The 270,513-nt window shown below is 44.7% G+C and overlaps 2 protein-coding genes across 2 annotated transcripts; both read right to left on the reverse strand.

Moving 5' to 3' along the window:
• Positions 1-23,906: 23,906 nt before the first annotated feature.
• Positions 23,907-172,572, reverse strand: igsf3 (immunoglobulin superfamily member 3). Its single transcript, XM_033032995.1, has 10 exons — positions 172,175-172,572; positions 118,814-119,191; positions 74,551-74,958; positions 72,753-73,142; positions 64,078-64,479; positions 60,909-61,307; positions 36,914-37,321; positions 33,536-33,946; positions 30,498-30,920; positions 23,907-24,325 (listed from the first exon to the last, which is right to left on the reverse strand). The coding sequence occupies exons 1-10, from the start codon at positions 172,212-172,214 to the stop codon at positions 24,075-24,077; spliced, it is 3,510 nt and encodes a 1,169-aa protein (XP_032888886.1). The 5' UTR covers positions 172,215-172,572; the 3' UTR covers positions 23,907-24,074.
• Positions 172,573-213,854: 41,282 nt separating this feature from the next.
• Positions 213,855-249,760, reverse strand: LOC116980604 (immunoglobulin superfamily member 3-like). The gene is made up of 9 exons (XM_033032996.1): positions 249,427-249,760; positions 236,627-237,004; positions 234,260-234,667; positions 226,270-226,650; positions 224,504-224,908; positions 223,435-223,836; positions 222,042-222,452; positions 220,072-220,485; positions 213,855-214,618 (listed from the first exon to the last, which is right to left on the reverse strand). Exons 1-9 carry the CDS (start codon positions 249,494-249,496, stop codon positions 214,401-214,403), a joined length of 3,087 nt encoding a protein of 1,028 aa, XP_032888887.1. The 5' UTR covers positions 249,497-249,760; the 3' UTR covers positions 213,855-214,400.
• Positions 249,761-270,513: the final 20,753 nt, after the last annotated feature.

A 270,513-nucleotide genomic window follows, 5' to 3' on the forward strand; every position in this document is an offset into this window, starting at 1 on the left:
ATGTCCAAGACACCTCACATGCTCTTCGTCTCCTCAATGACTTCCGCTTTCCAGGCCCCACTCCCTCATCTTCACCATAGATGTCCAGTCACTCTACACCTCCATCCTCCATCAGGAGGGTCCTAAAGCCCTCCGTTTCTTCCTCGACCACAGAACCAACCAATCCCCATCTACAAATACTCTGTTGCTGGTCTTTACCCTCAAAACCTTTCCTTTGACTCCTCCCATTTCATCCAAATCCAAGGCGTAGCTATGGGCACGTGCATGGGCCCCAGCTATGCCTGCCTCTTTGTAAGGTACGTCGAACAATCCTTGTTCGAGTTGTACCATGACCATATCCCCGAACTTTACCTCCACTACATTGATGCTACCTCCTGCACCCATGCAGAACTCACTGACTTCATCCATTTCACCACTAACTTCCATCCGACACTCAAATTCACCTGGTCCATTTCCGACATCTCCCTACCATTTCTCCATCGCAGGTAACAGACTACTTCATCGCAGGTAACAGACTACTGACCGACATCTACTACAAACCCACTGACTCCCATGGCTATCTGAACTACACTTCTTCCCACCCTGCTTCCTGTAAGGACTCTATCCCCTACTCCCAATTCCTCCGTCTACACCGCATCTGCACCCAGGATAAGGTGATCCAGACCAGGGCATCGGAGATGTCATTCTTTAGGGAACAGGGGTTCCCCTCTTCGACTATAGATGCTCTCACCAGGGTCTCCTCTATAGCCCGTAGCTCCGCTCTCACTCTCCATCCCCCCACTCATAACAAGGACAGAGTCCCCCTTGTCCTCACCTTCCACGCCACCAGCCGTCACATACAACAGATAATCCCCCGACATATTTGCCACCTCCAACAGGATCCCACCACTGGCCACATCTTCCCATCTCCTCCCCTTTCGGCTTTCCGCAGAGACCACTCCCTCCATAACTCCCTGGTCAATTCGTCCCTTCCCACCCAAACCATCCCCTCCCCTGGTACTTTCCCTTACAAATGCAGGAAATGATACACTTGTTGCTTTACCTTCCCCCCTTGACTCGCCCAACACCTCCGCTCGGTTCGCACTAACCAACCTGACCTCCCGGTGGCCCAGCACTTCAACACCCCCTCCCATTCCGAATCCGACCTTTCTGTCCTGGACCTCCTCCATGGCCAGAGTGAGGCCCACTGCAAATTGGAGGAGCAGCACCTCATATTTCGCTTAGAAACATAGAAAATTGGTGCAGGAGGAGGCCATTCGGCCCTTCGAGCCAGCACCGCCATTCATTGTGATCATGGCTGATTGTCCCAAATCAATAACCCGTGCCTGCCTTCTCCCCATACCCCTTGATTCCACTAGCCCCTAGAGCTCTATCTAATTCTCTCTTAAATCCATCCAGTGATTTGGCCTCCACTGCCCTCTGTGGCAGGGAGTTCCACAAATTCACAACTCTCTGGGTGAAAACGTTTTTTCTCACCTCAGTCTTAAATGGTCTCCCCTTTATTCTAAGACTGTGGCCCCTGGTCCTGGACTCGCCCAACATTGGGAACATTTTTCCTGCATCTAGATTTGTCAAGTCCTTTTATAATTTTATATGTTTTTATAAGTACCCCCTCATCCTTCTAAACTCCAGTGAATACAAGCCTAGTCTTTTCAATCTTTCCTCATTTGTCAGTCCCGCCATCCCAGGGATCAATCTCGTGAACCTACGCTGCACTGCCTCAATCACAAGGATGTCCTTCCTCAAATTACACTATACATCGTACTCGTGTATGGTATAATTTGACAAGATAGCAAGCAAACAAAGCTTTTCACTGTATCTTTTCACATGTGACAATAATATACTAATACCAATAATAGCTGCACGTTCATGTGCAGTATGATCCAACTTAATTGGATAGCACCCAAACAAAACCTTTTCACTGCTCCCGAGTACATGTGACAATAATAAACCAATACCAAGCATGCGCATGAGGAGAATTTATAATTATTGACATTGAGGAAAGGCAATCCCAAATTGTTAAACCTGTATAAATTTATAGTGATACACAAAGTTCTCTAAATGGAGAGCAAGGCTGCATGGTTCCAATCTACATTTATCAAGGACTTTGAAGTGCAGAAAACTCCATTAGAGGGCAGCCTTTCCCAAATTTTAAAGCGATGCACACTGTGAAAACCAGTTAAAACGAGGAACTGTAAATGCTGGTGTACAAAAAAAGGACACAAAGTGATGAAGTAACTCAACGGGTCAGGCAGCATCTCTGGAGAACATGGATGGCTGATGTTTTTGGGTTGGGACCCTAGTTTGAAGTTTTGGGGTGAAAAACTTGGCATTATTGTGGGTAACTACCATCAGGCAATATTGTGGGGTTCTCACCCCCTCTGTGATTGTGGGGTGGTGATCAAGAATCTTGAAGAGGTTCTCAGCGAAATTAGGCCCATCAAGTTTGCTCCGCCATTCAATCATTGGTGATCTATTTTTACCCCTCAACCCTATTCTCCTTATTTCTTTCTGTAACCTTTGACACCCATACCAATCAAGAATTTATCAATCTCCGCTTTAACAATACCCAATGACTTGGCATCCACCACTGCCTGTGGCAAAGAATTCCACATATTAACTACCATCTGGCTAAAGAAATTCCTCCTTATCTTCATTCTATAGGTACTCCCTTTTATTCTGAGGCTATGCCCTCTGGACCTGGAATATAAACCAGCACCTAAGGTTTCTTCCTACACTCTCTGGTCCTAGACTCTCCCACTCCCATTCTGCCTCCAACCTCCATGATTTATGCATAATTTCTGTTTTGTCTTGAACTCTTAGCCAGGAATCGTCTTTTGTTTTTGGGCAACAACTACACTTTGAAATACAAATTTTTGCTCCTGGGTCCTAGAGGCTGTTGCTAGAGTCTGCAGAAGCCTGTTCGATGAAGTACCCCACCTTGATTGAATGCCCTTAGAAGGGCTCAAAGAGCAATCGCTTTAAACCCATTGCACTAAATTTTGTTTTCGACATATATTGCCAGGTCTACTTTTTGAGGAGTTGCCAATTTTTTCCGAAAAACACTAGTCCTTACTGGTTTAATTCCATGGCTAGTTACTGCTACTTCACTATTTGTCTGCATACTATTCAAGCTTAAAATCAAAGTAGATTCACTTGATTGAATTCTGAAATGGATAGGTCGTCCTAAAGGGAGATATTGTTGAATGTTGGCCTGAACTCAGTTTCAAGAGTCAAGAGCAAAGATCCTAGAGCAAGATAGACCACTCCTGCTAAATGCAATGGGCTGACTTGTAGTATGCAATGGAGCAGAACGTGGGCCTTTTTTTCATCCATTTCAGTAACCCGACCCGACTCTCAGTGTAATCAACGTTGCTGGTGAACAGTTTGTGTTAATAAATTATAATTCTGAAAATGAGAAGTTTTTATCAAATAACTTTTATTTTTTCGAGGATGTTTCCGTAATCGGCTTCCATCTCCACACTAGTATCTTTGCTCCGCTGTGGGATCTTTGGTGCGGAGACGGAAGCCGGTTACGGAAATGGGGCCGAAAATTACCCATGAATCTGCCCATAATAATAATAATAATGGATGGGATTTATATAGCGCCTTTCTAATACTCAAGGCGCTTTACATCGCATTATTCATTCACTCCTCAGTCACACTCGGTGGTGGTAAGCTACTTCTGTACCCACAGCTGCCCTGGGGCAGACTGACGGAAGCGTGGCTGCCATTCTGCGACTACGGCCCCTCCGACCACCACCAATCACTCACACACATTCACACACAGGCAAAGGTGGGTGAAGTGTCTTGCCCAAGGACACAACGACATTATGCACTCCAAGCGGGATTCGAACCGGCTACCTTCCGGTTGCCAGCCGAACACTTAGCCCATTGTGCCATCTGTCGTCCCAATGCGCCATCTGTCGTCCCAATGCGCCATCTGTCGTCCCAAATGCCCATGACCATACTATATCTTTTTCGTCGAGTGATCTATCTTGCTTGCTATAGGATCTTTGGTCAAGAGTGTTGAATTGTCACAACAGAACAATGAAAATGTTACTTGCTGCTTTTACTTAATAATTGATCATCTTGAGCAAAACACAAAGTTTTGGAGGAACCCAGTGGGTCAGGCAGCATCTGTAGAGGAAATAGTTTACTTTAGTTTAGAGATACAGCATGGGAACAGGTCCTTTGTCCCAACAAGTCAAAAACCAACCAACGATCACCCATGCACCAGTTCTATCCTCTGCACTAGGGACAATTTACAGAAGGCAATTATCCAACAAACCTGCAAGTCTTTGGAATATGGGAGTAAATCGGAGCACCCGGAGAATACCAACACAATCACAGAGAGAACGAACAAACTCCGTACAGACAGCACCTGTAGTCAGGATCAAACCCTGGTCTCTGGCACTGTAAGGCAACAACTCTACCATTGTGCCATTGCGCTGCCCCTCAGTAGATGGTCGGGGGAGAAATGTAGAAAAGTGATGTGGGACGGGACAAAGCCCGGCAAGTGTTTTTCTCAAGATTCCAGCTTCTGCAGTTCTATGTGCCTCATGACCCTGTTGCCATCTAACGTTTAAGCACAAGATTCCTGATCAGTAGAATAATGAGTTCCCATGTCAATTTTCCATTGGACCTTAAATATCTGTTCGTTAAAATCAATTAATCAAAGATCTGACAAGATGCATGAGAATTATTAACACTTTGGAGAGGCTACAGAAGGGATTTACCGGAATGCTGCCCAGATTAATGGGCATTAGCTACATGAGTAGGTGAGACAAATTTGGATTGTTTTCTCTGGAATGCTGAAATTGGAGGGGAGGTCCGATAGAAGTATATACATAGGTAGGGTAGGCAGTCAGAACCTTCACCCCCCCCCCCCCCCCCCCCCCAAGGTGGAAATGTCAAAGACTAGAGGGCATAGCTTTAAGGTGAGAGGGGCAAAGTTTAAAGGAGAAGTGCGGGGCAAATTTTCTTTACCAAGAGAGTGGTAGGTGCCTGGAATGCACTGTCAGTGGCGGTGGTGGAGACAGATACAATGATGGCATTTAAGCTTTTAGATACGCACATGGAAATGCAGGGAATGGAGGGATATGGATCACGTGCAGGCAGAAGAGATTTGTTTAACCTGATATGTTCAGCTCAGACATTGTGGGCTGAAGGGCCTGTTCCTGTGCTGTATTGTGTAGGAAGAAACTGCAGATGCTGGTTTAAACTGTAGACACAAAAAGCTGGAGTAACTCAGCGGGCCAGGCAGCATCTCTGGAGAGAAGGAATGGGTGCCATTTTGGGTCGAGACCCTTCTTCAGACTAGTTAGGGATAAGGGAAACGAGAGATATAGATGATGATGTGGAGGGATAAAGAACACTGAATGAAAGATATGTAAAAGAGTAACAATGATAAAGTAAACAGCCCATTGTTAGCTGTTTGTGGGGTGAAAACGAGAAACTAGTGCAACTTGGATGGGAGAGTGAATGCCGGGGCTACCTGAAGTGAGATAAATCAATATTCATACCACTGGGATGTAAGCTGCCCAAGCGAAATATGAGATGCTGTTCCTCCGAATTGTGTTTAGCCTCAATCTGACAAAGGTAGAGACCTAGGACAGAAAAGTCTGTGTAGGATTGGGAAGGAGAATTAAAGTGTCCAGCAAGTGTCCGGGAGATCAGGTTGGTTCATGCGAGCTGAGCGAAGATGTTCTGCGAAACGATCGCCCAGTCTGCGTTTGGTCTCACCGATGTATAAGAGTCCACATCTTGAACAATGGATACAGTAGATGAGGTTGGAGGAGGTGCAAGTGAACCTCTGCGTAACCTGAAAGGACTGTTGGGGTCCCTGGACAGAATCGAGGGAGGAGGTATAGCGACAGGTGTTGCATCTTCAGCGGTTGCAGAGGAAGGTACCTGGGGAGAGGGTGGTTTGTGTAGATCAGTGCATGCTCCTTTAACCTAGTGACCTCACCACTACTAACCACTCCCCATTGTCTCTTGTATAATTGTAGCTTCCCCACCTCCAGCTCTCTCTCTAGCTCCTGTGATGACCACGGACAGCTAGTGCATAGTGTGTGTAGTGCTTATAATAAAAATATCTAGTAAAAGACTTTGTGTGACAAGCAAGTCATTTTACATGGTGTCACAGCGGTAGACTCGCGTCTCCTGTTCATCGGCTTTATTTTTATTATTTGCTTTCTCCCAGTTGTGTCCCCATCCCCCTGTTTCTATTATGTCCAACTCGTGTCGTCGTCCCGACACGCTCGTTTTTGACACGGATATCGTCCACCGCTGGACTGTCTTCCAGCGCGACTATGAACACTATATTGCAATCGCTCATCCTGATGCCACTCCTGCTGTACAGGCTCACCTGCTCCTCAACCTGGCTGGCCCGGAGGCCATGGAACACTATGCCTCGTTCGAGTTCGCCCCTGGTGAAGACCGTCACGACCCGGTATGTCTCATGGCTAAATTCACTGCCCTCTGCGATATCCCTACCAATAACATTATCGAGCGCTTTAAGTTCTTCCAAAGGCGTCAGATTCCCGGTGAGAATATAGACGCTTTCATTGCCTCTTTGCGTCATATGGCTCGGCGGTGCCGCCTTGAAACGATAACCCCGGACGAAATGATCAGGGATGTCCTGGTCAACGGTCTCCTGAACTCTAAGCTACGTGATGAGCTCCTGATGAAGCTTGATCTAACGCTAAGGGAAGCTATGCATGCCGCTCGCATGGCCTCTGCTGTTGGCTCCGTATCTCAACCGGTGTCCCAGGACATCAACTTCACCGGTGCTGCTGGCCGCCGGCGGAACAATGGCCCGCCACGCCAGGGCACCGCCGCTGCGCCCGCTAAGGTCACCCCTCGTCGCTGCCCTAATTGCAATTTCTCTTCCCACCAATTCAACGTTTGCCCAGCGCAGGGTAAAACTTGTAATTCCTGCGGGAAGCTGAACCACTTTTCTGCGGCATGTCGATCGCGTGGGAAGCCGGTTCCTGCTCCAAGAAGGAGTCTAAACAACCTTGTGGACTCTGATAGCGCGACTGGTTTCCAGTACCAGTCGGATGAACTCCTTGACTCTGATACGAGCTCCTCCCATGGTGATTCAACTGTGTTTTTGCTTTTGGGTGCACCTGCATTGATAACAGATCCCTCTGTACATGTTACTGTGAATGGCCACTCCTTCCCTGCAAAGGTCGATACTGGTGCTTTTGCCAATGTTATGTCTGTTAGCCTCTTCAAGCAGATAAGGTCTGGGGAGAGGGTTACTCCCGATGACTCCCGCCTTCATGCCTATGGGGGAGGTGTTCTGGTCCCTGTGGGGAAGGCCACGCTTATCTGTACAGTTCTTGAGACCTCTCGGCCCCTCACTTTTCTCCTGCTGGATTCTGAAAACGTCACCCTGCTGGGCGCCCGTGCATGCCAGGACTTTGGCTTGGTCTCTTTCCACCGCGACATCCACCTGGTGCAGGCCCCCATGGACCCCCTGAGCGAGTACCCCGACCGTTTTGATGACGTTCTGGGCAAATTGCCCTGTGCTTACAAAATCGTTGTTGACCCGGGTGTCAACCCAGTGTTAAACCGGCCCACCGCATTTCTTTTGCCATGAAGGGCCGCGTGGAGTCCACACTGCGTGACATGGTGGCCATGGGCATCCTCAAGGAGGTGAGTGCTCCCACCCGGTGGGTCTCCACCATGGTCGTCGCGGCCAAGAAGGACAAGAGCGAGATCAGGATCTGCATCAACCCGAAAGACCTGAACCTTGCCATCAAGCGCCCGCACTACCCCATGCGGACAGTGGAGGACGTCGCTGCACAGGTCGGTCCGGCCACAGTCTTCTCGGTCCCAGATGCCAAGAGCTCCTTCTGGCAGATCCCTCTGGATGAACGTTCCTCCTTCCTGACCACCTTTATCACACCCTTCGGCAGGTTCCGTTTTCTCCGCATGCCCTTTGGGATCAACTCAGCAAGCGAGGTTTTCCAGCGCACCATGGAACAGCTGTTTGCCGGGTTGCCGTGCGCTATCATCGTGGAAGACATCCTGGTGTACGGGAGGGACGTCGCGGAGCACGACCTGCACCTCCGCCAAGTCCTGGACAGGGCTCGTGAGATCAATCTCAAACTCAACCCGAAGAAGTGCCGGTTCCGTGTTCCGGAAGTCACTTACGTAGGCCACGTTTTCACGGCCGGGGGTCTAAAGCCAGACCCCCAGAAGATGGCAGCGGTCACCGAAATGCCCGCTCCCACCGACGTGCCCGGCCTGCAGCGATTTCTGGGCATGGTCAACTACCTGGGGAAGTTCATACCCGACCTCAGCGAACTGAGTGCTCTCCTGAGGGAGCTGATCAAGAAGGACAATGCCTGGGTCTGGCTCCCGCACCACCAGTCGGCATTCGTGGCCCTGAAGTCCAAGCTCGCACGCACCCCGACTCTCAAGTTCTTCGATCTGAACAGGCCAATTGTCCTCACTTGCGATGCATCTCAGTTCGGCCTCGGTGCCGCCTGCCTGCAGCTCCATGACGACAAGCAGCTGCCTGTTTCCTATGCTTCTCGCACCATGACCCCTGCTGAGCAGCGCTACGCTCAGATCGAGAAGGAGCTCCTTGCCGTGGTGTTCGCCTGCTCCAAATTCAAGGACTACATCTGGGCAACACCTTCACCATTGAAACTGACCACCAGCCGCTGGTCTCTATCTTGAACAAGCCTATCCATGTTGCCTCTTCCCGTTTGCAGCGGATGATGCCAGTTTTACTGACCGGGCATGGCTCAGGACATCCGGGACAGGGTCTCCGTCTGTGCTGCCTGCAACAGTCTCCTGCCTCATCAACAGCGCCAACCTCTCATGCAGCAGCCGGCTCCCAAGTTGCCGTGGATGGCTGTCGCCACTGACATATTCGAATGGCGTGGCAAACACTTCCTGGTCCTGGTGGACTCCTACTCCAGCTGGTTCGAGGTGGACCAGCTGCCTTCCCTCACGTCTGCTGCCGTCATCGGGAAGCTTCGCCGCCACTTTTCAACCTTTGGGTCCCCGGTGACTCTCCAATCCGACAACGGCGGCCAGTTTTCAAGCGCAGAGTTCCGTGCCTTCGCCGCCCGTTGGAACTTTCACCACATCACCAGCAGCCCCGAGTACCCGCAAAGCAATGGCCTTGCGGAGCGCGCTGTCCGCAGCGCCAAGGAGCTGCTGGAACATTGTCGGCTTTCTCATTCTGACTTCTACCTTGCCCTCCTCAATCTCCGCAACATTTCCCGGACCCCGCACTCGGTTCGCCTGCCCAGCGCCTCATGTCCCGCACCACTCGCCCCCCTCTCCCGGTCTCTCAGCAATTCCTCAAGCCCACGGTCCGGAGCCCTGCCGCTGTCAAGGAGTGCATCATCGAGAAGCAGGCCATCCAGAAGCGCTCCTTTGACAAGTCGTCCCGTCCCCTTCCCCGTCTGTTCCCGGGCCAGGTTGTCCGGATGCAGTCCCCCTCCGGTCACTACCGGCTGGCCGTTGTCGTTGGCAATGCTGGCTCTCCCCGGTCATACCTGGTTGACTACGAGGGCACCACGTACCGTCGGTCCCGCCGGCACCTGCTACTTGTCAACGAGCCTGCTCCGCCTCCCGCAGACCCGTGTTCACCGCCTGTCCCTTCCCCTCTGCCCGAAACTCCTCCTGCCCCTGCCACTCCTCGCATGCCCCGGAAACTGCCCTCTCAGCTCTCTGTGCCCCGCTCACGCCAGCCTCCTTTTCCTGCCTCGCCTGCAAGTGTACCTGTTTCGCTTCCCGTTCTCCTCCTTCCCTGGTCGCTCTTCACCCGGATCTCCCGTCTCTGTCCCTGCCCCCGTCCCTGCGGCTCCTGCGGTTGAGGGGGAAGGCGGGTTGCGCACCCGCTCTGGGCGGTTGGTCAAGCCGCCTGTCCTTTACGGGGAGTTTGAGTAGCCTGTATAATGATATGTTTTAACTGTTCCCTGCGTGGTTTCTAATTCTAGCGTATGAGCCGTGGTCGCTCTGTGCAAGTGCAATGCTTTGTTTCCAAGAGGAAGGATGTAGATCAGTGCATGCTCCTTTAACATAGTAACCTCACCACTACTAACCACTCCCCATTGTCTCTTGGATAATTGTAGCTTCCCCACCTCCAGCTCTCTCTCTAGCTCCTGTGATGACCACGGACAGCTAGTGCATTGTGTGTGTAGTGCTTATAATAAAGTTATCTAGTAAAAGACTTTGTGTGACAAGCAAGTCATTTTACAGTTTGGGTGGGAAGGGATGAGTGAACCAGGGAGTTGCAGAGGGAACGGCTCTGTTGAAGGCGGAAAGGGGTAGAGATGGGCAAATGTGGCTAGTGGTGGGATCCCGTTTGAGGTGGCGGACATTTTGGAGGATTGTGTTGTATGCGACGGCTGATGGGGTGGAAGGTAAGGACTAGGCAGACTCTCTCTGTTGCGACTAGGGGGAGGGGGAACAAGGGCAGAGCTGCGGGATACCGAGGAGACACGAGTGAAGGCCTCATCTATGATGGAAGAGGAGAACCCCTGTTCCCTAAAGAATGAGGACATCTCGGATGTCCTGGTATGGAACACCTCATCTTGGACGCAGGTGCGGCTTAGACGGAGGAATTGGTAGTAGGGGATAGAGTCTTTGCGGAAGCAGGGTAGTCAAGATGGTTGTGGGAGTCAGTGGGTTTCTAATAGATGTCAGTCAATAGTCTATTTCCTGTGATGGAGACTGTGAGAAAGGGGAGGGGAGGGAGGTGTCGGAGATGGTCCAAGTACATTTGAGTGCAGGATGAAAATTGGTGGTGAAGTTGATGAAGTCCATGAGTTCTGCATGGGTGCAGGAGGCAGCACCAATGCAGTCATCAATGTACTGAATTATTATCTGTTCTCTGTTCTATATTAAGTTTATTTTAAGTATATTCCTGCACTGTTAAAACTGCCCGTGGAACCACTGGGAGTGAATTAACAACTTTTTAATTGGGAATTTATTTTTAATGCTAGAAATCCAAAGGGTTAATACATTACCGTTACGTTTGGTAAAAGCAGTTTAGTCCTGGATCATTATCCTGTTATTACCTCGAATACAAAGGTAGAACAATGTTCTGAGGAGACAGTGGCTAGAAAAACAGCACACCCCTCCGAACCTCCCAGGCAGAGGTTTGTGTCTGATCTCATTCTCAAAGACTCCAGCAGTAAGATCGCCCTTCATCCTGCTCCCTTTGACATTTTCATCAAACCCTCGCCAATTTGCTACTCTGTTTTCATCCATGCCCAATAATTACAGGGGTTATTTTTAACTCCTGTCAAATCCACTGTGGTAATTTCAGTGATGAAAACCATCACACACTGTGCAAACAAGCAAAGTTGGAGTTTTTTTTTTAAAAGGACAGCTTAATTACCTTGGTCCTTTTCCTGTACTGAGTAGGTAAAATATAAAACCTGTACACGGTTCAGATAAATGTGTTTAAGAAACTGATAATAGTTTATATTTAATATTGAAGAATTAATGAATCTGATCAAAGACAAAACCCTTTTAGCAGCTGGAGTATTTAACATGACAGTAAGGAGTCGCTCTGGGTTTGGGTGATTCTAGAATTGATTTTACATGACTTGTGTGGAAGACTGGATTAGAGGATATTAGCTATAAGCAGAGGTTAGAGAAACTTGGATTGTGATCCCTGCCTCACTTGGCCTAGGCATCACATTTGTAGGCGGACTTCCGGGGGGATTTCAAGTGTAATCTCGTAATTTTGTCCGAATTAAATGAGATGCCGGACCATCAGTTGCTGGAAAATCAGTGATGGACCCACAAAAGGGAGAAGGCAGGAGAATGTGGTTGAGAGGGAAAAATAGATCAACCACGATCAAATGGCAGAGCAGACTTGATGAGCAGAATGTTCTCATTCTGTTTTTATGTCTTATGATGTGCATACCTGTACCACTGAATAGTAGCTGGTCGTGGAAATTCAAGAATTGACTAGGTTTGAGCTAAGTATAGAGGGGTGTATAAAGGTTAATTGATTTAATTGACTAAGTCAATCCCATTTAATCACAAATATCTTTGCCATAGGACAATTCTATCCTTTCAATACCACCGTAGTCTGTTGCAATTATAAGAGTTGATTTTTGTTTCTGTATATTAGTCAGATGGTGGTATTTAAATAGATCTGAGTGTTAAAATAGCCCAGGCTTTGTTTATTCTCGAGCAGCCAGTAAGTTTCCGATTTATTCTTCCACTTACCTGCTCCTTCTTCTGCTGCTCGCACCCGATAGAAAGTTCAGAAGCTTGAAAGTGCACACCATCAGACTCGGGAACAGCAGAGCCCATTCAGTGGCTGCCATTGAAAATTATTCTGTGATCCCCATGATCCCAGTAAATCAAATTAGAGTTGATCTGGAGACGCAAATAACTACAGACAGTGGTCTACAAAATAGACACAAACTGTTGGAGTAATTTACTGGGTCAGGCAGCATCTCTGGAGAGCATGGATGGGTGACGTTTCGGGTCGAGACCACAATCCCTCCCACCGCAATTAGTCTAAAGAAGGGCCCTGAACTGAAATGTCACCTATCCGTCTTCTCCAGAGATGCATCCTGACTCTCTGAGTTACTCCAGTGCTGTGTGTCTATTTTCTATCTTTCATAATTTAAAAGACATAGGAGCAGGATTACACCATTCGGCCCATCGAGACTGCTCCTCCATTCAATCATTTTTTCTCACTGAACCCCATTCCCCTGCCTTCTCTCCATAACTTAGGACACCCTTAGTAATCCAGACCATATCAATCAATCTAAAATATAAAAATACCCAATGCTAGCCTCCACCGCTGTCTGTGACATGCTTTGACTAAAGACATTTCTCCTCATCTCCAATATAGACAATGGACAATAGGTGCAGGAGTAGGCCATTTGGCCCTTCGAGCCAGCACCGCCATTCAATGTGTTCATGGCTGATCATCCCCAATCAGTACCCCGTTCCTGCCTTCTCCCCATATTCCCTGACTCCGCTATTTTTAAGAGCCCTATCTAGCTCTCTCTTGAAAGCATCAGAGAACCTGCCTCCACCGCCCTCTGAGGCAGAGAATTCCACAGACTCACCACTCTCTGTGAGAAAAAGTGTTTCCTTGTCTCTGTTCTAAATGGCTTACTCCTTATTCTTAAACTGTGGCCCCTGGTTCTGGACTCCCCCAACATCGGGAACATGTTTCCTGCCTCTAGCGTGTTCAAGCCCTTAACAATCTTATATGCTTCAATGAGATTCCCTCTCATCCTTCTAAACTCCAGAGTGTACAAGCCCAGCTGCTCCATTCTCTCAGCATATGACAGTCCCGCCATCCCGGGAATTAACCTTGTAAACCTACGCTGCACTCCCTCAATAGCAAGAATGTCCTTTCTCAAATTAAGGGACCAAAACTGCACACAATAGTCCAGGTGTGGTCTCACTAGGGCTCTGTACAACTGCAGAAGGACCTCTTTGCTCCTATATTCGATTCCTCTTGTTATAAAGGCCAACATGCCATTCACTTTCTTCACTGCCTGCTGTACCTACATGCTTACTTTCATAGACTGGTGTACAAGGACCCCCAGATCCCGTTGTACTCCTTTTCCCAACTTGACACCATTTAGATAGTAATGTGCCTTCCTATTTTTTAAATCAATATCTAAAGATACGTCTTTTTATTCTGAGGCTGTGCCCTCCGGACCTAGACTCTCCCTTTACTGGAAAGATCCTCTCCATATCCAGGTGCATAGTTGATCTGATTTACTCTACACCATGCCAGCTGAGCTCACCAAGCAGGGCAAATGCTGATGTATCCTGCCACATATGACAGTAGTGTGAAAAAGGGTCCTGACCCATAACGTCATCTATCCATTCCCTCCACAGATCCTGCTGAATGCATCCAGTGCTCTGTTTTGCTCAAGATTCCCAATTCTGGTGCCCCCCAAAAATGTATAACTATTGCCTCCTCTCTGGTGCTATTTATCATTGGTACTAATCATTGGTTTAAGGAGAGGGGAGAAAGATTTAAAAGGAACCTGAGGATCAACTTTTTTTTAAAAACACAAACGGTGGTAGATGTGTGGAACGAGCTGCTGGAGGAGGTAGTTGAGGCAGGTACTATCACAACATTTGAAAAACATTTGAACATGTACATGGATAGGATCGGTTTAGAAGGATATGGGTCAAACACAGGCAGGTGGGATTAGTGCAGAAGAGGCATGTTGGTTGGTACGGACAAGTTGAGCCCAAGGGCATGTTTCTGTGCTGCATGACTTGATGACTCTAGTTCCCAATTACTGGGCTCTCAGACTTCTCCCGGAATAGTTGCTACCAGTGCTATTGTTTAATAATTTCTGACCAATATCATATGCTATTTGGGTTCACCATGGACATTTAGCCTTCAACCTAGTTTAGTTTATTATCATAATCCTTTTTGTAAACATGACTGACTTCCAGAGGGACAGTGAGACTGATTGTGCTTGACAATGTTTGACTGAGTGCAGTACCAGGATCCATAATCAAAATGGTTAGTGGATTTAAGTGGAAAAGCTCTCCAATTGCTGTCTTAACTGTCACAAATGTAGTTAGCTGTGATGGTTGGGAGCATATCATCTCAATCTCAGGCCACGGATGATTTCCTCAAGCCACCATTCTATATTCTTTGCACATTCCCCAACTGACAGTGTGATGTTTACCGTGCTCGAACTGTTCAGCTCAGCTTGTAATTTGCAAGATGAAGGTAGTCCATGCCTGTATGCGGGAAGACATGGACAACATACAGAGCTGCGCTCGTAAATGACAAACTGTGCTGTACGACTGCTAATCCATTCCAGTCAAGAGAGAACCAAACTACCTCACATCCAGTGGCACCATCATTGTTATGCTCTCCTCCCAATAGCATCTTGGGAGTGACCAATGACTCGAAACTCAACTGGACCAGCTGCAAAGAAAGATGAATTTGGGAGCAAATATGAAAATGTATATTGTGCATCACACCAGAATCCTTTGCGTGGTTCCATCATCTACAGCTACAAGTCAAGAGTATAATGTAATAATTCCCATTTGACTGGAAGGATAAAGCAACAGCAACATCACATTAAAGGATAAAACAGTCCAGGTGATTAGTTTCCCATTTACCAGACAGGGAGAGTCTTGGAGCCACACAACATGGAAACAGTTCCTTCTGCCCAACACCAGAGTACAGCAGCGTGAGAAATATTCGTTTTCAGATGAAATGTTAGCTCTTTCAGGTGGAGTCAAGAAAGTATAATGCTCCATTGGAAGACGAACGAGGAATGTTTCCAATGTTGTGGCTAACACATAATTCACCCAATTTATGCCAGCAATGCAGCTTCTCAGGTTGTTTACCTTGATACCATTCGTCAACTATAAAAGCAAAATCAATCACTGGGGTAAGAGAAGAGAGCCAGCAGGTCTTTAAATAGAAACATTTAGTTTCACAATCACCATCTGTTTAGACTGGGCTGAATCCACTACAATTTTTTTCAAGATCCAACATTTTATTAACAACTAAATTACACGAGGATTCAAACAAAGCGCATCACAATGTAAAATTCACATTAAACATTTGTATCACAAAGTAAATTCAGCCGTATCATGCACTATTGATACATAGAAAATTTCTAAAATAGGATGTCCATCCAAACAATGTGAAATTGGGAATATCCCACAAGTTAAGCTATGTTTACATTCCAACTGAAGTGCCCACTGATTATAAGAGTTTTAGATTAGAGTACATATTACAGTGCAAACAGTACGAAAATGTTTGTGGTTATGGTTTGTAGTAAAGGCTTCCACCTCACAATAAAAAACACCGCGATAACTGAGTAACAGGATACGCCTAAATAATTGCCTGCCCAGCAAGAAGCTTGTACATCAGGCTGGTGTGTGACACTTATGACCCATAGGTTAATTTTAATATTGCAAAGCTCGTTAAACACGTTGACTATAAGACTTCAAACCAGGATGGCCATGTTATGTATACCACCTCGTAGAATCAAGGAACTGCAGATTCTGGTTAATACACAAAAAAGGACACATTGCCAGAGAAACTCAGGTCAGGAAGCATCTCTGGAAGACATGGATAGGTGATGTTTAAGATCGAGAACCCTAAACGTCATCTATCCATGTTCTTCAGAGATACTGCCTGACCTGCTGAGTTGCTCCAGCAATTTGTGTCCTTATTTTAATATATAATACCTCTCCTTGAAGGCAGTGCAGGGAGTCTGAATTTATGTTGAAATATGCCATCACTATAGTTACAAAGTGCAACCATTTTGTTTAGTGACAACAATACAAATTGACTAGAATTGATCAAATGCAACTTGGCCAAAGCAGAACCTTCTGATTGGTCAAACTTGTAAATATTTGAGAAATCGTGAATGAAACAAAATTCATTTCTGAAGAAACTCTGGATCCAATTGGATCTAACTTTAGACAATAGACAATAGGTGCAGGAGTAGGCCATTGAGTTTAGGCAGAAGTTTAGAGATACTGTGTGGAAAGACACCCTTCTGAGTCCACACCGACCATTGATCACCGGCACACTAGTTCCATGTTATCCCACTTTCGCATCCACTCCCTATACTCTGGGGACAATTTACAGAGACCATTTAACCTACAAACCCGCACATCTTTGGGATCTGGGAGCTCCTGGAAAAACCCACGTGGTCACGGAAAATTTGCAAACTCCACACAGACAGCATCCGTGTTCAGGATCGAATCTGGGTCTGTGGCGCTGTGAGGCAGCACCTCTGCCGCTGCGTCACTATGCCCGCCCCCTTTAGTGACAAATGATTGTTCTTGTAAAAGAGACACAAGAGATTGCAGCTGCTGGATCACAAAAAAAATGCAAAGTGCTGGAACAACTCAGCAGCTCAGGTACCATTCATGTAACCCGTCTCCAGCCAGAAGAGCTCAACCCAAAATGTCACCTATCCATATTCTCAAGAGATGCCGAGTTACTCCAGCACTTTGTGTCTTTTTGTGTTCATGTATAGCCTGTTTATCCCCACAATCCAAGGTCCAGCAACAAATGGCATGGAAATTTCAGATTGTGACTGTGCAAGATTAGGATGAAAGCCATTAACGATGGAGTTAGTGTAGTTCTGGTAAATAAATTACATTTGATAACTGTAAATTAGATGGAAAGTTTAACGTAGCTTAATTTCACTCATATTTACCTTTCAGCAGAAACATTCATCCCAACCAAATACCCTTTGATCATTCAATTTTAAATGCACTCCAGTATGCTGATGGAAATATGCTGTTTTATTTAAGTATTTAATGAATTTACTATGATGGGTAAGTAATGCAAAATTATGTATTCATGAAGCACTGTGTCAAATTTGATTTTGACTTTAAGGATGCATTTAATTATTATTTAGCAAGGGTATGAACATACAACCTCTTGCCTCTTTGAAATTCAAATGTACGCAGGATTGGAGGGGGATTTCTCCTGTCCCTCAGAACATCATAGGATCAGGAGGAGATAATTTGCCTGTTCAAATCTGCTCTGTTCCAAGATCATAGCTGATCGTCCTTCTCTCCTCTACTTTCCCCAGACAAACAGGCAAGCTAATCCCAGAGCTTGCGTTTCAGCTGATGAAGGAACTGGAAGACTGAGACCTCAGTTTGATTGATTGAAAGATGCAACATGAAAACAGGCCCTTCGGCCCAATGGGTCCCACATTGTCTATTGATCACCCGTTCACACTAGTTCTAAGTTATCCCACTTTCTCATCCACTCCTTACACAGTACGGGCAATTTACAGAGGCCAATTAAACAACAAACCCTCATGTCTTTGGGATGTGGGATGAAACTGGAGCACCTGGACAAAACCCATGTGATCACAGGGAGAACGTACAAACTCCATTTAGACAGTACCCGACGTCAAGATCGAACCCAGGACTCTGGTGCTGTAAGGCGGCAACTCTACCGCTGCTCCACTGTGCTACCCGTTGTGCCAAAGGGCACAATTCCTTGCTGGATGAATCTATGATTGAATCAATAATGAGAAACATTTCTCACCAAGTGGATAACCAAAATGCATAGATTTAAGCAAAATTGAGAGATGAGATTTTATTTTAAATGGTAACTTTTAACAGTGAATTGTATCTTGCAAAATAATGGAGAGGTATATTTTGGGACAATGTAACAAGCTGCATTTTTTTAAGGGAAAAAAAGGGCTAACAAATGATTGATGGTTAAAGTGTACGATTCTGTGAGTGACAGCTTAACTAAAGTAATGAGCAAACCTGGGCCGGGAGAAGCAATGAAGCGGGCGAGGAGACTCCCTGGTTGGAATACTGGCATGCCTTCAATTACTCCTTCCTGATTGGCAGCTATTAAATCCATAGTTTGTTCCAAAGAGTCAAATTGGTAAAACCAGGCAGGAACAGATTAAAGCACGACGTGAACATTTCAATTAAAAAGATACTCGGGCAATGCTTTTATGCCAAACATAATCGAATACCATATTGAAAATCACTGTCAGACTTAAAATTGGGCATTTGAATGGATTAAATGCATTGAAAATTTGTTCATATTCCAATGGGATTCCACTGAAATTAGGAGAATTGAGAAATGATCATATTGAAGAAAATAAAAAGAGAGTTAGAATAGCAAGTGGTCATCATATTCTGGTCATCATTTTCGATTCAGTAATACTCGACATGCAATTCTGCTTCAGACTTTAAAAATTGAAGATGAAAAAATACTCACTTTGATTAAATGCATTAATTCAAAGTATAAATAAATTATGAATTATATTTCTTCACAGATTGTGAAGAAAAACTTGCGATGTTAATTTTTATTTTGTGAAATTAAATTTTCTTTTTTATTAGTTAACAATATATTATTATTATTGTCACCTGTACCGAGATACAGTAAAAAGCTTTTTTGTTACGTACTATCCAGTCAGCGAAAAGACTATACATGATTTCAACCAAGCCGACCACAGTGTACAGACACAGGATAAAGGGTGCAAGATAAAGTCCAGTAAAGTCTAAATATGGTTTGAAGATCTCCAATGAGGTAGATGAGGGGGGGGGGTCAGGACTGTCTCTTTCTCTTTTTTTTTAGAAGTTTATTTCCATCCAGATACATTGATGACAACTAAGAATTTCAATTGGATTTTATATGCAGAACCCAATTTGAATGGAGGATGTTGGTCTGTATTTCCAATTTTTAGAAAACTGCTTTTATCTCAAGTAGATAGTGAAAGCTTATAAAAAAATATGTTAATAATTATTACCCTTGGAAAATTGCAGCATTTGCAATTGTTCCTTCATAATCTATTTCCCTGTAGGGTATGATGAGAATGCGGTACATCATTCATGTCATTATACATCCATTTAAATATTAATGAAGGAGTATGCTTGCATGACATGTATTGCCAAAATAATGCTGAACATAGGAATTTTTCTACAGCGTGCAATGAAGTGCCAAACACAAACTTTTAAATGCCGAGTGTTTCATATTCCTATTCAATTATTCAATCGTCTGCAAAGTATTTGTGCATTCACTCAAGCTCCAGAAGAGATCCAATTATATTTGCTTTTTGAAGTTGCTATGGTCTTTCGAGCTCTAAAGTCTAGCGCTGAATTAGTTATGCCTTTCTCAGCTTAATCTGCCTAGATTTAATTGGTATATACCTGTAATTGCTCCCTTATTCATGCATTGCTACCGTGGTGCCAAATGTTGCAGTTCATAAATATCAGGATCATTTCATTCTGTTAGACAACTCAGCAGGTCATTCCAAGAAAGTTCGAATTTGTTGGCTTGACCTAGTTACAGTGAAGAAGCTGAGCTAGTTTAGATTTAGTACCTTGGTCGCATGAACGAGTTGGGCCAAAGCCTCCCCATCATCAACTCCATCTGCCTCAGGAAAGCAGCCAACATATTCAAGGACCTTTCCCCAACCCGGTCATTCCTTCTTCTTCCCGCTCCCGTCAGACAAAAGTTACAAAAGCTTGAATGCACGCACCACCAGACTTTTTCCCTTCTGTTATCAGACTTCTGAAAGATTCTCCCATAGGCTAGGGGACAGTCCCAATCCTCCAACCAACCTCATTGCGAATATTGGACTTTTTGTCTGGAACTGTAATGCCACAATGCTGTAAAACTATATTCTGCCCTCTGGTATTCTTCTGTTAGCTCTACCTGTTATGCTGTGCATGGCTTGATTGTATTCTTGCATAGTATGATCTGAATGCAGAACGGCACAGTGGCGCAGCGGTCTGTTGCTGCTTTACAGCGCCAGAGACCTAGGTTCTTTCTACAGGTGGTATGTGTATGAAGTTTGAACTTTCTCTGTTATCATGTAGGTTTTCTCCGGGCGCTCTACTTTCTTTCCACATTCCAAAGACATGCAGGATTGCAGGTTAATTGGCTTCTGGAAATGATCCCTAGTGTATAGGAAAGAACTAGTGTGAGTGGGTTATCGCTGGTTGGCACGCACTCGGTGGGACGAAGGACCTGTTTCCACGCTGTATCTCTAAACTAATCTAAGCAATTCACTTCTCATGGCATCTCGGTCCACCAAGAGGGCAAGTAGCAGTGCTAGTTTAAAAGCCTCACTCTTGGGAGACAGCAAGGAGCTGCGACATGATAGTGGAGGAATTGAGAGGGTATGGAAGGGGAAAGGGATTAAAAATGAAAGAGGTGAGTGAAGGGAGAGGGAAGCAACAGATAACTTGCACACTGGAGAAACCTTAGAAGCCAGTTAGGGGAGGGAGAGAACGATTGGGAGACCATGCAAGGGAAACTGCTGGAGGAAAGAGTGAAGGGGTGGATGGCGAGAGCATGTGGTACCTGCAAGATGGGCCAAGGAAAAGGATGGGGGCCAGATTATGTGCGTGCATGTTAAGTTGGTGCACCAAAGCTTGGTACCCAGACCCAACCCCTAGCTTTTTTCTTGCTCTCTTCCCTGTACCCAACCCAGATGTTCATCCATTTCTCCCACTATCCCCCCACCTTCTTCCTCTTCCACCCATATCCGTCCCTCTAGCTTCACATTTCACTCCTCGTCTCCCCTTTTATCTCACATCCTTTTGTCTTCTTTTCATCTCTGGCCTTTGTCCACTAATCTGTCAATCAACCCCTCACCACCCACCTCACCTGTATCTACCTATCACTTGCCAGGCTTTGTCCTTCCCGCACTCCTACACTGCAATCAATCTGAAGACGGGTCCCAACCTGAAGCGCCACCTATCCATGTCTTCCACAGAGGTTGCCTGACCCGCTGAGTTACTCCATCACGTTGTGTTTTTTTTTAGCAAAGCTAGGCCTCCTGTTGCCTTGGCTCTCCTTACCATTGGACCAGAACCATACTCTATAAGGATCATGTTGGCTTGGAAAGACCAGCTCACATTACACATAGAAGCATGTCCATCTCAAGACCATGGTGGAAGCACGTCACATTCAGTTCTGAGAGACTGCCTAGAAAAGGTTAGTGGTTAAATGTCTTTGCTGTTTTGGTAATAAAGATATCGTGTTACATTGATCACATACTGTATTCACTTGAAGATCTTTGGGCTACATTGTTAGTCTGACAATGAATCCGACATCTAAATTCAAACTTAGATGACATACCATCTCTTGAAACAACTCTTGATAAATAAACATAGCCTAAACGCATGCTTCAAAGAAACTTCAGAGCAGCTGGTTACCCTGTTGTTAGCCATGAATCATCTCTGCTCGTAAAGTACAGACACCAAAACTTGAACACATTCAACACTTCAAGGAACAAAATACCGTCTGAACCTCTTATTGGTTTTGTCTAGAAGGAACATCTAAGAAAAAAACAGAAATTGTAAGGATCTTACCAGAACCACCAGCTCTTTTGTTCATTAGTTCTGTTAATGACAGGATCTGTTGTTGTCAGGGTTATTGGCCTTTAAGGCCAAGATAAAGCTCTATTTTAAGAACTTGAAATCAGGGTGCCAAAACGTGGCGACTCTTTGTGTACTGCCTCAGCGTAATCTACTATTCTTGCACTACAATTGTGCCATTCTTGTACTTGTGAGTTTATGTATAGTATGATTCTACTGAACTGTACGCACAACAAATAATTTCACTGTATTTAGGTACGTGTGACAATAAAGTACCATTGAACCACTGAATGAGATCAATAGTGCAGAAGCTAAAACTGTTTAAGTTTGCAGTGATTTACCATGGACTTATGTCAAGTACCTGTATGTTGGTCTAAGATTCATTATATAGAGATTATATGCGATACAATAGGAGTATTCTTCACATGGACTAACAAACTATAAAAATAGCTGCTGCAGTTCTGATCAGCTGGCTTGATGTGATCAGCTATGAAATCATTAAAGGCTGTATCAAATAATCAACTATTAATTAAAACCATGTGGTTCCTGCAATAAAAGCATCAGCTTGGAAATAGGACCATTGGCTTCCACGAGTCCACGCCGAACACTATGTTATCCCACTTTCTCATCCATTCCCTACATACTAGGGGTAATTTAACAGAGGCCGATTAACCTACAAACTCACACGTCTTTGGGATGTGGGAGGAAACCCATGCAGTCACAAGGAGAATGTGCAAACACCACACAGACAGCACCCGTAGTCAGGATCGAACCCGGGTCTTCAGCGCCTGAGGCAGCAGCTGTGCCACTGTGCTGCCCCATTTGTGATTTTAAGTTTGATTTAGTAATTTAAAATGGAGTTGCTTTGTTGGAGTACATGAGAGTTTCTTTGAAGATTCTTCACAGTAAGTAAGCTGAGGCAAGTATTATGTAATTTAGTTTGGCAGATTTTACAGCAAAGTCTAACATCCATATAACAACTTGAACTTTGTAGGGCATTAGATTTGTTCAGATCTGTAACCCTTTCTCTTGATCAAACAGCACTCTTTCAAAGAACACTATTGAAACAAAACAGGTAAATATAATGAAATTTGTTCAAACACGGAATAAAAAGCTATTTCAAAAAGTGCAAAAAAAAATATTAAAAAAACTGCATGAAAACTCCATTCTGTAAAGTTGCAGCTTGATCAGACATCCATATCAAAAATTCATAAACAAGAAAGATTGGCTGTACTTGCTAATAATCTTCACTGTACTCACTGGAAGGAATATAATGTTGTTGTCCCACATTCTGCATTTGGGTAAGTTGTCTCAGTTTAGGTCAGAATGCAATTACAACATTAAGGAACATCACTGCCTACACAAAATGTCCTCCTTGGCTTCTCCATTGCACATCCCATTGATCAAATGTGGAGTTTTGCCTGACACAATATCGATGAGCCTTCAGTCCCATGGCTTTTCCTTGGTTTCCATGAATATCCCACTCTTTTTCCATGCCTTCCATTGTTCAGTATTCAAGTTGTGCTGGTTACCAGGGATCTGACTGGATAACAGTTCATCCAGTTGCGACTTGCTTTGGATATTACATTGACTCTTCGGTTCATTAACCAAACTAACTGGGCAATTAAAAGAAAACATATCCTCCATCATAGTTCAATCCTTTTCTACCATTGTACAGTTGTGTATTCTTAACATTTAGAAGATTATCTGGTTTTAATGACATCAGACCTATTACACAAAGCAGACTAATGTAATACGCAGAGTGCTCATGCAGTGAAAATAGTTGGCAAATTAGGACTAGAAATTCATCGACAGTCCGAGGCGCTAACCAAGCCAAACAGCAGCAATGGTACATTGCGTTCAGTCTGGAATTTCCGAGGCAAACGCAGCGCATGTTGCTGATGTATGCTGCAGTCAGTGCTATACAATCAGGAATGAACTTCCATTTAAAGATAAACACATTAGTGTGAAACAAAATATACCAGCTACACAAAGTAAGTCTTCTAGGTGTATTGGGAAGGAGGCCAATTGAGTCAAACATTTTAACGATAAAAGTACCATTTCTTCCCCCATTTCTCAATCGATTGACCCTCAGGATCTTCATTCATGATACAAGGGATGGAGGATGTTGCTTTCAAATTTTGATCATCTTTTTTGGGGTGAATATTCACCTTTAGTTCAATATTACCTCAGTTGAACATCAATTTATTTGTCCAAAATTCTTTTCTCTTTTTCCTTTGTTACGCGATGCTTCCTGGTCCTATTCTGAAATCCGGTGGCTCAAGACTTGTTGGGGAATAAGTTACCGCTGGCTCTTTAATCCAGAGTAGCGGAACACCATTCTTTGCATCAGACTTTTTCTGCGCGTTTAGAGTCTTGTAGCGTGTAAGTAAAATGGCAATAAGTAGGACCCCAAAAATTGGAAAGGGATAAAAGAATATGAAGTAAAACAGAGCATCGTTTGAACAAATTGCTTGATGAAGGGTTGAACCTGCAGAAAACAAATACCAAAAAAGATCAGAAACTTGCTTTTAGTTTAGTTTAGAAATACAGCATGGAAACACAGCCTTCAGTTTACCAAGTCCACCCGTTCACACTACCTCAATGTTATCCCACTCTCTCATCCACACCCTACATACTTGGGGCAATCTAGAGGCCAATTAACCTACAAACCTGCATGTCTTTGGGATGTGGGAGGAAACTGGCACATGGAGAACGTGCAAACTTTACACAGATAGCACCAAAGGAAAGGATTGAACTGAGGTCTCTAGCGCTGCGAGGCAGTGGCTCTACCAGCCACACAAATATCAATCGCCTATTTATTTCCTGTCATTCTCGTTATGCTAGTTGATATTTCTTTCCCTTCACTCTATGTCACTAAATTATGAGGCACACACTGTGCCTAAGACAACTCCTTTGTTCTAACTAAACGACACACTGAGAACAGCACTCTGCCTCCTCGGCATGTCTTTCATCCAAGGCATTTGAAAGATTCTGGAAATGAATCTGTTGTTATTACCTTGTGCTCCAATGGGGGAGGGGGAGGGGGGGGGAGGGGGGGGGGAAATAATCAGGAAGGCAAATGTTATTCTGAAATTGGTGAAGAGCTCCTGAAAAATTATTATCTTTAATTTGAGTTTCCTCCAGGAATAGAAGATACATTTCATCGGCAGCTGGCATTTAAAAAGTGTAGAGTTACCATAATGTTCTACCCTTTGACATAAACCACGTTATTCTGGTTTAGCTGCCTTAACAACTCACAAGAAACTGGGTTACAATTATAAGTACACCCTTTCTAATTGTGAAGAAGTATTATCCCCACAGAAATGGCATTGTCAATTTTTTTACACTGTTTAACGAGACATCCTATTTATTTCTAGCATTTTCTGCTTTCGTTTCAGACGCAGTCTTTTTGGCTTTCTCTCCCAGCAGCCGCACAAAAATGCTTTTATTTAAACAAAATCCAAATTGGTAACAAGGCTCATGTTCCCAAAATAAACTTAGTATTTATATTCTGCACTCTTTCATTTCACTCTACCTATTGCACTTGAGTGCGGCTTGAGTGCATTTATGCATGCTATTATCTGGTTTGATTGGGTAGCATGCAAAACAAAGCTTTTCACTGTACATGTGAAAATAATAAATCTAAACCAAGATAATATGATGCAAATAAGAGTCTAGAACCAGAGGGCGTAGCCTCAGAATAAAATGATGTACCTTTAGAATGGAGATGAAGAGGAATTTCTTTAGCCAGAGGGTTGTGAATCTGTTGAATTCATTGCCACAGATGGCGGCGGAAGCAAGTCAACGTTATTGGGTATTTTAAAAGCGGAGATTGACAGGTTTTTGATTAGTAAAGGTGTCAAAGGTTACGGGGAGAAGACAGTGGTTGAGAGCGAAAAATAGATCAGTCATGATTGAATAGCAGAGCAGACTCAATGGGCCAAATGGCCTAATTCTGTTCCTGTGTCTTATGATCTTATGATGAATAAAATGGAAAAGCTGATGAATACACAATTTTCATGCAGTGTATGGCTCAATATCGGGTACACTTTCAAGTCACTTTGTCTTGGGTGGTTGAGAGAATGTACGGTGATTGATGCCACGGTGTTGCAGAACAAACAGGCGAAAGAGTATCAAAAGTAGCTGTTATTGAATCCCACGCTACTGGGTTTTGTACTCGACAAAGAATGGTTTCATTTTTTGATGACCAAAAGAAATGTGAAACTGAAGTACAGGTTTCAAATTGCACACCTCTATGAACTGCCCTGGGGCACTCACTATCCCCCCCAAAAAACCCATTAACAATGCGATAGAACTGACAACTGCAATCGCTGCACATCTGTCACCTGCTGTAACTTGCATTTATCTAGCACCTTAAACACTGAAAATGTGAGGAAGTATAATGTTGGTGTATATAGATTCATAGGACTTTGGTTTGTTCATAAGTTATAGGAGCAAAATTAGGTCATTCAGCGCATCAAGTCTATTCCGCCATTCAATCATGGCTGATCTCTCTTTCCCTCGCAACTCTATTCTCCTACCTTTTCCACATAACCCCTAACACCCTTATAAATCAAAAATATATCAATCTCCGCATTAAAAAATATCCATTGTCTTGGTCTCCACAGCCTTCTGTGGCGATGGATTCCACAGATTCACCACTCTCTGACTAAAGAAATTATATCCCATCTCCATTCCAAAGGTATGTGTATTTATTCTGTGTGTATGACTTCTGGTCCTAGACTCTCCCACTAGTGGAAACATCCACTCTATCCAGGCCTTTCACTATTCGGTACATTTCAATGAGATCCCCCCCTCATCCTTTTAGTTCCAGCGAGTATAGGCCCAGTTCCGTAAACGCTTATCATATGTTAAACGAATCATTCCTGGGATCATTCTCTTAACCTCTGGACCCTTTCCAATGCCAGCACATCCTTCCTCAGATATTGGGCACAAAACTGCTCACAATACTCCAAATGCGGTCTGACCTGTGATTATAAAGGTTAGGCTGCATTTGGAGTATTGTGTGTAGTTCTCTTCGCCCCATAATAGGAAGCATAACCAAGAGTTGTTAAGGCAGCTAAACCAGAATAACATGGTTTATGTCAAAGGGTAGAACATTATGGTAACTCTACCCTTTTTAAATGCCAGCTGCCGATGAAATGTATCTTCTATTCCTGGAGGAAACTCAAATTAAAGATAATAATTTTTCAGGAGCTCTTCACCAATTTCAGAATAACATTTGCCCTCTTGATTATTTTTCCCCCCATTGGAGCACAAGGTAATAACAACAGATTCATTTCCAGAATCTTTCAAATGCCTTGGATGAAAGACATGCCGAGTGGGCAGAGTGCTGTTCTCAGTGTGTCTTTTAGTTAGAACAAAGGAGTTGTCTTAGGCACAGTGTGTGCCTCGTAATTTAGTGACATAGCGTGAAGGGAAAGAAATATCAACTAGCATAACGGGAATGACAGGAAATAAATTGAACATTGATATTTGTGTGGCTGGTAGGGCCGATGCCTCACAGCGCTAGACACCTCAGTTCAATCCTTTCCTTTGGTGCTATCTGTGTAAAGTTTGCACATTCTCCATGTGCCAGTTTCCTCCCACATCCCAAAGACATGCAGGTTTGTAGGTTAATTGGACTCCAGATTGTCCCTAGTTTGAGTTTGTTCGTTCTCCCTGACTTTTTTTCCGGATGCTCTGGTTTCTTTCCACTCCAAAGACGTACAGGTTTGTAGGTTAATTGGCTTCGGTAAAATTGTATATTTTCTGACCTTGGGTGCTGTCTGTGTGACGTTTGCATATGCTCCCTGTGATCATGTGGGTTTCCTCCGGGTGCTCCGGTTTTCTCCCACATTCCTAAGGCATGCGGGTTTGTAGATTAATTGTCTTCCGTAAATTGCCCCTCATGTGTAGATGGGATAATGTGAAAATGGGATAACATAGAACTAGTGTAGGGGGTGGTCGGCGCAGACTCGGTGAGCCAAAGCACCTGTTTCCACGCTGCATCTAAAAAACTAAATTATGGCCTTTAAAGATTTATGGGGAACATGAAAGGATTTATATAAATCAAAAATATATCAATCTCCGCATTAAAAAATATCCATTGACTTGGTCTCCACAGCCTTCTGTGGCGATGGATTCCACAGATTGACCACTCTCTGACTAAAGACATTCTATCCCATCTCCATTCCAAAGGTACACAAAATTGCTGGGGAAACTCAGCGGGTGCAGCAGCATCTATGGAGCGAAGGAAATAGGCGACGTTTCGGGCCGAAACCCTTCTTCAGACTCCGACGTTTCGGGCCAAAACCCTTCTTTAGACTCCGACGTTTCGGGCCGAAACCCTTCTTCAGACTCCACCAATCACCCCCTACACCAGTTCTATGTTATCCCATTTTCACATTATCCCATCTACACATGAGGGGCAATTTATTTCCTTCGCTCCATAGATGCTGCTGCACCCGCTGAGTTTCCCCAGCAATTTTGTGTACCTTCTATATTCCAGCATCTGCAGTTCCCTTTTGAACACTCCATTCCAAAGGTATATGTTTTTATTCTGTGTGTATGACTTCTGGTCCTAGACTCTCCCACTAGTGGAAACATCCACTCTATCCAGGCCTTTCACTATTCGGTACATTTCAATGAGATCCCCCCCCCCCCCCCCCATCCTTTTAGTTTCAGCTAGTACAGGCCCAGTGCCGTAAACGCTTATCATATGTTAAACCAAGCATTCCTGGGATCATTCTCTTAACCTCTGGACCCTCTCCAATGCCAGCACATCCTTCCTCAGATATTGGGCACCAAACTGCTCACAATACTCCAAATGCGGTCTGACATGTGATTATAAAGGTTAGACTGTATTTGGAGTATTGTGTGTAGTCTGTTCGCCCCATTATAGGAAACATGTGGGGGCTTTGGAGAGGGAGCAGAAGAGATTTACCAGAATGCTTCTTGGATGAGTACCTTAGTTATATGGAGAAGTTGGACGAATTTGGAGTGTTGGAAGTTGACGGTAGACCTGATAGAGTATATACAATTATGAGAAGCACAGATAGGGTAGACAGGCAGAATCTCCCCCCCCCCCCCCCCCCCCCCCCAAGGTTGTCAAAGACTAGGGGGCATAGCTTTAAGGTGAGAGGAGCAAAGTTTAAAGGAGATGTATGGGGCAAGCGTTTTTTTTTTCCAGAGTGGTGGGCATCAGGAATACTACCAGGGGTGGTGGTGGAAGCAGATAAGATAGTGATGTTTAAGATACTTTTAGATAGAAACATGGATGTGCAGGGAATGAAGGGGTTGGATCAGATGCAAGCAGAGGAGTTTATTTTAACTTCACACCCTGTTTGGCACAGACATTGTGGGCCGAGGCGCCTGTTTCTGCACTGTTCTATGTTCTATAAAAGTGTGCCAAAGTTACAAGATGTGTCTGAACTCGCATACCAATATTAATCCAAGATAAAATTTAATATATTTCACATTTATTTTTAAACATAAAAAACAGATATTTGGTTAGAATTCATCATGCCTTGGTGGTACAGAATGATAAAATAAACGTTTGACTCTCAGATTAAGTCATTTTTTATGCACCAACGGGACAAGTTCAGATACTATGAGACAAATTCAGAAGTAATATAAAATATATTAATTATTTTGCAGCCGGATTTCATTGGACTCCATTCTATAGTGTTTGTAGCTCTATAATAGTTCCCTTATCTCCCGGCCAGATGATTGTGATTTTCAAACCCCACTCCAAGGGCCCTGGTCACATAATGCAGCTGACCCTTCACTGCGGCTCTAAGGAAGGGGTGTTGGGTTATTTCCTTAGAGCATCGCAAAGTCAGCAAGTCAGTCACTCACACATGGAAGAAACAGGTGTTCAATGACCTTTTAAATGTCTAAATCCTTTCATGTTCTCCATAAATCTTTAAAGGCCATAATTTAGTTTTTGAGATGCAGCGTGGAAACAGGCTCTTTGGCTCACCGAGTCCGCGCCGACCACCAATCACCCCCTACACCAGTTCTATGTTATCCCATTTTCACATTATCCCATCTACACATGAGGGGCAATTTACAGAAGACAATTAATCCACAAACCCGCATGCCTTAGGAATGTGGGAGGAAACTGGAGCACCCGGAGGAAACCCACATGATCACAGGGAGCATATGCAAACGTCGCACAGACAGCACCCAAGGTCAGAAAATTTACAATTTTACCGAAGCCAATTAACCTACAAACCTGTACGTCTTTGGAGTGGGAAGAAACCAGAGCATCCGGAAAAAAACACAGGGAGAACGAACAAACTCCGTACAGACAGCACCTGTAATCAGGATCGAACCAGGGTCTCTGATGCTGTAAGGCAGCAACTCTAACACTGTACCATTGTGTTGCCCCAAGATAGGTAAATTGATTTGCATGGATATGGATCATGTGTGGGCAGAGGAGATTAGTTAATTTTGACATCATGTTTGGCATGGACATTGTGGACTGTACCGTTCTATGTTCCATGTGCTATATTTCATATTCCATTAATTAAGAACAGTGTTGGGAAAATCTCTTAACACAGTGTGTGGTTGGAATCATATTCTGTATGAGCTGCACTGGACACAATGGGCCAAATAGCCACCTGTCATCATTCTATATTTCTATGATAAATTACCTTTGCTTTGAACAGTGACAGTAAGCAGCCCAGACTCATCCTCTCCAAGTTTGTACCAGATGTTGTTGGCATTTTGAATCCACTCCTCTACGTTGCAGTAGTAATTCCCTGTGTCACCTCTGCCTGAATTATGTATTGTCAGAGTGTACAATCCGTTGGATGGCCTCTCGAACTGCAATCTGTCCTTCATGCTTTTAGCCCTGTCCGTCAAGGCATCGAAACCAAATACCGAATTGTGATCAACTTTCAGAATCGTCTCCTTGACGATCCCATCAATGTCTTCTTTGACCTTCCAAGCAAACCAGTACACAGCAAATCGAGAGTTATCTTGAGTTTGTTGGGTCACATTACAGCTGAGCTGGAACAGGTCCTTCTCTGAGACGGTAATATTCAATTCTGTTTTATCCAATTGCATTTTAAATTCTGTTTGTGAAATCAAAAATAAACATATTTTAATGTTCAATGTTTGGAAAGCTGCAAAAGACAGTTTGCCCTCTATCCATCTTTAAAATAAGACGACCAATCTTGAGCTGCCTCGGGAAATTCATGTCCTAAGGTCACACTACTGTGGTCCTCTGACTTATGAATTTGTTTCCCACTGTGAGTAAAGGTTCATTGAATTCACTCTAACATTGACATTGTCTCCTTCAGGCAAAGACTGAAACAAGTCCCATCATATCAAACAGCTCTGGCCACGTCAAGCAACCAAAGATTAAAAAACGACGGATGTACCAAAGGCACCAAGTGAATCGGACTCTTGTTGTGGATCCTAGGTGCCCTAGACAATTAGTATACTTACTGATGTACTGCCTATCAAAAGATGGTTGTCAGAAATTACATCAAGATCTTGATCAGCTGGGCAGGTGCGCAGAGCAATGGCTAATTAAGTTTATTGCAGATCAGTGGGATGTCAAACCGGCCCAGAATTTTAACAGTGAATGGTAAGATCATGGGGAATGTTGCAGAGCAGAGGGATCTCAGAGTGTAGATACATATTTCCCTCAAAGTGTCGTAACAAGTGGATGAGGTGTTATAGAAGGCTTTTGATGCATTTGCCTTCATCAGTCAGGGTACCGAGTATAGAAGTTGGGACAAATGAAGACATATAGTGCTGGAATAACAGCGGATCAGGCAGCCTCTGCAGAATATTGATATGTGACATTTCAGGCCGGGGCCCTTCTTCAGTCAATATTTTGCCTTTCTTAAGGACAAGCTCCTCGACTTAAGTGAGCAAATTGTATTTAACTTTAATAATCTCAGTCACTATCCTTGACGTAGAATCAAAGAGTAATTAATACAGAATGGAAATAGGCCCTTCGGCCCAACTTGTCCATGTTACCTAACCAAGCTATTCCCACATGCCTTCATTAGAGAATATTGCAGTTAAGTAATCTATTCCTCTCGTGCCTCCTTGCACCCAAACGAGCAATGTCTACAATAACCCTTCCCTTCCAAGTATATATCCGTGTCCCAGTCCCCTGTCAGATAAGTGTAAACCTGTCCCATCTGCAGTGGCAAACTCACCACAAGGATGTTGGGCCATTCTGGTTCAGATGCACAGGTGCAGTTTGCAAAGGTCCACTGTAGACCTGCAGATGCTGGAATCTTACGTAGAGTATAAAGTGGTGATGTATCTCAATGGGTCAGGCAGTACTTCTGAAGGGTGTGGATGGGTAATATTTTGGTTTGGGGCCCTTCTTTGAATGTGAAGATGGGTCCTTTCGGCCCTACGTGCGCATGCCGACCAACATGCCACTCGTCCCACCAGCCTGCGTTTGGCCCATATCTGTCTAAACTTTCCTTTCCATGTACCTGTCCAAATGTCTTTTAAATGTTGTTATAGAATCATTAAATGTTACAATGCTTGTGTGATATTTCAATTTAATTAGTTAAAAAAAAACAAAGTCAGATTCTGATTCAGTCAATATTAACATCGGTAGTGTTAATGAGTTTTTAAAGAGATTGCCTCTGGCAGGACAACACTAAAACATTCGATTTGATTGCTTGGCTTTGTACATTTAATATCATCTGTGCTTTGCAAGATGACCCCTGTAGATGCCAAATTTACTGTAGACAGCTGGCTGGCCACACTGCTGTTTTATCCTTTATCCACACCCCACTCTTGTGTGAATGTTCACAGACAAAGTAAACCATTTGTTTAGTATAATTTAGTGATACGGTGCAAAAATAGGCTCTTCGGCCCATCGAGTCCACACTGGCCAGCAATCCCCATACACCATCACTATCCTACCACTTGGGACAAATTACCAACGCCAATTAACCTACAAACCTGTACATCTTTGAAGTGTGGGAGGAAACCAGAACACCTGGAGAAAACTCACACGGTTACAGGGAGAACGTTTAAATTCCGTACAGACAGCACCTGAGGTCAGGATCGAACCCAGGTCTCTGGTGCTGTGAGGCAGCAATTCTACCGCTGCACAACTGTGCCACCCGTTAAACTAAAGTTGTGCCAAAGGACATGCTATATGAATCTATGATTGAGTCAATAATGAGAAACATTTCCCACTAAGTGGATAACCAAAATGCATTGATTTTGACAGGTTATATATAGATGATCTCAAAGATGTGTATTAATCGTGGACAATAGATAGGGTGAATGCACAGTCATTTACCCAGAGTAGGGGAATCAAAAACAAGAGAGCAAAGGTTTAAGGTAAGAGAGGGAAGATTTAATAGGAAATCTAAACAAGCTGCCAGAGGAGGTATTTGAGGCAGGTACTGTAACAACATTTAAAAGACACATGGACAGTTACATGACAGGAAAGGTTGAGAGGAATATGGGCCAAATGAGGACAAATAGGAACTCACTTGGATGGAGCATATAGACCAGTGTGGACGAGTTAGGCTGTTTCCGTGCTGTATGACTCTACAATTCCATGACTATTTGTTAATAAAAGCTAATTGAACCATACAACTATGAGTTAAACGTTTTCCCAAAGTGGTGACGTGATGTTTTAGCATCTCATGGTAATGGGAAGCACACATTTCCCCACACTGAAACAACTCTACTGTACCTGGTTGCTGTACGGTGACAGTCGTTAATCCAGATTGATCCTCTCCTAGTTTGTACCACATATTATTGGGATCGACTGCCCACTCCTCCACATAACAGTAGTAGCTGCCAGTGTCAGAGATGGTGGCCTTCTGAAGTATCAAACTGTACAAATCGTTGGTAGGTTTCTCATATTGCAGTCTATTCCTCAGTCTCATCATGTTGTCCGTTGAGCTACCATACTGAAAAACAGAATTCCGGTTCAGGCTGAAAATGGGATATTTGTCTGTATCCAGGGAATTCTGTGCAAACCACACCACTGAGAGTTGGGAGTCCAAGTTGGTTCGGTTGCTGATCTTGCAATCCAATCGAATCTGACCGTTCTCTGGCACGGAAATTGCCCTTTCCATCTTCACTGTCTGCAAATTGTTATCTGTGGAGGTTACACAAAATGTTAATTTAATTAATAGGAAGTTTGATTGCTCAAGTTTCATTATTATTCAATCTGGTGGGAAATTCTGCAAATGATGCTGGGCAGGCCAAGTGGAAAATTAAATTTCCTCAGCATCCAGCTATGTTTGGATTAGTTGTGTTTGGTTTAGGTGAAGCCCATCAACGCATCTGGTTTGTGGAGCTTTGGTATGTCAATAAATGTGTTCTTGAACTTCTAAAGGTGTACAGTAGGGAGCATATTGACTGATTGCGTCACAGCCTGTTTCAGCAATTCCAACGCCCAGGAACGAAAGAGGTTACAAAATGTGGTGGACACTGCCTTGTCCATCACGGGTACTGACCTCCACACCATCGAAGGGATCTATAGGAGGTGCTGCTTCAAAAAGGCAACCAGCTTCATCAAGGAGCATACTGCACACCACTCTACACTGCGCACCTGTGGTCGAACTATGGAAAGACATGTTTGCAGAGACTAAAGGTGGCATATAACGATGCCATGAGAACACTGCTAAGGAAACCTAGATGGTGTAGTGCCAGTAATATGTTTGTGGCTGCAGGAGTCAGTACTTTAGAAGCTATTCTAAGACATCACATGTATAAATTCATTTGCAGGGTAAATGACTCTAAAAATGTAATTATTGTGGCCTTGTCAAACATAAGGGTTAGCACTACACGCTACGAATCCCAGTTGTGGAGACACTGGTATCGTTGTCGGACATTGATCATTCTTTTAATCTGGATTTTTAACTTATGTATTGTGTTTTTAAAAATATATAATTTATGATGCTTTTATAAGTGGTATACTAATATTTTATATCTACTTTATGATATTTAATATGCAATGCATTTTTTTTAATGTAATGTTGCCCCTTGTCTGGAGCTCGAGTCCGTAATAAAGTTTATTATCATTATTATTATTTATTATTTAGGACCCACACCACCCTGGCCATGCTCTCGTTTCACTCCAACCATCAGGAAGAAGGTACTGGAACCTGAAAACCATGACCTCCAGGTTCAGGAACATCTTCTTTAAAGCATCCATCAGGCTCTTGAGCACTACAAACACCAAGTAAGGTCCAAACTACAAACTGCCTTATTGGCGCTAGGAAATTCAGGCTTTGTTTTTGACCTATATAGTTTTGTCTTAATTTACTGATCTTCTTTTTGCTGTTTATTATGGTATCTACTGAGCAGTATTTGAGCTGCTGCAAGTAATAATTTCATTGTTCCGTTTTGGGATATATAACAATAAAACACTCTTGACTATTAAGGTGCTGTATTAGTTTATAGCCGAGCTGACCACCAGTATTCATTGTTATACTCAATGTTCTCTCTTTGGGGACCGAACGAAAGTGGATTTTGGTTCTTGGTTCAGATGGAAATATATAAATTTATTGTCAGACACACCAGAGTACAATGTAATTCCTTGCTTGCATGAGCTCATTAAGTTCACAGTGAAAAATAGTAATGATAGAAACAACAATAAATAAAATGATAAATGCGGACACAGCAGAATGGTACAAAGATTGTAGTGCAGGAAGTTAAACACAACTAACGTGCAATAACGGAATGAGGTAGGGTCAAGAGCAAGAGAATCTGGCAGCACCTCAATGAAAGGGGCGTGGAAGGCTGACGCAAGACCTGCGGGTTTGGAGGTTAATCGGCCTCTGCAAATTGCCCCCGGTTTTTAAGGAGTGGAGAGAGTTTTGAGGGAGGGAACAGAACTCGTGTGAATGGGTGATCGATAGTCAGCATTGACTCAGTGGGCCGAAGGGCCTGTTTGCAAGTTGTGTCTTTAAACTAAACTAAGCTAAAGACAAAGTATAATCACCCCGAGGCTGAATCATTCAGTTTAGTTGACATGCAAATCAAAAGAGGCAACTGCTCAGGGCAAGTCCACTCGGGTGTAATGGCCACAAAATTGAAATTGAGCACCAGAGCATTTTGTGGGATATTACAATTCCATTAACACTGCAAATAACTCTGAAATCCTTAGGAGATGATAATAACTTGGACTTAAATTGTAATTAGTCGGATTAATCTGATGTCTTCTGCCAGGAAACAAGATCTGCAATAGCTTTTGAATCTTCATTTAAGGCAAGAAAAAAGGACAATTTCAGAAGGATGATACAGACCACCACCCATCATGGAGCAAGACATGTGCACAACACTCTCTGCTCATTTCTCAATAAGAGCAGAGCCATCAGAAACTAATTGTGCAGATTAACGGCAAGTGCAGTAAGAACTCAGTAGGTCAGGCAGCATCTGTGGAGGGAATGGTCAGATGAAGTTTCAGATCGGGATCTTTGGTCCGACTGAAACATCGCCTGTCCAATTCCCCCTGCAGATGCTGCCCGACCCATTGACTTACTCCAGCAGTTTGTATTTTCTTGTTGGATTATCAAGGTAGATAAGTGGGAGCATCTCAGACAATACTCCAACCCTCAGAGAATACTCCAAATCTCAGAGAATATTCCAGCCCTCACGTAATACTCCACCCCTCACATAATCACCCCTCAGATAATACTCCACCCCTCAGATAATACTCCACCTCTCGGATAATACTCCACCTCTCGGATAATACTCCACCTCTCGGATAATACTCCACCCCTCAGAAAAATACTCCACCCCTCAGAAAAATACTCCACCCCTCAGAAAAATACTCCACCCCTCAGAAAAATACTCCACCCCTCAGATAATACTCCACCCCTCAGATAACTGTTTAATATTACTTCACATTTTAGATATTACTCTAAAGATAATACTTCACAGTGTTATTCACAAGTATGCATGATTCAGAATTTAATAGAAGATATAAAGGAAAATTTCAGGGGGGAACACAAGGAACTGTAACTCAGGCAGCAACTCTGGAGAACATGGGTAGGTGAGATAGTGAGCGTCCAGGTGGGGCCCAGGGAAGAGAGGAGGGGGATGAAAGATTGAGTACCTGGTCGCTGTACGGTGACGTAAGTCAATCCCGACATGTTGATTCCAACTTTATACCAGTTGTTGTTGGGACTCAGCAGCCATTCCTGCACCAGGCAGTAGTATTTGCCACTATCATCGACGTCAGCCTTGTGTATGACCAAGGTGTAATGGCCACTGGAAGTCTTTGCTGCCTGCAGTCTCTCCATCCTCTCGTGCCCCAACAACTCGTTGCCGTATTCGAACATGCAATCCCGGTTTGATCTCAGAATCAGCCTGTCCGCTTCCTCTTGGGAGCGTTGAACGTACCACTGGACAGAAAATTGAGAGTCGGTGCTGGTTTGGTTTGTGATGACACAGCTCAGGCGAATATTGTCATTCTCCGTCACCACCAAGTTTCGCTTTAGTTGGCTGACTTCTAGTCTTGCCTCTGTGAAGACAAACAATGTACTGGTCACTGGCATGACAAAAGTGAACACATTTTATTAATAATAAATTGGGGCAGTACGGTGGCGCAGTGGTAGAATTGCTGCTTTACACCAGAAACCCGGGTTCGATCCTGACTGCAGGTGCTGTCTGAACGGAGTTTTGTACGTTCTCCACGTGACCGCATGGGTTTTCTCCAGGTGCTCCGATTTCCTCTCACACTCCAAAGATATACAGTATAGTGACAGATTTTCATTTTGTTCAAGGAATCTTTCCTTTAGTCACTATGATTGAAGACAGGGTGAAGCTAAGTGGCTACCACATACAGGTTTGCAGGTTAATTGGCTTCTAAAATTCTAAATTGTCCCTAATGTGCAGGAAAGTGTTAGTGTGCGGGGTCATCACAGGACGGTGCAGACTCAGTGGGCCGAAGGGCCTGTTTCCGCACTGCATGTCTAACGTCTAAAGTCAAAACGTCCTCATTTTTTCTCTCTCAGGCTCACTATCCATAAAGAGGACACCTTTTATCCCAATCAGCACCGAGACTATTGGGTTATTAGCAAGATACTCAATGATTGATTGATTGAAACAAAAACAAAAGCACAGAAACAAAATCTAGGACCTTGATTAGACTGCCTTTGGAGTATTGAGTGCGGTTCTGGTCGTCCATTGCAAGTAATAAAGGGATATAGATCATGTATAGGCAGATGAGATCAGCGTAATATGGCATCATGTTCGGCGCAGACATTGTGGGTTTGTGCCATTCTATGCTCTCGGCCCACTGAGTCCACACCGACCATTGATCACCCGTTCACACTAGTTCTATATTAACCCTATTTCTCTTCCACTCTAGGGATAACCAGGGGTAATTTACAGAAGCCAATTAACCTACAAACCTGCACGTCTTTGGGATGTGGGCGGAAACCAGGGCACTCGGAGGAAACCCATGTAGTCACAGGAAAAACGTGCAAACTCCACACACACAGGACCAGAGGTCAAAATCAAATCCGGGTCTCTGGTGCTATGAGACAGCGGCTCTACCACTGCGCCACTGTACCACTTTCATCTACTCCTGCACTCTTCACCCACTGAGTTCCAGGTCTCTAGGAACTCACCATCAAATAAACATTTCACCACTGTTGCTTGGAATCAACAGATAACACGGAGAATCAAATTTGAAGCTACATTGCCTCAAGAACATATAACAAATTTATCTTCCCCAGTCAATGAAGCAATTGCACAGAGGGTAAATTATTCGAATAACAGTGGCGCTGTGACCTCGTGGGTTTGCTCTGGGTGCTCCTGTTTCCTCCCACATTCCAAAGACGTGCATGGACACTGTAAAATTGCTCCTAGTGTGTAGGGAGAGCTTGAGAAAATGGGATAACATAGAACTAGTGTGAACGTGTCATCGATGGTTGGCGTGGACTCGGTGGGCCGAAGGGCCTCTTTCAAAGCTGTATCTTTCAATCAACAAAAACTTGTTTTTTAAATATAATAAAAAGGAACTGCAGATGCTGGTTTATACCAAAGATAGACACAATATGCTGAAGTAACTTGATGGGTCAGGCAGCATCCCTGGGGAACATGGACTGGTGATGTTTCACGTCAGGACCCTTCTTCAGACTTGTTTTGCCAATGGATAAATTTGGGTTCCTATTCAAACATTTACTGCGCAGTTTAGTAAAAGATACTAAACTTTAACCTGACTTTAGACAGACACAAAGTGCTGGAGTAACTCATCGGATCAGGCAGCATCTCTGGAGAAAAAGGGTGGATGACGTTGCAGGTCGGGCTCTTCGGACTCCAACCCGAAATGCCACCCATTCTTTCACTCCAGAGATGCTGCCTGACCCATTGAGTTACTCCAGCACTTTGTGTCTATCTTTGATATAAGCCAGATTCTGTACTTCCTTGTTTCTACATTAAACTTGACTTTATCTAGAAAGCTCCCGAGATGGTATGAAACATAGGTGATAAACAAAAAAATATTTCCCTCGGTTCCTGCTTTTAACGTTTCCTAGAGCAATTGAGCGCTGACGCTCTCTCTGCCTTGCAATATTCATTGAGGTCATCAATGTGATGTACAACAGGTTTTATATCCAAAAAGCTGCTGTGTAGTTGCTGTGTTTGCATCTTTCTTGTGCAAATGTGCTCCAAATTAATAATTAATCAAAGTACTCACACATTATCATGCCAAATGTAATGTTACTCCTGCTGGCTATTCAAAAGTAACTCATGGACTGCAGGTTCCTCAGGCTGCACGGTGACAAGTGGCCATGTAATCAAACAATTCCTCTTTGTAAGTTGGTTTCTGGGAACAAATTACTGCGTGGAATAGATGCTCAGAAATTTGGAGCTAACAGTTAGACGCAGAAGAAGGTTCGCCCGAGACGCAGTGACCAGGTAACATTTTGTTCACGGGCCTAACACTAGAAAATGTGAGTTATCGACTTCAGGAAGCATGGTGGAGTACATGCCCAATCAGCAACTATGGGGCCAAAGTGGACATGGTTGAGCTCTGCCCAAGACCATGAGAAATTGCATAGAGTTTTAGATGTAGTTCAGTCCATCACACAGACCAGATGACTCCATCTACACTTCACACTGCCTCTGAAGAGTGGAGAACATAATCAAAGACTTGTCTCATCCTTGTTACTCCTTCCTGCTCCCGTCTGGAAGAAGGTACAGAAGCTTGAAAGCTCGCACCACCAGACTTGGGAATAGATTCTTCCCCTCTGTTATCAGGTTTCTGCACAATCTATCCATAAACTAGGGCACTGTTCTATTCACCTCTACCCCATTGCGGACATTGCACTTAATCTAATGATTTAGATGAAGGAATTAAAAGTAACATTAGCAAATTTGCAGATGACACAAAGCTGGGTGGCAGTGTGAATTGTGAAGAGGATGCTACGAGGATGCAAAATGACTTGGACAGGTTCGGTGAGAGGGCAGATGCATGACAGATCAGAATCAGAATCACACTTTATTCGCCAAGTACAAACATTTTATTGGCCAGGTCAGTGATACAATTAAAAGCAACAGATCACTCGAAAACACATTTTAACATGAACATCCACCAAAGTTCAAGTCTCTTCCTTTTGTTCTTCCTCGGTCGTGGACCTCGAGCCCCCGTTGACGGGATGATCTTGACTCCCGTAGCCGGCAGCGTTCGGGCCCTCCGCGTCGAGGCGATCAAGCTCCCGCATCGGGGGGATGTCAGCTCCCCCGCGCCGGGCGATCAAACCTCGCGTCAGGACTGGTCGAACCTGTATGCAGTATAATGTGGATAAATGTGAGGTTATCCACTTTGGAGGTCAGAACAGGAAGGCAGATAATTATTGGAATGTTGTCAGGTTCGGAAAAGGGGAAGTACAACGAGACCTGGGTGTCCTAGTACATCAGTCACTGAAAGGAAGCATACAGGTACAACAGTCAGTGAAGAAAGCTAATGGCACGTTGGCCTTCATAACGAGAGGAGTTGTGTATAGGAGCAAAGAGGTTCTTCTGCAGTTGTACAGGGCCCTGGTGAGACCACACCTGGAGTATTGTGTGTAGCTTTGGTCTCCTAATTTGAGGAAGGACATTCTTGCTATTGAGGGAGTGCAGCGTAGGTTCACGAGGTTAATTCCCGGGATGGCAGGACTGTCATATGATGAAAGAATGGAGTAGCTGGGCTTGTACACTCTGGAGTTTAAAAGGATGAGATGGGATCTTATTGAAACGGAGTGCAGCGTAGGTTCACGAGGTTAATTCCCGGGATGGCAGGACTGTCATATGATGAAAGAATGGAGCGACTGGGCTTGCATTCACTGGAATTTAGAAAGATGAGAGGGAATGTTATAGAAACATATTAAATTATTAAGGGCTTGGACACGCTGGATGCAGGAAACATGTTCCCGATGTTGGGGGAGTCCAGAAACAGGGGCCACAGTTTAAGAATAAGGGGTAGGCCATTTAGAACTGAGATGAGGAAAAACTTTTTCACACAGAGAGTTATGAATTTGTGGAATTCTCTGCCTCAGAAGGCAGTGGAGGCCGATTCACTGGATGCATTCAAGAGGGAGTTAGAGCTCTTAGGGCAAGTGGAAGCAAGGGGTATGGGGAAAAAGCAGGAACGGGGTACTGATTGTGGATGATCAGTCATAATCACATTGAATAGGGTGCTGGCTCGAGGAGCCAAATGGCCTACTCCTGCACCTATTGTCTATGTATCTATGTCTATGGAACTGATGCGCTACAAAGCTGAGAACTATATTCAGCACTCTGTATCTTCCCCTTTACTCTATCTATTGTACTTGAGTTTGGCTTGATTGGCAGAAAATCTGTAGGTGTTTGGCTGATCGTAAGGACAGAATTGGAGCAAAAAAACAAAGTGCTGGCAGGACCAAGTGGGTCAGGCAGCATCTATGGAGGGGATGGACAGATGACATTTTATATCAGGTTGATGGAGTAGGGGGAAAATGCTGGAAGAGAGAGATGGCGCTGGACAAAGCCTGGGAAATGACGGGTGGATACAGGTGAGGGGCACCGGGAGTGAAATTGGTGGAGTCTGGCAAAGGCTAGAGATAAAAATGAGGCAAAAGGGCATCAGATAGGAGAGATGAGGAGGAATGGGGGGGGGGGGTGGAGAAAATAAAAGGTAAGGTGGGACTCAGGGATACCAGCGTTCACGGAAGGGACACGCGAGCAAAGGCGTGGGCCATGAAGAAGGGCAGGCAGTCGACTCGGGCAGTAACCCCGACTACCCGGATCCGTCAATGGCCATGTTGGCCAGACCTAGGAGCAAACCGACAGGGGCTTCCCAACCCTCGCCGACTGACGGACTCTTCCCCCCTCTGTATTGAGTGACCAAAGATCAGGAGCGGGGGCTAAAATGCAGTCAATACTGAGGCTGACAGTGGCGCAGTGGTAAAGTTGTTGCCTCACAGCGCCAGAGACCCGGGTTTGATCCTGACTACGGGTGCTGTCTGTATGGAGTTTGCACGTTCTTCGAGTGACCGCATGGATTCTCTAGGGTGCCCCGGTTTCTTCCTACATTCCAAAAATGTGCATTTTTTTTAGGTTAATTGACATTGTCCCTCGTGTTTAGGATAGAATTAGTGTACAGGATAATTATTAGTCGGTGCAACTTCGGTGGGCTGCAGGGCCTGATTCCACGCTGTATCTCTAAACTAAACTAAACTTGAGGAGCAGCCCCTTCAGATACTCAAACAGGGGCATGTCTTGCCAGCATAATGCAACATCTTGTGTAAAATCCGCATTGAAATATAGTTATCAAATAATCCACTGCCAACCCCTCAGTGCCCCAAAGTCTTTGTCAGGAGGTCACAGGGAGACAAATACTGGGCTGGTGGACTTCCAGGCCCTCTACACCATGGCACACCTCAGCCGGTACCCGACATTCTAAAAGATATTTCACAATGCAACCAGAAATAGCCGCTCCAAGCGCAGCATTTGTTGAGAGTGGATGCTGATCCGACGGTTTTTAGAAGAACATTACTGATAATGCCACAGGGTTGTCGCCCACTTCAAACCGGCTGAGTGCTGACTACATTCCACAGTGTTGTACATCACGTTGCAATTAAAACCAGGGACTGCACAGATGACAGTTCTCAGACAAATGGATGCAGAGAGAGTGAGAGAGAGAGAGAGAGCTCTATGTGGCACTCAGGGGACTTTGAAGCCACACAATGCATCTGCTATACACATTGATTAATAGAAGCCAACAGAGCAGGCGTGTATAAATGGATAACGTGTTACAGTGCTACCTTGATGTTTATGTAACAAAGGTTCATGCTGTTCATCTAGTTTATGCTTTTATCATAGATCTGCTGTCTAACCCCAAATTATTTGGAAATGAGGATCAAGCTTTAATTTTTTTAAACAATACCTTTAATCCTCTCACAACAACCTTCAACTTGCAATTTCTGCAAGTACACCTTTAAAGGATGTCTCAAATGCAGATCAACACTCGAAGAAGCCTACCCAATTTACAATGCATTCTCCACATATAATGTTTAATTTTATGGCTCATTTCATAAACAGGTGAGTATTCCATCAGGGTGAATACATTTGGGTAAATTTACGAAAGAACGAGGTGGAAAGGACAAAGAAGGAAGTTAGAGTGGCACATCTGTATTTTGATCGCTGTACGTTACAAAAAACTTGCAGGGTGTGTAAAGAAAGGATGGCGAACAATAGATATAATCTCCATTTGTTTGTTAAAAGTATTTCTGAGCCACAGAATAACTAGCCGCACATATGACTTGCTCCACGTACGAGGAACAACTCAAACAACACATAAAACACGAATAGTAACGAAGATATAACCACACAGGCTGTTACGTTCACAAGGAGGAAGATGGAAAGACTGTCAGACAGGCAGTCACAGGTGAAAAACACATATACAATCATTGACAGAATTATGCAAATACTGTGCAGCATTCCTTCTACCACAACTAACTACCTGTACTTTAATATGTAGAAACGAGAAACTACAGATGCTGGTTTATCAAGGAAAGACACAAAATGCTAGAATAACTCAGCGGGTCAGGCAACTTCCCTGGAGAACATGGATAGGTCATCTTTTGGGTCACGACCCATCTCACGGTCCCGCCCTGAAAAGTCACCTATCCATGTTCTCCAAAGATGCTCCCTGTCCCGCTGAGTTATTCCAGCATTTTGTGTCTTTTCATTAGAACTGGAACTCCTTCTTGTTAGTTTACCTACCAACGAGGTAAAGACGCTGCCTCACAGTGCCAGAGACCGAAGATCGATCCTGACCCCGGGTGCTACTGTGTGGTGTTTGCACATACTCCCTGCGACCATGTGGGTTTCCTCTGTGTGTTCTGGTTTCCTCACACATCCCAAAGACTTGTGAAAGTGGGATAACATAGAACTTGTGTGAATGGGTTATAGATGGTTGGTGTGGACTCAACTTTAAAGGCCTGTTTCCATGCTGTATCTCTAAACCAAACTAAACTTTAATTTTCTTAAATGAATAAAGTGCCTTAAATTCACAATTACACTAAATGCTTCTTTAATTTGCTGGGCCTTTAATATTTTGTTCTAATCGCAATTACGCATCAACTCTGCAAATTATATGCATCAAATTTTTAAGGAGTTATTCTGAAGTAGAAATTTCTGCTGGCATTATGGATAAGACAGTATGAATCCATTATATTGCAATGTGACAATATGGTTATTTATTAGATAATTACTTTCATACCTGCATGGAAAGATTTAGAGCAGAATAGATTAAATATTCATTGAATACACATTCAACCTCGTCCATACTTTGACAGTTAGGCACCTGTCAAAGTAAAGCCACTGTTGGTCGGGATGTCTGTTTTTATTCTTTTGTAAATTTTAGGCCTACTTTCTGTTTTTAGATGGTAATTTTAATTTGTTTTAAAGCTCTATGTATTTATCCTTTTTTATTAACTACACTGAATGGAAACTGATCGAGCAACGTTTTTTCGTTTCCTCTGTGTATGCGAGTACTCAGTGAAAATGATATTAAAGAAATACTGAATACTGATATGGACACAAAGTGCAGCAGTAACTCAGCTGGTCAGGCAGCATTTCTGGAGAACATGGATAGGTGACGCTATAATGCATAATGGATAGGGCAGGATTCGGTGGGCCGAAGGGCCTGTTTCAATGCTGTGTCTCTAAAGTCTAAAGTTTAAGTGAATTGGAGGCGATTTAGGTTGATAAAGGGTGGGTTGTCATGTGAGCAACTGAAAGCACATTTTAAGGAGAAAAAAAAAAATATGGCTCCATTTTGGAAAAGCTTTAATGTCTAAATTCTCGACTGAACACACGTAGTTAGTGATAGTGGACAATAATTGGTACTCTTTGCCTGGGAGTAGATGGATATTATGCTACTTCCTTCAGCTTCTTGGAACCTCGCTAATGAAGGCATTGAGAGGCTTGCTGCTTTATTACGAAAGACAACACAATTTGCATAATCACCTTCCCCAGAAGCTAAATCTGGCCAATAGTTTCATTAGTACACACAAAAGCAGGAGAGTTATTACCCAAACGACAGCTTCTTATTCTCAGACTATGCATCTTTCTAGTCTGACTTAATGAGGGCCTGTAAACAATCCAAAAATTTGATTAAAGGATTATTATTTGTTTTTGATGGTTGCTGCAATTTGTAGTAGTACAAAATGTAGGTGATTTAGCTATTCAGAATGATTAGTTCAGCGTTTCAGTCAAATTTCCATTCACGTTTGCACCCATTTCGGATTATTTTTTTTGACTAACCAGTCTACTAGTTCCACTGTTCGCATCCCTATAGTCAGCACATCTTCCCCAGCCAACAATGGGCCATTATGGACTCCACCCTTCCTGAGGGCATGTGTAGCCGGCTCTGGTTCTGGCCTTTTCTTGCCTCCAGTCCCTCTCTTCCCTCCCCCTCCCGCCACCTCTATCTTTTAGTCGGAAGAAGGGTCCCAACCCTAAGCATCCCCTATTACTTTTCTCCAGAGATGCTGCCTGACCCGCTGAGTTACTCCAGCACTTTGTGTCTATCTTTGGCCCAGTCAAAAAAAAAAACATAAATGCTGGTGTAACTCAGACATGGATAAGTGACGGTTCGGGCCAGGACCTTCTTTTGACTGATTGTCAGGGTGGGGGAAGAAAGCTTGACTGGCCCACTCAAGACTTTCCTTTACAATTCAGTATTGATTGATTGCAAAATACAACATGGAAACAGGCACTTACACCAAACGAGTCCTTGCCGACCATTGACAACCCGTTCACACTAATTCTATGTTATTCCGCTTCCTTTCATCCACTCCATACACACTAGGGGCAATTTACTGGGGGCCAATTAACATACAAACCTTCATGTCTGTGGGATGTAGGAGGAAACCAGGGATGATGGTTGAAGCAGATACGTTAGTGGTCTTTAAAAGACTTTCAGTTAGTCATAACCACCCTTGGCAGCAAAGATCCTATAGCAAGCAAGATAGATCACTCGACGAAAAAGACGTAGTACGGTCATGGGCAGATTCATGGGTAATTTTCGGGGGCCCCATTTCCGTAACCGGCATCCGTCTCCGCACCAAAGGTCCCATGGGATACTAGTGTGGAGCCGGAAGCCGGTTACGGAAACATCCTCGTAAAAATAAAAGTTATTTGGGAAAAATCTTCTCCTCATATTCAGAATTATAATTTATTAACACAAACTGTTCACCCGCAACGTTGATTACACTGAGAGTCGGGTCTGGGCGGGTTACTGAAATGGTTGAAAAAAAGGTCCATGTTCCGCTCTGTTGCATACTACAAGTCAGCCCATTGCATTTAGAAGGAGTGGTCCATCTTGCTTGCTATAGGACCTTTGCTTGGCAGTGCGTACCAGGCACTCACCACCCTCTATGTAAAAAAAATTGCCCTGGACTTCGGTTTTTGAATTATAAGTTTAGTGTATTGTCTCGTATACCGAGGTACAGTAAAAAGCTTTTGTTGCCTGGTGATACTGATAATAATTCAGAAATAAAGGTTGTAGATACTGGTTAATACATAAAGTGCTGGAGTAAGTTCATAAGTCACAGGAGCAGGATTAGGCCATTCGGCCCATCGAGTCTACTCTGCCCTTCAATGATGGGTGATCTATCTCTCAACCTCATCCTCCTGCCTTCACCCTGTAACCTTTGACACTCTTACTAATCAAGAATCTGTCAATCTCTGCTTTAATAATTAACAATTTAACAGTCTTGGGTAGAGACTGATGTCGGGAAGCTCCAAAGTTGCAAGCGGTTCGACTTGCCCCGACCCGCCGTCCGATCGTCCAGCGTGGGGGAGCTGAGATCCTCCTGATGCGGGAGCTTGATCGCCCCGATGCAGAAGGCTCGACCACCGGCTACGGGAGCCAAGATCGCCCTGACAACAGAAGGCTCGAGGCCCCCGACCACAGATTTAACTTTTTTTTCGCCTTCCATCACAGTGAGGAATGTGGAGGAGTCACTGTGGTGGATGTTTATGTTAAAATGTATTTTGTGTGTTCTGTTGCTTTTTATTGGTATGACTGTATGGCAAATCAATTTCCTCGTATGTTGCAAAACATACATAGCTAATAAAGTATGATTATGATTACGATTTAGGGACAATTTACAATTGACCTACAAATCTGTACATCTTTCGAATGTGGGAAGAAACTGGAGCACCCGGAGATTACCCACGCGGACAAAGGGAGAACGTACAAACTCTGTACAAATAGCACCCGTAGTCAGGATCGAACCCAGGCCTCTGGTGTTATAAGGCAGCAATTCTACTGCTGCGCCACTGTGGCACCCTTCGTCGGACCCAAAACATCACCTATCCATGTTAATAATCTGTTACATTATTGATTGTTTTCTATTTATCTGTGTGCTATTGCATATACAGGCCTGTAAACCTCCAGTAAGTACCAGTTTCATTGTTCTCTTTTCAGTGAATACAACAATTAAATACTCTTGACCTGCACAGCTTTCATCATAATCATAATAGCACTCTATTAGCCATGTATGTTTTGCAACATACGAGAAATTTGATTTGTCATACAGTCACATCAATAAAGATCAACAAGACTCCCAAACAAAGTTTTAACATGAACATCCACCACAGTGACTCCCCCATATTCTTCACTGTGATGGAAGGCAAAAAAAGTTCAATTCTATGTTCTCTCGCGGTCGGGGTACTTGAACCTTCCGTTGTCGTGGCGATCTTGGCTCCCGCAGCCGGCAGTCGACCAATCCACGTCGGGGTGGTCGAGCTCTCGCATCGGGGGGATCTCAGCTCCCCGCGCCAGGCGATCGGACCCCGGGTCGGGGTTGGTCGAACCTCCTACAACTATGGAGCTTCCCGACATCGGTCTCTACCCGAGACTGCGAGCTCCTCGATGTTGAAATCCGCAGGCTATGGTTGGAGCGTCGATCCCAGGCTCCGATGATAAGTCCACGGCCCCACGGTGGGGCTCAAAGTCAGTCTTCAGGAAGGCTGCCAGCTCCATGACGTTAGGCCGCAGAGCGACCGGAGATACGGTCCGGAAAGCAAGCGCATCTCCGGCAAGGTAGGAGATTGAAAAAAGTTTCCCCCTCTCCCCCTCACATAAAACAAACCAGAGAATGTTAACACATACTTTTAAAACACACAAAAAATAACAAAGCAGACGAAAAGACAGACAGACCGTTGGCGAGGCTGCCATCGCTGACGGCGCCACTCAGTGCATATCCACAATTAGCCAGTCAGCAAGATGCACTCCCCATGAAACTAAACATAGAGCAGCGCCGCTCAGATATCAACCTCTGGATGCTCACACATAAATCTTGCCTGAAGGGTTTGTACCATTTCGGCGACAGAAGCAGCGAATGCTCAGAGTCTCCCTTTCATCTTGACAGTAGATCGTGGCCTCTAACACATCGCTAAGGCTTTAACAACATTACAAATTCATCTTGTACAGCCACCATTCTAATTGGAAAGATGTTGTCAGAACTCGAGGGCCTGAGAGGGAGGTAGAGCAGGCTAGAATTCTATTCCTTGGAGCACAGGAGGATGAGGGTTGATCGTATCGGGGTGTATAAAATCATGAGAGAATAGACTAGGTAAACGCACAGAGTCTCTTGCCCAGAGTAGAGGAATCGAGAATCAAAGGACATAGGTTTAAGGTAAAGGGGGGGGAAGATTTAATAGGAACCCGAGGGTAACTTTTTTTACACAAAGGGTGGTGGGCGCATAGAACGAGCTGCCAGAGGTAGTTGAGGCTGGTACTATTGCAAAGTTTAAGAAACGTTTAGACAGGATAGGACAAGTTTAGAGTGATATGACTCTGCCTCTACAAACTTAGAGGAGCTGCCTCGTGTTGAATTAGCATTTATCAGTGTAGATTGGACTCATTACAATCAGGTCCTTTGATTTAGAGTGAGCTGTTCTCGAGATTTGACACTTAACATCTTGTTTATACACAAAATGATGAAGTCAGATACAACATTCAGAGATGCATCAAAACAACCCGATTATCTGCAGAAACAAGGAACTGCAGATGCTGGCTTACAAGAAAATGACACAAAGTGCTGGTGTAACACAGTGGGTCCGGCAGCATGTCTAGAGAACATGGATAGGTGATGTTTTAGGTCAAAACCCTTTTTCGGACTGATTGTGGGGGGGGGGGGGGGGGGGGGGGGACAAAATGTAGAAACATGAAACTGCAGTTGTTGGTTTACAAATATGATACAAAAGTGCGAACGTGACAATGTGCAAACTCCGTACAGACAGCACCCAAGGTTGTTTGCACACTGACTCCATGACTATGACTCACTGACTGTATGTCCCAGTTTTACTGATCATTAATTTATTGTATTACTATTATTGCACATTATGTGTGTGTTCTTGTGTTTGTGGGCCTGTAAAGCTGCATCACATATAAATTTGATTGTACCGTTATCAATACATGTTGATAAAGAAATACATGACTTGACTACGGTGGAAAGAATGCGGAGATGATTTATGACGATGTTGCCAGGACTTGAGGGTCTGGGTGAGGGAGTGAGGGAGCGGCTTTGTGAGGGAAGTGCCCTGTGAGAAAAGTGCGAGTCTTTGGCTTGAGAGTCTTCGGCTGAGGAGAGGAGGCTATGCAAAAGGCTGGAGAGGGAGAGACGAAAGAAGGAGATGTCAAGCAAGCTAATTCCGTGTGATGCTTGCAGTATGCGGGAGGTTAAGGTCACTGCTAGTGCCTCTGGCTGCTACAAATGTGAGAAGTGCATCCAGGTGCAGTTCCTGATGGACCGCATTGGGGAACTGGAGAAGCAAGTGGATGATCTCAGGTTCGTCCGAGAAACGGAGTTGTTCCTCGACAAGTCCTACAGTAAGATTGTTACACCTAAGGTACTGGAAGAGAGAAGGTGGGTGACGGTGAGAAAGGGAGGGAAACATGGAATGCAAACGTCCCCGGGTGTTGTACCTCTTGTGAACAGGTTCACCCACTTAGAAGCTGTCGGGACAGAAGACGTTATCACACTGAGCGGCGGACTGGCTTGCGAAGCAAAAAGGGCTGTTGAGCCAAAACCAAAGAGGCCAACGTCAGGCAACGCCATTGTAGTTGGAGACTCCATTGTGAGAGGTACGGACAGGGGTTTCTGCAGGAACAGATGGGATTCGAGGACGAGGATGGTGTGCTGCCTTCCTGGTGCCAGGATCCAGGATGTCACGGACAGAGTGCAGAAAATCCTCAAGGGCGAAGGTGAACAGCCGGCGGAAGTGGTAGTGCATGTCGGCACAAACGATGTCGGAAAGACGGGGATGAATATTCTGCAGCATGACTTTAGAGAGCTCAGAAAAATGCTGTAAAGCAGGACCTCCAGGGTTGTTATCTCTGGTTTGCTTCCAGTTCCTCGTGCTGGCGAGAGCAGGAACAGGGAGATACGGGACCTGAATGTGTGGTTGAGGAACTGGTGCAGAGGGCAGGGATTTAGATTCTTAGATCACTGAGGTCTGTTTTGGAGTAAGGGGGAACTGTACAAAAGGGACAGATTGCATCTTAACAGGTGGGGGACCAGCATTCTGGCAGGCAGGTTTGCCATTGCTACTCGGGTGGTTTTAAACTGAATAAGGGGGATGGGGTGTTAAATGGGATAGTCGAGGATGGAGTTAAAGGGAAAGAGAGCAAAGGGATGCTTAATGACCCCAGAAATAACAGGAAAGGAAGCTCACCAAGGCATAGGAGAGCATGGCCAAGTGTAATAGGGATTGATGTGAAAGGTGAGATGCATAAGGAATTAAAAGTATTGTATATGAATGCGCGAAGTATAAGAAGTAAAGTAGTTGAGATTGAGGCTCAGTTAGAGGTTGGTAGATATGACATTGTGGGGATTACTGAGACGTGGCTGCAGGAGGATCGTACCTGGGAACTTAATATTCAGTGTTATACATCCTATAGAAAGGACAGGCAGGTGGGCAGAGGAGGGGTGGGGGGTAGCTCTGCTGGTGAGGGATGGAATTCAGTCCCTTGCGAGGGAAGACATAGGGTCTGACGAGGTAGAGTCACTGTGGATTGAGTTGAGGAATTGTAAAGGCAAGAAGACACTAATTGGTGTTATCTATAGACCCCCAAATAGTAGCCCGGATGTAGGGTGTAAGTTGCAGCAGGAGTTAAAACTGGCATGTAACAAAGGTAATGCCACTGTGGTGATGGGGATTTCAATATGCAGGTAGACTGGGAAAATCAGGTTGGTTCAGGACCCCAAGAAAGAGAGTTTGTAGAATGCCTCCGAGATGGATTCTTAGAGCAGCTTGTAATGGAGCCGACCAAAGAAAAGGCAATTCTGGATTTAGTGTTGTCCAATGAACCAGATATGATAAGAGAACTCGAGGTAAAGGAACTGCTTGGAGGTAGTGATCATAATATGATTAGTTTTAATCTGCAATTTGAGAAGGAGAACGTTAAATCGGAAGTGTCAGTGATGCAGTTGAACAAAGGGGACTATGAAGGCATGAGAGGGGAGCTGGCCAAGGTAGACTGGAAAGGGATCCTAGCAGGAATGACGGTGGAACAACAATGGCAGGAATTTCTGGGCATAATCCGGAAGACGCAGGATCATTTCATTCCAAAAAGGAAGAAAAATTCTAAGGGGAGTAGGAGGCAACCGTGGCTGACAAGAGAAGTTAGGGATAGAATAAAACTAAAAGAAAAGATGTATAACTCAGCAAAGAGTAGCCGGAAGCCAGAGGATTGGGAAACTTTCTTAGGACAACAGAAGGAAACAAAACGGGCAGTACAGGCTGAAAAGATGTAGTACGAAGGGAAGCTGGCCAGGAATATAAAGAAGGACAGTAAAAGTTTATTTAGATATGTTAAGGGAAAAAGAGTAGCAAAGTCAGGAGAAATTATTATGGGCAACATGGAAATGGCAGAAGAGTTAAATAGGTACTTCGAATCTGTCTTCACTAAGGAAGACACAAACAATCTCCCTGATTTACTGGAGGATAGAGGATCTAAGGGGGTAGAGGAACTGAAATAATTTTTGATTAGGCAAGAAATAGTATTGGGTAGGCTAATGGGACTGAAGGATGATAAATCCCCTGGGCCTGATGGTCTGCATCCCAGGGTCTTCAGGGAGGTGGCTCTAGATATAGTGGATGCATTGGTGATCATTTTCCAATGTTCAATAGATTCAGGATCAGTTCCTGTGGATTGGAGGATAGCTAATGTTATCCCACTTTCAAGAAAGGAGCGAGAGAGAAAACGGGGAATTACAGACCAGTTAGCCTGACTTCGGTGGTGGGAAAGATGCTGGAGTCAATTATTAAAGAGGTAATAATGGGGCATTTGGATAGCAGTAAAAGGATTAGTCCAAGTCAACATGGATTTATGAAAGGGAAATCATGCTTGACTAATTTTCTGGAATTTTTTGAGGACGTGACAAGTAAAATGGATGAAGGGGTGCCAGTGGATGTAGTGTATCTAGACTTTCAGAAAGCCTTTGATAAGGTCCCGCACGGGAGACTGGTGACTAAAATTAAAGCACATAGTATTGGGGGTAGGGTGTTGTCATGGATAAAAAATTGGTTGGCAGACCGGAGGCAAAGAGTAGTAGTGAACGGGTCCTTTTCAGAATGGCAGGCAGTGGCGAGTGGAGTGCCGCAAGGCTCGGTGTTGGGGCCGCAACTGTTTACCATATATATTAATGATTTGGAAGAGGGAATTAGGAGCAACACTAGCAGGTTTACGGATGACACAACGCTGGGTGGCAGTGTGAGCTGTGAAGAGGATGTTAGGAGGTTGCAGGGTGACCTGGACAGGTTGAGTGAGTGGGCAGATGCGTGGCAGATGCAGTATAATATAGATAAATGTGAGGTTATCCACTTTGGCTGCATAAACAAGGGGGCAGATTATTATCTCAATGGGTTTAGGTTTGGTAAGGGGGAGGTGCAGTGAGACCTGGGGGTCACTGAAAGTTGGCTTACGGGTACAGCAGGCAGTGAAGAAAGCTAATGGAATGTTGGTCTTCATAACAAGAGGATTTCAGTATAGGAGTGAAGAGGTTCACGAGACTGATCCCTGGGATGGCGTGACTGTCATATGAAGAAAGATTGAAAAAACAAGGCTTGTATTCACTGGAGTTTAGAAGGATGAGGGGATCTTATAGAAACATATAAAATTATAAAAGGACTGGCCAAGCTAGATGCAGGAAAAATGTTCCCAATGTTGGGCGAGTCCAGAACCAGGGGCCATAGTCTTAGAATAAAGGGGAGGTCATTTAAGGCTGAGGTATGAAAAAACCTTTTCACCCAGAGTTGTGAATTTATGGAATTCCCTGCCACAGAGGGCAGTGGAGGCTAAGTCACTGGATGGATTTAAGAGAGAGTTAGATAGAGCTCTAGGGGCTAGTGGAGTCAAGGGACAAGGGGAGAAGGCAGGCACGGGTTATTGATAGGGGACGATCAGCCATGATCACAATGAATGGCGGTGCTGGCTCGAAGGGCCTCCTCCTGCACCATAAATATGTTTTTATGTCTGCTGCTATTTACCGGAGTCAGCAGGAACCCAGTGATTCCTACATGTGGATATGTAGAGACACGCAAGGAACTGCAGGTGCTGGAATCTTGAACAAAACACAGTGCTGAAGGAACGTTCTGGCAGCTCTTTCCATATACCCACCACCCTCTGTGTGAAAAGGTTGCCTCTCAGGTTCCTATTAAATCTTTCCCCTCTCACCTTAAACCTACTTTTGGTTCTTTATTCCCCAACCCTGTGTATAAGACTAAGCATTCACCCTATCTATTCCTCTCATGATTTTATACACTTCTGCAAATCACTCCTCATCCTCCTGTGCTCCAAGGAATTGAATCCTGGTCTGCCCAACCTCACCCAACAGCTCAGACCCTCAAGTCCTGGCAACATTGTCATAAATAATGTCTACACTATAAAATACAGAAAACAACAATATTTAACTCTACCAAATGAAAAAATAGTGAAAAGCAATGTTTCTTTATATCCTTTTTGGATGATGATGTGAAGTTAACTTCCCACCAAAGCTCAAACTTTATTAGCATTCAGCCTAACCGTGCTTCTGTGGCATCTTCAGGGGTCAATTCAAAAAGCAGCCAACAAACAATATATACCAGAAACAGCAGCAATTTGTAAGGTTAAGGCCAAAATAAGATAATGCTACAGAACCGGAGAGAAACAGCACAAAAAATGTAATAACAAGGGACTGCAGATGCTGATTTATACCAAAGATAGACACAAAATGCTGGAGGGTCATATACAAATTTGTATTCTCAGTACCGTTCCACTGTGTGGTGACACAATGACACAGCTGGTAGAGTTGCTGCCTCACAGCACCAGAGACCCGGGTTTGATCCTAACCTCAGGTGCTGTCCATGTGTAGAGTTTGCACGTTCTCCCTGTGACTGGTGCTCTGCTTTCCTCCCACATCCCAAAGACGTGCAGGTTTAGCGTTTGTAGTTTTTGATCACCAAATCCATGCCAATCATCAGTCAACCTATTCACACAAGTTCTATGCTATCCCACTTTTGCACCCACTTCATACACATTAAGGGCAATTTGCAGAAGCGAATTAACCTACAAAAGGCTAATTGCCTGTTGTGAAAATGCTCCTAGTGTGTAGAGAAGTGAATGAGAAAATGGGAGAATATAGAACTAGTTTGAACGGGTGATCTATGGTCAGCATAGACTCGGTGGGCTGAAGGACCCGTTGCCTTGCTGTGTCTCTAAACTAAAGCGAAGTGTACCAGCTATCAATTTCCTCAGTTAAATAACAAGCAATGTGATCTTGAGCAGGATGATGAAGTGTATGTAAATTAAACATGTAATATTAATACATTTCTAAATAATTTGTTAGATGTGAAAATATAATTTTAATTAATTCAGATTCATTTTTTTTTTTTTAAGTCTCATCAATTTCAAACAGAAAATATAAGAAACTCTCAGTAAGTCAGGGACTAGCTATTAGAAGAAATGGCAAGAGAGAAATCAAAGATGTTGAATGAATATATCAAGGGTGGATTTAGTCTGTTGGAAAGGGAAGCATAAAGCATTAGTTGGAACGATCAAGGAACACTCCACAATTGGAGAATTGTGTTCATTTCGGATCAGCCGGCCATCGGAAGCATGCCATTAAATTGGAAAGAGCGTAGTGAAAATTAACAAGGATATCGCCAGGAGTCGAGGGCCTGAGCTATAGGGAGGGGTCGGGCAGGATAGAATTTTATTTCTTGGAGCGCAGGAGGCTGAGAGGAGATCTTGTGGAGGTGTATAAAATCATGAGGGGAATAGATAGGCTGAATGCAGAGTCTGTTACCCAGAGTAGGCTAATCAAGAACCACAGGACACAGGTTTAAGGTGAGAGGAGGAAATTTTTTCACACAGAGGGTGATGGGTACATGGAAAAAGCTGCCAAAGGAGATAGTTGAGGCAGGTATATGGGTAGGAAAGGTTAAGGGCAAAGATAGTTAAGGGCACTTAAAAGACATTTGGTCAGGTATATGGGTAGGAAAGGTTTATTGATTGATTGATTGATTATACCTTTAATAATCCTTTACAGGAAATTACAGTGCCACACAGCTTCAAGACAGACATAACACCACACATTTCCTCAAATGGCTTCCATACTTAACAAGTTAAAATACAAGTTAAAATACAAGTTAAAATACAATTAATTTAAAAAAAAAGTGCAGTTATTTATGCGCATTATATAACCTTATAGCAGCTGGTAAACAGGACTTCCTATGTCTCTCAGTTTTGCACATTGGTGCAATCAGCCTCTGACTGAAGATGCTGCTCTTGATCACCTTCAGGGCATGGAGTGGGTGAGTGGGGTTGGTCATTATATAACCTAGTTTGTTCAGAGTTCTGGCCTCTGCCACCTGCTGGACCGTTCGTTGCTCAGCCCCGACCACTGAGCCGGCCTTCCTGATTAGCTTGTCCAGTCTGTTTTTATCCGCTATACGGGCGCCATCTCCCCAACAGGCCACAGCAAAAAACAGAGCACTGGCCACCACTGAATGGTAGACACTGCACAGTAGGGGTTGGCAGATGTTAAATGCCCTCAGCCTCCTTAAAAAATACAGTCGGCTTTGTCCCTTCCTGTACACCGCCTCCATATGACACTTCCAGTTCAGCTCACTGTCAAGCTGCACCCCAAGGTACCTGTGATTAGCGACCACCTCCACCTCAGTGCCCTTAATGGTGATTGGTGTTGCTTGAGTCCTCCTCCTCCCCCTCCTGAAGTCCACAACTATCTCCTTTGTTTTTTTGGTGTTAAGATGGAGGTTATTGTGTGCACTCCACTCCACAAAGTTACTTATTATGTCTCTATACTCCTCCTCATTGCCCCCTTTAATGAGGCCGACAACAGCTGTATCATCCGAAAACTTCTGCAAAAAGCAGCTGTTGGTGTTACATTGGAGATCCGCTGTGTAGATGGTAAACAGGAACGGAGCCAGCACAGTTCCTTGTGGAGCCCCTGTGCTGCTCAAGATGGTGCCCGAGACACTGTTCTGTAGGCGCACGTACTGTGGTCTGAGGGAAAGGTAATCCAAACACCACAGTACCAGTGATGGATCCACTTTCATCTTCTCCATCTTCTCCCCTAGCAGTCGGGGCTGAATTGTGTTGAAGGCACTTGAGAAGTCAAAAAGGATATGCAGGCAAATGGAACTAACTTAGATGGGGCATCTTGGTCGGCATAGACAAGTTGGGCCGAAGGGCCTGTTTCCGTGCTGTATATGACCTGTCAGATGAATTTTCATTGGTCCTTTTATCGTTATCCTTATGTCTAGGCAGTCGTGGGGTTTCCTGTTTTGCTCTATGGTTCAGGAACAATTCAGTTTTGAGTTCAATTTTCCATTTCTGCCGATCATAATTCTCACCTGAATTAACGTACTGAACTTGCTAGTACATAACCACACTACTAATTATTTTTTAGCTACAGGTGTCTCATTATGTTTGTGTCTTTTTACGCACCTTGCCATGTAATTAATTATTATTTGTTACAATTTAAAGGCCCAGAGTTAAAAGCAGTCATGAACATGGCTTAAAATCCATCCTTTAAAAATAGTATTTAAAAAAAAAACTATTTTTCGTTCAACAAAATTAATATTGAAATAGTATCAAAGACACAAGGAGTGCAGATGCTGGAATCTTATGCAAAGCACATGTATGCTGGATGCCAATTACAATTTGGCGCCCATTTTATAATGGAGCACATTCATCAGATTTTGATGTATTTATATTAGATACGAAGTGCTCCCATAAGAAAATGTTTTAGTACCTTCTTCTTTATTCATATTTCTATGTTATATCTGATGTTGTGAAAGGCTTCTGACGAAAATGCTCACCACAACTGAAAAAATCACTTTTCAGCATTAAATTAATGTTTAAACAAAAGCATACCCCATGATAAAGAGGATTAGAGATTATCTGAGGCAGCTCTCGGATATTCCAATGAATAATTCGAGAGAAGGAGGTAAGGGTGAAATCTTGTATTCCCGCTTGTTCTGACAGATGGCTCGAAGCTGAACATTCATTACTACTGACACACAGGGACAGTAATTACTGCTGGAAGTCTACAGCAGGAACACTACTGGCTACAAGCACCATTCAATTCTTCTCACAAGGTATCTGAATAAAGCTAACTCTCACATCAAGGGATGTTTAAGATGAAGAGAGACGACAGAGATGGAAAGACAGAGGAAGATAGAGATAAAGTTTAAACAATGGACTTAGAAAAGGGAGAGAGACTACGACTGATAGCGACTAAGTTCATTGTGTGCCCTAGAGTTAATTAAGAAGCCTCATCAAGGTGAGGGGCACAACAGGGAAAGTGCTGATGCAGCACAATACAGTGAGACGGACAGTGTGAGCAGTGTGATGGAGCCATGTTTTGGGACAAACATGTTGCCTCATGTTGGAAGGTGAAACGTCACCAATCCATTTTCTCCAGAGATGCTGACTGACCCACTGAGTTACTCCAGCATTGTGTGTTTATTTTTAGCAAGAGTTTACGTAATGTTTAGAGTTTAGGGATGCAGAATGGAAACAAGCCTGTCGGCCCACCATGCCCACGCCGACCATCGATCACCCGTTTACACCAGATCCAAGTTATCCCACTTTCAAATCCACTCTCTATATAGTAGGGGGCAATTTACAGAGGCCAATTAACCTACAGATCCGTGCGTCTTTGGGATGTGGGAGGAAATCGGAGCACCTGGAGGAAAGCCACGCGGTCACAGGGAGAACATGCAAATTCCACACACAGACAGCACCCACGGTCTGGATCAAACCCGGGCCTCTGGTTCTGTGAGGCAGCAGCTCTATCAGCTGTGCCACTGTGCCACCCTTTAATGGTGTCCCTGCACAAGCTACCCAATGTCTATTAAAGTATGCGAGTAATCAATATCTTCCAGAGAAAAAAGAGGTTTGAAATGACAATTACACAGTACCTACTTAAAATGTATGTTGCCAGGGTGTATTCTAAAATTTAGATTCCACTGTTACGCTGATGACACCCAGATTTACCTTGGCACCAAATCCCCCCACAACCCCCCCCTCTCCCATATCAACTCCTGTTTGTCAGCTATAAAAACCTGGATGCAACATAATTTCCTCAAACTCAACAGCGATAAGACTCCAAAGCCACACTCAGCAAAATCAATAACCCCACTCTCACCATCGACGGCACCACTGTCTCCCCATCTCCCCAGGCCCGCAACCTTGGCGTGATCTTTGATTCCACCCTCTCCCTTGAGCCTCACATCCGCCATGTCATTAAAACCTCCTTCTTTCATCTCCACATCGCCAAACTCAGACCCTCTCTCACACCGCCCGCTGCTGAAAGACTCATCCATGCCTTCATCTCCTCCCGACTGGACTATTGCAACTCACTTCTCCTTGGCATCAGCTCCACCTACATCAACCGACTCCAACTGGTCCAGAACGCAGCCGCCCGACTCATCACCCACACCAAATCCTGGCATCACATCACTCCAGTCCTCAAAAAACTTCACTGGCTTCCCATCTCCCACCGGATCACCTACAAAATCCTGGTCCTCACCTACAAAGCCCTCCACCATCTGGCCCCCCCATATCTCACTGACCTCCTCTCCCCCTACCAACCCTCACGGTCCCTCAGATCCACATCAGCCGGTCTCCTCTCCATCCACAAGTCCAACCTCCGCAGTTTTGGGGACAGAGCCTTCTCCAGGGCAGCTCCCAGGCTCTGGAACTCCCTCCCCCAACTGATCCGCAATTCCGTGTCCCTCACCATCTTCCAGTCCCGCCTCAAGACCCATCTCTTCACCTCTGCCTATCCTTAGCCCCACGTCCCCGTCCCTTTTCATCTGTGCATTAATTGCCTCATACTGTGTTTTGTATTGAATTCTGTCTTTACTTTGTGTACTAGTCATGTCTCTACTATTTATTTAATTCCCCTTACATGTTTTTCCTCTACATGCTCAATTTTTGTAAGGTGTCCTTGAGACTCTTGAAAGGCGCCCATAAATAAAATTTATTATTATTATTATTATTCAATAAACACAAGTACAGGTATATAGAAAGAAATTGGAGCATAATGCAGAGTTTTAAGTAATTACCAGGAAATGTGCTGCCTAAACAGTAATAAGACTTATTGGTTCATGCATTAGACAATTAAAATATTGCCTCTCAGTGCCAGAGACCTGGGTTCAATCATGACCTCAGGTGCTGTGTATGTGGAGTTTGCACATTCTCCCTGTGACTGCGTGGGTTTCCTCTGGGTGCTCCGGTTTCTCCCCACATCACAAAGACGTGTGGGTTTGCAGGTTAATTGGCCTCTGTAAATAGCTGCTAGTGTGCAGGGAGTGGATGCATTAGTGGGATGACATAGAACTAGTGTGAACAGGTGATCGAAGGTCGGCGTGGACTTGGTGGACCAAAGGCCCTGTTCCCAAGCTGAACCTTTCATTCAAAAAATTAGAATTGAACAGGGAAAGACACAAAGTGCTGGAGTAACTCAGCGGGTCAGGCAGAATCCTTGGAGAACATGGATAGGTGACATTTCGAGTTGGGCCCCTTCTTCAGACTGGTTACCGCTTTCCTTGCTAAACTAGCATTTGCATTTCCTTGCTTCTACACTGAGAATTGAGCAGCACCTATTCTAAAGGTAGACGAAACTGCTGGAGAAACTCAGCGGATGAGGCAGCACCTATAGGAAGGAAATAGTCGACATTTCTGGTCTACCCGCACCTATTCTAAACGTATTTTACTAAATATGATACATTCAGCAAATGCGAATATATGGAAAACAATTGGAGCAGACTGCAGAATTTAACATCATTAACAGGAAATGTGCTGTCCAAACGGGAATACGAATTAGTGTATTATAAACATTTAGACAATTGAAATATTGTCAACCAAATATTCAGGGCTGTAGAATGTTAATAAGGCAGCAAACAGATTTAGAAGCTTAAATGGCTTGTAATGTACAACCATACTGAAAACAGACAGGTGCCTGCAAGGCTAGACTGCAGACATATTGATGTATTAAACCGAGGCAAGTGCATCGCTATCTGACTGAAAGAGAATCTCAGGCACTTACCTGGCGGTTTGACCTTGACCTCCAGGATGTTTGACGATTTTTCAGCTTTCCTCACCCACTGTTCCATCTGATTCGGATGCCAAAGTTCTGCAATGCACTGGTATCTCCCCGCCTCCAAATCACTCGCCTGGGAGACGGTTAGCCGGACGTTATTGGGCGTCTTTGTTATCATCGTCTTGCTTTTAAAATTTGTGACCTTATCTCCCCAAATGATAGACGTGTCGCGGGCAAACGTGACCATGTCGTAGATGTTGCCTGATTGGGATGACTGGAATTTCCACCTCCACGATACAGACACCCAGGAAGGATAGTTTGGTCTGATGAAGCACTGGAGTTCAAACGCATTACCGTACGTCACCGAGGGTGTCCGTGTTATTGCTGTTACGCTGAAACCACTCTCTGTAAAGCCATCAACAAATAAAAAAGGTGTTGGTGCCAAAGTGCAATAATTTCAACATCTAAATAGTCAGTGGGAAGATATTATAAAAAGACACTAGGTGCAGAAGTAACTCAGCCTGTTTCTACGCTGTATCTTAAAAGTAATCTTAAAAAGCATCTTAAAAATTTAGAAGATTTAGAAGATTGAGGGGGGGTCTTATTGAAACTTACAAAATTCTTAAGGGGTTGGACAGGCTAGATGCAGGAAGATTGTTCCCGATGTTGGGGAAGTCCAGGACAAGGGGTCACAGTTTAGGATAAAGGGGAAATCCTTAAGGACCGAGATGAGAAAAACATTTTTCACACAGAGAGTGGTGAATCTCTGGAACTCCCTGCTACAGAAGATAGTTGAGGCCAGTTCATTGGCTATATTTAAGAGGGAGTTAAATGTGGCCCTTGTGGCTAAAGGGATCAGGGGGTATGGAGAGAGGGCAGGTACAGGATACTGAGTTGGATGATCAGCCATGATCATGAATGGCGGTGCAAGCTCGAAGGGCCGAATGGCCTACTCCTGCACCTATTTTCTATGTTTCTATGTAAACCAACCTAAAGAAAACCAACTCTGCGGGCCAGGCAGAATCTGTGGAGGGAATGGACAGGCGGATCCGTTCCCATCGTCAATTTCCGCGGCCGATCAGCAGGTTGAATTTGCCCCATGCGGTCTGTTCTCATAGTCGACTTTGCGGGATAGATAATACGGATAGGCTCTGGAAACAAGGGTACTGGAAAATCGGTGGTGGACCTGTGGCAAGATTTTTACTGAACTGTGTACAAAAAAAGAATTTCACTGTACCTAGCTCCATTTGACAATAAAATACCTCTGAACCAATGGGCATTTGAAATCTGTTTCTATATTCATTCATATTCTAATTTACTTTCCTTTATTAAAAAAAAACCTCCTTTATGCTTTTCATTACATGGGGTTGCTGAGCCTTCTGGCAGGTTATCAGCTTTTTCCTTTTGTCTGACATTATTGCCAATTTCTCTTGTTTGTCATTCTCAGCTAATCTTTCCAGTTGGGTTATTGTGCCACAAAGAGATGTATTTTTGCGATAAACTGCATTAATTCATGAAATGTTAGTCATTGTGTATTTCATCACCATCCCTTGTAGTGTAGTTCCCCAATCTCTGTAGCCAGCTCCATAATTTGCTTTGATTACATTTAAGATTGAACAAAATCATTTTCAATCTTTTCATAAAATTCTATCATGGATGGTTGCTCTTTTCTAAAGGCAGCTTAATTACATAATTATCAATTAACTCACTCTCTTTGTAAAACACTAAAATAGTTGGTTCCCAAGTCAACATATGGCCCTGGAAAATCTAGCCATATTGAACAATATCAGTGGCATATTACAAATATTGACATATTTAGGGAGCTCACAACCAAATAGGATTCTCCAGTTTTAGGTTAATAATAACCAAGAAACATACCTCCCCTGCCCTCTTCCCTGTGCCACAACTGGAAGCGCACACATTTCTCCCACTACCCTGCTCCCCTTTCCATTCCCCCACCCATCACCCCCTTTCATCTATATCCTTTTCTCTGGCATCACATTTCATGCCTCTTCTATCCTTCTCTCCTTACCTCACTCCCTTTTGTCTCTTCATCTCTAGCCTTTGGATAACCATTTGTCAATCACCCCACCCCTACCTCACCTGCATCCACTCGTCTGAAGAAGGGTCACATGCCGAAACATCACCTATTCCTTCTCTCCAGAGACGCTGCCTGTCCCGCTGAGTTACTCCAGCTTTTTGTGTCTATTATCACTTGCCAGGCTTTGTCCTGCCCCACCCATCTTCCAGCTTTTTCCCTGTACTTCATCAGTCTGAAGAAGGGTCCCAACCTTAAACATCACGTTTCCATATCCTCCACAGATACTGTCAGATCCAGCACTCATTCCAGCACTTTGTGTCTATTGTTTTGTAAACGAGCATCTGCAATCCCTATGTGCCTACATATTCCAGCACTTCTTTTGGATGGTCATGTACTCACCAGACTAAAGCGCAAGATAGTTTCAGTTAAACAACAAAGTGCTGGTGTAACTCAGTGGGTCAGGCAGGATCACTGGAGAACATGGATAGGTGACGTTTTGGGTGGGGACTCTTCTTCAGAAGACTAGAAAAATCACCTATCCATGTTCTCCAGAGTTGTTGCCTGACCCGCTGAGTTACTTCAGCACTTTGTGCCTTTTCTTGTATACTACCATCTGCCGTTCCTTGTTTCTACTTTTCCCCAAATCTATTGCTGCCTTTACAAAGCACCTCTATCATCCAGCGCCAGCTTTAACATGAGTTTGTAGAAAGGTCCCAATTCAAACCCGAAAATAACCGACTATGCCGACCATTGATCACCCAAGTATACAAGCCCTATCCTACACACAAGGGGCAATGTACAATTTTTACCAAGGCCAATTAACCTACAAACCTTTTTGGTCAAAGATCACATGTCTTTGGAGTGTGGGAGGAAACCTGAGCACCCGGGGAAAACCCACGCAGTCACAGGGAGAACGTATAAACACCGTACAGCCAGCACCAGTTGTCATGATCAAAACCAGGCCGCTGGCACTGTAAGGCAGCAGCTCTACAGCTGCGCCACTGTGCCACCACCTTGTTAGAGGTTACCTAAAACTGGAGAAGTCAATGTTCATTCCATGCTAGATATTTTCATTTCATATCATTCCATATCACAGATATTTTCAGTTCTCAGGTCTTTGGTGCTGACACTTACCAAGTGGAGTAACCACTGCGCCGATGCGGGCCGATTGCTTCCCGACCAGCTGCCAATCTCTGGCCGCGCTTGAGATCCACTCGGCCATGGTGCAGATATACTCTCCGTCATCCGACACTGCTGCATTGTGGAGCTGCAACACAAAGGAGCCCGGCCCTTGTTTGACCAGCCTGAGGTCTCCGCTGGCCCCCCGCTTGTGGTAGGATGTGTCAATGACTTGGGTCCCATCCTGTTCCCGGCTGATAACGTCACTGGCCTGACCCCGCTTGTTGATCATCTGCCAGGTGATGGAGAGGCGATTGTGGTTGCCGATCGGCAAATTAACATTGCATACAAATTGAAGCATGCCGCCCTCCAAAACTTTGGTGGTGTTACTGGTGACAGTCACGTTCAAACTACTCTCTGTAGAATACAGAACACCATTAGTACAATCGGTAGCATTGGCAAAACAAGCCTTCAAGACCCACCAGCTTGCTCCCCAATTCCCTTCCATTATCCTCCCTTTGATCGAGTCCATCTACACCACGCTGCCTCGACAAAGCCACCGCAATATTCAAGCACCAGTCGCACCCGGTCACTCCCTCCTCTCCCCTCTCCCATCAGGCAAAATGTACAGAAGTTTGAAAATGTCTACCTCCCACGCTCAATGCTGAAGGAGATTGCAAAAAGTGATGGACACTGCCTTGTCCATCGCGGGTACTGACCTCCCCACCATCGAAGGGATCTATAGGAGTCGCTAGCTCAAAAAGGCAGCCAGCATCATCAGAGACCCCCACCACCCTGGACACGCTCACATTTCAATCCTACCATCAGGAAGAAGGTACAGGAGCAAGAAAACCGTGATCACCAGGTTCAATAATAGCTTTGTCCCAACAACCATCAGACTATTAAAAAATATATAATCTTTGCCAAAGCCAATTAACCTCCAAACCTGTATGAATGTGGGAGGAAACGGAAGCGTCCGGAGAAAACCCACTCGGATGTAGAGAACGTACAAACTGTACAGACAGCACCCGTTGTCAGGATAGAACCTGGGTCTCTGAGATGTGCGGGGATAGTTTTTTTTTAAAAACAAAGAGAGTGGTGGATGCCTGGAACGTGCAGCCAAACGTGGTGGTAGAGGCAAGTGCGATTGTGGTATTTAAGAGGCTTTTAGATAGGTAAATGGATATGTAAGGAATAGCAGGGATGGGGAAGATGCAACGTTTCACATCATTAAAACCAATGTTTTGGATTTTATGGGAATTGTAGCCAAGTAAATCCACTAATTACTTAAAAATGAGTTTTCTGGTTGAGATCTGTATCTAATTTTGCAAAATAAGCAACGGCGTAGATTTTTGATGAGCGCAGTTTTAAATCTGATAGTAATTAATTAATTTTACTACTAATACTGCTTGAAAGATTTGTTTAATTGTGGCAGTGGAAAGCAGAATGATTGATTTAATTAGTCTTATTGTTCCTAAAATAATTTTTCTATGATTGGATCTTCATTAGTTGGCGAGGTGCCAATACTATGTGAAGAAATGCTATTACTTTTCCAAAGTGTCTGAAACAATGTTTTTCTTTTTCAAGATCCATCCAGCTTGATTTTTCTGCCATTGTTAATGAACACAAAATACATATCATCTTGCTTTATTTTGGAGCAAAGCACAAAGTGCTGGAGGAACTCAGGGGTCAGGCAGCATCTGTGGAGGGAATGGACGGATGGCATATCAGGTCAGGACACTTCTTCAGAGTGGGGAGGAGGAGAAAGCTGGGAAAAGAGAGGTGGGGGCAGGACAAAGCCTGGAAAGTGACAGATGGATACAGGTGAGAGGGACATTAATTGGCAGATGAGTGGAGTAAGTGACAAAGGACAGAGATTTAAAGGAGACAAAAGGGTGCCAGATAAGCAGAGTGAAATGTAAAGCTGGAGGCAGGGATATGGGTGGAAGGAGACAGGGGAAGAGGGAGACAGACAAATGTAAATTAACTTTTTTTACACAAAGGGTGGTGGTTGTATGGAACGAGCTGCCAGAGGAAATAGTTGAGGCAGGTACATGGATAGGATAGGTTCAGAGGGATATGGGCCAAATGCAGGCAGGTGGGATCAGTGTAGATAGGACATGTTGGTCAGCATGGGCAAGTTGGGCCTGTTTCCACGCTGCATGGCGCTATTTGCGGGAAGAGGAGGGATAAAAGAGAATGGGGGTCTTGGCGATGGGAGATAGCAGATAAAGAAAACTGATGTCAGATAAAACCAAGAACTGTCAAAAATCTGGGGCAAATATGATGCTATTTCTCCAAGTCCTTGGTAACTACTACGGGACTAGTCTAAATATTATCCATTTCTGCACATGTACATTGAAAATACGCCATTTTGAGGATGATAATTCTGTTTTCAAAATTGTCTGATTTGTGAAACAACAGAATCTTATTGGAGATAAAATGCTTCATCGTTCCAGCTACAATGTGTGCACTTTGTACTGCCTGGAGTCCTGATATGATGGGTCAGCCCACATGATTTCCAACGATAGAGAACTCCAGTTTGACCCTGTGGCGATCCCATCCCCAATTAGTTCCTCTCGAAGATTAAGTGTCAGGTTATCGCAAACGCAGAGTTACCTATAGAAACTGACTTTTGCACTGACCGTGAATAATTACAGTTGGAAAGAATATATTGCTGTTGCGGATGGGCGAACACTTTCCTTTGGGCTTATCTCCCCACAGGGACATTTCACTATCAATTCCCACTTTAAACAAGAAAGAAAGTACTGGATTTTTTGTTTTTATTCCGGGTGCTCTGGTTTCCTCCCGCATCCCAAAGACGTGCGGGTTTGTAAGTTAATTGGCCTCTGAAAATTGCCCCCCAGTGTGTAGGGGGGAGTGTATGAGAAAGTGGGATTACATAGGACTAGTGTGAATGGGTGATTGATGGTCGGTGAGGACATGGTGTGCCACAGGGCCTGTTTCCACTCTGTACCTCTAAACTTGTGGAATTCATTGCCACGGAAGGCTGTTGAGGGCAGGTCAATGGATGTTTTAATGGTGTACATTGACAGATTCTTGATTAGTAAGAGTGTCAGGGGTTATGGGGAGAAGGCAGGAGAATGGGGTTGAGAGGGAAGGGTGGATCTCCCATGATTGATTTAATTGCGGAGTAGACTTTGTAGATGGTTTATGCATGCAACCTATAATGTAGCTACCTCAATACCACTAACCACGCCCAGTCATCTCAGTATAACTGTGATATCTTCCCCTTGCTCCCCGCCTTGGTTCCAGTACGCCTGAAGGCTAGATGCAGTCAGTACTGGGACGTGTTTAACATGGCCTGTATTAAAGACTCAGTAAAGATAACAGTGTGTCAGACTGGAGACCTTTACATGGTGTCAGTAAGTTAAACGCACGCCTCCTGTTTATCGGGTTTTATTTGCCCCTAGTTTTACTAGTGATTAATTCCCCATTTACCATGGCATTCTCGTGCCGCAAGCCCTCTCCCCTTGTCTTTGACGCTGACATTGCGGAGCGATGGGCCACTTTCGTGATGGACTATAATCACTTCATCAACATCGTTCACCGAAACGACCCTGAAGCGGTCAAAGCCTCCCTCCTGCTGAACCTTGCCGGTCCCGATGCTATGAAACGTGCTCAGACTTTCACCTACAATCCAGCGGTCCTGGATGACAACGACCAGGTCATCGAGCCGGCGGAATCTGCCAACGACCCGGTATGTCTCTTACGCAAGTTTGCGGAGATTTGTGACTTGCCCTCCAACCGTATATTGGAGCGGGCTAGATTCTTTACAAGGAAACAGCAGCCTGATGAACCTGTTGAATGTTTTATCGCTGACCTGCGCTACCTTGCTCAGCGGTGCCGTTTCGGGAACATGCGTGATCAGCTCACCAGAGATATTTTGGTCACCGGCATGCTAGACCAGAAGCTACGAGCAGAGCTGCTGCGCAGACCGGATCTCACCCTGACTGAGGCTATGCATGCATGCCGTATAGCTGAGGTGGTTGAACCGCCACATGGGCAGAGGGGATCTGATAATCGGACTGTTAATCTAACTGGTGTTGCTATGCCGCGTCGCAAGCAAGACAACGTTCGCCCTGCACCGCGGCTGACTTATGCCGCTCGGGTCCCGTTTGTCAGGAAGTGCCCCAACTGCAACTATGTCCACTCTATGCAGTCGCAATGCCCAGCATTTGGGAAAGCTTGTAATTTCTGTAAGAAGATGAACCATTTTTCAGCTGCCTGTCGCTCCCGTGGGAACGTTCCTCCAGCTCCCAGGCAAGTTTTAAACAACCTTCAACAAGTTGATAACGAATTCGCTTCACAGTCTTCTGTCGACACTGCCCTTGACTCTGAATCCAGCGTTTCCATGGGAGATGCCAGTGTTTACACTCTCCTTCATAATCAATCTCGCCTCCCCGATCCTTCTGTAAACTGTAAACAACAAGTCCTTCACTGCTAAGCTCGACACGGGGGCAAAGGTGAATGTTATGTCAACATCCCTGTTCAGGAAGATAAGGAATAATGAGCTGTTAACTGCTGATCGCTCCATTTTGCGTGCTTATGGGGGAGAGGAGTTAAAACCTGTGGGGAGGGCCACCTTCCACTGCGTGCTGAAGAAATCTTTGCGTGGCCTGTCTTTTTTCATCCTTGACTGTGACTGTGTGACTCTGTTGAGCAATCAGGCGTGTCAGGGTCTCGGGCTGGTGTCCTTTGACCGTACTGTCCACGAAGTACGGGTGATGCTGGATCCGCTCTCCGAGTACCCTGACCTATTCGACGATGAACTGGGTAAGCTGCCCCTTGTATACAAGATCGCAACTGACCCATCGGTTGTACCAGTGATCCGTGCTCCACACAGGGTGTCGTTTGCCATGAAGGGCAAGGTCGAAGCCATGCTGAAGAACATGGTTGACATGGGAGTGCTTGCAGCCGTCAGCGATCCCACCGAGTGGGTCTCCACCATGGTCGCTACCATGAAGAAGGGGAAGAGCGAGATACGGGTGTGCATCAACCCCAAAGACTTAAATCTGGCAATAAGACGTCCTCATTACCCTATGAGGACTGTAGAAGATGTTGCTGCCCAGGTCGGCCAGGCCACGGTGTTTTCTGTCCTTGATGCCAGGAGCTCATTCTGGCAAATACCTCTAGACAAACACTCCTCAGACTTGACCACTTTTGGCACCCCCTTCGGAAGTTTCAAATTTTTGCGGATGCCGTTCGGCATCAACTCTGCCTGCGAAGTGTTTCAACGCTCCATGGAGCAACTGTTTGCTGGCCTGCCGTGTGCCATTATCGTGGATGATATCCTGGTCTATGGGAAAGATGCTGCTGAGCACGACCGCAACCTCCGACGGATTCTAGACCGCGCTCGCCAGATCAACTTAAAACTTAACCCGTCAAAGTGCAAGTTCCGTGTAGCTGAAGTACCCTATGTTGGCCACATCTTCACAGCCCACGGGCTGAAACCTGATCCGCAGAAGACCAACGCTAACACCGAGCTGCCTGCTCCGACTGACGTGACCAGCCTGCAGCGTTTCCTGGGCATGGTCAACTATTTGGGGAAGTTCATCCCCGACCTCAGCGAGCTGAGCGCACCCCTGAGGCAACTGACGAAAAAAGACATTGCCTGGTCCTGGTTTCCCCAACACCAGCAGGCTTTCGACCTTCTCAAAACAAAGCTGATTAGCACACCGACTCTCAAGTTTTTCGATCTGCAACGTCCCATTGTAGTTACGTGTGATGCCTCCCGCTTCGGACTCAGCGCTGCCTGCCTGCAACTCCATGATGACGGCTCGCTGCAGCCCATTTCTTATGCCTCGCGTACCATGACGGACACTGAGCAGCGCTATGCACAAATCGAGAAGGAGCTTCTTGCGGTTGTATTCGCTTGCTCCAAGTTCAAGGATTTCCTTTTCGGTACCAGGTTCACCGTCGAGACGGATCACCAACCCTTGGTGACCATCCTCAACAAGCCTATCCATGTCGCTCCTGCTAGACTCCAGCGCATGATGTTACAGCTCCAGCGGTTCGACTTTCTGATCGTGTACAAGAGGGGCACCGAGATGCATGTGGCCGACGCGCTGTCCCGGGCCCCCCGTCCTCCTGTGACAGGCACCCTTACGAGCAGGAGGATCTGCAGGTACTCAATGTCAACTTTGTTCCCTCTAAACAGCTGCAGTGCCTGGTTGAGCACACCGCCAACGACCCCGACCTGCAACAGCTCGCAGCTGACATCCAGCGGGGGTGGCCCAGCAGACGCACCTCGCTGCCTGCGGGTGCCCTCCCTTTCTTTCTGGTCCGCGACGAGCTTGTGCTCCGGGACGGCATCGTCATCAAGGGTCACAAGGTGGTCGTCCCTGCCTCCCTATATGACTCGTACTACAAAGCTGCCCACATGGGGCATCCCAGAGCCGATGCCACCATCTCACATGCCCAGGAACAATACTATTGGCCCGGCATGGCCAAGTACATTAAAGCCCGAGTAGCCTCCTGTCCTGATTGCAACACCCTGGCCCCACATCAGCAGCGCCAGCCACTTCTGCAGCAGCCTGCGCCTGCCATGCCCTGGACCTCGCTGGCTGCTGACATATTCGAATGGCGAGGCAAGCACTACCTGGTGCTGGTTGATTCATACTCCAACTGGTTTGAAGTGGACCTTCTCCCTGCTATCACCTCTGAAATGGTTATCAGTAAGCTGCGCAGACATTTTGCTACATTTGGGTCCCCGGTCCGCTTGCAGACCGACAATGGCCGTCAGTTCACCAGTGCCGAATTCCAGGCTTTCGCTGTGAAGTGAAACTTCACTCACTATACCAGCAGCCCCGATTACCCGCAGAGCAACGGCCTGGCCGAGCGAGCTGTCCGCAGTGCTAAGAATTTGCTCGAGCAGTCTCGTCTCTCCAATGGTGATTTCTACCAGGGTCTACTAAACCTTCGCAACATCTCACGGGACTCTACCATGCGATCCCCTGCCCAGCGTCTGATGTCCCGCGTGCTTCGCCCACCGATGCCGATCGCCCAACAATTCCTGGTGCCCAAGGTCCTCCAGCCTGCTGCCGTCCAGCAACGGATTGCTCACAAGCATGAGATACAGCGCCGCTCCCACGACAAGTCCTGCCGCCCGCTCTCACCACTACTGCCTGGCCAGATCGTCCGGATGCAGACAGCCACCGGATTCTCCCGACTCGCAACCGTTGTTGGTGTGGTCGATTCCCCGAGATCTTACCTGGTGGACTTTGATGGGACTGTCTACCGCCGGAGCCGCCAGCACCTGTTAGCCGTTAACGGGCCTCAGCCTCCTCCTGCGGATCCCTACGCTCCTCCGTTGCGTTTCGAGCCTGTCATTACTAATTACCCCGCAGAGCCCTGCATGCCCCGGTCAGTTCGTTTGCCGCGTTCTCCTCCCCCTGCGCTTCCTGGTTCCGGGCGAATGATCTCCTCCCCTGCACGCTCTCCCTATCCTCCTTCTCCTCCGTCTCTCCTCCTGGCTCGCCTGTGCCGCTTGGGTCACCTCCCGCATTCCCGGTTGGGTCTCCGCCGACTTTCTCCTTCCCGGCTGCTACTGCTCCGCCTCCTCTTTTATCTGGTGGGGAGGGTGATGGTGCTATACGCACACGCTCGGGTCGGGTTGTCAAACCTCCTGTCCGTTAAGGTGATTTTGTTTAAATTTGCCACTGTTATAACTTCAATTTTAAATTTCTAAGGGAAAGGATGTAGATGGTTTATGCATGCAACCTATAATGTAGTTACCTCAATACCACTAACCACGCCCAGTCATTTCAGTATAACTGTGATATCTTCCCCTTACTCCTCCCTTGGTTCCAGTACGCCTGAAGACTAGATGCAGTCAGTACTGGGATGTGTTTAACATGGCCTGTATTAAAGACTCAGTAAAGATTACAGTGTGTCAGACTGGACTCCTTTACAGACTTGATGGGCCGAATGGCCTAATTCTGCTCCTATAAAATGCTGGAATAACTCAGCGGGTCAGGCAGCATCTTTGGAGAAAAGAAATAGGTGACGATTTGGGTCGAGACCCTTCTTCGGGGAAAGGTAAACTAGAAGTATGAAATGGTTCAGAAGAAAAGAGCCGGCACCCATGACCAAGGAAAAGTGGAGCTCACAAATGTCCATTGTTGGCTGTGGAAGAGGTGATAATGAAGGGATATGAACAGTAAAACTAGCAGCTCGACTAGGGTGAGGGAGGGATAGGGAGGGATGGGGAGAGAGGGAATGCAAGGGTTACTTCAAATTAGAGAAGTCAATTTTCATACCGCTGGGGTGTAAGCTGCCAAAGCGAAAAATGAGGTGCTGTTCCTCCAATTTACATGTGGCAATGCCTCATTCTGACAATGGAGGAGGCCCAGGATAGAAAAGTCTGTATGGGAACGGGAAGGGGAGTTAAAATGTTTGGCAAACGGGAGATCACGTAGGTAAATGCGGACTGAGCGTTAGTGTTAAGCGAAACGATCGCCCAGTCCATGCTTGGTCTCGCCGATATATAGGAGCCTTCACCTAGAACAGCGAATACAGTAGATGAGGTTGGTAGAGGTGCAAGTGAACCCCTGCCCCACCTGAAAGGGCTGTCGGAGTCCCTGGATGGAGTTGAGGAAGGAGTTAAAGAGGCAGGTTGAAGGAGAAAATCTGCAAGGGTGGATTAACAATTTTGAACAGTTACTTACTGGCAGGCAGCACAATTATTAAATGTTTCGTAGATTTGTTCGTGTCTCTGCCGATGAAATCTCCTGTCACCGTCCTCTCATGCTCAGTGGCCCGACAGTGATACTTGCCACTATCTTCCACCTGAAGGTGGTAGATCTTCAGCAGATATGTTGTATCAGTCTCTTTTGCAAACCTTATATATCCCAAACGCTCTCTGGTTGTGTAGTCAGCATGGACCGTTGGCACGGCATTGCGGCCAATATTGACGATTTGCGTGCCGTTATAAATCCACAACTCTGAGAAATATCGGTCCTGTATATTCTGAGCCACAATGACACACCTCAACTCCAAGCTCTCTCCCACCGTGAAGACTTTCTTTTCATTCTCCAAATGAACACTGAAGTTCTTATCTGTAACAAAACACAGACATACATTTAACGGTGACTGCTTGAGAATCCTAGGGTCAGGATTTACAACTAAAATGGGTATCGCCTCAGCGCAGAAGGAGAAGAGGAGGGAAGAGACTGCAGCCCTAAGACTTTTGCCTCCATCACAGTGAGGAGATGTTGGGTGGACTCACTGTGGTGGATGTTAATATGTGTTTATTGTTGTTTTTTATTGTATTGTATTATATGTATGACTGCTTAAATTTCGTTCAGACTTCGGTCTGGATGACAATAAAAGGCTATTCTATTCTATTCTATTCTAAAAGGCAGGATACATGAATAGGAAAAGTTTAGGAGGATAGAGTTTAGAAGGATAGTTAGATGGAGCTCTAGGGGCTAGTGGAACCAAGGGATATGGGGAGAAAGCAGGCACGGGTTATTTGGGGGCGATCAGCCATGATCACAATGAATGGCGGCGCTGGCTCGAAGGGCCGAATGGCCTCCTCCTGCACCTATTTTCTATGTTTCTATTCAGACTAAATGCAGGTAGCTGGGACGAGTGGTGGCAGACGTTATCACCTCTTCCCCAGCCAACAAATGGGCCATTATGGGCTCCACCCTACCTTGGTCATCTTATTACCAGCTTTGATTTGTTCCTGCCTTTTCCTATCTCCAGTTCCCCCTGCTCTACTTTTATGCTGAAGAAAGGTTCAGGCCCGAAACATCACCTGCTCCTTTTCTCCAGGGATGCTGCCTGACCAGCATTTTGTGTCGATCTTCAGCATCAACTGGCAATCGCAGTTGCCTCCTGCACTAATGAAGGCATCTTGGTTGTCATGGGCAAGATGGGCTGAAGGGCCCATTTCCATGTTGTCAGACTCTAAATATGAAGCATGTGATTGTACAAGACTTACTTGAACATTCAAAATGTACAAGCAAGGAACTGTACATGCTTGTTGGCACAAAAGGACACAAAGTGTTGCAGTAATTCAGCAGGTTAGGCAGCATCTCTGGAGAAAAGGAGGTGATGTTTTGGGTCGTGACCCTTATTCAGACCAAAGAGATAAAAATACAGAAGGTATGAGACAAAATGATTGATTGGACCCAACACCTCGTTCTCTCCCCTTCCACCTACATTTCCTCTTCTAGCTTCATAATTAGCAACTCTTCATAAGTTCATAAGTTATAGGAGCAGAATTGGGCCATTCGGCCCATCGAGTCTATTCCGCCATTCATTCACGGCTGATCTATCTTTCCCTCTCAACCCCATTCTCCTGCCTTCTCCCCATAACCTCTGACACCCATACTCTTCAATCCTCTTAGATCTGATTTCAGGTCGGGACCCTTCTCTATACCCTATTCTTTCAGACTTTGGCAATAGTGATTTTGATGTACCTTTTTGAGGAATAATCATTCTAAAACAATGCCTTACCGGAGGCTTTTACGTTGACAGTGGTCCTATCGGAGGGCTTGGTGGCTATGGTGTACCAGGATTTATCTGGGTCTTGAATCCACTCTCTGGCCTCACAGTAGAAGGTCCCCTGGTCAAACGGTTGAAGTCTGTAGATGGTGAGTCTGTAGGACGTGGCCCCAGTTTTGTCCAGTCGGACGTCGCCCGACGTCTGCCTCTGCTTGTACGACTCTCCGGGACGTAGGATGAAATCCCGGGTCAGCGAGATGATCTTGAGACTCTGATCTGCCTTCTGGAGATACCACGTGACGGCCACGTGCGTGTGGTACGGCGTTTGCTCAGAGACCTCGCACACCAGCTCCAGCGAATCTCCCTCCACTTTATTCAGCTCCTGGGCTACAGATGTTGCACGGAGAGTATCTGGAATAACTGGGAGAGAACAGAACAGGAATGGTCAATAGAACATATAATAAACAATTATTTATTCAACAGAGACTGTACAAGATTCAATGATAGCTCAACTTTAGGCAGCAGAGTGACATAGCTGGTAGAGATTTAGTTTAGACCCACAGAGCTGGAGTAACTCAGTGGGTCAGGCAGCATCCATGGAGAAAAAGAATAGGTGATGTTTTGTATCGGACCCCTTCTTCATACTGAAGTCTGACCCAGTTCAGACCCAGTCTGTTCTTTTTTCCAAAGATGCTGCCTGACCTGCTGAGTAACTCCAGCACTTTGTGTCTATCTTCAGTATAAATCAGCATCAGCAGTTCCTTCCAATGCATAGAGATTTAGTTTAGTTTAGAGATATGCCAATTTCAGAAAAAGACAACATTTATAACATTATTTTCAGATATTTGTCACAATGTAGAAGATATAATAAAGACAATTCACTTGCATTGTAGTGGGGACTCGCAGGAGTCCAGCCAAAAACTAGTCGGACACGAGTTGTGTGCACTAGACGTGTTTATTCTCTCCAATACAGCTCCCTACTCTCCCGAGGTCACGGGCGTTGACCTTAAATACCAACTTAGGTACCGACCCAGTGACTAGCGCTTCCCACACCAAGACACCGCCCTCCAGAGCCGATGGTTTGTTGTGCCCTTGGGTTGCCACCAGGTGCCGCCACATGACCCCCCCCCCCCCCAGAACCAGAGGCACCGAACCGGACGGGATGCCGAACGAGGCGGCCCGAACGCGCAGATACAATCCCACGCTCTGGGGGCTTGTTCAGTTCGGAAGAATCTCCGGGAGCCCGGGACGGCGGACGCCCGCGACGGAGAGGTTGAGCCACATGGAATGGCTCGCTCAGGTCCAAGTGGGCCGGTTTCAAACGAGCCATAGACACAGTTTCACGCCGGCCTCCCATGTCCAAATCGAATGTAGTAGGCCCGTGCTGCAGCACGCGAAACGGACCTTCATACGGGCGCTGCAAGGGTGACCTGTGGGAGTCACGGCGAAGAAAAACGTATGGGCAGCCCATCAGCGGCAGTGGCACATGGGGCGGGGCCACTCCATGATGCGACGTTGGGATGGGAAACAGGGCGCCGACCCTCTCCAGCAAGTGTATCAGCACCGATGACGGGGGTTCCTGGAACCAATCAGCGGCAGGGACAAACTCCCCGGGGATGGTGAGCGGAGCACCACATAACAACTCCGCGGAGGACAATGACAGATCCTCTTTGGGGGCCGTCCGAATCCCCAACAGGACCCACGGCAACTCGTCCATCCACCCAGGGCCTGTGAGACGAGCCTTCAGACAGCGGTGGAACCGCTCCACCAACCCATTTGACTGGGGACGGTACGCTGTCGTGTGGTGGAGCTGCGTCCCCAACAGGCGGGCCATGGCGGACCACAGTTCAGACGTGAACTGGGCGCCCCGGTCGGACGTGATGTGAAGTGGAACCCCAAAGCGGGCAATCCAAGTTGCCACGAGTACACGACTCAGTTGAAGTGTCCGTAAGCGTGATGGCCTCCGGCCACCGCGTAAAATGGTCCACCACTGTAAGCAGGTGCGCAACACCCTGGGACGGAGGCATTGGCGCCATGATGTCCACGTGCACATGCACGTGATCGCTGACATGGCACTGTGAAGTCTTGAACAGGGCACCCGGACGTGTCGATGCACCTTCGAAGTCTGGCACGGCATGCACGCCCAGGCACAGCAGCGATCTGCTTCCGAAGTCCGTGCCACATAAACCTTGCGGCCACCATAGCGAGCGTGGCCCAGATGGATGGTTGGGACAGCCCATGGATCACCTCAAAGACGCGACGGCGCCAGGCCACCGGAACAATAGGCCTCAGCTGACCCGTGGATACGTCACAGAGGATGGAGCCCGAGGGACCCAACGGCATGTCCTCAAGCACCAAGCCAGAGACCGCGGTGCGGTACGCCGGCATTTCATCATCCACCAGCTGGGCCGCTGTCAAGGAGGAGTAATCTACTCCCGAGGACCTGGTTACCGCGGCTACAATTGCTGGATGGGACAAAGTATACGTCACTAGGTTGCATTTCCTGGTGATGTGTCGGACGTCCGTTGTATACTCCGAAATAGCCATCACCTGGAGCTGCTGCCGGGCGGACCAAGGATCTGAAACCTTCGCGAAAGCAAGGGCTTGCGGTCCATGAAGGCTACGAAAGAACGGCCATCGAAGAAGTACCAGAAGTGTTGCACTGCGAGGTGTAAGACGACCAACCCCCGGTCGAAAGCGCTGTAGCGCTGCAGGTGACGGCTAAAGAAGGCGAGAGGCTGCCAACGGCCGACTAGTGTAGCGGGGATTCGCAGGAGTCCAGCCAAAAACTAGTCGGACACGAGTTGTGTGCACTAGGCGTGTTTATTCTCTCCAATACAGTTCCCTACTCCCCCGAGGTCACAGGCATTGCCCGGCCTTAAATACCAACTCAGGTACTGACCCCGTGACTCGCACCTCCCACACCAAGACATCGCCCTCCAGAGCCGATGGTTCGTTGTGCCCTTGAGTTGCCACCAGGTGCCGTCACAGCGTATCAGTTTAGGAAACAGGCCCATCGGCCCACCGAGTCTGCTCCAACCATCTATCACCCATTCACATTAGTTCTATCTTACACATTGGGGACAATTTACAAAAAACAATTAACCTGCAGACCTGCACGTCTTTGGGATGTGAGAGGAAACTGGAGCACTTGTAGAAATACGCGCGGTTACAGGGAGAATGTGCAATCTCTGTAAAGACAGCCCCCGTGGTTAGGATCGAAAAAGGTTCTGACTGTCTGCTTTACCAATGCCTCTCATAATTTTAGATCTCTCCTCAACCTCGTGTTTCAGAGAAAACAATCCAAATTTGTCCAAACTCTGATTTAATTGCATAGCACACAAACAAAAGCTTTTCACCGTATCTCAGTACATGTGACAATAATAAACCCATCCTAATAGAGCTGCTGCTTCACAGCACCAGGGAACCAAGGTTCAATCCTGATCTTGGGTGCTGCCTATGTGGACGTTTGCACGTTCTCCCTGTGACCTAATGGTTGTCTCGATATTCCCATTGTCTCAAAGACATTCAAGTTGATGGGTTAAATGACCACAATAAAATACCGAGTGTGTAGATGAGTGATAAAATCTCGGGGGGAATTGATGAATATATGAGGAGAATAAAACAAGGAGTTTAATATAGAATTAGTGTAATTGGGTGATCAATGGCCGGGTGTGGACTCGATGGGCCGAATGGCCTGTTTCGTCCTGTATCTCTTTATCACCGTGACTCAAAAAGTAATAGAAAATGACGAGGCATAGATAGGGTAGACTGAATCTTTTTCCCAGGATGTTTAACTCAAATATTAGGGGGAAGAGTTTTAAGGTGTGAGGGGCACAGTTTAAAGGAGACGTGCAGGGCAAGTTTTTATTTACGCAGACGATGGTGGGTGCTTGGAACGCATTGGTAGGGGTGGTAGTGGAGGCACATGGGATAGTGGCGTTTGGATAGGCACCTGGGCTTGCAGGGAATGGAGTGATGCAGGTAAATATGTAACGGTCTTGACATCATGCTCAGCGCAGACATTGTGGGCTGAAGGGCCCGTTCTGGTGCTGTACTGTTCTATGTTCCAAACGGTTTAAATGTGTAGATGATGCAGATGGCCAGTTACATTGCTCTTTATAGACTCAATGAGCTGCCATCATAAAGCTGATTAGTTTATCTTGGCATCATGTTTGACACAGACATTGTGGGCTGAAGGCCTGTTCTGTGCTGCACTTTTTACTTTAGCGTTTAGATACCGTGCAGAAACAGGACCTCCAGCCCACCATGTCCCTGCCGACCGACAATCATCTTTACACTAGTTCTATCCTACACACTAGCCCATCTTAACCTCTCTGTGACCTCCTGACATATACTGTGTGGCACTGAGGGGTTTGCAGCGGATTATTTAATAACTATATTTCAATGCGAATTTTACACAAGATGTCGCATTATGCTGGCATGACATGCCCCTGTTTGAGTATCTGAAGGGCGCTGCTGCTCAAGTTTAGAGATACAGTGTGGAACCAGGCCCTTCGGCCCACCGAGGTCACGCCGACCAACAATTATCCTGTACACTAGTTCTACCATAAACACGAGGGACAATTTACAGCAGCAAATTCACCTAAATAAATGCTCATTTTTGGAATGTGGGAGGAAACTGGATCTCCGGGAGAGAACCCATGCAGTCACAAGGAGAACGTGCAAACTCCATACAGACAGCACCCATAGTCAGGATCGAATCTCTGACACTGTAATGCAGCAACTCTACCTCTGTGCCACTGTGTCACCCAAAACTGTTCTGTGTTTGTAAATATGTTTAATTCCGCGAGATGGTTTTGAGACATATTGAACCTCATTATAGAGACCGCTCAACACAATGTTCTTGGATTAAAGATCTACACAGCAGGCTTGGAATACAAGCGAGAAAAACATATGGAAAATAAAGATGAGATGGAATTTTGCATTACCCCGAGGAGAAAAAGCCCACTGAGCTGTTTCTGTGCACACCACTTGGCACTCTTCATTTTAAAAGCTTTAAAAACCACAGTTTGAACATCGATCCATTAATGCATAAATCTATTAGCAGAGATATCAACACCTTCCCTTTCAAATTAAGAAATTTAGATCAATATATTTAGCATTCATATACCCACATACCTAATGGGGCGGCGATCAGGCAATTGAACCATCCTCTCACCAACTAGCGAGCGGTCCTGACCTCCCATCTACCTCAATGGAGACCCTCCGACTATCTTTAATCAAACTTTACTGGACTTTATCTTGCACGAAACGCTATTCCCCTTATCCGTACACTGTGGAGGCTCGATTATAATCATATATAGTCTTTCCGCTGATTGGATAGCACGCAACAACAAAAGCTTTTTGCTGTACCTGACAATAAACAAAACATAAAACTGTGGAGTATATGGTTAGGACATTTTGGATCGATACCCTTCTTCAGGCTGATTGTGGTGGTGGGGATTGGGGAGAAAGCTGGATGAGAGAAGGGACAGGGCAAAGCCTGGCAAGTGATAAGTGAATACATCTGAGGGTGTGGGTTTGATTGGCAAATGGGAGGACAAAGTCTGGAGATGAACACGGTCAAAGAGTAGAAGAGTAGCAGGAATGACAGGGTGTGCGGGGGGGGGGGGGTTGAAGGAAATAAAGCTGGGAGAAAGGAGAGACAAGACAAAGTGTGGCTGGTTCGTCGACATATTGACTTGATTGCATCTTTAGTTTAGTTTAGGGATACAGCATGTAAACGGGGCTTCAGCCTACCTTGTCTGTGCTGACCAACAATCACCCGTACACTGGTTCTATGTTGTCCCAGTTTCACATCCTACACACTAGGGGCAATTTACAGAAGCCAATTAACCAACAAATCTGCACTTCTTTGGAGTGTGGGAGGGAACCAGAGCACCCAGAGAAAACCCACATGATCACAGGGAGAACGTGCAGACAGCACCCAAGGTCAGGATCGAACCTGGGCCTCTTGCACTGTGAGGCAGCGACTCTACCACTGCGCCGTTCCAAATCTACGTATGGTATTATCTGATCTGATTGGAAACAAACAAAACATTGGTTCACGTGACAATAATAAACCAAAACCTATGTCATGCAATTATAGTCGTCATACAGTGTGGAAACAGGCCCTTCGGCCCAACTTGCCCACACTGACCAATGTGGCCCATCTACACTACTCCCACTTGCCTGCATTGTGCCCATATCCCTCTAAACCTGTTCTATCCATGTATCTGTCTAATTGCTTCTTAAACATTGTTATAGTCCCTGCCTCAACTACCTCCTCTGGCAGCTTGTCCCATACATCTACCACCTTTCATGTGAAAAAGCTTCCCCTCAAATACCAATAAAATCTTTCCTCCCTTACCTTAAACCTATGCCCTCTGGTTCCCGAATCCCCTACTCTGGGCAAGTGATTCAGTGCATCCAATTGCCCAATAAACTGAGCCGGGCAGTGAGAGGACATGAACCAGAGCCAGCAGACCACCTCTGCTGTCAGCCTCAGGGAAAATTCATCACCTACTGTGCTGTGTTAAGGTTTGGCATCATTGAAGGATCAAAGGATATATTTTTCTCCAAAGACGGAGCAATTCCTGTCATAACATCCCACATTTAACATTCTCTCTCATCTGGTGATGCACACCAGCACTTTGAAGCTTATCTCGAATGTCCAAATAGCTAACTGCACCCTTTATTTCATTGCCTACCGATAGTCAAATTAGATTGAACATCAAAGATCGCTGCTGCTATTTCAGGCTTATGAATTATTCTTGCAGACGAAATTGTTCGCATGTGTCAAGAAATCAACTGGTCGAAGGTGAGCTTGTCGTAGACAACCTTTGACCCAGTTATTCAAAGAAACCTCACATATTCATTTTTGTTAGTTTAGAGATACAGCGCGGAAACAGGCCCTTCAGCCCACTGAGTCTGTGCCGACTAGCGATCACCCCATACATTAGTTCTATCCTACACACTAGGGACAATTTACAGCAGACAATTAACCTGCAGATTAACCTACAAAAACCTGCACGTCTCTGGGATGTGGGAAGAAACCACTCGGAGAAAACCCACACAGTCACAGGGAGGACGTACACACCTGGGTCTGGTGCTGTGAGGCAGCGATTCTACCACTGCGCCATGTGCCACCCACTGAGAGTTAAATGTAGAAACAAGGAACAATAGATGCTAGTTTACAACAAAAAAAGACACAGATTGCTGGAGTAACTCAGCAACTAGAAACTAAGTTTTGGATGATGGGTATTATATTGGAGATGCTAACTCTGGAAAACCTGTGACATTAATGTGATAAAGGTATCAGTAAATGATAGCAACAATCTGGTAAAGCAAAGTTTTCATTAGTTTCTTCAGAATCACAAAGGAAAGAAAGCTCAAGTACCAGAGGTGAGAGAGGGGAAATATTTAATAGGAACCTGAGGGACAACTTTTTCCACTGAGAGAGTGGCGGATAGAGGAGGTAGTTGAGGCAGCTACTATAATTAAAAGACGCTGAACAGATACATGGATAGGAGAGATTTAAAGGGACATGGGCCAAATGTAGGAAAATATGGCGACTCGACTGCACAGCCGGTAGAGTTGCTGCCTCACAGTGCCAGCCACCCAGGTTCGATACTGACCTTGGGTGCTGTCTATGTGGAGTTTGCACATTTTCCTGTAACCACATGGGTTTCCTCCGGGTACTCCGGTTTTCTCCCAACCCATAAGTTGTGCGGGTTTATAGGTGAATTGGCCTCTTTAAATTGTCCCTACTGTGTAGAGGATGAGAAAGTAGAATAACATAGAACTAGTGTGAATGGGTGAACGACGGTCGGCATGGACTCGATGGGCCGAATGGCCTGTTTTCCTGCTGTATCTCTAAACTGAACTAACTTATCTATGTGCATTGTGTTTACAGGCCTGTTAAGCTGCTGCAAGTACGAATGTCATTGTATCATTGTTGGTACATAAGACAAGTACACTCTCGTCTCTTGACCCTTACTCCTGCCTCAAAGGACAACACAAAAACACAAGCTTGGCTTGAAGACGGATCCCGACCTGAAACATCACCTGTCCATGTTCTCCAGAGATGCCGCCTGATCGGCTGAGTTACTCCAGCATGGTGTTGTTAGCTCGGAACACAAGGCTGGCTGGCATGTGCGGTACAGATAGCTACTCACTGAATAAACACACACAGCCTTCAAGGGAGACATTTGTTTACTGGTTGAATTGTTTGATAGTTGACAGGATCCCAGTTTGTAAAGCTGATGTGATTGCAAGACATCAAACTTTGCTGGAAATGGATACAGTCCATTGTGTCACAGAAAGCAGAGGATTAACTCCAGCTGTTCACATAATACCCAAATTAGACCCAAGCTAACAATTCAAATCGTTTAGGTTCAATAAAGCTCAATGAATCAGCAGTAAAAACAAAGAACTGCAGATGCTGCTTTCCACACCAGGTCACAAAGTGCTGGAGTACTCCGTGAATCCGGCAGCGTCTCTGGAGAACATAGATAGGCGATATTTCAGGTTGAGACCCTTCTTCCAACCTGAAACATCACCTATCTATGTATTCCAGTGATGCTGCCTGACCCGCTGAGTTACTCCAGCAATTTGCATCCATCAAAGAATAAGCAACTGGTGTAAAGGATCGTTTTGAATTAGATTGAAAGATACAGCATGGTAACAGGGCCTTCAGCCCACGGAGTCAATGCCGACCATCGATCACCTATTCACACCAGTTCTATGTTATCCCATTTTCTCATCCACTCCCTACACACTAGGGGCCAATTTACAGAGGGCCAATTAACCTACATGACTTTGAGATGTGGGAGGAAACCAGAGCACCTGGTGGAAACCCACACGGTCCCAGAGAGAACGTGCAAATTCCACACACAGAAAGCACCCGAGGTCAGGATCGAACCTGGGTCTCTGGTAATGTGAGGTAGCAGCTCTACCAGCTACGTCACTGTGCCACTCTAAACATGCTAAATGTTGATGGGAATATTTTTTGAGTGTGGAATTTCTGTTCGCTGTGTTTATTAATCTCCTGAATGTAGAATCGAAGCTTGTAATAAGTTTCTTAATTTTGTCTCCTTATTCTTATGGCAACGCAATGTTACAATATTAAATAAACTAATAAAGATAAAATTGCCACCAGGAAAAAAGTAAGTTAATAAAAAAAACTAAACCAGTCTGACCAAGAGCCCTGATGTGAAATGTTATCAATGGTCGTGCAAAAAGAACAATGAGAAACAATCAAAGGTTAGGGAATAAATTAATCGGCCCAGCCAATACTGAGAATTTCTTCCAGAGTAGGGGAATCAAGAACCAGAGGACATAGGTTTAAGGTGATCGGGGAAAAATTTAATTTGAACCTGAAGGGCAACTTTTTCACACAGTGGGTACATGGAACGAGCTGCCAGAGGAAGTAGTTGAGGCAGGTACTGCAACAGCATGTATAAGACATTTTGGACAGGAACTTGGATAGGAAAGAGATATGGGCCAAACGCAGGAAGATGGCACAAATGTATTTGGGACATCTTGGTTGGCATGGACAAGTTGTGCCGAAGGATTGTATTTCTGCGCTGTGTGACTATTAAGGTAAGGTACTTGATCACAAAAAGCACCATGACAATACTCAGGCAGAAATGTGATTGATAGATCAATCTGCAATCTCTGAAGCATTAATGCCTGGAGGGTAATAAAAAGAATTGAAATTGTCCTTATTTTACCAAGCGGGAAAATAATCCACGTTTACTTTCAGTTCACGTTACCCATCTATTCCATCTAATCCAACACATGGTTTTTGATGATATGTTAATCAAAATAGTGAACGACCTATTCTCAGTACACCATGTAATCAAATGTCTGCAGTTCTAAATCTAATTTTGTGCCTATTGCTTCTAAAACAGTCATTAATTAATATTTAGCCTGCAGTCAACTCAACAATTAGCTGCCGAGCTTCCTGCCTTAACACAATTAACATTCAAATTTACATTCCAGTTCTGTTTGAGAAAAAGTAGCTTCTCGGCTATTGATAGGAAATTCTCACTCTGAACAAATCGTTGTTGATGATCTGGAGAAGGGTTCCGACTCGAGATGTCCCCCAGAGATGCTGCCTGGCCCCGCTGAGTTACTCCAACACTTTGTGTCCTTGTGCTCATATTCTCTGTTCCTCCCTCATCTTGAAATAGGCGCAGAGAAGATTCACCAGGATGTTACCTGGGCTTGCAGCTTTGAGTTACAGGGAGAAGTTGCATAGGCTGGGGCTTAGGTGACACTAGTGTATATGAGGCATTTTGATTGGCATAGACAAGTTGGGCCGAAGGGCCATATTTCTGTGCTGAATAACCCTATTAAAAGGAAGATGCTCACAGACTTTTTCCCCAGGTTGGAGGATTCTAAAACTGGAGGACACAGGCTTAAGGGGAGAGTTTTAAGAGAGGTAACTCTAGTAGCAACTCTTTCATTCAGAGGGAACTCTGTATCTGGAATGAGCTACCAGAGCTTCAGAAGAGCATACAACCTACCAAATAATGAAAGGCATGGATAGTGAATGTGGAAAGAATATTTTCAGTAGTGGAAGAGTCTAGGACTAGAGGGCACAGCCTCAGAATAAAAGGATGGAGAATGGAGAGTAGGAGGAATTTCTTTAGTTAAAGGATTGTGAATCTGTGGGATTCATTGACACAGTTGGCAGTAGAGGCCAATTCATTGGATGTTTTTAAAGCTGAGATTGATTTCTTGTTTAGTAAGGTTACAGGGAGAAAGCAGGAGAATGGGGTTGTGAGGGAAAGATAGATCTGCCACGATCTAATGGTGGAACAGACTTCATGGCTCGAATGGTCCAATTCTGCTCTTATGATAAGCAGATACAATTACGTTTAAAAAACATTTGGACCGATATGGAGATAGGAAGGGTTTAGTGGGTTATGGACCAAATGCAGGCAAATGGGAACAGCCCAGTATGTCAACCATGGACAAGGTACACCTCCATGACTCTAATCATTTTACTCTAATGTTCTCTTAACCTGAAGTTCAGACCACATATTAATGTGACACCTTGCTCAGAATAAGGTGTCAAAGTAAATGACATAAATAACGTTAATTAATATTCATTCCCCACCCTTTCTTCACAACATCCCCCACCTCCCTTGGGCCCCACCTAGACTCGCACCTAATTCTCCCCTCCCCTCACATTCCTTCCTCTGGCTAGGTGACGTTTTGGATCGGGAATCGCATGCGCTCTCTCTCTCTCACACACACTCACCCACTCTCACACACACTCACCCACTCACATACACTCACCCACTCTCACACACACTCACCCACTCACCCACTCACACACTCACCCACTCTCGCACATCTTGCCAGCAATCAGCTGCCATTTAAACACTCCCTCACTCAAACCTTTTAAAGAGTCTGAGGAAGGATCCCGACCCGAAACGTCACCTATCCATGTTCTCCAGAGATGCTGCTTGACCCGCTGAGTTACTCCAGCACTTTGTGTCTTTTGTTTTAAACGTTAGTGTCGGCTATCCTTGTCCAGAGTGTCAAGGTGTAAAATAGCCGGCTTGTTCCTGTTAAGTGTTCGCCCCAGATGACTGAGTGATTGATCATAAAATACAGCATAGAAATAGACCCTTAGCCCACCGAGTCTATGCTGACCATCGATAGCCCGTTCACAGTGGTTCTATGTTATCCCATGGATTAGATAAAGGGAGTTCTGCATCACTAATAATGCAACACTTACTGAGAATTGATTTAAAGATTGGGCTGTAAACCAATAATCTTCTGGTTGCTGAGGCAGAAGAAGAAAGGATAAAGAAAACAAGGAGCTGTTGGAAATGCCACTACAGATCAAAGTGCTGTAAACCTGTCCAAGCTCTGTATAATATACATGATGTAGATCTCAATTCAATGCATTGGACCATAACAAATTAGAACAACTTAATAGTGCCTGGAGTGAAATTTGTCTTTGCAGCAGTGATGCACTGTAGAAAGCATTTAGTCGGATTGTATGACGGCTTGGTTTGGGAACAGTACTGTCCAAGACTGCAAGAAATTGCAGAGAGTTTAGTCCAGTCCATCACACAGACCAGGCTCCCCCCACCACTAACTCCATCTACACTTCACACTGCCTCAGAAAAGCAGCCAACATAATCCAAGGCTTGTCCCACACTGGTCATATCTTCTTCTCCCCGCTCCCATCGAGCAGATGGTACAGAAGCTTGAAAGCGCGCACCACCAGACTCAAGAACACCTGCTGCCCTTCTGTCATCAGGCATCTGAACAGTCCTTCCATAAGCTAGAGTACTATCCGATTCACCTCTACCATATTGCGAACATTGGACTTTGTCTCTGGAAGTGATGCGCTACAATGCTGAGAACTATATTCTGCACTCTGTATCTTCCCCTCTGCTCTACCTATTGTACTTGCGTTTGGCTTAATTTTATGGCCCTCTTGGTTCCTAGCCTTGCCGGATTATCAATTTTTCCGGACCAACAGAGATCACCGAGAGTAGTCCAACAGTGACGGAATGGTCTGCCTCAGTTGACCCCGGAAATCAGCAATGGGACTGGATCTGCAGGCTCCAGCCGGGCCGGAGTTCCAGAGCCCCGATCGCAGGATTCAACCAGCCGATCGGACGCTGATGTCCCGATGAGGTCGACCGCCTCACCTGGCCAGTGTGCCACATTTTCGAGGGGACTTCTGGGGAGAATTTCAAGTGCTCTCCAACAATTTTGTCTGGATTAAAGGAGTTGCCGGATCCCCAGTTGCCGGAAAATCGGTGGTGGACCTGTATATCTGATTTGATTGGATAGCATGCAAAACAAAGCTTTTCACTGTACCTCGGTACACATGGCAATAATAAACCTAAACCTAACACAGATAGCACAGCACACAAATGGGAAGCACAGTGGCGCTGCCGTAGAGTTGCTGCCTCACACTGTCAGGGGCCCATGTTCGATCCTGACTATCGGTGCTGTCTGTACGGAGTTTGTACGTTCTCCGTGTGACTGTGTGGGTTTTCTTTGGGTGCACTGGTTTCATCTCTCATTACAAATACATGCAGGTTTGAGGGTTAATTGGTTTTGGTAAAAGTGTAAATTGTGCCCAGTGTATATGATGGTGCTCGTGTGTGGGGATCGTTGGTCGGCTTGGATTCGGCAGGCCAAATGTCCCGTTTCCTATATCTCTAAAGTCTAAATCATTTACTGGAGGTGCATCATGCACAGATGTGACTTCAGACCTTTGTCTGAAATAACGTTGAGATAAGGCCCCATTTCAAAGGAGAGAGCTGACAAACAATGTGTAATTCAACCCACATCACACACCCAAGTCCTTCATGCCGATCATCTCAAGGTCAACAATGGAGGACGTGACTGGAACTTCAGAGACAGAAACATTCAGAGATGAAGTGGAAGTGAAAGATACGTCCCACACATTCTGCCCACCATCATTTTTATGGTTGTTTGTTCTGTCTATTCACACCTCTAGTTTTCCTCTCCCCTAACTCTCAGCCTGAAGAAAGGTCTCTCCCCAAAAGGTCACTTTTCTCCAGAGACCTTGACCCACTGAGTTATTGCAGCATTTTGTGCTATCACCATAATTTTTAGTTTAGTGTAGAGGCACAGCTTAGAAACAGGCCCTTCGGCCCATCTTGTTCACTCTGACCAGAGATCATCCCTTGCACCAGCACTACCCTACACAGTATGGACAATTTACGATTTACAGAAACCTACAAACCTGCATGTCTTTGGGATGTGGGAGGAAACCGGGACACCCGGAGAAAACCCACGGGGTCACAGGGAGAATGTACAAACTCTGTACAGACAGCACCTGTAGTCAGAATCGAACTTGAGTCTTTGGCATTGCAAGGCAACTCTACCAGTCCGCCACTGTGCCATCCCAATCGCTCTGCCCCGATATCCCCATTACTTTTAGGAAGGTTCAACTGAAAGTGCAACAGAAAGTCCAAAGAAAAGGAGAAAAACAAAGAATTATTTCATAGGCTGATGTTCAATGCAGTTGCCTGTACCCCTCTAGTTAGATTATGGAACAGCGATTCATGTCCTTGACTTCCACCTGCAACTACACATCAAAAACTAATCCTTTAAACCAATTCAAATACAGGGTCTTCCGGGGTTACAGGGAGAGGTTAGACAAAGTTAGATACAAAATGCTGGAGTAACTCAGCGGGACAGGCAGCAGCTCTGGAGAGAAGGAATGGGTGACGTTTTGGATCGAGACCCTTCTTCAGACAAAGTTAGATTGTTTTCTCCGGAGGGCCGGAGGGAGAGACAATAATAAACAAAACCCAAACCTTCTTAGACCTTCCTAAACTTGCAGCTTTATAGAACTTTGGGTTAGGCTGCATTTGGAGTACAGTTCTGGTCGCCCAAATAGTGGAAGGATGTAGAGGCTTTGGAGAGGATGCAGAAGAGATTTACCAGAATACTGCCTGGATTAGAGTGTATTACCTACAGGGAGAGGTTGGACAAACTTGGATTGTTTTCTCCTGAGCTTCAAAGGCTAAGGGGAGACCTGATAGAAGTCTATAGTATGATGAGTGGAATTGATACGGTAGACAGTCAGAACCATTTGCCCCATGGTGGAAATGTCAAAGACTAGAAGGAGATGAACGATGCAAGTTTTTTTTTAATGCAGAGGGTGATGGGTGCCTGGCATGTGCTGCCAGGGGTGGTGGTGGAAGCAGATAGTTTAGTAGTGTTTAAGAGGCTTTTAGATAGGCACAGGCAGGGAGTGGAGGGATATGGATCATGTGCTGGCAGATAAGAGTTAAGGGGCTGTCCCACTGCGGCGACCTAATCCGTGAGTTAAGAAGAGTGCCTTCGACCTTCAAGCTCGAGGGCACTCGCCTGAAAACCTCGAGCTGGATCGACCGTCCGCGTTGAAACCGCGAGCACACACACACACACACACACACACGAACACATCGCAAAGGCGGGGGCCAGGGAACGCGGGGGAGCTCTATCTGAAATTCACACCCGCGATGAACAGGAAGGTTAAAGACAACTGCCACAGTGTACGGTATGTCCTTTAGAGAGCGCGGAGGGGGGGGGAGAAGGAATGGAGACACTTTTACGAAGTATAATAAAGTTTAGCGGGCATTTTACCTACTGGTCGGTTTTCCCTGGTCCTGATAACTCTAATGAGCCAATCAAAATGCCCAGTCAGCGAAGGAGGTTGCCTACGGCTGCCCTCGAAAGCCTGTAACTAAATAGTGACCCCACTCCACTGCACTACAAGTCAAAAAGAACCATGCCGACCAAATTGTAAACGCGGAAAAATTTTCAACCAGTTGAAAAATTCTCCGCGACCTAGCTGAGGCCACGAGTATTCAGGAACTTCCCTCGAGCATGAAGGAGAGTTCCAGTGACCTCATACGACCTCGTGTCGACCATGCTGCGAGTTTGGGTTGAGGGCAAACTCGTCTAAACTCACAGATTAGGTCGCCGCAGTGGGACAGCCCCTTTAGTCTTGGCATCATGTTCGGCACAGACAAAGTGGGCCATAGGGCCAGTTCTATGTTAAGCAAACTGACAAACTGAAGGTAAAGACACCAAGTTGGGGAGTAACTCAATAGGACAGGCAACATCTCTAGAGAATACAGATAGTCAATGTTTTGGCTATCCGGCTTCAGACCCATCTCCTTCAGTCTGAAGAAGGTCTCTGACCCAAAACATCACTTATCCATGTTCTCCAGAGATGCTGCCTAACCTGTAAAGTTCTTCCAGCACTTTGTGGGTATTTTTTTCTAATCCACCATCTGTAGTTCCTTGTTTCTCGAACAAATTGAAGTTGCTGGAAATCAGAAATAAAAGTAGAAATTGTTGGAAACTTTGCCAACTTTATTGGTATTTATAAACTGTAATTAAGCGCCCAGGCACTCTGAATAAATTGTGCTTTGGCTCCGCGCAATTATGCAGCGAATGCACAGAGCGGTGGTAAAATTGGCCATCACACTTTTGAGATGAGATGTTGCTATGATACCTTCACAGTATTAACACAGCTTGGGAATGGATTTTGCAGTTCAATGCGTCGTGTTTTCAAGAAGACATTCCGCAAAATAAATGGAGATGGGAAGGACTGCAGATGCTAGAAATCTTGAGCAAAACTCAAAGTGCTGGAGGAAGTTTTAGAAAGGAGATGAGGAGGAATTTCTTTAGCCAGAGTGTGTGAATCTGTGGAAATCTTTGCCACAGACGGCTGTGGAGGCCAAGTCCTTGGGTATTTTTAAAGCAGAGATTGACTGGTTCTTGATTAGTAAGGGCGGCAAAAAGTTAGAGGGAGAAGGCGAGGCAATGGAGTTGAGAGGGAAAGATGGATCAGCCATGATTGAATGGCGGAGACGCGATGGGCCAAATGGCCTAACTCTGCTCCTATGATTTCTGAACTTATCAATTCAGCGGGTCAGGCAGCATCTGTGGAGGGAATGAACAGGCAACGTTGCTAATCACGACTCAGATTCGAAGAATGGTCCTGACCCGCAACGTCAATGGTCCATTGCCTCCACAGATGCTGCATTGTTCCTCCAACACTTTGTGACTTGACCTCTGAATAAATGCTTTGAATACAATTCGAACTTTAACCACCTTTGATTTCAAATTTTCTTTAGACAAAACATTTCTTCAGGCAAGGACCGAAAGTTAGATAATACTTACTGTACCTACAGTGTAGCTAAAAGAAATGCTCACATATATTCATGTGCACCATCTGGTAACATTTTCCTTAGAAAACAGTGTTATTAATCAAACTACAAAAAATACAGATGTGTTTATTGATTGCAATTAAAATAAATCACATTGAACTTGAAATCTTAGATTTTTAATGAATCAATTCAGATTTTATATGATGTATGATTTTAATGATCTTAATCCATAACGTAAGTTTATTTTTCTAGGAATTTAGTTAATATTTCTGTTGATAAAGGTTTAGTGAAAAGCATTGATCTTTATTGATGATAAGCTTTCGAATTCAATGAATAGAGCATCAAAGCTAGTCTCATTTGCTGGCATTTAGTCCAAATCCCTCTAAACCGGTTCTATCCATGTTCCTATCCACGTAACTTTTAAATATTGTTATAGTACCTGCCTCAACTACCTCCTCTGGCATCTCGTTCCATATATCCATCACCCTCTGTGTGGAAAGATTACCCCTCAGCTTCCTTTTAAATCTTTCCCCGCTTACCTTAAACCTATTCTCTGGTTCTTGATTCCTCTACCCTGGGTAAAAGATTGTGCATTCAATCTATGTATTCCCCTCATGACTTTGTACACCACCAAACTTCACTGCTCAGCCTCTTGCTCTCCAAGGAATAGAGACCTTGCCTGCCCAAACTTTCTTTGTAGCTCAGGCCCTCAAGTCCTGGCAACATCATTGTAAATCTTCTCTGCACCCTGTCCAGCTTAACTGCATGCTTTGAAATACACCCACCTTCAACAGAATGAGTGAACAGTGATGCTATTTCTGTTACCACCAACTAAGAGAGAACAGTCATTGCATTGCAGAGGAAAATAAATGCTACTGAAGAAGGGTTTTCCAATGGTTCTTCATTATCTGCTTATTGCCACAATATTTCCTACACAAACCAAGTGGCTGGGGAGTTGGCAGATGTATTTTTTGATTGCAAAATTTCAATTTGGGGATGAGTTATTTCAGCACAAGTCGTGGACTTTTATTAAACCTGCAAAATGACAGCTTTAATATTACATTAACCTTTAGCTGCCACTGGGTCTTGTTCTTTTGTAGTCGATGTTCAAGTACCAAGAGGGAAAAGATCACAGCAAGTCAGGAATTACTGGCACAATCAACAAAGCTACAACCCAAGGTAGGAAGGATAAATTTCACACCACATGTTCAATATTCTCACTGAAAAAGAGAGGGTTTGTGCACCACACTGCAGCAAGAGTTATGGAATCATGAATCACTAGTTTACGAAGGTGTTGTCAGGACTCAAGTATAGAAGTTGGGAAGTCATGTTACAGTTGTACAATTGTATATTTAGTATTGTGTTCAGTTTTGGTCATCATGTTACAGGTGGAATGGGTGCAGAGAAGATTTACCAGGATGTTTCCAGGATTTGAAGGTCGAAGCTATATAGAGATGTTGAGCAGGCAGGGACTTTATTCCTTGCCGCGCAGGAGGCTGAGGAGTGATCCTTATAGAGACGCATCTACAATGATCTGTCCTGGGCCAAGCACATTGATGCGATCATGAAGAACGCTCACCAATGCCTCTACTTCCTCAGAGGTTTGAGGAGATTCGGCATGTCTTTCAAACTTCTGCAAGGGTACGGGCAGGGAGCATACTGGCTGGTTGCATCACCAAGTTCAGCAACGAAGGAGGTTGCAGAAAGTGCTCACCATTGCCCGGTCCATCACAGGTACCATCAAAGACTATTTTCCAAATGGGGAGAGAATTCAGAAATCGGAGGTGCAAGGGGACTTGGAAAATGCAGGTGCAGGATTCCCAATAAGTTAATTTGCAAGTCGAATCGGTAGTAAGGAAGGCAAATGCAATGCTAGCATTTATTTCCAAGGACTAGAATGCGGGAGTTACGGGGAGAAGGCAGGAGAATGGGCTTGAGAGGAAATGATAGATCAGCCATGATTGCAAGGCGGAGTAGACTGGATGGGCCGAATGGCCGAATTCTGCTCCTATAACTTGTGGACTTATGAAAGGATCTGCAGCAAATGCTGCCTCAAGATGGCAGCTGATAGCAAGGACTCACACCACCATGACCACCCCCTCTGCTCGCTGCTACCAAGAGGAAGAAGGTACAGGAGTCCGAGAACCATGACCATCAGGTTCAAGAACAGCATCAACCTTACACAACCCTACACAATCCAAACTCAACACAAATAACTTTGCACTACAATGGTTACTCTATATACTTTGATCCTTGCACTTTCATGATCTAGTTGACTTTGAAAAACTGATCATTTATTGCACATTTATCGTTGCTGTTTGCTACATCTAATGTGCTTGTGAAACTGCGGCAAGTAAGGACGTCATTGCTCTGCTTCATATCCGGCCGGTGTATATGACAACGATGAGCTCTCTTGACCGTCTTCCCAGCTGCAGCCAGCTGTTGCTCACCATAGCAACCAGCTGACTGGATTTCATGCAACCAGCATTTGACTAATTCCGATTACCACGGCAAAAGCCATTTGTGTTATTTATCATTCCTAACCCGATCGTGAGAAAGTGTAGATCATCCAGTGCTCTGAACAAGAGCAGCAGCTTGACTATATGATCCCCACACTGTCAATATTGTTCATAAATTGTCCAGAAATCACAATTGAGGAGTTGCTGCCTCAAAAAGAGGGTTACGGGGGCCACACTCTCATTTCACCCCTGCCATTGGGAAGAAGGTAGAGGAGCCTGAAAAGTGAAACGTCCCGATTCAGGGACAGCTTGTAATAAAAAGGAACTGCAGATGTTGGTTTATACCAAAGATAGATACAAAGTACTGGAGTAACTCAGTGGGTCAGGCAGTATCGCTGGAGAATGTGGATAGACTGGGGCCCTTTGAAAGAATAGTCATCCTATCCGTTTTCTCCAAAGATGCTGCCTGACCCACTGAGTTACTCCAGCATTTTGTGCCTATCTACTATGTTTACATATCTGTTGTGCGGCACAATGGCGCAACAGTAGAGTTGCTGCCTTACACTTACAGCAGCAGAGGCCCAGGTTCGATCCTGACCTCGGATGCGGTCTGTGTGCGGAGTTTGCCCGCTCTCCCCGTGACCTTGTGGGGTTCCTCACACATCCTGAAGGCGTGCTGGGTTGTAAGTTAATTGGCTTCTGTAAATTGTCCCGAGTGTGTAGGAGAGGGTGCAGAAGAGACTAACAAAACAGGTGGTATAGTACAGTGGTCGAGTTGTTGCCTTACAGCACCAGAGACGCAGGTTCAATCCAGACTATGGATGTTGTCTGTGCGGAGTTTGTATGTTCTCCTTGACTGTGTGGGTTTTCTCCGGGTACTCCGGTTTCCCCCCACACTCCAAAGACATGCAGGTCTGCAGGTTTATTGGCTTCTGTAAATTGTCCCTAGTGTGTCGGGCTAGTGTACGGGGTGACTGCTAGTCGGCGCGGACTCGGTGGACCGGTTTCCGCGCTGTATCTCTAAAGTCTGAAGTAAAGTCTAACCTGAATGCTGCCTGGGTTAGCTACAAGGAGACGTTGGATTGCTTTCTCTGGAGTGTGGGAGGTTGAGGGGAGACCTGATAGAAGTATATAATGTGATGAGAGGCATAGATAAAGGCAGATAGTCAAAGCTTTTTTACCGGGGTAGAAATGTCAAAGACGAGAGGGCATAGCTTTAAGATAAGAGGGGCAAAGTTTAAAGGAGACGTGTGGGGCAATTACCTTTTTTTAATATACAGAGAGTGGTGGGTGTGTGGAACATGCTTCCAGGGGTGGTGATGGAGGCAGATACAATAGTGGTGTTTCGGAGACTTTTGGATATGCACATGGATATGCAGGGAATGGAGAGATATGGAACACGTGCAGGCAGAGATTAGTTTAATGAGACATCATGTTGAGTACAGGCATTGTGGGCCGAAGGGCCTGTTCATGTGTTGTACTGTTCTATGTTCTATGGTATTGCAATAAAGGAATTCCTAATATCAGCGTAATGGTCAGAATCTATCTGAGTGGATCAGTTAAATTCTCTTTATTTTAACGGAAGCAGCCACAGGAGGGGTTTACTTCGATCAGTTTTATATTTTTGCAGGATCAAGTGGTAATGAAGTGTAAATATCATAACATCTTCTGCACATTCAGATGTTAAGTAATCTGATATGTAATTATACATAAATGGCATGTTATGCAAATTTAGCCCCAGAATTTTACATATCCTAATCATTTACCATTATACAATTGAGCAAAGATGATGATTATTTAAATTAATATGTGTCATAATAGTAATTTGCATTTATAGTGTCTTTAACTTCGTTAAATACCCCCAAAATCTTTCACAAGCCACAAATGACAACTGTTGGAGGAATGTTTGATTGATCGAAAGATACAGCATGGAAACAGGCACTTCAGCCCACTCTAACCATCAATCACCCATTCACACTAATTCTGTTATCCCACTTTCTCATCCACTCCCTTCATGCTAGAGACAATTTACAGAGGCCAATTAATCTACAAACTCACACGTCTGTGGGATAGGGAGGAAACTGGAGCACCCGGAGGAAACCCACAAGGTCACAGCGAGAACATGCAAACTCCACACAGTTAGCACCTGAGGTCAGGATCGAACCTGGGTCTCCAGCACTGAGAGGCAGCAGTTCTACCACAGACACAAAATGCTGGAGTAACTCAGCAGGACAGGCAGCATCTCTGGAGAGAAGGAATGGGTGACTTTTCGGGTTGAGACCCTACTCTAACCCAAGCGTCACCCATTCCTTCTCTCCAGAGGTGCTGCCTGTTCAGCTGTTACTCCAGCATTTTATGTCTATCTTCGGTTTAAACTAGCGTCTGCAGTTCCTTCCTGCACAGTTCTACCACAATATACAAACTGCTTATTTTTAATTCTCGTAGCAAAGACCAAAGCCCTAAAGACATCACCATTCATAACCTTCCAGTCCCCAACAATGGATCCCAACTCGAAACGTCACCTATTCCATGTTCTCCAGAGACGTTGCCTAACCCGCCAAGTTACTCCAGCACTTTGTGTCTGTGGTTGTGAACCAGCAACTGCAGTTCCTTGTGTCAACAGTGCACGAGTTGTTCTACACATCTCCTTGTACTATACACTGTGCCATCAAATAGCTAATGTAAATTATGTTGAACCCAATATATTTTACTACTGTGTCAATAGATCAGTGCACAACTCAAAATACTCCCTTGGGATATGATCCAAATTCATAAAAGGCAAAATCTATAACATTATTTTCATACGTTTTCACAATGTAGTGGATATAACAAAGACAATTGCGTATTAGTTTAGAGATATAACATGGAAACAGGCCCTTCCGCCCACTGAGTCAGTGCTGACCATCGATCACCAGTACACTAGTTCTATCCTACACACTAGGGGCAATTTACAGAAGCCAATTTACCTACAAACCTGCACGTCTTTGTGAGGTAGGAGGAAACCGGAGCACCCGGAGGAAATCCATGCGGTCACGGGGAGAAGGTGCAAACTCCACACACAGACAGCACCTGAGGTCAGGATCGAACTCGGGTCTCTGGCTTTGTGAGGGAGTGGCTCTACCCGCCGCGCCACTGTGCCTTTTCTCCAACTGCAAGATCCACAAACATGTAATGCTGACAACACTGATGTCATCACATCCTCTGACTATCTGAATCATTCACATGTGAATGTATAAGTAACCCAGACACTCACAGCATGAAAATCAAGAGTTATAAACATATCTAAGAATATCTGATGTTGCCAGATAGACAGGCTTATGCACAATCCAGAAATAGTTGTACCTTACACAGAGGGACGCAACAACTGGTTTCTGGGCATTTCAGGACCAGCGGTCCAAATTTCCCAAGATGGTGCCACTCGTGGCAGCCTCGCCAGCAGCTCGTGTGTTTCTTTGGACTTTTTGTTGTTTTCAGCGTGTCTGAATGTATGTCTCCCAGTGTGGGGGTTGCTGAGGGAGGGGGGGAAAATAGGGGAAACCGTTCCCAGTCAATTACCTCGATGGAGATGTGACTTTTCTCCATGTCCCATTTTCGCCCCTCTCGCAGCCTAACGACTGGATTGGTGTGGCCTTTCCGACCGGAGACCAGCCCAGAACCCAGAGCTTCTGCAGGACTTTGCATCGCGGAGCTGCGATCCTTTGCCAGGGGTCGCCAGTGTTGGAGCTCCGACCTCGGGGGGCCTGCTGACTTTACCATCGTGGAACTCGATCTATGGAGCTTCTAGCCGCGGGCCCTGCGCGGACTTGTAACATCGCGGAGCTGCCTGCGATCCTTTGCCAAGGATCACCAGAAGAAGTGCTCCGACCGCGGGGCCTGTGGTCTTGGCATCATGAAGCCGCGGTCTCCAGTAGGAAGCGGCCGATTAAGGAATTCCACGCCGCGGAGTGTTCCCATCCGTCCCCGTCCCGACGTCGGAGTTTCGATCACCCCGGCGAGAGGGCCTGTACATCGGGCCTTCCGTAGCGGCGACTGCGGAGGGTTCAAGGCCCCAACCACGGGTGAATGGAGGAGGAAGATTGAGTGAACTTTTGTGTCTTCCACCACAGCGGGAGTTGCTGGTTCAACTGTGGTGGATGTTTATGTTTTATGTTTAATTCTGTTATGTATTGTGTTCTTTCTTTCTTGCTAGGAGAAGACTGCTCATCCGCCTAGTTTACTTATGAGTGAAACTGCATCATGACGAATTGCTAACACAGCACCAGGACATCATGAAGCAGATGGCACCGCTCAAACCCGAGTTGAAGTGAACGCCATAGATAGATCGATAGTCCATAGAACAGTACAGCACAGGAACAGGCCCTTCAGCCCACAATATCCATGCCCAACATGAAGCCAAGATAAACCAATCCCCTCGTTTCACTTTCCCCGACTCTCAGTCTGAAGAAGGGTCTTGACCCGATCCGTCACCTATTCCTTTTCTCCAGAGATGCTGTCTGACCCACTGGATTACTCCAGCTTTTAGTGTCTATCTATCTTCGGGTTAAACCAGCATCTGCAGTTACTTCCTACACTCCTCTGCCTTCATCTGATCCATATGCCTGCATCCCCTACATATCCAAGTGCCTCTCTAAAATCTTCGTAAATGCTACATATCTGGGGGAAAAAGATTAGCAAATGTGGGTCCCTTGAAGGCAGAAACAGGTGAAATTATTATGGGGAACAAGGAAATGGCAGAAGAGTTGAACAGGTACTTTGGTTCTGTCTTTACTAAGGAAGACACAAACAATCTCCCAGATGTACTAGAGGACAGAGGATCTAGGGAGACAGAGGAACTGAAAGAAATTTGCATTAGGCAAGAAATAATATTGGGTAGACTGATGGGACTGAAGGCTGATAATTCCCCAGGGCCTGATGGTCTGCATCCCAGGGTACTCAAGGAGGTGGCTCTAGAAATTGTGGACTAATTGGTGATCATTTTCCAATGTTCTCTCGATTCAGGATCAGTTCCTGTGGATTGGAGGGTAGCTGATGTTATCCCACATTTCAAGAACGGAGCGAGAGAGAAAACGTGGAATTATAGACCAGCTAGCCTGACATCCATGGTGGGGAAGATGCTAGAGTCAATTATTAAATAAGTAATAATGGCGCATTTGGATGGCAGTAAAAGGATTGGTCCAAGTCAGTATGGATTTATGAACGGGAAATCATGCTTGACTAATAGACAATAGGTGCAGGAAGTAGGCCATTTGGCCACTTCTTCTTGAATTTTTTGAGGACGAAACAAGTAAAATGGATGAAGGAAAGCCAGTGGATGTGGTGTATTTGGACTTTCAGAAAGCCCTTGATAAGGACCAACACAGGAGATTAGTGGGCAAAATTAGAGCACATGGTATTGGGGGTAGGGTATTAATATGGATAGAGAATTGGTTGGCAGACAGGAAACAAAGAGTAGGAATAAACCGGTCCCTATCAGAATGGCAGGCAGTGGCGAGTGAAGTGCTGCAAGGCTCGGTGCTGAGGCCGCAACTATTTACAGTATATTAATGATTTAGATGATCGAATTAAAAGTGACACTAGCAAATTTGCAGAGAGGGGGTCTTATAGAAACATATCTTATGTCTTATATGCTTAAACCTCTGATCTTGGATGTATGTTTATTTGTTTGTGTATAATCACATCTTCTTGAAAAAATGACGCGCTAATGATTACACTTTTACATATTCCGGTAGAGATATTCCCCCTGGAGTCCAAAATCGCCTTACCTGAAAAATTCATCCTTTATTTCTCCAGTTATTAATGAAAATGTACAAAAATCTGAAAAAGAAGTCTGTCTCTCGCTGATGATGTCACAATGGATCTCCGTGCCTGCCCTTCTTCCAAGTGCAGCGAGTGACGTCTCCCCCACCTCGTTACTCAAAAGAGACACACAAAGAACGAGCAAGTCGGGCTGTGGACTGAAGACCAAAGCTGAACAATCTCTCCACTCCCTGGCCTTGCTCTGGCGCCTGGAGCAGGAGCTGGAATGAGGGTATATTGCGTTCGTGAACCAGCCCTCCCCTGTGACGCTGCATGTCCCCTTCCCGCCCCTCACACTCTACCCCCTCCCACTCTGCCGCCCCCGCCCTCCCTCTGCTCCTGCCCCCTCTCTAGCCGAGCCTACGAGGTGTGTGTGTGTGTGTGTGTGTGTGTGTGTGTGTGTGTGTGTGTGTGTGTGTAGCCATTTAAAACTGAGATGAAAAAAAATATATATATTTTTCACCCAGAGAGTTGTGCACTTGTGGAATTCTCTGTCACAGAAGGCAGTGGAGGCTTTTAATGGATTTAAAAGAGTTAGATAGAGCTCAAGGGGCTAGCAGAATCAAGGGATATGGGGAGAAGGCAGGCACCGGTTACTGATTGTGGATGATCAGCCATGATCACATTGAATGGCGGTGCTGGCATGAAGGACCAAATGGCCTGATGCACCTATTTTCTATGCTTCTTTGTTTCTAATAATGGGTTTCGTTCCTCCAGTTACACGGGACAACAGTGGCACAGTGGCGCACCGGGTAGAGCCACTGCCTCACAGCGTGAGAGACCCGGGTTCGATCCTGACCTTGGTTGCTGTCTGCGAGTACAGTTTGCATGTTCTCCCTTTGCCCGCTCTGTGGTGCTCCAGTTTCCTCCCACATCCCAAAGACGCGTGAGGTTTGTCGGTTAATTTGCGCTCTGTAAATTACCCTAAGTGTGTAGGGAGTGGGTGAGAAAGTGGGATAACAGAACTAGTGTGAAGGGGTGATCAATGGTAGGCGTGGACTCAATGGGCCAAAGGGCCTATTTCCATGATGTATCTCTACACTAAACATGACTCTTCACTGACTGGTGAAAGTTCCAACCCTAGATACCGTTTTCATTTTTGCATGATGCGCCGTTATACCAGTTGGCACAGTGCACACAAATCACCAATGGCAAACGGTGTCAATTAAGGGGATGGCATTGAATAAATTAGTTAATCTCCACATACACTGACAATGGCATTTATTTATTTCCCTATTAATGTATGACAAATACATTTAAAAGGATTTCAAATTATTCTATAAAACAATATAGAACTGATTGTTTATTTCTTTGTGTAGGAAGGAACTGCAGATGCTGGTTTAAATTTGATCTAGACACAATCTTTAATGAGCTTAGGAAATCTGGGCTTTCAAATAATTGGAGTCTGTACAAAAGCATCATTCTGTTACATACATTACATTACAGCCGGTTCCAGGTTTCAATGGATTTTCAAATCAATTTAGAATGGAGATAAATCGCAGTTTCATAAACCAGTGAAATGTGCGATGCATCTGCCTCAGTGCAAAGGAGATGGTAATAAATATCCATAAATATTTTCACTTCAATGATCTCAATTCTTTATTTTATTTTTTCTACCTGTACATTCCTCACCCCTTGCCCCATCCCCAAGGAATAAAGGCATAGACTATTTTCTAAATGGGGAGAGAATTCAGGAATCTGAGGTGCACAGGAACCTAGGAGTGCTAGTGCAGGATTCCCGAAAAGTGAACTTGCAAGTTGAAGTATGGAAGGCAAATGCAACATTAGCATTTATTTTAAGAGGGCTAGAATACAAAAAAAAACAGGATTGTAACGCTGAGGCTTTAAAAAGCACTGGTCAGACCACATTTGTGAGCAGTTTTGGGCCCCATATCTGAGGAAGGATGTGCTGGCGATGGAGAGGGACAAGAGGGGGTTTACGAGAATGATCCCAGGAATGATTGGATTAATGTATGAGAAGCATTTGAAGGCATTGGGCCTGTACTCGCTGGAGTTTAGAAGGACGAGGGGGACCCTCATTGAAAATTACCAAACCGTGAAGGGCCTGGATAGAGTGGATGTGGAGTGGATGTTTCCACTAGTGGGAGAGTCAAGGAACATAGGCCATGGTCTCACAATAAAAGGACGTACCTTTAGAAAGGAGACAAGGAGCATTTTCTTTAATCAGAGGGTGGTGAATCTGTTGAATTAATTGCCACAGATGGCTGTGTAGACCAAGTCAATGCATATTTTTAAGGTGGAGATTGATACATTTCCTGATTAGTACGGGTGTCAGAGGTTATGAGGAGAAGGCAGGGGAATGGGGTTGAGAGGGAAAGATAGATCAGCCATGATTGAATGGCGGAGTATAATTGATGGGTAAATGGCATAGTTCTGCTCCTTGAACTTATGAGGGTCACCACCTTGTTGTTTAGTTCTTAGTTTAATTTAGAGATGCAATGTGGAAACAGGTCCTTTGGCCCACTGAGTCTGCGCCCGACCAACGCCCACCCATTCACACTAGTTCTATCCTACACACTCGGGATAATTTTTACAGTGGCTGATTAACCTACAAACCTGCACGTCTTGTGTGAGCCTCAGATCCAATTTCCATTTTAATTGGAAAATCAAGACTCCTATGCCCAGAGAAGGACTTGCCCCTACTCTATTTTCTCATTTGACATTTTTACTTTTCTTTTAACTTTTTTTTAACTTTCTGTTTTCTAGTTTTCTTTCCTGCCCGCCTGCAGTTAGTCTGAAGAATGGTCCCGATGCAAAACATCACCTGTCCATGTTCTCCAACGATGCTGACTGACCCGCCAAGTTACTCCAGCACTGTTTTTTTTGGTATAAACGAGCATTTGCAGTTCCTGGTTGTCACTTTATCACATGTCGATTTTAAATACTCACCAGCAATAGAAGAGAAAAGGTGGAGTTTTATGGGTCCATGCCAACAAAGATGCCCCATCTACGCTAGTCCCACTTGCCTATCTTTGGCCCGATATCCTTCTAGACTTATCCTACCCATTTACATATCCAAATAGCTTTTGAATGTTGTTATCGTATCTGCCACAACCATCTCCTCTGGCAGCTCGTTCCATAAACCCAACAGTCTCTGTGTGGAAAAAGTTGCCCCTGGGGTTCCTATAACATTTTTCCCCTCTCACCTTAAACCTATGCCCTCTGGTTCTTGATTCCCCTGCTCTGGATAAAAGACTCTGTATTCACCCTATCTATTCTCCATTATCTTCATTAAACAAAAATAAAAATTGTAAGCTTGAAACAGAAGCAGAAAATCGTGCAAGTCAAATAATACTCAATCAGCATCTGCAAACGAAACAGGTTAATGGTTAAGGTTCATTTGCTTCATCAGCAATGTCTTGCAGCATTATGCATCACAGCTGGGATTAGAATAATGCTGACTGAAATATCTCGGCTCTTTCTGCCTTTAAGGACAGATGGGTTTGAATTAAACTGAGCCTGGGATCAAGTTTCAGTCAGGAGGATTACATTTCTGCAGCGACTCAACTTTCACTTTGAAGAACACGATTTAACTTCCACCCAAATCGGTTCAAACACCAAATTCACAGCAGTTAGTTTAGTATAGAGACAGAGTTCAAGTTCAAGTTGACATTTATTGTCACATGCACAAATTAAGGTACAGTGATATTTCAGTTAACATACAGACATACAGTGGAATCAGCACTCCTCACTGTGATGGAAGGCGATAAATTCAGTCAATCTTCCTCCTTTGTTCACCCGTGGTCGGGGCCTTGACCCTCCGCAGTCGCCGTTACGGACGGCCCGATGTACAAGCCCTCTTGTTGGGATGATCGAAACTCCGACATCGGGATGGATTAGAACACACTCCGCGGCTTGGAGTTCCTGAATCGGCCGCTTCTTACCGGAGACCGCGGCTTCATGATGTTAAAGATTGCCAGCGGTCGGAGCACTTCTTCTGGTGATCCCCGGCAAGGGATCCCAGGCTCTGCGATGGTAAGTCCGCACTGCGCCTGCTGCCGAAGTTCTGGGCCAGTCTCTGGTCTGGAGAGGCCGCACCAAACCAGGTGTTAGGCCGTGAGGGGGGCGAGGATGCGACAAGGAGAAAAGTCGCAACTCCGTCGAGGTAAGTGACTGAAAACGGTCCCCCCCCCCCCCCACCGCCCCGCAACACCCCACATTAGACATACCGAAAAACATTAAAACATACATTAAGACGCACTAAAAATAACAGAAACAAGACCTTCGGCCTAAAGTTCTCTCAGTCCGAGGAAGGTTATTGAGCCGAAACGGTTGTACCTCTTCATATTTCTAGTTCCCCTCTCCCCTGACTCTCAGTCTGAGGAAGGATCTCGACCCAAAATCACCTATTCCTTTTCTCCAGAGACGCTGCCTGACCCGCCGAGTTACTCCAGCATTTTGTGTCTATCTTCAGTGTAAACCAGCATCTGCAGTTCCTTCCTACACAGCGACTAAGCTGTTGGCTGCTTTCCAATACCGAGCATGACACTTGACAGTCAATGCCAACAAGCCGCATCTCAATCAGAGTTTGTCCTCAATTGGTGTTGAGCTGTAAACTGTTTAGAGAGTCATACAGCATGGAAACAGGCCTCTCTCCCCATCCTGCTCACACTGACCAACATGCCCTGTCTACACTAATCCCAACTGCCTAGGTTTGGCCGATATCCTTCTAAACCTATCCTATGTTACAGTCCAAATGTCTTTCTAATGCTATTAGTGCACCTGCATCAGCTACCTCCTCTGGCAGCTCGATCCATATACCCACCATCAATGAAAAAGTTCAGAGGTTTTAGGAGCAGAATTAGGCCATTTGGCCCATCAAATCTATTTCACCATTCAATCATGGCTGATCGATCCTTCCCTCTCAACCCCATTCTCCTGCCTTCTCCCCATAATTCCTGTCACCTGTACTAATCAAAGTTGCCCCTCAGTTTCCTGATAAATCTTGCCCTCCTCACTTTCAAACAAAGGGCGTGGAATTTTCTTCAGCTTTTGGACTTTCCTTCAATACTTCTGATTCAGAGAGTGATATTTACATTTTAATCTTAAGGGGTTGGACAGGCTAGAAGCAGGAAGATTGTTCCCGGTGTTGGGGAAGTCCAGGACAAGGGGTCACAGCTTAAGGATAAGGGGGAAATCCTTTAAGACCGAGATGAGAAAAACATTTTCACACAGAGAGTGGTGAATCTCTGGAACTCTCTGCCACAGAGGGTAGTTGAGGCCAGTTCATTGGCTATATTTAAGAGGGAGTTAGATGTGGCCCTTGTGGCTAAAGGGATCAGGGGTATGGAGAGAAGGCAGGTACGGGATACTGAGTTGGATGATCAGCCATGATCATATTGAATGGCGGTGCAGGCTCGAAGGGCCGAATGGCCTACTCCTGCACCTATTTTCTATGTATCTATGTATCTATTTAGTTTGGAGATACAGCAAGGAAACGGGCCCCACACCGGCCAGCGATCACCTGTTCACACTAGTTCAAGAGTCAATATGCACCAAAACAGAACAATTACATTTTTACTTGCAGTTCTATTTGCATTGTGAAAAGCAAACCTGCACGTCTTTGGGAGGTGGGAGGAAACCGGAGCATCAGGAGTAAACCTATGTGGTCACTGGGAGAGCATGCAAACACCACACACACTGACAGGATCGAACCAGGGTCTCTGGTGTGGTGAGGCAGTGGCTCTACCCGCTGCTCCATTGTGTTGCTACCAAAGATCTTATAGCTCCGCTATAAGATCTTTGGTTGCTACTGTACACCCATCTACTCTGGTAACAGATGCCGATACTCCTTATGCAAAGAGCACAATCTAAAACCAACCCTTGATACGTAGTATTGTGTGGAATTTACCCAGCCTCCAGCTATGTTTACCAGAACGAGAAAGAATTTTGTGTAACAGCATTAATAGTAAGATTAAACGAGAACTTACCAGTTTGAAGTTTGATCTTGATTTTATGAGGAGATCCGATGAGCGATTACGTGAAGAAGGGCCGTCCGTCTGCGTGCGCGTCAATCTTCAAAGCAGCGGTGTTAAATCACAGATAAAAAGAAGACCTGAGAATAGTAAGATTGAAGAAACTAGAACTTCCATGTGACCTTGATAGTATGAGGGTGGGAGCGGTGGGCACGTAATCGCTCATCGTAATTCCTCATAAAATCAAGATCAAACTTCAAACTGGTAAGTTCTCGTTTAATCTTACTATTTTACTTCGGAGTCACGTGAGTGACTACGTGAAGATTTCAAAGCTCTGTGATTTTACGCCGGTTACGAATCCAGGCGTCACACACTGAATGGATTGACCATGGATGCGTGTAATCATTAAAGCATTCAGACATTACGTAGTTAAGTAAGGACACTGATGCTTTAAATGAAAGAAAAGTTTTAAAAACTAATTTCCCCTCCCAACCTTGGGGGTAAACTATGGGACAGAACTTAAAATGGTACGTGCAAACACCCCCAGTCCGGTAATAGGTTTGTTATAAAACCGGTGGACCGTTATTTCATTCGTCCATCCTGCAGCCACTAGGATGTTGTCAAGAGGCACGTTCATTGCTCTTGCTGCCGACGTAGATGCAGCCCTGGTGGAGTGAGATTTAACCATATGAACGTTCACTCTGTTACCGCCATTACCCCCTTTGACCATCTGGAGATGGTTTGTGTTGACACCTTCTGGTCTGTTCTGAGCCTCTGTGGTTCTCCGTAACTCTCAGATAGTGGTGTTAGTATGTTACCACACACACAACCGTAGGTCCTCTGGATATGCCAAGAACTGGATCTCCATCCCTGGCATTCCTGGCCTGCTATGTTTATATCAGGTTCCTGATTACGAATGTTATGTTGTTCATATTGGTGGTCATGTGGTCCAACCGTAGCTTTTGCAGTGTCTGGACTCTTTGTCAGCATACCACCTTCAGGGTTAGTTATAGGCGGTCCCCACTGTCAAAGTAGGGTTAGTACCACGCTCACATCCCATGTCCGTGTACCTTGGTCTTAGAGGTATTAGATTGTAAATTCTCTTCATGAATTTTGTTGTAAAGGGGTGCGTTCCTATCGACCTGTGTCCTGCTTGCAGCATCAGATAGGAGGAAAGTGCGCCTCTGGCACTATTGATTGCACTATAACTTTGTTTATAGTTATAGTACAGAGTTGATAGGAAACTCCAAGACATCTGTTATCCGAACTGTGTTGTATTTGTTCGGACAGTCCTATGCCTTGAAATGGCCTCCTCAGAATTTGCAGACCAACAAGTTAATACGTTCGTGTAGTGGATGATTACTCCCTGTAACTGGGTTCACTAGGAGGTCCCTGCTCTTGGGTACAGCCATAACTGGCTGGACTATAGTTCCCAAAATTTTTGGGGACCAGGCTTGAGTAGGCCAATCTGGCACTACCAATATGCCTGTGGCTTAGTCTTGCTTGATTTTGGTCAAGCATCGGTTTGTGAGACAATTTTGCGGAAAGCATGCATAAACAATCCTCCCCAATTGAGGGAGAAAGCATCCACTGCCTTTGTTCCTGGATCCTGCTTGCAGGACACATATCTGGGTAACTGATGGTTTAGTCTAGATGCAAATAGATCAAATCTGGTATGCCAAATCGTGTAGTTATTTTGTTAAATACTGCCTGATTCAACATCCATTCTGTGTTGTTATTAAACATCCGTGATCCAGCATCTGTCAACGTGTTATATCTACCTCGTAGATTTCCCAAATATTCCTCTTGATACACCAGTGCCAAATGAGGTTCGACAATCTATCGTAAGATACAGATTTTACACCACCCTTGTTAGTGGATATGTGCCACCGCAGTGGTGTTATCAATTTGAATTTGAACAAGCACCGGTTGCATATTGCTACAGAACCCCTTGAGTCCAAATTGTGCCCCCAACAATTCTGGGTAATTGATTCCATGTGTTGGGGAATTACAGAATCCTGCTCATTCCATCTGCCCCCACAGCTCTAGACTGTGTTAGTGGCTCCTCATCCTTAGCCGCTAGCATAGGTCTGAAGAACCCTTGATGGCTTTCAAGCAAATTTACTTTGAGCTTTCTCACGTTCGTTATCCACCGTAGTTATTCAACAAAGGCCTCTGCTGGCAATCCATAGTTTTGCCAATTTTGCCTGCATGGAATCTGAGTGTTCGTTCCTTTGCTCGCTGTAATTCTGGTAATGCAAAGGCCCGTACGTACTGCTGGAAATGCGGCTACTATTTGCCAATTACACTCGCTGTTTACCTGATAGATGGCTAGTATTTGACTATCAGGTCATAGCAGGCTTGATTAATATAGTCGTTTACCCCTAGGCAAAGTCACCAACATATTTACTGTTTTTGATAGTAAATTCTAGGTAATCAATTACCCTTGTAGGTGTCAATTTTGATTTAACTGGATGGATGAGGTAACCAATTCTATCAAACAGGGTTTTGGTTTACTTTGACTGATGCTTCTGCCAATTCTTGGTGCCTCCAAAATGAAATTGTCCAAATATGCCATTACTATGTGGTTCTGAGACCTTTGTAGACCCAGAATTGGTTTCCGTAGTTTTGTCAATAGTCTAGGAGCTGATGTCAACCCATTTGGCAGATCCATACCATCCAGTTAAACTTCAAATATCTCCTGTTCTTAGTGAATAGACACCGAATAGTATGCATCTTTGAGGTCGATGCATGCCATGTGACCATTTTATAGGAAGCTCCTATAAAACAGTAGTTAGACCGTAACAAAATTACTGTTTCTAAAAGTCTATACTGCACAAATGAGTTAAACCTGGATGAAGTGACATCCTCCATCTGTCACATGTCCTGAATGGCAATCCTGCCCAAAATTACTGGGCCTGCCTCGAAGACAATTCCAGTCCGAGTTCCAAGTCTGCTTGGAACCTGTGTATGTTGTGCAGTAAAATTATCACGTTATTATCTGTTTTTTTTTGTTTGTTTTTTAAAAAAACCAGTTCTGAAATTTCATGTTATTGTCATTTTGAACAAGAACACAAGAGTAAATTACCAACATGTAACTGCTCCACAATCCCTTGTTTCAGTAAACCCAGACCCACCTATCTCCATGGCTACCGGTGGTCTTGTGGTAAGCCCAAAGGCCCCTGATGCGGATTCCTTTTCTCTCCTTGATTGGGAGTAGGACTGGTAAGGAGTGTGGATTCCATGTTTCTCCCGACCTCTGCTTGGGTCTGGTCTGAAAACCTCATCATACTGAGCCTGCCTTGTAGGACAATTCTGGCCATTATTTTGAGTCTGCCTTGAAAGACGACTCTGATCGTATTTCCGTGCCCAGCTTTCAAGCTACCACCGGATTCAGTGAACCGCTTACCCCCTATGGAGGTGTGGGGTGTGTTGTCGCCTATGCGGATATTCTGCCAACTGCTGGCTCTTGAGGCCATATGCATGCTTCAGTATGTTCATACTTTAAATTCGAGATCAGTTACCTACTGATCATTCACACTCCCCTCCACTGAGAGTGAGGTTCGTAGGCAGCCCTGAAAACAGGTGCTGCCGCAGGCCCCTGAGGATACCTGTGCTGACATGGCCCTTCCAGTGGACCTAAATGAGATTCTAGCTTTGGTCAGACTGAAATGGACCATGAATGCTCCTCTCCTCAGAGCAGGAGACATTTGTGCAGCCCTGAAAACAGGTGCTGCTGCCTGCGGGTTCTCCATAATACCCGGGCTGTCAAGAGCTAGATTCCATCCAGGGAAGCACCCAGTGGAACCTGGATGATTGCAGAAGCACTTATTTTCTGTTTGTTTGTATGGAAGCTTATTATTCCTTTTATGTAAAGCATTTTGGTGTTGACTTAAACAGTGCAATATAAGTAAAACTTACTTACTTACTTCCTTTCTTCTGCTTGTCCCTGGGAAGGTTTCCCCCCCCCTCTTCTTTGTACTCTGATTCAGAGTGGTTTCTTCCACATGTGCGAGGCTCCCGGCACCGGCACTGCGGTAGGCCGTGCTGATACTGCTCCCTCCTTTGGAGCAGATCATTGTTGGAGCAACTTCTCCATATGTTGCTCCATGTGGGAGAAGTCGTCCTCAGACACTCTCCGTTGAGGGAGGGTATCCCTCTTCCCCGGACTCATCTGAGTCAACGGGTTCGTTTAGACTTGCGGGTGGTATTACGTCCCGCAGGTCAACCACGGAGCTCCTGCTCCCGCGCAAAGTCTCCTGCTGATTTTGCTGTCGGCGCTAATGTCGGGAAGCGAGGCTCCCGGCACCGGCACTGCTGTAGGCCGTGCTGATACTGCTCCCTCCCTTGGAGCAGATCATTGTTGGAGCAACTTCTCCATAAGTTGCTCCATATGGGAGGTCGTCCTCAGACGCTCTCCTTTGAGGGGGGGTATCCCTCTTCCCCGGACTCATCCGAGTCAACGGGTTCGTTTAGACTTGCAGGTGGTATTACGCCCCGCAGGACAACCATGGAGCTCCTGCTCCCGCGCAAAGTCTCCTGCCGATTCTGCTGTCGGCGCTAATGTCGGGAACAAGACCGTTGCCCGCTATTTGGAAAGCTGCGGTCTTCGGCAGCCGACATCCCCGCGGGGCGTCTCCTCGACATCTGGGCTCTGAAAAAAACTTCAAGCCCGAAAGAACGCAGGTAAGTGATTCAACTTTCCTTACCTGCTCATCCCGACGGCCTGGGAGGACTCAGTGCCTGCCAGTCCGTCGTGTGTGTTGCGTTCAGACGTAATGACGCGCACGCAGACGGACAGCACTTCTTCACGTAGTCACTCACGTGACTCCGAAGTAAAATTGTAGTGTTGTCTTTGCAAGACGGTCTGGGGAAAAAAAGTCATCGTTGGAGCAGCAATTTACTGTCATTATGACAATCTATTCATCAAAAGAAGACATTACTCCAGCATACGGAATTGGATAGACAGTGGGACCAGACAGCTGTCTCAGACGGAGGGCAATTTACAGGAACTAGTCAGTCCTGCCTTATGCGGATGTCAGCTAATAAAAAAACCATTAACGCTCTTCAATCTCTCTCTAGGTGTACGTCACCAAAGTGGTTCATCCAATACAGTAAATCCTTGCAATAACGGACCGCTCTATAACTGATAGACACAAAACGCTGGAGTAACTCAGCGGGTCAGGCAGCATCTCTGGAAAAAAGGAATAGGTGACGTTTCAGGTTGAGGCCCTTCTTCAGATTCTGTAAACCCTCAAACGGATATAACCTATATATCGGATATAACCTATATATCGAATTTCGGTTATAGCGGACCAAGGCTCCCGTTGCACCCAACGTGGCGGGAGCTTCTGGTTGCAGGAGCGGAGAGAGCGAGCAGCACAAAGGCAGCGTGAATACCGGGTCCTGTCCCCCGCGCACAGTTTGTGAGGGCGCTGCGACTTCCAGGCCCGTGATTATCTGCTTCTCCCCCCCCCCCCCAATGCAAAATGCCGATAAATTCAGTCTGCTTAAATATAGAGGTGAGGCAACTTATAACGTTTTAAAACTATACTTTAGTTTAGTTTATTATTGTCATGTGTACCGAGGTACAGTGAAAGGCTTTTTTTGCTGCGTGCTATCCAATCAGCAAAAAGACTATACGTATGAAAAAAGAATATCTGCTGTTCCTTCGTACAAATTTGTTTAGGTTCTTGTTTATTATTGTCATGTGTACCAAGGTACAGCTTTGATTTGCATGCTATCCAATCAGATCAGATAATAGAACAAAACTCATAAACAAAGTCAAACTTAGTATAATAGGTAGAGCAAAGGGGAAGATACAGAGTGCAGAATATAGTTGAGGCAGGTACTATCGCAACGTTTAAGAAACATTGCACCTGAAAGTTGGAAGCACCCGACTACTGGTGCTGTCTGTACGGAGTTTGCACTTTGTCCCCATGACCTGCGTGGGTTTTCTCCGAGATCTTCGGTTTCCTCCCACACTCCAAAGACGTGCAGGTTTGTAGGTTAATTGGCTTGGTATAAAGGTAAATTGTCCCTGGTGTGTGTAGGATGGTGTTAATGTGTGTGGATGGCAGGTCGGCACGGACCCGGTGGGCCGAAGGGCCTGTTTCCGCGCTGTATGTCTAAACTAAACTAAACATTTAGACATGTACATGGATAGGACAGGTTTAGAGGTATATGGACCAAATGCAGGCAGGTGGGACTAGTGTAGGTGGGACATGTTGGTCGGTGTGGGCAGGTTGGGCCGAAGGGCCTGTTTCCTCACTGTATGGCTCTATGACATGACGAGTTTAAAGATAACAACGATGTATATCAGATAAAAACATCTTGATTGGGAAATATTCTCACTGTTTTCTTTAGAAAAAGTAAGCTTTAAAAATGATAAGTAGGGCGGCGCGGTGGCGCAGATGTAGAGTTGCTGCCTTACAGCGCTTGTGGCGCCAGAGACCCGGGTTCGATCCTGACTACGGACGCTGTCTGTACCGAGTGTACGTTCTCCCCGTGTCCGCGTGGGCTTTCTCCGAGATCTTTGGTTTCCTCCCACACACCAAAGACGTACAGGTTTGTAGGTAAATTGGCTTGTTATAAGTACATTGTCCCGAGTGTGTGTAGGGTAGTGTTAATGTGCGGGGATTACTGGTTGGCACAGACTCGGTGGGCCAAAGGGCCTGTTTCTGCGCTGTATCTCTAAACTAAACATTATATTGAAAGTTGCTATATCATGGCAATATCATATTGATTGCTACATACAGTGTGAAAGATTATCAAATAAATGACAAGCATAGGGGGCATATAAACTAACAATAGTAGAAAAATGCAGAAATGGAATTTATGAAAACAGCACTAACATAAATATAGCAACTGACTTTTGAATGTTGTGCAGCTATCACATATACAAATGCAGCTTTCAGAAGGCTTTTGCTGAGGTATTAAATAAGACGCTTCTCTGTACAATTGAAGCCCTAGGTATTAGTGGAAAGCTAAAATTCTGAATTGAGAATGAATTTGTGGGTGGATTTGGATAAGCCTGGAGTGCCACACGCATAAATGCTGCATGCCGACTGAAGGCAATCTGCATCTACACCTTGTGCGAGGAGACCCAGTTGGTAGATTGGCTCATAAATATTGGTCAGAAACAGATTGTGAGGAGGATTTACAATAGACTCCATTTACACTGTTTGTATTACTCATTGTCACCTTCCCCATAGCCAACAATGGACCATTGAGGGCTCCACCTTTCCTTGATCATCATTGCTGGCTTTGATCTGTCTTTTTGCATTATCTTTCATTAATTTGTTCTATGTACCTTTTCATATCTCTGGATTCCCTCTCCCCCGAGTCTCATTCAGAAGAACGGTCTCGAATCAAAACGTCACCCATTTCTTTTCTCCAGAGATGCTGTCTAACCGGCTGAGTTACTCCAGCTTTTTGTCTATCTTCGGTGTAAACCAGCATCTGCAGTTCCTTCCTACACAGACTGCATCACGGCCTGGTTCGGCAACTTGAACACCCAGGAATGATTATGGAGAGTAGTGAACTGTCCTATCATGGGGTCCATCATCAAAGGGGTCAACAGAAGGCATCATCAAAGACCTTGACCACCCCGGCCGTGCTCTCTTTTCTCTCCTATCATTGGGAAAAGGGTGCAGAAAGCCTGAAAACCATGACCACCAGGTTCATGTGCAATGTATAGTTTAATTGACCCCTGTAAATTGCCCCTAATGCGTAGGGATTGATGAGAAAATGATGGGATAATGTGGAGCTAGTTAGTGTGAACGGGTGATCGATGATTGCCATAGACTTGGTGGGTCGAAGGGCCTGTTTCCATGTTGTATCTAAACTAAATTAAACCAAATCTGGATTGTGAGCTTGAATTATAGAGAAAGGTTAGATAGGCTGGGATATTTTACTTTAGAGCATAGGAGGCTGAGGAGTGACCTTATTGAAGTGTACAAGATCATGAGGGGCATGAATAAAGTGAATGCCTTTCCCCCCCCCCCATGGTAGAAGATTCTAAAACTAGAGGGTAGAGGCTTAAGGTGAACGTTTAGAGTTACAGCTTGGAAACAAGGATTTTGGTTTATGGTTTGATTTTGTTCCAATTCAACAAAATGGAAAAATATTTAGGTGGGACCAAAGGGGCAACTTTTTCATTCAGAGGGTAGTCTGTACCCGGAATGAGCTGCCAGAGGAAGCTATATAAGTGGACATAATGGCAACTTTTAAAAGACAATTAGACAGAGATATAGATACAAAGAGTTTATGTAGAAAAAGAGTAATGTAGGACATGTAATCTTTAGACTTTACTTTAGATTTCAGAGATGCAACACAGCCGGTAGAGGTGCTACCTTACTGAGCAAGAGACCCGGGTTCGATCCTGACTACAGCTGCTGTCTGTACGGAGTTTTATGTTCTCCCCATGACCATGTGCGTTTTCTCCGGGTGTCCTGGTTTCCTCCCACAATCCAAAGACATACAGGTTTGTAGATTCATTTGCTTCGGTAAAATTGTAAATTGTCCAAAGTGTGTGTGGGATAATGTCAGTGTGCGGGGATCGCTGGTCAACACGGTTCCAGTGGGGCCGAGGGGTCTGTTTCAGCACTGGATCTCTATATAAAAAATTGAACTTGGCATCATGCTGGGCATGGACATTATGGGCCGAAGGGCCTGTCCCTGTACTGTAGAGCTCTATGACTATATCATCTTGGACTGAAATTTAAAGACACCAAAGGCTAAGCTGGAGAGAATTATCTCAAAACATGAAGCTTGTACCGTAGAATGGAAACGGCAATCCATCCCATCTGGAAGAGTCTTACATTATTTGTCCCACTGTAAACATGTAGCTGTGAGTGTACAAATATCGACTGCTCAAGAACAAAGCTGTGGAGTACTCATGTACATCTGTCCATCACTCTTTGCAGTCAGGAAAATGAAACAGGATTTTGTTTTTAATCTTCACATGCTTTTCACATTAGAGATGGCTTTGTGGTAATACTGACACAACATCAAACACATCTTACAGATTCCAACCATGTACAATACCATTGCCACCGACTGCTTGAATTATGTATCATGTCTGAGATTCATTGTAAAGCCCCAACTCCATATCTATTTCATTGTAGTTTGACAACAGATACAGTCAATAACATAGACAGAGCCAGCTACACTGGACAGCCCATGACGCAGCGGGTAGAGCTGCTGCCTCAAAACGACAGAGACCCGGGTCCGATCCTCACTACGAGTGTCGTCTGTACGAAGTTTGTACATTCTCCCCATGACTGTGTGGGTTTTCTCCGGGTGCTCTGGTTTCCTCCCACACTCCAAAAACTTGCAAGTTTGTAGGTTAATTAGCCGATAAAAATTGTAAATTGTCCATAATGTGTTGGATAGTGCTAGTGTACTGGGATCACTGGTCGGCACAGACCCGGTGGGCCGAAGCGCCTGTTCCGTGTTGTATCTCTAAACTCAACTAAACTATACCTGGTTCGATCCTGTCTACGTATCTGTGTTGTTCTCTCTGTGACCGCCAGGGTTTCCTCCGGGTGCTCTGGTTTCCTTCCACATCCCAAAGACGTGCGGGTTTGTAGGTTAATTAACCCTCTGTAAATTGCCCCTAGCGTGTCGGGAGTGGATGAGCAACTGGGATAACATTGATCTAGTGTGATGGGGTGATCGATGATCGGCGTGGACTCGGTGGGCTGAAGGACCTGTTTTCACGCTGTATCTATCCAACAACAAATAATGATCAGCCATGATCACATTGAATGGCTCGAAGGGCCGAATGGCCTACTCCTGCAACTATTGTCTATTGTCTAAAAGAATGCAGGGACTTTGGCAGTGGCTCACAGTGGCGGCACAATGGCGCAGAGATAGAGTTGCTGCCTTACAGCGTCAGTAACTTCACTACATAGTTTGCACGTTCTCCCTGTGACCACATGGGTGTTCTCCGGGTGCCCCGGTTTCCTCCCACACTCCAAAGACATACAGGTTTGTAGGGATAATTTGCACCTGCAAAATTGTAAATTGCCCCTTGTGTGTAGGGTAGTGCTTATGTACAGGGTGATCGCTGGTCAGCATAGACGGGCCTGTTTCCACACTCTATCTCTAAAGTAAAGTTTAAAGTCCATGGAAGCAAGAAGATTGAGTAAATATATTAATAAATTGATAAATCCAGACCAAAACGGGGTTTATACCTAAAAGACGATCATTTAATAATTTGAGACGCCTATTTAATATAATGTACTCACATAAAACGGGAAAAGAAGATATATCGGGACGACAGATGGCACAATGGGCTAAGTGTTCAGCTGGCAACCGGAAGGTAGCCGGTTCGAATCCCGCTTGGAGTGCATACTGTCGTTGTGTCCTTGGGCAAGACACTTCACCCACCTTTGCCTGTGTGTGAATGTGTGTGAGTGATTGGTGGTGGTCGGAGGGGCCGTAGGCGCAGATTGGCAGCCACGCTTCCGTCACTCTGCCCCAGGGCAGCTGTGGCTACAGAAGTAGCTTACCACCACCGAGTGTGACTGAGGAGTGAATGAATAATGCGATGTAAAGCACCTTGAGTATTAGAAAGGCGCTATATAAATCCCATCCATTATTATTATTATATCAGTTGTCTCTCTGGATGCAGAGAAAGCATTTGATCAGGTAGAGTGGCAGTACTTATACAAAGTACTCCAAAAATTTAATATGGGAGGGAATTTCATTATATGGGTATAATTACTATATGATAAACCGACGGCAAGAATATTAACTAATAATATGTTATCACCAAAATTCCAATTATCGAGGGGCAATAGGCAGGGATGTGTATTATCACCCCTGCTATTTGCCCTTATGACTGAAAGGATAAGAACTCATCCGAATATTCAGGGATATAATACTAAAGACTCAAATAATAAAATCTCATTATATGCAGATGATATACTTTTATATATTACAAATTCACAAACGAGTATTCCGACCTTATTAAATTTAATAGAGGAATTCGGGTATTTTTCAGGATATAGAATAAACTGGAATAAAAGTGAAATTATGTCATTAAAGCCTCATGAAGCAACTCACTTATTAAAATTTCCCTTTAAAATTGCAACAGAAAAATTTAAATATTTGGGTATTCAAATTACTAGAAGATACAAATCATTATTTAACGCTAATTTTATGCCATTATTAAATAAATTGAATGCCTTGATTAAATTCTGGAAAACTCTCCCGTTGTCATTAATAGGCAGAATAAACGCTATAAAAATGATTTTTTTTACCACAAATACTATACCTATTTCAATCCATACCAATATATATATATATACCAAAACATGAAAAGAAAAAAAAAAATAGATTCTAATATTACCAACTTTATTTGGGACTATTGATCACATAGAATTCAAAGAAAACATCTGTGTAAACCCAAAGATGTTGGGGGACTCTCACTTCCTAATTTTTTGTATTATTATTGGGCAGTGCATATCAAGAATATAATTTATTGGTTGGACAGCTCTCCCCAACAGACAAAATGGATAAGAATGGAGAAAGAGGATTGTTCTCCTTGTGATATAGGTGCGATCCTCTTCTCCCCGATAAAACTGAACAACACAATATATAAGAAGAATCCAATTATCCATAATACAATAAGAATTTGGAAACAAATAAAATTAACTTTAAAATTAAGAAACCTATCAGTGCTAACGCCAATAGTGATAAAACATACAAACAATGGGAAAGAATGGGAATTAAAAGGGTAGGCGACATGTATGAAATGGGAAATCTGTTATCATTCCAACAATTAAAATTAAGGCTGAATGACAACCAATACTTTAAATATCTACAGATCTGTGATTTTATGAAGAAATATATACAAAGATTTCAAATTATAATTTTAGACCCACTGGAAGAAGCAATGAATATTAGGGCTGACTCACAAAAATTAATATCATATCTATATAATAGTATTTTAAATAGAGAATTACCATCAACAGAGGCACTTAGAGAAGACTGGGAACGAGAATTAATGATAAAAATCTCGAAAGAAACATGGGAAAAGTATTTGATATATATACATAAATGTTTGATTAATGTAAGACACAACTTAATTCAATTCAAAATACTACATAGACTATATTACCCAAAAACTAGGCTGAATAAATTTTATCCAAATATTTCTCCCATTTGTGATAAATGTCTATCTCAAAATGCCAATATTGCACACTCTTTTGTTTCCTGTAAACAACTTCATAAATGTTGCTGTGATATTATTGATATATTCACAAATCTATTCAAGACAAAAATGGAACCTAATACTGAATTGATTATATTTGGAGTAACCGGAGACGGGAACAAATTAAACACATGCCAAAATTCATTTAATTATGGGTTAATAATAGCAAAAAAACATATACTTATCAAAATGTGGATTATAAATATGTTGGACACAGCACATCTTGAAGAAATGCGATTCCTCCTAATAGATAAACCAGACCAATTCTTAACGAGTTGGTCTCCATTTATTGACTTCTTGGATTCATGTGGTGCAACAGAATCGTAAAAAATAACTGTTTCAGGTCTGGGTGAAAAATGGTCAACAATATAGAAACTCATCTCCTATCTCCTATTTGCTAATCTCTCTCTTGCTCCTTATTCTTTCTTACTTTTCTTTCTCACTATCTCTTTCTTTTTTATACACACTACACATTCTTCTACTCTCTATTATCTTTCTCTTTCTCATTTCTTTCTTTAAAAAAAATAAAAAATGAAGAGTGGTGAATCTGTGGAATTCTCTGCCACAGAATGTAGTTGAGGCCAGTTCATTGGCTATATTTAAGAGGGAGTTAGATGTGGCCCTTGTGGCTAAAGGGATCAGGGGGTATGGAGAGAAGGCAGGGATGGGATACTGAGTTGGATGATCAGCCATGATCATATCGAATGGTGGTGCAGGCTCGAAGGGCCGAATGGCCTACTCCTGCACCTATTTTCTATGTTTCTATGTTTCTATGTACAGAGAATGTATCATGTCAACATATATTTGGCACCTGAAAAAAGGTACCACTGTATTGTACTTACTTCTAATAAATAAAATAAAAAAATAAAAATAAAAGTCCATGGAAGAAGGAACTGCAGATGCTGGTTCACACCGAAGATAGACACAAAGTGCTGGAGTAACTTAGCGGGTCAGGCAGCATCCCTGGAGAAAAGGTATAGGTCCCGACCCAAAACATCACTAATCCATGTTCTCCAGAGATGCTGCCGAACCCGTTGAGTTACACCAGCACTTTGTGTCTAAAGTCATGTGGCCTGGAGCTTAGAGGCAGCAGCTCCACCTGCTGCGCCGCTGTGCCAATCCAGACAAGTTTGTGTGGCATTAACAATAGCTAGCAATGTGAAGTCAAGAGTCACGTACCTGTCAGATTCCCCTTGGCATTGTACGATCCCCAGTAGGTGGATTCGGTGTTGGGAGTGTGGCATTCATATTCCCCGGCATCTCCCAGCTTGAGGTTGGTAATGTGCAACTGGGCCGAGTCTCGGTCAATCCTCTCCACGTACACCTCCTTATTCTGCACCCTGTTCCCGTACACCGCGTAGGGATAGTCAGGATCTTTGGTGCTGATGATCTGGATTTGTCGGGTCGGGGCAGAAGGCAGGTAGATCGACCACTGAAAGTTCTGCTCCGTAGTTCCGGAATACCCGGATACGTTGCACCAAATGGTTGTGTGGTATCCTTCCGATCTGATCAGGGGTCCTTCCTGCATCTGCACCTGCCTTTGAGCTCTGCACAAACCTGTTAAATATGAAGTTAGATAAAGACACTAGTTTAGTTTTGTTTGGAGATACAGCATGGAAACAGGCTCTTCGGCCCATCGACTCCAAGCCGACCAGCAATTACCCGTTAACATTAGTTCTATGTCATCCCACTTTCTCATCCACTCCTACACCCTAGGGGTGATTTACAGAGGCCAATTAAGGATTTGTTCTGGCCTTTTCTCTCCCCTCTACTTTCAGTCCGAAGAGTTCAAACACAAAACGTCACCCATATTTTTCTCCAGAGATGGTGCCTGACCCACTGAGTTATTCCAGCACTTTGTGTCTATCTACACCACATAAACCAGCATCTGCAGTTCCTTTCTACACACTGTGTCTATCTAATATACCGTATTTCCCAGCAATGAAGACGCACCTGCGTTGAAGACGCACCCCCATTTTGAGTTGCTAAATTTTCATAAAAGGCTGGCGGGCCAGGATCAAAGGTTTGGTTTAGTCAGTAGAAAGGAAGATGTGAGATGCCTTCAAGGAGGCAATGATGGGAGCCTCCATCTTCGCCTGCCCCACAATGCACTGTGCGGTTCACGTCTGAGGGACGGGGACTTCCTGGCTCAGGGAGATCACATAATGGGGAGAGAGAGAGAGAGAGAGCCAGGGACGGAGCAGCCAGACTTCCGCCCAGTAGCTACCTGCCAACCACCACCACCTCCACCAGTTGCGCCTGTGTCGAAGGACACCGTTGCTGGCTGCCGGCCGGCAAAAGGCGCTGAGGTGGCGACCGGTTCTGCTGTCCGGTCCGCTGTCCGGTCCCCCCCCCCCCCCCCCCTCCTCCTAGCGGTGCTGTCCTTTTACAGCCGCTGTACTGAGGGATAGCCAAGTATATCTTTCTTGCCTAACAATCTAACCTTTGGCCTCCAAGACGCAGGTAAATTTTTGGGCCTTATTTTAGGGTAAAAAATTGCGTATTCATTGCTGGGAAATACAGTAGTTTAGTTTAGAGATACAACATGGCAACAGGCCCTACAACCCACCAAATCCACGCCGACCATAAATCACCCGTTCACATTAGTACTAAGTTATCCCACTTCCTCATCCGCACCCTGCACACTAGGGGGCAATTTACAGAAGGTCAATTAACCTACAAACCCGCGCATCTTCGTGATGTGGGAGGAAACCGTAGCACCCGGAGCAAACCCACACGGTCACAGGGAGAACGTGCAAACTCCACACACACAGACAGCACCCGAGGTCACGATCGAACCTGGGTCTCTGGCGCTGTGAGGCAGCAGCTCCACCAGCCTCACCACCAAAAAAAAAGACACAAGTGCTGGAGTAACTCAGCAGGTCAGGCATCATCTCTGGAGAAAAAGATGGGTGACATTTTATGTTTGAACCCTTCTTCAGACTGTAAAACATGGATAGGTAATGTTTCAGGTTGGGACCCTTCAGATAGGGGAGATTAATTTTATTTGGCATCATGTTCAGCATGGACATTGTGGGTCGAAGGGCCTGTTCCTGTGCTGTACTGTTCTACTCATCTGCTAGCACAAAAACAATATTTTTAATCAACTCCCAGCTCCCGATTAATCAGTTTATGCTTGCTTCCACCCACATATTGTGCAGCATCTGTTGGCTCTCTCTCTTTCCCGTCTGCTTTGCTTAATGTAACAGCTTGCTTGATTACTCTCAGCCCGACATTGAAAGGATCTCGGTCTCAATACATTAGCAAATCATCTTCATTCCTCTCCCCCAGATCTCCTACTTTGCTGTATTTTCTGTTTCCAACTCAGAATCCGTATTAAATCTGTTTCTTTCTTTATACTTTAGACTTTATAGATACAGTGTAAAAACGGGCCCACCAAGCCACACCATCCATCGGTCACCCCATACACCAGCATTATCCTACACACTGGGGACAATTACAATTAACCTACAAACCTGCACGGCTTTGGAGTGTGGAAGGAAAGAAAACAGAGAGAACATACAAACTCCATATAGACAGCACCCGCCGTCAGGCTTGAACCCAGGGTTTCTGGTGCTGTAAGGCAGCAACACTACCGCTCTGCCACCATGCAGCTCCCTTTCTTTGGAAAGTTTCATTAAGATCCATAATAGCAGTAAAAAGGAAAAAAAATTTGAAAAAGAGATTATAAACTCTAGAATTTAAATACTGGGTGGAAATTGCAACCTACTTCCAGTTTGATGGTATATGTGGGCATAATGGTGAGGCAGAGTATTTTTTGAATCAGTCTGAAGAAGGGTCTCGACCTGGAAAGTCACCCATCCATTTTCTCCAGAGATGCTGCCTGTCCTGCGGTTTCTATAGTTGTTTGTATCTCTATATCTGTGGCCTAGTTGTTTTCTGTCGGACTGGTATATTTTCCAAAAATGTACTTTGTGCAGAATAAAAAATATATACAAGACAAAAACTGTGCAAAAACCCTTCACACGTTCTCAGTGTCTTTACATTCAATAGTGTCACGAGCCGTGGTTTGCCGAGGCCTGCTGGATCTCCCGGTTGCTGACTGACTCCTCTTCCCACTCCCTCACCGACCTTTCAACCCGAGGCAATGGAGGAGGCTCGGGACAGAAAGTTCAGTGTGTGAATATGAAGGGGAGTTGAAAGGGTTGGCAACCGGGAGATCCAGCAGGCCTTGGTGGACCGAGTGCGACGTGGCAGACTGAGCGGTGATCCCGATATGGCTTCCTGTACATTGGCAAGACCAAACGTAGACTTGGTGACCTTTTCGCTCGGTCCACCAAAGCCTTTGACTCATCAGGCCTGGTAGCACCTCTGGATAACATGGACAGGTGACGGTTCAGGTCAGCCCTTCTTCAGACTGATCGTAGGGTGGATGAGGGGGGTTGGAAAACAAAGCTGGAAGAGTAATCACAGTGGGGGTGGGACAAACCCTGGCAAGTGATAAATGGTTACTGGGGAGTGGGGGGGGTTGATTGGCAGATGGGTGGAGCGAGTGACAAAGGCTGGAGGTGAAAAGGAGATAAAAGGGAATCAGATAAGGAGAGAAGGAGGAGTGAATTGCAAAGACGGAGGGAGGAATATTGGTGGAAGATGTAGATGGATATAAACCAAAGTGGAGTCACAAGGAACCCCAGAAGCTGGTTTATACCAAAAAAGACACGAAGTGCTGGAGTAACTCAGGGGGTCAGGCAGCATCCCTGGAGAACATGGATAATATTAGGATTAGCTTTAGAGATGCAGCCTAGAAACAGGCCCTACGGCTCACCGAGTCTGCGCTGACCATCGATCGCCCACTCACACTAGTTCTACATTATCCCGTTTTCGCATCCACTCCCTAAATACTAGGGGCAATTTACAGAAGCCAATTAACCTGCAAACCCACAGGTCTTTGAGATGTGGGAGGAAACCGGAGCACGCGGAGGAAACCCACGCGGTCACAGGGAGAATGTAACAACTCCGTGCAGACAGCACACGTAGTCTGTGGACGAACCCGGGTCTGTGGTGGTATGGGCCTAGTATCTTTGGTTATGAGGCAGCAATTCTATCACGGCGTCACTGTGCCGCCCGATAGGTGATGTTTCAGGTCAGGGCCCTTCATCAAAAACAGAAGTGGAGACGTTTTAGCAGCAATTGGGCATTAAAAAAAATGGGCCTTTAACGTGCTGGAAGCATTCAGGATTTGCTCTGGAAATTTGACGGACTGGAATTACTTGCTTGGAGAATGGAACTTCTCACCCGCGAGGGAGACCAGGTGTGTCAGGCACGTGCCCATTACATACAGTGGTGACGCTGTAGATGCAATGCTTGTAGGTCGGGGAACAGACCAACAAAGAGCACAGTCACTACTCCGCCTGTCAGCACAAGTGACAATCAGCTTGGTGATATTGCTCGGGGCTTTTGACTATTGTAGAGTTTAATTTATTGTGAGGTGACAATACAGAGGTACACAATTACAATCGAGCCATCCACAGATACATGAATAAAGGTGATAACACAAATAATGTTTAGTGCGATAGAATCTAGTAAAGTCCGATCAAAGATAGCCTGAGGGTCTCCAGTGAGGTGGATAGTAGCTCAGGACCACTCTCTAAATTGTTGATAAGATGGTTCAGTTGCCTGATAGCAGCTGGGAAGAAACTGTCCCTGAATGCAAAGGTGTGTGTTTTCACAGTAGAAGAAGAAGTAGCATTCTCTTTCAGAGAAGAGGGAGTGACTGGATTGTGGCTTGTCCTTGATTATGCTGCTGGCCTTGCCGAGGCAGCGTGAGGTGTAGATGGTGTCAATGGAAGGGAGGTTGGTTTGTGTGATGGTCTGGGCTTTCCCATTCTTCTAGGGATATCTGTACAAATGAGCAGTGAGCTTTGCCATTGAATGTTATTCAAAGAAGAATCCTTTTCATAATTTGCTCACCGCCTGCAGGCAATTGGCATATCTTCAACGCCGGCTAATTTATGCAAGGTTACAAATGTTGAACATCGTTTAAAATTAAGTTTAATGTAGAGTGTACCGTTTATCGAGTCGTACAGCATGGCAACAGGCCCTTCATCCCAACTTGCACATGCTGACCAACATGCTCCATCAAAGTTACTCCCATTTGCCCGATTTTGTCCCATATCATTGGTCAACCTACACTAGACCCACCTGCGTGCATTTGGTCCATATCCATCTAAACCTATCCTATTCATGTACCTGTTCACATAAGGACTGTTAGAAGACAACTCAATTTTCGCTGGCAAGCCTGTTTTAACCTTTACATTACACCAACCTATATGTAGAAACAAAGGAACTGCAGACGATGGTTTATACCAAAGATAAACACAAAGTGCTGGAGTAACTCAGCAGGTCAGGCAGCATCTCTTATTGAATTCACCCACCCCACAAATATTCCCGACACCCAAGCTCCCCACCTCTGCGTACCGCTGAGGGAAGGTGGCAGCAGGATTTTTTAATTGACTTTTGGCTCCCAGCTCAGGTTTTGAGCAGTGATAGTCCTTATCCCCAAGGCCTGGCTATTCAGCTTCAAGCTTTGACTGGGTTCACAGTGTTACATTTGGATATGCCAGTGCTTTGACTTAATTCATGCCAACTTCGAACAGATGGTCTGCTTAAAAATAAAAGATGCAAATGAGCCATCTTGCTCCAATGAACCTCTGTATTACATCAACGCGAAGCTGTCCCCTGGACTTTGTACAAGTGTTGGGTTTGCACTCTGGTTTTTAAACACTGTAACAAGCAAAAAAACTTGAGGCCGAGGTGAATATTTTTGATGTTACACTGTAAACATTTTTCAAGCTCAAATTTTTGTAAAATGTGTTTTTTAGTTTCAGAGATACATGCCCACTGAATCCACACAAACCATCATTCACACTAGTTCTATGTTATCCCATTATCTCATTCACTCCCTACACACGAGGGGTAATTTCCAGACAGCCAATTAACCCACAAATCCACACATCTTTGTGATGTGGGAGGAAACTGGAGCACCTGGAGGACACCCACGTGGTCACAGGGAGAACATACAAACTCCACACAGACAGCACCCAAGGTCAGGATCGAACCTGGATCTCTGGCGCTGTGAGGCAGTGGTTCTAGCTGCTGCGCCACTGTGCTGCCCTAAATCTGTAATAATTTATTAGAACTGATCCGTCAAATAATATCAATTTTATATTTAGATTATTACAGTCACGTGTAAACCTGAGTTTTATCTTGCAAACCATATTTACTAGAGGACATTGCTTTCATGTGAGAAGGACAAAGTTGAAAGCAGATGTGCAGGGACATTTCTCTTTTACACAGGACGTTGTGAGTGCCTGGAACCCGCTGCCAGGGGTGGCAGTGGAGGTAAATAGGATAGTGGTGTTTACGAGGGTTTTAGAGAGGCACATGGATATGCAGGGAATGGAGGGATATTGGTTATGTGCAGGTAGATACGTGATAGTCTTTGCTTCATGTTTGGAACAGACATTGTGTGAGAGAGAGAGAGAGAGAGAGAGAGAGCGAGAGAGAGAGAGAGAGAGAGAGAGATATCTAGTGCAGGGCCCGACTTGCTCGTTCTTCACTCACAGCGCATGCCGCAGTCTGACCAGCGAGCAGGCCGCGAAAAGTGAGCGGGGAGTGGAGGAAGGGGTGGGCAGCGGTCAGCGAGGCGCGTGTCAACCAAATTACTGTATGTTCAGCGGCTTCAATCCAGAGCCCGGGGGGGGGGGAGGGCGGCTGGGCTGCGGGCAGAGCGGGGCGGCCGAGTGGGAGTTGACGGCGAGCGGGCGGCGACTAAATCACTGCGAGTCGGGGGGGGGGGGGGGTGACGTAACTCACAGCGCGTGTAAAACAGTGCGCAGCAGGCGGCGTGAGCAGACCCATGGTGACGTCATCAGCTCAAGATATTTGACATTTTTTAACATTTTCATAAATAACTCAAGAAATAAAGCTCAAATTTTTCAGGCAAGCCGATTTTTGACTTCACGGGATAAAACGCTACAGGAATTAGTAAAAATGTTACCGTCAGAGCATCACTTTTTTCGAGCAGTATGATCACACACACACACATCCAAGATCAGACATTTAATAGTTATAAGATATAGATTATAGTACCTCCCCCAACTACCTCCTCTGGCAGCTCATTCCATTTACCTGCCATCCTCTGAGTGAAGAGGTTGCCTCTCACTTTCCTTATAAATTTTGCCCCTCTCACCTTAAACATGTGACCTCTGTTTCGTGATTTCCCTACTCTGGGTGAGAAGCATAATGAACTAAATGATGAGAAACGGCTGAGATTTGCGAGATCTGTGTTTCATAGTACACGATTTGCAAAAGGCTCATTTGCAGGTAATTAGAAAAGCCATAACAGCACTAATTAGGAAAGGCAACATGTTATGTTTATTGCTTGAGGAGGTGAATACAAAAGTACGAAGGCAATGCTTCAGTTATATCGAACACTGGCGAGACCACAAGTATTCCTTTTGTAGTCTGAAGAAGGGTCCAGACCCGAAGCATCACCCATCATTTTCTCCAGGGATGCTTCCTGACCCACAGAGTTACTCTAGCAATCTTTATTTGTATTATATTAACTTAGCATTGTTTAGAGATACAGCACGGAAACAGACCCAACTTGTCCACGCCGACCAAGATGCCTCATCTAAGCGAATCCCATTTGCCCGCATTCGACCCATATCCCTTTAAGGTTTTCCTAAACATAGATCGACACAAAAATAAGTCTGCAAACATGTTTAACAGTAAATACTCTTTTAATATTCACTGTTAATAGAACACGAAACAATACAGCACAAGAACAGGCCCTTCAGCCACAATGTTTTGTTTAGTTTAGTTTATTGTCACGTGTACCGAGGTACAATGAAAAGCTTTTGTTGCGTGCTAACCAGTCATTGGAAAGACAATACATTACAATTGAGCTGGTCGAGCATGATGCACTGAATCCATATTCCTCATGCGACAATAAACTAAACTAAACATATCCCTGTAAGCCTTTCCCATCCACACCGTTCTACCTTAGTGCCTTTGACTATTTTTAAGGCAGTGATAGATTTGAGATAAGCAAAGGGCAGTGAGATTACAAGGGTAGATGGGAATGTGGAAATTAGGTTGCAAATTGATTAGCCATGATCGTACTAAATGGTGGGGGGGGGGGGGAGATGTGGAGGCGAGGGGCCAAATTATTTCTGCAAATCTTCCATCCTGCAAAACTATATTCTGCATGGAAGAAGGGTGGCACAGTGGTGCAGCAGAAGCACCAAAGACGGGTTAGATCCTGACTATGGGTGCTGTCTGTACCGAGTTTGTACATTCTCCCCGTGAACTGCGTGGGTTTTTTCCAGTATCCTCCCACACTCTAAAAACGTACGTGTTTGTAGGCCAATTGGCTTGGTATAATTGTAAATTGTCCTTTAGTGTGTGTAGGGTAGTGTAAGTGTGCGGGGATCGCTGGTTGGCGCAGCCTTGGTGGGCCGACGAGCCTGTTTCCGTGCTTTATCTCCAAACTAAAGTAAACTAACCCTAAAATGTTGCCTACCCATTGCCTCCACAGATGATCTGTGGACTAGATTCAAACTCGATGGGCTGAATTACCTAATTCTGCTCCTATGACTTGCGACCTTGGAGTTCCTCCGACATTTTGTGTTTTGCTCTATATTTTGGTACTTTACTCCTTGCGTTCTCTGTGCACTTGTGTATGGTTTGATTGTACCCATGTAGATTTAATCGGTCAGCATGCAAACAAAGCTTTTCAGTGCATCTCAGCACACGTGACAATAATAAATCAATACCAACTTATCCCATTGAGGACCTTGGACTTTTCCTCTATAACAGTAACGCTACGACACTGTAACACTATATTCTGCACTCTGGTATTTTTCTCTTTGCTTTGCCTGTTGTACTTGTACGTAGCTTGATTGTACTCATGCATAGAATCATTTGATTTGAAGTCAAGTCAAGAATATTTAATCGTCATATGTACCGACAACAGAACAATGAAATTCTTACTTGCTGCAGCTTAACAGGGCTGTAAACATGATACACATACATAACATACAATAATTTTTTTTTAAATCAATAATTCAAAATTAATAAATCAACGACACAGCATGGAAACAGGCCCTTCGGCCCACCGATTCCATGTTGACCGTCAATCACATGCTCGCACTAGTTCTATGTTATTACACTATCCTGTCCACTCTCCACACTCGATATGTTAGGTTTATTATTGCCACATGTACCAAGGTACAATGAAAAGTAGAAGCGAGGAACTGCAGATGCTGGTTTACAAAATAAAGACACAAAGTTAGCAGCAATTTATAGACGGCCAATTAACCTAAAAACCCGCACGTCTTTGGGATGTGGGTGGAAACTGGAGTCCCCGGAGGAAACTCACACGGTGACAGGGACAACGTGCAAACTCCACACCGGCAGCGTCGGAGGTCAAGATCGAACCTGGGTCATTGGCGCCATGAGGTGGCAGCTCTACCAGCTGTGCCATTGTGCCACCCTTGCACGCATAGCACGCAAACAAAAGCTTTTCACTGTATCTAGGTACACACGATAATTGCATACCTACACCAAAATAGCCACTAATTCTCAAGGGGACAGTCTCTTGTCTTGTTTTCACCAGATGGGAAGACAACCACTTTCTTCATTGCAATCATTTGTGTCCACAATTTACAAGATGGGCATTATTGGAATCATTCAGATTCAGATAAAGCTCTCCCCAAACCAATCCGAATCCCACAGATTTCTTTCAGTAGCCAAAGTAAAAGTTCTTCATTTTAAAATATCACACAAGATCATTTGCTTTCACCGAAAAAGATGCAAAAATGTTATTTAAAACAAAAATTAAGCAATACAATTCCTTCAATTGATTTTTAACACTTTGCCCATGAGTATATAAAATTATGCGAGACTTAGATAGGGTGGACAATCAGAACCGTCTTCCTCTGGGTAGAAATACCAAAGTCTAGCGGGCATAGCTTTAAGGTGAGAGAGGCAAGGTTTAAAGGAGAAGTACGGGGCAAGTTTATTTTTATACAGAGGCTGGTGGGTGTTTGGAACATGTTGCCAGGGGTGGTGGTGGAGGCAGATACGATAGTGTTGTTTAAGAGACTTTTAGATAGGCACATGGATATGCAGGGATTTGGATTTGTTACAGTCAAAGAAGATTAGTTTAACTTGGCATCATGCTCGGCACAGGCATTGTGGGCTGAAGGGCCTGTTTCTGTGCACGATGTTACTAGGATCTCCCTCTCAACCTTGCCACTCCCTCATAGGTTCACTATATTGATAGTTGCTGCCTGGTGAGTGGATTGTCTAACCATATGGTTGGGAATAGATTTAAGATTTATGAGCATAAAGCAAGAATATCGAGTCATAGAGCTGGGAAACAAGCCCTTCTGCCCAACTCATTCAAGAACATCTAACTCCCTCTTGCTATATTTAAGAGGGAGCTAGATGTGGCCCTTGTGGCTAAAGGGATAAAGGGGTATGGAGAGAAGGCAGGTACAGGATACTGAGTTGGATGATCAGCCATGATCATATTGAATGGCGGTGCAGGCTCGAAGGGCCGAATGGCCTACTCCTGCACCTATTTTCTATGTTTCTAACACAATCTAAGTTAGTCCTCATTTGGCCCATATCCCTCTAAACCATTACTATCCATGCATCCGAGTCTTTTAAATGTTTTTATAGTACCTGCCTCAACTACCTCCTCTGGCTGCTCCTTCCACATACCCACAACCCTCTGTGTAAAAACGTTGCCCCTCAACTTCCTATTAAAATCTGTCCCTCTTACATTAAACCTATGCCATCTAGTTTAAAGATAGATGGAAACAGGCCCTTCGGCCCACCGAGTCCACGCCGACCATCAATCACCTGTTCACACTAGTTCTACGTTATCCGATTTTCTCATCCACTCCCTGCATTCTAGAAGGCAACGTACAGACGGCCAATTAACATACCAGCCTGCACGTCTTTGTGTCTTCAGGCACTGTGAGGAAACCCACACAGTCACAGGGACAATGAGCAAATTCCACACAGACAACACCCGAGATTAGGATTCAACCAGTTTCTGGCGCTGTGAGGCAGCGGCTCTACAGGCTGTGTCACTGTGTCCTCTGGTTTTTGATTCCTCTACCCTGGGTAAGAAGACTCTACATTTGCCCTATCAATTCCCATCATGATTTTATTCTGCCCTCCAAGGAATAAAGTCCGAGCCTGCACAACCTTTCCCTCAAGTCCTGGCAACACCCTCGTAAGTCTTCTCTTCACTCGTTCCATCTTAATTCTATCTTTGGCATGGCTGACAAGTTCATAAGTTCTAGGGACAGAATTACGCCATTCGGTCCATCTGAAGAAGGGTCTCGATCCGAAACGTCACCCATTCCTTCCTCCAGAGATGCTGCCTGTCCCGCTGAGTTACTCCAGCTTTTTGTGTCTATCTTCAGTTTAAACCAGCATCTGCTGTTCCTGCTTACACATCAAGTCTACTTGGCAGATCCTCCTTTTCCGCTCAACCCCATTCTCCTGCCTTCTCCCCATAACCCCCCGGCACCCTTACTAATCCAGAATCTGTCAATCTCCACCTTAAAAACATCCATTGACTTGGCCTTCACAGCATGAATTCCACAGATTCACCAGCCTCTGACTAAAGAAATTCCTCATCTTTAAAAAAAAAAACACATCCAGGGCCAGGGAGAATATTTGCCAGTTGTGTTATATAAACTTAAAATTACCATCATGATGGATCGCTGTGTAAGTCAACTGCATATTAATTGCAACACAGTTTTTGCATTACCTAATGCACATTAATTCAGCAGCCCAAGACATTCCATAAAATATTCCTTTAATAATTAAAAATAAACACAACCTATGAAGATAAGATGAACTGAGTATCTCTATGGTATTTTCGACATAAGATAAAAGAGGATTATTTGCTTTAGAGTAATTGAGTCATACAGCAAAGAAACAGGCTCTTTGGACTAACCTGCCCACACCAGCCAACATGCCCCATCTACACTAGTCCCACCCCGACCAACATGCCCCATCTACACTAGTCCCACCCTGACCAACATGCCCCATCTACACTAGTCCCACACCAGCCAACATGCCCCATCTACACTAGTCCCACACCAGCCAACATGCCCCATCTACACTAGTCCCACACCAGCCAACATGCCCCATCTACACTAGTCCCACACCAGCCAACATGCCCCATCTACACTAGTCCCACCCCGACCAACATGCCCCATCTACACTAGTCCCACACCAGCCAACATGCCCCATCTACACTAGTCCCACCCCGACCAACATGCCCCATCTACACTAGTCCCACCCCGACCAACATGCCCCATCTACACTAGTCCCACCCCGACCAACATGCCCCATCTACACTAGTCCCACCTGTCTGCGTTTGGTCCATATCCCTATAAACCCGTCCTATCAATGTCCCTGTCTAAATGTTTCTTAAACGTTGCAATAGTATCTGCCTCAACTATCCCCTCCAGCAACTCGTTCCATGCACCCACCACCCTTTACGTGAAAAAGGTACCCCTCAGGTTCCTATTAAATCTTTCCCCCCTCACCTTAAACCTATGTCCTTTGGTTCTTGATTCCCCTACTCAGGGCAGGAGAATCTGTGCGTCTACCCTATCTATTCCTCTCGTGATTTTGTACACCTATATAAGATCATCTGTCTTTTCATGCACTCCTAGGAGTAAAGTCCAAGTCTGCTCAACCTCTCCCCATAGCTCAAGCCCTCAAGTCGTGGCAACGTCCTCGTAAATCTTCTCCGTGCCCTTTACCACTTGTGACATCCTTTTGAAGACATTTAGCTGGACAGGAAGTTACTGGCAAACAGTATTTAGTTGGGAGCACCTTCCATTCCAGCAAGGACATCTCGAACGCACAGGAATGAGGGAGATTACAGAGAGTGGTGAACACTGCACGGTCCATCATGGTTACTGACTTCCCCACCACCAAAGGGATCTACAGGAGGCGCTGCCTCAAAAAGGCAGCCAGCATCATCAAAGACACACACCACCCTGGGAACATTTTCATTGCATTCCTATCTTTTCACTTGGGAAGAAGGTACAGGAGCCTGAAAACCATGACCTCCAGGTTCACGAACAGCTTCTTCCCAAAAACCATCAGGCTCTTGAACAATACAAACACCAACTAAAGTATGAACCATGATAGGCACAATGTGCTGAAGTATCTCAGCAGGTGGGACAGCATGTCTGGAGAAAAAGGATGGGTGACACACCATGAATTGTCTTGTTCGCACAAGAGACTTTGGGCTTTTTTACACTAATATCGCTTTTTTTTTAAAAGATTGAACTTTTTTGTTCATTGTGTAATGCGTTTATAGATCTATTATGCTTCTGCAAGTAAGGATATCATTCTTCTGTTTTTCGATACATATGATAATTATACACTCTTGACTCATGAGCCAATTAAACAGTTCTGGTGACCTCTTGACAGAAAGGATGTGGAGGGTTTGCAAATGGCGCAGAAAAGATTTACAAGGATGCCTGGATTAGGGGCAGAGACTCGGATTGCTTTCTCCAGAGCATCAGAGACCTGATAGAAGTTTATAAATTGGGAGGCATAGATAGATAAACAAAATGATCAGAGGCACAGATAGGACAGACAGTCAAAACCATTTCCCCCAGGACGGAAATATCAAAGACTAGAGGACATTGCTTTAAGGTTGATCAGGCAAAGTTTAAAGGAATGTGCAGCACATGTCTTTTTTTTTTACACCGAGGGTGGTGTGTGTTTGGAACGTGATTCCAAGGTGATGGTAGAGGCAGATATGATAATGGCTTTTAGATACTGTAGGTGCAGTGAGCAGTTTTCAGCCCCATGTCTGTGGAAGGCTGATAAGGTCCAGAGGTGGTTTACAAGAATGATCGCAAGATTGGGTTAACATATGATGAGCATTCGATGGCTCTGGGCCTGTACTCACTGGAAATTAGGAGGATGAGGAGGGAACTCATTGAAACCTATCGGATAATGAAAGGTCTGGATAGAGTGGATGTGGAGCGGATGTTTCGAATAGTAGGAGAGTCGAGGACCAGAGGGTACAGCCTCAGAAGATTAACTTGGCATCATGTTAAGCACAGACATTGTGGGCCGAAGGGCCTCTTCCTATGCTCTACTGTTCTATGAAACACTTGGGACATCTCAAAGCCAATGTGCGATCCAATCATAAAGTGTTGCTACATATTATCAATGCATTGAATTAAACGTTATGAGGTTAAAAAGGACAAATAAAGCTAATTTCCTAAATTGCAACAGTGACTATACTTCCAAAAGTTCTTCATTGACTGTAAAGTGCTTGGGGCATCCGGAATTCTATATTAAAACTATTTTTTCCATTGGCTTATTGAATTAGATCTTGAGATAAAGCCGTCTTCATGTGATTGGTGGCCTACTTCAATAGATTCTTCCATTAAATTGTTGAAAGATTTTGAGCAGTTTTCTATTAATAGTGATTACTTCACACATTGCTCTGTCTACTGAAAGAACCGTACCTCATCTTCCGCTTGGGTAGCCTTCAACATGCTGGCATGAACACCAAATTCAAAGAGCCAGACAGCATGGAAATGAGCCCTTCAGCCCGCCTTGCCCATGCCGACCAAAATGCCTCATCTAAGCTTAGTTTCATTTTCCCGATAGAACAAATCTCCTCTGCCTGCATGTGATCCATATCCATCCATTCCCTGCATACCTGTGTGCCTATCTAAGAGTCTCTACAATACCACTTTCATATCAGCCTCCACCATCACCCATGGCAGTGTGTTCCAGGCACCCCCCCACCCTCTGTGTAAAAAAAAACTTGCCCCGCACATCGCCTTTCAACTTTGCCCCTCACACCTCAAAGCTACGCCCTCTAGTGTTGGACATCTCCATCCTAGAGAAAGGCACTGACTGCCTACTCTATCTATGGTCTAGAGATACAGCCCAGAAACAGGCCCTTCGACCCACCGAGTCCATGCCGACCAGTGATCCCTGTACACTAGCACTATCCTACACACCAGGGACAATGTACAATTTTTACCGAAGCCAATTAACTTACAAACCTGTACTTCTTTGGCGTGTGGAAGGAAACCGGAACACCTGGGGAAAACCCACGCAGTCACTGGGGGAACATACAAACTCTGTATAGACAGCACCCGTAGTCAGGATTAAACCTGGGTCTCTGGCGCTGTAAGGCTGCAACTATACTGTTGCGCCACTGTGCCACCCATATGCATCTCATCCTTTTGTCAATGCTGGGTATACAAACCAACCCAGCATTAGCCTGTGAAACTTCTTGGATGATGAGCCTCTTATCCCTGATTCCCAGCCAAATCACTCTTTGATTTGCTTCCTTATATTCATTTCAAAGACTAGTGACTCTAGCCCTGTCAAAGCTGTTCATGACAGCTTAACTTAGAGGCCAGCTTGGCTTACAGATGAAAACTATTTGCTTTAATGAAGTCAGAACTTCCACTGTATGCATAACATGATTAGAGTTTAATTATTAAACTTTGATCTGCAACAGCTATTGTTACATGCTGGGGCACTTTCTGAACAAGTTCGAAAAGTTGGCAGGAGAAAACCACTTTGATTTAGCCACAAGGAACTGCAGGTGCTGGAATCATGATAAGACATAATGTGTTGGAAGAACTCAGCAGGTCTGGCAGCATCTGTTGAAGGACAGACAATGTTTCAGGTCTGGACCCTTCCCCCCCCACCCCAATTATAGTGGGGGTGGGGGGGGGGGGGGGAAACCCCCCCCCCCCCCCCACACCATCACAACAAATGATGTCGAGACTTTGGAGAGGGTGCAGAGGAGGTTTACCAGAATGTTGCAGCTGAACGGAGAGGTTGGACTAACTTTGGTTGGTTCCTCTGGAACATCAGAGTTTGAGGGGAGACGATAGAAGTATGCAAAATGATGAGACATCAATAGGGTAGACCGTCAAAACCTTTTTTCTAAGGTAGAAATGTCCAACGCTAGAGGACATAGCTATAAGGCGAGAGTGGAAAGTTTCATGAAGATATATGGGGCAAGTTTTTTTTTTTTTACAGAGCCGTGGGGACCTGGAACGTGCTGCCAGGGGTGGTGGAGGAGGCAGATACAATGTGTTAGAGGTTTTCAGACAGTGCAAGTCATAGAGGGATATGGATCATGTACTGGCAGATGAGTCGTAGTCATACAGCGCGGAAACAAGCCATTTGGCCCAACTTGCCCACACCAACCAACATGCCCCTTCTACATTAATCACACCTGCCTGCGTCTGGCCCATATACCCTTCTAAATCTGTCCTATCCTTTTTAATCCAAATGTTTCTTAAACATTGCAATAGTACCTGCCTCAACTACCTCCTCCGGCAGTTCCATACACCTTTGTGTAAAAACAGTTAATCCTCATGTTCCTATTTAATCTCTCCCCCTCACTTTAAACCCATGTCCTTTGCTTCTTGATTTCCCTTACTCTGGGCACGAGACTCTGTGCGCTTATCTGATCTATTCCTCTCATAATTGTATACACCTTTATTAGATCGCCCCTCATTGTCCTGCGCTCCAAGAAATAGTCCTTGCTTGCTCAATCTCTCCCTAAACCTCACGCCCTCGGGTCTTGGCAACATTCTCGCAAATCTTCTCTGCGCCCTTTCCAGCTTGACACCATCTTTCCTATAACATGGTGAACAAAATTGAACACGACACTCTAAATGTGGCCTCACCAACGCCTTACATAACTGCAGCGTGACATCCGAACTTATACTCAATATAAACACAAAGTGCTGGAGTAATTCAGCGGGTCCGGCAGCATCTTTGGAGAAAAAGGACGGATGACATTTTGGGTCAGGATCCTTCTTCAGACGCTGGCCCAAAACGTCACCTATCCTTTTTCTCCAGAGATGCTGCCTGACCTGCTGAGTTACTCCAGCATTTTATGTCTATCTTTGGTGTATACCAGCACCTGCAGTTCCTTTCTACACATTCTATACTCAATACTCTGACTGATGAAGATCAATGTGCCAAAACCCTTTTTGACCAGATGATCATTTGGATCATATTCAGCAGAAAAATTGTGGGACAAAGGGGCCCGTTTCTGTGCTATAGTGTTCTATGTTCTAAAACCAGGTAGTCACAATTTTCAGACTGTTGTATCTTCTTCCCAATGGTTGGAGTAACAGAGGTAATTGGACAAGAGGGAGAATTAATCCTATCAAAAGCCTAGCTATTGTGTATCAGCAATGGCCTGTTTATTTAAAGACATGACGTTTGTGCCTGTGGGCTCATTGACATTGATGTCTGACTCATTGTGGGATGATGAATCAGAAGGAAATGATCCGATGAGATATCAGTCTGGAGAAAGTCTCTGTGATTCATTAATTCATGCTCCCAAGTAGCTGCTTGGTGGGAATTCTATCAGTCAGGAATGTTAACAGCTGGACTGCAGAAAGTCCCTCAGCAATAACTGCAATTACAGGCGCAATGATAGAGTTGCTGCTTTACAGGACCAGAGACCCGGGTTCGATCCTGACCATGGGTACTGTCTGTACAGAGATTGTACGTTCTCCCCGTGACTGTGTGCGTTTTCTCCGTGTGCTTCGGTTTCCTCCCACACCAAAGACATGCAGGTTTGTAGGTTAATTGTCTTCAGTAAGAATCGCAAATTGTCCCTAGTGCGTATGCTAGTGCTAGGATCACCAGTCAGCACGGACTATGTGAGCCGAAGGGCCTGTTTCCGGGCAGTATCTCTAAACTAAAATGTAATAGTATATTTAGTTAACATGCCCATTATTGATCTCAAGTCAAGTCAAGTCAAGAGAGTTTATTGTCATGTGTCCCAGATAGGACAATGAAATTCTTGATTGCTGCAGCATAACAGAATATTGTGGGCATAAATACAAGGTGCCCATTATTTATTTCACATTTTAATCCCACTAAGTGAGAGGCACAGTGACACAACTGCTAGATCTGCTGCCTCACAGTGCCAGAGCCTCGGGTTTAGTTCAGCACAAAAACAGGAACTTCAGCCCATTGAGTCCTTGCTGACCAGCGATCCCCGTACACAAGTGCTATTCTACACACTAGGGACAATTCACTATTTTTACCAAAGTTAATTCACCTACAAACCTGCACGTCTTTGGACCATTAAGGAAACTGGAGCACCCGGAGTAAACCCATGTGCTCATGGGGAGAACGTACAACTCCGCAGAGACAGCCCCCATCGTCAGGATCGAACGTGGGTCTCTGGCACTGAGAGGCAGCAACTGCACCACCATGCAGGATTCGATCATGGAGGGAGTACAGTGAGGGTTCCCCATAGAGGGAGTACAGAGAAGGTTCACCAGACTGATTCCTGGATGGCAGGACTTTCATATGAAGAAAGACTGGATAGACTCGGCTTGTACTCGATGGAATTTAGAAGATTGAGGGGGGATCTTATTGAAACTTACAAAATTCTTAAGGGGTTGGACAGGCTAGATGCAGGAAGATTGTTCCCGATGTTGGGGAAGTTCAGAACAAGGGGTCACAGTTTAAGGATAAGGGGGAAGTCTTTTAGGACCAAGATGAGAAAAACATTTTTCACACAGAGAGTGGTGAATCTGTGGAATTCTTTGCCACAGAAGGTAGTTGAGGCCAGTTCATTGGGTATATTTAAGAGGGAGTTAGATGTGGCCCTTGTGGCTAAAGGAATCAGGGGGTATGGAGAGAAGGCAGGTACAGGATACTGAGTTGGATGATCAGTCATGATCATATTGAATGGCGGTGCAGGCTCAAAGGGCCGAATGGCCTACTCCTGCGCCTATTTTCTATGTTTCTATGATCGTGCCCTCGGGTGCTGTCAGTGTGTGGAGGTTACATGTTATCACTGTGGTCAAGTGGGTTTCTCCAGGTGCTCCAGCTTCCTCCCACATCCCAAAGAAGTGCGGGTTTGTAGATTAAACGGCCCTCTGTAAATTGCCCCCAGTGAGTAAGGAGTGGATGAGAAAGAGAGATAACAGAGCTAGTGTGACTGGGTGATTGATTGCCGGTATGGACTCGGTGGGCCGAAGGGCGTGTTTCTACGCTGTTTCTCTAAACAAAACTATTATCTGTGATCTGATTACTAGAAATGGGTCACTTCCAAAAGAAGAGAGTGATACAAAGCTAAAGTTCGCTGAATCAATCTCAGCTATGCTCAAAAACAAACGCAAACCCACATTTAATGCGGAGACGCTAAATTGTGCATATATTTGACTTTTTGGTTTTATTTGATTGCTTTTGCTTTGGATTGAAGCTAAAATTAATCTACCGCTTGACACCCACTAAAAGTCTGTCTGCTTATGAACAACGTTGTCACATGTTAATCCATTTGGTTGCTTTGTAGACACGGGTTTGTTGGATTTGTGAGAAACTAGATTGTGGGAAAGGGGATTAGTCGCCCAAATTTCAATGAAGGAAATAGTCGTTGGTACTAAACCTCTTGCCAGTTATCTGCGTTGACAGCTAACTGAAGCGCCCATCATACTTTGAACAAGAGGCCTCTGCACTGGGTAGTGCGGAGGAGACATGGTTTCCATGAAGTGGGCGGCATTTAGAGATTCTTTCATGCTTTCCTGTTGTTGTGAGAGAGAAGGTTGAATCGTGCTGTGTGGCTGCCAAGTTCATCAGCTGAGAACTGGTACAGTTCGGTCAAATGATATGAGAATATTTGGATGTGATTTGTAATGGGAGTCAACCCAGTATCAAGTGGGGCGGCACAGTGGCGCAGCTGGTAGAGCCGCTGCCTCTGGATGCTCCGGTTTCCTCCCACATAGCAAAGACGTGCGGGTTTGTAGGTTAATTGGTTTATGGGAATTTGCCCCTGGTGTGTAGGAAAAGTGGAAGCAGAACTGAATAGAGCAAAATTGAAGTCCACTGTGTAACCAAAGACACTTGCCGACCACGATGCCCCATCCAAGCTAGTCCCATTTGCCCAATATCACCTCTAAACCTTTCCAATGCTGATAGTGTTCAAGAGCCTCATGGTTGCTGGGAAGAAGCTGTTCTTGAACCTGGTGGACACGGTTTTCAGACTCTTGTGCCTTCTTCCCATTGGTAGGAGTGAAAGGAGAGTGTGGCCAGGGTGGTACGGGTCTCTGATGATGCTGGCTACCTTTGAGGCAGCACCTCCGGTAGATCCCTTCAGAGGTGGGGATGTCTGTACCCCTGATGGACCAGGCAGTGTCCACCACTGTCATTCCTGGGCGTTTGAGTTACCGGACCCGGCCAGGATGCAACCAGTCCACATGGTCTGCACCGTACACCTGGCGACAGTGGAATTGTTCAGTTGTTGTAGCCTCAACTTTATGATAAAGATGGTGCAATCTGAAGATGATTAAGAAGACTTTGATAGATTTCATGAAGCCCACAGATATTGAAATCTGCAGGAAACATAACGATGAAAGGGAAACACATGCAAGGGAAAGTTGCTGCAGATATCCATACATCGCATGGTTCTAGCATTCTCCTGTTTAGGGCCCTGAGACCAAACATATTTGTGGTTGCGTAGGAAGGAACTACAGATGCTGGTTTATACCAAAGATAAACACAAAGCACTTGAGTAACTCAGCAGGTCAGACAGAATCTCTGGAGAAAAGGAATTGGTGATGTTTTGGGTGAAGACCCTTCTTCAGACAGAGTCAGGGGGGAGGGAAACTAGAGGTATGAAAAGGTTCAGAACAAATCAGAGTCGGCACCGATGCCCAGGAGAGCTGGAGCCCACAATGGATACAGTAGATGAGGTTGGAGGAGGTGCAAGTGAACCTATGCCTCACCTGAAAGGACTGTCGAGGTCCCTGGATGGAGTCGAGGGTGGAGGTATAGGGATAGGTGAGGCATCTCCTGCGGTTGCAGGGGAAAGTACCTGGGGAGGGGGTGGTTTGGAAGGGAAGGGACGAGTTAACCAGGGAGCTGCGGAGGGAACGGTGTCTGCAGAAAGTTAAAAGTGGAATGGGGTGGAGATGGAAGGATGTGGCTCGTGGTGGGATCCCATTGGAGGTGGCGAAAATGTCGGATATCATGTGCTGTATGCAACAGGCGATAGGGTGGGAGGTGAGGATTCAGGGGACTCTGTCCCTAGTTATTAACTAGGCCTGAACCATCTTCAGATATCTCCATATTCTAACCTACTAGCTAAACTTCAAATCTCTAAGTACCCATTGCAAATAGAGATAATTCCAATACCTTACTTCCCCCAAGTCCACTTTCCTTCTCATCTTGCTTCCTGGAGCACAATTGTTGATTTATGTGTAATCATAAATATGTTGTATAACATATCATCTGAAGATCGACTGCAGTCTGGACATCATATGGGGCTAATAATACTTATTAACTACAACAGCACTTCTAGTCACACTTTAAGTTACTAAACACCATAAATCTAAAATCTTTTTCTTCTTTAATTCCTTCGTGCGGCTCGTCATCCTCGTGTCTCTGTTCTTTCACCATCATGGACCCTGACATAGCAATCCAGGGCATAAGGCCCAACTTGCAACATGCCAACCAAGATGCCCTATCTACACTAGTCCCACCTGCTTGTGTTTGGCCCATATCCCTCTAAACATATACAAACCCATGTACTTATTCAAATACCTTTTAAATACTGTTATATTACCTGCCTCAACTACCTCCTCTGGCAGCTCGTTCCACATATAGCTACCACCTTTTGTGTGGAAAATGTTGCCCCTTTGGTTCCTATTAAATCTTTTCCCCCTCACCTTAAACCTATATCCTCTGGTTCTCAATTTCCTTGCTCTTGGTAAAACACTCAGTACATTCACCTTATATATTCACGTTTTGTGATTTTATAAGATCACTCCTCAGCTTCCCACACCCCAAGGAATAAATTCCTATCCTGCCCAACCTCTTCTTGGAGCTCAGGCCTTCGAGTCCTGGCAACATCCTTGTAAATCTACTCTGAAATACAAAAAAAGTCACGAGTTTTTTTTCCTTTCCCATAGTTTCTGCTTCTGTTTTATTCCTTAGCTTATTATCTTTTTCTTTGCCTCAGACCTACATAGAACAGCACAGCACAGCCCCTTTGACCCACAATGTCCGTGCTGAACATGATGCTGATAAACTAATCTCCTCTGCCTACACGTGATCCATATCCCTCCGTTCCCTGCATATCCATTATCCATTATCTATTCCCCTCACGATCTTATACAATGCTATAGGATCAACCCTGATCCTCCTGCGCTCCAAGGAATAAACTCCTGGTAAACATTCAAGCTGAAGCTAGACAGGCTTTGCCTTCTCTCTGTCCTTCCCTTTGGTCACACGCAGGGAGCTGACGTCTACACGTCCAGATCTAACAAACCATCACTCATGGGACGTCTGAGCTCCTCGAGTTGTCTCTACATTCCAGCCCGAGCTCAATTCACCCCATTCAGTGCAGGAGACAGCCGAAGCTCTGTAGTCATCAGATTCTTTCCCACGACTTATTTTGCACAGTACAACAGCATCATCTGACTGACACGAGATGACCTTGCTGCAGAACATCCTTCCCCGCTTCTCTTTCATCTTGTTTCTCGATCGTTGCAGTGACTGCATTGTGACTGTTACTACAATGAACTAGTTGCCTTTCTCCGTCGGGATAGTTTGCCGACCCATCCTCCATATACTTCATGGGCCTGTTTTGTCTAGTTCACAGATACATTGCAGAGATAGGCCTTTCAACCCACTGATTCCACACCCACCATCGGTCGCCCCATACACTAGATTAGTTTACAGATACATCACGGAAATAGGCCCTTCGGCCCACGCTGACCAGGGATCACCCCGTACACAGCACTATCCTACACACGAGGGACAATTTGTAAATCTTTACCAAAAGCCATTTAATCTACAAACCTGTAGGCCTGTTTAATGTGGGGGGGGGGGAATCGGAGCACCCAGGGAAAACCCAGGCGGTCACAGGGAGAAGGTAAAACTCCGTATAGGTCAGAACCCGTAGTTAGGATCGAACCCGGGTCTCTGGGTTCTCTACCGCTGCAGCACTGTGTCACCCTTGTAAAAGAGCACCACAGGATATGTTTCCAGCTCGTGATTGTCTTCACAGGTGCCCCTCCAATGAAGTGAGATAGCATTGAACTAGTGTGAGTGGGTGATCGATGGTCGGTGTGGACTCAATGGGCCGAAGGACCTGCATCCACGCTGTATCTCTAAACTAATTACCTTCAGCACAAAAATCTCACCTCCAATGTACAGCAGTACTTGCTTTACTGACAGCCTGGTATGTAGAACATAGAACAGTGTAGCACAGGATGCAACTGTGGGTGCCTGCGGACATGAACATCACTGAGCTCGCGGTCTCTAGTTAGAGACCAACTTTTGGGAGCTCCAAGTCGCAGGTGCTTCGATCGCCCCGACTGCGGTTGGTTCGACTGGCCCAACCACGGGAGAATAAAAGAGGAAGAAGATGAACTTTTCTGCCTTCCATCACAGTGAGGAATCTGCTGGGGTCGATGTTTATGTTAATTTTTATGTAGTTGTGTGTCTTTTTTTAAGTATGGCTGTATGGTAATTGAAACGTCACTGTACCTTGATTGGTACATGTGACAATAAATTGACCTTGAAACCAAGTCTTTTTTTGTAAACCAGCATCTGCAGCTCCTTGAATCTAAGTTAACGTACTCTCTAGCTCACATACAGATGGTTGATTACTGAATCAAATGCCAAAGGTTTTGGTGATATTCCAGTTTGGTAGGAAGGATGATGCAGATGATGGTTTACACTATAAATAGACACAAAATGCTGGAGTAACTCAGTGGGTCAAACAGCGTCTCTGGAGAAAGGAATTGGTGACGTTTCAAGTCGAGACCCTTCTTCAGACAGAGACAACGGAGAGGGAAACTAGAGGAATGGAATGGTGCAGAACAAATCAGAGCCTGCACCGATGGCCAAGGAGCCCACAATGGTCCATTGATGGCTGTGTTTAATTGTTATATTTACTGACAGTACTTATTTGCAGCAACACAACAGGCTTGTAAACACAATACATGTAGATAATATATAAAAACAAAACTTCAATAAGGTAATAATCACAATATTAATGCAAAAAAGCCCAAAGTTCTTATTACAACCAAAGACAATCGGTAGTTTAACTGACGTTAGTGTTGTGTAGTGTTCAAGAGCCTGTTCATTGTTGGGAAGAGGGGGAACGTTTAATGGAAATGTGTAAGTTTGTTTTTGCATTGAGAGTGGAGGGGGCCTGGGGTGGTAGTGGAGACAGATACGATAGTGGTATTTAAGAGGTTTATTAATAGATTACATGGAAATGAAGGGAATAGAGGGATATGTATCATGTACTGGCAGATGAGATCAGTCTAACTTAGCATCACGTTCAGCACAAACATTGTGGGCTGAAGGGCCCGTTCCTATACTGCACTGTGTTCTATGAGCCAACAATGTCACGTGTGGTAGGTCGTTTGCATGCTGTAACTAAAGGAGGCAGTTTGATGGTGGTTTGTCTTAGTTGATGAAGAGCAAGACTTCCAAGTAAAGCAGATAAAAGAGCCTTTAATATTGCTTCGACAGCTGTGTGACAGCTGTTACCTAAAAGTGGTCCCGAATCTCCCTTCCACCGCACTGCACAGCAAAACGGAGCTGACAGGCGCGTAGCATCAAAATGTATAATTAGACCTTCTCATTAGTGAGAAATGGAAGATCGATTAAAGCAAGCAGCCAACCCAAATGACACGCACGTCTCCAGAGACCAAATTCACAATTCCACATAGCAATGGATATAACTAATAAGGAGCAGAATCGTGACTTGTGCAAGTTCCAAGCACACACTAAGGTGGAAACAAATGGGCAGCAATCAAAATATTTATTAGGATCTCGCATAGTCCCCCCCTGCCCCCCCCATGTGTGAATATTTAACACATCTCATGTTTTAAACAGTGGGCCAAACCCACATTATTCACAATTGAATTCATGCTCATTTCTTCATCAAGAGAGCTTAATTGTCATATGATAGACACAAAAAGCTGGAGTAACTCAATGGGTCAGGCAGCATCTCTGGAGAAAAGGAATAGGTGACGTTTTGGGTCGAGAGCAGAGTTACTCCAGCATTTTGTGTCGATACCAGCATCTGCAGTTTCTTCCTACACATCAGTTGTCATATTTCTCAGCATGAAATTCTGTTGTCTGATAGAGATATATTTAGGATTAGATTTATTATTGTCACATGTACCGAGGTACGGTGAAAAGCTTTTGTTGCGTGCTAACCAGTCAGCGGAAAGACAATACAACATTTTGTTTTGCATGCTATCCAAAAAGATCAGATAATACCATACACAATCAGGTCAAACTCAAGCACAATAAGTAGAGCAAAGGGGAAGGTACAGAGTGCAGAATGTAGTTCTCAGCATTGTAACGCATCAGTTCCAGAGACAGAGTCCAATGTCCGCAATGGGGTGGAGTTGAAAAGAACAGTAGCCGAGCTTATGGAAGGATTGTTCAGAAGCCTGATAGCTGAGGGGAACAAGCTGTTCCTTAATCTGGTGGTGCACGCTTTCAAGCATCTACACCTTCTGCCTGACGCTTGCGGGGAGAAAGAATGACCAGGGGTGGGATAGGTCTTTGATTATGTTGGCTGTTTTTCCAAAGCAGTGTTGTGTAGATGGAGTCATAGAGTCAATAGTGGGGAGTTTGCTCAATGTGATGGACTGGGCTACATCTACAACTCTCTGCAAAGGTTTATAAAATATAAGACATACAGATAGGGTAGACAGTCAGAATTTTAAGTGACAGTTAGCAAAAAAAAATAATTAAATAAACGCATATGATAGCGGCATTTAATACACCTTTGGATGGACATATGTATATGCAGGGAGTGGAGAGACATGGAACAAGTGCAGGCAGCTCTTGGCATCATATTTAGCACATATATTGTGGCCCAAGGGGCCTGTTCCTGTTCTGTGTTCTATGTTTTTTTATCCTCAGCATCCCAAATGAAGCTTGAGGAAGGGCACAGTGGTAGAGTTGCAGCCTTGGGGCACCACAGACCCAGGTTCAATCCTCGGGTGCTGTCTGTACAGAGTTTGCATGTTTTCCCTTTGACAGCGTAGGTTTTCTCCGGGTGCTCCGGTTTCCTCCCACACTCAAAGTACAGGTTTGTAGGTTAATTGGTTTCATTAAGTTGTAAAATTGTCCCTCGTATGTAGGATAGTGTTAGTCTACGGGGTGATCGCTGGTCAGCATGGACTTGTTGGGCCCAAGGGTCCGTTTCCACACAGTATCTCTAAAGTCTCAAGTCTAACAGCAAAATGTAGACACAAGGAACTGCAAAGGTAATTCGAATTTCACTGTACCTTAATTGGTACATGTGACAATAAACTGACCTTGAAACCTTGCAAATGCTGTATTACCAAAAAGACAAAGTGCTCGAGTAACTTTGCTGAACAGAACGCCATACCCTTTATCTGTACACTGTGGATGGCGTGATTATGTAGAATTTCTGCTGACTGCATAGCATGCAACACAAAGGCTTTTCACTGTACCTCTGTACAATAAACTAAACTAACTCAGCAGGTCAGGCAGCATCTCTGGAGAACATGGACTGGCGATGTTACGGGTCGGGACCCTTCATCTCAAGTTCCAACTGGACACCTCACTCTCCAGGATTCGACTAGCAGATCAACATTTTCGGATAATCGGTCAAGAAATAACTGCAGATGCTGGAAAAATCGAAGGTAGACAAAAATGCTGGAGAAACTCAGCGGGTGAGGCAGCATCTATGGAGAGAAGGAATAGGTGACGTTTCGGGTCGAGACCTTTCTTCAGATAATCAGTATTTCAATTCCACATTTTCAGTTGACGCTCCATGTTTCTATAGTAATACGAGATAATCACTCGACACCTACACCTCCTCCAGACTACACTCTAATCCCATTACCACCACCTTTCACGTCACTTTACTCTCGTCATTTAAATCTCCGACCTTCCGCCCACTTCCTGAAATTGTCGGCCAATGCCATTGGTCCCGTCCCGAAACAACACCTGTCCATCCCCTCCACAGATGCAGCCTGAGCTGCAGAGTTACTCCACCAATTCGGGCTGCATGGGCAGGCGGAGTTTAGCGCCGTGACCAATGGCATTGGCCGACACTTGATGGCATAATTCCCAGGTTATATTAATTAACGGGACTGGGCGGAAGGTCGGAGATTTAAATGACGAGTGAAAACTGACGTGCAAAGTAAAAAGTGGTGGTAATGGGAATAGAGTATAGTCTGGAGGAGGTGTAGGTGTGGAATGATTATCTGGTATTACTATAGAAACATGGAGCGTCAACTGAAAATGTGGAATTGAAATGCTGATTATCTGAAGATGTTGAGCTGCTTGCCAATTCATCCCTCTGTTGCAAACCATCATCTCCTGTTCCTTGTGTTTAAGAAGGAACTGCAGATGCTGGAAAATCGAAGGTACACAAAAATGCTGGAGAAACTCAGCGGTTGCAGCAGCATCTATGCAGCGAAGGAAATAGGCAACGTTTCGGGCCGAAACGTTGCCTATTTCCTTCGCTCCATAGATGCTGCTGCACCCGCTGAGTTTCTCCAGCATTTTTGTGTATCTCCTGTTCCTAGTTTTGGAGCCCGAGTCCCACCAAGTCCACGACAACCAATGATCGCCCTGTACACTAACACTATCCTACACACTAGGGACAATTTACATTTTATTTTAAATCCAGGCCAATTAACTTACAAACCTGTACATCTTTGGGATGTGGGAGGAAACCAGAGTTCCCGGTTTAAAGATTCCACCATCTCCAGGTCCTTGTGTCTCCATCTGGAATCATTCCCAGTTCTGATAAAAGACTATCGACTCGGAAAGTAACCCTGCTTCATTCTCTCCATAGATGCTGCCTGATCTGCTGAGTATTTCCAGATTTAGTACTTTTACTGAATATATACACAAAGTGCTGGACTAACTCAGCGGGTCAGGCAGCATCTCTGGAGAAGAGGAATAGGTGACATTTCGGGTCAAAACCCTTCTTTAGACAATATTACTTATCAGTAGAAATCCCATGACCACCAATGAAAGCTAAAATGTTCTATAGGATTGTTTTCTCTGAAGCAGAGTTTGATGGGAGACCTAACAGAAGTCTTTAAAATTATGAGAGGTTTAGATAGGATAGACAGTCAGAACCTTTTTCTCAGGATGGAAATGTCGCAGACTAGAGCACATAGCTTTAAGGTGAGAGGGGCAAAGATTAAAGGAAGACTGCAAGGCAAGTATTTTTTTTATTTTTACACACAGAGGGTGATGGGTAGAAACAAAGAGCAGCAGATAGATGCTGGTTTAAATCAAAGATAGACACAAAGTGCTGGAGTAACTCAGCAGGTCAGGCAGCATCCCTCCAGAAAAAATAGGTGATATTTCGGATCGAGACTCTTCATCAATCTGAAAGTAGGGGGTGCTTGGAACGCACTGCCAGGGGTGGTGTGGGAGCAGATATGATAGTGGTGTTTAAAAGGCTTTTGGATAGACAGATGGATATGCAGGGAATGGAGGGATGTGGATCATATGCAGGCGGAGGAGATTAGTTTAATTTGGCATCATGTTCAGCAGGGACATTGTGGGTGGAAGGGCCTGTTCCTGTGCTGCACTGTTCTATATTCAATGATCAAGCCTCAACCTTGAACTGTGCTGTTCCCAAGTAGAACTGTGAGATAATCCATGAACATGAAGCAGCCCACCTATAAATCATGCGGTTTTATCAAAACTGCCAAATGTTACATATTATCGTGATGACTTTAAATAATTTCTGTGCCAAGAATCAAACAACTTTATGGAGTCCTTGACCCCAAATAATGTTAGCTGTTGGGAATTATTCATCTATTGTACACACTACGTAAATGTTTCCAGACTTACAGCACCTTAGCAATGTTATTTAACACCGTTTGGCATTGTTACGTTTTCCTCAGTCAATTTGAATTGATCTTTTTGTGTCCACCTTTCCTGGGTCATCGGTGCCGGCTCGGATTTGTTCTATACCTTTTTGTACCTCTAGTCTTCCTCTCCCCTGAAGAAGGGTCTCGACCCGAAACGTCACCCATTTCCTTTCTCCAGAGATGCTGCCTGACCCGCTGAGTTACTCCAGCTTTTTGTGTCTACCCTTTGCCCTCTTCTCATCATTGACACTTACTCCACCCATCTGCCAATCAAACACCTCGTCACATAGAAACAAAGAACTGCAGATGCTGGTTTACCAAGGAAAGGCACAAAATACTGGAGTAATTCAGCGGGTCAGACAGCGTCGCTGGAGAACATAGATAGGTGATGTTTCAGGTCGGGACCCTTCTTCAATCTAAAACGTGACGTATCCATGTTGTCCAGAGATGCTGCCACACCTGCTGAATTACTCCAGCAATTTTGTGTCTTTTCTTTGTAAATTAGCATCTGCCTTCCTATCACTTGGAAGGTTTTGTCCCACCCCCATCTCTCTTTCCAGCTCTCCTCCATCACTGCAATAAAGTCTGAGGAAGGGTCCCAACCCAAAACGTTCCCTGTCCATTCTCTCCACAGATGCTGGGTTTTTTTTCTTTTTTTAAAAAATTTATTTATTTATATAGCACATTTTTAGTCAACTTGCATTGACCCCAAAGTGCTTCACATTATTACATCCACACACACAGGCAAAGGTGGGTGAAGTGTCTTGCCCAAGGACACAACGACAGTATGCACTCCAAGCGGGATTCGAACCGGCTACCTTCCGGTTGCCAGCCGAACACTTAGCCCATTGTGCCATCTGTCGTTCTATGTTACCACCCTCTCTTGTCCAATCCCTGCACACTAGGGGGTGATTTGCAGAAGAGCAATTAACCTTCAACCCCGCACGTCTTTGGGATGTGGAAGAAAACCTGTGTGATCACAGAGAGAATGTGCAAACTGCCTGCACATACAACATTGTGGTCAGGGTGGAACCCAGGTGTCTGGCGCTGTGAGGCAGCGGCACTACCCGCTGCACCAAAGTACCGCTCCTTGTCGCAAGGTAATTCGCATTGAAATCAAAGGTTTCGGTGATTCACATCCATTAATCACCCTGCTGATCATCACTGCAAAGCAACAGGCAGGAGAGGTTCCATGGGCAGGTTGCATCACAGCTTGGCTTGGGAAACAGCTCTGCCTAAGACCGCAGGAAATTGCAGAGAGTTATGGATGTAGCTCAGTCCATCACACAGACCAATCTCCCTACTGTTAATTCTGGCCAAATTGGAGCTGCCAGGACACTAAAATTGAGTAAAGGCTTCTGGGCTGCTAGGCCATTTGGTCAATTTAAATGTGCCTTCTGCAGAAATGGAACAAGCTGCAGAGTGGTGCCAGCTTGTCTTGAGCCTAGATAAGAGTTGCAGAAAGAGAATGGAACGTCTGCAGATTTTGACAATTAGGTGTAAATTGCATGAAACGGATTGGATGAATGCAAACCAGACATACACATTGTCTGAAGAAGGGTTTCGGCCCGAAACGTCGCCTATTTCCTTCGCTCCATAGATGCTGCTGCACCCGCTGAGTTTCCCCAGCAATTTTGTGTACCTTCCATACACATTGTAAATACTGTTGCAAAGCTTTGTTAGATGTTGATTGGGTTAAGTGTTGAACCTTGTCTGGGTTTCTTGAATATCAAGGCATATGTTGCATAATTCATCTCTGTTAAACTGCATCTAGAAACTTTGTCAGATACATTGTATTAATCACTGTATTATTGGGTTAGGGAAATGTCTATCATTTACTGTGTTAATCGATATCAGTTATTGGACCGTATAGAGACCATCCCCATGTGGTTCGGCTCCTCAAGGTTCGGGGACCTATAAAAGGCCGCTCCCACGCTGTCCTGTGTCGATCTTCTGGGAGAGCGCTTAGGACTGCATGACCTTCTGGAGTGTCTCTGCTTGAACGAGACTAAGAGGGCTTGGCCAGGCAGATACAAGGATTGAACCCACGGTGGTTAGGTATAGTAGTGGGGAACTGTTATTGTGTTTTTCCAAAATAAAGTTTAGATGCGCAAGTGCTTGACTCAGTGGGTTGACTGAAACTAGACTGGGGGGGGAAGCTTAGAAGGAGCTATTTACACTACTATTTACTCTTCATGCTGCCTTGGGAAAGCAGCCAACATAATCCAAGACTTGTCCTTGTCCCGCCCTGGTCATTCCTTCTCCTGCTCCTGTCTGGCAGAAAATACAGAAGCTTGAAAGCGAGCACCACCAGACTCAGGAACAGCTTCTTTCCCACCATTATCAGGCTTCTGAGCGGTCCTTCCATAAGCTAGGAAACTGCCCGATTCATCGCTACCCAATTTATCTCTGTAACAGTAATGCTACAATGCTGTAAACTGTATTCTGCACTGTGGTATTTTTCTCTCTGCTCTACTGGTTATATTTACGTTTGGCTTGATTGTACTCATGTATATGGCGTGGTCCGATTTGTTTGGATAGAAGGCAAACAAAAGCTTTTCACTATATCTAAGTACACGTGACAATAGTCTGAAGAATTGTCTCGACCCGATACGTCACCCATTCCTTCTCTCCAGAGATGCGGCCTCACCCGCTGAGTTACTCCAGCATTCTGTGTCTATCTTTGATTTAAACCAGCATCTGCAGTTCTTTCTTACACAATAATAACCCTAACCCATATATATGGGCAATGAACTTGACACTATTCCAAAATGTCTAATCTTGCTGGGCTACGCCTAATACAATATTTTTTGATTAACAAGTTCGTGCCCTCAAGACTGTAGGTGTTGGTACAATCAGGACTCAATGAGTAACATGTTCACTAGCATTTCACAAGCTCGAGTGTTGCTGACACCATTACCAAAACCTTTAGCTTTTGTAGATGGCGGACTCTGAGCAAAGCACAGAGTGTTTAGTTTTTACTTTAGTTTAATTTGGAGATACAGCGCGGAATAGGCCTTTCGGCCCACCGAGCCCAGACCGACCAGCGATCCCTGCACAATAACACTACACGAGGGACAATTTTACATTTACACCACTCAATTAACTTACAAACCTGTAACATCTTTGGCGTGAGGGAGGAAACCGAAGATCTCGGAGAAAACCCACGCAGGTCACGGGGAGAACGTACAAAATCCACAGACAGTACCTGTAGTCAGGATCAAAACAGGATCTCTGGCGCTGCAAGGCAGTAGCTCAAATGCTAGGGCACTGTGCCGACTTAAGTTAAAGATTCTGCTTGGAAATTGGCACTTCGGCCCACCGAGTCCACACTGACCAGAGATCACCCATACACTTGTTTTATCCTACACACTAGGGACAATTTACAGAAGCCAATTAACCTACAAACCAGCACGTCTTTGGCATGTGGGAGGAAACTGAAGCACCCAGAGAAAAACCTTGCGGATTGCATATCCAAGTGCCTATCTAAAAGCCTCTTAAATATCTGCCTCCACCACCACCACCTCTAGCAGCATGTTCCAGGCACCCACCACTCAATGTAAAAAAAAATCCATTAAACTTTCCCTCTCTCACGTTAAATCTATAACTAGTTTTTGGCATTTCCACCCTGGAAAAAAGGTTCTGACTCTCCATATCTACGCATCTAATACTTTACCAGGTCTCCTCTAAACCTCCAACATTCTAGAGAATACAATCCAAGTTTGCCCAACCTCTCCATTTAGCTAATAACTCCCAATCCAGCAGCATTCTGGTTAAAGGATGATAGATCTGTGGACAGTCCCAGAATTACAAGCTGCAGAATGAATGCATTATGAACATGAATGCTATTGAACGCAGGGACCTACAGCAACTGACTCACGCAAGACCCAGTCTCTTAGACCAGTGCTTCTTAAATAATTTCAGTGTCATTCACTTGAGTCTTTATCACACAAATTTCATTCACCCTCGAGTAAATTTTCTTATGTTTTTTTTGGTAATTTTCGTCTTATTCTCCCTTGTATATCATTTATTTTGTCACATGAGCAAAAAAACATAAATTAACTCGTTCACCCCAAAATAATTTCATTCAAACTTAGTAGAACCATTCACCAGTTTAAGAAGTACTGTCTTAGACCACATTGAGTTCACAATCAGATGATCAATTTTATGATATTGATTTGGAAATAAATAATGTTATTGAAGTATTCACTGAATAGTCATAGTTAGATACAGACAGCACCAGTTAGATACAGTCAGGATCAAACCAACCCGGGTCTCCAATGCTGCAAGGTAGCATCTCTACTGCTGCACCACTGTGCCTCCCGCCCTGTACACCTCAATAAGGTCACCCCTCGGCCTCTTATGCTCCAAAGCATAAAGTCGCAGCCTATCCAACCGCTCCCTATAACTCAAGCCCGCAAGCTCTTTCCAACTGCTGGAATAGTTGAATCTATTAGTTGGACAGATTGAGCACACAAAGAATGGATATAATGGATAATATATTGGGATGGAGGTTGAATCAATTTTAATAATTCAATTCGACCAAAACCCTTCAGTACCTGAGATACGGATTTCCTATTCTGAATCTGTCAAATAAATGTTCTATTTAAGGAACGATCATTATTGACGCCTTTACAATCAATAGATATTAACAAGCCATAAACAATTTTGCTCATCATCATCATCGTCAATTTATCTTCCATTGACAAAAATGAGCTGTCTTTCCTTCTTTAAAATCATTTTATATTGACTTAAACTCCACTTACCCAGAAGCTGAAAGTAGAACAACACTATTTGCGTTAATGTATTGTGGTGTCATGTTTTTAAAAACTCAAAAGGCCTTCTTCGTACAATAACTTATTTCTGAACCGCAGGGTTGAACAAGCAAATCAAACACTAATTGTACAATTCCCAACTGTTCAAGAGAAAAGGTTTTTCTTTAAGTGGTTTGAACATATTGAAAGTAGATTGTATTCTCTGTAAAATGCCACAATTTATGGGACCTGCCTCTGTTGTAACTTGTTTTCTCAGATTATTACAGGCAGTTAAAAACAGCAAGAAATTTGATCGACTCCAAAAAGCAGCAGCAGGAATGACACAGGCCCCTATTTCCCCAATCATGTTTAAACAGAGACTCAGCAATTGCTGGCTGGGACATCATTCTCATCTATCAGGCAATGAGTCGGCCGCATATTAAAGAGAACTCCCCGCTATGTAATAGCAACAGGCACAGTGTGGCAGTGGGTAGAGCCAATGCCTCACAACACCAGAGATCCAGGTTCAATCCTGACCTCGGGTGCTGTGTGTGTGTGTGTGTGTGTGTGTGTGTGTGGGGCTTGCACATTCCCTCTGCGACCATGTGGGTTTCCTCCGGGTGCTCCGGTTTCCTCCCACATCCCCTGGTGCGTAGCCCCTGGTGCGTAGGTAAGTGGTAGAATGTGGAGGGAACTGAGAACAATATGGAGCTGATAAAGTTGGATTTGATTAATGTAAATGAGTGATCAATGGTCTTGTTGCCCATATTTGCATGCTGGAAACAAATAAACTAGAAACATTTTTAAATTAATTGTTGCAGCTGGAAGAGCTATTGCCTCACAGCGCCAGAGACCCAGGTTCAATCCCAAACTCTAGTTTGCATGTTGGTCCTGTGACCACGTGGGTTTCCTCCCACGTGTCAAAGACGTGCGGGTTTGTAGGTTACTTGGCTTCTGTAAATTACACCTCGTGTGTAGGGAGTGGGCATAACGTAGAACCAGAGAGAACGGCTGGTTAATGGTCAGTATGGACTCGGTGGGCCGAAAGGCCCGTTTCCATGCTGTATCTCTACAAAATCCTCGTGCGAATGGGTGATCAATGGGTGCACTGGAAACGGCCTGTTTCCGTGCTGTATGACTCCATGAATAACTACTCGTCCAAACTCCAGTTGCCAGTTTCAAACCTGGCTCTGGGGGAGTAAGGAGGTAACAATGAATTGGAGGAACAGCACCTTGTATCACTTGGGCAGCTTACAACCCAGTGGTGTGAACATTGATTTTTCTCATTTCTCATTCCACTTTCTCCCTCCCGCACCCCAATTGATCTACTAGTTCCACTGTTTGCATTCTTGTCGTTAGCTCATCTTCCCCAGCCAACAATGGACCATTATGGACTCCACCCTACCAGAGGTCATCTGTTGCCGACCCCGATTTGGTTTGGCCTTTCATTCTGAAAAAGGTTTCCAACCCGAAATGGCATCTATTCCCATTCTCCAGAGATGCTGCCTGACGCGCTGAGTTACTCCAGCATTTTGGGAATATCTTTGGTAACAGTGAATTGGTCTGAGATGAACAAGCCCTGACCAATGGTATCAACGGGTTTCAGGCACTAGTGATCAATTCGACAGAGAAAGGCAGCAGGGTGGCAATGGGGGGATTGGCCTTAAAGGCAAGTGCCATCTAAGACATTCCAATGCTCAGGGACATGTCATCCTCACCGCATAGGCTGTGACCTTCTCTGGGAAAATGTGTTGGGAGTCACAACTCAGTACAATTATCACACTGCAAAGTGCAAGATGTTACCAATAAATTGTGCTGCAACTTTGAACATTGAACCGCTCAGTGTGTAGGAAGGAACTGCAGATGCTGGTTTATACTGAAGATAGACACAAAGTGCTGGAGTAACACAGCGGGTCAGGCAGTACCTCTGGAGAAATAGGTGGCATTTCAGGTCAAGACCCTTCTTCAAACGGAGTCAGGGAAGAGGGAAACTAGAGATATGAAAAGGTCCAGCACAGATCAGAGCCAGCACTGATCTCCAAAGAGCCCACAATGGTCCATTGCTGGCTGTGGAGGTGATAATGAGGGGATACAAACAGTAAAACTAGCAGGACAACTAGGATGGGGAGAGATGGAAAGAGGGGGAATGCAAGGATTATTTGAAATTAGAGAAATCCATATTCATATTATTGTTTTCAGATTATCGTAGCTAATTCAAGATATACATCTGGATTACAACAAACTCAGTAATCTGCAAAGTAACCACCATGTGAATCCTTTCATTCTAATCTCCTCTGCCTGCACGCGATCCATACCCCTCCATTCACTGCATATTCATGTGCCTATCTAAAAGCCTCTTAAACGCCACTATTGTATCTGCTTCCACCACCATGCCTAGTAGCATGTTCTAGGCCCCCACCACCCTCCAGGTAAAAAAATAACTACCCCGCACGATGCAATGTTCATCATTGCAAAAGATTTCCCATTTCTTACACTGTTGCTTACATTATGTAAAATTTGCCATGTTTTATAATCAGAAACACCATCCACTGACTGATAATCAGATACAAACCTCAGCATAGTCATAGTGTGGAATCAGGCCCTTCAGCCCAACTTGCCCACACCAACCAACATGTGCCATCTACATGTCCACTTGCCTGCATTTGGCCCATATACCTCTAAACCTATCCTAACCATGTACCTGTCTAATTGCTTCTTAAACATCATAATAACTATCTCCTCCGGCAGTCTATTCCATACACCCACCGCCCTTTGCATGAAAATGTTGCTCCTCAGATTCCTATAAAATCTTTACCCCTTCACCTTAAATCCACGTTCTCTGGTTCTCGATTCCCAGCACTCTGGGCAGGATACTCTGTACACCCACCTGATTTATTCCTCTCATCATTTTATATACCTATAGTCCTAGCCTGTTCAACCTCGATATAACTCAGGCTCTACACCCTTTAACTTAATAACATCTTTGCTTGAACATGGTGCCTAGAACTGAACACAATACTCTAAATGCAGCCACACTAACTTCTTATATAACTGCAACATGACCTCCCAACTTCTATATTCAATACTCTGACTGATGAAGGCCAATGCGTTCAAAGCCTTTTTGCCCATCCCTTCTACCTGTGATGCCACCTTCAAGGAACTACATACCTGCACTCTGATCCCTCTGCTCTACAACACTCCCCAGAGCCCGACCATTCACTGTGTAGGTCTTACCCATGTTAGACTTCCCAAAACACAACACCTCACATTTTTCTGTATTAAATTCCATAAACGAGATGCAATTTATCCAGTTGCCTCTCTAATGATGAACACTATCCTTTGTTTCCAAAGCAGAAGCTGCTTGGAGATAAGCCAAGAAAATAATTAAGTAGAAAGGGAAGATAAAAAAAATCTTATAAGCGATGTATACGTTTAGGTTTGTTTATTATTGTCATATGGGACAGGTACAGTGGAAAGCTTTATTATGCATCAGATAATATTATACAGAAATACAATCAAGCCAAACTCAAGTACAATTGGTAGAGCAAAGGGCACAATACAAGGTTCAGAATAAAGTAAACTACGGGTGCTGTCTGTGTAGAGTTTGCACGTTCGCCCTGTGACCATGTTAGTTTTCTCTAGGTGCTTTAGTTTCCTCCCACAATCCAAAAACATACAGGCTTGCAAGTTAATTGGCTTCGGGAAAATTATAAATTGTCTCTAGTGTGTAGGATAGTGTTAGTGTACGGGTTGATCGATGCCTACTCGGTGAGCCGAAGGGCCTGTTTCCGTGATGTGTCTCTAAAACTTGAAGTCTAACGTCTAAAAGGACACCGAGTGTTGGAGTAACTCAGCACTTGGGTCAGGCAGTGTCTCTGGAAAACATGGATAGGTGATGTTTTGTGTTGGGACCCTTCCTCGGTACATAGTTCTCAGCATTTTCACAAGGAGATGAATAATCATTCAGGGTGGGATATCTTAGATTATGTAGAAACACTAATCAGGCTGAAGAAGGGTCTAACCTGAAAACTTCACCCACCTATGTTCTCCAGAGATGCAGCCTGACTCGCTGAGTTACTCCAGCACTTTGTGTCTTATACAGGTGAGGGGGGTGGGGGGGGGGGGGGTGAGGAAGTTTGATTGCCACATACTCCACTCATCTGCCAAAGGCTAGAAATGAAAAGGGTGTTAGACAAAGAGAGAAGCACAGTGAACTGGGTGGGATATAGGAGGTAGGGGACAGAGGAGATAATGCAAAGCTGAACTCCAGTTCGCAAAACGTTCAGCTCTGGGTTTTGTATTATCATTCCCCACCAAAATTTTCACCTGAATCCCTACAAAACCGACTGATTTTATCAGAGGTTAATGGCCAACTTGCAATTAAGTTAATGGATTTAGGCGATTCTTTAAAATAGCCTTTTATATAATCTATTTAGAAGCTTCATAAAATATAAAGCAATTACTTGTCAGGAAAAACTGGTTCACAACAAGACCACAATTCATTAGTGAATGCGCATAGAGATGAAATATAATATTCCATGCAACATTATACCTTTGTGATCTTAGAATTATCTGGTGGCTCAAGACATAGTTGTGCACGCTGGATATAAACAGCCCAAGCTTTCAATTGTCGTGGAAGGCTCATGTTGATGTGAAAAGAAGATCTCTGGCTCTATATGAAAATCACCGAAAACCATTGAGGAACAAGCACCAAGTATCCTGGAGTGTAAACTCTCAGATTGCATCATTATTTTGCTCTATATGACTAGGTTGTATCCAAAACCCAATTGCTAAATGTAATTTTATGCGCTCTACATGCACAATTACATTACAGCAGGAACTCCAATAATCTCAGTTGTCTCCAGTAAGAAAAGGTTTATATTATCTCATGACTCCAAGTAGCCGAAGATAGACATGACTCCAAGTAGCCGAAGATAGACACAAAGTGCTGGAGTCATTCAGCGGCTCAGGCAGCATCTCTGGAGAACATGGATGGGTGACGTTTTGGGTCGAGACTTCTTCAGACTGAGAGGGATTATATGTTAAAGACTTTGAGATTTACCTTTCTTCCAAGGGAACCTAATTTTTTTCCCAGACCCCTAATGTTTTTTCTGATCGAGTCTGCTTCTTCCACATAGGGACTGTAAGCAGACAACTCCATTTTAGGAACCTGTATTAACCCCTGCATCACACTGACATACTTTAGGGAGAATGTACAAACTCTATACAGACAGCACCTGTAGTGAGAATTGAACCTGGGTCTCTGGTGCTGCACGGCAGCAACTCCACCGCTGCACCATCGTACCACCATTAAAACAGTGAGAGGCAACTCTGCATCATTAAGCACTAAATGCCTCTACAATTTAAGTGAGTCAAGTCAAATCAAGAGCCTTTAGTCAATAGATAATAGACAATAGGTGCAGGAGTAGGCCATTCGGCCCTTCGAGCCAGCACCGCCATTCAATGTGATCATGGCTGATCATCCCCAATCAGTCCCCCGTTCCTGCCTTCTCCCCATATCCCCTGACTCCGCTATTTTTAAGAGCCCTATCTAGCTCTCTCTTGAAAGCATCCAGAGAACCTGCCTCCACTGCCCTCTGAGGCAGAGAATTCCACAGAGTCACCACTCTCTGTAAGAAAAAGTGTTTCCTCGTCTCCGTTCTAAATGGCTTACTCCTTATTCTTAATCTGTGGCCCCTGGTTCTGGTCTCCCCCAACATCTGGAACATGTTTCCTGCCTCTAGCGTGTCCAAGCCCTTAACAATCTTATGTGTTTCAATGAGAACTCCTCTCATCCTTCTAAACTCCAGAGTGTACAAGCCTAGCTGTTCCATTCTCTCAGCATATGACAGTCCTGTATTAACCCCTGCATCACACTGACATACTTTAGGGAGAATGTACAAACTCTGTAGGGACAGCACCTGTAGTGAGAATTGAACCTGGGTCTCTGGGGACTGAGTAAGATGGCCAAAAATCACAGCCGTAAGAGTTAGCGTTTTATCTAAAATCAATATACAGTGCAAACAGGAAGTTGTCAAGTACCAACCACCACCAACAGCGGTTTATGGCGGTTTAATTGCCATATGTATCAAATGGAACAATGAAATTCCTACTTTCATCTGCATAACAGCACTCAATAGTTAACACAATAAAACAAATAAAAATTGATTAGTGCAAAACAAAACAAAAGCCCCAGATTCCCGAGAGTAATCAAGAGAGTTTGTAGTTTAGTTGGTGTTTGTGGTGGTGTTTACTAGCCTGATTGCTGGAAACAAGTATGTTTGTGTAATAGATAGACACAAAATGCTAGAATAACTCAGTGGTCTATACAGTATATCAGGAGAAAAATAATAGATGGCTAGACTAAGTGGGACCCGTCGGGTCCCATGTTCACACGGGAGGGCTGGTCCCCCAACGCAATATTCCACCTCTCCACCAATTCCAATATTGGTGGCCAGTTGGGGGGGGGGGGGCTTTCTGGAGTGCTAGTATGGGTGTTGTGGGTTGAAGGGACTGGTTTCCAGAGGGCTAGTATGGACATTGTGGGCCAAAAGGATTCTTGGGGTGGCAGCTCACTCACGGTTGGTGGGCTGGCAGTTGACTCACGGCTATTCCTTAAAATTCCATTTCAAGCAGGGTGCAAGGCCACCAAATTTAAATGCAGTTTCCTACCATTTCAAGCAGGGTGCAAGGCCATCAAATTCAAGTGCAATTTCCTACCACTTCAAGCAGTGTGCAGGGCCATCAAATTCAAGTGCAGTTTCATGCCACTTCAAGCAGGGTGCAAGGCCACCAAATTCAAGTGCAGTTTCATACCATTTCAAGCAGGGTGCAAGGCCACCAAATTCAAGTGCAGTTTTATACCACTTCAAGCAAGGTGTAAGACCACCTAATTCAAATGCTGTTTCATACCATTTTAAGCAGGGTGCAAAGCCACCACCACACAAAACACCACACACAGTGCAGTAGACATTCAGTGTGTTATGTTGATTCACAGCTCAGTCATGACCTCTCCCTCCCCCATCTTGCAGAGACTGATCCACACCCACGCTTCCGGGTTTCATAATCCCGCCCCCCTCCCACCGGAAGGGGCGTGGCCTTCATGGCGTGAATGACAGGGGAGAGATTCTCACCATTTTTTAAACACTAATAACTCTTTTACTTTTTAATCGATGGGTAAAATCCTCTTGGCCTGCACAGCGGAGGGGGACTCTGAGTAAGATGGCCAAAAATCAGTCATAAGTGGCAGCGTTTAAAAAAAAAAAATCAATATACAGAACCACAGGAAGTGGTCAAGATCAGACTTTTAGTAATATAGATGTTTTGGGTTGGAACCCTTCTTCAGACTTAAAGTAGGGAGGGTGGCAATGGACGAGGCCCAGGACAGAAAGGTCAGTAGGGGAATGGAACAGGGATTTGAAACACCACTACTTTCAGAAGGTTCCCAACCCAAAATGTCACCCATCCTTTTTTCTCTAGAGATGCTGCCTGACCCTGCTGAGTTACTCCAGCACTTTGTGTTTATCTTTGGTATAAACAATCATCTGCAGTCCTTTGTTTCTACATATAGGCTGGTGTAATGTAAAGGTTAAAACAGGCTTTCAAACTAAAATGGAGTTGTCTTCTAACAGTCATTATGTGATGCAAGCAGACTCATTCAGAAAGACAATTAGATTCTTGGGGAAGTAAGTGGGCTCGCTTGAAAGATAAGTAAATCTCAAGGTCTTGAACATACAGCTACAAGGACATGTAGTCAGAAGATAAGATAAACGTTTTCTTTCTGGAGACAATGAGATTAACTGAGTTCCTGTGCATGTAGAGTGCACAAAATTACATTTAGCAATTGGGTTTTGGATCCAACCATGTCATATAGAGCAAAATAATGATGCACCCGAGAGTTTGCACTCCAGGATACTTGGCATTTGTTCTTCAATAGTTTTCGATTTTATGTGGTGGCAAAGATTTTTTGTTTCACTTTTCACTGAAGCACCCACAATAATTTCAGGGTTGGGCCGTTTATATCCATTGTGGACAACATTCATCTTGAGCCAAACAAGTATGCGAGATATTTATAAGATTATAAGTTCTAGCAGCAGAATTAGGCTCTTCGGCCCATCAGGTCTACCCCGCCATTCAATCATGGCTGATCTATCTGTCCCTCTCAACCCTATCCTATGGCCTTCTCCCTATAACCCCTGACAACCTGACCAATCAAGGATCTATCAATCTCCGCCTTAAAAATATCCAATGAATTCCACAGATTCACCACCCTCTGACGAAATAAATTCCTCCTCATCTCCTTTCTAAAGCACAAGAAGGCACACAAACGCCTCTGTTTCCTGGGACTGGGGAAAATCCACTTGTCTCCAATGACTCTTACAAACTCCTACAGATTTGCCACAGAAAGCACACTACACCTTGGTTTGCCCAAGATTGTGAAAAATTGCAGAGAGTTGTGGATGTAACCCAGTTAATCACACAGACCAGACTCCCCACCATTGACTTCATCTACATTTCACGCCACCTCGGAAAAATAGCCAACATAATCAAAGACTTGTCCCACCCCGGTCATTCCTTCTTCTCCCTGCTCCCATTTGGCAAACGGTATAGGAGCTTTAAAGTGCATGCCACCAGACTCAGGAATAGTTTCTTTACCATTGTTATCAGGCTTCTGAACAGTCCATCCATAAGTTAGGGTACTGTTAGATTCACCTCTACCCCATTGCGGACATTGGACTTTGTCTAAGGAACTGATGCGCTACAATGCAGAGAACTATATTGTATCCTCACCTATGATGTACATATCGTACTTGAGTTTGGCTCAATTGCATTTATGTATGGCCTTATCTGATGATAGGATAGCATAGAAAACAAAGCTTTGCCTCGTTACACGTGACAATAATAAACCTCATCCTAAACCTCTTCTTCCCAACACATAATTGCTCTATATTGTACTGATGGTTTTCAGTATTAACGGGGACAGCTAGTTTTTAAAATAGCTGACAGTTGTTTATGGACCAGGGGTGAGGCAAGAGTTTATTAATTATACAAATGCATGCACCACTGGCCAAGCTGTTTCACTACAGCTTCAGCAATTCACAATAAATTCAAAAAAACGTCCATGACAAAGAGGTGTTAACCCATCCACATCCTTCATTCATTCCACCCCCAGTGCACAGTGCAGGCAGTGATGTTCAATTCAGAAAATGCAGTGCATTTGCAGTAAACCCTCATTACAACCAACCATAGGTGGGGGTGAAGGGTAATGGTGCCCGTTATCAGATTGCCCGTTATCAGATTGCCCACTATAACCTGGGATGGTACAGGTTTAGAGAGGGCGGCACGGTGGCGCAGCATAAGAGTTGCTGCCTTGCAGCACCAGAGACCCGAGTTCGAACCTGACAACATCGGTCAGGTACGGAGTTTGCATGTTCTCCCTATGACTGTGTAGGTTTCTACGGGTGCGTCAGTTTCCTCCCACACTCTGGACTTGTCTCTTGAAAATTGTAATGGCATTTAGGTCTCAATGATGCAAGATGTTCTCTCCCCATTTTAACTGCTTTGGAATTTTATTGGGTTGTTTCAGTACACTTAGCTTAGTTTATCACCACATGTACCGAGCTACAGTGAAAAGCTTTTTTATTGCATGCTCTCCAGTCAATGGAAAGACGATACATGATTACAATCAAGCTGTCCATTGTGTTCACATACAGGATAAAGGATATATCGTTTGGTGCAAGATAAAGTCCAATAAAGTCTATAAAAAGTAGTTCAAGGGTGTTCAGTGAGGTAGATGGGAGGTCAGGACTGCTCTCTAGTTGGAGAGGATGGTTCGGTTGCCTGATAACAGCTGGGATGGAACTGTCCCCGAATCTAGAGGTACGAGTTTTCAAATTTCTGTACCTCTTGCCTGATGTGAGATGGGAGAAGAGGGGAGTGGCCGGGATACATATATCAATAAAACGTTCTTAACCCTTGACGCTCCCCACATACAGTGCAAGTGAGATCAACTGTACTCTGTGTGATTAACTGAGTCTTACAGAGAGAACAAACTACTGCCAACACACGCTGTTTGTAAACAACTGGCTTTGTTGGAAGATAAAGTGAACAGTGGCTGTACATGTGGGTCATTGATGGGCAAAGCTACAGAACAAATGGTCAAAGCAGAAACAAAGATCTGCAGGTGCTGGTTAATACACAAACGGACACATAGAAACATAGAAAATAAGTGCAGGTGTAGTCCATTCAGCCCTTTGAGCCAGCACCACCATTCAATATGATCATGGCTGATCATCCACAATCAGTACCCCATTCCTGCTTTATCCTCATATCCCTTGATTCCGTTAGCCCTAAGAGCTATATCTAACTCTCTCTTGAAAACATCCAGTGAATTGGCCACCACTGCCTTCAATGTCACAGATTCACAACTCTCTGGATGAAAAAAGTTTTCCCTCATCTCAGTCATAAATGGCCTACCCCTTATTCTTAAACTGTGACCCCCTGGTTCTGGACTCCCCCAATATCAGGAACACTTCTCCTGCATCTAGCCTGGAGTAACTCAGTGGGTCAGGCAGCATCTCTGGAGAACATGGATAGATGACGTGGGGGGGGGGGGGGGGGGGGGAAGAAAGATGGATGGGAGAGGCAGTACAGGGCATCAGGCAATTGGTCGACACAGGCAAAGGGGATTTTTTTCCACAGGCAGATGTTTGGAACAAAGGCCAGAGATAAGAACAGTAGGTGTGAGACAGGTTTCAAGAGTTGTGGATTGTGGGGGGGGGGGGGGGGGGCTAATAAGTGGAAGTGCAGATGGGGCGCAGGGGAGGGAAAGGAGGTGAAAAAGAGGTTGGAGGTTACCCAAAATCAGAGATTTTACTGTTGGGTTGTAAGTTGCCCAAACGGAATAAAGGCCACGAGCAAACATAAATTCAATAATATTGGAGACAGATAATCTCAGCATAAAGAAGGGCTCCGACCCGAAACGTCACCTACTCCTTTTCTCCAGAGATGCTGCCTGACCCACTGACTTACAGACGGACCCACTGACCCGCTACATTTTGTGTCCATCTTCGGTGTAAACCAGCATCGGCATATCCTTCCTACACAATATAGATTTTGGAGTTGCTCGGCAGGTTAACCTGCATCCGTGAATAGAGAAACAGAGCTAACATTCAATTGATGATCTTTCTTGGGAGATCAGCCCGACCTGCTCAGTAATTTGTTTTAACTTTCAGATTTTTGGCATTTCCGGTATTTAATTTATTATCTGCAGGAAGTAGCAGCAAAATAAAACAATTGTGGATACGGTCATGGAGAAACTGTCTTGTGCATTAAACAAACTCTTTCATCAGTGCAAGCTGTGCAAAATGTGACTATCAGATTGTCGCTTATTAAGACAAAATGAGGCAAGGACATGTCTGCAAGGAACAGAACAACAGACATGACCAACTCCAAGCCATACCCAGTCATCGTTTCATTGTCTGGATAACTCCTTATCACCTAGTCTACAGCCAACAATGGACCATTGTGGGCCCCACCTTTCCTTGATCATCCTTACTCTTTGCATATCTTGTATTCATTTGTTCTACATCACTCTATGTTTCACCGTCTACATCTCCTTTTTCCTTTTCACCTGACCCTCAGCCAATAAGATCATGGGAGACCCCTTCCACCCCTGCAACGGACTGTTCCAGCTGCTACGGTCAGGCAAACGCCTCCGTTGCCATGCTGTGAGAACGGAGAGGTTCAGAAGGAGTTTCTTCCCAGAGGCCATTAGGACTACAAACTCCTATCTTAAATCCATCAATCCTTGATTCCTTTATCACACTCTTACACAACAATGCTTTCAGCACAGTTAGGCAGAGATTTGCAAGTTTATTCCCTTCCCAAAACCAGAGAATAGATCCCAAGCACTTTGACCTTTACCACCAGATATGGACACAAAAAGCTGGAGTGACACAGCAGCTCAGGCTGCTTCTCTGGAGACAAGGGATAGGTGATGTTTCGGGTCGAGACCCTTCTTCAGGCTGATAGTCAGGGGAGAGGGCACAGAGATATGCAAAAAAAGTACAAAGAGCAAATTAATGAAAGATATCCAAAAAGACAGCCCAAAGCCAGCAACAATGATCCAGGAAAGGTGGAGCCCACAATGGTCCATTGATGGCTGTGGGGGAAGGTATAACGTGCAATACAAAGAGTGAAACTCAGCAGGACGACAGTGAAACTAGTACGATGACTAGTGTGAGGGAGGGATGGAGAGAGAGGGGAAGCAAGGATTACATGAAGTTAGAGAAATCAATATTCACACCACTGTTTATTCGCACCATAGTATAGGCTGAGCGTAAGTGAGCCTCAAAAAGGCAGCCAGCATCATCAGAGACCCACACCACTCTGGCCACACTCTTACTACACTCTTTAGAATGTAGAGATCACCGTGGGAACAGACCATTCCACCCACCGACCATCGATCACCCCGTGCACTTGCACTATCCTAGTAGGAACAATTTACAGAAGCCAATTAACCCTCAAACCCGCATGTCGTTGGAATGTGGGAGGAATCTGGAGCGGCCGGAGAAAACCCTCGCAGTCAAACAGGGAGAACATACAGACAGCGCCCGTAGTCAGGATCCAACCTGGGTCTCTGGTGCTGTAAGGCAGAAACTCTACCACTGTGCTAGTGTGCCGCCTCCTGCCATCAGGAAGAAGGTACACTCTGAAAACTGACCTCCAGTTTCAGTCTGAAGAAGGGGCTCGACCCGAAACGTCACCTATTCCTTCGCTCCTTAGATGCTGCCTCACCCGCTGAGTTTCTCCAGCATTTTTATCTACCTTCCAAGTTCAGTAACAGCTCTTGAACACTAGAAACGCCAACTAAACTATGAACCATCTTGGTTGCACTAGGGACCTTGGGCGTTTTGCACCAATTTCGTTTTTTGTTTTAATTTATTGTCGTTATTGGTTATTATGATATCAATCAGTTCTGTGTTTACAGGCGTGTTAAGCTGCTGCAAGAAAGAATTTCATCGTTCCATGGTTAGCAAGAGTCGATAATGTTTAATTGTGATATGTATCGACAACGGAACAATTAACTTCTTACTCGCAACAGCATAACAGGCCTGAAAACAAAATACCCAAGATAAGTGTTTGGCACGGACTTGAAGGGCCGAGATGGCCTGTTTCCGTGCTGTAATGGTTATATGGTTATACAACATCATAAACAAATAAATCAATAAATCACAAAAAAAATTATATTAATGCACAACAAATCATTAGTGCAGCCAGGACACTTCATAGTTTAGCAGTGTTCACGAGCCTGTTGGTTGTCAGGAAGAAGCTGCTCCTGAATGTTACAGTTTTCAGGCTCCTTCCTGTACCATCTTTCCGATGACAGGAGTCAAAGGAGAGTGTGGCCAGGGAGCTGGCTGCTTTTCTGAGGCAGCGACTCCTGTAGATCCCATCGATGGTGGCGAGGTCAGTACCCGTGTGGTCCGGGAAGCATCCACCACATTTTATAATCTCCTTTGTTCCTGGGCAACATAGAACATTGAACACTCTTGACTCTATTGGAGAGTTCAGTTATAGAGATACAGCGGGGAAAGAGGACTTTCAAACCCACCAGGTCCGCACTGACCAGCGATCACCCGTTCACACTTGTTCTGTCCTATATACACTAGGGACAATTTTTAATTAACCTACAAACCTGTACGTCTTTGGGATGTGGGAAGAAACCGGAGCACCTAGAGAAAACCCATGCGGGCACAGGGGGAACGTGCAAACTCCACACAGACAGCACCCGTAGTCAGGGTGAACCTGGGTCTCTGGCGCTGTGAGGTAGCGACTTTAATGCTGTGCCACTAGTTACGTTGCTGGGAAACTTCCAAAAGTTGGGGGAAATAAAAAACAATGGCACAATAGATGAGCATTAGGCAGTTCCCCATCACACAGCAGGTGGGGTGATGTATATGACAGGATTCTGCAGGGATATCTAATCACACCCCTTGATGAGGCAGTACATCACACTCTGTTCCGAGAATAGCCGGCAATCACAGATCCATTTCACATCGTGGTGTAACGCCAAGATTACTTCACATCTCCTTTCCTTTTAAAAGCTCCCAAAAATTACTTGTAGCCAAACTTTGACAATTTTCAGACCAACGTACATAATCACATTCCATTCTGCTGAAAACTAATACTCGAGTCGTAGGTCTTAAACAAGTCTCACCCTGGCCACTCCCACTTCTCCGCCCTCTCCCATCGGGTCAAAAGGAAAAGTGTGAAAACACATACCTTCAGATTCAGGGACAGTTTCTTCCCAGCTGTTATCATCTGAACCATCCTACCAACAACTAAAGAGCAGCCCTGAGCTACTATCTACCTCATTGGAGACTCTAGGACTGTCTTTGATCGGACTATACTGGATTTTATCTAGTACTTTTTCCACACATAAGGCAATTGGTGTATGGAACGAGGTAGTTGAGGCAGGTACTATAGCAACATTAAAGAAGCATTTAGACAGGTGTCTTTCAGCCCAACTTGCCCACTCTAACCAACATGCCTACACTAGTCCTACCTGCCTGCTTTTGGCCCATATTCCTCTAAACCTATCCTATCCATGTACTGTCTAATCATTTATTAAACTTGCATTGTACCCGCCTCAAATACCTCCTCTGGCAGCTTGTTCCATACACCCACCATCCTTTGTGTGAAAATGTTACCCTGCAGATTCCTATTAAATCTTTCCCCCTTCATCTTAAACCTATGTTCTCTGCTTCTGGATTCCCCTACTCTGGGCAAAAGACTCTGTGCATCTACCCAATCTATTCCTCTCATGAATTTATACACAATGAAATTTAATAAAGCAATAAACAAAAAAGTGGCAAATATAATATTAACAGCATTTCTTCCCACCATTTTAAATGACTTTGAACTATTTTCGCTCAAAGGGTGGTGGGTTTACGGAACAAGCTGGCAGAGGAGGTAGATACAAGGAACTGCAGATGTTGGTTTGCAAAAAAAAAAGACACAAAGTGCTGGAGTAACTTAGCTGGTCTCTGGGGAACATGGATAGGTGACGTTTTGGGGTCGGGACCCTTCTTCAGACTCATGACGGGATAGTTGAGACAGGTACCATAAAGAGACTCTTGGAAAGGTACATGGATAATGCAGAGAAGGTTCACCAGACTGATTCGTGGGATGTCAGGACTGTCTTATGAAGAAAGACTGGATAGACTTGGTTTATACTCTCTAGAATTTAGGAGATTGAGGGAGGATCTTATAGAAACTTATAAAATTCTTAAGGGGTTGGACAGGCTAGATGCAGGAAGATTGCTCCCGATGTTGGGGAAGTCCAGGACAAGGGGTCACAGCTTAAGGATAAGGGGGAAATCCTTTAAAACCGAGATGAGAAGAACTTTTTTCACACAGAGAGTGGTGAATCTCTGGAACTCTCTGCCACAGAGGGTAGTCGAGGCCAGTTCATTGGCTATATTTAAGAGGGAGTTAGATGTGGCCCTTGTGGCTAAGGGGATCAGAGGGTATGGAGAGAAGGCAGGTACGGGATACTGAGTTGGATGATCAGCCATGATCATATTGAATGGCGGTGCAGGCTCGAAGGGCCGAATGGCCTACTCCTGCACCTAATTTCTATGTTTCTATGATAGGAAATGTTTAGAGGGGTATGGGCCGAACGCGGGAAAATGGGAGAAAGCTTAGATGGGGCACCTTGGTTGGCATGGATGAGTTGGGCCAAAGAGCCAGTTTCTGCGCTGTAGGACTCTAACATAATATACTTGAAGTGTGTGTGGAGGAAGGGCACAAAGTAGCCATTTTACTACATGCATAATGTTTTAGTTTTCTACTCGATGGAGATTGGTGTTAGTTCATTTTACACCTACTCCATAGAGCAGTGTGGGAGGTCAATGGGGTGGTATTGTGCTCGATATGGAACAACGTGGGCTGAAGGGCCTGTTTCCATGCTGTATACACATCTGCAAACACAACACATTTGCTGAGGGTTGTGCACATTGATTCTGAAGAACCTTTGAGTGCACACAATGGAAAATTTAAGCTATCACGTTTCTAAGACTGGGAACACTAGATGTATTGGGATCAAATTCAAAGGACTAATGGAAAATCTATCGTAGCCCTCAGACACAGATCAGCTTCACACTCAACACTAAAATGGACATTTAATGCTTACAGCTCTGATCATAGGATGTAAAACAGTACTACACAGGAAGTAGAAACAAGAACTGCAAATGCTGGTTTATACCAAAGATAGACACAAAGTGCTGATGTGACTAAACGGGTCAGGCAGTATCTCTGGAGAAACAGTAGGAGTGACGTTTCAGATCAGAACCTTTCTTCAGACTGAAAACAGAGTATCACAAGAACAGGCCCTTCGACCTCCAATGTCCATGACAAACGTTATGCCAAGTTAAACTAATCTCCGCCGACGTACACGATCCATGTACCTTCATTCCCTGCACATATAACAAAGCCTCTTTAATGCCACTATCATATCTGCCTCCACCTCCACCCCTGGCAGCACATTCCAGGCACTCGCCACTCTCTGTGTAAAACAACTTGCCCTGCACATCACCTTTAAACCTTGCCCCTCTCACCTTAAACCTATGCCCTGTAGCCTTATGTCACAACAAAAAACTATGTCCTGCTTCACTCCCTATTCAAGGGAAAGGATACTGGAGAGAAAAAACTACAAAGTGCTGGAGTAACTCAGCGGTTCAGGCAGCATCTCTGGAGAACATGGATAGGTGACGTATCGGGTTGGGATCCTTCTTCAGACTGTTTGTAGTACGGGCGAGAGAAGATAGGTCTCACCCACATCTGCAGTTCCTTGTGTGTAAAGGATACTGGAGCTCTGAAATTGCACAGGAAGCTGAACTGAATGTAACGCAGCCTGAAAACGTCGGGATGAGGAAACAAGCTTTGAGAATTACTGTGACAGATCGTTGTGGTGACTGAGAGGATGGGGGGGGGGGGGGGGGGGGGGGGGGAGGGGAGAGATGTGGAATTACATAACTCTCCACAACCTAGGGTTTGCAGACAGCCCGACTTGATACGATCATTTTAAATGGGACAAAAATGCAGGACACAACTCACACTGATATCATCCATGAACCATGAGTTAGCATTAGAGCACTCTCTGGAATTAAGTGCTAAAACATGCAGAAAGGATTCATTGCTTTACTGTAAGTGGGAACTTTGCAGCTGCCTGTGAGAATGCGTTTCTAGACATATGGGATCTGTTACTTGCTAGCTGTCGATGATATGCTTAGACTACCATGGTTTCTCAGTGACGTTTGGGAAAAAATAGGAATTTGCCAGAATTTTCCCCAAATCTCACACATTTGTTTTTCCCCCCTTTCCCTGGAATTACATTGGTGAATATGGCTGAATCTAACCGGCTCCTTTTCATAATATAAACTATCATGTATTTAATTTATTATAAATCTTTTATTATTATATCTGTTAACTGAACAAAAAGTTAAATTAAGTGAGTGTGTTAATTTAGAACTTAAATTATAATATAATTCAACCATTATCTGATCTATCTTTTCCTCTCAACCCCATTCTCCTGCTTTCTCCATGTAATCTTTGATGCCCTTCCCAATCAAGCAAAATTTCCTTTAGGATTTATTTGAATTTGCCATTTTTTATATGTATCCCAATAAGTAAATTAATTATAATTTATAATTTAAGTTATAAATTAACTCACTCGATTTTGTTTTGTTGAGTTTAGAGATACAATGTGGAAACAGGCTCTTCGACCCACCGAGTCCACATCAACCATCAATCACCCGTTCACACTAGTTCTATATTATCCCACCTTTGCATACACTCCCTACACACTAGGGGCAATTTACAGAGTGCCAATTAACCTGCAAACACACAAGTGTTTTTTTGGATGTGGGAGGAAACCGGAGCACCCAGAGGAATCTCACACGGTCACTGGGAGAACGTGCGCACTCCATACAGAGAGCACCCGAGGTCAGGATCAAACCTGGAGTCTCTGGGTTCTATAACTCTGGCGCTCTAAGGCAGCAACTACTGCTGCACCACTGTGCTGCCCTAATGTTATTGGGATACAAACCAAAAATCAAAATATGCTAAAGGAATAATTTCAAATAAACCCAGGAGGATTTTTATCTTGATTAGGAAGGGCATAAAAGGTTACACGGATAAGGCTGGAGGATGGGGTTGTGAGGGAAGATAGATCAGCCATGATTGAACATAGGAGCCGACTTGTTGGGATGCATGGCATAATTCTGCTCCTATGTCTTATTATGGTCTTAAATTGTACAACTGTGTGTACAGCTTAAATTGAGATCAGAGGATATTGAAGACCAAATCTCATGGAATAGATAAAATGTGTAGGGAGGAATTGCAGATGCTGGTTTAGATTGAAGATAGACACAAAAAGCTGGAGTAAGTCAGCAGGACAGGCACCATTTCTGGAGAAAAGGAATAGGTGATGTTTCAGGTCCAGACCCTTCTTCAGACGCTCATTGTGTAGAATTAGTCTAGTGTTCCCTTGATTCTAAAGCTGTACCTAAAGTGATATTCTCAAAGCACTCACCATTTACAAAGCAAGGAACGGTGATCATAATTCAATAAGCTTCATACACACCTAGACAATTTAAACTGAATTAATTAACCCCATCTGATATCAGTCTAGATGGGCCGTGTAAACAAACAGGCAGATCTTAAACACAACGCTAACCCACCGAGCATGAATATCACTAGTTCTATCAAGGGCTATTAATGATAAAGAGGATAAAAATATCTTCACTGTCTGATGAGAGCAAGATGCAAGTGTGGCGTTCACTAAAACTACCAGTTAAATGGCTCGTTTATGCAAAAATATGGCTCAAATACTCAAAGATAGACACAGAATGACTCAGCGGGTCAGGCAGCATCTCTGGAGAAAAACAAATAGGTGGAGTTTCAGGTCGGGACCTTTCTTCAGGCCGACTCCCCTGACTCTCAGTCTGAAGAAGGGTCTTGATCCAAAACACCACCTATTCCTTTTCTCCAGAGATGCTGCCTGTCCCACTGAGTTACTCCAACATTTTGTGTCTGTCTTCGGTGTAAGAGGAACCAGCGTCTGCAGTTCCTCCCTACACAAATATTGCTTGTTTTGTACCCAGGAGCCAGATTGAAGCCACTCCCGAGATCGATTGAATTTTCATAAGCTCATAAAACATAGGAGCAGAATTAGGCCATTCGGCCCATCCAGTCTACATCATCATTCAACCATGGCTGATCTATCTTTCCCTCTCAACCACATTCTCTTGCCTGCTCCCCATAACCATTGACACGTTTATTCATCAAGAATCTATGAATCTCCGCCAGAAAAACAAATAGGTGGAGTTCAACATGTTCAACCTTTCCAACGCTGCATTTTGTGCTCTGGTACTTTATTTAATTCTTCATATGTTTAAATCATAATGTTTTAGTTTGAATTGTCTACTAATGTATATCGTGTTGTTACTTGCGAGCAAAGCACCAAGGCAAATTCCTTGTATGTATACACACTTGGCTAATAAAAAAAATATTCGATTATTCAATTCAATTTTAATATCGTGTGCAGTTAAATAATGTCAATTTCCAAACAAAAAGTCACAAGTTCATCAGAGGACCTCTGAAGACACTTAAAGATCCCATTCCCCTCCCCCAAACACATTCAAAAACACACACACACAAAACACAAAAATCACAGTAGACCGCAAATTCCTAGCCTCTACTTTTTGATTCATCTCAGCAGTTAATCTCAATAACAATTCACGGCAGCGGTTAAAGAGAGAATGGACACGACTCACCCAAAAGCAACGCGACCAACTGGATGGGAATGCACTTCATTGTTGCAACCGCCTGAAAAGCATTTGCTCTCACCAACACGTTACAGCCCGGGTTGTCTCACACAACTATCCAGTCTTCGTGCAGTGTGGAGCTCCCAGGGTCAAGGCTACTAGAGAGGGGGAGGTGTTGAGTCGAGGGCAGTGGGATGGCTTGAAGTAAGGTTAAAGCCAGGTACATTTCCGAGAGCTTCTCAGCGCGGCACGGTCATCCCACCGACTACTTGGCTACACTGGAAACACACAGGCTCTCGCTTTATAGGCTGGGGTGGTTCAAAACAAGGCGACAGATCCGCCCCAGAAGCAGACGGAATGGATGCAGTGGAGTGGAAGAGAAAAAGAGGTGGGATCTCGACGTCCAATAGTGGGCGGAAAGGTGGGTTGTTCAAGCCTTGAGAGAGAGAGAGGAGGAGGAGGAGGAGGAGGAATAGATGGAGAGGGAGGGATAAGAAAGAGAGAGCGAGAGAGAGAGATATGAAGAGGGATGCGAAAGTAGGGGGGAGGGAGAGGGATGGATGCAGAGGACGGGAGGGAGAGAGGGAGGGTGGGATAATGGAAGGGAGGAGACATAGAGCTAAAGGGATGGGCAGATTAATGGATGTTAAGTGGGAAAGGGCAGAGCGAAGATAGAGAGGTACAGATACAAAAATCAATGAGCATTCAGAGGTAGGGAGAGCTTGGAGAAGCTAGTGTTGAACACAAGGGAGGGAGAGAGAGAGAGAGAGACAAAGGAAACATATGCTGTGAGCTGCACTGTGCTGCGTGTGGCTCCCGAAGGCTGGAAGGAATAAAGACAGGAACTAAAGTGATTTTTTTATTTCCCCTTTGCTGAACATTTCAAGTTGAAATAAAATAAACATCAATGGTACAGAACTATGAGCAAAACACAAAGCGCTGGAGGAACTCAGCAGGATCAGTGGAGGGAGCGAACAGGCAATGTTTATGTACACATGTATGGTATATCTGATCTGTTTGGATAGCTTGCAAAACACACTTTTGTGCCCCATATCTGAGGAAGGATGTGCTGGTGTTGGAGAGGGTCCAGAGGAGATTTACGAGAATGACCCTGGGGATAATTGGGTTAACATATGATGAGCGTTTGACGGCACTGGGCTTGTACTCGCTGGAGTTTAGAAGGAAGAGGGGGCACCTCATTGAAACGTACGGAACAGTGAAAGGTCTGGATACTGTGAGTGTGGAGAGGATGTTTCCCGTAGTGGGAGAGTCTCGGACCAGAGGGCACAGCCTCAGAATAATAAGACGTTCCTTTAGACAGGACACGAGAAGGAATTTCTGTAGTTAGAGGGTAGTGAATCTGTGGAATTCATTGCCACAGACAGCTGTGGATGCCACGTCAATGGATTTGTTAAGGTGGAGATGAACAGATTCTTGATTAGTGAGGGTGTAAGGGGAGAAGGGAGGAGAATGGGGTTCAGAGAGAAAGATAGATCCGCCATGATTGAATGGCAGAGTAGACTTGATGGGCCAAATGGCCTAATTCTACTCCTACAACATGAATTTACGTCAGGTGTGGTGTTAGTTGCTTTGTTGGACGTAGATCCCCGTTATCCCTGCGGCCACACAAAACCAGTGGACAATGTGCCCGCCCACCTCCAGCACTGTCAGGAACAGCCACAAACGTGACACCCAGGGACCAAACTGGTGAGAGGCAAGATTGGCGGGGAGCTGAGTTAATCAACAAATGTTGTATCTGTTCAGCTAAGCTAATTATTTGGAACAAAGAATATAGATCATAGCACAGCACAGGAACGGGCTATTCGGCCCACAATGTCCATACCGAACATGATGCCAAGTTGAAGTCATCTCCTCTGCCTGCACGTGATCCATATCTCTCCATTCCCTCCATTCCCATGTGCCTATCCAAGTCTTTTAAATATGGTGCAGCGGTAGAGTTGCTGCCTTACTGCGCCAGAGACCCGGGTTTGATCCTGACTACAAGCGCTGTCTGCATGGAGTTTGCACGTTCTCCCTGTGACCACGTGGGTTTTCTCCGGGTGTTCCGGTTTCCTCGCACACTCCAAAGACGTACAGGTTTGTAGGTTAATTGGCTTCGGTAGAATTGTGTGTCCTAGTGTGTAAGATCGTGTTAGTTTACTGGGTGAGTGAGCGCTGATCGGCGTGGACTCGGTGGGCCTGTTTCCACACTGTATCTCTAAAGCCTAAACGCCATTATCGCATCTGCCCCCACTACATACCCTGGCAGCATATTTCAGTCAAATAGGCTGTAATGGAGCAAGTACATTTACCTACATTTTGGAAATGTGATATTATAATAGGTGGAAAGAAAATAGTAAATTCATCTATTTCTGGGAACAAACATCCCTCACATCATTGAGCAGAACAATACACTGTGTAACCAATAATATCACCAAACACTGGTTGTCAAGGAAATAAATGTACCCTCTCCTAGGTTCTATATAATTTGCATATTATTCACAGCATTAAAGAGATAAACCATGCTGCTATTTTTAAGAATCTTACAAAGCAACTTCAAAAGGGGTAGTACCACTGTGCTACTCCCTAGCATAATGTTATTCAACTCTTTATACCTCTTCTGTGCCACTCTAATTTTTTTACCAGAATGATACCTGTATTCGAGGGTCCAGGAATGGTCCTGTCTGTGTGGAGTTTGCACCATCTCCCTGTGAACGTGTGGGTTTCTCCGGGTGTTCCCATGTCCTCCCACATCGCAAAGACATGCAGGTTTGTATTGGCCCTCTGTAAAATTGTCCCTAGTGTGTAGGGAGTGGATGCAAGTGTCGGATAACATAGAAACAGTGTGAACAGGTGATCGATGGCCGGCGTGGATTCGGTGGATCAAAGATAGAACCAAGGAACTGCAGATGCTGGTTTCTACCAAACATAGACACAAATTAACTCAGCAGGTCAGGCAGCATCTCTGGAGAAATGGATGCCTGAAGTTTCGGGTCAGATGCCTGAAGAGGGGTCCTGACTCGAAATGTCACCCATCCTTTTTCTCCAGAGATGCTGCCTGACCCATTGAGTTACTCCAATACTTTGTGTCTATCGTTGGTGGGTGGGCCGAAGGGTCTGTTTCCATGCTGTATCTTTCAATCAATGGGACACCATTTGGGAAACAAGGAATTTGGTTCCTTCCACTCCTGATATGGTGATCTTCTGTCTTTGAAGGACTTTGTGCTACATCCTCCCTGGACTCCATTAAGGGATCTCAGCAGTCCTTCCAGGCCTTAGCTCCTGCATCCTGTACATCGGCGATAACAATCGTAGACTCGGCAACCATTTTAACAAACACTTACGCTCGGTCCGTCAAGGCCTAGGGTATCTCCCAGTTGCCAACTATTTAAACTCCCTGTCCCATTCCCACACAGACCTTTCTGTCCTGGGCCTCCTCCATTGCCAGAGTGAAGCCACACGCAAATAGGAAGAACAGCACCTCATATTTCCCTTGGGTAGCTTACAACCCAGTGGTATGAATGTTGAATTCTCCAATTTTAAGTAACTTCTACAAACACTCCCCTCCCTCCCCCCTGCCATCCCCAAAACTACTCACACAGAGACAGCACCCGAGGTCAGGATCAAACCCGATTCTCTGGCGCTGTGGGGCAGCGACTCTACCCGAGAGAGCCTGTAATGGAGATCACAAGCAAATGTAGTGCCCCAGTATGATCCATAATCACAATGCATGAAAGATTGGAGCTGATGTTATAAATTCTTTGTTGACTATTCTTCCTACTTTGCAACTCAAAGAACTAATGTGAAAGAAATGAGAATTTTGACTCAGAAATCACAACTTCTTTGAAGGGATGTATATTACCAAGAAACATGAATGCACAATACAGATATTTAATTGGGTACTTGATACCACTTGAAGATTAAAAAAAGAGGGGAAAGATGAAGATAAATGTTGATTGAAAACGGCATTCTGTTCTAATTAACCCGGCTCAGGAGCAAAAGTGCTGTTTTACATAAATAGGACATAAACAAAGCAAAAAGATCGGATAGAAAAAAGAAAGTGCTTCTGGAGACGGAAGTGTAGCAGAATGACACAAGCTTAAAAGTGTAGAGACAAAAGGCAGCAGAATAAAGAGAATGGTGTAGACCAGAATGTCAGCTTTCCAGAATGTTTTTAAATAAATAGTTCTTCACTGACATTGAGAATAATTGTGGCGCATGTGAATTCTGCCGTTATGATTTGAATGTTGCTTCGAAGTTAGGGAGATGCCTGCAGGGTTTTACATAGCCTACAGATTTATGAATCATTTAACAAGCACCTCTGGAATTATCACCCTTCTATATTAACGTATGTTGTCAACCAGATGATGTAATTTGAAATACAAGGCGCAGCTCATTAAACTGATCAATGTGTAACTGTTAGTAGCAGACACCGTCTTAGCTGAGACTGATGCACAGTGAAGTTAATGCCTGCAAGATTTCTTGTATTGCCAAAATATATATTTCCCCCCGTATAAACCTTTCAATAATTTAATTGATTAAAGAATTGTACAACAACAGGTGGAAAGGCAAAGAAAACAAAATTGGATGGCACAGTGGCACAGCTGGTTGAGCCTCTGCCTCACAGCGCCAGACCCGGGTTCGATCCTGACATGGGTTCCATCTCTGTGTGGATTTTGCACGTTCTCCCCGTGACCGCGTGGGTTTCCTCCAGGTGCTCCGGTTTCCTTCCATATCTCTAAGACGTGCGGGTTTGTAGGTTGATTGGCCTTCTCTAAATTGCCCCTCGTGTGTAGGGAGTGGATGAGAAAGTGGAATAACATACAAATAGAGTGAACGGGTGATCAGTGTTGGCCTGTTTCCATGCTGCATCTTTCAATGAAAATATTCAGAAAGGGAATCCAGCTGTGTTAATGGGATCGACTCAAATGGAGGGAATTTGGTACATAAGGAAGGGACAAAATAAGACATTTCAAAGTGTGGTATTAAGGCAATTATAGAATTGTGCTTTTAAGGGGAACAGGAAGATACAATTTCTGGACAGAAAAAGGGATTAAAGAAAAGTGTGGGGTAATATTAGTTAAAGAAACGATGATAGCTGTGGGCAGGGATAATACGACAGGAGGATCATAAAATGAGATTATGAGTTTTGAAATGCGATATGAAGATGGGTCCTGACCTGAAACGTCACCTGTCTATGTTATCCAGAGATGCTACCTGACCTTTTGAGTTACGCCTGTACTTTGTGTTTTCTTTTTGTATTCACAAGATGTAATTAGTTGGTACGTAACCGAGTTTAACAAATGTGGGATAGACAAATCGCTGGAGTAACTCAGCGGGCCAGGCAGCAACCCTGGAGAACGTGGATTGGACAGAACCGTTGTTCAGACTCAAAATATGCGGGGGGGGGGGGGGGGGGGGGGTGGTTGTAATTTTGGATTTTGTTTTGGGAATGGTGAGTAAATGCAAGGAACTTTTATGGACCATCTTTGCTTGCGCTAAGGTTTTTTGCACTAATGTTACTGTTATAAATTTATTGAATTTAAAAAAATCATTATATATTATCCAAGCCAATTGTGTTTATGGGCCTATTAAGCTGCCGCAAGTTGGAATTTAATTGTCCCGTTGTTGGTATGTATGACAATTAAACATTCCTAACTCTTGAATGTCAATGAGAGAGCCAATCGTGTGGTAGAGAGTTCATAAGTTCATGTTATAGGAACAGAATTGGGCCATTCGGCCCATCAAGTTACCCCACCATTCAATCATGGCCAATCTATCTTTCCTTCTCAACCCCATTCTCTCGCCTTCTCTACGTAACCCCTGGCAACCTTACTAATCAAGAATCTGTCAATCTCCGCCCTAAAAATATCCACTGATGGCCTCCACAACCATCTGTGCCAATGCATTTCACAGATTCACCACCCTCTGACCAAATAAATTTCTCCTCATCTCCTTTCTAAAGGTACAGTACGTCCTTTTATTCTAAGTATGTAGGAAAGAACTGCAGATGCGGGTTTAAATCGAAGGTAGACACAAAATACTGGAGCAATTCAGCGGGACAGGGAGTTACTGGAGAGAAGGAATGGATGACGTCGACGAAGGGTCTCGACTCAAAATGCTGCTTGTCCCGCTGAGTTACTCCAGCATTTTGCGTCTACCTTTCTTTTATTCCGAGGCTGTGCCCTATGGTCCTAGACTCTCCCACTAGTGGAAACACCTTCTCCATATCCACACTATCCTGGCCTTTCACTATTCAATGCAGTTAGATTTAGCATAGTTTCAAAAAAGGTTGAAGATAAACAAGGAGGACAGAGGGTAAGGATGGCTTGAGTAGACGAAGGTATGATTAGGCAAGGCGACAGCTAATTGAGGTAGATTCTTACAAGGCTTTTGACAAGGTCCTGCATGGCAGACCTGCTCAGAACAGTAAAAGCCCAGGGGACAGCATGAAGAGCGGTAAGTTGGGTCTATAATTGGTTCAGCAGCAGAAAACAAAGGTAATATTGGATGTGTGCTTATGCAACAGGAAGGCCATTAGTGGTGGCGTTCTGCGGTAGATCAGAAATCATTCCCTCGCTTTTTGAAAGATATTACAACTATTTACATGTTATTGGACGGCCACCATAAAGATGTTTGCAGACAATACGCAAACTGTCCATGCAATAGACATGAAGGAGGAAACCTTTAGACTGCAGGGAGATACAGATTGTCTTGAGCTGGAGTAACTTAGTGGGTCAGGCATCATCTCTGGAAGAAAGGAATACGCGACGCTTCAGGTCGAGACCCTTCTTCGGACTGTCTGAAGAAGGGTCTCGTCACGAAACATCACCTGTTCCTTTTGTCCAGAAATGCTGCCTGACCTGCTGAATTACTCCAGCATTTTGTGTCTACCTTCAGTGTAAATCACTCTATGTGACATTTTAGGTTGAGACACTACTTCAGACAGGTCCTTCCTGCACAAATGGAGTTTAGTTTAATTTATTGTCATGTGTACCGAGGTACAGCAAAAAGCTTTGTTGCATGCTAACCAGTCAGCGGAAAGACAATACATGATTACAATCAAGCCGTCCACACTGTACAGGTACATAAAGAAGGGAATAACGTTTAGTGCAAGATAAAGTCCAGTAAAGTCCAATTAAAGATAGTCCGAGGGTCTTTAATGAAGTAGATAGCATCTCCGGACCGCTCTCTAGTTGTTGGTAAGATGATGCATTTGGGGAAATGGAACAGGGTAGGAGAATTCAGAATAAATAGGAGGATATTAAAAAAAGTCACAAGGTGCTGATGTAACTCAGTGGGTCAGGCAGCATCTCTGGAGAACATGGATAGCTGACATATCAGGTCAGATCCATTCTTCGACTTAAACGTCACCTATCCATGTTCTCCAGAGAAGCTGCCTGACCCACTGAGTTACACCAGCACCTTGTGTCTTTTTTTTGTAAAGCAACATCTACAGTTCCTTGTTTCGATATACTAGGAGGATTCTAAGTTGTACGGAGGAACTTCCATTGAGATAAGTACGTGGATTGGAAAGATTTTAGAGGGATATGGACCGAACTTGGGCAACTACCTCCAGATTCAGGGACAGTTTCTTCCCAGCTGTTAACAGGCAACTGAAGCATCTGGTCCTACAACTTGTGGGCATGAGCAGAGACCCAATAAACCTGGAGGAAACCCACACAGCCAGAGGAAGAACGTGCAAACTCCACACAGATAGCACCCAAGGTCAGGATCAAACCCAGGTTTTTGGAGTTGTGAGGCAGCAGCTCTACCAGCGGTGCCACTGTGCCTACCAGGTGATGGAATGGTTGGTGTTGGTCTTAGAATAGTTAATACTGCAATGCCATCATGGATCCAATACCAATCACTCGCTAGGCAACTTCTGACAGAAAAGAGGATCAGATTAAAGGTGTTCTTCTGATATCCAAAAAGACTATCTTAGTAAAGGAAAAGAGAAGTCGGGTGGCACATGCGTGCAGCGGTAGAATTGCTGCCTCACAGCGCCAGAGACCCAGGTTTGATCCTGACTACGGGCGCTATCTGTACGGAATTTGCACGTTCGGCCTGCGAGTGCATAGGTTTTCTCCGGATTCCTCCCATACTCCAAAGATGTGTGGCTTTGTAGATGAATTGACTTCTGTATATTTCTCCTAGTGTGTAGGGTTTAGATGAGAAACTGGGATAACATAGAACTAGTGTGTGAACGGGTGATCGTTGGTCGGCGTGAACTCGGTGGGCCTGTTTCCACACTGCATCTCCAAACTAAACTCAAACAAAACAAAGGGGGCATTAATTTCACCTCACTGATCTTGTCATAGTGTGCAGAGTTTCTGCCTCACGTGGGATTGAGATATCATTTTGAGCAAGCCCTCCTCTTTCATGCCACTGCCTTTTGTTTCCCATCTTGCATGTTGCTCTCCCTCTTTTGTTAGGAGCTGATTTCTTCCGCAATTAGAGCGAAAGTGAACGGTGGCAATTATTATTATCAGTTCGGATGTCAGTATGCAGTCACATTTAATGCTAGGATTACTTTGGTTGAAATGGATGTAACAGTGGAAATGACTGGGTGCTTGCAGAGGAAGGATGTGTTATTAATGTTCACCCTACACTAGGATTTGCAACCAGTGACAAACAGTGAAAATGACTCAAACTCTGCAATAGGAGGTAATTGTTATTATGGTGGATAATAATGAATTGCGCTACCTTCACTGACTTGGTTTATGTTTAGGTTTGGATCCTTGACGGTGTGCAATGTCAGCCACTCTAAGGAGCAGCCCCAATCTCAGAATAAAAGGACGTACATTTAGAAACGAAAATCGAGAGGAGGAATTTCTTTAGCCAGTGTGTGGTGAATCTGTGGAATTCATTGCCACAGATGGCAGTGAAGGTCAAGTCATCGGGTATTTTTAAAGCGGAGATTGACAGGTTCTTGATTAGTAAGGGTGTCAAAGGTTACAGGGAGAAGGCAGAAGAATGGGGTTGAGTGGGAAAGATAGATCAGCCATGATTGAATGGTGAAGCAGACTCGAAGGACCGAATGGCCTAATTCTCCTCCCATGTCTCATGAAACCTGCTGGTTGCACAGTGGTACATTTGGTAGACCGACTGCTTCCCTGCACCAGAGACCACAGTTCAATCCTGACCTCAGGATCTGTCTGTGTGGAGTTTGGGATTATCATTAAAAGGACACAAAGTGCTGGAATCATTGGGTATTTTTAAAATGGAGATTGACAGGTTCTTGATTAGTAAGGATGTCAAAGGTTACGGGGAGAAGGCATGAGAATGGGCAGCAGGTCAGTCAGCATCTCTGGAGAACGTGGATAGGCGACATTTCAGGTCAGGATCCTACTTCTGTGTGTCCTTTTGTGTAAACCAGCATCTGTGGTTCCTTCTTTCTACAGTAGGATTATTATTGCCTCATGTACCTAACAAGCATAGTTTTGCATGCTACGCCCATCAAATCAGATAACACCACACACAATCAAATCAAACTCAAGTACAATACGTAGAGTAAAAGGGAAGATACAGAGTACAAAATATAGTTCTCAGCATTGTAGCGCACCAGTTCCCCAGACAAAGTCCAAAGTCCATAATGGGGTAGAGGTGAATCGGACAGAACACCAGCTTATGGAAGGACTGTTCAGAAGCCTGATAACAGAGAGGAAGAGGCAGTTCCTGAGTCTAGTGGTGCGTGCTTTCAAGCTTCTGTACCTTCTGCTGGATGGGCACAGGGAAAAGGAGGAATGACGGGGTTGGGAAGGTCTTTGATTATGTTGGCTGCCTTCCCCAGGTAGCGTGAAGCGTAGATTGTGCCGGTAGTTAATCGGATCATTAAACACCTTCAATCATGTCCAGGTGTGCGTTATGTTGCTCAAGCCATTTATGTCGGGCAACTCATTTAAGGTCCTGTGGTGTTTCATTACTCCTGCCTTGTGTCTCCATTTTTCTATCAGAACTTCAGGACATTCACCAACAAAAATGGCATTGCTTTTATATAATCGAGCCATTTGAAGAACCTTACAGAAATAACATGTTTAATTTTATCATTATTATATGCATACAGTTTACTCTATGAAAATAGAGTAAACTGCCCAGACCATCACACAAATCAACCTCCCTTCCATTGACTCCGTCTACACTTCACGCTGCCTCGGCAAGGCCAGTAGCATAATCAAGGACAAGTCTCATCCTGGTCACTCCCTCTTCACCCCTCTTCCATCAGGCAAGAAATATAGAAGTGTGAAAATGCATACCTCCAGTTTCATCCCAGCTGTTATCAGGCAACTGAACCATCCTATCCACAACTAGAGAGCAGTCCTGACCTGCCATCTCCAGTACCTCATTGGAGACTGTCAGACTATCTTTAATTGGACTTTACTGGACTATCTTGAACTAAACGTTATCCCCTTTATCCTGTATCTGTGCAATGTGGACGGCTTGATTGTAATCATGTATAGTTTTTCTGCTGACTCGCACGCAACAAAGCTTTTCACTGTACATTGGCACAATTGTTGACAAAAGTAAGACTTTACTTTGGACTTTAGAGATACAGTGCAAAAATAGGCCCTTCGGTCGACCAATTTCACGCTGACCAGCGATCACCCCAAACACTAACACTACCCTACACACCAGCGACAATATAACAGAAGCCAACTAACCAACGTCTTAGGAGTGTCGGAGGAAACTGGAGCACCCGGAGGAAACCTGCAGATTCACAGAGAGCACAGGCAAGCCTACAGACAGCACTGGTAGTCAGGATCGAACCTGGGTCTCTGGCGCAGTAAGGCAGCAACTCAACTGCTAAGCCACCCCAAAATAAACTAAACTAAAATAAAGTATTTTTAAAAGTGTCTTTCCAGGCATCACTGCACTTCAACGCCACATTTGTTGACAAAATTCGAGTCCAAATTTCCCGAGACTTGTTCTAACACTGGACAGAATGTAAATGACAGAAGCTACAAGTTGAGTTCAATAAGGACAACAATGCTCAGGGGAGTAAAGGCTTTCATTCCATCTTCTGAATTTAAATATCTCCAAACTTTATTGATAATATGAACATTAAAGTTCCAAATCGTCAAAACAAGAGCTTACATACATACATCAGGATAAACGTACTTAGGAAAGTGCATTTGTGGAAGCATTTCAATTTGTAATGCAAGGTTTCAATATTATTAAAAAGCATTTGATAAAGCAAAAACTACACGCAGGGTAAAAACAAACATTTCTAAAAGTATTGCTGTGAGGTGCCAGAAATGTTAACATCTTCAGGTACAGATCCAACTAAGATTTGGGAATATAAATCATATTAGGTTTATTATTGTCATGTGTACCGAGCTACAGTGAAAAGCTCTGTTTTGCATGCTATCCAAGACTATGCAAAAAAAACTCCAAAGTCCTTAATACAACCAAAGACAATGCATAGTTCATCGTCAAGATCAGTGTTGTGTCATGTTCAAGACTTTAAACTTTTGAGATACAGCATGGAAACAGCAATCACCCCTGTACAATAGAACTAACCTAAACACTAGGAACAATTTAACCAATTTCAATTAACCTACAAACCTGTACATCTTTGGGATGTGGGTGGAAACCAGAGCACCCGGAGAAAACCCACGTGGTCATACAAACTTCGTACAGACAGTGGCCGTAGTCATGTTTGGATTCTGCTCTCTGGCACTGCAAGGCAGCAACTCTCCCACAGCGCCACCGTACCGCCCCGTGATATGAAGGAACCACGTAGTTTTTTTTAGCAAATTTTACTTTGAAGTGTTGGAAATTTTTGCATTAGCTACATTTCCCCACAACATTTGCATTAACGCTTTTTATGCAGGTTCTCTGTAGAACTGTGACTATTGTGCCCTTCACCAGGAAATTCAGATCACCTTTTATTCCTTTACTTGTTATTTATTGGTTGCCACTATGTTAACTCCCGTCAACTGATTGAGCATTACTTCCCACTTGTTTACTGGGATTATTTCTTGATACCTGATACCTGAGCCATAATTAAGTGTGAAGGCATTCTGTATCTGTAGAAAAGCTGGTAATAAATCTGGTGAGCTTCTTGTTCCCTGGGATGGCGGGACTGTCATATGAGGAAAGATTGAAAAGACTAGGCTTGTATTCACTGGAGTTTAGAAGGTTGAGGGGGGATCTTATAGAAACATATAAAATTATAAAAGGACTGGACAAGCTAGATGCAGGAAAAATGTTCCCAATGTTGGGCGAGTCCAGAACCAGGGGCCACAGTCTTAGAATAAAGGGGAAGCCATTTAAGACTGAGGTGAGAAAAAACGTTTTCACCCAGAGAGTTGTGAATTTATGGAATTCCCTGCCACAAAGGGCAGTGGAGGCCAAATTACTGGATGGATTTAAGAGAGAGTTAGATAGAGCTCTAGGGGCTAGTGGAATCAAGGGATATGGGGAGAAGGCAGGCACGGGTTATTGATAGGGAACGATCAGCCATGATCACAATGAATGGCGGTGCTGGCTCGAAGGGCCGAATGGCCTCCTCCTGCACCTATTTTCTATGTTTCTAGAACCGATGAATGTTTAGTTTAGTTAAGAGTGTGTAGATACAGCATGGAATCAGGCTCTTCAGCAATGTATATTTAGTGGTACAGCATCAAAACAGGCCCTTCAGCTATGTATGTATAGTTAGTTTAGAGATGCAATACAAAAACAGGCCCCTCAACTATGAACATTTTGTTTAATTTAGTTATGAGCATAGAAACAGGTCTTTCAGCTATGAATGTTTAATTTAGTTAAAAGTTTAGAGATACAGCACCATGTTCAGAGCGGTCATTGTGGGCCGAAGGGCCTGTTCCTGGGCTATGTTCCATGTTCTAAGTGCGCATTTGACAGTAAGATTTGGTGGATGTCAAAAACTGTATAATACAATTGCTGTTCAGTGCAGTCTTCAAGATATTCATCCAATTATCCCTCACAATAAAAATAACATAGGGAATAATGGTGCATTGCTTTGCATAAAAGCCCATTTTCTCCATTGAACACAGACTTTTGGCACCGGTTCCATATAATTGGAACTATTTTAACACTGCCTCAACTGTGCACATTCCAACAAGATTGAGTGTTTTAACCATCTAAGTGAATCCAGAAGTAAGATAGTCTGAAAAAGGGTCCCGACCCAAAACGTCACCTATCCATGCTCGCCGGAGATGCTGCCGGACCCGCTGTGTTACTCCAGCACTTTGTGTCTTTTTTTGTAAACCAGCATCTGCAGTTCCTTGATATCTTCAAAACTAGGAATCCAGTTTTAGGATTGCACATTGCTTTAACTGGTTATTAAAATCCAGGTATGTTTAATAACAGCCTTTATACATTATTAAGTACAGTAAACCCGCGGTGACAGTGACAGGCGCGGCCTGGAAGAGGCCAAAGAGGCGGAGTAAACTGGGAATGTTGTGGGCAGCCATCATTCACAATGACCAAAACCCATTAAAACAAGGGTTCACTGTATTAAGATAGACACAAAATGCTGGAGAAACTCAATGGGTCGGGGAAACAAATCTGGATAAAAGGAATAGGTGATGTTTCAGGTTGAGACCCTTCTTCGGAATGGGTGTCTGAAGAAGCGTCTCAACCCGAAATGTGACCCATTCCTTTTCTCCAGAGATGCTGCCTGACCCGCTGAGTTACTCCAGCATTGTGTGTCTATCTTCGGTGTAAACCAGCATCTGCAGTTCTTTCCTTCACTGTATTAATATTTATTTGCTTTTATAGATTTAAACATTATAAATTGAATGCTGTCATACCACCACTTGACCCAAGCTGACCAGTTCTAAATTCATGTCTTAACCAATCAATTTTTGGGAGGCATTTAGATTATATGTAACTATATTGGTAAAGATGAAAAGGCATGTTTCGATCAAGGAAGACTAATATTTCAGAGCCAGCACAAAGAACCATTCGCATTATTTTTAAATGAGTGACTCTGTGCCCACTCTGTTCACTCCAAACAGATTGTTCTGAAGTGGGTTTTAAAATTAGTTTAAATTCATTCTTAAGTGTCCAGAATTACTACTTGCACTGAAATACTCACAAAATAACTACCACTCAGGACAGCATGGTGGCACAGCGGTAGAGTTGCTGCCTCACATCGCCAGAGACCAGACCTTGATCCTTACCACGGGTGCTGTCTGTATGGAGTTTATACGTTCTCCCTGTGACCACATGGTTTTTCTCCAGGTGCTCCGGTTTCTTCCCATATTCCAAAGAAATGCAGGTTTCTAGGTTAATTGGCTTTGATAAATTGTCCCTAGTTTGTGTGGGATTGTGTTAGTGCATGGGGTAATCGCTGGTCGTCGTGGACTTGGTGGGCTGAAGGGCCTGTATCTCTAAAAGTCTAAAGTCTGTGTGCATGGAGGTTCTTTACTATCTCCTTCAGTTTAACCGTCATCTCCAGAAAATGGCAACCATTCTTTATTTCTATATCATGTGGTCCCAGCAAGTGTGAATGATTTAAGGCTGAGAGTGTGTTGTAGTGCAGAGATCTGGGAGATTTAGTCAAGGATCAACAATCAAACATCACCCGAAACTTCAGAATACTTTGTTAGAACATAGAACAGTACAGCACAAGACGAGACCATTCGACACACAATGTCTGGGTCGAATATGATGCCAAGTTCTACTAATTTCATGAAAAAATATATACAAGGATATCAAAAAATAACTCCTGAATTATTGGAAGAAGCAATGAATATTAAAGCTGACTCACAAAAATTAATATCATATCTATCTAATCAATAAAGGCTATCTAATATAATAGTATTCTAAATATAGACCTACCATCGACAGAGGTACTTAGAGATGAGTAGGAACGGGAACTAATGATACAAATTACGAAGGTTACATGGGAAAAGTACTTGATATATATTCACAAATGTTCGATTAAAGTAAGACATAACCTAATTCAATTTAAAATTTTACATAGATTATATTATTCAAAAACAAGATTGAACAAATTTTATCCCAATATATCCCCCATTTGTGATAAATGTCTATCCCAAAACGCAACTATAACACACTCCTTTGTTTCCTGCATAAAACATTATAGGTTTTGGAGTGATATTTTCAAAATATTTACAAAATTATTCAAGATAAGAATGGAACCTAATACTGAAATGATTATATTTGGAGTAATGGAAGATGGGAATAAATTGAACACATCTCAAAATTTATTTTTTAACTATGGTTTAATAATAGCAAAAAAATTAATACTTAAATTTTGGAAAAATACATCAATACCAACGCTTAAAATGTGGATTGCAAGTATGTTGGACACCGCACATCTTGAGGAAATGCGATTCCTCCTAATGGATAAATCAGACCAATTCATAACGAGTTGGTCTCCATTTGTCGTCTTTTTGGAATCATATGGTGCAACACAATTGTAAAAACTAACTGTTTTAGGACTGGACGAGGGATGGTCAAGATTATAAACAATGATCTCCTTACTTTTTATTTTTTATTTTTTATTTTTTTATGTCTTATTCTCTTTTTTCTATTTTCTTTTTCTCAACTTTCTTCACTCATTCGTCTTTTTCTTTTTCTTCACACACTATATATCTCACGCCTTTCTATCCTTTACTATCTAATTTATTTTTCTTATTCTCATCTTTCTTTATTATAACAAAAAAAATAAGAAGCTGTACATAAAATGTATTATGAAAATATATATTAGGCACTTTGGTGCCATATGATTGTACTTACTTCTAATAAAATAAAATATTAAAAAAAAAAAAAAGTTCTACTAATTTTATTTCTTTTTCTTTTTAGAGGCACAATGTGAAAACAGCCCCTTCAACCCACCAAGTCCATGCCATCCATCATCCATTTACGTCTAGCTCCATGTTATTCTGCTTTCTCATCCACTCCCTACACACTAGGGACAATCCCCTGGGCGTGACCTGTGCGCTACAGCCAGTCCCAGGTCGGCTCGCTTGCCCCAGGTCTGGCTGTAGTGCCCAGGTCAGCTCACCTGCCCCACACTGCAAAGACGTGCGGGTTTGTAGGTTAAGCGCTTCGGTAAATTGTAAATTGTTCCCAGTGTATCGGCTGGTGCTAGTGTACGGGGTGATTGGTCTGGGCGGACACGGTGGGACAAAGGACCTGCACTTCCCAGGTCACCTGCGCACCCAGGTCGGCTCGCCTGCCCCGTGACTGGTTGTAGCGCCCAGGTCGGCTGGCTTGCCCCAGGTCTGGCTGTAGCGACCCAGGTCGCCTGCATGCCCTGGGAATTGCTGCAGTTCCCAGGTCGCGAAAACTAATTGAAAAGATATACGCCTGCCATGAACCGTAGGTTGCTGACCCCTGTCCTGGATGTCAGGCCTCATTGTGGCCCCCCCATGTTTTAAAAGCGATTTCCGCCCAATTGATTTCAGAAGCTAGCTGGCCAATTGAATACAGGATTGCCTTCAAGGCAAGAGACGTTCAGAGGGCAGATTGTCATTTTCCAGACTTGAACCCCCAGAAAATCTTCTCGGACATCTACGAAAGTAAACACATTGCTGTGCTTTTTTGATCAACGCATCAGTGTGCAGGTTGGTTGTCAGTGTCGGTTAGGTTGACGGTGATTTGGAAGCCAAGGAACCTGAAGCTGTCAACCATCTCTACAGCAGTACTGGTGATGAGGTCAGGTTTGTATTCACCCCTTTGCTTCTTCAGATCAACAACCAACTCCTTCGTCTTGCTGACGTTACGTGACAGGTTGTTGTCCTGACACCATGACACAGGTTAAACCACGAGACTCAGATGCAAAACCAGTCAACTGCACCAATTTATCATTGCCAGAGTTATCTCTTATCATGCTATAGGAAAGATGACCAGTTGCACAGAGTCTCTTGTGCAGAGTAGGTGAATCAAGGACTAGAGGACATAGGTTTATTTGAAGGGGAAAAGATTTAATAGGAATCTGAGGGGTAACTTATTCATACCATGGTGGGTGTATGGAACAAGCTGCCAGAGGAGGTAGGGACTATCCCAACATTTAAGAAACAGTTCGACAGGTACATGGACACGACAGGTTTGGAGGGATATGGACCAAATGCTGGCAGGTGGGATTAATGTAGCTGGGACATGTTGGTCGGTGTAGGCAAATTGGGCCGAAGGGCCTGTTTCCACACTGTATGACTCTAAGCTGGAATGGGTGCAGAGAAGACTTACGGGGATGTTGCCAGGACTTAAGGGTGTGAGCTATAGGAAGAGGTTGACCAGGCTAGAACTTTATTCCTTGGAGGTCAGGAGGAAGAAGAGTAATCTTATAGAGGTGTAAAAAATCATGAGAGGAATAGATAGGGTGTCTTTTACCCAGAGTAGGGGAATCAAGAACTAGAGGACATAGGTTTAAGGTGATGGGGGAAAGATTTAATAGGAACTCGAGCGGTAACTTTTTTACACACTTTAGAGATACAGTGCGGAAACAAGCCCTTCGGCCCACCGAGTCCGCGCTGACCAGTGATCACCCCGTACACTAGCACTATCCTACACTCCAGGGACAATTTACAACTTTACCAAAGCGAATTAACCTGAAAACCTGTACATCTTTGGAGTGTGGGAGGAAACCGAAGCCCCCGAAGAAAACCCACACGTTTACAGGGAGAACGTACAAACTACGTACAGACAGTATCCGGTGTCAGGATCGAACCCGGGTAACTGGCGCTGTGAGGCAGCAACTCTACCGCTGCGCCACTGCGCCGCTCTATATTCCTGCATGATATGCGTGAGTGAACACGACATATATTAATTGTTAATTTCCACGTTTCCAAAGGAAATCTTAGCCATTAGTAAGGGTTGGCAGATTTTGCCTGGGGTTGTCAGCGTGGATTGTCTCTGGAACTGCAAGTTCCGACTGACAGATAATAATTAGCTATTGTGTTCTACTTATCATGTAAATGAGGGGATCTTTGAAGTTGTGTTCAGATGATTTATGATTTAATTGACCGGATAGTATATCACAGTGATGAGAATGTTTTGGGCAGACTATTTAGTTGCTGGCATATTGGTGGAGTTGACCGCTCAGCGAGGGTTCCAGAGATGCTGCCGTGCATGGATTAAAAGGTCACTGTCAACATGATGTGTGGCCTTGCTACAATCAGTCACCAGATAAAGTCATATTCATACCGTTCTTATGCATAATTGAAGAGTACTTATAAATTCAAGTGCTGCTGGAAGCCCCTCAACACGGTGAAAGACGCTCTGTGGTCTGTCCGAATCTTGTTGGTCTCCCAGCAGAGCGAGATGTCGGTCAGGGAATGTTGCTGACTGGCCCACTCCAGACTGCGGGGGTACAGGCTGAGGAACTCACTGAAGCTCAGTGCAGCCAACCGCAAGGCACTGTGGGGCAGGACCACAGTCTAGGGTCCGCTGCTGAACACGAGGCGGGGGGAGGGGGGGTAATCATGTGTAAATCTCTTCTGCACTCTCTCTAAAGCCTCCACATCCTGTAATTCATGTTGGGAGCAGCAGCGGTAGAGTTGCTGCCTCACAACATCAGAGAACCAGGTTCAATCCTGACCATGGTGTTGTCTGTACGGAGTTTGTACATTCTCCCCCGTGATCTGCATGGGTTTTCTCCAAGTCCCCTGGTTTCCTCCCTCACGCCGAAGACGTACAGGTTTGTAGGTTAATTGGCTTCAGTAAAATTGTAAATTGTCCTTACTGTGTGTAGGATAGAGCAAGGGTGCGGGTATCGCTGGTCAGTGCAGACTCGGTGGGCTGAAGGGTCTGTTTCCGTGCTGTATCTCTAAACTAAACTAAACTAATGTACTAATACCACAATGCCTAGAGCTGTTACCATTCTGAATGGAGTTTAGTTAAGTTTATTGTCATGTGTACCGAGGTACAGTGAAAAGCTTATGTTGCATGCTAACCAGTCAGCAGAAAGACAATACACGATTACAATCGACCCATCCACAGTGTACAGATACATGATAAAGGGAATAAAATGAATAACACTTAGTGCAAAATAAGACTGTGTAGACTGAATGTAACTGGGTGTGACTATAGTTTAGGAGAAATTCCTTCATTTAATTTTAGTTTAGTTTAGAGATACAGCGTGGAAACAGGCCCTTTGGCCCACTGAGTCCGCGCCGACCATCGATCACCCATTCACACTAGATCCATGTTATCATATACTCCCAACACACAAGGGCGCAAGTTACAGAGACCAATTAACTGTACACTATGCTGGTAGCTGGCTGCCTGTACACAGTGAATGGCTCAATTGTAATCATGTGTTGTCTTTCCGCTGACTGGTTAACACGCAACAAAAGCTTTTCCGTGTACCTCAGTACACGTGATAATAAACTAAACTGAACCTACAAACCCACAGTTCTTTGTAATGTGGGAAGAAACCGGAGCACCCGGAGAAACCCCACGCAGTCACAGCAAGGACGTACAAAACGCCACACACACAAACAGCACCAGAGGTCAGGATCAAACTCAGGTCTCTGGCGTTTTGAGGCAGTGACTTCACCAGCTCTGCCACTGTGCACCCTTGATAGTTTAAATGTTATGAGCTCATCTGCTAAATTGCTCCCTCTCGTGGAAATACGTGCTATTACATCTTAGGTAGATAAAAATGCTGGAGAAACTCAGCGGGTGAGGCAGCATCTATGGAGCGAAGGAAAAGGAGACGTTTCGAGTCGAGACCCTTCAGACATTTACATTAGCTATTACAATTTGTTGCCTGTGGCTACCTGTGAGTCAAAGAGTCAAGAGTGTTTAATTGTCATATGTACTGGCAACAGAACAATTATTTCAACTAAGCGTTATTAAAAAGGGCTGTTAAAACAGTAACACACAAATGTGTAATGATCAAACATACAATAAATTAATAACTCTAATACTAGTTAACCATAATAGTGCAAAATCGAAGTCCTTAATGCAACCAGACACAGTCCATAGAAGATCATAGTTGCTGAGGTAAGTTTGTAGTTAGTGTTATGCAGTGTTCAAGAGGTTGTTAGCAAGAAGTTGCTCCTGAACCTGGACCTTGCAGTTTTCAGGTTCCTGCACTTTCTTCCTGATGGCAGGAATGAAAAGAGCGCGTGCCCAGGGTGGTGTGGGTCCTTGATGATGCCTCCTGTAGATCCCTTTAATGGTGGGGAGGCCAGTACCTGTGATGGACCAGGCAGTAATCAGCTTTGCCCTAGTCAACACAGGGTGGCATTGTGGCACAGCGGTGGAGCTGCTGCCTCACAGCGCCAGTGATCCGGGTTCGATCCTGACCTCAGGTGACGTCTGTGTGTGGAGTTTGCACATTCTCCCTGTGACCACAAAGGTTTTCTCTGGATGCTCCGGTTTCCTCTCACATCCCAAAGACATGCAGGTTTGTAGGTTAATTGGCTTCTGTAAATTGCCTCTAGTGCATACGGAGTGGATGGGGGAAAATGAGAAGAGTTAGTGTGAATTGGTGGCGATGGTCGGCATGGACTCAGTGGGCTGAAGGGCCGGTTTCCATGCTGTATGTTTTAATCAAAAACATCCATACCTCTTCCAATATTACGTTCTTGAACTTCAATGAGATCCAGCATCATCCTTACATCTTACTACCTACAAGCCCTTCCCCTGTCAGCATGGAAGCAGGCCCCACACCCCACTATGCCCTTGTTGACCAAGTTAGGTCATGGGCTAGAACCATTTGGTTACATTTGGTCAATAACACTCTAAACCCTTCCTGTCCATGTGTCTATCCAAATGTATCTGAAAACTATCTTTCAATGATTATGTTATGGTTATATTTTTAGTTTTAGTTATTGGTATATTATAGTCACATGTACCAAGGTACAGTGCAAAGCTTTTGTTTGCGTGCTATCAAAATAAATCAGATCATACGATACATACAGTGCCCTCCATAATGTTTGGGACAAAGAGCCATCGTTTATTTATTTGCCTCTGTACTACACAATTTGAGATTTGTAATAGAAAAAAAAATCACATGTTGTTAAAGTGCACATTGTCAGATTTTAATAAAGGCCATTTTTATACCTTTTGGTTTCACCATGTAGAAATTACAGCAGTGTTTATGCATAGTCCCCCCCATTTCAGGGACACCATAATGTTTGAGACACAGCAACATCATGTAAATGAAAGTAGTCATGTTTAGTATTTTGTTGCATATCCTTTGCATGCAATGACTGCTTGAAGTCTGTGATTCATGGACATCACCAGTTGCTGGATGTCTTCTCTGGTGATGCTCTGCCAGGCCTGTATTGTAGCCATCTTTAGCTTATGCTTGTTTGGGGGACTAGTTCCCTCAGTTTTCTCTTCAGCATATAAAAGGCATGCTCAATTGGGTTCAGATCAGGTGATTGACTTGGCCACTCAAGAATTGACCATTTGTTAGCTTTGAGATTTGTGGTACTCAGGTGTGCTTAATTGCCTCCTTAATGCTGGTATAAGAGAGCTCTTAGCAGTATGTTTGGGATCACTGTCTTGCTGTAGAATGAACCGCCGGCCAATGAGTTTTGAGGTATTTGTTTGAACTTGAGCAGATAGGATGCGTCTATACACTTCAGAATTCATTATGCTACTACCGTCATCAGTTGTATCATAAATGAAGATAAGTGAGTCAGTACCTTCAGCAGCCATACATGCCCAGGCCATAACACCCCCACCACCGTGTTTCATAGATGAGGGGTATGCTTTGGATCTTGGGCAGTTCCTTCTCTCCTCCATACTTTGCTCTTGCCATCACTCTGATATGTTAATCTTCGTCTCATCTGTCCACAAGACCTTTTTCCAGAACTGTGGTTGCTCTTTTAATTACTTCTTGGCAAACTGTAACCTGGCCATCCTATTTTTGTGGCTAACCAGTGGTTTGCATCTTGCAGTGAAGCCTCCGTATTTCTGTTCATGAAGTCTTCTGCGGACAGTGGTCATTGACAAATCCACACCTGACTCCTGAAGAGCGTTTCTGATCTGTCGGACAGGTGTTTGGGGATTTTTCTTTATTATAGAAATAATTCTTCTATCATCAGCTGTGGAGGTCTTCCTTGGCCTGCCAGTCCCTTTGCGATTAGTAAGCTCACCAGTGCTCTCTTTCTTATTAATGATGTTCCAAACATGGTAAGCACAAGGTTTGGCTGATGTCTCTAACAGTTTCATTCTTATTTCTCAGTCTCATAATGAATTCTTTGACTTTCACTGGCACAACTTTGGTCCTCATGTTGATAAACAGCAATAAAAGTTTTCAAAGGTGATGGAAAGACTGGAGGAAAGACGAGATGCTGAGAGCTCTCTTATATCTGCATTAAGGAGGCAATTAAACACACCTGAGCAATTACACACACCTGTGAAGCCATGTGTCCCAAAATGTTTGGTGCCCTGAAATGGGGGGACAATGTATAAAAACAGTTGTGATTTCTACATGGTGAAACCAAAATGTATAAAAATGGCCTTTAATAAAATCTGACAATGTGCACTTTAACCACGTATGATTTTTTCTATTACAAATCTCAAATTGTGGAGTACAGAGGCAAATAAATAAATGATGGGCCTTTGTCCCAAACATTATGGAGGGCAATGTGAATACAATCAAGCCATACGCAAATAGACCAGGTAAAGATAAACACTGGAGTACAGAAAGTGATTTTCACATTTGTAGCATTATAGTTCCAGAGAAAAAGTCCAAAGTCTGCAATGAGATCGGTTTAAGGATTGAGGCTACACCTTAGCTTATCAAAGGACCATTCAGTAGCCCGATAACAGTAGGGAAGAAGCTATTCCTGAGTCTGGTGATGCATGCTTTCAAGCTTCTTATTTAAGTTTATGGTTTAGTGATGCAGCGTGCAAACAGGCCCTTCAGCTCTTCGAGTCTCTGCTGACAAGCTATCACCAATACATTAGTTCTATCCTACACACTTGGGACAATTTACAGAAGCCAATTAACCTACATGTCTGCATGTCTTTGGTATGTGGGAGGAGACCGGAGCACCGGGAGGAAATCCATGTGGTCACAGGGAGAGCGTGCAAACACCACACATACAGCATCCGAGGTCAGGATTGAACACGGGTCTCTGGCGCTGTGAGGCAGCAGCTCTACCAGCTGCGCTATTGTGTTTCCGCTGTATTTTCTGCCCGATGGAAGCAGGGAGAAGAAGGAATGACTAGGGTGAGATGTCTTTGATCATGTCTGCTGCTTTTCCGAGGCAGCATGGTGTAGATGGACTCAATGGTGGGGGGTCTGTTCTGTGTGGCGGACTGGGCTGCATCAACAACTCTCTGTGATTTCACACGGTCTAGGGCAGAGCTGTTCCCAAACCAACTTTTAAAACAGATGAGTTAATTTCACTTAGATAGATACAAGGTGCTGGAGTAACTCAGTCGGTCAGACAGCATCTCTGGAGAAAAAGGACGGGTGGCGTTTTGGGTTGGAACCCTTCTTCAGACTTTTCTCCAGAGATGCTGCCTGACCCAACGAGTTACACCAGCACTTTGTGTCTATATTTGGTATAAGCCAGCATCTGCAGTTCTTTCCTACACAGTTGAGTTCATTTGCTGAGGAAGTATAAGTCAAATATTTCCAAGGGAAGTCTAAAGTATTGATTTTTGACAATGTCTTTGTGTTACATTTAATGAAGATGATTTATACTCTCTGCTACAGCTTTCACATTTTGGTGGAGCATTTATTTCTCCATTCTGTGCAGAAAAATCAATTTTATAACGTAATTATAGTAACGTGGGTGTCTGCTTGATTTCTGGATGATAATGCTCTATCAAATATTGTCCACCTAAAAGCACTCTCCAAAGTGTAGCAAATAATGTTTCAATTAAGGGAATAGACTTTGGCAATTGAGCCCTAAACTGGTTAAAGAGAAGACCAGATATATTTTATTTTCCAATGCAAACATTGGAAAGATCCTCAGTAAGAAAGAAAAAACAAATTATATTTACAAACACTAAGTGTTGGAGGAATTCAGCAGGTCTGGCAGCATCTGTGGAGGGAATGGACAGGCGATGCTTTGGATTCAGACCATTCTTCAGTCTGGTAGGAATACAGAGGATTATGTCCAACCCGGCTGAAGAAGAGTCCACACCCAAAACATCGTCTGTCCATTCCCTCCACCGATGCTGCATGACCCACTGAGTTCCTCCAGTACTTTGTGTCTTGCTCAAGATTCCAGCAACTGCAGTTCTGTGTGTCAACAACTTTATCTAATTCTTGCCTCGTTAATCTTTAACTCACATTGTAAGATATAGACAGACTCCTCGACCTTTCCACACAGGAAGGCATTCAGAAAGATACCCATCTTTGGTAGTGTACAAAACTCTTTCAACTTCAGTTGTGACAGTTTGGCAAAGGTTGTTTGAGCTTAAGATTAATGGTTCATACAAATATCCTTTATCTGACACTAACAAGTATTCACACTGCACTAAATTATTCACGGGCAGAGTTGCTGCCTTGCAGAGCCAGAGACCTGGGTTCAATCCTGACTATGGGTGCTGTCTGTATGGAGTTTGTACGTTCTCCCTGTGACCGTGTGGGTTTTCTCTGGGTTTCTAGGTTAATTGGCTTCTGTAAATTGTCCCTAGTGTGTGGAATAGAACTTGTGTGAATGGGTGATCGCTGGTTATCGCAGACTCAGTGAGCCGCAGGGGCCGTTTCAACGCTGTATCTCTAAATTAAACTAAACTAAAATAGATCATATTATATTGAATTGAATTGATTGGAAGATATAGCATGAAAACAGGACCTTCAACCCAACGAGTCCATCGATCGCTCGTTCACATGAGTTCCATGTTATCCCACTTTCTCACCCACTCTCTACACTCTGGGGGCAAATTTACAGATGGCTAATTAACCTACAAACCCACATGTCTTTGGTATGTGGGAGGGAACCGGAGCACCCAGAGGAAACCCACCTGGTTACAGGGGGAATGTGTAAAGTCTGTGCAGACAGTAGCCAAGGTCAGGATCGAACCCGGGCCTCTGGAGCTTTGCTTCATCAAATTTTGGGTGCTATTTAAACATATGACCCTTAAAACTAGAACGGTATAAAAGAAGTTCAACTAACGATAGCTCTCTGCTTCACCACATTACATCTTTTAGTTCATATTACATCTAACACTGAATCCAATATCAATGAGATATATTGTTCCCCTCTGCAATGCCATTATTACACTATTACTCATACCACTGTCTTGCTTCACTTCGCCTCCTGAAATAATCTCCTTAGCTCCATGTAGTCAGATGAATGACTCTTTCACTCTGACAATTATTGGTATGAAATACAGCACAATTGCTTCTCCTGAATCTTCTGAAGGAATCACATTGAATGAAAGAAACAGCGTTGAAACAGGCCCTTCGGCCCACCGAGTCCACACCGACCATCACCGACCATCACCGACCACCGGTTCTAAGTTATTCCACTTTCTCATTCACTCCCTGTACACTAGGGGCAATTTACAGAGGGTAATTAACCAACACACTTGCACGTCTTTGTGATGTGGGAGGAGACTGTAGATGGAGGAACTCAGCGGGTCAGTCAGCATCTGTATGACAGCCAACATTTCAGGTTGGGACCCTTCTTCAGACATTGTAGTTTAGTTTAGTTCAGAGAAACAGTCCTTTCAGCCCATCGAATCCACACTGACCGTATACTAGCACTATCCTACACACACTAGAAACAATTTACAATCTTTACCGAAGCCAATTAACCTGCAATCTTGCACGTCTTTGGAGTGCAGGAGGAACCGGAGCACTCGGGGAAATCCCATGAGGTCATGGGGAGAACATACACACCCCGTACAGACAGCACCCACATATATCATAACTTTGTTGGTTTCCTTTGAAAATGTTGACCAACATAATTCCCTTTCACAACTGACTGCTGATTTCCTGGAGAATATCACAAATTCATTCTATCACTGTGCAGCGACACATTTTAAATATAGCATTAGAATTTGTGATCACACTCTGAGGGACAAATTGTTCGGTGATTTTATTCATTTCATAGCGAGGGAAGAGTACAAGATCAACCTCCAGAGGACATGGGTTTAAGGTGAGGGGGAAAAGATTTAATAGGAACCTGAGGGGTAACTTTTCCACGCAAAGGATGGTGGGTGTATGGAATGAGCTGCCAGAAGAGGTAGTTGAGGCAGGTACTCTCGCGACGTTTAAGAAACATTTAGACAGATACATGGATAGTAAAAGCTTTAGAGGGATATGGGCCAAATGCAGGCAAGTGGGACTAGTGTAGATGGGACATGTTGGTCGGTGTGAGCAAATTGGGCCAAAAGGCCTGTTTTTACACTGTAAGATGCTTTGACATGTTGTTAGATAATTTTGCATGTAATAAAGGAAGGGTTTTAAGGGGGAATTTGCTTTGAAGGAAGAAGAATTAGAATCTCTATTGTGGGAAAATGTTTTTTTAGATTTAGGTTCCAGTTTATTATTGTTACATGTACCGAGTGAAAATCTTTGTTTTGCATGCTATCCAAATAGAGCAGATATACCCTAGATAGACATAATCTGTTCAAACTCAAGGTAGAGCAGAGGGAAAGATACAGAGTGCAGAATATAAATCTCAGCATTGTAGCGCATCAGTTCCAAAGACACAGTCCAATATCCGCAATGGGGTAGAGGTGAATCGGACAATACCCTAGCTTATGGAAGAGCTGTTCAGAAGCCCGATAACAGAGGGGAAGAAGCTGTTCCTGAGGCTGGTGGTGTGCACTTTCAAGCTTCTGTACCTTCTGCCGGATGGGAGCCGCGAGAAGAAGGAATAACCAGGGTGGGACAAGTCTTTGATTATGTTGACTTTGAAAGGAGGTAGACAAAAGTAAAATTTTAATAAACATTTTTATATCCAACGCCAGACAGAAAGATTGGTGAGGGAATTGGAAGGGGAGTTAAAATGGTTAGCGATCCAGCGGCCCTTAGTGGAACAAGCGCAAGTGCTCGGCAAAATATTTAGATACAACTACTCAAGTAAAAGATTGGATGCCAAATTAACAAGCATGTAATGGGGTCAGGCTTCACAAGAAGTGGTTTTTTTCCCCCCAATGAATAATTGATGAATGAAACAAACTTCAAACCAAAGCCTTATTTCTATGTCAATTAACAACTTTGAAGAATAACTGCTTCAATATTTGGTTGAGAAGAGGGCTGGACATTGTAAAGGTAAGGGTAGTCAGAGAACATGGAGAATAATGTCGCTTGCAATGTGAAGTATCCTTAATTAAAAAGACACGTTACAGATTTGTATCTTTTTCAAAGTTTAACAGATTATTCTCTTCCCCTCTGGGCTCTGTATCACTTTGATAGCAGTCATCCGAATAAATCCAGCATGAGCTTCATTGGAAGGAACAGATACACGAATTACACAAGGCTCTGATGTTCTTATCTTCATATTTTATGTATATGTTTTCTGCCTGTCTGACAAGATAATCTTTAACTACCAACATAGAATGGTGTCTTTTATTAGGGAAAAGAAGACCCATGGTATGCTCGCCTTCATTGGTCGGGGCATTGAGTGTAAGAGTCAGGAAGTCATGGTGCAGCTCCACAAGACTTTGTAGACACATAGATCTGCAGATGCTTTAGACTTTAAACTTTCAAGATACAGTGTGGAAACAGGCCCTTCGGCCCACCGAGTCCATGCCAATCAAGCTGGCATACGTCCCATTTGCTCACATTTGGCCCAATAACCCTCTAAACCTTACCTATCCATATATCTGTCCAAATGTCTTTTAAAAGTTATAAATGTGTTAGGAGCGGCACAGTAATGCAGCAGTAAAGATGCTGCCTTACAGCGCCAGAGTCACGGGTTCGATCCTAACTACAGGTGCTGTCTGTACAGAGTTTGTACGTTCTACCTGTGTCCGTGTGGGTTTTCTCCGGCTGCTCCGATTTCCTCCCACACTCCAAAGACATACAGGTTTGTAGGTTAATTGGTTTCAGTATATTGTAATAATTGTCCCTATTGTGTAGGATAGTACTAGTGCACGGGGTGATTGCTGGTTGGCGGTGACTCGGTGGGCCGAAGGGCCTGCGTCCTCTGGCAGCTCATTCCAGGTACAGACTACCTTCTGAGTAAAAAGGTTACCGCTGAGGTCCCTCTTAAATCATTCCTGTCTCAACTTATGCCTATGTGTTATCGAGAGTTCATATTTAACTGAATGATATTTATTTCTATAAAATTTATTATTACCCGCAATTTCAAGCCTACTTTGATTTTTATTACTCCACTGAGCCAATAGAATATTATGACCATGTTATTTATTCCCATTTGTAAGAAGTCAGTAATTATTAATATGCCGAGGAAGACTGATAAACAATAGGAATTCTAACCAAACAGAAGTGAAAGCAAATGTTTACTGATATTTAGTTTAGCTGTATCTCTAAAACGAAACTAAAACAAGTAATAACCTTTGTAGATGTTGTTGTATACCTAGATTTTCAGCAAGCCTTTGATAAGGTGCCACACGGAAGGCTGCTAAGGAAGATGAGAGTCCATGGTATCAAAGGGCAGATACTAGCATGGATAGCAGGTTGGCTGGATGGCAGAAGACAAAGAGCTTTTTCTGGTTTGCTGCCAGTGACTAGCGGAGTTCCACAGGGCTCGGTGCTGGGGCCGCTGCTCTTCACATTGGATATCAATGATGTGGATGAGGGGCCAAGTTTGCGGATGATGCGAAAATAGGTGGAGGGGCAGGTAGGGTAGAGAAAGCAGGGACTCTGCAGAAGGTCTTGGATAGCTTGGGAGAGAGGTGGAAGATGTAATATAGTCTAGCAAAGTGTGGCATTTTGGTAGTAGGATTAAAGGCGTAGATTATTTTCTAAATGGGGAGAGAATCCAGAAATTATAAGGCCGCATTTGGAATATTGTGAACAATTTTGGGCACAATATCTGAGGAAGGATGTGCTGGCTCTGGAGAGGGTCCAGAGAAGGTTTACAAGAATGATCCCAGGAATGATCCCAGTCTGAAGAAGGGTCTCGACCCTAAACGTCGCCTACTCCTTTTCTCCATAGATGCTGCCTCACCCGCTGAGTTTCTCCAGCATTTTTTGTCTACCCAGGAATGAGTAGGTTAACATATGATGGGCACTGGACCTATATTCACTGGAGTTTAGAAGAATGAGGGGGGACCTCATTGAAACATACAAACTAGTGAAAGGCTGGATAGAGTGGATGTGGAGAGGGTGTTTCCACTAAGAGTCTAGGACTAGAGGTCATAGTCTCAGAATTAATGGGCGTTCTTTTAGGAAGGAGATGAGGTGGAATTTGTTTAGTCAAGTCAAGTCACGTACACATACGAGATGTGCAGTGCAGAGGGTGGTCATTCTGTGGAATCTGCCATAGAAGGCTGTGGAGACAAAGTCAGTGGATATATTTAAGGCAGAGATAGATAGATTCTTGATTAATACAGGTGACAGAGGTTATGGGGAGAAGGCAGGAGAATGGGGTTAGGAGGGAGAGATAGACCAGCCATGATTGAATGGCAGAATAGACTTAATGGGCTGAATGGCCTAATTCTTCTCCTATCACTTATGACATGACTTTGAACAACTTTGAAACACATTGAGAGATTTTCTGGGACAGAGTCTAGATTTCACCAACACCCATTTAGATTTAGTTTTAGAAATACAGCATAGAAACAGGCCCTTCGGCCCACTGAGTCCACACTGACTATAGATCACCTGTTCACGCTAGTTCTATGTTATCCCATTCTCTCATCTAATCCCTACACACCAGGGGCAATTTTTACATGTCTTTGGGATGTGGGGGAAACCAGAGCACCCTGAGAAAACCTACACTGTGACAGGGGGAATGTACAAATTCCACACAAAGGTCAGGATCGAACCTGGATCTGTGGAGCTGTGAGGCAGCAGCTCTACCAGCTGTGGCACTGTGCCACCCTATAAATTATTTCTTGTCATATGGAGAATTATTTCAATGTTGAAGTGTCTCATAATTCCCAAACCCAGAACAATTACATTGTGCTAACAATGTTCTCAATCATTTCTTTATTCAGGTCAAATTCACCTTTTATCTCAATAGTAGTTAGACTTCCTTTGAAAAATGGCAGAGAAATGCCTCAGAAATAAATTGAGTTTGTCCAATAACCTTGCAAATGTCTGGGTTCAGTAGGGTCCACTACATTCAGGTGAGCTTGCTTCCACGATGTTCCATTTGGTTTAGTGCTGGTTTAATAGGGTTGTATTTCAAATCTCTCCACCCTGGGATATTAAGTACTGTGGATACTGAAACCAATATGTTTTTTATTAGCTGCTTCAAGATTTATGCTGTTAATAAATACAGTGAGAGATGACGTTTCGTCAGAGCTTGGGGATTCTGTGAAATAATGACCCAGTGACAATCACTGGGGATAATCAGAACTTCGAAGAGCTGGGAATAGGTTGCGCGGAAAGTTAGATTTTTGAACTTTTCGCTTCAAACCTTAACTTACATTGAAGAAATTTTGAAACAAGGAACTGCAGATAATGGTTAATACAAAAAAGGACACAATGTGCTGGAGTAACTCAGTGTGTCAGGCAGCATCTCTGGAGAACATGCATAGATAGACTCGACCCAAAATCTTGTCTGTCTATTCCCTCCACAGATGCTGCCTGACCCGTTGAGTTACTCCAGCAGTTTGTGTCTATCTTTGATATAAACCAGCATCTGCAGTTCATTTTGATTAATATTTAATAGGAACCTGAAGTGCACCATTTTCCACAAAGAGGGTGGTGGGTGTATGGAATGGGCTACCACAGGAGATACAGTAGTTGAAGCAGGCACTGTAACAACATTTAAAAGGTTTAGTGGGATACGAGCCAAACATGGGCAGGTGGGACTAGTGTAGATGGGGCATCTTGGTTAGCATGGACGACTTGGATCAAAGGGTCTATTTCTGTGCTGCATGACTTTATGTCTCAACAACTCCCCGTATCAATTGTGTCATTTGTCATTCAATTGATTTTTTCGCAAGATCAATTTTAGTTGCTCATGTTCATTTTCATCTACAGTTCATTTCTGATTTAGTTGACATTGTGGTTACACAGTGGCCTGTATTTCTGTCTGCATCTTAACTTGCCCAAGCTGACTAAATTGGTTGAAGAGACTTCTTCCAGTGCCAGTGAAAATTTGCTTTGAATACGTGTCAGCACTCTATCGCCGTGCCATAGTGCTGCCCTGAAGCAAAGGAAAACAGGTTGTGCAGGGCCGGATTTATGTATAAGCTTCACAAGCTTAAGCTTAGGGCCTCGAGATCTAGGGGGGCCTCGGCAGGGCCGGATTTACTTATAGGCTTCATAGGCTGAAGCCTAGGGCCTCAAATCTAGGGGGCCTCCGGCCAGGGTGTTTTTTTCCCCAGAGTAAAAGAAATCCAGAGAAAAAAATTGGAGCTCTATCAGTGTTTCCACTTTAACAAAAATTACCCGATATTCTGGTTCCAGCAAGCTGGAATTTTTTGGGGAAAAATTGCGACCATCACACTGGCAATTGGGGGAAGCCGGTGACACAAAATGACGCTGTCTCTCCGTGCGTGCGCAGTGGACCCAGGCGGGTTCAGATCTCCATTTGCACTCCATATAATCACCTCGATGCCTCGTGTCTACCAAATATCCTAGGTTTCTACTCCAGGTAAGTAGTGGAATATTGCGTTGTGGGAGTGCGGTGTTGTGGGAGTGCCCGTTTCTCCGGGCCGGGGTGCGGTGTTTGCGGCGCGGAGTCGGAGCCTCGCTGCGTGGGAAGGAGAGAGAGGGGGAGGGAGGGAGGGAGAGAGAGGAGGGGATGTGAGAGGGGGAAAGGGGGGGTTGAGACAGAGGGGGGAGAGAATGGAATGTTTGTGATTTTCTAACAGTTCAACACCGTTCGGAGGTGGCGCTGTTGAAAGGTACTCGCCCGTTACGCAGCAAAAAGCGGATCAGGAGAAATTCACAAGGTAGGGGACTTTCAAATACCGCGGTGTTTTGAGGGCGGAAGTCTATTCCATTTAAATCCATGTGGCATGGCTCAATAAAGGTGAGTGACGGAAAATTATCCCAATCGTTGGGACAAGGAATTTTTGAAAAAAACGGTAAGATTTATAATTTTATCAAGAATAGAGGAATTTTTAAAAGTGTGATAAATATTTTAATTATTAATACCTACTGTTTAAAAGTATTTCAGATAGACCCCCCATTAAATAAATACGCCGACTTGAAATTTCACAAGTAACCACCGGGCTATGTGGTTTGGGGGTGGGGGGGGGGGGGACATCGAACATCGGGAAAAAAAATAAAAAATAACACTTTATTCATTTAAAGTTTAATTTTTATTTATGAGGATTATGTTTATAAACAATATAGAAAAAGAAGAAATGGGATAGAATTACGGATTTTCCTTACATACAGCATCAAAGTAGCGGGACACCCCAATACATGATTACAATCGAGCCACCCACAGTGCACAGCTGCAGGATAAAGGGAACAATGTGAATAACGTTTTGTGCAAGATAAAGTCCAGTAATGTCCAATCAAAGAAAGTCCAAGTGTCTCTAATGAGGTGGATAGTAGCTCAGGACTGCTCTCTAGTTGTTGGTAGGATAATAATAGCTGGGAAGAAACTGTCCCTGAATCTGGAGGTGTGCATATTCACACTTTCTGTACTACTTGCCTGATGGGAGAGCGGAGAAGAGGGAGTGGTCAGGGTGCGACTTGTCCTTGATTATGCTGCTGGCCTTGCCAGGCAGTGTGGTGGAAATGGAGAGGAGAGAAGAGCAAGTGACTGGGGTGAGACATATAAGATTGTTAAGGGCTTGGACACACTAGAGGCAGGAAACATGTTCCCGATGTTGGGGGAGTCCAGAACCAGGGGCCACAGTTTAAGAATAAGGAGTAAGCCATTTAGAACGGAGATGAGGAAACACTTTTTCTCACAGAGAGTGGTGAGTCTCTGGAATTCTCTGCCTCAGAGGGCGGTGGAGGCAGGTTCTCTGGATGCTTTCAAGAGAGAGCTAGATAGGGCTCTTAAAAATAGCCAGGGATTATGGGGAGAAGGCAGGAACGGGGTACTGAATGGGGATGATCAGCCATGATCACATTGAATGGCGGTGCTGGCTCGAAGGGCCAAATGGCCTACTCCTGCACCTATTGTCTGTGGACTGGTCCATGGTTATGCTGCTGGCCTTGCTGAAGCAGCGTGGTTGAGCTGGAGAGGGAGTGACCGGGGTGAGACTGATCGCTTGTTATGCTACTGCCCTTGCCGAGGCAGCTGTGTAAGTTGGGTGTCACATGTCCCTGTGTTTCATTTGCCCAGGGACAAAACTTATTGTTCTGTGTCTGACACCATTTTGGCAGGAAATGTGTTCTTGCTTTGCTTCCATGCAGCTGATAATGGTTTAGTTTTACCTTTCTCTAAAATGTATTTCCCCAACTTCCTCTCACTGTTGAACCACATCGCTGCAAAATGATTTATTTTCTATTCTTTATGCTTTATTCTTCAATTCTTTATGCCCTGCTGCAAATTCCTAAGATGCACAATGCGCAAAATGGGGCCCTTTGTTTGAGCGAAACTTAGCTGACTGGTGTCCATGTTGGCGTGAGATGAACGTCTGTGGACATTTACAGCATGAATTGTGGCAATTGCGTTGTTGCTAAAGGCATCGCTGCCTCTGCGGTCCTTACCCAACGCTATTATCTGGAATTAACAGACTGTGATAGCAATGAACACACAATGCTGGCTTAACATCAATGCTGCCAAATCAGATCAGTGCGGGAAATGATGCTTAAATGAGCAACAATTAGCAGCGGGTGAAACCTCACCCTGTACCATCTACAGTGCAGCATCATTTACACACATTGGATTTGTCTTTCTTTTGTTTGTTTTATGGATGTACAGTATGTATGTGTGTATGTGTGTGTGTGTGTCTGTATGTGTGTGTGTGTATATATACATACACATACAGATACACATACAATAAAACAAAAATAAGTTTTGTCTTTTTGTACTTTTATTGTTTGTTTCATGTGTGTGTGTACATTCATATGTATACACACACACACACATAAAACAAACAATAACATGAAAAGAAGTTCAGTATATATACACACACATATATATATACACACACATGTATACATACACGCATATGTGTATATATATGCACATATATATATGCATGTATATAGGCATATATATATATATGTGTGTGTGTGTGTGTGTGTGTGTGTGTGTGAGTGTGTGTGTGTGTGTGTTTGTGTGTGTGTGTTTGTGTGTGCGCGCGCTTGCGTACGTATATATGTGTGTATATATATATATTTATATATATATGCACACACACACACACATATATATATACTGAATATATTATGTATATATTATGGGTACGACATGACAGTTCCTCTAGGATGCAATGCTGAGGCTTTATAAGGCGCTGGTCAGATCACAATTGGAGTATTGGAGCCCCCTATCTGAGGAAGGATGTGTTGGTGTCAGAGAGGGTCCAGAGGAGGTTTACGAGATTGATCCCGGAGGAAATCCTCGTGGTCACAGGGAGAACGTGCAAACCACACGCAGACTGACAGCAGCCAAAGTCAGGATCTAACCCGGATCTCTGGTGCTGTGAGGCAGAGACTCTACCAGCTGCTTGGTGTAACACACCAACAAAGACGAGCTTTCTTTGCACGGGTTATACATCTGTTGATGTTTCACTCCTTTACCGTGGTTTATCTTCCTTCAAAGTGATAAAATGGTAACAACACTGAACCACAGTTGAGTGGAAATTCAGGATGGTCTCGGGTCACACTTAGAAATGACCAGTGCCTGGTCCTGTTCTGATGATGACCTCAATCTTCCCTTTAATGGACTGCAGCCTACTTTCATCTATTTGCAGCTTTAGTTTAGTTTAAAGATACAGCAGCTAAACGAGCCCTTCAGCCCACCGAGTCCATGCCGACCATCAATCACCCATTCACACTAGTTCTATGTTATCCCACTTTCTCATCCACTCCCTGCATACCAGGGGTAATTTACAGAAGCCAATTAACCTACAAACCTGCAATGTGGGAGGAATCCGGAGTACCCAGAGAAAACCCACACAGTCACAGGAAGAACGTGCAAACTCCACACACAGACATCACCTGATTGAAATGGTTTACTGCCTACAGCACAAATTTGCATTTGGGTTTGTATATAATGCTGAAGGTCTTTTGACCATTTCCCCTGTGTACTGGTTAGAATTAAGATGTCATCTTGACTCAAAAACAACTTTAGACCTTTGAAGCATCTTATCTTGGAGGTGATGATCTTGGTCTGTGATGAACTTACCCCATACAGTACAAACCTTCCATGCATGTTCACTATCAAGTATTCTTGCATCTTGGTTTGCAGCCCCACAGCTTCTTGATAATGGCAACACAAGTAGATCGCGTGTCTTCATCGGACGAGACATTGAGTATGAGTCAGAGATTCGTGAAGCAACTATAAGACTTTGGTTAGACCACATTTGGAGTATTGCGTGCAGTTCTGGTCGACCCATTACAGGAAGGATGTGCAGGCTTGATGAGAGTGCAGAAGAGGTTTACTAGAATGGTGCCTGGATAAGAGGGTATTACCTATAGGAGAGGTTCGGTTAATTTGGATTGCTTTGTCTAGTTATTTGGAGGTTGTGGGAAACCTGAAGTATATAAAATGATGAGAGTCATAGATACGATAGACAGTCAGAGAACCTTTTTACTAGGGTGGAAATTTCGAAGACTAGAGGGCATAGCATTAAGTTGAGAGGGGAAAGTTTAAAGGAGATGTGTGGGGCAAGGAGGCTGTTCTTTTATAAGTGTATAAAATCACAAGGGGAATAGATGGGGTGAATGCACTGTCTTATTCCCACGGAAGGAGAATCATGAACTAGAGGACATAGGGTTAATATGACAAGGGTAAGATTTAATAGGAACCTGAGGGGCAACCTTTTCACACAGAGGATGGATATTTGGAACACGCTGCCAGGGGATGCAGTTGAGGTGGGTAGAATAACAGCATTTAAAAGACATTTGGACAGGTACACAGATAGGAGAGATTAGGATATTGACGAAACGCGGGCAAATGGGACTAGCTAAGACAATTGGATAGTTAGGATTGTTTTCTCTGGAGCATCATAGGTTGAGGGGAGACCTGATAGAAGTCTTTAAAAGTATCAGAAACATAGATTGGGTAGACAGTCAGAACTTTTTACGAGTGTGGAAATGTCAAAGACCAGAGGGCATGCATAGCTTTAAGGCGAGAGGGTCAACGTTTAAAGGAGATGTACAGGGCAAGTTATTTTTTTTTCATACACAGAGTGGTGCATGCCTGGAAGGGCCTGTTCCTGACCTGAACTGTTCTATGGACTTAGTTTTGAGATATAGCATGGAAACAAGCCCTTCGGCACACCGAGTCCTTGCTGACCAGCAATCACCTGTACACTAGTTCTATGTACGAGGGGCAATTTACAGAGGCCAATTAACCTACAAACATGCAGGTCTTTGGATTGCAGGAGGAAACCGGAGCACCGGGATAAAATCCACGAGGTCACAGGGAGAACGTACAAACTCTGTACTGACAGCACCTGTAGTTGGGATTGAACCCGGCGCTGTGAGGCAGCAACTCTGCTGCTGCACCACCGTGCTGCCCCAATGGGAATCTTGGTCATTAATTTATTTTGTACAGATGGTAAATATATTAGTTACATGATTAATAATCACATATTCCTTTGCGTACTATTTGAAGTCCTTCCGCAATAATCAAAACAAAAAACCACAAACTATATATTTTCACAACCTCTTTTCTAGTGCAGTCTTGTGAAGAAATTGTGTGATCTCAGCTCTCTAAATGGGAAGTTTGAAATGTAAAACAGATGTATATTACATTCACCGACTCGGTGGCACGGTTGCTTAGTGATAGAGCTGTTGCTGCACAGCGCCAGAGACCTGTGTTCGACCCCGAGTACAGGTGATGTCTGTACGGAGTTTACACGTTCTCCCCGTGACCACAGGGGGTTTTCCCCCAAGTGCTCCAGTCTCCTCCCACACTCTAAAGACATACAGGTTTGTAGGTTAATTAACTTCAGCAAATTGTAAATTGTCCCCAGTGTGTAGGATTGCTCGTGTACAGGGTGATCGCTGGTCGGCTCGGACTCGGTGGATCCAGGCTGCATCTGTAAAGTGTAAAGTCCAAACTGCATCTGTAAAGTGTAATGTCTAAAGACTCCACTGCAAATGAATAGTTATCATGAACTGGTCACCACAAGAATTAAAAATAAGTTGCATTAACAACCTCCAAAAGAAATAACACCCGTCAGTGGGGAAAAATACAGGTCAGCACTCATGCTAAATGTTCTTTGTACTATTTTGATCTCTTGATTAAAAAAACAGAAGCATCCTCTGAATCCACAAAAGTTAAACTCCATCGCAGGCAGATTGAGATAGAATCAGAGAGTCATGGAGACATACAGCCCATCACATCCATGCCGACCAAGATGTCACATCCATGCCGACCAAGATGTCACATCCATGCCGACCAAGATGTCCCATCTAAGCTAATCTCATGTGCCCGCGTTTAGCCCATATTCCTCCAAATCTTTCCTATCCATGTACCTGTCCAAGTGTCTTTTAAATGCTATCATAGTTGTCATTGAGCTGGAAAAGGTGCAGGCAAGATTTACAAGGATGTTGCCAGGACTCAAGGGCCGTGGGCTGGTGCTATAGGGAGAAGTTGGGCAGGCTAGGACTTTATTCCTTCGAGCACAGGAAGATGAGGGTGATCTTATAGAGGTGTGTAAGATCATGAGGGAAATAGATAGTGTGAATATACAGAGTCTTTTACCCAGGGTAGGGGAATCAGGAACTAGAGGACACAGGTTTAAGGTGAGTGGGGAAAGATTTAACAGGAACCTGAGGGGCAATCTTTTCACTCAGAGGGTGGTGGGTATATGGAACAAATTGTTCCACAGGAGGTAGAAACAGAGAACTGCAGATGCCCACTTACACAAAAGGACACAAAGTGTAGAAGTAACTCAGTAGGTCAGGCAGCATCTCTGGAGACCATGTATAGGTGGCGTTCCAGGATGGGACCCTCCTGCTGTCAGTGCCAAAACGTGGCAACTCTTTGTGAGGCTTATGTGAGGTTTGCAGTATGATTTTACCAGGTTGTATGCAAAACAAAGCATTTCACTGTAACAACAAAGTATCATTGAATCAAAGGTACACAAAATTGCTGGGGAAACTCAGCGGGTGCAGCAGCATCTATGGAACGAAGGAAATAGGCGACGTTTCGGGCCGAAACCCTTCTTCAGACTGATGGGGGGTGGGCCTATCAATGTGTTCAGTTTCTTAATTCTGTTGTTCTTAAAGGGGCTGTCCCACTTGGGCGACCTAATCCGTGAGTTCTGGCGAGTTTGCCCTTGACTCATACTCGCAGCATGGTCGGCACAAGGTCGTAGAGGTCTTTGTAACTCTCCTTCATGCTCAAGAGTGGTCCCTGTGTATTCGAGGCCTCAGCTAGGTTGCGGCGTATATTTTTCAACATGTTGAAGAATGCCCGCGAGTTTAAAAAAAGTCGCCATGGAAAAAATTGATACTTTTTTTACTCGTAGGTTTAGTCGTAGGTAATCGAGGGTAGTCGAAGGTAGTCATAGATAGTCTTCATCATAGTCGAAGGGAGGTCGAAGGAGATCGAAGGAGGTTGTCTTCACTCTCCACTATTCAGTGTCCAATTTTCCCGAAGTTAGTCGTAGCTAGTCGAAGCTAGTCTTCTACATAGTCGAAGGAGGTCTTCAACATTAAATTTTTTTCAAACTCTCCTAAACTCTTCTAAACTCGCCAATTAGGTCACCCAAGTGGGACAGCCCCTAGGAAGTCTTCACATTGCAGCAATGAAGATCAGATGTCAAGCTAGGAACTACTTTATTTATCCAATATTGACAGGAAAGGTTTAGAGGGCAAATGAGACCAGCACAGTGGGTCACTTGGTGGGCATGGACAAGATGGGCCGAAGAGCCAATTTCTGTGCTGGAGAGCTCTATTACTCCATCGACTGAAATAATTGCAACATCCATTCCCACATTTCATTAGTCACCTGCCTTTTATCAGTTACTGTGATGGCCTCCTCTCTAACATAAGGGATAATCAAACACATTTAGTTCTTATTTTATTATTGCAAGACAAAATTTTACATCAGTGCTTCCTTGACAACACAAGAAACAATCATAAATTTTAAATTAAAAACAATTAAAAAATGGAATGTTCTTCAGTAAAAATCAACCGTACATATCATTTTTTTTGGGTGCAGGTGCAAGTCACGATATCAGGAGTTCATTTAGTATTCTTCTGAGACTATAATTACTCTTTTGTAACTCTTCTGAAGATACAAACTTGAAGATTCCGGTTATAAAAGATGCCTTAAAAAGGCTTGTGGAAGAATGGAGATGAGGGGTGGGAACATGTCAATTTAGTACAAGGACATTTCGCACAAGCTTCTACTTCATCGGATAGTATTAGGCCCTTATATGGAGAAAAATAGCTTTGCAAAGCTCATTTTAGTTTAGTTTAGTTTAAACATGCAGCGCATTGAAACAGGGTCCTTCAGTTCACTGAGTCTGCGCCAACCAGCGACCCATGCACACTAAGTCTATCCTACACACTAGGGATAATTTATAATTTTTACTGAAGCCAATTAGCGTACAAACCTGTACGTCTTTGAAGTGTGGGAGGAAACCGGAACACCCGGAGAAAACCCACGCAGGTCACAGGTAGAACGTATAAACTCCGTACAGACAGCACCCGTAGATAGGAGTGAACCTGGGTCTCTGGTGCAGTAAGGCAGCCAATCTACCGCTCCCCCCTTGTGGAAGAAATCTATTGTGTGGATTATGGAAGTCAATGGTAAGAGGACAATGGGGGTGGGGAGGAGAAATGGGGCTGGTTTTAGCTGTGGACAGTGGGAAGCAGTCAGTGCATCAAAGAATCGGTATTGGAGAATGAAGCACCATCCAGAAGTCGCTCAGCTGGTAGAGCCACTGCTTCACAGCGCCAGAGACCTGGGTTCAATCCTGACCTCGGGCACCCGAAGTCTGTGTGTGGAGTTTGTACGTTCTCCCTGTGAATGCGTGGGTTTCCTCCGGGTGCTCCGGTTTCCTACCACATCCCAAAGATGTGTAGGTTTGTAGGTTAATTGGCTTTTGTAAATTGCCCCCTTAGTGTGTAGGAATTGGATGAGAAAGTGAGATAACATAGAACTAGTGTGAACGGTTGATGGGTGGTCGGCATGGAGTTGGTGGGCCGAAGGGCCTGTTTCCATGCTATAATTCTGATTGATTAGTAGGACTGGATGTTACAATCCCTAAGGTTAAACTAAGACAAAGCATCGCTCCTTTCCATATTTATCATTCTCTACGGGTTTAAAGCAATGGGCTGAAAATAAATCAGTCAAATATCTCCTCAATGTAAAAGTAACATATCTATAAAAATATAAAAGTATTAAAAAGTAATAAAGCTATATAACCAACAAAAACACACAAAAAAACAGGTTCCTCATTCAGTCTACATAAAGTCTCTATCAACCAGAGCGTGCAAAATCCATTTAAATACAAATTGAGTTTTCCCCATCTAGACTCCGCCTGTGTGAAGACATGTGGGTTTGTAAGTTAATTGGCCCTCTGTAAATTGCCCCTAGTGTATAGGGAGTAGATGAGAATAGTGGGAAACATAGAACTAGTGTGAACGGGTGATCGATGGTCGGTGTGGACTCAGTAGCCATTGGGCCTATTTCCATGCTGCATCTATCATTCATAAATCAGTGTACAGTTTGATTGTTGCCTCAAGAACCCCGTAATGAGTCCTGCATTTGTCTCTTATCAATTGGAACTTCTTTATCTTGCTAGTTTAGTTCAGTTTAGTTTAGTTTTACAGATTGGAATCAGCCCACCGAGTCCGCGCCGACCATCGATCAATTGTTCACACTAGTTCTATGTTATCCGCTCTCTATCTACACACTAGGGGCAATTTAAAGCATGCACTTTTAGAATATCATCTACTGACTTGTTCTGTATTGTGTATATGACAGTATATACAATTTGGGGTAGTACATGGAAAGGACTGAGGTACAGCAAAACAGATGTATTTGCAAAAACCAAATAACACGATTTCCATTTAGGAAGTGGTTGTTCGAACGGAAGAACGTTTAATACTGGCAATAATAAGATTAAATTGATTAAGCAATCATGAGCGAAGCTGTAGACACAAAGAACTGCAGGTGCTGGTATCGAGTAAAACACAAAATGCTGGAGGAACTCAGTGAGCCAGGCAGCATCTGTGCAGGGAATGAATCGGCGACTTTTCGGACTGGGACCCATCTGCGGCCCCTTAAGGGTCTTGGAGATGATGGCCTGGTATTTGTGCCAGGTAGATGATGGCCTGGTAGCTGTCCAAGAGTTGGCGCCTGGCCTCAGCACAGTGGCGATATGCCAAACCACAACGGCGATACAAGGAACCGCAGATGCAGGAATATTGATTAAAACACAAAGTGCTGGAGGAACTCAGCGGGTCAGGCAGCATCTTTCAAGAGAGAGGGAGTTAGATTCAGCTCTTAGGGCTGAAGGAATCAAGGGATATGGGGAAAAAACTGGAACAGGGTATTGATTTTAGATGATTAGACATGATCATATTGAATAGCGGTGCTGGCTTGAAGGGCCGAATGGCCTACTCTTGCACCTATTTTTCTACGTTTTGCTATCTCTGGAGAACATGGATAGGCGAAGTCCCTTCTTCAGACTGGTTTAGTTTGTGTCTAAAAATGCACAATTAAAATTACACGGGACAAATTATACAGATAAAATACGGGAAGGGAATGAATTAGAAGGGTAGACACAAAGAACTGCAGATGCTGGAGTCTTGAGCAACACACAAAGCGCTGGAGGAACTCAGCAGGTCAGGCAGCATGTGTGGAGGAAAATGAATAGGCAACATTTCCTGTCGAGATCTTTCTTCAGTTTCTGACTCTTCTTCAGCTTTGGAACGAAGATGAACTTTCAACCAGTGAAGATTCATTTAAACAATTTAAACAATCCTCATTTGGCAAGAGTTGTGAATGCCAACTTTAAATGAAGACAACCGACATTTAAGTTGAGTGGGTAGCTTCAGTTGCGGATTTTGTTGGGCACTTGTGTGAACTTCTCCCGAGCAACATATAATTTGGCCGTCATTTAATGACACACTTCGTCCACAACAGAGTGGCACAAAGACCATTCACCCAGTGCGTCATATCACACTTGTATCCTCTTCATTTTTCAGATCGTCATTGACGGGTTCAATCGGTGCCCAAAAATTATTTACTTGAGAAGATTTCTGCGGCTTTTTCGGGTTCAGGTAAAAGTAGACAACGAGGGCGAGGAGAGCTATGATGATGATGAATGGGTAGACAAATAGGAAGTAGAAGAGTGATGGAGAGGCACAGGCTTTGGTGTGGAGTGTAACAGCTGGAAATAAAGAGAAGAAAATCATGTTAGCAGTGGTAATGTTCTTTGAAGCAATGAACTGCATATCAAAAGTTTCTTCCCAACTATCAGGGATATCAAACACTACAAACTCCAACTAAACTGCAATCCAAGCTACCAACTGCCTGGGTTGTACTAAGGATTGAGGTTTAGTTTGGTTATACCCAGGGTATAGTTATTTAAAAGACTGTGAAGTGCCAATAGACTACCAGAACTACCAGAACTATATCAGGAGGGAGATTTTCACTTCTTCGATTTAACCACAATACAAACATCACGTCAAAGAATGAAGAAGTTCTACGGCCAGGACTGCATCTAAAGAAAGCTTCACACAATTGCATTTGGAGGAAGTGCTCAAGAGAGTTTCTCTTCAAATCCTACCATCTAAAATATATTCTGTTTTTGAGTACCCATGGTCTTGTTATTCAAACATAAACATCATTCAAAATTTAAAAAAATACAAAACAAAAACTGTGCAAAAAGTCTTCATTCATTCTCAGTGTCTACACATTTAATCAGAAGAAAGAACCAGAGGACATTGGTTTAAGGTGAGAAGGTAAAGATTCAATAGGAAATAGGCAACGTTTCGGGCCGAAACCCTTCTTCGGACCCTTCCGTCTGAAGAAGGGTTTCAGCCCGAAACGTTGCCTATTTCCTTTGCTCCATAGATGCTGCTGCACCCGCTGAGTTTCTCCAGCATTTTTGTGTACCTTCGATTTTCCAGCATCTGCAGTTCCTTCTTAAACAAGATTCAATAGGAACCTGAAGCCATCTTTTTCACACAGAGGATGGTGGGTGTATGGAACAAGCTGCCAGAGGAGGTAGTTGAGGCAGGTACTGTCACAACATTTCAACAAATATTTGAATAGGTACATGGATAGGATAGGTTTAGAGGGATATGAGCCAAATGCATTCAGGTGGAACTAGTGTAAATGTGACATTGGTCAGCTTGGGCAAGTTGGGCTGAAGAACCCGTTTGCATGCTGTATGACTCCATTACTATAATAGTGTGATACAGCAGTTTCAGATATACAGCATGGGAACAGGCCCTTTGGCCCACCAAGGCCACAATGATCCTTTTATCACCCATTTACATTAGGTCTATGTTATCCCATTTTCCAATCCACTCCCTACACACCAGTGGCAATTTACAGAGGGCCAATTAACCCACTACGTCTTTACGATGTGGGAGCACCCAGAGCAAACCCAGGCAGTCACAGGGAGAACGTGCAAACTCCACATGGAAGATGGCACCCGAGGTCAGGATCGAACCCAGGTCTCTGGCGCTGTGAGGTAGTGGCTTTACCCGCTGCACCACTGTACTGTCAGCTGTGTTGCAGCTATCATTAAACAAGATATCCTTGCCACTCATGTGGTCCTCTGGGGTGATATCCCTTCCCGTTTGAGGGGTGTCCCACCAGACTCTGCCCCCTCATTGTCCAGCAGTGGAAGGATCCTAGGGTGGTGTCCTCCCCCACAGAGCCTTGGCGTTGGCTGCACCGAGCTTCAGTGAGTCCCTCAACATGTACTCCCGTCCAGTTATCTCTTTACAAATGAAGCAGCGGTAGAGCTGCTGCCTTACAGCGCCAGAGACCCTGGTTCGAACCTGACTATGGGTGCTGTCTGTACGCAGTTTGTACATGCTCCCTGTGACCACGTGGATTTTCTCCGGGTGCTCTGGTTACCTCCAACTCTCCAAAGAATTACAGGTTAATTGGCTTCAGTAAAATTGTAAATTGTGTCGGGGTAGTGCTAGTGTACGGGATGATTGGTGGTCGGTGCAGACTCGTTGAGCCGAAGGGCCTGTTTCCGTGCTGTACCTCCAAAGTCTTACTGAATAAAGTAGGGATTAGCAAGATGATTCAAGCAGTAGGTAGCCTCTGTTGAATGAATCATTGGAAGCAATAAAGAGCTCTGAATAATTCTGTTCATTTGAATGGAGATTATAAAAGAAGTAATTAGATTTGCGTGCCCAGAAGCCAATGATTTGGTCTTGGCTCATGTGTCTAGTGTCCTGAGGCAACTTCAATGTGGAAAGTACTTCAGTATTAACATCCACTGAATAAAATAGCAGCAGCATGGCTCCATCAGTAATACAAACTAAACCAGCACGATGTAAATTGAGTGTGCAAATAAATGAGGAAAACCAGTTAAAAAACCCTAGAGTAATCACGAAAAGACTCAAAGTGCTGGAGTGACTCAGCGGGTCAGGCAGCATCTCTGGAGGACACTTGAGGAAGGGTCCTGACCAGAAACATCACCGATCCATATCCTCCAGAGATGTTGCCTAACCCAGTGATTCCCAACCTGGGGCCATATGGCCCCAAAGGGGCCATGGCAAATTTCAGGGGGGCCACAGAAAAAATTGGTGATTTAGGGGGCCACAGGTTCAATGAAGGGGGCCACAGAGCTACCACCCTGTTGCCTCCTAAATTTCAGTTCTAATAAATTTAAATCTATGTAGTTGAAATATTTTTGATGTTTGTGGAATAGAATAAAAGAGAATATATGTGCAATTAATAGACACTGATATATTTATGGAAGGTATTATAATATTGAAGTACTTTTTTTCCGCTAATAATGTCGGGGAGGCCACAGAAAAATTAAAAGATCCCAAGGCGGCCATGAGCTAAAAAAGGTTGGGAACCACTGACCTAACCCACTGAGTTACTCCAGCACTTTGTGTCTCTTTTGTAAACCAGCATCTGCAGTTCCTGTTCCTACATTTATCAACAACTATCCATCAATATACTCAAGGTTGCAGACACTTTAACTTGTAAGTTTCTATAAGATCCCCTCTCAATCTTCTAAATTCTAGAGAGTATAAACCAAGTCTATCCAGTCTTTCTTCATAAGACAGTCCTGACATCCCAGGAATCAGTCTGGTGAACCTTCTCTGCACTCCCTCTATGGCAATAATGTCCTTCCTCAGATTTGGAGACCAAAACTGTACGCAATACTCCAGGTGTGGTCTCACCAAGACCCTGTACAACTGCAGTAGAACCTCCCTGCTCCTATACTCAAATCCTTTTGCTATGAAAGCTAACATACCATTCGCTTTCTTCACTGCCTGCTGCACCTGCATGCCCACTTTCAATGACTGGTGTACCATGACACCCAGGTCTCGCTGCATCTCCCCTTTTCCTAGTCGGCCACCATTTAGATAATAGTCTGCTTTCCTGTTTTTGCCACCAAAATGGATAACCTCACATTTATCCACATTATACTGCATCTGCCAAACATTTGCCCACTCACCCAGCCTATCCAAGTCACCTTGCAGTCTCCTAGCATCCTCCTCACAGCTAACACTGCCCCCCAGCTTAGTGTCATCCGCAAACTTGCAGATATTGCCTTCAATTCCCTCATCCAGATCATTAATATATATTGTAAATAGCTGGGGTCCCAGCACTGAGCCTTGCGGTACCCCACTAGTCACTGCCTGCCATTGTGAAAAGGACCCGTTTACTCCTACTCTTTGCTTCCTGTTTGCCAGCCAGTTCTCTATCCACATCAATACTGAACCCCCAATGCCGTGTGCTTTAAGTTTGTAAACTAATCTCTTAATCTCTTACTAATTTCCCATCCATGTACCCATTTAAATAACTTTTAAATGTTGTTATAGTACCTGCCTCAACTACCTCCTCTAGCAGCCCGTACCAGACACCCACCACCCACTGTGTTGAAAAAGTTGCCCCTCAGGATCCTATTAAATCTTTCCTTTCTCACCTTAAACTTCTGTCCCTTGGTTCTTGATTCTTGATTCCCATATTCTGGGTTAAAGCATTCACCCTATCCATTCCCCTTATGATTATATACACCTTTGTAAGATCACTTCTCATCCTCCAGCGCTCCAATATATGATGTGTTAACACTAGTTAGCACACAACAAAAGCTTTTCACTGTACCTTGATACACATGATAATAAACAAAACGAAACTCAAAACTCAACATATTATTTGTGGAATTTAAATGAATTCGAGGAACGCAGAGATTTTACAGAACTAATATTCAGATCATAACCTCACTAATGCCATAATAAAAGTGAACTAAGATTGTGTGTTCATTTCTAAAGAGATAAAAGTGGAGAAGTTTTTCAAAACATAACTTGAGGTTTAATCAAAGTAAGTTTTATTACGAAACTTAGTTAGTCCACATTTAGAACACATAATATAATCATATTAGGAAAAGGTGGAAGAGTTGCGACTGGAAAATAAATTCCACCATTCACTGTTGAAACAAGGAACTGCAGATGTTGGTTTCCACAAAAGGACATAAGGTGCTGGAGTAACTCAGCAAGTCCAGCAGCATTTCTGGAGAACATGGATAGGTGATGTTTTGGGTCGGGACCAATGTCACCTATCCATGTTTTCCAGAGATGCTGCCTGACTTGCTGTGTAACTCCAGCACTGCACATCCACCATTGACTGAAGAAGGGTTTCGGCCCGAAACGTCGCCTATTTCCTTCGCTCCATAGATGCTGCTGCACCCGCTGAGTTTTTCCAGCATTTTAGTGTACCTTCCACCATTGACTAGGTTGGGTCGAATGGCTCATTTGTGTGCCCTATCATTCTGTGAGTAATTTTCTTTTTTCTTTATATACGTCACAGGTTTTTGAATTTGGAGAATTTAATTATTCCAATAAAGCTTTCATTCATTCTATGTATACCTTCAGGATAATTATATATTTAGATAATACTCTAAAGCTTATTAAAGACATTATCATGTTATTAAAGATGTTATATGGGCCAAAAGCAAACAGGTGGGAATAGTGTAGATGGGTCATCTTGGTCAGCAAGGGCAAGATGGGCAGAATTGCCTGTTTTTATGGCTCGAAGCAGGTCATGTTGTCAAAGAAGGAGAATAATAAAATAGGTCGAATTACTTCAGAGATACAAGGTGGAAACAGGCCCTTCCGCACACCGAGTCCGCACCCTGTACACTAATACTATCCGACACACACTAGGGACAATGTCCAATTTTTACCCAAGTCAATTAAGCTACAAACCTGTACTTTTTTGTATTGTATTGTATTGTATTGTATTCAAATGTATTGTCATTGTCTCAGTTAGAGACAACGAAATGAATTTCCCTTACAGGCAGTATCATAAAAATAAAAATAAAAATAAATAAATAATAATAAATAATAAAACATATTAAAAATAAAATAGAATTTAAAAAAAAGCACAAACACTGAAAGTCCACGACACAACATAACACAGTGGCACCAAGGTGAGGAAGGCACCATAGTCCAGCCAGCCTCCCCTCTGGGACGTGAGAGGAAACCGGAGCACCCGCAGAAAACCCACACAGTTACAGGGAGAATGTAAAACTCCGTACAGACAGCACCCGTAGTCAGGATCGAACCTGGGTCTCTGGCGCTGTGAGGCAGCAACTCTACCGCTTGGCCACCTGGGTAAAATGGTTGCTGGCATTACCTGAAGGCTGGACACGAAGGGTTGTTCTTCCGGATTCAATGCTTCCTTGAAGAGCCCATTGATTCTGGCCGTTTGTGACCCATTCCTCCACTCTGCAATAGTAGACGCCACTATCACCTGGCGCCACGCTGCTCATGATCAGCTTATAGTTATTGCTGGAAACCTTCACACTTTGCAGTGTCGACTTGTGGGAATCGGCCGTGAGGTTCCCACGGTAACGCTGGATGTTGTTGCGATCTGTACGGAGCAGCTCTCTCCGAGATGCCTTGGGCTGCCCCTTGCTTTGGAAGAACCACGTCACGGAGAACTGAGAGCTTGCCTGCGTTTGGTTGTTGATAACGCACTCGAGTTCAAAGGCCGCATCCTCCTTGAGTGACTCAAGCCTGTCCGTGTCAACGACTTGTAGATTGGCATCTGCAGAACCGACGGAAGACAGGGTCAACAGTGGCACTTAATTTAGTCTAAATGCAATAAAAAGGAACTGCAGATGCTGGCAGGCCAAAGATAGAAACAAAATGTTGGAGTAAGTGGGGAGTGCTGGGGAGAAGGCAGGAGAATCGGTATGAGAGGGAAAGATAGATCAGCCAAAATTGAATGGCAGAGCAGGCTCGATGGGCCAAATGGCCTAACTCTGCTCCTATGACAAATGAAGTTATGAACTTAGTGAGTCAGGTAGCATTTCCATAAAATGGATAGGGGATGTTTCAGGTCGGGACCCTTCTTCAGTCTCGACCTGAAACATCGCCCAACCATTTTCTCCAGAGATGTTGCCTGAACCGCTGAATTACTCCAGCACTTTGTGTCTTTTTGAAATGACTGTATATTTAGACTTTAGAGATACAGCCTGGTCGAAGGCCCTTCTGCCCATCGACGAGTGATCACCCTGTACACTGGCACTATCCTACACACTAGGGTCAATTTTACAATTTACCAAAGCCAATTAACCTACAAACTTGGACGTCTTTGGAGCATGGGAGAAAACTGGAGCACCCGGAGAAAACCCACATGGTCACAGGGAGAATGTACAAACTCCATACACACAGCACCCTTAGTCATGATCAAACCCGGGTCTCTGGCGCTGTAAAGCATCAAATCACCCGCTGCGCCACTGTGCTGCCTCTATCTACGTGTGGTATATCTGATCTGTTAGGATGGCATGCTTGACAAATTTGTTCACTGTACCTCACTGCACCAAACAATAACAATAAACCTAAACCAAAACTTAAATCTAAATTAGTGGTGTAGGATGGAACTGCAAATGCTGGTTTACAATGAACAGAGACACAGAGCGCTGGAGTTACTCATCAGGTCAGCATCTCTGGAGAAAAGGAATATGTGAAGCATCACCAAAATCATGTCGTCCAGAGATGCTGCCTGACCCACCGAGTACCCCAGCACTTTGACACTTTTGGAGAACTTGATTTGATTTGATTTGATTTTATTAAGGACAGTGCATATTAATAAAACATTTGCATGTAATATGCAAGATTGTAGCCAGTGGCTAATTTCCATCTTTAGTCCCACACAAAAATAAACACATCCCAAACAAGGTAAAAAAACAAAAGACAATGGAGATCATCTCCCTGCTACCTTCAGGTAGAAGGTACAGGAGCCTGAAGACTGCAACAATCAGGTTCAGGAATAGCTACTTCCCCACAGCCATCAGGCTATTAAACCTGGCTCGGACAAAACTCTGATTATTAATAACCCATTATCTGTTATTTGCACTTTATCAGTTTATTTATTCATGTGTGTATATATTTATATCATGGTATATGGACACACTTATCTGTTCTGTAGTAAATGCCTACTATGTTCTGTGTGCTGAAGCAAAGCAAGAATTTAATTGTCCTATACAGGGACACATGACAATAAACTCACTTGAACTTGAGATGTAAATAATCACCTAAACCGTCACTTAAATCAGTGGCATTGGTTCCAGTCAAGAGGCGTTTGTGAGATTTGTTTACCTGGTGTATGCACTTGTACGGTGGTCACTGCCGACACGGCTTTGCCCACTTCATACCAAACATTGTTGGGGTCTAATAGCCATTCTGTGACCGCACAACAGTAATTCCCTTGATCGGTCACTTCAGCTTTCCCTATAATTAGTTTGTAAAGATCACGCAAAGTCTTCTCAACCCGCATCTTCGTCCCCTCCCGATCGCTGGCTCGCAATTCCTCGTTGTATCGAATGATGTTGTTGCGATCGATGTTCAGAAGAGTTACCTCCTTCTGCCCTTGTGGCTTTATGAAGAGCCATGAGACTGAGAACTGGGAATCATTCTGGGTTTGAGCAAAGATTTTACAATCGAGTTCAATGACGTCGCTAACCCTTTTCCATATAGTTGTGTTCCCTTGTGCGAGCTGCAAACGGCTTACTGCAGAAGTAGAAGAGAAAACATTAAAAAAAAGCGTTATTATATTTCTTTGTACCATTTAAGCATAGTGGCGCAGCTGGTAGAGCTGCTGCCTCACAGTACCAGAGACCCACGTTCAAACCTGACCTAGGGTGCTGTCTGTATGGAGTTTGCACGTTCTGCATGGGTTTCCTCCGGGTACTCCAGTTTCCTTCCCCATCCTTGCATTAAGTGATTTTTAACTTCATCTTAATTAATATATTCATGTTTTAATTCATTTACAACAGTCAGTTAGGTTTTACTTCGAATTTTCTTCAGTCAGGATTGTTCATATTTTGAATATTAGCAACTGTGAAGAAGGTTCCCGACCTAAAATGTAGCCAAACCATTCCGTCCACAGATGCTGCCTGACCCACGGAGTTACTCCAGCACTGTGTGTTTTGATCTACTATTCAACTGAATTATCGGGCAAGCGGTCCTGACTTCCCACCTACCTCACTGGAGACCCTCGGACCATCTTTAATCGAACTTTACTGGACTTCAATAGACACTAAATGCTGGAGTGACTCAGCGGGTCGGGCAGCATCTGTGGAGAAAAGCAATAGGTGACATTTCGAGTTGGAACCCTTCCAAAGACACCCTCATTCTGCGGAAGGGTTCTGACCCAAAGCGTCACCTATTCCTTTTCTCCAGAGATGCGGCCTAAACCGTTGAGTTACTCCAGCATTTTGTGTCTATTAACTGGACTAAGCATTATCTTGCACTAAACGTTATACCTTTGATCCTGTATCTGTACACTGCGGAAGGCTTGATTGTAATCCGCTGAATGGATAACGCTGAATGGATAACGCACAACAAAAAAGCTTTTCACTGTACCTCGGTACACGTGACAACAAACTAAACTAAGTAACTAAAATTTTAAACGTCCTATATTTCTTCCTTGTAGTAAAAAGAGGAAGCCAAGCTGGGACAATGTAAAGAAGAGGAGGGATGATTGCCTTACCTGGGGCCTGAACCACCACCTGCAGGATGTTTGACGTCACGCTGACTACCCTGACCCATTGATCCGGCCGTTGTCTTTTCCACAATACTGCGTCACACAGAAACTTGCCAGCTTCCAGGCTGCTGACCCTGGACACACGCAAGCGGACCGTGTTGGACGCTGTTTTAGCGACTATCATTTTCCCTTTGAAGCTCACTGCCTTGTCTCCCCACTCGATCGCAGTGTCATGGCTGAAAGTCACGAGGTGGAAGCTCTCGTCCGAATTAGCCGGCTGAAATTTCCACGTCACGTCAATTGGGAGGTGATTGATGATTAGCGGCTGGATGAAGCACTGCAGTTCAAATGTACCGTAGTATCTTGCAGTTGGCGTGCGGGTTATGGCAATGACTTTAAAGATGCTTTCTGTCAACAAATGTTTAAAAAGAGAGAAATTCATCTAAATGCGTTTCCTCCCGGTGCTCCCACATCCCAAAGTCTTCCGGTGTGTAGTTTAATTGGCCCTCTGTAAATTTCCCCTTGTGTGTAGGGTATGGATGAGAAAGTGGGATTACATAGAACTAGTGGGAAAGTGGGATAACATAGAACTGATTGGGGACAGTGATTGATGGTCAGCATGGAATCAGTCGACCGAAGGGTCTGTTTCCACGCTGCATCTCTAAACTAAACCTACGGGACAACATTTTTCCAGACATAGGGCGGTGGGTATATGGAATTAGCTGCCAGAGGAGGTAGTTGAGGCAGGTACTATAAGAAGATAGGACCGTTCGGTGAACTTTTGTAACTTTGTTGGTACCAGAAAAGTGTGCAAAACAAAGCATTTGACTGTACCTAGGTACACGTGACAATAATGTATCAGTGATCATTGAATATAAGCGATACTTGGATGGGTACATGGATAGGAAATGCTTGGAAGGATATGGGCCACACGGACTAGTGTAGATGGGACATCTTGGTCAGCGTGGGCGAGTTGGATCTATTTCCGTGCTGAATGACTCTGACTGTGCCTCTAGGCGGTAAATCCCTTGCATCAAAACAAAGTATCACAGACACTCGATGTTGAAATGCTCACCCAGAGATTTAATCGTCACTGCCTTATCACTGCTGACATAATCTCCGATTAGTTTCCAGTTTTGGTTGGGCATCGCTGTCCATTCCATCACTTTGCAAGAGTACATTCCTTCATCTGAAATCCTGGCATCATAAATGCCCAACGTAAAAGTATCGGACCCCACTCTGGCCATCCGGACTTCTCCGTGACCAACCCGCTCTTGGTAGGGCGGAGCAGTGACTTGGACACCATTCTGCTGCATCTCAATGATATCGCTCTTCACCTTGTGTTTGTCCATGAACTGCCAAATAACAGAAAGCTGCCCAGGCACTGTGGCCCCCGAACGAACGTTGCAGGCAAACTGAAGAACATCCCCTTCCAAAATGTTCGTCGCATTAATGCTGATCTCCACCTTAAGGTCGGCCTCTGTGAAGCAAGGGTGAGTTGGTGTTAATGTCGGCAGTCTATGATGCAATGTATACTTGGTAGAGGAAAAGCAAGATTTAAATCATGTTTACAAGTTGGAGGAGTAGAATTAGGCCATTTGGTCCAATAAGTCTCCTCCGCCATTCAATAACGACTAATCTATCTTTCCCTCTCAACCCAATTCTCCTACCTTCTCCCCATAACCCTCGACACCCTTACTAATCAAGAACCTGTCAATCTCCACCTTAAAAATATTAATTGACCTGGCCTCCACAGTCTTCTGTCGCAATGAATTCCACAGATTCACCATCCTCTGACTAAAGAAATTCCTCCTCATCTCCTTTCTAAAGGTACGTATTTTTATTCTGAGGCTATGGCCTCTGGTCCTAGACTCTCCCCATAGTGGAAACATCCTCTCCACATCTACTCTATCCAGGCCTTTCACTATTCCATCTGAAGAAGGGTCTCGATCCAAAACATCATCTATTCCTTTACTCCAGAGATGCTGCCTGACCCTCTGAGTTACTCCAGAATTTGTATTTATCTTTTGAATTGATAATGTTAGATAACATAATGACAAATAATAATAATGCTTTGTGGTGAAAACAAAACACTGGAGTAAATCAACGCAGCATCTCTGGAGAACATGGATAGGGTTGGGACATTTCTTCAGACTGAACTTGCCTTACCAACGATACAATATCATGCATCTATCCTACTTATAAGCCAACTCTATTTTACTCTTGATACAAGGAACTACAGATTCTGGATTCCAGGCCAAAAAAGACATAAAGTTACTCCTAACTGGGCTAGGAATGAATTGAATCCAATTCCAAAGCTTTTTCAGTCCAGTCCCACCTCCACTTCATCCATGCATCAGCTGCGATTGCAATATCGTGGAGTGCACAAATCTAATCTGGTTGTTATTGCCCAAGATTAATGCTTCATCCACCCTTTTCAATATTGTGGCTGAGCCGAGATCTTCTTACAATCAAAATGTACTATTTTATCTATCAATGTATCATACACACTAAGAATGCACAATTTAATCTATTGCTATATTATAAGCACTAATAATGCATTAACTTCATCGATTAATCGTAAAGACTAAAAATATACTATTTTATCTTTTACTGTATTGTAAATACTACAAAATGTATTTTATCTATTACTGTAACATAAACTACAAAGGTATCTTATCTATTACAATATCATAAACACTACTCTATTACTGCATTGTAAACACTGCAAAACGTTATCAATTGCTGTATCAAAAACACGACCAAATTGCAATATTTTTCCTGTTACTTTATCTTAATCATGACAAAAATAAGAAAGCTGTTCAAGTCTGTGTTCCTTACGTGGCCTTTGCACAGTGATTGCAATCTCCTCGGACCTGTTGGATGAGAACGCTCCCATTGTAACTTTCTCACTCTCCTCCACCTGGCAGTGATATCTCCCACCGTCCTCCATTTTAATCTGGTACAGTTTCAGAAAGTATTCCTTGTCGTCTTTCTTCCTGACAGCCAACTTTCCCAAATTCTCCCTCGCTCCGTATTCACCGTGGAAGGACAGGACTGCATTGGGTTCCATACGGACTATCTCATCATTGTTCAGGAACCAGACCACCGTGAAGAATCGCTCTGCAGGATTCTGAGCTTCCACCATGCAGGTAATCTCCAGTGAGCCTCCAACATTAATATTCACTTCCTTGGCTTTAATAAGAGAACGAAACTCCTTACCTGCAAATAAAGCAAGCGCAAGTTAGTGTGTTGTGTTTAGCTAGGAGGTTTAGTTTAGTTTTATTTTAGTTTAGTTTAAATGTTAGTTTAGTAATAATGTGTTTTAAAAGGGCATCAATTATATCGGTGCCCAAGAAGAGCAAGATGACGTGCCTCAATGACTATCGACCAGTGGCACTAACGTCGGTGGTGATGAAATGCTTTGAGAGGTTGATCATGGCGCAAATCAACTCCTACCTTGACAAAAACCTGGAGTTCGCTTAGCGCCACAACAGATCAACGGTGGATGCAATCTCGCTGGCCCTCCACTCCGCTCTGGACCACTTGGACAACAAAAACTCATATGTCAGGCTGTTATTTATCGACTACAGCTCGGCCTTTAATACAATCATCCCCTCCAAGCTGGTTACCAAACTCTCAGAACTGGGTCTCTGCGCATCCCTCTGCAATTGGATCCTCGACTTCCTCATTCACAGACCACAGTCTGTCTGTATTGGTGGAAATGTGTCAGCCGCGATAACAATCAGCACGGGAGCACCTCAAGGCTGCATGCTCAAGCCTGCTGAACTCACTCTATATTCATGTCTGCGTAGCCGGTCATAGTGCGAACTCCATCTTCAAGTTCACTGACGACACCACTGTTGTGGGACATATCACTGATGGAGATGAGTCAGAGTATAGAAGTGAGATCAACCGCTTGACCAAATGGTGCCAGCACAATAACCTGGCCCTCAACACCAGCAAAACCAAGGAACTAATTGTGGACTTTGGAAGGGATAGGATGGGGACCCATAGTCCCGTTTATATCAACAGGTCGATGGTGGAGAGGGTCAAGAGCTTCAAATTCCTGGGCATGCACATTTCTGAAGATCTCTCCTGGTCCGAAAACACTGATGCAATTATAAAGAAAGCACATCAGCACCTCTACTTCCTGAGAAGATTACGGGGAGTCGGTAAGTCAAGGAGGACTCTCTCGAACCTCCACAGGTGCACAGTAGAGAGCATGCTGACCGGTTGCATCGTGGCTCGGTTCGGCAACTTGAGCACCCAGGAGCAGAAAAGACTGCAAAAAGTTGTAAACACTGCCCAGTCCATCATCGGCTCTGACCTCCCTACCATCGAGGGGATCTACCACAGTCACTGCCTCAAAAAGGCTGACAGTTTCATCAAGGATCCACACCATCCTGGACACTCACTCATCTCCTCAGGTAGAAGGTACAGGAACCTGAAATCTGCAACATCCAGGTTCAGGAATGGCTACTTCCCCACAGCCATCAGGCTATTAAACTCAACTCAAACAAAACTGTTAACATTAATAGCCCATTGCACTTTATCTGATTATTTATGTATTCAATAGTATATGGTCACACTGATCTGTTCTGTATTTATTTATGCTTACTATGTTCTGTTGTGCTGAAGCAAAGCAAGAATGTCATTGAAGGTACTTTTGGAGGAAATGTGAGGAGTCAAACGTGAAGTTATTGAGGGTAAGGACCAACTCCGCTAGGCGGAGGAGAGTGTCAGTGGCCGGGGAATTTCATTGTCCTATCTGGGACACATGACAATAAACTCTCTTAAATCTTGAATCTTGAATGTTGCAAATATCTGTAATCTCTTCTTATCAAAATGTCAATATCACCTGCAGCTTGAAATTGGTGGTTATTCAAACTGAGCCAATATAGCAGATATAAAACTTATTTTTGAATGAAATTGCCTGGATAGAGTGGATGTGGAGAGGATGTTTCTATAAGTGGGAGAGTCTAGAACCAGAGGCCATAGTGTCAGAGTAAAAGGATGTACCTTTGGAAAGGAGATGAGGAGGATTTTTTTTAGTCAGTGGGTGGTGAATCTGAGGAATTCATTGCCACAGGCGGCTGTGAATGCCACCAATGGAAAATTTTAAAGCAGAGATTGACAGATTCTTGATTGGTAAGGGAATCAGGGGTTATGGGGAGAAGGCAGAAGAATGGGGTTGAGAGGGAAAGATAGATCAGCCATGACTGAATGGCAGAGTAGACTTGATGGGATGAATTGGGCAAGAGTGACCATAATATGGTTGAGTTCTTCATTAGGATGGAGAGTGACATCGTTAATTCAGAAACAAGGGTCCTGAACTTAAAGAAAGGTAACTTTGAGGGTTTGAGACGTGAATTGGCCAAGATAGACTGGCGATTGATTCTTAATGGGTTGACGGTGGATATGCAATGGAAGGCATTTAAAGACTGCATGGATGAACTACAACAAAAAAATAAATCAGGGAAGGTAGTGCATCCGTGGATAACAAGGGAAATCAGGGGTAGTATCAAAACAAAAGATGAAGCGCACAAATTAGCCAGAAAAAGCAGCCTACCAGAGGACTGGGAGAAATTCAGAGACCAGCAGAGGAGGACAAAGGGCTTAATTAGGAAAGGGAAAATAGATTATGAAAGAAAACTAGCAGGTAACATAAAAACTGACTGCAAAAGCTTTTATAGATATGTGAAGAGAAAAAGATTAGTTAAAACAAATGTAGGTCCCTTGCGGTCAGAAACGGGTGAATTGATCATGGGGAACAATGACATGGCAGACCAATTGAATAACTACTTTGGTTCTGTCTTCACTAAGGAAGACATAAATAATCTGCCGGAAATAGCAGGGGACCGGGGGTCGAGGTGGAGGAACTGAGTGAAATCCAGGCTAGCCGGGAAGTGGTGTTAGGTAAATTGAATGGATTAAAGGCCAATAAATCCCCAGGGCCAGATAAGTTGCATCCCAGAGTACTTAAGGAAGTAGCCCCAGAAATAGTGGATGCATTAGTGATAATTTTTCAAAACTCTTTAGATTCTGAAGTAGTTCCTGAGGATTGGAGGGTAGCTAATGTAACACCACTTTTTAAAAAGGGAGGGAGAGAGAAAACGGGGAATTACAGACCAGTTAGTCTAACGTCGGTAGTGGGGAAACTGCTAGAATCAGTTATTAAAGATGGGATAGCAGCACATTTGGAAAGTGGTGAAATCATTGGACAAAGTCAGCATGGATTTATGAAGGGTAAATCATGTCTGACGAATCTTATAGAATTTTTCGAGGATGTAACTAGTAGAGTGGATAAGGGAGAACCAGTGGATGTGTTATATCTGGACTTTCAGAAGGCTTTCGACAAGGTCCCACATAAGAGATTAGTATACAAACTTAAAGCACACGGTATTGGGGGTTCAGTATTGATGTGGATAGAGAACTGGCTGGCAGACAGGAAGCAAAGAGTAGGAGTAAACGGGTCCTTTTCACAATGGCAGGCAGTGACTAGTGGGGTACCGCAAGGCTCAGTTCTGGGACCCCAGCTATTTACGATATATATTAATGATTTGGACGAGGGAATTGAATGCAACATCTCCAAGTTTGCGGATGACACGAAGCTGGGGGGCAGTGTTAGCTGTGAGGAGGATGCTAGGAGGCTGCAAGGTGACTTGGATAGGCTGGGTGAGTGGGCAAATGCATGGCAGATGCAGTATAATGTGGATAAATGTGAGGTTATCCACTTTGGTGGCAAAAACAGGAAAGTAGATTATTATCTGAATGGTGGCCGATTAGGAAAGGGGGAGATGCAACGAGACCTGGGTGTCATGGTACACCAGTCATTAAAAGTAGGCATGCAGGTGCAGCAGGCAGTGAAGAAGGCGAATGGTATGTTAGCATTCATAGCAAAAGGATTTGAGTATAGGAGCAGGGAGGTTCTACTGCAGTTGTACAGGGTCTTGGTGAGACCACACCTGGAGTATTGCGTACAGTTTTGGTCTCCTAATCTGAGGAAAGACATTCTTGCCATAGAGGGAGTACAGAGAAGGTTCACCAGACTGATTCCTGGGATGTCAGGACTTTCATATGAAGAAAGACTGGATAGACTCGGTTTGTACTCGCTAGAATTTAGAAGATTGAGGGGGGGATCTTATAGAAACTTACAAAATTCTTAAGGGGTTGGACAGGCTAGATGCAGGAAGATTGTTCCCGATGTTGGGGAAGTCCAGAACAAGGGGTCACAGTTTAAGGATAAGGGGGAAATCTTTTAGTACCGAGATGAGGAAAACTTTTTTCACACAGAGAGTGGTGAATCTCTGGAATTCTCTCCCGCAGAAGATAGTTGAGCCCAGTTCATTGGCTATATTTAAGAGGGAGTTAGATGTGGCCCTTGTGGCTAAAGGGATCAGGGGGTATGGAGAGAAGGCAGGTACAGGATACTGAGTTGGATGATCAGCCATGATCATATTGAATGGCGGTGCAGGCTCGAAGGGCCGAATGGCCTACTCCTGCACCTATTTTCTATGTTTCTATGAATGGCCTAATTCTGCTCTTTTGAAATATTATAGTATTTTATAATGTCAGTATGCGCCCTCTGTGTATGTTGAAATCATGAGGGGAATAAATAGGACAGATGCACAGAGTCTTTCGCCCAGGGTAGGGGAATCATGAACTAGAGGATATAGATTTAAGGTGAAAGTCAGGGGAGAGGGAAACTGGAGGAATGAGGAGTTAAAGAACAAAAGACAGAAAGGTATGAAAAGAACAAATTAAGGACAGCAAGATGATCAAGGAAAGGTGGAGCCCACAATGGTCCATTGTTGGCGGTGAAAGAGGGGATAATGAAGGAATACGAACAGTGAAACTGGTGGGAGAACTAGGGTGGGGGAGGGACGGGGAAGAGAGGGAATGCAAGGGTTACTTAAAATAAGAGAAATCATAATTCATACCGCTGGGTTGTAAGCTGCCCAAGCAAAATATGAGGTGCCGTTCCTCTAATTTGAGTGTGGCCACACTCTGACTGCGGAGGATGCCCAGGACAGAAAGCTCAGTATGGAAATTAGAAATGGAGTTAAAATGTTTGGCAACCGGGAGATGTTTGCTGTTGACGTTTGCTGAGGCTTAATAGCAGTGATTCACACTCCATTAATATAACACTGTGTTTTATTAAAGGTCATTGTCTCCAAGTTCAACAGAAAAGCTACATTTAAACTTGCCTCCACCATAATTAACCTGCCCAATGCTATATTATCCCTTATCATCTCCTGTCACTACTATAATTATTCAGATTACCAGCAGTTCACTGGTTACCATCCAAAGGAGAAAGTCAACTGTCGGCAAGGGAAAAAAACACATAATGATTAAAGTAACTGAGTGGTTGGAATGCCTCTAGAGTGTCAGAGATCCAAGTTCGATCCCAACCTCGGGTGCTGTTTGTGTGTGGAGTTTGCACGTTCTCCCTGTGATCGCGTGGGTTTTCTCCAGGTACTCCGGTTTTCTACTACATTCCAAGGTTTGTAGGTTAATTCGCCCCCTGTAAATTTCCCCAAGTGTTTAGGGAGTGGATGAGAAAGTGGGACAACATAGAACTGGCATGAACGGCTGATTGATGGTCGGCGTGGATTCGGTGAGCCGAAGGGCCTGTTTCTATGCTGCATCTCTAAATTAAGCTAAATTGCAATTGTTTCTGGTTGCTGCAATTAGTCTTCACAATCCAAGTCTGTACAACCTCTCTGGGGGGGGGGGGGACAAAACACGGAAGGGAGAAGAGGGAGCAGAACAAATCATGGCCGGCAACAGATTATCGTAGGCAATGGGGTTCCCTGATAGCAAGATTGTCAGACAAAGGCTAGGGATAAAAACAGGCGTGAACACAAAAGTGATACATAGATGTGAACTGTGAAGCTAGTTAAAGGGCTTTTGATCTTCCTCCTAACTCTTATACTCAATATGCCTTCTTTACCACTCCATCTATTTTTGTTGCTACTTTCATTTGTGGACTTGGATCAATACCATATTTAAACACCTGCAATATATATATATATATATAATATAATATCGGTGTTTAAATATAGATACTGTACCTTCCTTTTTATACATATAATATAAAATATTTATTATATACTAGACCAAGTGGGAACCATTGGGTCCCTGTCACACGGGAGGCCTGGTCCCCCAACGCAACCCGCTCCTCCAAAGCAATATTCCACCACTCACCCGTTCCCCCAACGCAACCCGTTCCACCAACGCAATATTCCACCACTCACCCGTTACCCCAGCGCAACTCGTTCCACCAATGCAATATTCCACCACTCACCCATAGCCCCCAACTGCACAGGCGCAGCTCATTTCCCCTCATCCCCCAGCACTCCCACCCCCTCCTCTTCACCCTCCCTCTTTATAAACTTAAAAAAAAACAATTCCACTTCCCCTGCCCCTGCCCGTTACAATGACTTGGTGTCCTGTAATTTGTTACATTGTAACGGGCAGGGCCAGCGTGGAATTTGATTTTTTACAGTGAAAAGTTAAGTGAAAAGTTAAATTTTTAAAGTTTAAAATGTGAATAACTTTTAAAATATAACATCAATCTGAACGAAACTTTGCCACACCACGCCACATCACAGGACAATGGTGAGTAAGGTGGTCCAAAAATTGTAGCGCTATTGGTGTACCGCTTTGGCATAATTTCAGGATCACACTCATCACATACATGCACACACACACAGACAGACACACAGAATCATAGACATAGATACAACCAAGATGAGAGTTTCAGTAATATATATGCTAGACCAAGTGGGACCCTTTGGGTTCCTGTCACATGGGAGGCCTGGTCCCCCAATGCAAAATTCCACCACTGACCCATAGCCCCCAACTGCGCATGGTCAGCTGATGGGCATCCCTCCTCCTACCCCTATTGTCCTCCATTCTCCCTCCCCTTCACTCTCCCTCTACTTTCCCCTGTCCTCCTCCCCTCCCCCCTCCCCTCTCACCTCTCCCTCCCTCTCGCCTACCCGCAGTCACTCCCTCCCTAACTCTATAACCACTCTACCCTCCCTACCCCCTGCTCTCCCTCTATTCCCCTGGTCCCCCACTCCTCACCTCCCCCCTATTCCACTCCCCCACTCTCCTTCCTCACCTCCCCCACTGCCTCCTCTCCTTCTATTCCCCACTCCCCCCTCCTCTCCCTCTATCCCCTTCCTCTCCCCTTCCTCATCTCCCCCCTATCCCACCCCACACTCTATCTCCTCACCTCCAGTCCTTGGCCCAGGTCCCGCTCCTCTCCTTCTCCGCGGGCCAGCCCTGGTTGGCGTTCCTCCAACCCCGGGTGGCTCCCCGCGGGCCAGGAGCAGCAGCCCCCCCCCCCAGGATAATTGGGTTAGCATATGATGAGCATTTGACGACACTGGACCTGTACTCGCTGGAGTTTAGAAGGATGGGGGGGTGGGGACCTCATTGGAACTTACTGAATAGTGAAAGGTCTGGATACAGTGAGTGTGGAGAGGATGTTTCCACAAGTGGGAGAGTCTCGGACCACAGGGCACAGCCTCAGAATAAAGGACGTAGCTTCAGAAAGGAGATGAGCTGGAATTTCTTTAGCCAGAGGGTGGTGAATCTGTAGAATTCTTTGCTACAGATGGCTGTGGAGGCTGTCATTGGGTATTTTTAAGGTGGAGACTGGCAGATTCCTGATTATTACAGGGTGTCAGGGATTATGGGGAGAAGGCAGGAGAATGGGGTTAGGAGAAAGCGATAGATCAGCCATGATTGAATGGCAGAGTATGGCCTAATTCTCCTCTGAGAACCTGTGCACTTATGGACCACCATTGCTCCTTACCCAGGCTTCTGACATTGACAGTGACATTGTGCGTCCGCCTTTCAGACAGCTCCTGCCAGGATTTGTCTGGGTCTTGCATCCACTCCACACTCTGGCAGTGAAACAGCCCCTGCTCGGACCTCTGTAACTTGTGGACGGTGAGCCTGAACGAGGTGGCACCCATCTTGTCCAATCTCACGTCTCCCGACTCCTGCCGTTGCTTGTACAGCTCTCCTGCGCTCAGGATGAAATCTCGCGTTAGAGAGATGACCTGGACTTCCTGACCTCCCTTCTCCAGGTACCACGTGACGGCCACATGCGTGTGGTACAGCGTTTGTTTGGATACCTCGCAGACCAGCTCCAGCGAATCGCCTTCCACCTTATTGATGACCTGAGGCACCAATGTTGCACTCAGTGCATCTGGAATAACTAGAGAAAGACATGTCTTAGAATCACTTGAAGACATCACACCGCATATATACAAGGCACGTACAGGATCTCAGTAGTTCCCTGATAAGTTCATTAGTCATTAGGCCATTTGACCATCAAATCTACGCCGCCATTCAATCATGTCTGATCTATCTTTCCCTCTGCATCTATCCTTTCTAGGCCTTTCACTATTTGGAAAGTTTCAATGACACGTCCTTTCATCCTTCTAAACTCCAGTGAGTGCAGGCCCAGTGCCGTCAAACCCTCATCATACGTCAAGCCAATTATCCCCGTCTTATTTCTCTTGGCTCAAGACACTGATAGGCCATACGGTGTCTTGCCATTGTGTAATAGCAAGTGGATACATTTAAGGCAGAGATAGATAGATTCTTGATTAGTATGGGTGTCAGAGGTTATGGGGAGAAGGCAGGAGAATGGGGTTAGGAGGGAGAGATATGAGCCATGATTGAATGGCGGAGTAGACTTAATGGGCCGAATGGCCTAATTCTACTTCTATCATTTTTGATCTATGATAATCCTAAATTGGATAGGAATGTTGCTCTTGGGATTCTGAGTGGAAAGTGCTTGTGTGTAGGTGGTACGCAGGAATTAGGCTACGCTTGAATAAATCTGAAGCTCAAATAGTATACCAGTCTCGTTAACCTTTTCACAAATGCCCTTTAGGAAAAGAAAGCAGCTCACACCAATGTGCGTGATTCTCAGCTTTCCTCAGATTAGCTCCTTTAGTCTGTTTCAAAAAGTGTATAGAGGTTTGGGTGTTATGCTACAGTTGCACAATGGCATAAGAGCGGCAGGGATTTTATCCTGACCATGGATGATGTCTGTGTGGAGTTTGCACATACTGCCTGTAAACGTGTGGGTTTCCTCCTGGTGCTCTGGTTTCCTCACACATCCCAAAGACGTGCAGGTTTGTAGGTTAATTGGCTTCAATAAATTGCCCCTAGTGTGTAGGGAGTGGATGCAAAACTGGGATAGCATAGAACAAATGGGTGGTCGCTGGTTGGCATAGACTCGGCGGGCCAAACGGGCTGTTTCCACGCAGTATTTCTAAACTAATCACACAACATTGGTGAGGCAGCATATGGATTATATATGGTGTTTAATTCCTTCCGTTCACCCTGATGTAGGAGGTGTCATTGACCTGGAAAGAGTGCAGAGAAGATTTATGAGAATGTTGCCAGGACTTGGCAGCCTGAGTTATAGGGAGAGGTTGGGTAGGTTAGGACTTGGAGTGCAAGAGGACGAGGGGTGGTCTTATAAAGGTGTATAAAATCATGAGGGGAAATAGATAGTGTGAATACAGGGAATCTTTTACCCAGAGTAGGGGAATCAAGAACCAGCGAACATAGATTTAAGATGAGGGGAGAAAGGTTTAATGGGAACCCGAGGGGCAACTTTTTCACACAGAGGGTGGTGAGTACATGGAACAAGCTGCCGAAGGAGGTAGTTGAGGCAGGTACAAGAACAATATTTAAAAGACATTTGGGCATGTATAAGGGCAAGAAAGGTTGAGAGTGATATGGGCCAAATGTAGTCCCATCTTGGTCGGCATGTGTGAGTTGGGCCAAAGGGCCTGTTTCTGTGTTGTATAACTCTGTGACCTATGCCTACCGTCTCAGTACAGTCTCACAAATCACATAGTCATACCTGCTGACAAGAATCTATCTGCACTTCTTGTTGGATTTAAAACATTTAATAGAATTACACAATATTGCTATTCGACATACTGGTAGGTTTTGTAATAGAACGTTACAGATTGCTTCATGCTGGAAACCTGAAGATAACATTCTGATTGGGGAAAATATTGAAATATTGAGTCTGTTTTTCTCTCCACAGGTACTGCCTGACCTGTTGAGTAATACTCCCAATGCGGTCTATCCGTTATTCCATCCTGCGCTGTGTGACCTGACAGCTGAACAGAAAGTAGAGGTAACCTACCTGTTAACTTAGTGAATTCATTGTAAGATCCCCAGTATATCTCCTCCATGTTGGGAGTTTGGCACTTGTACACCCCTTCATCGCTCTTCCGCAGGTTGGTGATGTGTAGCCGCACAGACTTGCTTGTGATTCTCTCCACATAGATCTCCCCAGACTCCACTCTTTTACTGTACATGGCGTACGTGTAGTCAGGATCATGAGTGCTGATGATCTGAATGCTCCACGTAGGCTTCTCCGGGAGGGTGACAGACCACTCGAAGCTCTGCTCTTGCGACGGCTGTGTTCCCCGCACCTCACACTCAATCGTGACGTGACGCCCTTCGGCCCGATAAAGGGGCCCTTCTGGTAATATCACCTGCCTTTGAGCGATACACATCTCTGTAACCAGAAATAAACAGGTGAGGAACTACAGCTGCATGCTCTCTCGATCCCCTCACAAAATCATTCCAACACAAGCAAAACTTTATTCTAAAAAAGCAAGCCAACAACTTATCCAGAATCCATATAGATACAACTAGTTTAGTTTAGAGGTACAGCGTGGAAACAGGCCCTTAGGCCCACGGAGTCCGCAACGACCAGTGATCACCCGTGCACTAGTTCTATTCTGCACACTAGGGGCAATTTACAGACGGCCAATTAACCTACAAACCCGCACGTCTTCAGGATGTGGAAGGAAACCGGAGCAACCAGAGGAAACCCATGCGGTCTCAGGGAGAACGTGCAAACTCCACACATAGACAACACCCAAGGTCAGGATCGAACCTGGATCTCTAGTGTTGTGAGGTAGCAGATCTACCGCTGCGCCACTGTTACACAATGAATTCTAAAACAATCCCAAAAAAATGTGGAATCAATTATAAAAAGGCTTATTTAACAACTGAATATTTGCCTCATGTGCTGTGGTATTGTTGAGCAAATCCAACAAAGATAAACCTTAAAATACACAAAATGCTGGAGTAACTCAACGGGTCAGGTAGCATCTCTGGAGAAAAAGGTTGGGTGATGTTTCGGGTCAAGACCCTTCATTAGACTGAAAATAAAGGGGGAGGAACTGGAGGTAGGAAAAGGCCAGAACAAATCAGGGCCAGTAGCAGATGACCAAGGAAGGGTGGAGCCCTTTGTTGGCTGGGGAAGAGACTTCTACATGAACTAAGATAGACACAAAAAGCTGGAGTAACTCAGCGGGACAGGCAGCATCTCTGGAGAGAAGGAATGAGTGATGTTTCAGGTCGAGACCCTTCTTCAGGCTGGTTAGGGATAAGGGAAACGAGATATATAGACGATGTGGAGAGATAAAGAACAATGAATGAAAGATATGCAAAAAAGTGACGATGATAAAGGAAACAGACCCTTGTAAGCAGTTTGTAGGGTGAAAATGAGAAGCTAGTGCGACTTGGGTGGGGGAGGGATAGAGAGAGAGGGAATGCCGGGCTACGTGAAGTGAGAGAAATCAATATTCATACCACAGGGCTGTAAGTTGCCCAAGCGAAATATAAGATGCTGTTCCTCCAATTTGCATTTAGCCTCACTGACAATGGAGGAGAACGAGGACAGAAAGGTCTGTGCAGGAATGGGAAGGAGAATTAAAGTGTCAGCAACCGGGAGATCAGGTTGGTTCATGCGAGCTGATCGAAGGTGTTCCGCGAAACGATCGCCCAGTCTGCGTTTGGTCTCACCGATGTATAAGAGTCCACATCTTGAACAACCGATACAGTAGATGAGGTTGGAGGAGGTGCAAGTGAACCTCTGCCTAACCTGAAAGGACTGTCGGGGTCCCTGGACAGAGTCCAGGGAGGAGGTATAGCGACAGGTGTTGCATCTTCTGCGGTTGCAGGGGAAGGTACCTGGGTAGGGGGTGGTTTGGGTGGGAAAGGATGAGTTAACCAGGGAGCTGCGGAGGGAACAGTCTCTGCGGAAGGCGGAAAGGGGTGGAGCAGGGAAAATATGGCTAGTGGGAGTAGGGGATAGAGTCTTTGCAGGAAGCAGGGTGTGAGGAAGTGTAGTCGAGATAGTTGTGGGAGTCAGTGGGTTTGTATGTCTACATGAACTAAATCTGATCTTGTTTCTTATGAAGATAATATTTAAGACCACTATTTTGTAATAGTTACTGGTATATTAAGTAGAGTCTCTGGAAAGCCCAGAAGTGAATAGCGAGCTTCAACAAACGTCCCAGTAGCCAACCGGGAGAAAGGTAGGTAATTAAGTCAAACTGCTCATAATGATAATGTTCCTAATAACTTTGATTTCCAGTGGGATACAGACTGTGACCATCTAATGGGTATCTAATGCTGTGTTCTTGTTAAATATCCAAGCAGTTTATTTCAATTATTCTCTTCAATCTTCATCAGACACATTTGAGAAGCAGCAACACAGTTAAACTGATGCCCTGTGACACTCCTGAATGTTTTCTATGTTAATTAAATGCTAGGTGAAGGAACACCTTGGGATTGGTCTCGGGTATTGAAAGATGTTGGTAAAGAAGGCATATGGTATGTTCGCCTTCAGCGGTCGAGGCATTGAGTATAAGAGTCAGGAAATTATGATGCAGCTTTAGTTTTGTTTAGAGATACAGCGCGGAAACAGGCTCTTCAGCCCTACACGGAGTCTGCGCCAACCAGCGATCACCCCATACACGAGCATTATCCTACACACTAGGGGCAATTTACCATTTTTAGCATTTTAAAAATATTTAGGTATGTACATTGCAGGTTTAGAGAGATATGGGCCAAATGCAGGCATGTGGGGCAAGCTTAGATGGGTCATATTGGTCAGCATGGGCAGGTTGGGCTGAAGGGCCTGTTCCGTGCTGCATGTCTCTGACTCTCATAAGCAATTGGATGGCTGCAGAGATGGATGCAAGTTTGCTTAATTTGATATTATCTTTATTCATTGTAATATACTCAATAATCTAATACGTTAGTGGAACGGGAAGTGGCTTCCGAATGTCATTTTGATCAAGTGCTAAACCTCAGCTGCAAGACTTTTGTGACCTCAACCCTCCCGATATCAGCAGAATAATAGGGGAAACTCGACACCTGACCTCAAACTCAGACAGACCTCGATTTTAAGTCTAAAGAGTTCAAACTTCAATTTAACTTTGTAAAGGTTATCAGTAACATGTATTTGATGCCTCCATGTGTCTTGAGACCCTGTTTCCAGGAGGGAAAGTTCGGGTCCATATGTAAATAAAACAAGCAGCAAATAAAACGCCGCCAAAAATGTTCGGCATAGTGACGCAGCGGTAGACATCATGTTCAATCCTGACAATGGGTGCTGTCTGTACGGAGTTTGTACCTTCTCCCCATGACCACATGGGTTTTCTTCGGGTGCTCTGGTTTCCCCCACCCCTCCTCCAAAGAGGTGCAGGTTTGTAGGTTAATTGGTTTCTGTAAGCTGTAAATTGTCCCTAGTGTGCAAGGTAGTGCTAGTACACAGGGTGATCGCTGGTCAACGGCGAGTCATAAGGTCACAAGAAATAGAATTAGGCCAATCTGCCCATCAAGTCTACTCCACCATTCAATCATGGCTGATCTATCTCTCCCTCCTAATCCCAGCAGGTGGCAGAGGCCAGAACTCTGAACAAACTGGGTTCAACAATGACCAACCCCACTCACCCACTCCATGCCCTGAAGGTGATCAAGAGCAGCATCTTCAGTCAGAGACTGATTGCACCAATGTGCAAAACTGAGAGACATAGGAAGTCTTGTATACCAGCTGCTATAAGGTTATATAATGCGCATAAATAACTGCACTTTTTTTTTTTTTTTTTTCATTCATTGTATTTTAACTTGTATTTTAACTTGTTAAGTATGGAAGCTATTTGAGGAAATGTGTGGTGTTATGTCTGTCTTGAAGCTGTCGTGGCACTGTAATTTCCTGTAAAGGATTATTAAAGGTATAATCAATCAATTCTCCTGCCTTCTCCCCATAACCTCCGATAACCTCTGTGTCGGTGGGCCGTAGGGCCTGTTTCCCCGCTGTATCTCTAAAATCTAGAGTCTAAAACAAATTGTGATATTTTGGTAAAAACACAAACTGCTAAAGGATCTCTGGGAACTAACATTGTGTTTGATTCACAATTCCAGCATCTGCAATTCCTTGTGTCTCCATTTGACACACTAAACTTGAAACTAAACAATCTATTCCTAAAAGTTAAGATAAAAATTTCTATCATCTTCTCCTAATATATATTGTCGCCTGTACTTCCTCATTGTAAACATTTCATAATTTTCTTTGAGCGATTGTTTAGTTTAGATATACAGGCCCTTTGACCCACCGAGTAAAGGCCGATAAATCCCCAGGGCCAGATAGGCTGCATCCCAGAGTACATAAGGAAGTAGCCCCAGAAATAGTGGATGCATTAGTGATAATTTTTCAAAACTCTTTAGATTCTGGAGTAGTTCCTGAGGATTGGAGGGTAGCTAATGTAACACCACTTTTTAAAAAGGGAGGGAGAGAGAAAACGGGGAATTACAGACCAGTTAGTCTAACGTCGGTAGTGGGGAAACTGCTAGAGTCAGTTATTAAAGATGGGATAGCAGCACATTTGGAAAGTGGTGAAATCATTGGACAAAGTCAGCATGGATTTATGAAGGGTAAATCATGTCTGACGAATCTTATAGAATTTTTCGAGGATGTAACTAGTAGAGTGGATAAGGGAGAACGAGTAGATGTGTTATATCTAGACTTTCAGAAGGCTTTCGACAAGGTCCCACATATGAGATTAGTATACAAACTTAAAGCACACGGTATTGGGGTTTCAGTATTGATATGGATAGAGAACTGGCTGGCAGACAGGAAGCAAAGAGTAGGAGTAAACGGGTCCTTTTCACAATGGCAGGCAGTGACTAGTGGGGTACCGCAAGGCTCAGTGCTGGGACCCCAGCTATTTACAATATATGTTAATGATTTGGACGAGGGAATTGAATGCAACATCTCCAAGTTTGCGGATGACACGAAGCTGGGGGGCAGTGTTAGCTGTGAGGAGGATGCTAGGAGGCTCCAAGGTGACTTGGATAGGCTGGGTGAGTGGGCAAATGCATGGCAGATGCAGTATAATGTGGATAAATGTGAGGTTATCCACTTTGGTGACAAAAACAGGAAATTAGACTATTATCTGAATGGTGGCCGATTAGGAAAAGGAGAGATGCAACGAGACCTGGGTGTCATGGTACACCAGTCATTGAAAGTAGGCATGCAGGTGCAGCAGGCAGTGAAGAAAGCGAATGGTATGTTAGCATTCATGGCAAAAGGATTTGAGTATAGGAGCAGGGAGGTTCTACTGCAGTTGTACAGGGTCTTGGTGAGGCCACACCTGGAGTATTGCGTACAGTTTTGGTCTCCTAATCTGAGGAAAGACATTCTTGCCATAGAGGGAGTACAGAGAAGGTTCGCCAGACTGATTCCTGGGATGTCAGGACTTTCATATGAAGAAACACTGGATAGACTCGGCTTGTACTCACTAGAATTTAGAAGATTGAGGGGGGATCTTATAGAAACTTACAAAATTCTTAAGGGGTTGGACAGGCTAGATGCAGGAAGATTGTTGCCGATGTTGGGGAAGTCCAGAACAAGGGGTCACAGTTTAAGGATAAGGGGGAAATCTTTTAGGACCGAGATGAGAAAACCATTTTTCACACAGAGAGTTGTGAATCTCTGGAATTCTCTGCCACAGAAGGTAGTTGAGGCCAGTTCATTGGCTATATTTAAGAGGGAGTTAAGAGGCCCTTGTGGCTAAAGGGATCAGGGAGTATGGAGAGAAGGCAGGTATAGGATACTGAGTTGGATGATCATATTGAATGGCGGTGCAGGCTCGAAGTGGCGGTGCAGGGCCTACTCGTGCACTTATTTTCTATGTTTCTATGTTTCTTTGTTTCTATGTACATGCCGACCATAAATCACACGTTCACACGAGTTCAATTTTATCCCGCTTTCTCATCCACTCCCTACACACCAGGGGTGATTTACAGAGGGCCAATTAACCTACAAACCCGCACATCTTTGGGATGTGGGAGGAGCCCAGTGCACCTGGAGGAAACCCAGGCAGTCGCAGTGAGAACGTGCAAACTTCACACATAGACAGCACCCGAGGTGAGGATCGAACCCTGGTCTCAAGCATTGTGAGGCAGCAGCTCCACCAGCTATGCTGCTGTGTTTAAGTTAACTTGGTTAAGGTAATCTTTAGAAACAAGGAACTTCAGACTGATCAGAATGTGAAGAAGGATCCCGACCTGAAACATCATATACCCATGTTCTCCGGAGATTCTGCCTGATCCGCTGCGTTACTCCAGCATTTTGTGCCTTTATCTAAAGGTAATCTTTGTCAGATTTCTTGACTGCCACTCCCTCTTCTGAGTTTAATTCACATGTCAGTTCGCTCTTGAAGCAAGAAATTCCAGTTCCAGCAGCCTGCTGTACACAACAACGTAATGAATTCTCTCATCCTGATCCACAGAATCCTTTTTCAACCACGAATGTACCAGCTGGGCTGTTTACGCACCAACACAAGGCATCCTCCATATCAGGGCTGCAGTCGCTACAACTCATCTCGCCAACTAGGGCAGCACGGTGGCACAGCGGTAGAGGAGCTGCCTTAAAGCCCTGTCTCACTGTACGAGTTCATTCAAGAGTTCTCCCTGATTCGAACTCAGAGATTTACGGTAATGGCCGCTCGTAGGTACTTGGGGCTCTCGTGGACATTTTTCAACATGTTGAAAAATCTTCACGAGTCTTCCCGAGCTTACCGCATTTCCCGAGTACCTGCCGTTAGCGTTATGAGCCTCTAAGAGATGTCCCCGAGCTCCGACGTACCCGCTACGTGCTTCCACGAGTTTGATTTTTTTTAAACTTGGGAGAGCTCTTGAATGAACCCGTACAGTGGGACAGGGCTTTTCCAGTGCCTAAGACCTAGGTTTGATCCTGATTATGGGTGCTGTCTGTACGGAGTTTATACATTCTCCCCATGACAGTGTGGGTTTTCTCCAGGTGCTCCGGGTTTCCTCTCACACGACAAAGACATGCAGCTTTGTAGGTTAATTATCTTTGGTAAAAATTGTAAATAGTCACTAGTGTGTAGGGTAGTGCTAGTGTATGGGGATCATTCATCACTCGGTGGCCGAAAGGCCTGTTTCCGCGCTGTATCTCTATAGTCGAAAGTAACGTTTTTATGTTTTAACCACATCTGCAGTTCTTTGTTTCTCTATACATTGAACATATAGGTTATCGGAACAATTGCACCAACAGATAGAGGATGTTACCGTACACTTGGTTTCAAACTGATGCAAATGATGTGCATGATTAAATCTGTTGACCACTTTTTAACCTCATTGAAGCTACAGGCATGAGGTGATGTCGCAGACATCTGTCACACCACCAATCTCCAGCCAGGCCTAAGACTGAGACTTGAACCATTTCCTCTAAACATGAGCAACACAATGGTGCAGCGGTAGAGCTGCTGTCTCACAACGCCGGGTACAATCCTGACTGCAGGTGCTGTCTGTACGTTCTCCCTGTGAACGCATGGGTTTTCTCTGGGTACTACAGGGAGAGGTTGGGCAGGCTAGAGCTTTATTCCCTGGAGCGAGCGCGGGAGGGTGAGGGGTGATCTTATGGAGGTGTACAAAATCATGAGTGGAATAGATAGGGTCTTTTACCCAAAGCAGGGGAATCAAGAACCAGTGGAATGAGGGTTAAGGTAAGAGAGGCAAGATTTAATAGGAACCTGAGGGGCAACTTTTTCACACAGAGGGTGGTGGGTTTATGGAACGAGCTGCCAGAGAAGGGAGTTGAGGCAGGTACAATAACAACATTTAAAAGACATTTGGACAAGTACATGGATAAGAAAGGTTTTGAGGGAAATGGGTCAAATGCAGACAAATGGAACTAACTTTGATGGGGTATATTTTTGCTGGCATGGACGTGTTGGACCTGTTCCTGAGGCATATTACTCTACACTGGGGCCAAATAATTCAATCTATTTGTATTTCTAAAGTACTTCTTAATAAGTGAAGTTCACTGAAAGTTCAGAGGGACCTAACCCACAAGCAATTACTGAACAACGTCTGTTGGATATATAGATGCCACGATTGTAGATAACAAATATGTCGAAATGACTGCAGATAGACACAAAAACCTGGAGTAACTCAGCGGGTCAGACAGCATCTCTGGAGAAAAGGAATAGGTGACGTTTCGGTTCGAGACCCTTCTTCAAAATGTCAAAATGACGGCGTTTGGTTGCACTATTCAGAGCAGCTACTGTACAGACACAGTCACATTTTGTGGTGACAATTTCTGCATTTTTTTGTGACATTCAACTAGTACTGACCTCCCCACCATTGAAGGGAACTACGGGAGTTGCTGCCTTAAATAGACAGCCAGCGTCATCAGGGACCACACCACCCTGGCTACGCTCTCATCTCACTCCTCTCATCGGGAAGAAAGTACAGGAGCCTGAAAACTGTAACATCCAGGATCAGTACCAGCTTCTTCACAACAACCATCAGGCTATTGAATACTACAACCTCCAAATATGCTCTGAACTATAAGGACTTGGTTACATTGGTTTTAATTTTGCACTATTGTTGCGTGTTTTTATGTGTGTGTATACATATATATGTGTGGTACACAAAAATGCTGGAGAAACTCAGCGGGTGCAGCAGCATCTATGGAGCGAAGGAAATAGGCAACGTTTCGGGCCGAAACCCTTCTTCAGACACATATGTGTGCGTGTGTGTATTGTGTATGGAAAAACGCACACACACACACACACACACACATATAATAAACAAAGTTCATAATATATAGTATAATCAACAAGGAAAAGTTCAGTACTATATATATATATATCTATATTACTAAAAGTCTGTTCTTGACCGGTTTTGGCCATCTGTGCTGCGATTTCCGAGAGAACGCCGCCACCTACGGCCGTCAATTTTTGGCCACCTTGCTCAGAGCCCCCCTCCGCCGTATGTGTGCCGAGGATTTTTTCCGTTGATGAAAAATGACAGAGATATTAATGTTTTTACAAAATTCCCCATTCTCTCTGCTGCCCCTGCTGGCGGCAAGGGGGGAGGGACTATAAAACCAGGAAGTGGTGTGCCTCATAGTCTCTTCAAGATGGCGGAAGGCAGAGGGTCACGTTTCTCTGAGCTGTGAATAACACTGAACACATCTACTCAAATGTAAGTGTCCTTAGTGGTTCTAAAATGCTTGTAGAATGTGTCTATTGGTTCTAAAATGTTTGCAAAAAGTGTCTATTGGTTCTAAAATGTTTGCAAAAAGTGTCTATTGGTTCTAAAATGTTTGCAAAAAGTGTCTTTTGGTTCTACAATGCTTGCAGAATGTGTCTTTTTTTGGTTCTAAAATGCTTTTTAGGTTCTCCCCCCTATTCTCCCCCCCTTTCCTCTCCTCTCCCCCCCTTTCCTCTCCTCTCCCCCCCTCTCTCCTCTCCTCTCCCCCCCGCTCTCTCTCCCCTCTTTTTCTCCCCCCCCCACCATTCCTCCCCTAAACCCCCCTCCCCTCCACACACCCCTACCCCCTTCCCTCCCCCTCCCTGCTCCCCACCTCTCCCCCTCCTCTCAGCACACCCTCTCTCTCCCCCTCTTTCCCCCTCTCTCCCCCCTCCCCCTCTCTCCTCCCCCTCTCTCCTCCCCCTCCCATCCCCCCTCTCCTCCCCCCTCCCCCCTCTCTCTCCCCTCCCCCACCCTCCCTCCCTCCCCTAAACCCCCTCCACACCCCCTACCCTCTTCCCTCCCCCCTACCTCCCCCTCCCTGCTCCCCACCTCTCCCCCTCTCTCTCCCCCTCACTCTCACCCACTCTCTCTCCTCCCCTCCTCCCCCACCTTTCCCCCCTCACCCACCCTCCCTCTTCTCCTCCTCTCCACCCCCCTCTCCCTCTTGCCCCTCTCTCTGTCTCTGTCTCTCTCTCTGTCTCTGCCCCTTCTCTCTCTGCCCTCACTCTCTACCCCCCCCCCCCCCCATCCCATCTCTAGGTGTGACTGCAAGTTGGGGGCTATGCGTCAGTAGAGAGGGTGTTTATGGGGTAAAAGGAGCAAATTAATAATATTCATATAATATCAAGGGGGGTAATTAGCGTGAGTGCCGGGGGGGGGGGATAGTTAGTGTGTGTGACGCTGCATGCCGCCTCCCCCCCCCATAACCTAACGTTGGGGGAACAGACCCAACGGGTCTGCACTTGGTCTAGTATATATATATATACATATATATATATATATACACATATATATATACATATATATATATATATATATACATACTATATACTAATATATATATATATATATATATATATATATATTATATATCTATCATATATATACATATAGATATATATAATATATATAAGACATATATTACATATATATATATATACATATATATATATATATATATTATATATATAATATATTATATATATATATATACACACATATACTAAACTTTTTTTTGTTTATCATATTGTTTACAGAGTACTATGTTTACATATTCTGTTGTGCTGCTGCAAGTAAGAATTTCATTATTCTGTTTGGGACAATAAAACACTCTTCACTGAATTTGAGAATAAAGTGAGAGGGAAGGCATTATATTGATATATGAATAATAATAATAATAATAATAAATTTTATTTTTGGGCGCCTTTCAAAAATCTCAAGGACACCTTACAAAGATTAACAAGAATAATAAAATATATAATCGGAATAAAATAAATAATAAAGACATAACAAAACACAAATTAAAAACAGAATTCAATCCAAAGACAAAAAATCAAAAACACAATGTGAAGAGAGAGCAGCGGCAGCTAAAGCGCGCCAGCGTTCACTCTCCCTTCCGACAGCCATCTTGGACACAGACTAACATGTTTACTTACACACAAAAAAAAAATCATCCCCCCACAATGGATACCACTGTGGGGGAAGGCACAATGTCCAGTCCCCATCCCCAGTTCACCCAAAGTCAGGCCTATTGCCTCTACGGAGGCCCGATGTTCCTGGCCGTTCTCACCGGGTGGTGTTGCCCCGGCGTCGGGAGAGTCCTCTCAGCGGCTGGGCCACCTGGAACGGCCGCTTCCTGACTGGGGACCGCAGCTTCCGAAGCCGACAAGGTCGCGCCGGTTTGGAGCTCCCAGGCTCCCGATGTTAGGGTCGGCGCCGCCCGCTCCGCAGACCCGCAGCCCGGAGGTGTTGATCTCAGCGGTCACAGCTCACCGGAGCTCCAGCGCGGCGACCCAGGCAAGGCATCGCCCGCTCCGCGATAGCGCCCCAGCGCTGTGCCGCCACCGAAGCCGTGGTGCTGGGCGGTCCCCGCCAGGAAACGGCGCTCCACGCCTGCTGGTAGGCCACGAGGACAGGTCGACGGGGCAGCCCGGAGAAAAAGCTGCCTCACCGACCAGGTAGGGACCTAGAAGTATAATTACCTCCTTCCCCTCACATTAAAAAGTCCATTCTCCAACAGACAAAGGACAGGACTTACTAAAACTCCAAAAAAAAGTGAGTTAAACGGACAGCTGCTGGTTAGCAGCCATTCCCCAAGATGGCTCCTCCTCCGTACACTCCCCAAGATGGCTCCTCCTCCTCATTCCATACACCCACCACCCTCTGACTGAATAATCAAGGTTTGGAGGGATATGGGGGCAAAGGCAGGCAAATAGATGCTGCCTGTGTGTGGAGTTTGCACGTTCTTCCTGTGACCGCATGGGATTCCTCCAGGTGCTCCGGTTTCCTCCCACATTTCAAAGACGTGCAGGTTTGTAGGTTAATTGGCTTCTGTAAATTGTGCAGGGAGTTAATGAGAAAGTGGGATAACATAGAACTAGTGCGAATGGATGATCAATGGTAAGCATAGACTCAGTGGGCTGAAGGGCCTGTTTCCATGCTGTATCTCTAAACTAAAAGCTAAATCTGCCAGCGGAAGCTATTGAAGCAGAAACAATTGTGACTTAGGGTCGTATCATACAGTGTGGAAACAGGCCCTTCAGCCCATCTGACCAATATGTCCTATCTATGCTAGTACCACCTGCCTGTGTTTGGTCCATATCCTTTTAAAACATTACTATCCATGTACCTGTCCAAATGTCTTTTTAAATGTTGTAAATGTAAATTACATCATGTAAATGTTAAATACCTGTTTCAGGTTACTTACACCAACTACCTCCTTCGGTAGCTCATTCCATACACCCACCACCCTCTGACTGAAAAAGTTGCTCTTCAGGTTCCTTTTAAATCTTTCCCCTCTCACCTTAAACATATGTCCTCTGGTTCTTGATTCCCCCACCCTGGGTAAAAGACTGTGCATTCGTCCTATCCATTCCTCTCGTGATTAAAAAAAAACATTTGGACAAGTAATTGGATAGGAACGGTTTAGAGGACTATGGGTCAAATGCAGGCAAATCGAGTCATAGAGTCGTACAGTGTACCGACTAGGTCAGCACGTACAAGGTGGACCGAAGGGACGGTTTCTATGACTCTTTGTGACTAGCCCGATATTAATATCTCAATCTTTTTTTTGTTGAAACTGTAGAAATAACTTGTGACATTTCATATACAAATGCAAATACAAATGCAAGCTAGCGTTTCTCAGAGACGTTTAATAATTACTAGCACAGAATACTTTAGTTCCTTGTTGCTGGTTTATAGCAGTCGACAGGGGCAGTTCTACCAAAGGTGCGGCTTTAAGAACCGTCATTACCTTGACAGGTTAAAACAAGGCGTGACATCTCCCAGCATGGGACATAGGTGCTCCGTCCACAAGGACTAACATGGTACAACGATAAACTGGCTACTCACCAAACGAGAGAATCAGAGAGAATATCAGAAACTTTGCAATCTTCAAAGAAGTCGAACGAGGCAACTCCATCCCTGTAAGTCCGGGCAACCGTCTGGGTTGTACTCAGTCGTTACAGAAGTTTCAGAAATGACTGGCAGTCTCTTTTAACCGCGAATTTGAGCAGCAGTTCTATGTAAAAAAAAAAACATTGCAGCCACAAGTTGTTTAAGTTCTGCATCCCAGTTTTACTGTTCTGCCATTTCTTTTGCAGAAATCGGCAGTCGTCAATCTGCAGTGGCTTGGTGCTGCTAATGCAGGGACTAGTTAAACAAGGTGCACCTCGATGAGGGTGTGTGTGGGTTGTACCGAAGATCTTAGAGCAGAGCAAGATAGGCCACTCCTGCGAAATGGGCTGACGTGTAGTACGCTACGGAGGGGATCCTGGGCATTTTCCCCCGCCCATTTTAGTAACCGGAGCCTACCTGACCCGACTCGCAGTGTAATCAATGTTGCGGGGCAACAGTTTGTGTGTGTGATATAGGGTTAGATTCATAATTCTGTCAGTTCATACTTCTTGTCAAGAATAAAATTTGACTCTGGTAATTGTCTTTTTTAATGTTTTTTAAATCATTTCTTTTTAAATGGCTCACAAGCAGTGTTTGAGTTGATTTTGTAGTAACCGGAACCGACCCGACCCGACCCGACTCGCAGGGTAATTGACATTGCGGGGGAAGTTTTTGTGCGTGATATAGGGTTAGATTCATAATTCTGTTAGTTCATAATTCTGTTAATTCTTGTTAAAGAATAAAATGTTTATAAACACACATACATGAATGTGATATAAATGTATATAATCATATAACACACACAATTATATTTCTTCTGATCCAATGATGAACTTTATTTCAGACTAGACAAGGGACATTAAATAAGAAACATTGTAAACCTCCCCGCAACTTCACACACACTAGGCCTTATCCCCACCCCTCAACTCTCTCCCCCCCCACCCCCCCGCACTCCCTCGCCTGCCCCCACACTACAATGTCTCCCCCCCTCCTATGCCCCTCTCCCCGCTGCCTCGGGCCGCACACCCCCTCTCCCCGGGCTGCTCACTCCCTCTCCCCGCTGCCCCGGGCCCCACACTTCCTCTCCCCAGGCCGCTCACTCCCTCTCCCGCTGCCCCGATCCGCGCACCCCCTCTTCCCGGGCCGCTCACTCCCTCTCCCCGCTGCCCCGATTCGCGCACCCCCTCTTCCCGGGCCGCTCACTCCCTCTCCCCGCTGCCCCGGGCCCCACACTCCCTCTCCCCGGGCCGCTCACTTCCTCTCCCCGCTGCCCCGGGCCCCACACTCCCTCTCCCCGGGCCGCACACTTCCTCTCCCCGCTGCCCCGGGCCGCGCACTCCCTCACCCCTACTTCTTCTTCTTCTATGTAGTTTTTTTTGGCGGTTGGCAAACAACTTTTTAGTGCATTACCGCCACCAACTGGTATGGAGTGTGGATCAAATAACATTATAACTTATATGCTAATAACCTATATCTTTCCGAACAAATTGGTTACCCTGAGAAAAAGCAATAGGATTTGATAGCACTTATATGAATTCTTTTGTAAAATATCTATTAAATCAAATTGTACTTTTTCTTTTCTGAATCGTTCACTCATTTGTCTTCTTTCTTCCTCATACCTCTCACAATGTATAATGACATGCTCTATTGTCTCTTCTTGCCCACAGTATTCACATCTGCCTGTATTATGCTTGCCTATTATAAAAAGTGTACTGTTCAGACCAGTGTGTCCAAATCTGACTCTTGAAATTACTGTCTCCTCTTTTCTGTTTTTTCCTGCACATCTCATTTCTCCCACTTTCCTCTGGACTCTGTAGAACCACCGTCCTTTCCGCTCTTCCTCCATTGCTTTTGCCATCTTTCCTTCAGTCTTTGCTTAATAATGTCTTTGATTTCAGTTTTACCTATGTTAATACTTAAATCAATCTTACTTCTTTTTGTTACCTCTTTTGCTACCTTATCTGCCATTTCGTTTCCTCTAATGCCAATGTGTGCTGGTACCCATAAAAATATGACTGTAAGCCCCATCATTTGAATTCTGAATAGTGTTTGTTGTATTTCAATCAAAATGTCTGGTCTACTGTCTGAATGGCTGTGCTGTAAACTCTTTATTGCTAAACTTGAATCTGAACAAATAACTGTCCTTAAAGGCCTGGTATCCTCGACCCACTGTACCGCTAATAATATTGCAATCATTTCACCTGTGTATACTGAGACCTCATTATTGATCCTCTTCCCTACTTTGATGTGAAATTCTGGTACAATAAATGCTACTCCTACTTTATCTACTGAATCTTTTGATGCATCTGTATAAATTTGGACAAAGCTGTAGTATCTGTCAATGTATTCCTGTATGATGAATGAATTATGCATACGTTGTTTATCCTTGTTTTTCTGTTCTAATATTGTAAAGTCTACTGTTGCATCTGGAAGTATCCAAGGTGGAATTGAAGGTAATGGAACCGTTGGAACCACATTTAATTGTGCTATGCTGATTTGTAATGCTCTCTGGGTCACTGTCCATCCAAAACTTTTTGTTTCTCTTCTCTCCTTTTCCCAGCATGGTTTGACAGTAACTTGTGCTGGGTGTTCTTGACTGTGGCCCTGTAGGTTAATCCAGTAATTCAATGAAAGCTGTATCCTTCTCATCTCTAGAGGCACTCCCTCACCCCTGCTCTAAGATCTTTGGGTTGTACTGTCAGTTTATGATCACATTAGAATGTCAGCACTTCCGAATTGGCTCACGGCGTTGCGGCTGCAACTGTTGGTGAACTGGGCAGATGTCAACCGGTTTGTCAAACTCTGGGCGACAGCTTCTGCTCTTTTTACGCCGGAGACTGCGTTGTAAATCAGCTATGGGAAGTGTAGGGGATACTTAAGAAGGCAGTTTGGAGGGCAAAAATAGCACAGGAAATGTCGGCAGGCAGAGTAAAGGGAAATCCCCAAGAGATTCCACAGGTATTTTAGGAGTAAAAGGGTGGCTATGTGTGTGTGTGTGTAGTGTGTGTGTGGAGTGAGTGAGTGGTCATAAGGAATAGGAGCAGAATTAGGCCATTCAAGTCGACTCCGCCATTCAATCATGGCTTTCCTTCCTATTCCCTTCTATCTTTCCCACCTAACCCCATGTATGTGTGAGAGAGTTGTGTGTGCGTGTGAGTGAGTGGTGAGTGTGAGACTGGTGTGTGTGTAAGTGGTGTGTGTGTGTGTGTAAGAGTGGTGTGTGTGTAAGAGTGGTGTGTGTAAAAGTGGTGTGTATGTAAGAATGGTGTGTGTGTGTAAGAGTGGTGTGTGTGTGTAAGAGTGGTGTGTGTGTGTAAGAGTGGTGTGTGTAAAAGTGGTGTGTATGTGAGAGAGCGTGGTGTGTGGGAGAGAGTGGCTTGTGTGTGTCTTCTAGGAAGGCTGTATATTCATCCTCCATTAGGAGGTGGAAATCGACAGACTGCGGAAGAAGGCGTAGATGTGAACAGCGTGTGTGTGCGCACATGAGTGTGTCTATGTGATTGGAGGGGGAGTGGGCATTGCAGTAGGGGAATCAGAACCAGTGGACATAGGTTTAAGGTGAGTGAAGAAAGATTTAATAGGAACCCGAGGGTTAATTTTTATTTACACTGTGGAACGAGTTGCCGGAGGAGGTGATTGAGGCAGGTGCTGTAGCAACGTTTAAAAACTTTTGGACAGGTGCATGGATAGGTCAGGTTTAGAGGGACATGGGCCAAACGCGTGCAGGTGTGACTAGTGTAGATGGGGCATGTTGGTTACAAAACGTACAAAGGCAATTCCCTGCGATAGGTTGGTGCAAACACACAGGTGTTTCCTCACACAACAACATGCAATGTGCTGCAGTATTTGTTTGACCACTGTTTATTTGCTCTAAGTAATCAGACGGGGGAATTCCACTGTTACGCAGGATTAAACAATGCCCAAGGGTGAAAACCCAAATGTAAATAAAACAAGAACATTCTCAAAGGGGAGGGCGGGCAGCCGGAAATCATAGTCATACAGCGTGGAAACATGCCCCTAGGCTCAACTTGCCCACACCGACCAAAATATCCCATCCACACTAGTCCCACCTGTCTGCGTTTAGCCCATATCCCTCTAAACCTATCCTACCCATGTACTTGTCTAAATGTTTCTTAAATATTGCGATAGTACCTGTTTAACTACCTCCTCCGGCAGCTCATTCCATACACCCACCACCCTCTTTATGAAAACTTTCAGGTTCCTCAGGTTCCTATTAATTTTGTTACCCCTTATCTCACCGGAAACCGATATCCGCTGGTTCTCAAGTTCAAGTTCAAGTGAGTTTATTGTCATGTGTCCCAGATAGGACAATGAAATTCTTGCTTTGCTTCAGCACACAGAACATAGTAGGCATTTACTACAAAACAGATCAGTGTGTCCATATACCGTAATATAAATATATACACACATGAATAAATAAACTGATAAAGTACAAATAACAGATAATTGGTTATTAATAATCAGAGTTTTGTCCGAGCCAGGTTTAATAGCCCGATGGCTGTGGGGAAGTAGCTATTCCTGAACCTGGTTGTTGCAGTCTTCAGGCTCCTGTACCTTCTACCTGAAGGTAGCAGGGAGATGAGTGTGTGGCCAGGATGGTGTGGGTCTTTGATGATACTGCCAGTCTTTTTGAGGCAGCAACTGCGATAAATCCCCTCGATGGAAGGAAGGTCAGAGCCGATGATGGACTGGACAGTGTTTACTACTTTTTGTAGTCTTTTCCTTTCCAGGGCGCTCAGGTTACCGAACCAAGCCACGATGCAACCGGTCAGCATGCTCTCTACTGTGCACCTGTAGAAGTTAGAGAGAGTCCTCCTTGACAAACCAACTCTCCGTAATCTTCTCAGGAAGTTGAGGCGCTGATGAGCTTTCTTGATAATTGCATTAGTGTTCTCGGACCAGGAAAGATCTTCAGAGATGTGCACGCCCAGGAATTTGAAGCTCTTGACCCTTTCAACCATCGACCCGTTGATATAAACGGGGCTGTGGGTCCCCATCCTACTCCTTCCAAAGTCCACAATCAGTTCCTTGGTTTTGCTGGTGTTGAGGGCCAGGTTATTGTGCTGGCACCATATGGACAGTTGCTCGATCTCTCTTCTATACTCTGACTCATCCCCATCAGTGATACGTCCCACAACAGTGGTGTCGTCACTGAACTTGATGATGGAGTTCGCACTGTGACCGGCTATGCAGTCATGAGTATAGAGTGAGTACAGCAGGGGGCTTACAACGCAGCCTTGAGGTGCTCCCGTACTGATTGTTATCGAGGCTGACACATTTCCACCAATATGGACAGACTGAGGTCTGTGAATGGGGAAGTCGAGGATCCAATTGCAGAGGGATGCGCAGAGACCCAGTTCTGCGAGTTTGGTAACCAGCTTGGAGGGGATGATTATGTTAAATGCCGAGCTGTAATCGATGAATAACAGCCTGACATGAGTTTTTGTTGTCCAGAGGTCCAGAGCGGATTGGAGGGCCAGCGAGATCGCATCCACCGTTGATCTGTTGTGGCGGTAAGCGAACTCTGCAATTCCCCCACTCTGCAAAAGAGTGCGTTTACCCGATCTAATCCTCTCAAGATTTTATGCATCTCTATAAGATCACCCCTCATCCTCTCCTGTGCTCCAAGATGTAGAGTCCTAGCCTGCTCAACTTCTCCCCATAGCTCAGGCTCTCAGGTCCTGGCAACATCCTCGTAAATCTTCTCTGTACCCTTTCCAGATTAACAACATCTTTCCAATAACATGGTGCCTAAAACCTGGCCAAAGCTGCAATAGGGGGAGAGAGAGAGAGGTAGAGAGGGGTAGAGAGTGTTGCGCAGGGCCGGTTCATGGGCTCCTGTGTTTTCTGCGGCAAGGTAGAGACCGTGTTCCACGTGTATATGGAATGTGTGATGTTGCTGCCCCTGTACGAATATGTGAAGGGGCTGCTCCTCAAGTTCTGGTTGCATTTTAGTCCCACGATCCTGGTGTTTGGACACAAGGCAGGGAGTGGGGAGGGCCGATCGGGGGGGGGGGGGGTGGGGCGATCTCCCTGTTGGTTTGCTCCCGGGCCTGGCCAAGATGCCCATTCGTGGGTCACCCCCCCCCCCATACCCCCGCTCCCGCACCCCGCCCCCTCCCCCCACCTCCATCCCCCAACGTGGGGACGATTAATTGTCTCCATAATTTCCATAATTTTCCTTGCGGGGGATGATGGGGGTGATTGGCTCCTGGGAACGCCTGTCTCCGGGGTGGGTGCGGATGCCGCGTCTCCCCCCCCCCCCCCCGCGTTGGGGAACGGGTCCCAACGGGTCCCACTTGGTCTAGTGTTTCCATATATTTCAACTGCCAAGGATGAAGAAAAATTACTAGCAATTAACTTTTTTAAATTGAGACTGACTATTCTGTATGCTTGTACCCATGCAGTCTACATTAATAAGGCTTGGTTTTGGCATTAAAATCATGTTACTATCAAGGTCACATTTGTCTCAACAACCAGTAACCTTGGATTACAGCATTTCATTGAACAATCCAGAATGTCAAAACTTCCAGTGTTAATATATCATTTGCTAATAGTAGGCAAGTGTTTTGCCTTACAAAATCATTCCATTTCTTAAGCTAAAGAGCTATGCAGTTTATTTTTAAATTATACATGCACAGGACGATTTAAACCATGATATTTCATTGTAAAATATTTAAACAAGAATGCAAATTTTAATACCACATGTTTTTATACTGTATCAAATTTTAATACCATGTGGTTTTATACTTTATCACCTGTCGGTGTATTGTGACAAAAGCAGAAATGACTCAACTCGGTTTAGAAACTGGATTTTCTAAATGCCCTTAGAACATAGAACTGTACAGCACAGGAACATGCCCTTCGGCCAACAATGTGCGTGCTGAACATGGTGCCAAGACCTATTGTATAGGCCTGAACATGATCCATATCCCTCCGCTCCTAACCTAACCCTACACCCTAACCCAGGCATCACACAAGATCCGAAATGTCACCAGAGATGTGGACCAGAGATGTTGCCTGACCGGCTGAGTTACTCCAACATTTTATGTCTCTTATTATGGTAATGGTAACTCTTTGCAAAGCATCCACATCCTTCCTGTAAAGGGGCGACCACAACTGCATGTAATACTCCGAACCAAAGTCTTATTGAGCTGGGTCTATCTGGGACTATCTGACTCTTAAATACTGCTAAGTGTGCAGTGTGTATGTGCACAAGGCTTTCCCAGCTACACATTATGAAATAGCTTGTTAAAACCCACTCTGACACATTATAGGCACGTGATCAAGCCCTGAAGCGGGACGAGTGTTTTCTGACAGATCCACACCCAACTCATTCTAGTGAAGGTACACACCTAGTTCCGCCGCAGCGTGGAAGGATGTCGTTGCTTAAAGGTACATTCCCAATGGCAAGCATGTAGCAGCAACCTGCCAGCATCTCCTCTACAACCGACCTCAGGCAAGGGGTCCAGAAGTGTAAAAACACACCTCCGGATTCAGGGACAGTTTCTTCCCAGCTGTTTTCATGCAATGAACCATCCCATCAACAGCTAGAGAGCAGCCCTGACCTCCCATCTACCTCATTGGAGACACTTGGACTATCTTTAATCAGACTTTACTGAACCTTATCTTGCACTAAACATTATTTTATAGACACAAAAAGCTGGAGTAACTCAGCGGGACAGGCAGCATCTCTGTAGAGAAGGAATGGGTGATGTTTCGGGTCGAGACCCTTCTTCAGTCTCAAAACGTCACCCATTCCTTCTCTCCAGAGATGCTGCCTGTCCAGCTGAGTAACTCCAGCTTTTTGTGTCTATCTTCAGTTTGAAACAACATCTGTAGTTCCTTCCTACACATTATATGCCTTATCTTGTATCTGTACTGTGTGGACGGCTTGATTGTAACCATGTATAGTCTTTCAGCTGACTGGATAGCACATAACTAAAAGCTTTTCACTGTACCTCGGTACACATGACAATAATAAACTAAACAATGAGACCCTTGCTTTCCCTCCCTCTCCATCCCTCCCCTTTCCAGTTCTCCGACCAGTCTGACTGTCTCCGACTACATTTTATCTCTGTTTACTTTGTTGTTACCTTCTCCCAGCTAACAATGACCTAGTCTAAATTTTACTTGATCACCATCCCCTTTGTTGTGATTTCACACCATACACTTCCTTATCTATGTATCTCCCTCTTCCCTGACATCGATCTGAAGAAGGGTCTCGACCTGAAAAGTCACCCATTCCTTCTTTCCAGAGAGGCTGCCTGTCCCGCTGATTTACTCCAGCTTTTTGTATCTTTCTACTGAGACAGATGGTGCAAGATAGAGATGGCAGATTTTCAGCAAATGGTCATCATTGCCCAAGTGAGCAGAGCAAATGCACGTGGAGAGATTGGAATGCATGGCCACAGGCCCTTCGGCCTGCCCAGTCCATGCCGACCATCGATCACCCGTTTACACTAGTTCCACGTTATCCCACTTTCTCTTTCACTTCCTACACTCCAGGGGAAATTTACAGAGGGCCAATTAACCTACAAACATGTTGTCCTATTACAGATGTCAATCAACCTATTAACATGAAGATAGACACAAAACGCTGGAGTAACTCAACAGGTCAGGCAGCATCTCTGGAGAAAAAGAATAGGAGACGTTTCGGGTTGGAACCCTTCCTCAGATTGAAAGTAGAAGTGGGGAAAATAAACTGGAGGCGAGAAACGGCCAGAACAAATCAGAGATGGCAACCTTTGTACCTGTTGTGCTGCTGCAAGTAAGAATTTAATTTTTTCCGTTGCGGGACATATGACAATGACACGCACTTGACAGCCCAACGAGTCCACGGCCACCATCAATCACATGTTCCCACAAGTTCTACATTATCCCTCATTCTCATCCACTCCCTACACACTAGGGGGCAATTTATAGAGGGCCAATTAACTTACAAACCCGCACGTCATTGGGACGTGGGAAGAAACCGGAGCACCTGGAGGAAACCCATGTGGTCACAGAAAGAACATGCAAACCCCACACATTCAGACGTAGGGTTGCCAACTTTCTGACTTGCAAATAAAGAACAAACGGGTCAAAATAAGGGACAAATTCCCGACGCCAAAAATTCCTGACGGCCTTTGTCGATTCACCGCTGATGGGCTTAACCCACGTCTTTTTTGCTTCCCATTGCTTGTTACAGCTGCACAGTCTTTCCTTTTTTGCAGGTTTATCCATATTTGCACATGCCAAACCCGACCGAACAACACCAGTTACTGGAACTTTTTGTTTTAGCAGGAATTGGCAAATTATAGCGTACAACTGAAGTGCATAAGTGGGCCTGTGATTGGATGACAGGTAATCATTCGTGCATGGCATCAACAGCACATGCAACACGTACGTACGCTGTTGTATCAGATCTAGGTCCTGTCTGTATGCGTGGCCCTCTGGTGATTACAGACTACAGATGCTCCTCGACTTACGGTGCTTCGACCTACGATATTTCGACTTTACGATGGTGCAAAAGCGATACACATTCAGTAGAAACCGTACTTCGAATTTTGATCTTTTCGACGAACCAGGCATGCAACTGATTAACGGAAAGTGACAGGACGTCAACCAAGTCACCAAGTCCGGGGCAATTCATTGACCGACTCGGCCGTGGCTGGGTGAATGATGAGTTGGCCCGGGTGCTGGTCTGCACACAAAGCCAGCTGAGGAGTTTTGGCGCGAAGTCCGGCGCCCGGGCCAAAACTCCTCAGCTGGCCTGCCAGCTGGGCTTTGTGTTCTGTTGCACCCATCCAACTCATGAACCGATGATCGGCCATGAGAAGGAGGGGTGGTGGTGTCAGCGGTAAGCAAAGGTCCGAAGGTCGGACTGCTGGCCGGGCTGCCAACCAACGGGCGAGTCGCTGCTGCTGCACTCCATGGGCTGCACTACGTTGGGACGGGTGAGGCGGGGCTGGATGCGGCGCTCCGACCCGACAGTCCCCTCGACCTGAGTAGTAGCAGTCAAATATGGGACCAGGACGATATGGGACAAACCAACTTAGCCCAATATACGGGATGTCCCGGCTAAGATGGGACAGTTAGCAACCCTATTCAGACAGCACCTGAGATCAGGATCGAACCCGGGTCTCTGGTGCTGTGAGGCAGCGACTCTGTCACCGCAGATTCTCCGCACGAGTCGAGGGGGGATGGTGGAAGATCTATCGGGGGCACCATATCAGGGACTTTGCAACGTGTAAGAAACATTTAGACAGGTACATGGATAGGACAGGTTTAGAGGGATATGGGCCAAACACAGGCATGTGGGACTAGTGTAGATGGGACATTTTGTTCCCGTGGGCAAGTTGGGCCAGAGGGCCTGTTTCCATGCTGTATGACTCCATGACTATGACTCTGAGTCAAAGAGGAGGTGACTGGGGCAAGAATCATCGTACGAAGGAGCGACGTCAAGAGATATTTCATGTCCTTACAAGATGTATCAAGGTAAACCCCACACAGAAAACACCCTCCTTTGTGTTCTGGCTTCGTAAGAGACAGAGAGAAGTTGTTCGTCACACAGTCTATTAATCCTTGCCTAATCTCCACACAGTCATTCCGACACCACACCCTGCCTTTATCCTTCCCTTGACATCCTACCCATACGTCACCCACATTGAGCTCAATCCTCCATAGAGAGAGGAATAAAAAGATCACTCGCTTTCATTCTTCTCCCCTGTTCAGGTGAAGAGGAATAGGTGGTGCAGTGGGTAGAACCGCTGCCTCATGCCGACAGACCTGGGGTTGATCCTGACTTTGGGTGGTGGTGGTGGTGGTTGGTTGGTGTGTGTGTGTGTGTGTGTGTGTGTGTGTGTGTGTGTGTGTGTGTGTGTGTGTGTGTGTGTGTGTGTGTGTGTGTGTGTGTGTGTGTGTGTGTGTGTGTGTGTGTGTGTGTGTGTGTGTGTAATTTGCATGTTCCCCCTGCGGGTCCGCTGTCTGTTATTTGCACTACCAGTTTATTTAATCATGTGTGTATATATTTATATCATGGTATATGGACACATTTATCTGTTTTGTAGTAAATGCCTACTATTTTCTGTGTGCTTAAGCAAAGCAAGAATTTCATTGTCCTATACAGGGACACATGACAATAAACTCACTTGAACTTGAACTTGAACTTGATTGCGTGGGTTTCCTCCCACATCCCATAGACGTGAGGGTTTGTAGGATAATTGTCCCTCTGTAAATTGCCTCAGTGTGTCGGGAGTGGATGAGAAAGTGGGATAACATAGAACTCGTGTGAATGGATGATGGATGGTCGGCGTGCACTCAATGGGCTGAAGGGCCTGTTTCCATGCTGTATCCATGAACTAGATAGCCATCCACATGAGAAAGGGTCGGAGGGAATCAGTGTGAGGCAAGGTAGATAAGGTCACCACCATGAGACCTTATCACCGAACAACAATGGGAAGGCTGATCCAGCTTTGGGCAAAATGAAGGCCAGCAGCATGGAGAAACAAGGAACTGCAGATGCTGCTTTACAACAAAAAGACACAAAGTGCTGGGGTAACTCAGCAGATCAAGCAGTATCTCTGGAGAAGACGGAAATACAACGTTTCGGGATGGGACCCTTCTTCAGACTGATTGTGGTAGTGGTGGGAGGGGGGTGGAGTAAGCTGGAGGAGAGGAGGGGGCAGGACAAAGCCCAACGAGTGAGAGGTGGAATGAAATGTAATAGAAAGTAACTGCAGATGCTGGTTTATACTAAAGGTAGACGTAAAATGCTGGAGTAACTCAGCGGGTCAGGCAGCATCTCTGGGGGACGTGGATAGGTTATGTTTCAGGTCGGGATCCTTCTTCAGACTGATTGTGAGGTGGTGGGGGGTGAAGGGCAGGAACTGGAATCAAGAAAACACTAGAACAAACCAGAGGCGGCAACAGGTGACCTCAGGCAGGGAGTGATAGGTGGATACAGGTGAGTGGGATGGGTTTGTTAGGCAGATGGTTGGACAAGGGAGGGGTGGTGGGGAAGGGAAGGGTGGGAGTGGGGGTTGTAGGTTAGTAGTTACCTAAAATTGGAGAATTCGATGTTCGTACCATTGGGTTGTGAGCAACCCTAGCGGAATATGAGGTGCTGTTCCCACAGTTTGCGCGTGGACTCACTGGCTATGGAGTACCAAATGCTGTTAAGAACATTTGCTTTAAAGAGCTCCTTACACTTTGCAAGTACTTCTTGAAATTGTTCTTCATTCCTGAGGGTAACCACACAGAAGGTTTGAGACCCACAAGCCTTCTGTTCCTCATTCATTACACACGCATGAAACACGCATTCCTCCTCCACAGTCCCAAGCAGAAGTGGCAGTCCAGTGTCGGCAAGCATGGCGCAGCGATGCAGCGGGTGGAGCCACTGCTTCACTGCGCCAGAGACCCGGGTACGAATCCACGCCAACCATCGATCTCCCATTCACACTCGTTCCATGTTATCCCATTTTCTCATCCACTCCCTACACACATGGGCAATTTACAGAGGCCAATTAACCTACAATTCCAAATCTTTGGAATGTGGGAGAAAACCAAAGGACCCGGAGGAAACCAACGCAGTCATAGGGGAACGTGCAAATTCCACACATAGTCAGCACCCGTAGTCCGGATTGAACCCGGGTCTCCGCCGCTGTGAGGTAGCGGCTCTACCAGCTGCACCACTGTGCCGCAGAAAGATGAGGCAGCTGATAAAGTCTGGAAGAAAACTTAAATCAAATTAGGAAAAGTCTTTGTCAATGGTTGCACTCTATTTATTACCAAGACCACCTCACACTGATTCAACAGTTCTTCTTCTTAGGCCCCCTTCGGTCATGGCTGACCATGGGTGTCCCCAGGGCGCTATTCCCTGTAAGGAGGACGCCCGTGCGTGACTTCCCCTCCATTGAGTCTGTCCAAAGCAAGCGATGTCTGCGAAGGGCGCTCAGCATCGTCAAGGACTGCTCTCACCCCAACCATAGACTGTTTACCCTCCTACCATCCGGGATGCGCTACAGGTCTCTCCGTTGCCGGACCAGTAGGTCCAGGAACAGCTACTTCCCTGCGGCTGTTACATTACTCAACACTGTACCTTGGTCAACCCTCCGACAACTCCCCCCCCCCCCCACCCCCACTGAAGTCGAGAGCCGCCAGCTGGGAGTGAGGGAGTATTGTGTTCGGGAACCAGCCTTTCCCCGTGATGACCCCTCCCCCCAGGCTCTGGATTGAAGCTGCTGAACGTGCAGTCCTTTGGTTGACGCTGCCCGCTCCCTACTCCCTCCTCCTCTTCGCCCTCTCCCCTCACCCGGCCTCTCTCCTCCCTCTTTCCCCCCTCCTCTTCTCTCCCCCTCTCTCTCTCTCTCTGCCCTTCTGTGTGTGTCTCTCTCTCTCTCTGCCACTCTCTCTGTGTCTCTGCCCCCTCGCTCTCCACCCCCCCTCCCTCTCCCTCTCCCTCTCTAGAAGCGCCTGTAAGCTGGGGGCTATGCATGAGTGGATAGGGCGGGGATGGGGTAAAAGGAGCGAATGAATATTAATATAATGTCAAGGGGGTGGTTAGTGTGTGTGTGTGTGATGCCGCAGGCCACCCCCCCCCCTGCAACCGCGCGTTGAGGGGGCGGGACCTAATGGGTCTGACTTGGTCTAGTAATAACTAAAGACAGAACTAAACCAATGTCATTGGAAATAGAGCCCATCAGGCGAGTTCACCTCACTGTGTGTGTGCGCCAGTGTGCTCATTGCAGATCCCACGTCATGTTCGATGCAACACTACACAAATATGAAGCCACTGATAATGGTTCAGTGATATCCTCTCAATATGATAGTGGTGTTTAAGAGGCTTTTAGATAGGATATGCAGGGAATGGAGGATATGGACCACCTGCAATCAGAGGGGATTAGTTTAGTTTATTGTCACGTGTAACAAGGTACCGTGAAAAGCTTTTGTTGCGTTCTAACCAGTCAGCAGAAAGACAATACACAACAACAATTAGTTTAATTGGGATCTTGTTTGGCACAGACATTGTGGGCTGAAGGGTCTCTTTCTGTGCTGTGCTGTACTGTTTTGTGTTCTAAGTGGTCTAGACATTGAATCTAAAACACAGAGCTGTGAATTTTTTTTTTTAAATTGAATTGGTGTAAATCTTTATTTAATTTCACTCTCCTGAAATACCATGCAACATTTTACTGTGTTCGTAGCGATTAAGAGGCTTTTAGATGGTCACCTGATATGAAGGGAACGGATGGATGTGGATCACGTGCAGGCAGAGGAGTTCAAGTTTTTAATTATTATTGTCATGTGTGCTGAGGTACAGTGAAAAGCTTTGCTTTGCGTGCTATCTAATTAGATCAGATAATACTATATATAAATATAATCACGTCAAACCCAGGTAAAATAGGTAGAGTCACAAAGAGCTGGAGGAACTCAGTGGGTCAGGCAGCATCTATGGAGAAAATGTATGTGTTTAGTTTAATTTAGTTTATTATTATGGTCATGTGCACCCAGGTAGAGTGAAAAGCTTTTTGTTTTTGGTCAGGACCCTTCTTCCATCTGAGGATGGGGCCTGACCTAAAAGGTCACCTGTCCATGTTCTCCAGAGATGTGTTTAAGAAGGAACTGCAGATGCTGGAAAATCGAAGGTACACAAAAATGCAGGAGAAACTCAGCGGGTGCAGCAGCATCTATGGAGCGAAGGAAATAGGCAACGTTTCGGGCCGAAACGTTGCCTATTTCCTTCGCTCCATAGATGCTGCTGCAGCCGCTGAGTTTCTCCAGCATTTTTGTGTACCTTCTCCAGAGATGTCCCTGACCCCCTGAGTTACTCCAGCATTTTGTGTCTTTTTTTGCAAATCATCCTTTGCATATCCTTGTTTCTACAACAGGTCGAGCTAAGGGGAAGATACAGGGTGCGGAATATAGTTCTCAGCATTGTAGCAGCACCAGTTCCAGAGACAAAGTCCAATGTCTTCAATGAGGTAGAGGTGAACCGAACAGAACCCTAGCTTATGGAAGGGCTGATCAGAAGCCTGATAACAGAGGGGAAGAAGCCGTTCCCAAATTTCCTTTGCTCCATAGATGCTGCCTCACCCGTTGAGTTTCTCCAGCATTTTTGTCTACCTCCGAGTCTGATGGTGCTCGCTTTCAAGCTTCTGTACCTTCTGCCAGATGGGAACAGGGAGAAGGAGGAATGAACAAGGTAATTCTTCAGGGAACGGGGGTTCCCCTCCTCTACCATAGATGAGGCTCTCATCAGGGTCTATTCTATACCCCGTGACTCTAGCCTCACTCCCCATCCCCCCACTCGTAACAAGGGCAGAGTCCCCCTTGTCCTCACCTTCCACCCTACATTGTCATCCAATCAGTGGGTTAACATTTTCAACACCTCCAACGGGATCCCACCACTGGCCACATCTTCCCATCTCCTCCTCTGTCTGCTTTCCGCAGAGACCGCTCCCTCCGTGACTCCCTGATCAATTCGTCCCTTCCCACCCGAACCACCCCCTCTCCGGGCACTTTCCCTTGCAACCGCAAGAAATGCTACACTTGTCACTTTACCTCCCCCCTTGACTCCATTCAAGGATCCAAGCTGTCTTTCCAGGTGCGGCAGAGGTTCACCTGCACCTCCTCCAACCTCATCTATTGCATCCGCTGCTCTAGGTGTCAGCTGCTCTACATCGGTGAGACCAAGCGTAGGCTTGGCGATCGCTTCGCCCAACACCTCCGCTCGGTCCGCATTAACCAACCTGATCTCCCGGTGGCTCAGCACTTCAACTCCCCCTCCCATTCCAAATCTGACCTTTCTGTCCTCGGCCTCCTCCATGGCCAGAGTGAGGACCACCGTAAATTAGAGGAGCAGCACATATCTCGCTTGGGTAGTTTACACTGCAGCGGTATGAACATTGACTTCTCCAATTTCAGGTAGTCCTTACTTTCTCCGCCCCTTCTCAGCTCTCCCTCAGCCCACTGGCTCCACCTCTTCCTTTCTTCTTCCTGACCCCCCCACCCACCCCCACATCAGTCTGAAGAAGGGTTTCGGCTCGAAACGTTGCCTATTTCCTTCGCTCCACAGATGCTGCCGCACCCGCTGAGTTTCTCCAGCACTTTTGTCTATCTACGAACAAGGTCAGACACATTTTTTATGGCATAGAGATGTCCTAATATATATTGTAGGAAAATACGCTGCCTATGCTGATAAGAGGTCAAAGTTTCAACTAAAATAACTACAATAATGGCTAGGTTATTTCAGAAGCGAGGTGGAAATCATTAGCTCAACAGCCCCATCTGGAGGATAGAAGCTGCAATACGTGACAACCTGCAAAAACATCAAATCAAATGGGAGATAAACATTTTGTTCACGGATCATTTGCTACATGCAAACTGTTTGGGATAAGAACAACTTTCCTAATATTTACCCTCTCCCCCCCCCCCCCCCTCCCCCCTATCTACAGCTCTGCTTTTAATACCATTATCAAGGAATCAAGGAATAATGGGGAAAATGCCGGAACGGGGTATTGATTTTAGATGATCAGCCATGATCATATTGAATGGCGGTGTTGCCTATGTTTCTATCCCATCCAAGCTCATCACCAAACTATGGAACTTAGAGTCAGCATTCATCCCTGCAACTTGATACTCAACTTCCTAACCAACAGACCCCAATCAGTTAGGATAGGGGACAAATCATCCTCTACGATAATCCTCAACACTGGTGCTCCGCAAGGATGCGTTCTCAGCTCCCTTCTTTATTCCTTCTACACCCGTGTCCGTGTAGCCAAGTACAAATCCAATTCAATTTACAAATTCGCAGATGAAATTGGGTATCAAATAAAGACGAGACGGAGTACAGGAAGGAGATTGAGAACTAACTGACCTGGTATTGAAACAACAACCTTTCTCTCTATGTCCACAAGACAAAGGAGATAGTGATGGACTCCAGGTAGCAACACAGTACACATACCCCAGTTTGCATTGACGGCGCCAAAGTAGAGATGGTTGAACTCTTCAAGTTTCTCGGAGTAACTATTACCAGCAACTCTCCTGGATCATCCACATCGAAGCAATAGCCAAGAAAGGACACCAATGCTTCTACTTCCTTAGAAGGTTTAGGAGGATCGGCATGTCCCCCAACAATTCTCACATATTTCTCCAGATGCATCGTAGAAAGCATTTTATCAGGATGCATGGTTTGAGAACAGCTCCATCCAAGACCGCAAGAAATTGCAGAGAATTGTGGAAGCAACTGTGGTGAACAGAATTCTGATCAGAACTTTGACTGAATAGATGAAAAGTGCTGGAGGAACTCAATGAGTCAGCAGTATCTCTGGAGAGTAGGGTGGGTGACATTTCGGATCATGACCTAGACCCTTCTTCAGCACTTTGTGTCTATCTTTGGTATAAACCAGCATCTGCAGTTCTTCGTTTCTACATATTGACTTAGTAGAATTGGCAAATTATTATCACAAGAATATATTATCTATTACTCCTTGTCTGCCTCTAATTTCAGTTTTATATTTTTTATGGTGCTTGTGGAGGAAGCAGAAATTATTTAATTTTGAAACCAGAAGATAATGTTAACTTGGCATTGCCTACACTTTCACATTGTGGAGTTCATGTTGACTCATTCCTCCACTCCCTCTACATAAGATCAGCCTATACAACCCACAGAGCTCACATTATCAAGCTGCACCTTCTACAATATGTTTGGGCATGTTAACCTTGTCAGCTGGGTGAGGTAGTCAACTCTTGTTCAATAACTCTGCCCGTGACGGCTGTTTTCAAGGACTACCCAATTGTCCCACTCCCCTACACCCTCCCCAATGTCCTGACAATTCCCTCTCTCCGTCAAATTTCTTCTTGACAATTACTAATTAATAATTTCCCACTTCCCTGTCAGTCACGGTGTTCCAGATCACAAGATTGGCAGCAACAAATGGAGACACAAGGAACTGCAGATGCTGGAATCAAGAGCAGAACACAAAGTGCTGGAGGAACTCAGCAGGTCAGGCAGCATCTGTGGAGGGAATGGACAGGCGACGTTTCAGGTCGGGACCCTTACAAATTTAGATTTTAGAGATACAGCATGGAAACAGGCCCTTCGACCCACCGAATCCATGCCGACCAGAGATCACCCCGTCCACGAGCACTATCCTACGCACTAGGGACAACTTACAATTTAGGGAAGCCAATTAACCTACAAAACTGCACATCTTTGGAGTGTGGGAGGAAACCGGAGCGCCCGGAGGAAACCCACATGGTCACAGGGAGAACGTATAAACTCCGTACAGACAGCACAGCTAGTCCGGATCGAACCCAGGTCTCCGGTGCTGTAAGGCAGCAGCTCCCCCACTGTGCCACCGTACTGCCCCAATTGCAGTGGAGCGTTCCTTCCTGCCTTGTTCCTTAATACTGAAACTGAACTTCCAAGTAGAAAGAAACCAACATATAATTAAATGCGCAGGTCAAAATGAAAATGCCACTCTGGTTTGTGTTTGAACCCATATTAGCAAATTATAGAACTTACTAATTTATCTTAATGGGTACGTTAGAGTTCTTGCTCTATTACCCTTCAGTGACGTAACTTTAACAATCTATTCTGTGTTATTTACTCATCTAACGACACAGAAAATTACAGCACAGGAACAGGCCCTTTGGCCCACAATGTTTGTGCCGAATAATGGCAAGATAAAATCTTATTTGCCTGCACGTGATGCATATCCCTCCATTCCCTGCATCTCCATGTGCCTCTGTAAAAGTAGATTAAACGCCACTATCGTGTCTGCCCCCACCACCACCCCAGGCAGCATGTTCCAGGCATTCACCAGCCTCTGTGTAAAAAAACTTGCCCTGCACATCTCCTTTAAACTTTTCCCTTCTCACCTTAAAGTTATGCCCTCTACTCTTTGACATTTCCACCCTGGGAAAAGGTTCTGTCTGACCCTATCTCTGCCTCTCGTAATTTTATATACATTTATCAGCATGAAAATAGGCCCTTCGGCCCAGCAAGTCCATGCCAACCAGCGATTATCCTTTCACACTAGTTCTATGTTATCCTACTTTCACATCTACTCCCTAAACAGTAGGGGCAATTTACAGAGGCCAATTAACCTACAAACCCGCACGTCTTTGGGATGTGTGAGGAAACTGGAGCACCTGGAGAAAAACCAAACGGTTACACGGAGAACGTGCAAACTCCGCACTGACGGCACCGGAGGTCAGGATCGGACATGGGTTCCTGGCGCTGAGAGGCAATGGCAGCTGTGCCACTGCGCCGCCCTAGTGGTGTGGTTGGTAAGGATGTCAAAGGTTACGGGGAGAAGGCAGGAGAATGGGATTTGGCTACTGTGTCTTATGGTCCAAACTCTATTTGATTGTCCCTGCCATCAGTTGGACCATAAGTTCTAGGAGCAGAATTAGGCCATTCGGCCCATCGAGTCTACTCCGCCATTCAATCATGGCTGATCTTTCTTTCCCTCTCAAAATATTTCTGGCGCCTTCTCCCCATGACCCCCGACACCCTTACTAATCAAGAATCTGTCAATCACGGCCTTAAAAATACCCAATGACTTCTTCTCCACAACCATCAGTGGCAATGAATTCCACGCATTCACCATCCTCTGACTAAAGGAAACCCTTCTCATCTCCTTTCTAAAAGAGATTCTGAGGCTGTGACCTCTGGTCCTAGACTCTCCCACTAGTGGAAACATCTTCTCCACACCCACTCTATCCAGGCCCTTCACTATTCGGATAGTTTCAATGAGGTCTCACCTCATCCTTCTAAACTCCAGCGAGTACAGGCCCAGTGTCGTCAGACATCACCATCCGTTAACCCAATCAGACAGACCGGGAATGTCTGAACAATGGGCCTTTAATTTTGTAAAGGATCGGCATTGCAACTAATTGAACTGGAATCCAGATGATTTAATACAGCTTCGGAGTGTTTGGTCTGACTGCTGGGAGTCTCGTCACTCAGCCTCAGTGTTTTACAATAACAGTAATATTCTTCTTGGTATTTTGACATATACATGCATATTTCTGCATGAATTCCTCAGTGTTTATTCACCCCAGGGCCAGGCTTGGCGTTAGCTAAACTGTAATCTTACTAAAGATTACACGGTTGAAGGCAATTTTGACATATTTCTCAGTCCTCAAACTATGGCCAGACATCAAAGGCAGTAAAGATCTTGTGCAAAGTTCAATAATAATCTTTCATTGACTTGACTCCTCACTGAAGCAAAGCATGTACCTGTAAACAAGACACACAAGGAACTGCAGATGCCAGAATCTTGAGTAAAACACAAAATGCTGGAGAAACTCAGCGGGTCAGGCAGCACCTGTGGAGGGAATGGACAAAAGACGCTTCGGATCGGGACCCTTCTTCAGACTGATAGGGGGGAAGGAAAGTTGGAAAAGAGGTGTGGGCGGGACAAAGCACGGCAATCGATTGTAGGATGTAGAAACAAAGAACTGCAGATAGAAGCAAAATGCTGGAGTAACTGGGTGTCAGGAAGCTTCTCTGCGAGACATAGTTGTCTGTTTGAATCAGAGCCCTTCCTCAGACCTTTAATGATAGTGTAGTTTAAGAGACTTTTAGCTAGACAGAGGATGGAAGGATATGGATTATGTGCAGGCAGTGATTGGTTTAACCTGGCATCATGTTCAGCACAGACACAGTGGGCTGAAGGGCCTGTTCCTGTGCTGTACCTGAGCTTTTCTTCAGCTCACCGTATATATAAATTCACAAGAGCATATTTTTCCACAATAACAGAAAGTTCAAATGACAGCTTTAGAGCATTGCCATTCTGAACACTCATACACAATTGGTGTCTAATTGCTGCAGGTATATATTGAGCCAGTAAATTAGAGCAACATTTTATGCTCGTGTTTACACCATCATTTCGATGTAGGTTTAGGTTTATTATTGTCACATGTGCAAACATGCTCTTCAGCCCACCTAGTCCATGCTGACCAGGGATCACTAACACCTTCCTACACACTAGGGACAATTTACATTTCTTTCCAAAGCCAATTAACCTATAA

This window comes from Amblyraja radiata, chromosome 14 (genome assembly GCF_010909765.2).
Source record: "Amblyraja radiata isolate CabotCenter1 chromosome 14, sAmbRad1.1.pri, whole genome shotgun sequence".
In the NCBI taxonomy this organism is placed as follows: Eukaryota; Metazoa; Chordata; class Chondrichthyes; order Rajiformes; family Rajidae; genus Amblyraja; species Amblyraja radiata.

Excerpts from the sequence above, each read along its gene's own strand:
- igsf3 (XM_033032995.1), bottom strand. The coding sequence starts at position 172,214 with ATGAAGTGCATTCCCATCCAGTTGGTCGCGTTGCTTTTGG. Across the intron at positions 73,143-74,550 it reads TGTCAACGTAAAAGCCTCCG|ATAAGAACTTCAGTGTTCAT; the intron begins GTAAGGCATTGT and ends GTTTTGTTACAG. Across the intron at positions 61,308-64,077 it reads CGCAGTGGTTACTCCACTTG|AGAGTGGTTTCAGCGTAACA; the intron begins GTAAGTGTCAGC and ends ATGGCTTTACAG.
- LOC116980604 (XM_033032996.1), bottom strand. The coding sequence starts at position 249,496 with ATGGAGTTGCCTCGTTCGACTTCTTTGAAGATTGCAAAGTTTCTGATA. Across the intron at positions 234,668-236,626 it reads TGAATTCACTAAGTTAACAG|TTATTCCAGATGCACTGAGT; the intron begins GTAGGTTACCTC and ends GTCTTTCTCTAG. Across the intron at positions 220,486-222,041 it reads CGTACAAGTGCATACACCAG|ATGCCAATCTACAAGTCGTT; the intron begins GTAAACAAATCT and ends TCGGTTCTGCAG.